The 215,562-nt window shown below is 49.6% G+C and overlaps 6 protein-coding genes, 3 long non-coding RNA genes and 1 other non-coding gene across 16 annotated transcripts in view; 7 read left to right on the top strand and 3 right to left on the bottom strand.

Moving 5' to 3' along the window:
• Positions 1-18,509: 18,509 nt before the first annotated feature.
• Positions 18,510-85,145, top strand: Scp2 (sterol carrier protein 2). The gene is made up of 16 exons (XM_021661108.2): positions 18,510-18,682; positions 24,415-24,472; positions 25,429-25,500; positions 27,898-28,029; positions 31,033-31,097; positions 35,995-36,121; positions 43,630-43,693; positions 45,718-45,804; positions 46,758-46,908; positions 48,256-48,403; positions 55,849-55,956; positions 57,971-58,124; positions 67,223-67,325; positions 72,995-73,124; positions 81,598-81,677; positions 84,199-85,145. The coding sequence occupies exons 1-16, from the start codon at positions 18,614-18,616 to the stop codon at positions 84,292-84,294; spliced, it is 1,644 nt and encodes a 547-aa protein (XP_021516783.1). The 5' UTR covers positions 18,510-18,613; the 3' UTR covers positions 84,295-85,145.
• A 1,250-nt stretch (positions 85,146-86,395) lies between these two features.
• Positions 86,396-86,501, top strand: LOC132646956 (U6 spliceosomal RNA). Its single transcript, XR_009585278.1, has one exon. It is a non-coding gene; the product is annotated as a U6 spliceosomal RNA (small nuclear RNA).
• A 5,868-nt stretch (positions 86,502-92,369) lies between these two features.
• Podn (podocan) lies at positions 92,370-110,904 on the top strand. 3 transcript variants are annotated; one of them, XM_021661127.2, is made up of 13 exons: positions 92,370-92,523; positions 94,308-94,425; positions 96,265-96,300; positions 98,559-98,875; positions 100,054-100,147; positions 101,292-101,356; positions 102,129-102,238; positions 102,831-102,987; positions 103,306-103,421; positions 103,681-104,338; positions 107,001-107,149; positions 107,979-108,186; positions 110,026-110,904. In XM_021661127.2, exons 4-12 carry the CDS (start codon positions 98,564-98,566, stop codon positions 108,157-108,159), a joined length of 1,842 nt encoding a protein of 613 aa, XP_021516802.1. In that variant the 5' UTR covers positions 92,370-92,523; positions 94,308-94,425; positions 96,265-96,300; positions 98,559-98,563; the 3' UTR covers positions 108,160-108,186; positions 110,026-110,904. The 3 variants fall into 3 exon arrangements, with proteins under 3 accessions (XP_021516802.1, XP_021516795.1, XP_060222077.1); XM_021661120.2 differs by having other exon boundaries at positions 96,265-96,326; XM_060366094.1 differs by lacking the exons at positions 94,308-94,425; positions 96,265-96,300 and having other exon boundaries at positions 92,433-92,523.
• A 1,392-nt stretch (positions 110,905-112,296) lies between these two features.
• Slc1a7 (solute carrier family 1 member 7) lies at positions 112,297-149,241 on the bottom strand. Its single transcript, XM_021661294.2, has 11 exons — positions 149,077-149,241; positions 141,715-141,794; positions 129,271-129,486; positions 122,170-122,212; positions 120,138-120,360; positions 117,271-117,370; positions 116,473-116,706; positions 115,116-115,310; positions 114,544-114,678; positions 114,081-114,183; positions 112,297-113,357 (listed from the first exon to the last, which is right to left on the bottom strand). The coding sequence occupies exons 1-11, from the start codon at positions 149,239-149,241 to the stop codon at positions 113,139-113,141; spliced, it is 1,713 nt and encodes a 570-aa protein (XP_021516969.1). The 3' UTR covers positions 112,297-113,138.
• On the top strand, positions 114,058-128,131 carry LOC132646860 (uncharacterized). Its single transcript, XR_009585192.1, has 2 exons — positions 114,058-114,196; positions 127,322-128,131. It is a non-coding gene; the product is annotated as an uncharacterized LOC132646860 (long non-coding RNA).
• LOC132646861 (uncharacterized) lies at positions 141,102-150,156 on the top strand. Of its 5 annotated transcripts, none has more exons than XR_009585197.1 (4): positions 141,102-141,233; positions 141,721-141,829; positions 142,606-143,825; positions 146,726-150,156. It is a non-coding gene; the product is annotated as an uncharacterized LOC132646861 (long non-coding RNA). The 5 variants fall into 5 exon arrangements; XR_009585195.1 differs by having other exon boundaries at positions 141,112-141,233; positions 141,729-141,829; XR_009585198.1 differs by having other exon boundaries at positions 141,112-141,233; positions 141,729-143,825; positions 146,726-146,908; positions 147,023-150,156.
• Positions 150,157-153,388: 3,232 nt separating this feature from the next.
• On the top strand, positions 153,389-158,399 carry LOC132646858 (uncharacterized). Its single transcript, XR_009585191.1, has 5 exons — positions 153,389-154,179; positions 154,592-154,718; positions 155,019-155,145; positions 155,385-155,587; positions 155,740-158,399. It is a non-coding gene; the product is annotated as an uncharacterized LOC132646858 (long non-coding RNA).
• Positions 158,400-180,791: 22,392 nt separating this feature from the next.
• Positions 180,792-197,513, top strand: Cpt2 (carnitine palmitoyltransferase 2). Its single transcript, XM_021661133.2, has 5 exons — positions 180,792-181,080; positions 187,984-188,064; positions 189,316-189,422; positions 193,930-195,234; positions 196,925-197,513. Exons 1-5 carry the CDS (start codon positions 180,929-180,931, stop codon positions 197,254-197,256), a joined length of 1,977 nt encoding a protein of 658 aa, XP_021516808.1. The 5' UTR covers positions 180,792-180,928; the 3' UTR covers positions 197,257-197,513.
• A 3,566-nt stretch (positions 197,514-201,079) lies between these two features.
• On the bottom strand, positions 201,080-207,807 carry Czib (CXXC motif containing zinc binding protein). The gene is made up of 8 exons (XM_060366093.1): positions 207,660-207,807; positions 207,378-207,461; positions 206,238-206,294; positions 205,732-205,813; positions 205,526-205,557; positions 204,598-204,675; positions 203,350-203,415; positions 201,080-201,544 (listed from the first exon to the last, which is right to left on the bottom strand). Exons 1-8 carry the CDS (start codon positions 207,663-207,665, stop codon positions 201,467-201,469), a joined length of 483 nt encoding a protein of 160 aa, XP_060222076.1. The 5' UTR covers positions 207,666-207,807; the 3' UTR covers positions 201,080-201,466.
• Positions 207,808-208,489: 682 nt separating this feature from the next.
• The window catches only part of Magoh (mago homolog, exon junction complex subunit), a 7,780-nt gene continuing 707 nt past the window's right edge, over positions 208,490-215,562 (bottom strand). The window contains exons 2-5 of the mRNA XM_021660601.2: positions 214,059-214,117; positions 211,746-211,856; positions 210,346-210,428; positions 208,490-208,701 (exon numbers count right to left, since the gene is read on the bottom strand). Coding sequence (XP_021516276.1) covers positions 208,602-208,701; positions 210,346-210,428; positions 211,746-211,856; positions 214,059-214,117 — 353 coding nt within the window. The 3' untranslated portion in view covers positions 208,490-208,601. The remainder of the gene's footprint in view (positions 208,702-210,345; positions 210,429-211,745; positions 211,857-214,058; positions 214,118-215,562) is intronic.

Below are 215,562 nucleotides of genomic sequence, written 5' to 3'. Positions count from 1 at the left end.
CTGCTACGCAGTGTGATCTCAAAACACAAAACAAAACACAGTACACTATGCGATCTATAAAGTGCTAACGGAAAAACCAAACCCCATTCACCAAGAATCCCATGCTCAGCAAACTGTCTTCTAACAGTGAAGGAGAGGCTGAGGGCAGAGGCTTCAATCCCAGCCTTCCAGAGGCTGAGGCAGGCAAATTTCTGTGAGTTCAAGGACAGCCTGCTCTACATATTGGGTTTTGGGTCACTGTCAAGGCTAGAGAGATGGCTCTGAGGTTAAGAGCACTGGCTGTTCTTCCAGAGGTCCTGAGTTCAATTCCCAGCAACCACATGGTAGTTCACAGCCATCTATAGTGAGATCTGGTGCCTTCTTCTGGCGTGCAGGTGTACGTGCGGCAGAATACTATATACACAATAAATAAATCTTTAAAAAAACAAAAACAAACAAAACAGCTCCTTAAAAACAGTCATGAACAGGAATGGCTGTGCGAATTTCAGACAAAATGGCTTTATTCGTAGCTGTATGTGTCTGAGGGTTTTGCCTGTGAGTCACCCCTGTACCTGGTTTCCAGCGGAGGCCAGAAGAGTCAGCCGTCACCTTTCCTGAACTGCAAAAGACAGGCAGGTTGCCGTGAGTTCAAAGGCATCCAGGCTTACGTAATGAGACCTCCTGCTCCGTTATCCTATTATCCTCACCTTCAGGCCACTGGGATCTCTCAGGCACTCCAGATGGCCCTTGAGTTTCTCTGGTCATCACAGGGGACCTGTGTAAATTACTACTCAGGCCTGAGCGCGCTAATGACCGGGAGAGAGCAGTTCATTCCTAGGCAGACAAAAACACCACAGTACCATCAAGTTAGGGCTGGGTGGCATGTCCATACAAAACCATCTCACCAGTTTCTTTCCCACCCACTCCCCTTTTTTTTTTCTTTAGAGAGAGGATGATAAGGGATAAAGGAGGTTTGATGTGGCAACTCAGTTTTGTTTGAGGATAAAGGATTGTTTCAAACGGAAATAGAAATGAGGAGATGCATCAAAAGCTTAGGTATATTACAGAAGGTGTCACATGGTAAGACACAGAAAACATGAGATAAAATACACATGATAATGTGCAGGTGAGTATCTTACTACACACCGAAGTGACCTAGGAAGAGGGAACCTCAGTTGACAATTGCCTCCATCAGACTGGCCTGTGGGGCATTTTCTTTCTTTTTGAGACAGAGTCTCACTGTGTAGCCTTGATCATCCTAGAACTCAGAGATCCATCTGCCTCTGCCTCTGCCTCCCAAATGCTGGGATTGAAAGCACGGACCACCAAGCTTGGCCCTGCATTTTCTGAATTAATGATTGATACGGGAGGATCCAGCCCACTGTGGGTGGTACCGTACCCGGGCAGGTAGTCCCCGGTTGCGTTAAGAAAGCAGGCTGAGCAAGCCATGGGGAGCAAGCCAGTGAGCAGCATTCCTTCATGGTCTCTGCTTCAGAGAGTGCCTCCAGGTTCCAGTTTTGGTTTCCCTCAAAGAACGACAAACTGAGACCTGGAAATACACCCTTCCCTTCCCAAGTTGCTCTTGATCATCCTGTTTATTAATGCAACAGAAAGCAAATTAGGACAGATGATATGTATCTGACCACAGTCACTATAGTTAACGATTATGTTTCCTAAGGTCAGGCTTCCATGGCCACTTATTTCACCACGTTTTTTGTTTGTTGTTCAGTTTTTTTCCTTGGGGACAGGGTTTCTTTGGGTAGCCCTGGCTGTCCTAGAACTCCCTCTGAGCCCAGGCTGGACTTGAATTCAGAGCTCCACCTGTCTGTGCCTCCTGAGTGCTGGGGTGACAGGCATGCGCCACCACAGCCTGTTGTTTTTAGCTGTACATTAGAAGAAAGCCACAAGAGCAGTCAGAGAGACCCCGGGCACTCCAAATTAACTTTTGAATTTGGCTTTTGGGGTTTTCAACGATAGAAATAGTTGAAAGCGAGTCGTGTGCGTACAGGTACCTGGAGATCTTGGGTCTGGAGAATGAACTCTGGTCCTCCCAAAGAGTGGTAATCTCTCTCCACTGCTGAACCATCTCTCCACCCCCCCACCCACCCCCCCTCTTTTGAGACAGGATCTCACTCTGTAGCCCTGGCCGGTCTGAAACCCAGGCTGGCCTCAAAGTCACAGAGATGTGCCTGACTGTGAATTTCAGGATTAAAGATGCCTGCTAACATGCTCAGTTTAAGAAAGCAATTCTTATCTCATCTATGGAAAACCAAGGCACCGGGAAACAGGTGCCCTCGGTGGTGCTCTGCAGAAACAGGGCCTTGTCCACCCAGCAAAAGGAGAGTGCTCGCCTAGCATGCAGAAAACCTTGGTTCCCGTCCTTGGTAGGCATAAACCGCCCAGGCATTCCTTAGATGGTAGTACGGATCTGTGACACAAGTTCTCAGCAGCCACACAGAGGATCCGGAGCTGAATTCAAGGTCAGTCTGGGATGCATGAGACCATCTCTTAAAAGGAAATAAAATAAAAGGAAACTAACTAACCAGGCACGTCACTTTTGGGAGCAAGCCCCACAAAGATGGCTCTCCTTGGACAATGCACCATCGCGGTTTTGCTGGCTCCTTCCTTTCAGGGGGCCGTGATTGTTGTAACCGTGTCACTCCCGTGTGGATCCGGCATTTCCAAATACTGCTCGTAATGTTTGTGTCTTCTGGGGTATAGCAGCTGCAGACTAAACTGTAGTGCAGGGGTTCCAGCCAATGCCAACTGCAGGGCTGCAGACCATCCTCTTCGACTGATGGTCGGAATGGGGTCCAGGGATCCCTGCTGGGCAAGGACAGTGCCAACCACCGCATGGAAGGAGTTGCAGGAGGGGATTCTGGGACAACAGCCGGCAGCCAAGCAGGCAAAGAGGAAATGGAAGCCATCAGCCCTGCGAGGGAGGGAGACAACTCTACAGTGTCACCCTCAGCAGCCTGAGGACTCCCCCCCACCCCCACTCCCATCCCCCAGGCTTCACAGACCTTGACTGAGGCTCACAGCTTTGAGGGTGAAGGAGTTCCAGGACCAGCCAGGTTAGAGAAGCACAGTGCAGATTTCGTGAAAGATAGATAGTTTATACGCGCTTCAGCACGAGGGTCAGAGGAAAGAAAGGGAGCTAGAGGGCTGGCTTGGTGCTTAAAGTATCTATCATTCTTAAGAGATGGAGCATCATGCCCAGTACCTACCTGGGGGAGCTCACAACTACTTGTAACTCCAGCTCCAAGGGGATCTGGTGCCTTGAGGGACCTGCCCTCATGTGCACATACTGGCTTCCCCACCACCAACAATTAAAAATAATTTTCACAAACATTTCAGGAAAATAAAAAAAGATACTCTGAAGAGAGTAACACATACGCAAGTGGGTATGGGGTATGTGTCCCCAGGGTAGAACAGAATAAAGTAAGATGCAGCCAAGTGGCTTCTCCGGGCAAGAAGAAGCAATTCTCTTCTCATCTGCCGCTTATGCCACATCAAATTGTACCTCAAAAGCTTGCTGTCAACTTGAGACAAACCGAGACATACACGGGAAGAGGGACCTCAACTGAGGAATCGCCTCCATCATATTAGCCTGTGGGACATTTCCTGGTTAATGATTGATGTGAGAGGGCCCAGCCCACTGTACCTGATACCACCCCTGGACACTGGTCACTTATATAACTTCCAGCTTACATAAGAAATGAAGCTAAGCAAGTCATGAAAAGCGAGCCAGTAAGCAGTTCTCTTTTCTTTCTTTTTTAAGATTCTACTTATTTATTTTATGTATACATGGCTCTACCTGCATGTTAGAAGGGGGCATCAGATCATATTTTATGACAGACGTGAGCCACCATGTGGCTGGGAATTGAACTCAGGACCTCTGGAAGAGCAGGTAGTACTCTTAACCACTGAGCCATCTCACAGCGCCTCAGGAGGCGGTTTTCATTCATGGTTCTTGCCTCGGTTCCTGCGCCAGTTCTTGCCCTGACTTCCCTCTGTGATCCTCTGCTACCAGGAAGTGTAAAATGAAATCATCCCATTTCTCCTCTAAGCTGCTTTGGTCCACGCTTCATCACAGCAACAGAGAAGCTAACACTGGGGATGAGGGAATCTCAACGGAGGAATTGAATCTTCTGTCAGGCCTGTGGGCGTGTCTTTGATTGCTGATTGATGTGGGAGGGTCCAGTTCACTGTGGGCAGTTAACAACCTCCTCCAGCAGGTGGGCCTGGGCTGTATAAAAAAAAAAAAACGGTTGGTGAGAAGAAGGAAGCAAGCCAGGCAGGCAGGTGAGCAAGCAAGCCAGTATGCAGCACTCCTGGGTGATCTTTTGCTTCAGTTCCTGCCCTGGCTTCCAGCAGGGATGGATGTAGCCTAGGAGTTAAAGGGTAAATATATCTTTCCTGAAGTTGCTGTAGGTCCTGGTGCTCTATCACAGTACCAGAGCAGAGGAGGTCATTAGCCCAGAGACTTCTCTGGTCTCTCACTGTGGCAGATACGTGATGCTCTGGAAACACAATGGATGGCACCATAGTCTGACAAAAGCCAGAAGCCACTGCATTCACAGATGGTAAGCACACGTCCTTTTTCTGTGAGTAGGCCTTCTGATGAGATTCCTGGAAAATGAGGCTAATGGCTGGGAAGGAAAAGAGCCTTTTTAGTTTCACTGGGGTGCTTGTTCGGCTTCTGGGGAGAGGATTCACCCAATGCCTGGGGAAAGGGCTTTTCTTCCTCCTCATGTCTCCAAAAACTTCCCCGCCTTTCTTATCCTGCTAAAAAACCACTGTTGGGGCTCAAGAGATGGTTCAGAGGTTAAGAGCACTGGTTGCTCTTCCTAAAGGTCCCGAGTTCAATTCCCAGCAGCCACATGGTGGCTCACAACCATCTATAAAGGGATCTGATGCTCTCTTCTGGCAAGCAGGTGTGCATGCAGACAGAGTCCTGGCTGTCCTGGAACCTCCTCTGTAGACCAAGCTGGACTTGAACTCAGAGACCCACTTGCCTCTGCCTCCTAAGTGCTGGGATCAAAGGTGAGCACCAGCACAGCCTGGATCTATGTTTTTGCCATTACAAAAATAAAAATTTTGGGGTCAGTGAGATGGTTCCGTGAGTGAAGGCACTTGCTGCAAAGCTTGATGACCTGAGTTTGATCTCTGGGATCCTACATGGTAGAAAAGAGAAATGATGTCCTCAACTTGTCCTCTGACTACCAGAAATGTGCTGTCACCCCCTCCCATGAATAACTTTAATAGTTTTTAAAGATAATAGGTAAGTTAAAAACAGAAAATCATGTGCTAAAACCCAATACTCATTCATGGTAAAAACAAAATAAAACAGACTGTCAGCTAACTCAAAATCGACGGAGGTCTTTCTTAGAGTGCAAAAGAGCTACCATTAGGACAGTTCTTTTACCGAATAGCTCCCAAGATGTTCCCTGTTAAGGAAAAATCACAAAGGACAAGATGGTCATACAGAATTTGACGTTAAGCCAGGCATGGTGGCTGAGAGCACATGCCTGTAACCTCAGAACTGAGAAGGCAGAAGGACCAGGAGCTTAGAGTCATCTGGTGGCTAGCTAGAAAGCTCAAGGCCAGCCTAGGCTACATCTGACTCTGCTTAAAAAACAAATAGTACAGGACTGTCTGTGACATGAACTGATTGGCTTGCTCTTCATTTACCTCCCCCCTGGGGGGTGGAGCAGCCTTACCAGGTCTCAGAGGAAGACAATGCAGCCACTCCTGGTGAGACCTCATAAACTAGGATCAGAAGGAAGGGGAGGAGGACCTCCCCTATCAGTGGACTGGGGGAGGGGATTGGGTGGGGAGCGGGAGGAAGCTACAGGGGGGATACAAAGTAAATAAATTGTAACTAGTAAAAAAAAAAGCTCACAGGAGATTGGAGAAAATGCAAAATAAATAAATAAGTGAACAACAACAACAACAAAACCCAAATAGTAAAGTTGACTTTATTCTGCTATTCTCTGGCTTGCAGTAAGTGACAGTACAGATTGAGCCTGGGTACCAGACTGTGCTGAAAAGAGTGGAGGTGTTTATTTAGTTGATTGTTTTTTAGACAGTCTCCCTCTGTGGCCCTGGGTGGCTTGGAACTCCCAGAGAATATCCTGCCTCTGTCTCCTGAGTGCTGGAATTAAAGGTATGCACCCCACGCCTGGCCCAGACTGGAAAAAGAGTAAGTTACTGAAAAAGTTAGTGAAGGACACGAGGGAGGAGTTAATGGACAGCTGTGTTAAGTACACTGGTACCTCTGCGTTTGCCAATGTTTTCCTCTGACTAAGCAGCTCTGCTCGGCAGCCCTTATGCCTTCCTTTGAAGATAGCAGAAGGCTGGTGTTCTCTCTCCCTTCCCCCCTCCATCCCTCCTTCTTGCTACCTCTCTCCTACCTTCACGCAACACTGGGCCTCAAGAATGTTGGGCAAGGCCCCTCCCCCCTCCCCCCCTCCCAGCTATCTCTCCACCTCCTTTGACATTTATCTCTCAAAGGGACGGTGTGAGGAACGTCTTTCCTGGATTCTGAGATCAGCAACAAGCTGGGGCAAGGCTTCCCTGCCCTCACTTTTACTGAGTGTTGTACTAGAAGTCTTAGCTAGAGTGTTGGAGGAGGAAGTACCGGCCCAGGAGCAGGCACATCAAACCTTGGCTACCATTGCTGACCCAGACCCAGGCAATGTCACTACAGCCACCTGAGTGAGAAAGATGCCAAAAATGCACACTGGAAAAAGGACAGCATCTTTCACAAGTGGCGACCCTACCAGCTAGTGACATGCAGACGGATGAAAATACTTACTTTCTTTATCTCCGCACAAAAGCCAACTTCAGATGGGTCACCGGCCTTAAGGCAATCCAGGAAAGTCAGAAATGAGGAAAAGGTAGGGGAAATACTTCAAGATGTTGGCACAGGTAAGGACTTTCCGAATAGGGAGAAGGACTCTGGTCACTTAGGAAATGAGGCCATCACCTTACAAATGGAACCTCATGAAATTATGATGCCTCTGCACAGCAAACAGTTAACCAAGTGAAGAGAATGAGAGACAGACTGGAGAGATGGCTCAGGCGTTAAGAGCGCTGTCTGCCTTCCAGAGGTTCTGAGTTCAATTCCTAGCAACCACATGGTGGCTCACAACCGTCTACAGTGGGATCTGACGCCCTCTTCTGGCCTTCAAGTGACCTACAGATAAAGTACATATATATGCAAAAGAAATAAACAGATAATTCTTTTAAAAAAAAAATGAGAAAGCCTTTGCCAGTTACACATCTGACAGGAGTAATATCTAGAATATGCAAATTACCAGAACACTACATAAAGGGCAGGAGAGACGGCTTCGCTGCAGTGAATTTTTAAAAAAATGAGCGTTGGGCTAAATAATGTTGACTGTTAGCCCTAAGATCACCATGGCGGTATTATTTAACCCACCATCACAAACAGTAAGACACAGACACCTGTTAGATTTCATAATTGCCTATTACCTTGAGCTGGGCAGATGTTTCCCCAGCGCTGGCTCAGTAACCTCACCATCCACCTCCTAGCCCATCCCATGCCATCCACCTTAGTCCTCCTTGTCTGCTCTATCTTTCACACATAATCCCATGGTGCTTGCTTGTATTCTTCATCTGGGCCTTTTTACGCCATTATTGGAGTCCTTCCTCTCAGTCCACATGGTTTTCTTCTCCACATTAACCCATCACAGTGTCCTCCTTTCTCCTCTCTTACCATTTTTCTCCCTTGATTCTCTTGAACCTGAGCCATGCCTACCCTATTTGGCCCTGCCCAGGTATTGGCTGTTTAATCAACCAATAAGATATAATGACTTAGGCAGGTTTGCCCAACAAGGATAGGTTTAACCAGATCTTGAGGGCCAGCATCAGAACAATGTCCAACATGGCTTGGTGTAAGAGTGCTTGCTGCTCTTGCAAGGACCCAGGTTCCCTTTTCATCATCCTAATAAGGTGGCTCTCAACAATGTGTAACTCTAGCCCCAGGGGTGGTCTCTTGGGACACCTGGACATACATGATTGTTGTGTAGCATTTTCCTCCTAGATAAAAACCTTCCATCTTGAAGGGAGCTCATGGTATCCTAAAAATAGGTGAAACATTCCGTTCTGCAGGGAAGCATCTTAACCCAGAAGTTAAGAAACTCAAAAGCTTCAGGAAGTCCCTGAAACTGACCAGATTCATTAGGCTCCTCCCTCCCCCAGAAGTACATAAGTGGCAAGGACTGCTGGAAGGCTCTCTCGGACAAGCCCAGCTTTCTAGGAGACTGATAAGCTGAGCTGCCTGTGAATCAAGCACTGAGCCCCAGGGATCTGGTTCTTGTGAATCATCATCCACTCTGAGGTAGGGGGGCTTTTGGTGAGACAGTTGTCCTCTTGCCATTTCTGTTCCCTTAAGCATCCCCCTATTCACAACTCTGTAAATTTTATCGACCCCCTTAAAATCACTGCTTTACCAAGTTGGACTTGAGGGTGTTACTTCGGTCTGTCATTGGTTAACTAACGGATGAGAAGACATTTCTCATCTCTGTAGAAATAGTATCACACAACAGTAGTGTATAAATTCACACAAATGCACATAAAAAAATAAACGAAGGGGCTAGAGATATGGCTAAACAGTTTGGAGGACTTTGCTGCTCTTGCAGAGGACTCTGGTTCAATTTCCAGCGCCCAAAAGGTGGATCACACTATCTGCAACTCAATTTCTAAGACATCATCAGGGCCTCCAATGCCCTGTACCAGGATGTTTCATCCCCCTGTGAACCCTGAGATTGTGTATTGGAAAAGCCTTTTTCTAGCTGTGGTGTAGCTCAGCCCTAGCACACACCTTTAATCCAAGAGCTTTCTGTACACAAGTTTAAATAACGTGAACTCTAGGTCAAGAGGTGGAACAAGAAACTAACTGACAGGGACTAAACAGGAGGGAGGGGCATTGAGTTGAGGGTTTTGAAGAGCGAGTGGAGAAACGGCTTCTTCCTTCTGAGACATGAGTTAAATAGGAAAAAGGCTTTTTCCTTCCCATATGTTGGCTGAGCAGGAGGGTCAGCTGGCTGCTTTCTTTGCCTCTCTGAGCTAGGAGGTTTTCATCCCAGCATCTGGCTCCTGAGTCTTCACTGGTAAAATTGAAGAATTGGGCATTTCTTTCTATAAGAACAACAATGCCCTCTTCTCATTTCCCCAGGCTCCAGGTATGTTTGAGGGGCATGTGCACACATGCAGGCAAAATACATATATACATAAAATAAAAATAATTACTCTAATTTTTTTTTTTTTTCTGAGACAGCGTTTCCCTGTGTAGCCTTGGCTGTCCTGGAACTAGCTCTGTAGACCAGGTTGGACTCAAACTCACAGAGACTCATCATGTTTCTGCCTGGGATTAACAGTGTGCAGCACCACTGCCTGTAGAGCCTTAAAAAAAGTGGGGGGGGGGTCCTGGAGACACCGCTCAGTGGTTAAGAATACCTAGTTGCTCTTCCAGATGAGGGAGCCATCATGGCAGCTCATTACAGCTGTAACTCTAATCCCAGGGGTACCCAATGCCTTCTTCTGGCTTGCACAGTGTACAGATACATAGGCATGCAAAATACCCCTACACATAAGTGTAAAAAAGTCTATTTAAAATATTAAGTAAAGATGGCCTACTCCTTTAATCTCACTCATGAGGCAGAGGCAGGCAGATCTCTGTGAGTTCAAGGTGAAGCTGATCTACACCGAGGGTTCCAGAAGAGTCAAGAAAGACCGTCTTGAAAAACCACCCCCAAAAGACCACAAGAAAACAAATAACCCAAATTGAGAAACTGAACAGAATTCTCCAAAGAAGAAATACAAACGGCCAATAAATATTTATGTTTAATATGTTTAGCAATTAGGAAAATGTGAACTGGAACCACTTAAACTTGAGAATTTTTCTTTGCTTTTCTATTCTGTTTATGAGTCTCTGTCTATGTGTATGCATATCTGTGCTCCACATGTGCATGGTACCTGATGTGGTCAGAGTGGGGTGGGTCCCCTGGCACTGGAGTGACCAAAGTCCCTTGAATTGGAATTATGGAAGACTGTGAGCCAGCTTATGGGTGCTGGGGCTTGAACTTGCTCTTAACTTGGTTAAGAGAGGTCAGTGCTCTTAACCACTGAGCCATCTCTCCAGCCCTCAAATTAAAACTACCCTGAAATTTCATCTTCCTCTGGTCAGAGGCAGCTGTTTTCCAAGTGGGTAAAAGTGGCCTTTCAGAACTAAGCCTCAGGCGGACCTGTGAGTTCAAGGCCAGCCTGGTCACTGAGTTTCAAGAATTAAGCCGCAGGCACCCACATCTATCCTACAGCAGTCAGTGTGGCCTTGGCCAAGGAAGGGTGTGCCTTACGTGGTAAAGGGTGTGCTGAGACACACCTTGGGCTTTAAAGGGCTGTGGCTTTCTAAAGTGTGTGTGTGTGTGAGGGTGGCTCTCACGAGGGTTGGCACTGAATCTCCATGCTGCTTTAGGGTTCCTGGTATTTTAAGTGATTCTTCCGGATGCCTGCTTATGTGAGAAGGCTAAATCCTGCATGAGGAAAGAGGAAAACCAAGCCTGAAGGATGGTTGTAGTCTCTTCGTGTCCATCAGTCCTGGGAGGGGTCAGGATCTAGAAGGAGCATGATGTAGTTATTACTTGGTGTAAGCTTTGCTTCGCTCTAATGCTGGTTACTAGAGCCAAGGCCTGCCCTTCAAGGCTCAAAAGCCAGTGGTAGGAATAAAGATGTGTAACGCCATATCCTGCTTGCTCTCTCTCTGTCCCCTTTTCTGACAAGTTATCAGGTAATCTAGAATGGCCTGGAATTCATTATGTAGTCGAAACTGGCTTTGAGCTATTAATATTTCTGCCTCTATTTCTTAAGTGCTGTGCTTGCAGGCATAGGTCACCACGCCCCATTCCATGATTCTTTTGTAGACAAACAAGGAATTTTCACAAAAGATTAAATACTATCCTATTTTAATCGAAAAATGGGATTAGCAATATTATTTGTTTGTTTATTTTTTTATGTGTGTCTGTGTATATATGTGTACAGTAAGTGTTTGCCTGGGGCCCATGGGTGTGAAAAAGAGGAGGTTGGAGTCTCTGGAATGAGAGGTATGGATGGTCATGAGCCACAATCCGTGCTGGGACTGGAACCAAGGTCTTGTGCAAATCCAAGTGATCTTAACTGCTGAGCCACCTCTCCAGCCCTGATTTGCAAGTTTTTGGTTCAGGTTTTGATGTTAACCTGAAAACTGTCTCACAGAGTCCTGCACATCTAGAGAGACGTTACTGGTTGATAGATTTAACTTGCATCTTTGCCCCTGTGAACGAGAACTCCTGGAGAGAAGCTGTGTCTGGCAACTGAACAGAAGTGCAGTGATAGGAGGAGGCCGAAATGTTGCAGGGCTCGAGCCTAATTACCATATCGTAGGCTAGCTTTAGTACTAAACAGCCATTTTTTGCCCACTTGTGTGTCAGAACTGTGGTTAATAGGTAAAATAGATTTAAAGGGAAAAACATTTTGGAACCTGTTAACTTAGCAGACCCCTACCTTCCGCCAACCCAAACACTTGTATCTGAGACCTGCAGGAGAACCTCCCCCACCTCCCTGCAACCTCCTTTCTTATGCATCTGCCAGTATATTTTAAACCTGCCTCGACTGCCCTGGGCTAGCAGGTGACAGTGTCCTAAGGGGACCATGACAAAACAAGATAGGAGAGTTTAGGAGCAGGAGGTCTTACACAAGCTGACGGCTCAGGCAAGCAAGTTTGTTAGGAAGTGCAGCGTCTCATGTACTGTTTGTAGGGAAGAAACGGGCCAGAGTAAGCAGAAAGCTAAGCAAGCAAAGTTTCGAAAGGGGAACACAGAGCGGAGTGGCCTTGGGGCTGATAAGTCCAGTCTCTTCAGGGAAAAGCCAAGGTCCCAGAAACTGAAATCTTAACTCCTTCAAGGCCCTGGCCCCAGACTAGACCTTGCCAAGAGGGCCCATAGGCAAGGACTCAGCTAGGTTCCCTTTGTCCTTTCTTCGGGGCCTCTGAGATGGCCTAGGTGCAGCCTGGCTCTCCACACTCGGTTTATGACTCTTCCGTCCCGCTTCCTGGGCCGTGGCCACTCACACTTGATTCTAGAATAAACTGTCTCTTACTCTCTTTCGGATGAGGGTTGTGTTTCTTATGTTGACAACTAAGATACAGAAGACATCTTTTGCTGATGACCCTGGTGGAGGTAGTATAAAAAAAAAAGTGTGATTTTAAAGTGGTGGGTGTTTTTGTCAAGAGGTGAAATCCGCAGCCAACAGTGAGATTCTAACGGGTGACCTTTGCAGCTAGCGGCATGTGTGTGTGTGTGTGTGTGTGTGTGTGTGTGTGTATGTCTGTGCATGCCTGCTCGCAAGGGTGTGGGTTTATACACGGGTCTGGAGCCAGGAGTTGTCCTCCTCAAGTGCTCTTCACTTTGTCTGTTGAGGCAGGGTCTCTCTGAACTGGGAGCTCGCCTGACTCACTCCTCTAGCAGGTCAGGGCATCTCCTGAGAAGCAGTTTGCAGGTGGGCTGGTGTACCTGCTCTGCCCTTATGTAGGTGATAGAGATCTGAACTGTGGGCCTCCAGCCTGCACTGTAAGTGCTCTGTCCATCCAGCCAGCTCCGGAAACTAGCCATCTGCCTGCCTCTGCCTCCAGAGCGCTGGGACCAAAGGCGTGGGCCTTCACTGCTTAGACCTACTATCTCAATAAACAGGAAAAAACAAAAATAAATGAGCAAAAAACCCCAAGCAAACAATACAAACAAGCGAACAAAACCCAACCTTTGGAATGTATTACCTTAATATAACACTATCCTACACCAAAGGGCTAAGACGCTGTTGTAAGGTCTCAAAGACATTCGGTGACAAATGTCTATTAACATATCAAAGCAGACTTCAGCCGCCTCTCACTCAGTTCCTGTTTGCCCCAAGCAAGAAGGTAGAGATGCAAAGTTACTATCACAAAGGTTATGTTTCTTTATGCTGAGGGTCTTCACACAATGTTTACACTCTAAATTCCTTACTATGGTCCTGACCCTAGCTCCTCAAGGCTGCTCACTGTGTGAAGGATCGCAGCTGAATCTAACAGACCCGTCTCTGATGGAGGGTCAGGATCCCGGGTGTGTGTGTGTGTGTGTGTGTGTGTGTGTGTGTGTGTAGGTGGGGGGTGGAGACCCTCCAGCTGCATGCTGTCCTTCCAGATGTGCAGAGCTGAGTGAGCACTGCTCTTGGTCCCCACCTATACACTGTCCAGCGGGCGTCACAGGTTTCTAGGACTGTGTCTGGTTATCCTGAGGGGGTGATGTCACTGGGTTCTGGTTCTGAGGTGCAGCCTTGGGTCTTGGGGGGGGTTACTGACTAAACTTTTTACATGTCTCAAAGGCATTTTCCGCTATGCTCATTACACTCTTGCTCTTCCCAGCACTCCTCACTTCACCCCCTAACCTACACCTCTTCCTCCCGGGGCCAAGGCTTCCCTCCCCTCAGCTTCTGACCCCTGTATAACCCAGCCATTTTGGTCTCCTGGTTTCCTGGTCTCTTGATTTCCCCTGGCTGGTTCCGCTCCTGGACCTCTCCCTGTCTGCTTGACTCCCCTCTCTCTTCTCTCATGCCTCTCTTCCACCCCTACCCCTCCACTGGCCCAGTTCAGTCTGCAGTCCGTGTTCAGTCTGGACCTTTCCAGATGCCTCTGGCTGCACTCACCCTCGGATCTGCAATAAACTGCTCAAGCATACCCAGGAGCATTGTGTCCTCATTTTTTTTCATCCCGCTTTCAGATAGATCTGCTGCCTACCTGCCTGGCTGTAACCTGATGTGCCAATCAACGTAGTTTAAAATGCCTTGATTCATGGCTGGCTTAGTTCTTTTACTATAAGACTCATGAAACCGCTTCCATGTTGGAAGACACTGAACTGTTTTTACATGTCTAAAAGTCTCCCTCTCTCCCCCTAGATCTTTATTTTTAGCTTTGTGTCTCAGTCAGTAGAGCCCATCCTTAGGGCAGACGGCACATGTACTTTATAGCCTGCTGATCTCTGCTCTCTCCCATCAGCTCTTAAACCCTTAAGCTGTAAAAGCCATCTTCGTGGTAGAGGTCACATGTGCTTTTCAAAAGATGTTCCATGTAGTCAGGCTTTATTGTGCACATGGGATTGAGATTATCATTACCAGGAAACTCTTTTCTTCCAAAATCATACTGTACTTAATATGTCTGAAATACGCTGGCCTGATGTCAGACTCCAGAAATTTGAACCAGGACTAAGTTAAATTTTCCCTCTTATCTCAGGCAGATCCTTTTCCAACCGACGGTGACACTTCCAGGGACCCCCACAACAGTGGACTCAGCCCTTAATGAGTCTGCTTGGCATTCAACATCAGAGCTCAAAGGTTATTCTTTGATGTTTCCTTACAACTTTCATGCTGTTTCCTCCTAGATGTTTTCCAGTGTGCCTGCAATGGGTTTTCCAGTTTCCCCTCTTGCTTCTCAGCTACCCTCCTCTGGCAGCCTGATGGAGTTTATAAACACCGACCCTTCAAGATTATTTTATTTTATGTTGAGAGAACAAGGCCTGACACCCCCAAAAGTCACCAAGAACTAGTGACCCCCCCAAAGTCATCAGTCCCAGGAACTAGTCCATGGGTGGCCAATTCTAGAGTTCCCTACCCAAGGAACAGCCTGAGGATAGCCACAAGAATGGGAAGGTATCTTATCGTAGGCTGGGGCATCCGTGCTGGGCAGCCCACTGACCTCCACCTCGTAAGTATAGCATTCATGGCACATGAAATACCTAACATTCCTGAGGTCTATAGATAGCTCACTCAGTGTTAGTTATGTCAGCCAATCACTTTGTAACAAGCTTGCCCTTGCTGAATGTCATCCAATCCTATGACTGCTAAGCTGGGAATTAGTTCTTGCTCAAACTCCAATAAAAACCCTGCTGTGCAGCTGCTCTGGGCTCTCTTCTCTGATCCACTGCGTTGGTAAGAGACTGAGCTTAAGCCTGAATAAAGCTCTTTGCTCTCAGGTGGTCTGGCTCCTGGTGGTCTTTGGGGACTTTAAGATCTGGGCATAACAATACGTGTGAGTGTTTTGGCTGCATGTATGAATGTGCACACGTGTGTATCTAGTTCCCATGGAGCTCAGAAGAGGGCATCAGATACAACAGAACTAGACTTCTGGATAGAATTGGACTGCCTGTTGTGAGTGTCCATGTGGGTGTTGGGAATGGAACCCAGGTTCCCCTGCGTGAGCAGCAGGTGCTCTTGACCACTGAGCCTTCTCTCCAGTTCCAAATACTCACCCTTAAGTTCTAGCAGTCTGAAAACAATGACAAGAAATGCCAAGAGAGAGTGTTCCTCTGGCCAAATGATGCTTTCTGCCTTAGAGATCTACATGGGGCTCTTAGTACAGGTCCTGAGGGTTAGAAAGGACTGCAGAGCTGGGCAGTGACAATGCACACCTTTAACGCCTGCACTCTGGAAGCAGCACTGTGAGTTCAAGGCCAGCCTGGTCTACAGAGTCATTTCCAGGACAGCCAAGGCTACACAGAGAAACAATCTAAAAAAAAAAAAAATCAGAAATGTTATACACATGAACATACACAGTTCATACAGTAAATTCCCCCATCCTTTCCTCTATTCTATGTTGTGTAGGTTGATCTCAACTCTTGAGCTCAACTTACTGTTTTGGTTTAGCTTCCCAAGCAAGTACTACAATGACAGGCACGAGCAATAGCACCTGGGTTTCGGTTCTGATTTTCATGGCAGTTGCATAGTATGAAGTCAGTCTGAGCACTGGGATTAATGAATCACTGCTCCTAGGAGAAATACAGGATTAGCTTTCTGGGAGTGTCAGGTCACAATTCTGCCAACCAAACACCATGAAATATTCCTTGTTTTGTGTATAAAATTATTATTTACTGATTTGTTAATATCTAAACAAGACCAATAGCTCTATAACTCATGTCTGAAGTAAGGTGACCTAACATATATCTATTTTCCATTAGTTTTGTCACCAAGACTTCTTGTAGCTGGGGACGCTAGGAAGAAGGTCAGCTATATGTGTGTGGGCAATTGTAAAACAGCAAAACCTCCAACAAAAGCACAAGAATGCAAAAGTGCAAAAGGGGGGGCGAGGTACTCCAAGGACCAGGTAAGACCTTGTGAGCTACTTGTTAACAGTACAAGAATTGGAGGAAGGTGTGAGATTGTGCCCTGGTCCCACCTTAGCTGAGAGTATGGCTTTGGGAAACTTAAACTGTTATCACCCCAAGTGTTGAGTTTGGAGTTACAAATAAACACGAGCAGGCTAGCTGATAAATACACTTCAAATAACAATCCACAGGTGATGGTTAAAAGAACTTCAGAACAGTTAAGTTGAACAGTGTTTTATTTTATTTTTATTTTTTTGAGACAGGGTCTCTCTACATAGCCTTGGCTGTCCTGGAACTGACCTCAAACTCACAGAGATTCACCTGCCTTTGCTTCTCAAGTGCTGGGATCAAAGGTTTATTCCACTACAGAAGAAATGATTCATAAGCCAGATGTATTCACAATCAAAAGAGGCTCAGAGAACTCAGCTTTCCAACATGGACAATATTTATAGACAGACAATTGAAGGAAAGTGCAGAAACAGTGTCAGGCAAGCAGTTGCTTTGTTTGGACATGGTCTGAACAATTGGAAAATGCTTATGACAGACAACAATCTGGCTGTTACAAAAAATATACATAGTCATGGGGCAATGGTGGTGCCTGTCTTTAATCCTAGCACTTGGGAGGCAGAGGCAGCTGGATCTCTGTGAGTTCAAGGCCAGCCTGGTCTACAGAGTGAGTTTCTGGACAGCCAAGACTACACAAAGAAACCCTATCTCAGAATACACACACACACACACACACACACACACACACACACACATTCATGTTAGTTTTTTGTTGTTGTTTGTTTTGAGACAGAACTCTCACTTTACTACACTGCCTTGGAACTTCCTATATAGACCAGGATGAACTTGAATTTGTTTCAAGGTATGTCCACCAGACACTGGGCACTCTTAATGCCAAATAGAGAGTCAGTATCGGGGCCTGCAGCTGGGCAGGGACTTGCCCAAATCACGCAGCCTGGATCCTCAGCTCTTTTATGCACAAAACTTGCATCCTGGTTGGCACACTTCAGTTAGCAAGAAGCAGAACTATGGATGCCACAAAGCAAGGTTAGCACATTTAGGGACTTTTCCGGTTCCTAGAACTATGGACCAGGTCTTGATGGATTAGGTCTTTGTACTATTTTTGGCAGGTGTTGGGGCCTACCTACTGCTGTGCCCAGAGACCACCAGGAGCTGCACCACGTATGCAAGAGCAAAGAGCTTTATTTGGGCTTAAGCTTGGCCTCTCACCAACACAGTGGATCAGAGCAGAGAGCCCTGAGCAGCTGCATGGCAGGGTTTTTATTGAGGTTTGAGCAAGAACCGGTAATTCTCAGCTTAGCAGTTACAGGACTGGATGACATTCCACAAGGCCAATCTTGTTACTTAAAGAGTGGTTGGCCAACTAACATAACTAACCTCAGGAATGTTAGGTCAGTGGGCTGCCCAGCACAGATGGGCACCCTGAGGTAAGATTACCTTCCCATTCTTGTAGTTACCTCCAGGCTATCCTTTGGGTGGGGAATTTTATGGTTTTATTCCTGGAACTGGTGACTTATGGCGTAGTTCCTGGGACTGATGCTTTTTTGGGGAGTACAGGTGCACTAGGCCAGACTGCAAGATAGGAAGAACCTAGACTCGGCCAAGTGAGAGGAGGAGGACAGCGTGCAGGCGCCATCTAAGCTGAACGAGCCACCCAGAGGGGGGGTCAAGCCTGGTCCAAGCACTGCTATTTTTTTAAGGTCAGAATGGTACCTCTAACATGGCCTCGGTGGTGCTAATGTCTGGGGCTCTGCTAAAACTCCGCAGAGATCCACCTGCTTCTGCTTCCTGAGTGGATTACAGGAGCCCGCTGCGATGCTGACGTTTTTTGAGATTTTGGGGTTTTGCCCCCCCTTTTTTTTGCTATTGTTGCTATCAAGACAGCGTTTCTCTAGAGTGAGGGGATTAAAGGCGTGAGCCACTAAGCCCTGCTCTGGCTTAATTTTTAAAAACCTCTCATCCACATGTAGAATTCTGACTTTTTTAGTGTACATCGGTGTTTGAGCTCACGCACCGACTGTTGCTAACGTACAGAACGTTTCTGACACTCCAAAGAATCTCCTCAGGGTTCCGAGTTTCCTCTGTGACCAGCCCTTTCATTTCAGGCCTCCTGTCGCTCACCGTGAACGGGTGGGACGGAGAAACTGAGGCCTAGACCTAGACCAGCCTGCGGAACAGAACCGAGGCAACACCGGCGACCGGAGGCAGGCCGCCAGGGCCTCCGCGCACGCGCAGACACTCCGCGCCGACTCCGCCCCGTCCCCTGGGCTCGGCCCCGCCCCCGATGCCGCGGCCACGCCCCCGACGCCTCGGGTGGGGAGACCCGGACTTGAAAGCCCCGGGTTTCTGAGCAGGCTTCGTTCGGTCCTCGGGAGACGGTGTCCGCCGCGATCGCGTCCGGGTCCGCCGCTGCAGCTATGCCTTCCGCCGCCTTGAAGTCTCCGCGCCTGCGCCGGGTGTTCGTAGTCGGCGTCGGCATGACCAAGGTAAACAGGTCTGTGAGTCGCGGAGAGCTGCCGCTGCGATGCCCGGCAGCCCCGGGGGGACGAGGATCGCGCGGCCCGGTCGCGGCTCGGGCTGGGCTGGGCTGTAGGGTGCTGTCCCTGGGAGGGACATGTCTCGGACCTGTCCCCTCAGCTCGGCCTCCCGGTTTCCCTTTCCTCGCTCTTCCGCCTGTGAAGGAGCCCCCAGCTTAACCCAGACCTCACCCTGCCTCAGACAGGCCGGCCGGGTGGCTCACGTCTGTAGTGGGAGCGTTGGGAGGCGCGGCCGGCAGAGCTGCTCAGAACCGGCTGAGAGGACTGTGTGGCAAGACCTGGTTTCACAAAGCAAAAACCGACATGAAAACGTTTGGCGCTCGGACGGAGGCCTGGCTGGCTGCCGGAAAGAGGAGAGCGCGGGTGCAGCCAGCTCTGTGGCGACTATAGTGCCCTTCCCAGATAACGGCAGGTGTGCCTGTGGGCAGAAACGCTTAACGCGGGTGCAGGCCCTCTTGATCCTCTGACCATGTTGCTGTTTCTCTGGGTCGAAGGTGACCAGACGCTTCCACAGCCTCATCCTCCAATACCCTGACTCCCCTCAGCGCCCTGGTACCCGTCGCTTCAGTCTTTACTCTTCAGCTGCTGTGCATCTAGTGGCGCTACTTGGCACCAGCTGACTTTTACTGGTTAAGTCATTGTCCAATTGAAGAGACAGTTCAGATCTTATCTTCTAAAAGCCTTTGATTGTCTTGGCTTTCTCACAGAGCCTTGAACTTAGCTCTGATTTACTTTGATGCGCTGAAATTCTTTGTTTAGATGTTTATATCTTCCTAATACATTGCTACAGGATTCAATACCCAAGGCCAATATTCTTCACATGTACCTCCATTTAAATGCGTGTCTATGTGCGCATTTACCGTGTGCCATGTTATATACATGGTATTTTTGTCTGATCTGTTGAGACAGGGTCATACACTATAGCCCTGTCTAACATGGCGCTTACTGTGTTTCCCAGGCTCTCCTTGAACTCATGGCAAACCTGACTCAGCTTAAATGTCTCATTTTTTTTTTAACAACAATTCATTTAATTTTATTTTCTGTGCATTGGTGCAAAGGTATCAGAATCCCAGGAACTGAAGTTATAGACAGTTGTGAGCTGCCATGTGGGTGCTGAGAGTTGAACCTGTGTCCTTTGGAAGAGCACGCAGTGCTCTTAACCACTGAGCCATCTCTCCAGCCCTAAACGTCTCACATTTAATGAATGAATTATATACACTATCTATCATTATTACAAATCCATAATAAAAAAGTGTCCATGGGTCATTTTTTTTTTGTCAAAACATTGTATTCAGGCCTTCTTTCACACAGCTGTATCTCTGCTCCAAAGGCACACTAAGTGAAACCAGTAGTTCAAGAGTGGGCACAAGTCAGGGGCCATTTGAACTGATGGGCCATAGACAGACATTGTTTATCTTCGAGCAGAATTGTGACCTCTTAGCAGAAGCTAATAATTGTGCGCTCTTTCATGGCTATATCTCCCTCGATGAAAGCCTCCAGTGCCCAAAGACAATGAATGTTAGTTGGTTGATACATTAGAAGGATGTACTTTGTGAGCTCCTGTGGAAAATTTTTTTTTCTGTACAAAAAAAACCAAAAAAACAAAACGAAACAAAAAACCAGCCTTAAATTTTATATTTTAGTAGCAGGCTAAGAGCATTTAATTCACTCAAAACAGGTAGATAGAAAAGTTGACTAATATGTTATAAAGCTTAGAGAACATCCCACCGTTTCTTGGAGGGGGACTTCTGATTCAGGTGGTACTGAAACTTTCAAAAGCATTTTCTAGATTCAAACAAACAAACAACAAACAAAGAGTATCTTCTGTGGACCCGGCTGTCTTTACACTTCTGATCCATCTGCTCACATTTCCCCGTGTTGGAACTTCGGGTGTTCCATGCCACAGCCTGCTAAGATGTTGTTCCATTTTAAACTGTCTTCCACTGCTTGTGTGGTGTCTGTTTATACAAGCTGTATACAAAAAGCATAGTTTCCAAAAAAAAAAAAGTATGTTTAATTTTTTTTTTCCAGTTGGTAGGTTGAGGTGAAGGAGGCTTTAATATTCCTTAGGGAACAGGAAAGGAATTAAAAATGGTTTCATGATTTAAGAACATATTCAGTACGTGTGCTATGTGTTATATGTGAGGGGTGACAAACAAAAAAAAGAGAGAGAGAAAGATATGACTCCCGTGGTAGACCACTTGGCTAACATGCACGAAGCCCTGGGTTCCATCCCGGTCCTGCGTAAACCAGGCACGGTGCTGCACTCAGAGGATGGAGACAGGAGAATCAGAAGTTCAAGGTTAGCCTCAAGGTCAGCATAGCAAGTTCAAAACCACCCTGGTTATGTAAGACCTTATCTTAACCAAAGACCAAGGGACAGCAAGATGGTCAGTGGGTAAAAGTGCATTCCATCACGCTTGACAACAGGAGTTTGGCCCCTGGTTCTCACACAGTGCAAGAGTGTTCACTCTTTGACGACCTCTGACCTCCTCGTGGATTGCAGCATGCCTGTGCCCTCCCCCCCCGCTCTCACAGAAGCACACACACTTATACACTAACAAAGGTAGATTTTTATTTTATTACCTATCCATCTATCCATCCATCCATCCAATCCATCCATCCATCCATTCATCCGTTCATCCATCTATCATCACTTATGGTTTTGTTTTGTTTGAGACAAGGTTTCTCTGTGTAGCCTTGGCTGTCCTGGAACTCAGTCTTTCAACCAGGCTGGTCTGGAACGTATAAAGATTTGCCTGCTGAGTTCTGGGATTAATGATAGATTTTTAAAAAACTCACATAAACAAAATAAAGAAAGAAAGAAAGAAAGAAAAGAAAAGAAAGAAAGGGAAAAAAGGATAATTTGGAATTTTTAAGCATGAAAGATTGAAAACATGAACTTATTTTTATTTTCAAATATTATTAAAAGCAGTGTGGGACAATGTGCACTGGAGCAGAAAGTATAGGAGAAATACCAGAAGATATTTAGAGGATGAAAAGATATTTAGAAGATGAAGCCAGATTTGCTGGTGTGCCCTTAGAATCCCAGCACTCTGCAGGTGCTGGTAGAATCTTCTCAGAACCAAAAATAAAAAAAATAAAAATAAAAATAGTAAAATTAAAAAAAAACAACCCAATTACCACAAAAGAAGGAATTAATTGAAATTCTCCATGTGGCGCTTCTTAACTGTGTTCTCAGACAACATACCCAAACATACACCACCTTCCTGTCAAAGGCTGCGGTAATTATCTGAAATACGACCAGGGAAAAGTCGGCTTGCTATGACATTGTGTTGTGCTGAAGCTTAGTAGGTGATAAGCTTTGCTCACGCTCAGAAAACTTCTTTTAAACTTAAAAAGCTAGTGTGTGTGTGTGTGTGTGTGTGTGTGTGTGTGTGTTGTACATGCAATAGTGAGTACGTTGAGCTCAGGTGACAGCTTTGTGGGTTGATGCTGGCCTTCCATCTTTTTGTGGGTTGTGGGAAACCCAGGTCACGAGACTCGTGTGGCAGGCACCCTTCCCTCCTGCGCCACCTTGCCAGCCCTGTTCGAAGCTTTTGCTCTTTTAAAAACTGGTGTTGGTACTGGGGGTGAAGCCTAGTGTCTTGGGCATGCCAGGAAGAGGCTGTAACACTGAGACAGGGTCCTAACGTAGGAAGTTTGAAGCCAGCCTGAGCTGCATGAGAGCCCCAGCCTCAGAAACAGCCCGACAGATGAATGAACCAACAGATAAAACACACGGAAATACGGAAGTTGAGTGGGAAGTATTAGTGAAAGTATGTGAGATTTTTTTTTTTTTATATCTTTTAAAATATTCCTAGCTTTGTCACAACGATGAGGTGTAGAAATAGTAACCAAATCAGTGATATTCTTGATATTAAGACTGAGGTCCTGAAATATCTTTATTTTTCCCAGAGAGAGGGTCTTACTTAATTCCATTAGTCCATTCAGGCCTCAAATTCACTATGAAGCTGAGGATGACTTTGAACTTGTAACCTTCCTGCCTCTACCTCCTGAATACCCAGATTACAGATGTGTGCTGTCGCGTGCTGTTCTTGTGCTCCTGGAGATGGAGCCCGAGGCTTCATGCATGTTAATTACTCTCTCCGTTTAGTTATACCTCCAGGCTCGCAGGCTCTCCAGCCCTAAAGAATCTTTTTCTGCATGGAGAACTGGTTGGGTTAGAGAAATTACAGAATCTAGGTGAGGTAAGAAATGATGAAGATGAGTCTGGAGAATTTGTTATAATTAATTGTGAAAAAAATCAGAGCCCCTTTGGGTTATGTCAAGCTTCAGGGGCCAGCTTGACAAAGCTCTCAGTGACCAGAGAGGACAGTTTGAGTTGTGTGTGCGCATGCGTGAGAGGCGAGAGGGCAACCTCAGGCATGCTCTTCTGTTGTCTGCCTTGTTTTGTTGAAGGTCTCTTTCTTGCCTCTGACTCACAGAGTAGGCAGGTGGCTAACCAGTGAGCCCCTGTGACCTGTCTCTGCTCACCTAGGGCCAGAATCATAAAGGGACAACCATGCTGGGCTTTTTCACATGAGTTCTCAACGTTCTTAAGCAGGAAAAGCAGTTTACCAGCTAAGCTGCTCCCCCGCACGGCCATCTGACCTTTAAACATGGTCATAGCTGTAACTGGTTAAAGCCCACTACATGTGTCTAACACATGTGTTTAGATCTTTAAAGCAAATCTTTGTAGGGCGTTAGTGAACCTGATTTTTGTTGTGTGGTATTAGTGAACCTAAATTTTTTATTTTATTAAAATACCAAACAACTACTAGTTGTAGTCATTACCAATGACAAAATTCAAGTCTCTCGGGAAAAAAAACCTAGGAATCTTGTATCTGCTGGAAGAGTTCTCACCAAAATAAGAAAATATTGTTGACGAGGTAAGTGGTGACATTAACAAAAGTGAGGTTGGGAAGTTATAATATCAAAATTTGGAAGAGATGTATAATTCAGAATACTAAGTTTTTGGAAACAGGGTCTCTGCACATAGCCCTGGCTGGCCTAGAACTGATTATGTAGAGCAGGCTAGCTTTGAACTCACAAGATCTTCTTGCCTCTGCTCCTGAGTGCTGGGGTTAAAGCTGTGCACCACCACACCTGGCTAGAATTAGTAGTTTTTAAATTTTATTTTACTTGGAGATGGGGTCTGATTTAGTCTAGGTTGGCCTCCAGCTTGCTATGTGGATGGCCAGTTTTCTATGAAGAGTTCATTGTTATGGTTTTAAATTCTGCGTTACAACTGATCTTAAAATAATTTCTACCTGTTCAGTTTTACTTAGTATTTTAAAAAGAAATATCCATGGCAGGGGGTATGGCTCAGTGGCAGAATCACCACACATCAAAGCCCTGTTTTTGTTGTTATTTTTTGTTTGATTTTTGAGACAGGGCCTTGGCTAGCTTTTGCTATGTAGACCTGTCTGGCTTAGAACTTACAGAGCTCTGCCTGTTAGCTGTTTTTTTTTTTTTTGTTTTGTTTTGTTTTTTGTTTTTGTCTTGGGCATATATCCCAGGCTGATCCAGAATTTGGTGTGTAGCAAGCTTCCTGCTGGGATTCATCTGCTTAGCCCAGTGCAGTGTTTTTGTTTGCATGAATAACTGAATGAATTTCTGTGATATTGTTATAAAAAAACAAAACAAAACCCTCTATACATGTTTCTTCTGTATTCTAGTTCATAAAACCTGGAGGTGAGAATTCAAGAGATTATCCTGATATGGCAAAGGAAGCAGGTAATAAGGAAAAGAATCATATTTTTGAACACTTATTGGCTTATTGTGTGGTCTGTGCTTATTCCGGGAATGGAGCAGCCTTGCAAGCACAAGAGACAATCGTAGGGAAGAGGCAGGACCTGATATGATACATCCTCCTTATGTCCCAGCTTTCAAAGCTCCATTTCTTGTTTCATACACAGAATAGTCCTAGTTTTATGTAATGGCGCATCCATTTTTGTTTTGTTTTTGAGACGGGTCTCTGTTGTAGCTCTGGCTGTCCTGGAACCCACTATGTAAACCAGGCTGACCTTGAACTCATAGAGATCCACCTGCCTCTGACTCCCAAGTGTTGGGATTACAGGAGTGCACCAATGTCCCACATTGCCTGTCTCCAGCAATGACATTCTTTTCATTTTGCTTTCCAGATGTGTGATGGAGCTGTAGAGATGAGAGAGACAAAGACTGTGATGTCAATGAGATTTAAGAGCTGTGCGTGGCAGCACACACGGATAATCCCACGATTTGAGAGGCTGGGAGGGATTGCCATGGGTTCAGTGCCAGCCTGGGCTACACAGTGATTTCATGCCAGCCCTACTCTGTCTAAAAAACTATGACTACAACAGCTACAAACCCAGATAAAGAGCAAACAGAAAAGCAGCTTACAGGCTTTTTGGTTAGGCAACGGAGGATGCAGCTCAGTTGGTAGGCACTCAGATTCCGTGGTGCCCTGAGTTCAGCACCCCTGTACCCACAGAACGGGCGTGGTGGTCTCCACCTGTGATGAAAAGGAAGATATGAAAAAGTGATGGAGGAGGGAGAGTCTGATCCGAGATGATTTAGTGGCCGCTTTGTCATTTAAACTAAGCAGACGCTAAAGAAGTAAATGGAATGTGAGGAAATGCTAAACTGAATTTTCACTCACCCAAAGCCAGCGTGTCGAGTGCTCTTTGATGAACTCTGTTTTGTCTTCACAGGCCAGAAGGCACTGGCAGATGCACAGATCCCGTACTCCGCAGTGGAGCAGGCATGCGTCGGCTATGTGTATGGTAGGTCATGAACAGGGCACCCTCACACTGTGCACACAACATCTGTCAGCAAATACATAAGCAAACGCTAACTCTCAGGGCGGAACCCGAAGGTCAGCTTTGTGTGTGTTGCCTCAGTGTGACTGTTCTTGCCATTATGGTATTATCACACAGGAGACAAATTAAGATAACGTTTTTTGGGAGTTGGCAACATGGATCAGTTAGTAAAAGCCTTTTCATGGAGCTTAAAAAATATTTCTTGCAGGGAGTGGTGGCACAATGCTTTTAATCCCAGCACTTGGGAGGTAGTGGCAGGCGGTCTATGTGAGTTCCAGGCCAGCCTGGTCTATCAAGCAAGTCCAGGACAGCCAGGGCTATTTCTCAAAGAAACCCTGTCTCGAAAAAAAAAGTGTTCATGCCTTTAATCTTAGCACTCCGGAAGCAGAGGCAGCCTGTGAGTTCATGTTCAGCCTGCTGTATATATTGAGTTCCAGGACAGCCAGAGCTATGTAGTAATACTCTGTCTTGAAAGAATAAACAACCAATAATAATTTTTTTTTAGTTGGGCATGGTATTTCATGCCTGTAATCCCAAAACTTGGGAGACTGATATAGGTGGATGTCTGTGAGTTCCAGGCTAGCCAGAGCTACACAGTGAGACCCTGTCTCAAAAAGTAGGAGGAAGAGGAGGAAAGATGAGGAAGAGGAAGAAAAAGCTTGTACCCTTTGACTCATATCTCTCCTTTGCTCATACCCTACTCCCGTTTAAATACTGGGGATTGAACATAGGGCCTTGTACACTTTAGACAAGCCATTTCCTCAGCCCTCTGATACATTTTGGCCTTTATACTGTATTTTAGCACTGACAGCTACTAGCTTATTTATTAGAAGTAATGATAGCCTGTTCTTGGATATTCAAAGTTGCTTATAATTTTATCTATTAGGAAAATACTGCAATTATATAGTATTATATAATTTGTAATACTGTAGAAGAATCTTTGTGCATAGCCATCATTTGTTACCTTTACTTTTCAAGATAATAGGAGGGGCTGGAGAGATGGCTCAGTGGTTCAGAGCACTGTCTGCTCTTCCAAAGGACCTGGGTTCAATTCCCAGCACCCACATGACAGCTCACAACTGTGTATACCGCCAATTCCAAGGGATCTGACAGCTTCACACTAATACACATAAAATGAAAAAATAATAAAATAAATTATTCTAAAAAACAACAGGAGACTCCCAGCGTGTAGACGTATGAGGGCATGGTATGTAGAATGCAGGTACTGCCAGGAAGATTGGTGAGCCTCGCCATTTTTGTAGAAGACTCCTTTTTATAGAAGTCCACACCCCTCGTTGCCATCATCTTGCCAATCCAGCGTTCAAGTACCTCGTGAGCCATGGTACTTGAGAGGAAAGTCATCTTTGTGCTCATTGTGGGCCACCTTTTTCTTTAAGGCCTGGATATATCCAAAATCTTTAAAACTTAGTGAAAAAACTGAGACATGATCTCACGCAGCTCAGGCTGGCCTCTAATTCAAGGATAGTCTTGAGCCTCTTTTCTGTTGCCTCTGCCTACTGAGCGATGGGATAATGGGGGTGTACCACCACCCCTGATGTATGCAGTGCTGGGGATTGAACCCAGGTCCTTTGTGTTCTGGACAAGCACTCTCCTAAGTGAACTACATCCTGAGCCCCAAAGCTTCCTGAAGCTTTTCTGGATGCGTCGTCATGGTTGTGGCTTCTAAGCTGTAGGCTTCACCAAGCCTGGCACTTTAGCCTCCTACGTAGCCGAGACTTACAATGTATGCTTCCATAGCTGGCTCAGATTGAGCAATGTTTATATGAAAAGTGAACAGAGGCCTTTAATCATTTTGTGATGATCTTTAACATGGGTACATGTGAGAATCAAGCGTCCTTGAACCACCATTTCCTTTATCACACGGCTATGTGAAAGTGAGTTATGTGCAATTACCTGGCCATTTATTTCCTTCTCCACCTCTTTATCATGTAAAGAAAATGGAAGGTGAGGGTTGTGGTCAGGGACACAGTATAGCAAGTGCTACCGTCCTGGCTGCGACAGGAGACAAGGAACATCAAACGCGCATGCTTTACTGCCCCATGTGATGTTCAGCTGGAATCGCAGCTGTCAGGAGGCTGAGGCAGGAGGACTGCTGTGAGTACCAGCTCTCCTGAGCTACATGAAACCTTGACTCAAAAAAGAAAAAAAGAAAAAAGAAAAAGAAAGAAAGAACAAAGACAGTTCATTAAACATTTTTTATGGCTGCTGTGTGTTTTCACAGTAGGGATGCTGTGGCTGTTTCTCATTCAGGGGTCATAGTGACAGGGACACACGTGGTGGAGCTGCACTGCAGCTCTCCATGTCCGTGCTGTGTGACAGTCCTCACCTGTTCCTCTGCAGGCGACTCCACCTGTGGGCAGAGGGCTATCTACCACAGTCTGGGAATGACTGGCATTCCTATAATCAACCTCAACAACAACTGCTCCACCGGCTCCACAGCTCTCTTCACGGCCCGACAGCTGGTTCAAGGAGGTAAGGAGGCTTGCCTACCCCTGCTTGTTAGTGTTTTCTTGTTAGGACGTTTATGGAGAGGGGTGCTTTGCCTGTACCTATGTCTGTAAAGCACAGAGGCCAGAAGAGGGCATCAGATCTGGAACTGGAGCTGTAGATCATTTTGACCAGCCATCTGGGCACTGGGAATTGAACCTGGGTCCTCTGGAAGTATAACCAGTGTCCTTGACCACTGAGCTGTCTTTCCAGCCTTTTGTGCTTGGTTATTGCTTTAATGTTCTTTTAAGAAACTTTAAAAGTGTTTATTTGTGTGTGTGTGTGTGTGTCCGTGTCTGTGTGTGCACTCACCAGGGCACATACATTTAGGTCAGAGGACAACTTGTAGAAGTTGGTTTTCTCCTTCCACCATGTGGTTCCTGGGGATTGGACTCACGTTGTCAGGCTTGGTGGCAAGTGCCTACTTGGGGAGCCTCCTTGCTGGTCCTTGTTCTTAAATAAATATGGGATTAATGTCCTTTTTAATCACTTCTCTGTGTTATCACCCGAGAGAGATGGCCTTGTAACAGACTAACCATGTGAGGTACTGCTTTAAAAAAACAACCAGGAACCCTTTTCTTGTTTTTCTGGTACTGGCAGTGAGACCGCCGGCCCTGAGGACAGCAGTAAGCAGTAGTGAGCAGTGTCCCCCGGCCCCCCAAGGCTGCACTGAAATAAAGTTCCCATGCCACAAAGTTTATTCTTGTGAAGTGCAGTCATAAAGTGCAGCCGTGACCATTGTGCACTGGAGAGCATTTTATCACCCGTAATGGAAGCCTTGTTCCAAGCGGTAGGATAGCTCCGGTGCTGTCAGTGCCGTCACAGCCCACCCTGTCCTCGCTACAGCCGCAAGCTTTCTTCTCCGAACTCACCTGTGCTTATCGTGGCCTCAGGTGACATGGCCCTTTGCCACTGCCTTCACTTCTTTTTATCGCTTAAAACTTCATTCTTTTTTGTTTTGTCAAGACAGGGTTTCTCCACGTAGCATGGGTTGTCCCGGAAGTTTTTCTGTAGACCAAGGCTGGCCTTGAACTCACAAAGCTCCACCTGCCCCTGCCTCCTGATTGCTGGCATTAAAGGTGTGTTCCACCACCGCCCAGCTATAAGTTTATTCCTATAGCATATGCTAGCATTTTATTCCTGTTTATGGCCAAATAACACTCTACTTCATGGCTAAGCTGTGGTGTGCAGTGAGAATGTTGGTTTCTTTAAAGAGCCAGTTATATTAAGTGAGTATGTTTTTGTTTTAATCCCAGCTATGGGATATGGGTCTGCTTCAAAGCATTAACCATGATTGTCTCATGCCCTAGGAGGGGTGTGATTTTTGTCAGCTGAAGATAGTTTAATTCTGGGGACTCTGGAGAGGGTATAAATGGGAAAGCTCTGAGAAGGTCCTGAGGCCCTGAGGTCCCTCTGCTGCTGGTCCCTGCGGCTGTGTTTGCCATTGCTGGTTTGCTGGATTGTTGGAGAGTCTGACCCCGAAGATTGGGCTTGCCCCTAGGACCTGACGTTCCAATTAGCAGGAAGTAGTCTAAAGCGGTTTCAGCTCCCTTTCCCTCTAATGTTCTTTCTCTCCTACCTAGTGTTGGGGGATTGGAAGGGATTAGGTTGGAATAAGAGTTGGAAGGGTGATAGATATAAGAACCCAATAAAGTAGCCCCCAAAAGTACACCTACAATATTTTATCTGTATGTTTATCGTTTGGTGGCCAGTGTTGTTTCTTTTTCTTTCTTTCTTTCTTTTTTGGCTGTTATCAGTAAAGCTGCCATAAGCGTATGTGCACAGGTTTTTTTGTTTCAGTGTCCAAATAGTTTCATATGTGCATGTGTCTGTATCTATATAAAGCATATATTCATGTATATCATACTCTCTATTTCCAAATATATGGGGCCCTTGATTGAGCCCTCTTCCAGTGTGTACTTTTGATAATTGTTCCACTGCCCAGGGCTCTGGGGTTTTGGAGCTTGTAATCTTACTGCTTACGCTGATACCCTTCAACCTCTTCCTGGAACTTTTCTTGTTTGATAAAGTTGATGCCCCCTTGTTCTCTGTGTCTCTCTGTCTCTGTCTCTCTCCCCGTTCCTCTCTCTCTCTCCATCCCTCTCCATGTTGGTAACTGAAGTCAGGACTCCATGCCTGCTGGACAAGTGCTTTACCATTGAGCTGCATTCTCCAGCAGGTCTTTGTTCATGGTAGTTTACTCATGGTTCTTCTTGCCTTGAACTTTAACAGAACTTTTGATGGCCTTTCCTCCTGAAACAATTCTTTTGATATTTCAGCTACAATCCCCTTGAAGTTTTAATTAAATTTAAAATATTAAGCTTTGCAGGGAGGCAGAGGCATGTGGATCTCTGCGAGTCCGAGGCCAGCCTGGTCTACAAAGTGAGTTCCAGGACAGCCAAGGCTACACAGAGAAACCCTATGCAATAAAATATGCAGGCTGGGTGGCACATGCCAGCAATCCCAGCTGGGAAGGTGGAAACAGTAGGCTCCCTGGAGCTTGCTGCCTAGTCTAGTCAAAGCAGAGAGCTGCAGGTTCACTGTGAGACCTGTCTCAAAAAACAAGGTGGGCAAGACTGAGGGAGACCCTTAGCATCAACCTCTTGCTTTCCCTTGTGTGCACACCTGTGTGTACCATACCCAAACATAAGAGTGTACATATGCACACATAAAGAAACCACTTTATAGGGTTATCGTATGCCTTTTAATTTCATATACATACACACACACACACACACACACACACACACACATATTTAGAGACATGACCTCTCTAATCTCTGCTCTGGCTGTCCTGAAACTTGCTCTTTAGGCCAGGCTGGCTTGAAACTCACTGAGACCCTCCTCGTCTCTGCCTTCCAAGTGCTAGGAGTAAAGGTGTGTGCCTCTACACCCAAAGTAAATTATTATTCAAATTGAAGCATTTAATAGTATTTTGTTGGGTGTTTGGAAATTAAAAATTTTGAAATAATTACATTTTCCTTTAAGGTGTGGCGGATTGCGTGTTGGCTCTTGGGTTTGAGAAGATGGAGAAGGGATCCCTTGGATTAAAAGTGAGTCATTTATTGTTATTTTGGAATTGTTTTTTTTTTTTCCAAGAGAACAAGACTTGATTGACGTTTGACTCTAGGAGCTGGGGAGATGGCTTAGTGATTAAGAGCACTGGTTCCTCTTCCACAGTATCCATGTGGCAGCTCACAACTCCAGGTCCAGGGGATCTGAGGACTTTCATCCGGATTCCGCAGGCACTTAAACAGCAGGACAAACCCAGGATTGGTACCTGAAGAATCTAGATCTGCGTTTTGTCTGTCCTGCCTGGGTCTTATGCCAGCCACACATGCAGCTCAAACAGGGTTATTTTGGCTATCTTAGCCTATTGTCTGAGACAGAGGCCCAGGGGAACACGTAGTCCATCTTAGCGATCACTGCGGCATACAGGCATGGTGCTGGAAAAGTGGCTACATGCTGATCCTCAGAACTCTTGACGTGGTGAATTCTCCCACCAGCTGGAGACTATCATAGCAAACTTGAGCTTATAGGGATCATCTAGAGACCAATGGCCTAACTGTGATGTACTCAGTTTGATCTAAAACCAAGCCAAGCCTGCAGCTCCCATGTAGCATGAATTTGCATTGCATTTAAGTCCAACTAATGTATGTACAGTAAACTCAGGTATAGGCTGAATGGATGAGTGAATGGATCTCCCAGGAGTTGGAATTGTTTTAATGCTATGAGAAAGCTGTCCATCTGACCATCATAAATGATGTCAGTTAGTAAGCAATAGAAAACACGACTTGATGGTTTAAGCATATATTTATTTTAAGATTTATTTGCCTTTATTTATGTGTTTGTGTATATGTGTGAGTGATTGCTACATGTGTTTGGACAGCACAGAGGCCTGAGAGGGTATGGAATCCCCTGGATTTGGCGTCACTGGGCTTCCCAGGGTGCAGGTAGCAGAGCTTGAGTTCTCTGGGAGAGCAGCCAGTGCTCTGAAGTGCTGCGTCATTTCTGCAGCCCGAGCCCGTGACTTGACATTTGATTTTGTCAGTGCATGGTCTCACGGTCCCAGACTGGCCTCAAGCTCACTTTGAGGATGATCTTGGACTTTGGACCCTCCTTTCTCCAGGCAGGTTCCTTTTTAACTTTAAGAAAACAACTTGCTGTTTCTCTGTCCTGCCCCTAGAGGGGTCTCTGTGGCCGAAGCTCAGCCTCCTGCTTGGCCTGGTTTACGTGGTTTATCCGAGTTTGTCTGGGTTCTCTCCTTTAGATCACGAGGTACAACTTTCTGCTTTCTATAGGTATGCTGTGCACAAAAGCAACAATTCCATCTTACACGGCAACAGGAGTTACTCTTTGGAGCAGGAAGGAGAGCTGGTGGGTGAGCTGGGTCAGTGGGCCTCCACACCTGCTGACCCGGCTTGACCTCTGGAACACTTAGGTTGGAAGAGAGCTGGTTCCTTAGGTTGCCTTTTGATCTCCACAGAAGTGCCCTGCTATGTTCGTGCCCACGCACCCCCACCCCACACACCCCCACCCCACACACCCAATAAGTAAGCTTTTAAAGAATGTTTCACTGAGAATACCAATTGCAGCAGCTGTACCTGGCAGGGAGCTGTTAGCACATTTTAGTACTGAGTACAACTGAGGAGCTGAATTTTACATTTAATTTTAATTAATTTAAGGTTAAATTAACACTCTGTTCCATTATTGAGCAACTTTTGAGTGTATTTTGGGTCCAAGTTATCCAACTGTAATTTCATGAAATGTACATGTAATGTGTATTAAATACTCCCAGTGAAAATTTGTTTTAAGTTGGGATGTGTCATAGGTGTAAAATATACACAGTATTTTGAAGATTTAATTTGGTAAAAGAGTATTACTCTGGAGGCAGAGGCAGATGGATCTCTGTGAGTTTGAAACCAGCCTGGTCTACACAGTGAGTTCTAGGACAGTCAGAGCTCATCCTGTCTCAAAAAAGTAAAATGTCTCCCGTTTTCACATTGATTACTCGTTGAAATGGAGGGTGATATGTTTAGTCAATGAAAGATGTCAACTTTTTCAAAATGACACAGTTTCTTGAGTGTGTATGTTAGGTAAGTGTGGGTGTGCCCTGGCCTACTCAGAGGTCAGAGGACAACTTGCAGGCATCACTTATCTCCTTTTCCTGTGAGGTTCCCAGGGATCAAAGTCAGGGTAACAGGTACTTTTACCCATGAGCTGGCTCACCAGCCCCTTTCCATTTTAGTTGGCTTTTTATGGTGAAAGCTGAGGCTCCTAGAGCTCCAGCGGTCTAGGCTTGGTGAGGTACTCACTTGAACAGGTGAGTAACGGTGGAAAGCAGAGAGATTTATCCAACAAGGCCACATTGGGAAGAGGGACAGATACAAAAGATTCAGTCACTTCAAGTCCATCTTCAGGGTACTGCCATGTATATATCATATATATAAAAGCAAGGATATATATATGTATATATGTATACATATATATGTATATATACATACACACATGTATATATTTAGAGAGAGAGATGTAAAATTAAAAGTGTGGGCTTTTCTACATCTGCTCTTGCTCCGACATAATGACATGGAGACCCATTATATGTATTAAAAGCTTCAGGCATTATGGTTGGACAGATAGTCATCTATTCTAATGCAACTCTGCCGGCCTGGCCTACTTCCCAGGCACATGCCCTGTTATCTGCCATCTTAGTCTCCCCCTGGCTGCTCTTGCTCCATATGTGTCCTCATGGCAACTCCTTCAGGACGATCTTCTCTCCTTGCTCACCACCTGGGACCCCCTCCCTGGGACCAGAAGTCCAGCCTTAACCCTGCAGCCCAGCTGGAGGCTGTTCAGCTCCTTATTAACCAACTAGAGGGCTGGAGAGATGGCTCAGAGGTTAAGAGCACTGACTGCTCTTCCCAACGGTCTTGAGTTTAGTTCCCAGCAACCACATGCTGGCTCATAACCATCTATAATAAGATCTGGTGCCCTCTTCTGGCATGCAGGCAGAAGACTGTATAAATAATAAATAGATAAATTTTTCTAGCCGGGTGCAGTGGTGCATGGCTGTAATTTCAGCTCTCAGGGAGGCAGAGGCAGTTGGATCTCTGTGAGTTCAAGGCCAGCCTGGTCTACAAAGTGAGTCCAGGGCAGCCAAGGCTACACAGAGAAGCCCTGTCTCAAACAAAACAACAAAACAAAGAGTAAACTAATAAATAGTCAGAGGTGATGGAGAGAACAACTTTAACACAACATGGAGACAATGATAATGACAGTGCCCACATCCGGACTGCAACCAGATCTCTGGATACAGAAATCAGAATACATTTGAATTCACAGTGCACAAAACCACCTCCCCAACATAATCCCATTTTAGTCCAAGAAAAGGCTCCTTCTCTTACATTAATAAACTATGTACAATAAGAACAATTATGACAGCCGTCAGGTGAGATTCACATTTACAACATCCAGCCCATGTGCTTTTGGCAACCTTGGGGAAAGTACTATCTATCTTGGTGAGTTCAGAGTTCTGTACTGAAATCATTCTCTATCATAACTTGTGTCTTTCAACCTGTGCATACCTCTTTAGACATTAAAACATTTTATTAAATCCTGAACAACTTAAGCTTAATTGTGAGACTATAACTATGTAGTCTTCAACCCTGTCAGATACCTGAGAAGGATAAATATTACCTGAGGAGACAGGAAGTCTACTTCCTGAGTAGACAGGAAGTGCTGAGCAAGCAGCTTCCAAAACTGTAGAAATGACAGAGATAGCTGGCTGTTGGGGCATCATCTTTGACATTCTGGCCCATTACATGATAGACTTCTGTGAAGCAGGAATTATGAAGAAATTGCCTACTTTGTCCTTGAAAAGTCTGGCAGTCAACTACTTCCTTGCCCTGCTTGTCCACAGCTTAGACAGCATTCTGTCAGCAGTTGAGGCAAGGGTAGTTTCTTGCCACAAATGAAGCAAACTCCATATGGAGGTTCTTTGATGCCCACCATATTCTTTGAAGTAGAATCGGAGCACTGCCAGGAGTTGACTTATCTCACTGTCAAAAACAAAACAAAACAAAACATCTTTTATTAATAAAACATCTTTAAGTGCTATATTCTGTAGCTTTCTAAGGTTTTTAAAGACCTTTTATCTATAATATATCTGAATAGGCAAACATTGCTTGTTTCCAGCTGTTTACTATCTGATTAACTTTGAAAACATCTACAGGAGGCTAAGTAAAACTTATTTCTGTAATTAACTAAACTAGTACCTGAGAAGACCACAAATTTGACTATTAACTTACATTTCTTAATTTTCTTAAACAGTATATAATAGCAGCTTTCAAAGACTAGCACTTCACATTACATTTTAAAATGAGTTGCATAGGTAGAATTCCTTATACAAGAGTTAAAACATACATATAGTATATTTTAACAAAATAACCTTAAATTTTTATCAATATACAAAGATCAATATACAATGTACAATACAATATACAAATTTTTATCAATATACAATGTAAAATTTTTGGCTTTTTGAATGCCATTTAGTTTAAAAGTAGATTCAGTGGTATACTTTTTTATCCTATCATTCTTATATCTCTTTTTTTCTTTTCACTGCTTCTCCTCTTTTTTTTTTATACACAGTGCACAAAACCATCTCCAAGAGAGGGTCTTGTGTGCTTCAAACTGGCCTCTGAGTTGTTACGTAGCTAAGGCTAGTCTGAAACTCTTGGCCCTCCTTCCTCTACCTTTCCAGTGTTAGGATGTGCCGCCATAGCCAGCTGCACGTGTTCTCCTGCTATTAAGTATTTCTTGATGATTTTATTCACATTGACCGTTTTTGGTTTACCGTGCTCTCAGGATAAGCAATTGTCCTAGCGATAGAGTAAGTTGCAAGAGCCATGTTTATGTCAGCTGCTTTTTAAATTTTCTTTTCTCTTTAAGTTTTTAGATCGATCCTATCCAGTTGACAAACATCTTGATGTCTTGGTCAATAAGTATGGATTGTCTGCCCACCCAATTGCTCCTCAGATGTTTGGGTCTGCTGGGAAAGAACACATGGAAAAATATGGTATGTTAAAAAAAACGCCCTTGAGAGCAGAGGTTCTCAATGTGTAGGTCTCAACCCCTTGTAGGGACAGGTCAAACAACCCTTTCACAGGGGTTGCCTAAGACCATCATGCATGTTAGATATTTATATTACGATTCGTAACAATAGTAAAATTATAGTTATGAAGTAGAATGAAATAATTTTATACTTTGGGGTCACAACAACATGAGGAATTATATTAAAGGGTTGCAGCATTAGGAAGGTTGAGTACCTTTGCTTTAGAGGCAGAGGGAGTGGTGATGCATGCCTTTAGTTTCAGCACAGAAGCATCTGGATCTTTTTAAGTTCAAGGCCAACCTGGTCCACATTTTGAGTTCTAGGCCAGCCAAGGATGCATAGTGAGATCCTGCCTCAAAATAACACCACCTTTCAGGCTTATTATGAGTTAAGGTCCTAAGTTAATAAGAAATAACAGGTATTTGCATGTGGAACATACTGGGATATTTAAGATATAAAATACTTTTATTTTTATTTTTTTCTGGGTTTTATGGGTATTTTTTTCTCCAGAAGAGGACATTAGATCCCTTGGAACTGGAGTTACAGGTTGTCACGCATTACATGGGTGCTAGGGAGTGAACTGGGGCTAGGCAAGCACTCTGCCAACTGAGCTGCTGCCCAAGACACGTCCTCCCCCTTCTTTAGTGAAGACACCAATCCTGTTCGTGAAGGCCCTGCTCCCTAACACTATCACCTGTGGAATTAGATTTCAACATGGGAATTTTGGTGAGGACTTCAGAATTCAGTTCACTGCCTCCCTCCTGGAAAGGCCAGGGTTTCAATGTTAGGATTTAGAAGGGACGACATTAGAGACATCATTGAGGTCCTTTGATAGTGTTACAGATGAGGGCTTTAGGTCTCACTGGGAAGTGGAGGTCCTGGGAGAACGGCAGAGTCCCGTTCTGTCTGTGGGTTCAGCGGCCGTCACTGGGTAGCAGGAGAGTCGTTTCCAGTTGTCCCTGTCTCTGTATTTACCAGTGCTGACAGGTGATTCCAGGACCTCTCTCACACAGGCTGTTCCTCCTTTACCGCACTAGAGGCTGAGTCCATCAGCCTGGCTTTCAGTTTTGATGTTCGTGTTAGCTAATCATAACAGGAAAACATGAAAGCCAGGCTTAGAATGCACTTTCTCCAGTTATGTTAAGCTTGGTAGGCACAGTAAGAGGCAGCAAGAGGAAGTCACAATGGGTAGGTATTTCTGGTGGACAGGAAAGTGGCAACCTAGCAATTCCTCTTCAGTGAATTGTCTTCTGGGTTTGCCAGCGTATGGAAGGTGTTTTTATGTGGTTGATGTCACAGCACTGTGTGTGCAAGACTGGAAATAACCCCGATTCCTCAGGGGAGCACTGGGTTACGTAATCAGTGTGGGTATTTTTTTTAAATCTATTTTGCAAATAAGGTTATAAGGAATTTTGTAACAAATTGTTTGACTGTCATAAATACTGTAAGTTTTCTCACTTTCTAGGTAATGAATGTGACCAGATCACAATCTTTCTTACCATGTTTTGGGCAGGTGTGTTTGTGAGTGTGCATACTCCTGTGCCAGGCCTTGCACGTGGGGCTGGGAAGACAACTTTGGGAGTCAGCTCTCACCTCTGCCTTGTCAAGGCAGAGCTCGCTCCTCGCTTCCGCTCTGCCCCGTGTACTCTAGGCAGTGGCCCCTGGCCTTGTAGGTGATTGTCCTGCCTCTGTTTCTCATCTCTCCGTAGGTCCACTGTGACTACAGATATGTTGTAGAGAAATTTCAATTCAGAACATGGCTGCTGTGGCAAGAGATCACATCCAAAGACCTCCTAGATCTGTGTGATCTGGCTGGAATACAAACCCGCCTTTTATCCAGGAGACAGAGGCAGATAGATCTGAGTTCAAGGCCAGCCTGCTGTAGGCGAGTTTCTGGTAAAAAAAAAAAAAAATTAGGTCCAGGCATAGTGTTACACACCTTTAATCCCAAACAATGAAGGTAAAATTAGTAGAAGGAAGCACCCATGTTTGAAAGTGATGCCCGACTGAGTGGCAGAAACAGTGACGAATCAGAGATTTGACAGAATAGAGAGAGAAAGGGGAAGCTACTTAAGGGGCAATGCAGAGAGAGAAAGGAGGCAGTTTTACCAGTACAGTAATTATAGAGAGAGACACGTTGCAGAGAGAGAGAGAGAGAGCTCAGGTGAAGACTGAATGACCCAGGGAATGAGGAGCCAGAAAATTAGAAAAGATTTCTAGAGTTAGTTGGAGGCCAAGCTGTAACAATTCAGAGGCCAAGAGAAAAATCAGATGGAATAAGTCAGCTGGAGAGGAGTTTGAGCCAGAACAGCTGAATTGAACCAGCCAGCCCAGAGCTCAGTAAGAACTAGAAAGGATAAGCTTATTCAGCAGTTAGTCTCAGAGACTGAAAACATTCTAGGCTAGGCTAGATTATTCGGAGGCCAGAAGCTTCCAGGACTAGGCCCTAGGTTAGGAGAAGGAGGCATTGAGCCTCAGAGACAATAATTGGAACAAGCAAATAATATTAATATTCCTTTTATAATATGTGCTAATGTATCTAGATTTTTAAAACTAGGTTCCGCATATCAAATTCAGGTCATGAGCTTGTGTGACAATCTCTTATGCCCACTGAGTCATCTCCCTGGCCCAGTAATTTAAAAATTGAAATTGTTCATGGCTGTCAGTTGAGAGATTGTCAGTTTTAAAAGACAGTGTGACTCTAAAAGACTTATGAAGAGTTGTTGCTCTAATGGGTTCCTTCCTTCCTTCCTTCCTTCCTTCCTTCCTTCCTTCCTTCCTTCCTTCCTTCCTTCCTTCCTTCCTTTTTATTCTTTTTAGTTTTTTAATTAAGAAAATTGTTTTGAAACAGGGTATCTGTGTATAGTCCTGGCTGTCCTGGAACTCACTCTCTAGATGAGGCTGGCCTAGAACAAAGATCTTCCTGCCTCTGTCTCCTTTAAAGGTTTAAAGGTGTATGCCACCACCACTAGTGTTTTTCACATTTGTTCTAAAATAATTTCCGACTTAATGACAATGTTGCACAAAATAGCACAAAAATCCTTTTTTCTAGATCATTTATATTTTTAGTATCTTTTATCTATATTATTATATAACTTAAATATTTAAGAGCAGGCCAAGAGTAGTGGCACACTCCTTTTATCCCAACCCGATCTACACAGTGAGTTCCAGACTAGCTAGGGCTACTTAGTAAGACTCTGTCTAAAAAATGAGTGAGTTATAGACTTTCAAAGCTAAACTATAATTATCAAAATCAAGAAATTAACATCAAATCAAGCATCTGAGCTGTTGCAGGGGAATTGCTTGAGCCCAGGCCTCCAAAGCCAGCACAGCAAGGCCTCAAGCTCTCCCATGTAAAGAAAAATAAATGAGTTAGTGTGGACACGATGCAGTTACCCAATCTTTAGGTCTTATTCCTGACTTCACTAATTATCTCAAAAACATCCCTTTTCTGGATACAAAGCCCCGCATAATTTTTTGTTTACTTTTAAATTAATTTTTTTTCCTTTTTATGTGCATGACCGTTTTGTTCGTGTGTATGTCTATGCACCACTTGTATACCTGGTGTCCACAGAGACCAGAAGAGGGCAGTGGGTCCCCTGAAACTGCAATTAAGTAAGCCATGTAGGTGATGGGAATTGAACTCAGGCTCTCTGCAAGAGCAGCCAGTGTTCCTAACTGCCGAGCTACCTCTCCAGCCCCCTATTGTTTATTTTTCAGTTTGTTTGTTTTTTTTTTTTTTTTTGTTTTCAAGACAGGGTTTTTCTGTGTGCTCTGGCTGACCTGGAACTCACTCTGTAGACCAGGCTAGCCTCAAACTCGGGGATCCACCTGCCTCAGCCTCTCTGCTGGGATTAAATGCCCAGCTTGTATGTATGTATGTATGTATGTATGTATGTATGTATTTATTTATTTTTTTTTTTATTATTCTCCTGAAGCACAGACTGGTATATCAAGGCTCTGTATATCAAGGCTGGCCTTGAACTCCTGATTCTCCTACCCCTATCTCTTCAGTGCCTAGATGACCATGCCCCGCTGTAATTCACACCCCACCCCCTTTTGGTTATGCATATCAAGTTTGGATGTGAATTATTTTATTTTGAACTTACATCTTCACTAGTTAGGCCTCATTTGACATAATGGAATTCCGTGGAAGTTTATTTTATTTCCTGAGGTGCTAGGGACCTGTGCTAGTCAGTCAAGTGCTCTATTGTTGGGCCCTAGTCCACTAACCCTGGGCTTCATATAAACACGGTTTTTTTTATAGTTCACCTTATTTATTTTTTAGAAGATTTATTTATTCATTATGTGTACATTGTTCTGCCTGCATGTACGCCTGCATGCCAGAACGGGCCACCAGATCTCATTATAGATGGTTGTGAGCCACCATGTGGTTGCTGGGAATTGAACTCAGGACCTTTGGAAGAGCAGCCAGTACTCTCAACCTTTGAGCCATCTCTCCAGACCCCGTTTTTCACTTTGAATGCTCTGCAATTATGTATGGAGCATTGGGACTGCATGATCTTTATAGGTTTGGTAGAATTTTGTGTGACACTGTCAGACTTTTGGTGGCCGGTAGCTGCCTCATGATTATGCACCCTTTCTTTTTATTCTTTCCCTTTGTTCTTCCCTTGCTTTCCTCTCTCTCTCTCTCCTCTTTCCCTCCCCTTCACATTTCTCCTTTTTTTTTTTCTTTTTCTGAGATAAGGTTTAATGTAGCCTTTCAAGGCTGGTCTCCACATCCTGAGTGCTGGGATTATAGGTTTTTTTGTCACCACATCCAGTTTTTGCTTGGGACTGAACCCAGGGTCTCCTACATGCTAGGCAAGCTCCCTGTCAACTGATCCACATCCTCAGCCTAACTTTCTTTATTTCTTTTAGCTTAAATATTTTATTTCCAAAGGGATCAATTCTAGTAATCTCTATTTCCCCAGTAAATTATCCATTTCACTTAGATTTTCAAATCAGCCTGATTATGACTCTAAAAAATATGTCTATTATTTATTGACTGGTTAAAAAAAATACTTAGCCGCTGGGTAGTGGTGGCACATGCCTTTAATCCCAGCACTCAGGAGGCAGAGGCAGGCAGATCTCTGAGTTCTGAGGCTAGCCTGGTCTACAGAGTGAGTTAGTTCTAGGACAGCCAAGATTACACAGAGAACCCCTGTCTTGAATCCCTACCCCCATAAAAAAATCATTTACAATTTTAAGTTTTATTTGTAGGGGTCTGGGAAGAGGGCTCAGATAAGAGCACTTGCTGTGCCAGTGTGAGGACCTGAGTTCAAATCCCCAGGACTCATATATCACACACAAATACAGTACATGCACATGAAAGCACAATAAATGAAAATTAAAAATAAGCTCTTTATTTCTGTTATAGGAACATTTTTCTCTGCATGTTCACACTTGGGGTAGGTGGCTTTAGGGCAACTGTGGGTGTCATTTGCTACCTCTTTTTCCCCTCTACACTGTTTTTCTTCAGGCTGCTCTTGTTACCCCAAAGGTCTGTGGTTGGGATTTGGCCTTATTTTGCATTTGTTTTTTCTTTTTTCTTAACTTACAGAGATTTTGAGGTTTGGCCACCACAGTTTTTCTGGTTTTGCTGATTATATGGAACAGCATACTCATGCCTTCCCTTCTTATTTGTATTATTTTTGGAGGCTACAGAGACAGATGTAGCAGCTTCCATTGGCCTTGGAAATCTTGGTACTGGTATAATTTTTAAACTTATGTGTTTTCTTAAGTTTTATATTACTTGGAATACCTTAATAATTTTCTTGTCTAAAATCTGAGATACTTGCATTTGTTTTTGTTTGTTGAAGGGGTATGCACTGTAGCCTGGGCTGGCCTGGAGCTCACTGAGTAACCCAGGCTAGCCTGGCATTCACGAAGACCTCTTGCTTGAATCTCCCTCCTGGGGGCTGAGATTATAGGCATGAACCACCACTTCTTTAATTTAACTTGATAGAATCAGCAGATTCTTGTGGTTTTAGAATTTGAGCCTAGGAGATTGGAATCTTTTATACTAAATATATTCTTTGAACAGCCAAAAAGTTTTTAAGGGGAACATTGGGAGGGTGGTTCATGTAGTTGAGGCTAGCCTTGAACTCCTAATCCTTTTCCCTCCTCCTCCTGAGTGCTGGGATTACAGCTATGTTCTTCTATGCTTGACAACAGCCAAAAGCTTAATTGGCAGTTCACAGTAAGTGGCTATCAGCCTTTGGTTAGTGTATTTCTCGGGCTTAAGAAATACATGGTAAGTGACTAGCAGACTCCTTTTTGTAGAAGATGCTTTTTTTTATATGTGCAAATGGATTCCATGGAAAGGCACAACGCTTTGTATTGAAAACAAAATAAAACAAAAAACAACCAACCAAAAAAATCTCAAACCAAACCAGAATCGACAGCAACATAGACCTTCAGAGCTCTCTCCCTGTAGTTTCTACCCATGGCCTTTATTTTGAGACAGGATCTCATTGTGTCGCCTTGGCTGGCCTGGAATTTGCAAGTGTGCACAGGCTGGCTGTGAACTCACAGACCCCGCTTCTGCCTCCTGAGTACTGGAATTAAAGCCGTGTACCACAGCATCTGTTCTTGTTTTATTTTATTTTTTGAGACAAGGTCCAGTGTAGTCCAGGATGCCCTTAGCCTCTTGGTCCTTTTTGCTTCCACTTCCTGGGTTTTGGGATTACAGGCGTTTGTCTCCACTCTTGGAGAACTGTAAGTCCCGTACCTTGGCCACAACTTTTCTGGTAATCACATCACACTGCTAGAGCTCCCCAGTCTGTACTAAAGACTAGACCCTGTTCCAAGCTGGGCGGTAAGGATGCATGCCTTCAGTCCCGGCCCTTGGGAGGCAGAAGCTGACAGCTCTCTTTGAGTTCGGGGCTATTGTATGCTACATACTGAGTTCCAAGCCAACGAAGGGTTAAATAGTGAGACCCTGTCTCAAAACACAAAACCGAAAGACGGAAAGCACACATAAGTAAGTTTTTCTTAACCACTGAGCCGTCCGTCCAGCCCTTGGATGTAGGTTTTCTAGAGACCTTTCTGTTGTATGGTAAAGGGAGGTTGTTCAGGTTGTTTATCAGGGCATGGGGAATGTGACTGGCACACTCACTCACTCTGGGCTTAGGAATGGCTGGCAGACACTGGGTCACTGCTGGCGGTAGTCTCCAGCTAAACACTATGGCTCCAGACTATTTTCTAGTTTCTGAAATGGAATCCTAATTGTACCAAATAGAATAGATGGTTTGACCTGTTTTTTTTTTTAATCTCATATGTCTCTTGATTCAATTTGTGAAATGCTCAAATTTAATTATAACAAATTATATGAGTGACCACTGTCTTAAACCCTGATATCAGTACAAGAGAAACTATGGAGCTATTTAGCAAAACAGTGAGTTCCACTGTGACATGTGCTAATGAGCTGCAGATAACAGTGCACTGATAGATGTCTGCTCTCCCTGCAGGAACAACAGTTGAACACTTTGCAAAAATTGGATGGAAAAATCATAAACACTCAGTTAATAACCCGTAAGTATGTCAGAGACGTGACGTGAAAATCTGCTCTATGCTGCTGTGTAACATGTAATTGCATCCTTGGAATACAAATGTAAGATCTTAAAGATATTACCTTGGATATTTGTTTGTTTATATAAAAGAAAGGCATGTGCCCAAATTTTACAGTGACTGCTTTTGCCATCCTAGTTCTTGGCTTATTTGTACTTAAAATACCATTACAGTTTAATGGTTCTCTTTATTTGTTTGTTTATATTTTGAGCTCTTGTTTTTTTGTTTTATTTGTTTTTGAGAATGGAGGCAGAGTTTGAGAATGTAGCCTTGGCTAGCCTCTAATATGTGGCTGTCCTCCATCGGCTGCTTAAGTGCTAGGATTATAGGCCTGGTTTACCCCACTTGGCTTTAATGATTCTTTTAAATAAGAATAAGAGCGACAAGTATTAAAATTTAACTGCGGCTGACATTGTATGTTGTTGGGAGAGCTAATGATTCGTGTTTGTGAGGTCCTAGGTTCATGTCTTTGCACAACAAAAGAAAATGTAAAATGCATATTAAGTTTATGACTAGGCTGACTTTCAGTCACTGTATTGTTATCTTATTCTAGAAGAACAATATAATTATATTTTTTTAATAATCTGAAGAAAATTACATCGGATGTGTTGACCTGAAATTTCTGAATGTTTACTAGTGGTACAATGCCTGGTTTATAACATGAACTCAGTGTTTGCTGGGGAAAGTGGTCCATTGGGAACTGAACTGATGCCACGTAATTGGAGTCTGACTAAAAGCACTGCCACACATGTTTGATCATTTTCCTTTGCCAGTCAGATTCTAAAATTATCATTAACTAGATGAGTTATAAGGAAAAGGAATTAGCTAGGCATGGTGGCACAGGGCTATAATACCAGCACTTGGGGAGGCAGAGGCAGGCAAATCTCTGTGAGTTCAAGCTGGCCTGGTCTACAAAGTGATTCCAGGACAGCCAAGAAAAGAAAAGGAATTGATTTTGTTTTATGTTTCTGAACATGTGAAGTCACATTTCTAGATCACCTTTTTCTTCTTCTTCTTCTTCTTCCTCTTCTTCTTCGACAGGGTTTTTCTCTATATCCCTGGCTGTGCTGGAACTCACTTTGTAGACCAGGCTGGCCTCCAACTCATAGGACTGCCTGCCTCTGCCTTCCAAGTATTGGGGTTAAAGATGTGTGCCATCACACCTGGCTTGACAATGGCCTCATATTAGCAGAATTCTAAGGAGGTACAGGACAGTGTACAGTGAGAGACAAGGGCCATACTTCACTGGCCACACGCTTGGACTTCATCTCCAGCCTTTTTCTCCCCAGCAAGGGACAAGCAGGCTCAAGTCCATCCGGAATCTACATAGTTGGTCTCTTTGGTGATCTGTTAATCCTCTTGAAGGTTACAAAGGCATTGAGCAGTGTGTGGTACACACCTGTAATTCCAGCACTTAGGAGGCAGGAGAATGAAGAGTTCAAGGCCAATCTGGGCTATAGTGAGAGAAGACCCTTCAGGGCAGGGGGAGAGGAAATGATTGGGGGGATGGGGACCTTGCTGGCAACGTAACAGAGTCAATCCCATCACTTAGAAAATGGTTTTAGAAGTTCTGCACCTAGCATCCAGGACAAAGAATAGACAGATTTTATTATTGTTATTGTCACAAGTAGCCCAGGCTGGCCCAAAATTCACTGTGTAGCTGAGGATGGCCTCGAACTCCTAATCCTCCTGCCTCCCCGCCCCCCGAGTGTTTGTGCCAAATGTTAGTTGAGTTAGTTACAGGCATGTGCCACTGTGCCCAATTAGGACAGTTTTTAATATACAACATACGGTTTTTAGGGTAAAGTGGGTGTTTTTCCTTTTTTAAAAAAACTTCGTTCAAATTACTTTATTTAAGGTTGAAATTTAATGAAAGTTTGTGGGTTGTGAAAAACTTGGCATATTTTCTGTAGCACTGTATCATGATAATCTTCAACAAGAATGACAGTTGCTTCCTCACATCTTGTAACTATTTCTCTTGTATTTAGGTATTCCCAGTTCCAAGATGAATACAGCTTAGAGGAAATAATGAAGTCAAAGCCAATCTTCGATTTTCTGACTGTCTTACAGTGCTGGTAAGAAAATCGGGTCAGCATTCTCCTCCAGACTGGCCCTCAGTGGTTAGCCCTCAGGTCCCACCGGCAGCGTCTGTGGAATTACCTATGTACCCCTCACTCAGGGCCCCTTCATGACGGTGAACACTTACTCCCTGCTGCTGCTCTGAGGCTGATCCCCTCCTGTCACGAAAAGATGTTTTACCTCTTCCTTCTCCAGTCACTGCTGTTTGCTTGGCTGCTCTGTGTTTATTCATTAAAAAATGTGTTTTAGGAGGCCAGTGTAGCCCCAAAGTTCTTGGAACATTTGGTTTTCCCTGTAGAAAACAAACACAGAAAGTTTTAGTCTGTGGTCCATAGGTCTGGAAATGAAGGAATTGTGGCTGTAACGATGCGCATAGCCACATCTGGAAACTTGCCTGCCGGGCACACCCCTGGATGAGCGCTGCAGACACTGTCTGGGATGGAGTTGGAAAAGCTGGGTCAGCTGTCACCTGTTACATTCTGGAGGACAGCCCGCTTAGAAAATCCTTTCCACCTCGCGGGGCTGGGGTCCCCTCTTGCGTGTGCCACCTAGCCTCACAGCTTGCTGTCCATGTAGTTAAGAGCTCACGGGTCTAACCTCTGGGCTTTCTAGAATCTCCTCCTGATCTGTCCCAGCTTCCAAGAGGATTTCAGACAGGGCTCTGTGGGATGAAGCGAGGCTGGAGTGGCATGAGCCACTCAGACAGGCAGAACCGTTTAGACTCACTCGGAAGAAAGTCTCCGTTCAGGGAGGGCTTGAGGGAGAGATTCCAGCCTGGGCGGCGGGGGCCATGGAGGGCTTGCCGCAGGCGTAGCCTCAGTGGGATGCATGTGTGATTGAATGTCACAGAGACATCCAGGAAGCGTGCTTGGTCTGTCTCCCCCCAGCTCTGGGTCTGAGACCCCCGGAGATGGCGGTGGAGTAAGTGATTCTTTTCACTTCCGTCTAGCCCCACCTCAGATGGCGCCGCCGCAGCCATTCTGACGAGTGAGGACTTCGTGCTCAAGTATGGCCTGCAGGCCAAAGCCGTGGAGATCGTGGCGCAGGAGATGATGACCGACTTGCCCAGCACATTCGAAGATAAGAGTGTGATCAAAATGGTGTGTCTGAGAGTCCGTTTTTTAAAAAAACAAATTAGGGAAATACTATTTTAAATTGCAACCTAACACGTTACTGTCGTAAGCTCTGGAAGGTACTTAGAAAAACTTGATCTAGAAAAATTCGCATTGTAGCTTATCCTTATGTGCTTGATGCACTCTTGTAATTGGGAGGTGGAGGAAGGAGGACCAGGAATTCAGGAATTCATTAGCTACATTGCTAACCAGGTGCTACTTAGAACAGAGCCATGAGAATGCTATTTTAATTTAGAAGACATGCTGTTTTTGGTTTTTGGCTTTGGCTTTGGTTTTGGTTTTTTGAGGCAGGGTCTCTCTTTGTAGCCCTGCTGTCCAGGAACTCACTCTGTAGACCAGGCTGGCCTCAAATTCAGAGATCTGCCAGGCTGTGGCTTCCAAGTGCTGGGATTAAAGATGTGTGCACCCTTATTAAAGGGAAGATGAAAGTTCAGACTTAAGGTGAGTTGAACAATTGAAGATTCGTCCCTCCCCTACAGAAACAACTGTATGGTAAATTACAGTTTATAAGATAGTTTTACAACGTGCTACAAATTTGAAATGCCCACATAACCTAACCAGTGCTTTGGTTTGGACCTAACTTGTTCCCCACGAGTTCACGCACTAGAGACTTAGCCCTTGATCCAGCAGTGTTTTGAGGTAGAATCTTTGCAGGGTGATGGGCTCATGGTGACTCCAGCCTAATCGAAGGGTTGCCGCACTGTTGGATTCACAGCTCCGTGGTTCAGGGCAGAGGCTTTGTGGAAACAGCTTTCTGCCCGCTTCCTGCCCTTCAGGAGGGCAGCAAGCAGTCTGGCTCTCCTCTGTGTTCTCTGCTATGATTTTTTTTTTTTTAAACCTTGCAATGGTCCTGGTGTGATAGCACCAGGCGACCAGGAATTGAAATCTATAAAACCGAGGTAATTCTTTCCAGGGGGGGCATGGTTACACACACCTGTAATCTCGGTACTTGACAGGCAAAGCATGAGGTCATTCTCAGCTCCACGATGGATTAGAGGCTAGCCTGGGCTACATGAAATCCTGCCCAAAAAAAACCAAAACAAAACAAAAAATCTTTCCTGCTCTTCAGTAGTTTTCTTAGGTACTTTGTCACAACAATGTGACATTGCCCCGCAAAGCCAGGATCATAAAATTGGTACCTTTGTACCTTATGGTACATTCCTTTTTTGGTTATCATTTTATCGACTTTATATAATACAGAATCAGGGGAGAGTTGAACACATGTGGTATCTGGAGCTTTCAGTGTTATGCATGTATTACCCTACGGCCGAGCGTTGGTGCCCCTTGTCTACCCAAGTGGATTTGTGGTTGTAGGTTGGCTATGATATGAGTAAAGAAGCCGCCCGGAGGTGCTACGAGAAATCCGGCCTGAGCCCAAGCGATGTCCAGGTGATAGAACTTCATGACTGTTTCTCTACCAACGAGCTGCTCACTTACGAAGCCCTGTCGCTCTGTCCAGAAGGTAGCGTCTCCATGTGGGCCCCGCGCAAAGCCCCTTGAGAAGGCCCTGCTTTCCGCGTTAAACCTCGGAAGTCACTAATCGCCTTTCCCAGCCTGTTGGCTATGCCGCACTGAGCAAACCGAACGTAAGCGGTTTGGGTGGGAGAGTTTTTAGAACTCCAAGCCTTGGACAACACCGATACCGAGGTAACAGGGCACACACCTCGGTTACGTTATGCAAATCAGTACTTAGAATGTATGGTTACATTTTAAAAACGACTTGTTAGGCCTGCCGTCCCAAGTATTTTAAAGTCGTGTTTAAAGACAGGCTTGCAGAAAGGAAAACAGAAAAACTAACTTGGTGGGGTTTGAAGGGCTTTCTCATTTCTGAAGCACACCATTTTCCTCAGTGAATGAACTTCTAGTTGCTTCACTTCCTTGTCAACACTTGATGGTCAGTTGTTAACATTCCAGGCACGGTCAAGAGAATACAATCATACCTCACTTTAGTCTCAATTTGTATATTCCTCCTGACTAATGATACTGAAAAATCTTTATATACTTACTGGTCACTCATGTGTCTGAACAAAAAATGTATATTGTCTTTATGTGTCTATGTTGGTGCCAGTGTGTAGGTGTGTGAATGTGTGAGTTCAGGTGCCCTGGAGTCTAGAACAGAGCATTGGATCCCCTACGGCGGGGCTTCCAGCTGGTTGTGAGTCACCCTGTGGGGGTGTGTCCTCTAGAGAAAAGCAGTGCGTGTTCTTAACTGCTGAGCCATCGCCACAGCCACTCATGTACCTTCTTTTTACGTCTTCAGGTTTTTATATCTACTTAAATCTCTGCCCTTTGGTTGTCATCTATCTTTATTGTGTTGTAAGAATATATACATACATATATGTAATATTAATATATATACATACTATGTATATTCTAGATACAGGCCAATGGTAACCAGTTGTGAACATTTTCCTCTAGTCTGAGAACATAGTCTTCCGTGTCCATATGGTTTAGACTGAGTATTTTATTATGTTTTCTTCTTGTGTTTTGTGCTTTTTCTTCCCTTGTTCTTGTCTTTCTTTTTTCCCTTGTCTTTTTTTGCTGTGTTGGAACATTTTTAGTATACTATTTTAATGTATCTGCTGGCTTTTTGGCTTGATCTCTTTTAAATTTTTAATTTTTGTAAATTAATTAGTGTTTGATCATTGTGTATATTGGTGTGTGCGCAGTATGGCACATGTATGGAGCTCAGAGGACAACGTTGTGGAGCTACTTTCTCTTTGCCCCTTTGTGTGGGTTCCAGGACCGGGTCATTGGGCTTGTGTCGTAAGCGCTTTACCTGCTTGGCCGTCTCATAGGCCTCCCCCACCCCCATTTTCCCCAGGCCAGAACTTCTGGTTCTTTTGCTTCTATCTTCCAAGTTTTGGCACTCTACAAAGTTAGGTACATCTGTAGCTCCTCTCTTTGTTTCTTTCTTTGCTTTTCTTTTCTTTTTCTTTTTTTCTTTTTTTTTTTTTTTTTGAGACAGGGCTATGTAGCCTTGGCTGTCCTGGACTCACTTTTTAGACCAGGCTGCCCTCTAACTCAGAGATCCTCCTGCCTCTGCCTCCTGAGCGCTGGATGTACAGGCGGGAGCCACCGAGCCCAGCTGCTCCTGTTTCTTTTCTAGTGGTTGCCACCAGGACAGCCTCAGCACTGCTGACTTTGCGCTCCTTATTCTGTGGTAGAGCTTGCACCTCTCAGGGTGTTCAGCAATGAGTATTCTTGGCCTTCTACCCACAAAGTGCCAAAAATGCCTCCCACAGTTGTGATAGCCAAAAACATCTCCAGACATTACCAAATCTCTCCCCGTGGCTGCCATTTCCCCCAGTTAAGAACCAGTGTTCCAGGGTGTGTGTGCCTAACCTTCAGTCTCCTTGGCAGGAGGACTTGCCGCCATGTAGGCAACTGACTCCTCTTTGCCTTCGTTGACCCCATTATTGTAGTTGTCACATGCACTACATCTGTTTGGCTTGAAAATATTAACATGATGAAATAATTTTTCTTTCATCATATTTTGGAGACATTAAGAGGAAAAGTGTTTTATATTTACCTAGAATTTCTGTTGCTTCATTTATTTATTTATTTATTTATTTATTTATTTATTTATTTATTTATTGGGACAGGGTTGCTCTGTATGTCTTTGGCTATCCTGGAACTCATTCTGTAGAGCTTTCTTCATTCTTACAGATGTAGTGTGTGTGCGTGCATGTGCATGTGCGTGTTCGTGCGTGTGTGTGTGTGTGTGTGTGTGTGTGTGTGTGTGTGTGTGCATGCATGAGGTACAGAATGCTTGTGGAGGTCAGAGGGCAACCTTGTTGAGACAGTGTCTTCCTCTTACTGCTCGTGGCTGTGTACCCCATGAGCTTCCAGAGTCCCCTCTCTCCACTTCCCATTCTGCTGTGGGAGCAATGGGTTACAGATTCATGCTGTGTGTTTACATGGTTTCAGGGGTTCAAATTCAGGTCCTGGTGTTTGTGTGGCAGTACTTTACCCACTGAGTCGTCTCCCAGCCCAGGACTGACCTGGCCAGGCTATTCTTCAGTGACAGGTTCCCAAGAGGAGGACCATGGGATGAGAAATTACAGATGACAAAAGTTTGGGATCAGGAGCTCTTGCACAAGCTAATGGCTCATGCAAACAAGGAAGTGTGTCATCTTATATAGTGTGTATTCTTGGGGGAAATGAGTACAGTCAGCAGAAATCGATCATGCAGTGGGATGGAGTCAGCAGAGAGCTGATCGAGTGATGCTGCCCACAAGGAACCTAGGAGAGCCGGCATGCAGCACAGACTGAGTGAGAATGGCTTGGACTCAGCCGAGCTCCCAACACAAGACCCAAGCTGTTTCTTCTTTACTTTTACTTTTTTATTCTCTGTGTATGTGTTTTGCCTGCATGTGTGCATGTGTGTCCCTTGCCTTAGGAAGCCAGAAGAGGGCAGTGCGTCTCCTGGGACTGGAGTTAAAGCTTGTGAACCGTCACATGTGTGCTGAGAACTAAGCCTGGGTCTTTTTTTTTTTTTAATACAACAAAACAATATGTAGTGAGATAAAACTACAGTGGATTTAGACAAGGCAAGCAGTCAGAAGGGAAAGAGCACAAGAGCTAGCACAAGAATCAGAGGTGCACTCAAGAACCCACAAACACTAAACCAGAAGCCGTAGCACACACAGAAGGCCTGTGCAGGCCCCGTGCACGCTTCCTCTCTGAGTTCGTAAGAGCTTTGAGCCTGTTGATTTAGCGGGCCTTGTTTTCTCGGCTTCCTCCATCCCCTCTGGCTCTTTTTCCTCTTGGGGTGGGGGAGCAGGAGCGGGTGGGCTCCCCTGCTCTGCCCTGAGGGAGGAATTTGATAGAGACTTTCTATTTAAGGCTGAGTGCTCCACAGTCTTTCTCTCTCTCTCAGAGACAGGGTCTCAGTACACAGCCCTGGGTGACTTGGAACTCACTCTGTAGATCAGGCTGGACTCAAACTCACAGAGATCTGCCTGCCTCTGCCTCCCAAGTGCTGGGATCAGAGGTATGCACCACCGCCTCCCAGCTGAACCCGAACTCTTGATCCTCGTGTCCTCGCCTCCTCCCAAGCACTGGGATTACATACAGATGTGCGCTATCATGTGTGGTTCATTTGGTTCTGGAGCTCTTACCCAAGGACTTATGCGTGCTAAGGCAAATGTTCTGCCTTTTCCTTATGTCTGTTTTAGAGCTTTTGATATTATCCCATGAGACTGTGAAATGTTTTTTGTTTTCTTTTTGTAGTGTTAGTGATAAAACCCAGACCATAAAATCCCCTTTCTGCTCAGAGCCACTGGAGTTATAATTTTTCTTTTAGTTAAAAATTTTTTGAGACAATGTCTTGCTGGCCTCGATCACACAACGGGTTTCTTGCTTCAGGCTCCAGAGTGGTAGGATCGTCTTCTTTTCTTCTTTCTTTTTCTTCTTTTCCTTTCCTTTCTTTCTTTATAGAGATAGATCCCAAGCTGGGGCCTTAGCTCAGTGTTTCCCTTGCATGCAAGAGACCCTGAGTCCAGTCTCCAGTGCCGAAAGCTTGTCCGAAGCCCTGTCACGGAGCTGGCCTTGACCTTGCAGCCCCTGCACCTCGTGTGCTGCTGTGGCAGGCGTGCACCGCCACTTCTGGATGAGGTGTCTTATTTCAAAGATTCTGCTTGTCAGATTTCTGTCGGCTTCGTTTTCCAGCTTCTTGGCTCTGCCGAGAACGCCTGTCCTGGTGTTCGCTTCTAGCCCATCTCCTCCACCTTGCAGCTGTAGTATCAGTTTGAAAGTTCTTGATAAGCTTGTAATCTGGACCCCGGGGTTTGGCACGGGCCCTGGGGCTCACTGGTCTCAGGCTATGCAGGCTGACCAGTGAAGCACAGGAATCTGCCTGTCTGTCTCCCCTGCACTAGGAATACCGGCGCACACACCAGATCTAGCTTTTCCGTGGGTGCTGGGGACTAGGCCTCACGCCCAGTGACCCGGTCACTGACTGAGTTTTCTCCCCCAGCTCCACACTGTTCGTAATTCAGCAAGTAGTCAGCCCAGTTTGTGTCGACAGGTTCTGACTGGCCTTGTGAGGTGGCGGCTGATGCCCTTGTCTAGTTTCCAAGCCTGTGCTGTGCTGGTTTGGGGCCATCCCATGGTCTGTAGCTCAGGAGTGAGTCTGCACTCAGGACTGGTGTGGAGGTGTGGAGTTGGGGCTCTGCCCCAGCTCTCTGTGCCACAGCCCTCTCTGCTTACCATTCAGCCCATGGGATTGGTTTTCCTGGTTCTGATGGGTTCTGATGGGGTTTCCGTGCACCTGAGAGGCAGAGAAAGGAGGGTCTGGACTCCAAGGCTAGTCTGGGTCACAGAGACTGTCTCAAAAAGCCAAGTGTGTGTGTGTTTGTGTTTGTGTGTGGGGGGGAGTCGGAGAGGAAGGGGACAGACTTCATTCTGCAGTGTTGACACCACCTTTGTCGCCATGCTGCACTGTCCCCGGGGGCTGGTACCCTTGTGCAGAACTGCTAGGGACAGGCTGAGAAATCATACCTGGAACTCACCCTTGAGCAGCAGCTTCCCTGGGATTGCCCTTGCTAATCCTCCTGCTTTGGCTGCCCTTCGGTCCTCAGGCAGCTGTGAGTAGCACTACATACATGCCTTCAGCATTGGCCATAGGGGAGGCCACTTTGAGGGAAGGAACACTGGGGTGGGGAGGGGGAGCACCCCTGGGAAGAGGAGAACCATGAGGAGCATGCTTCAGCAACAGAATGGGAGCCCAGTTAATTTGTGTGTGTGTGTGTGTGTGTGTGTGTTTGTGTGTGTGCTGTTTTGATAGGTATTTTGGGCTTCTCTAAATCTCAATTCTAAGTTCAGAACTGATCTGTTAATATTTCCCAAGCTTCTCTCTCCAGCGTTGACATCCTCCAGTTGATCACACTGGAAACTGTAGAATCTTTTTTCTTAAAGATTTCTTTGTGTGTGTGTGTGTGTGTGTGTGTGTGTGTGTGTGTGTGCGCGTGTGTGTGTGTGTGTGTGTGTGCTTCTGGCACAGGGCCAGAAGAGGCTGTTGGACCCCTTGGTTACAGGAGGTTGTCAGCTGCCCGAGTTTGTTTCTGAGAGCAGGTGTCCTTAACCTGCTGAGCCAACCTTCCTGCCTCTGCACAATCAATCTGAAATGACCTTTCTCACACTGCCCCCGCTGAATCCATCTTTGAGTGCCGTTGGCTCTGACCCTACCTTCAGATAAACTCTGAGTATACCACACCTTGCCAGCTTTTGTCAGTGCCAGCATGGTTTTTCAGGCTATGGTTATCTCACAGCCCCGAGTCTGCCCAGATTCCTTTGGCCACACAGAGGCACAGGCCAAGTGTTGTCCCTTTCCTCCCGCCTAGGGTCCCCAGCCTCTTCTCTCTGTGACCTCTCCTGCAGTAACGGTGCCTCTGTTTTCAAGCACTCTAGGCTTGAAAACTCTAGGCCCCTCAGGGGCCTGTGTCTAGAGCTCCATAAGGTTTGTCCGAGACCCTCTTTTTTGGTCCCACTTTCCTAACTCCTTTTCCTTCCTTCATTCCATGGCTGTGGCTACTCTGCATATCTGCACAGCACCCATACCATTGTCGGCAAACCTGGAGCTCCCAGATCTTATAATCATATCAGAAAAGTGTTGGAAAGAACATTTTATATAATCCGTGCACTTTTATTTTGTCACCACCCCCAAACAGTAAACAAATCATTAACAGCCAATGTGGAGGCCAGCAAGCATGTGAAATAAATTCGTAGTTGTTTTTTTGTTTGGGTTTTGATTTGAGATAGGGTTTCACTGCATAGTGCTGGCTGTTCAGGAACTCACTGTGTAGATCATGTTCGTCTTGAACTCACAGAGACCTGCCTGCCTCTGTGCTGAGATGAAAGACATGCGCCATCATTCCTGTGGCTTGGAAGTAATTTTTTTTTTTAGCCTTTATGCAACAGTGTATTCGGTCTTTAATTTCATGAAAGTGTGTGTTGGGGGGGTGTTGTTGTTTGGTTGGTTTTCCTTGTTTGGTTTTTGCTTTTTGTGGGGCTGGAATAAAAATTGTGTGCATGCTAGGTAAGCACTCTACCACAGAGCTACACTTCTAGTCCTGCATTTTTGTTTTGTTTTGTTTTTTCAGGAGAGGGTTTCTCTGTGGAGCTGTGACTGTGCTGGAACTTGCTCAGTAGGCCACACTGGCCTCGAACTCAGAGATCTATCTGCCTCTCCCGCCCGAGTGCTGGGGTTAAAGGCATGTCTGCCACAACCAGCATGTTCTTTTTTTTTTTTAATTAAAAAATTTATATACTATACAGTAATAGAGCTGAAACTAGAGATAAAATAAGTGTACTTTTGAAAATTATTAATTTTGAAGCTGTAATTTTTAGGTAAAGTGTTGCAGAGAGTATATTTTGATGGTATTCTTTTCTACCTCTCTGATACAGTTGGGGCAGTTTTAGAAGCCATAGGGCTCTTAGAACTAGTGTTTATTTCATGCAGAACATTTTTTAAGATAAGCCTTTGTTGCACAATATCATGACTTAACACTTAGAAGCATTTGTAGCAACTTATTAAGCTCTTAAGAAATGTTTATATTAAAAAGACCAAAAAAAAAAAAAAAAAAAAGAAATGTTTATATTAAGAAAGCTTTGGCAGCTGTACGTGGTGCCTTTGATTCCAGCACTTTGGGAAGCAAAGGCAGATGGATCTCTGTGAGTTCGAGGCCAGCCTTGGTCCTACAAAGTGAGTCCAGGACAGCCAAGGCTACACATAAAAACCCTGACTTGAAAAACCAAAAAAGAAAAAAAAAAAAAAAAGAAAGGAAGGAAAGAAGGAAGGAAGAAAGAGAAGAAATAAAGAAGTGTTTGGCTATATGGAAGTTAAACACGCCGCCTGTCCAGTGTTATACTTTAACATTTGTGAATCTAAATTTTCCTCCACAGGACAAGGTGGAGCCCTGGTCGACAGAGGAGATAACACTTACGGAGGAAAGTGGGTCATCAACCCTAGCGGCGGACTCATTTCAAAGGGACACCCGCTGGGAGCTACAGGTGATAGTGCATACAGATTTTAGTTTAGTTTTTTTTTTTTAATATATTTTACATTGATTCACTGTGTCTGTATGTGCACACATTCATGTTCTATGGCACACATGTGGGGATCACAGGACAGTGAGAGAACTGTCTCTCTTTCCAACTGTACAAGTCCTGGGGATCAGACTTGGGTCGTCAAGCTTGGTGGCACGTCTTCATCTGCGGAGGCACCTTGCTGACCCTTATTTTGCTTTGCTTGAGACAGTCCTAACGCTATAATTCAGGTCAGCCTGGAACTCACAGTATAATTCAGGATGACCTAAACTCGCAGGCTTCTCCATGTTCCTCTAAAATGCTGGGGTTTTGAGCTGGGCATGAACTGCCGTGGGTGGCTGAAGTCTGTGATTTCAGTGTGTTTGCATTCTCTGACTGGCTTGGTGACTGGAGCTTTTAATGCCTTTTTAATGACAGTCATTTGGTTTCCTTTTAGCTGCACTGCACTCAGCTAACAAGCTATTTCCTAACAGAGATCTTGCTAGACTTGCCAGATCAGATCATTTCAGATGAGCATATTACACGTTATTGGAAGCCTGGCTAGCATTGCATGGGACTCATTTTCTCTTAAGAAACTGGACTAGAAATTATGAAATCAGGATTTTGCTATGGCTCTGCTGCCCACTGGCATCTGATTCTTCTGACCAGTTAGAAATCAATCATGCTGACTCTTAGGTCTTTAATGACAACTGTATTGTAGTTTCTAAGATAACTTAGTGGTAAAATTCTATGGTTTATTTCTGTAAAGACAGATGGTTGTGTTCTCTTCATTATCTTATTGTATGTGTTGGTTAATGGACTATTTTAAGTTCTTGCAGTTTCCACAGTAGAGAAGCAATCATTAACAATGTGCTTATTAAAGCAATTAACCTTGTTTTATTTCTATTTAAAAGTCAAATTTCAGCTGAGTGTGATTAATCCCAGCAGTCAGGAGGCAGAGGCACGAGGATCTCTGTGAGTACCAGGCCAGCCTGGTCTGCAGAACTAGTTCCAGGATAGACAAGGCTACACAGAGAAACCCTGTCTGGGGCTGGGGAGATGTAGTCAGTCATGCTTGTGGCTCATAGGCACCACAGCTGAGGACTACTCCCCACTTCCAGCATAGAACCTTCAGGTGCTGTGAGAGCCAGTCCTCAGGAAGGAGGCTTTCGGTTAGATCCAGTTTGACTCCTCTGAGTCTTGTGTCTTCAGCCATAGACTCTTACCTTTGCCTTCTGGGATGAACCCAAGGCCACAACAGTAGTCCTTATTGTGTTGGGAGTCTCTTGAACTCCCTTGACCAACAATTCAAAAGGTTTCTTGTGGCTCTGTTAGTCTGTGGTTCTTGGAACAGGCTTTCTTAGCCCAACTGGTGTAACTTCATTTAAGCAATATATACACGAGTGCGTATGTATGCACACACACTTACATGTACTATATGTATTTCCCGGCAAATATAAGATAATAGGCTTCCCTATGACTATTTCAAACACGCGTGTTGTAGACCCCGCCCTCCTCCAACCCCATTTGTTTTTCCATTTCCCACTTCATAGCACCTGCATCTTTCTAGAGTTCAATTTGATTTTCCCCAAAATGCTCCCATCTTCAAAAAATAATTATTACTCTCTTTTTGGAGACAGAATCTTATTATGTAGCCCTGGGTGTCCTGGAACTCACTATGTAGACCAGGGTGGCCTTGAACTCACGGAGAGCCACCTACCTTTGCACCTGCCCCTGCCATGTCTGTTGGTTGCTGCATTTTTTTACTTTAACACGCCAGAAAACAGTGGGTTGAAGGAAGCGCACGAGCATTTCACGACGTCCTGAACCAGTCCTTTTCAAATGCTAATTCTCTTAGTGTGGGAACTGGGGCGTCGCGCTTGAGTTCCCCTGGCGAGCGAGGCTTTGGCGGGAAGTCCTGACTAGCGGCTCGCGTGGGGCGGCTGGGCGGAGATTGCGCGCTAACGCGGCCCGGGCCGCTCTGTGCTCGACTCGCCAGGTCTGGCTCAGTGCGCGGAGCTCTGCTGGCAGCTGAGAGGCGAAGCCGGAAAGCGGCAGGTTCCCGGCGCCAAGGTGGCTCTGCAGCACAATTTAGGCCTTGGAGGAGCAGTGGTTGTCACCCTCTACAAGATGGGCTTCCCCGAAGCGGCCAGGTGAGTGGCATCCTGAGTTTTGTCACTTTTGGTTTTCTGATGTCACAATCAGTGACGCTTGCGCATTTAAACAAACCGACCACACTTTGATTTATTTAGTATTTAAGGGAAAAGTATGACTTTACTTCCTTAAGCTGACTTTGAAAGTTAAGACTGTTAGTTTTTAGGCCAGGGTAGCCTTAGGAAAATTTTGTTCAGAAGGAAGGGGCGCCCCAGGAATGCTGACCCACAAGCCGGCGGAGTCCAGGCAAGTCACCTTTTGGTTTCCTTTCTCACGGTTGGCTTTCTCCTTTGGCCTCTGGCTACTGGAGTGGTTCAGAGAAAGCCACAAAATATACGTGCCATTGCGCCCTTGCGAATGTGTTTCTGACTCAAGCCCTCCGTGTTGCTAGAATTGCAGGTGTCCTGCTTCCTTCCTCTCTTTGAGTGTCTGCCTCTCCAGGTGCCTCTTGCCCCGGCCCTCTCCTAACTTCCTGCAGCCTCTCAGGGTTCCTTCTCCGTTGCCAAGGCCCAGCCTTCCTCTGTGTGCTGCTTTCTGACCACCTTCTGCACCATCTATTATGTATACCTTTTACATCTTCCTGTCTGTCCCTTCATTGGCGCCTTGCCCCTGTTATCATACACCGGCAAATCTTCCCTAGTCTACAAAATCCCTTTTATTTTATTTTTTTATTCTTCTTGCTTTAATTATTCCCTTTCAGAATGAGCCTTTCATGGTGAATCACCTTGGCTTTTGTGTGTGCTGGGATAGCTCAGGGTCTATTCAGAGGTCAGGTGTGTTCCTAGCCGAATTGCTTAATTTTGATCATATTTTCCCTCCTTACAAGTCTTTAGCCACACTATAGCTTTTTGACACCAATGGGATCCTTTTTTCTTGAAATTCTTTTTTTTTATAATTTATTTTTAATTTTTATTTTATGTGCATCAGTGTGAAGGTGTCAGATCCCTTGGAATTGGAGTAATAGACAGTTGTGAGCTGCCATGTGGGTGCTAGGAATTGAACCTGGGTCCTTTGGAAGAGCAGACAGTGCTCTTAACCATCTCTCCAGCCGCTTGAAATTCTTGACATTTATTTAATCAACTATTTGTACGTTTTCTTCTACAAAGGATGGGGGCCACTCTTACAGGCTCTATTAGAGCCTTAACTTTTATAAACTTTGGGGTGTTTTTCCTGTCTGTGGTCTCACTTTTCTTTCTCTGCCCAGAATTCTATTTTTGTTTCAAACATTAAGACCCATCTCAAAGACTGTCTTTTTTCAAATATCCACAGCCTTTTGTAGAACTTAGGTTCTACTGCAGTTTTGGTCTCTTGCGGCCTAATTAAGACTGTGACTTTTCTAGCTCCCTAGGGTCTGCCTCATGGTGAGTAGATGTTTTTGAACCAAACAAAGGGGGTTGAATCTTGTTACTTCCTAAATCTGATTGGTCCGTTCTGTGCTGATGACCTTAGAATATCACCCCGTTCACACTTGTAGAGGAAATCCCTTAGTAAAAAAGTCAAGCTATTAAAAAATAAACCGACACAGTTGGTAGGATTAGCATAGGTTCTTCAGTTTCTTCAGAGTAAAATTAGAAAGTTTGTCCACAGATTTTTTTTCTTTTGAGACAGTCTTACACTTGTAGCCCAGGCAAGCCTTGTATTGGAGTTGGTGATCTTCCTGCTTCAACTCTTTAGTATACTCCTGCAAGTTCTCACATGTAAATGACGTATAAGTCTGTAATTACTACTCCAGGAAAGATCCATAGTGATTCTGTAATCTGCTGCTTCTCCTAGTCTTTTAGGTTTTTTTGTTTTGTTTTGTTTTTTGTTTTTTTAACCCCTTGAGACAGGGTCAAACTGTGTTGTTCTGACTGTCCTGGAACTTGCACAGATTCAACTACCTCTGCCATCTGAGTGCTGGGATTAAAGGTGCGTGTCACCATAACCAGCTCTTCGCCTCTTTATGGACCTTTCCAGCAGCCCTTACCTTGACCTCTTGCGACTGGTTGGTGCCTCTGTAGTTTGCCCTTTTTGTGGATGTCAGTAAGTTCATTAAAAAGGCAAACTACAGGGGCACTCCTTTAATTTTAGCACCCGCTGATGATTTTCTAACTTTTCCTTTTGCGGTTACTAACTGATACTCTGCTGTAAGAAAGAACTTTCCCTCCTCTCGTGGTTTTAAATGTATTCGTGTGCACTGTTTGATATCAGGAGCCCATGTTTTTTTATTCAGGAGGTCGCACTTCATTCGTATCAGTCATTTTGGTGCTCCTGGTTTGGCCAGTGGGAAGTCCCTCAAGGTGACACTTGTGTCCCATGATTCTTTGTAGTGTTTCCTTTCCCTCTTTTTTGGCCCAAGACGATCATCCAATCTCTCCCCCTACTTTCCTTTTTCCATTTCTAATATTCACTTAGGTATGTGTGTGTGCTGGCATAATCATGCAGGTGAGTGAAGGTACCGGATTCACCGAAGCTGGAATTATAGGTGATAGTAAGCTGCCTGCTGTGGGTTCTGGGCACTGACTCCAGCTCCATCCCTCCAGCCCCTCTTGAACTTCGCATGTGTCATCCCTGGCATCAGTTATCTCTCCAAGGAGTCTTGGTTTCCTCTAGTGCAGAAAGATGCTGAGACCATATACGGCTGCTAGCTAGGAGCTCATTCTTGCCACTCCCAGACTTTCTCAGGAGACACAATGGACACACATGCATTAGTTTAGATTGTTTTTAAACAGAACACTTAGGGATAACACAGTGGGATTAATTTGTTTCTATACTCACCATCAGTTTTTAGCAGATAGAATAGGAATTTAGAAAATGAGTTAAATACTGTCTGTAGATGGAGTCATTTTAGTTGTATGTATGCTTGTATATATGTATATATGTTATTTTCCAGACAAAGAGGGAGAGATGGCCAGAAAGAGTACCCTACTCTTTTTGTTTGTTTTGTTGTTGTTGTTGTTTTTAATCACACTATCTGTTTTGGGCCTGTTAACCTTTTCATCACTTAGAAAATATTGAAAGCATCTACTTTAGGGTTGAGAAAACTACCAGAGCGTGCCTGCCACATGCTGTAGCTGTTAGGGGACCTGTGGGTTTACTCTCCAGCATACCCGCCCTTCTTCTTTCCTGTGCCTCTGGTTCACATCCCTAGTGGAGTGGTTGGAATAGTCTTACTGAATTCTGGGTATCACTCAGAAGTTTGGGGAAAATGAACTTGACTTTTTAGGACAAAATGGGGGATACCTGCTTTCACAGCCCACAGCTCGGCTAAGGAGGACCTGGCTGTATTTCCCACCATAGCCTGAAGAGCTTTCTTTTAAGGCCCAGCTCTCAAGGCTCTATGCCTGTCCTGCCATGTGGCTTTCAGATCAAAGGGACTTGCTGATTGCTTGTGAACTTTGCTCTCCCGAGCTTGCAAGGGAGCTTGCATGCCTTGCGTAACCCCCACTAGTCAGAACAAGGGGTGACATGTTACTTAAGAGGGAATGTGAATTGGAGGACTTCTGTATTCATCTCAATCCTATCAGACTATCAGTAACCACTTTTTAGAAAGGATTTTAAGCTGCTCTGTTAAGACACTGTTGCGAGCTGCACGGCCCACCCGTTTAAAGTCTATCCAGTGGTTTTCAGGATTGGCCTGGCCATGACCAGTTTTAGAACATTTCTGTCACCCACTCCATACCCAACACATAGCCTCACAGGCTTTCACTTCCAGTCTCTCTCACTTGTAGTCTGACAGCTGCTCACCCAGTCCCTGTCTCTGGATTGGCCTGCTCTGCGTATTTCATATAAAGGAAGTCATATGGTAGTACCCTTTCATGACTGGCTTCTTTGACTTAACATAGTGTTTTCAGGGTGTGTTATTCTTTTCGAAGGCTGAGTACGATCTTATTTGTATGAAAGCTCTGGTCTTTCCATGCTCTCGTCCTTCCTGTTCTTTTTATTTTAGCACTGAATGGATATGAAGTGATACCTCACAGTTTGGGTTTGCATCTCCTCTGTAGCTAATCATTTTCTGAACATCATTTCCTGGGATGCTTATTCACCATTTGTGTATCATCATCACAGAACTGTTTGTTAAAACCTTCAGCAGTGTAAAAATTGAGTTATTGTTGAGTTGTAAGAGCTTTTTTTACCAGACCCCTTCCTCCATTTTCTTTTGGTGGGGTTTTGCACGCTGTAGTCCAGGAAGGCCCTATCCACCTCCCTCCGCCTCCCGAGTAAGTTGAACCACCATTCCTGGCCACCTCTTTCCAAAGGCCTGGTTTGTATTACCTAGATGCATTGTACTAACCTTTTATTATATTGTTTTATTTTCTATTTTCTTTTCTGGCTGTGCCGGGCATTAAACCCAGAGCATCGTATGCTAGGAGGTGCTCTGTCACCGAGGACTGTGTCCGCAGCCACATCTCTTTGTGTAAAAGCCTCACGTGGTAGCTAGTACCAAACTCACTGTAGATAACTTGGTGATCAGTGAGGACAGATGAGCTAAAGGAAGTTCGAGATTAGGAAGCAAGGTGTTAGTCACCATCTGCCCAGGGCACCTGTGCCTGTTCCATTTATTTCTCTTCTTTCCCAGTCTGTGACATGGTCGATGGAGAGCCTGGCAGGCCATCCAGTGAAACTTCCCACGTATCTAGTGGGAGTCCACACACAAACTAGAACATTCTTTAAAGTAATCTTTAAAGCCCCTTCCACCATTATCCATGCTAGATTTATTCCAGTAAACTTGTATTTACCAAATTCACATACAAACCAAGTACAATTTAGTTTCTACTAAAATTTTGTATCTAAAGAAGTTATGGAGAGCTAGAGAGATGGCTCAGTGGTTAAGGGCACTGGCTGTTCTTACAGAGGACCCGGGTTCAGGTCCCAGCACCCACATGGCAGCTCACAACTGTTTGCAACTCCTCTTCCAGGGGTTCCAACACCCTCACATAGACATACATGTAGTCAAACACCAATGAATGTAAAATAAATAATTTTTTAAAAAAGTTATGAGACTCTCTGCTTGATGATAAGCATATACCTGTATTCCAAGACTCAGGAAGCTGAGGGGAAGATGACTTAAGCTAGCCTGGGTAACACAGCAAGGTAAAACAAAGCCAACAATAAAACAAAAAGAAATCAGGAGAAACATCTTTTGTGTGAGAGATAGCTGAGTTTAAGTTATTAGTTTCTTTGAAACAGGGCTTGCAAGGAAGGACATTCAGAAAACACTGATGTTATTTTGCATGTTAACTTTTTTCTAATCTTGATGAAGAGTCGGTTAATCAATAGCATGATGAGCTTTTCCAAACAAGAACCTTGGTCTTTGGAATATGTCTGGACTTGCCACGTAGTCAAGATACTTTGTACACTTTTGGGCTGCCAGGATCAATTATTTTATCAGATAGAGTCAAGAAGTGCCCAGCTGGGATGATTTTAGTGATGATTAGAAGTTATAAAACAAACATTTATTTAAGAGAAGGGTTTCACTGTGTAGCCCTGGCTGACATGGAGTTTGCTGTGGCCCAGGGTGGCCTTGAACTCACAGAGATTCTCCTGCCCCCGGTTCTGTAGTGTTGGGATTAAAGGCATGTGCCACCACATAAGGCAGTTTTTTTCGTAAGATTCATTCATCCATTCATTCATTCATTCATTCATTCATTTTATGTGCATGTCTGTTTTGTATGAATGAATGCGGACCATATTCGTGCATTGCCTGCAGAGGGCAGTGAACCCTGTGGAACTGGAGTTGCAGATGGTTGGGAGCCACCATGTGGGTTCCGGAAATCGAGCCCGGGTCCTCTGGAAGAACAGTCAGTGTTCTTCTCTCTCCAGGCCCAGGGGTTCAGCTTGATGAGGTGAGAGGAGAGTGAGAGCCGCATGGCGATGATAGCTGCTCAGCGTTCTGAAAATATGTAGCATGACAGCTAAAAGTAGTCTGGGTGACGTTTATGTGCTGTGGTTTTCGTTTTTATGTTTTGAGATATGGTTTCGTGTAGTCCAAGATGGCTGGCTGTGAGCTCACTCTGTGCCTGAAGGTGATCTTCAACTTTGAATCCTCGTGCCTCTGCCTCCCAAGTGCTGGGGTTCCAGGTGTGCACCACCACATCTGGCTGTGCGATGTATAGTTTAGCATACTTAAAACACTGGTGTTCTTCAAATTTCACGGGCCTGTCTTGTGCCTACAGCTAGAACACAGTGCTGCATTTCTTTAAGAGATCATTCAGAGGGACCATTTTCATCCTACCCCAAACAAGCATGTAACTCTCCCAGTATCACCGCTTCAGGGCTGGATTCAATTTGCTGCCCCATGAAAGGATGTCTCAGGAGAACCAGATCTGTGTCGACCTGTTGGGAGTGTTTTGACATACTTGACTCTTAACCTCCTAGACTTTATCTGCTCTCAGTTCCTGTGGCATTTTGCCTGATTTCTGAATGAATTCTCACTGGTTCTGAGACCTCGAAATAATGGGTTCCAAAGGCCAGTCCTGGGGCTGTCTTCTCTGTAGGCTGTTCCAGGATTTCAACACTGATTCTGCTCATGGTTACTCCACTCAGTCTCCAGCTTGGATCCCTGTGAATTACACTTTCTCCTATCCGCTTTCCTCTCTCTGCCTCACAGACTTCTCCAGCTGAAGTGCCACCCTCTCATGCTCCCACTTCCTCTTCCTCATCTTAGTGGCTGCCACTCCCAGCCACCCCCAAACTCCCGAGACAGCCTTGTACCCGCTTTGCCTGTCCCTCACCCCAGCAACAAAGTGGGTTGTGCTCTTGTTCTGAATCTGTTTCCTTTTCGTTTCCATTAGCAGACTGCCACCGGTAGGCCAGGCCACCGACCCTCACCCTGGACCACCACAGCAGCCCCCTAACCATCCTCTTCCCCTGGTTTCATGTCCCCTCGGAGTCATCCGACACTGCTGGGAGGACTGTCACACCACACTCTTCTGCCTCACTGCTGTGGCTCCTCAGGTTCCTAGCTTCGGGCCGCCTGTCTTCTACGCAGTCATCCGCCTTCACACCGACCATGTCTTTTCCCCACGTTTACTGTGTTGGTCACTCTGACCTTATGTTATTTTCTCCCATTGTCCCAGTTCTTTTCTGCCCTTGAGCTCTTGGCAACTTACTCTTTAGGTCGTCAGCTCCTCCCCTTGCTAAGGTCCTAGCTGGGACTCAGAGCATTCCGTGAACACTATGGCCTTGCGTGTTGCAGGCAGTCGCTTGATGTTGCTTGTGTATTTAACAACTGGTGCTTTCTTCCTTTCCTCCTTTCCTGCCTTCCTTCCCTTCTTTTTAAAACAGGGTGTACCGCTGTCTGACCTGGAATTTCCTGCATAGGCCAGGCTGTCCAGCAATCTGCCTGCCTCTGTCTTCCCAGCGCTGGGATTAAAGGCATGCAGCACGATGCCCAGCTTGTTCTTTTTCTGAGACAAGATCCTACTAGGTAGCCCAGGTTAGCTTGATACTCACTACATAGCCAACGTTGGCCTTGAACTCAGTCCTCGTTGGGATTAACAGGCACATGCCACCGTTGAAGTTTAGACGGTTAATAACTGATAAGATAACTGAAAAAGGATGAGAGTGTAGCTCACTGGTAAAGTCCTGCTTAGCCTGTACTGGGCCCTGGGTTTGGTTCCCACAGAGCGAGGGGAGAAAGAGGGAAAGAAGGAGCGTACTGGGGGATGGGGAAAGGAGAAGGGGAAGGAAGGAGCGACGATGGGAGTGGATGTTTTCTTTCCTCTCTGCCTTCGCCAGCCTCTGCGGGTCTGTCAGAGGAATTATCTAACAGCTGCAGCTGAGAGTTGACTGTTTCCTCAGACCTGGCACTTGGGCTCCTGTGGCCCACGACAGTTGTGGCTGTTCCTGTTTTCCATGGGCTGCACACTTCAAGATGCTTCTACACAGGCTCTTGTTTGAATTCCACGAAGTCGTGGGCACCGTCCCTTCTCTCCCTCCCGCTGTGCAGTGCGATGACATCAGCCCTTTACTCAGAATCCTACTGCTTGTGCATGGAAGATGCACTTTAGGAGCTGTGTTGATAATGCCACATCAGGCCATTATCAGTGGGTGTCTTCTGGGAACGTTATCTTCTATCACATGTGAAAGGGAATCCAGTCCAGCCGTGCTGCGCCCCACCGCCTCACCTACTTCCTTGTCATTCAGCTCTGATTGCCATTATCTCGCTTGGGTGATTGCAGTAGGCCCTTAGTTGTTCTCCCTGCCTTCCGGCTCGTCTCTTTAAGGTCCATTTTCTAGCTGACAGCTAGACTTGTTTTTCAAGACATAGCTTAGATCATGCGCCAGTGTTCTGATTATATTTAGAGTTGATACTCAGGGCATTGGTTTGTCTATTTGTCTGTTTTGTTTTTGTGATGAGGATCTGACCCAGGGCCCTTACCCATGCTAAGCACATGTTGTACCCCTGAGCTACACTCTGAACTTTAAAACTGAAATGTGAGGGGCTGGGGGCACTGTAGTGCCAGGGTGCTTGGCTCGCATGCCTAAGAGCCTCTAGTCCATCCCCAGCACTACAAACAAATGAATAGGTAAACTGACAAGACGAAAACATAGAAACAAAACCCACTAACCCCGTTAGCAAGGCCTGGGAGACCCCTGTTCTGTTCTCTGCCCCTTAGTTTCTTCCAGCGTTAGTTTCCTTGTATTTTTCCCTTTCCGCCTTTAAACCCAAGTTCCTGCAGGCTGGTGTTGGCTTCCGCACCATAACTTTTTGTGGGGCTTGTGCATTCAGTAGCTGAAGGGGAAATGTAAGTATTACCTCCCTAGAGGGGCTTTCCCTGACTGCCATCTGCAGTAGATGCCCCCTCAGGTCCCCTCTCTCCAGCCACTTAGCTGGTTCTTTTCTTAAGGTAACTGGATGCCCTTTCTTTCTTTTTCTTGTTAATGGTCTCTCTGGCATGTAAGTTTCATGCGGGTAGCTTCACCGTGTGAGAGAACTCAGTATTTGTTGTGGGGTGGGAGTTGGGGAATTGTTTTGTGGACTTACTAAAGATGTTCTTGAGATCTGAGTTGCACCATCTCTGTTCTTGGGGCTCTCTGAAAGCTCCTGTTACCTAAATGTTGAAAACCCAAGCACTTCTGTGACCCCCAGAACTGACACTGATTCCTTCCACAGCTCCTTCAGAACACACCAGATTTCGGCTGCTCCCACCAGCTCTGCAAGTGATGGGTTCAAGGCCAATCTTGTCTTTAAGGAGATCGAGAAGAAGCTTGAAGAGGTGAGAGCGTAAATGAAACATTACCGAAGACCAGGGCCTGGGCTGGGAGGCAAAGGGTTTCTTACATGTTAGAACCTGACACCCTCATACAGACATCGCATGCAGGCAAAACAGCAGTGCAAATAATGAAAACCTGCCATGTCTAAATTCAGTAACAATATGTTATTTAAAAATAAGTAAATCCTTTAAAAAAGAAAACTGTCAAAATTTACCAATTGTACCACTTAGAGAGTTCACTAAAGTGTTAACATGGTATCATTTTATTTGTCACCCCTCATCATATGTATAAACCAGGATTTTACATAGCCAAGACCCTATGATACATGATGGGTTTTTGTATTACACATGAAAATCTATTTTTATGTACTCTAACTAGTTACTTAAAATTGTTTTTCTTACATTTATTTATGTGTATGGGTGTCTTGTCAGCATGAACTGGAATTATACGTGTGTGTGTGTGTGTGAGAGAGAGAGAGAGAGAGAGAGAAAGAACTACCATGTGGATAGCTGGAAGTTCAACCCAGGTCTCTGTAAGAATAAGTGGAGTTTTTGCTTTTTTTTTTTAAAGGTTTATTTATTTACTTAATGTATATAGGTGTTTTGTCTGCATGTGTATCTGTACACCAGAAGAGGGCATTAGATCTGTGGGACTGCAGTTATAGATGGTTGGGAGCCACCATGTGGGTGCTGAGAATTGAACCCAGGACCTCTGGAAGAGCAGCCAGTACTTTTAACCATTGAGCTATCTCTCAACACACCCATAATTAGTTCTTGGTCAATAAATGACATACAAAGGCAATTTTTTTAAAAAGCTACTCATAGGCAAGATTAGGTATTTATTTCATTGTTTGAAATGTAGAAGTCTCTTGGGACCTCACTATTGATTTTATATTTTCAACCAAACCAGACACAGTTACAGCCACAATTGAAATTCAGATCACACGTCTGAGAAGGTGATTAAAGTAGACTGAATGAAACAAAAGCAATCAAGGCTTTTTAGGCTGGTGTTTCACTCCTGTTAAAGCCACAGAGGGAAAGGCAAACACTGGGTACATTTCAGAAGTTCCTGTTCTGTGGCTAGTGTGCTTTGCCAGGGTTCCAGGGTTTCCACAATGATCAGCAGCCTTCTGGGGCAGGAGCAGAGCCAGGCTGATGGGCCCCGGCTTAGCACTGGGATGGGAGCCGCACGACTGTTAGGCTGCCGTCGTGGGGGATGACGTCATTCTGTTTTCACCTGTAGTATGTGCTATGGCCGTTTATATAGGCCCTTCACATGCTCTTAGTACATTGCACATATGCACCATAATTTATTTAATTGGCCTCTTATGATGGCTGTCAGATTGTATTTAAATTTTGCAAGTGCAACATTCCTGTAAATTCCCTTTTGTACTAACTAGTTTAAATAATTAAAGGACAGAATTAGGTAGTCAAGTGTGCACATTTTACGTTTTAGTGTACTTGCCAGACTCCCACCAGAGAGGATAATCGTCTGCAGGCTTACTAACGGCTCAAGAGAATAACTGCTTTTTCCCTCTGCTTCCTGCCTTCTCCAGGACTGTATTGGCTTATATAAAAGTCTCTGCCAGCCTCATCAGAAAAAGATAGCTCACTGCTACGTTTTGTTTTTAAAGATTTATTTATTTTTTATGTATATGAGTGTTCTTTCTGCACTTACATCTGCCAGAAGAGGGAATCAGTTCACATTAGAGATGGTTGTGAGCCATCATGTGGTCGCCGGGAATTGAACCCAGGACCTTTGGAAGAGCAGACAGTGCTCTTAACCACTGAGCCGCCTCTCCAGCCCCACTGCTATGCTTTGAATGCCTTTCACTATTGAGTGTCCACAGTAAAGTGAGGAACTCTATGAGGACTTGGTTCAAAGGTCACGTAAGAAGATTGGGTTAGAGATTACCTCTGTGTAGGCAGGGAGGCAGGATCTGTCATTGAGGACTTCCTTACTGGCGTTAACAAAGAGGTGCAGTTTCGGGTTTGCAGTGTGCTTTTAGCTGTGCAAGCTTATGCATCTTGCTCTCATTTTAATTCTGTGCCCCTTCATAACCTCACCCCTGGTCTGTTTTTTCCTTCCCACGATTGTCAGTTTCCTCAGTGTTCGCAGTGCTAGAAAGTGAAAGTCTGGACGCTTTGTCACTGAATGCATTTTCTGCCTTAGCGGAGGCAACCTAGCGAGAGGTCTTATTTCTGCCTTTGTCGTCCTTAGCGGTGCTCCACTGGCGTTCTTTGAATTCTGGCCTCATTTGTTGTCCTCTTGCGTTTACAGCAGCACCCACTCCCTGACCTTCGTCCACTGAGAGAGCACTCTAAGAGGCACTTCTTGGTGGTAATGGTCTCTCTCCAGTTTTGTAACTGTGTTTTTCTCTTTTAACTCTTACCTGCTTTCACTCCCATTTCAAATGAAAATGTTTTGTTGACTGCAGAGTGTGGGTTTTCTAAAAGGGTCAGTTGTTCTCCAGAAGGAACAGCCAGTGCAAATTCATTTACATCTGTCTTAAGCAGTGGGAGGGAAGGGGGAGGCTTTGGCATTTAGAAGGTAGAACTTGTAGATGCTTGCTGGGATTTTCCTGCTGTAACTCCCTGGTGTCTTCTGCTGGCTGAGTCTCGAGGCACTGTGCAAGCAGACAGACAGACACACCTGGAAGTGTCATCCACGGGCTTGTGTCCGATCCTTAGCGCTGAGGGGAAATGTCCCTGTGACTGCTGAGAAAGAAGATGCAGACTAAATACTAAGGACAGCTGCTTTGCTGAAGGACTCGTGGCTGCTTCCTGGTAGGCTGGAGGGTAGTAACTCTAAGAAAAGGCTGAGCACGCCCAGTGGACCGACTAAACCCGGTAACAATCAGTAGTGAGGGTGCAGAGGAATTTGAACCCCCATTCACTGCTGGTAGAGTTCGCTGGCTGGCCAGTCCAGCTGCAACATTGAGCTCCAGGCCCAGCGAGAGGCCTCGGCTCAAGAACGTGGAAGCTGGCGCAATCCCAGCACTCGGGAGGCAGGTGGATCTCTGTGAGTTTGTGGCCAGCCTGGTCTACGTAGAGAGTTCCAGGACAGCCAGGGCTACATAGAGAGACCCTGCCTCAAGAAAAGCAAAAAAAAAAAACAAAAACCAAAAATAAATACAAATAAAAAAGAAACAAAGTGGAAAGACGTCGGTCTGTGGCACCTGTGGTGTGCCTGCATGTGTGAACACCCCTTCCTCCGTGTGTACACATGCATGCACCATAGACACACATCCACACACGTACCACAAAAACACACATAGATAAACAAAGAAGCCACATTCGCTGGGAAATTATCTGACCAGAGGAGAGAGGTACTAGGTGATACCCATCCAGCATGAGCCTTGAGAACATGCTAAGGGAAACAGGCTACTCACAAAGAGCACGTGCCCTGTGGTTCTGTCACGGGAAATGTTCAGGATGAGCCAGTTTGTAGAAACAAAATAGGTTTGTGGTCTTCAGAAGCTAGTGTCAGAAAATGACAACTGACTGCAGGCGGGAGTAAGGGGAGGAGGGCGTCAGTGTTGCGCACTCACGTCAGTTGCTCTCCCCGCCTCTGAGTACTTGCCTGACGGCAGTGTGAGGAGAGAACGGTTGATTTGGGCTCAGGGTTTAAGAAAGGCGTGGTCTGAACACGTGGGAAGGCATGGTGGCAGGAGGTGAGTCACCACGCCCGCAGCCGGGAGCTTCTGGCAGAGAGGGAAGTGCAGCCGGTCAGTGACCCCCCGCACATGGGACGGGGCCGCCCACACCCAGGGTGGGGTCTCAGTTAAACCTCTGGAAATGCACCCACAGACAGCAAGGTGTGTCTCCCATATGATTCTAAATCCTGTCAAGTTGATACTGAAGATTAACTGCCATACGCATCTTTAGAGTATACTAAAAAAAGGTGCCAGATTGTGTACTGGGAAAGAGTACATATAGGGCCTGCAGTCTACCTTAATTGTACCATGTGTAACACACCACACACACACAGACACACATGTAAAAAAGATTTTTCTGTATAGAAAAAGAAAAGGCAAACCACGTGTTACGGGTGACTCATTCTTCCGTCGCAGCATGAGGGAGGCAGAGGCAGGCTAGGAAAGGCCCCCTCCTCTGGATTAGGGTGTCACCGCGCAGCGTAGGTTGGCCTTGAACTCACTGTAGCGCTCAGGCGGGCCTCCTGCTTCAGGAGGACTGCAGGCATACGCCGTGGCCGCCGACACCCCCACCCACTGGATTCAGACCGCCTCTCTGCAGCCCTGGCTGTTCCCGATTGCTTGTGTACACCAGGCCAGCCTGGAACTCAGATTCATCTGCCTCGGCCTCCTGAATGTCAGGATACAGGAACCCACTGTTAAAATCATGTATAGAGGAAAAGGATGGAACTCACACCAGTACGATTTTTCTTTACATGATAAGATTAGAAATGATTTGTATTTTCTTCTTTTTGCTTATCAGTATTTGCTGATTTTTCTACAGTGAACATGTTTCTTCCTTAAAGAAAAAAGATTTCAAAAAAGTAATTGTGCTCCTTTTGGTTTTCTTTTTTAAAATTTGCTTTTGAATTAGTTTATTTCACGTGTATGGGTGTGTTTGCCTACGTGCATATCTGTGCACCATGTGTGTGCCTAGTGCCCATGGAGACCAGAAAGGGGTTCGGATCCCCAGGAACTGGAGTTACAGAGGTTGTGAGCCACTATGGTTGCTTGGAATCGAACCTGGATCCTCAGGAAGAATAGTCACTTTTAACCACTGAGCCTCCTGTCCTGCTAACCTGACTTTTTTTTTTAATTAGAAGTTTTATTTACTGTTATTCTGTGTCTGGGTGCATGATGTGTGTATGTGCACACGCAAGTGTGCATGTTTACGTGTGTGTGTGTGTGGCCAGTAATGTCTGCTATGATCTATGGGGGACAGAATAAACTTTGGCGCTGTTCTCTCCTTCTGCCTTTATAATGGGTTCTGGGGATTAAACTCAGGTCACAGGCAAACACAGAGCCGTCTCGCCAGCCCCTGCTTTTCTTTAGGGCAAGGTGCATGTGCCCTTGTCCTCTTTCACTGTCCCCCGTGCCAGGAGCTCCCGTGTCCCTGTGCTCCCTCTGATTGGATGCTTTTGCCACTGCAGTGCAGAGTCCTGGCAGGCTGCGTTGGTCTGATCCCTCGCTGCTGTAATCTTGGTGCCTAGAACAGAGTCTGGGACAATGAAGTTTCAGGAAGATGAAGAGAACAGAGTGAGAATAAAGTGGGAAGCAAAGAGGAAGGAAGAGAGAAGGGAAAGCCATCTGCTAGAGATTGCTGTGACATTGTCTGTGCTGGGCCACTGCATTCCCAAGATACAAAATCAAGAGGCAAATGGAATATTTTTTTACATAGCTCTTTATACTAAGACAGGAATTAAACTTTCAAAGACAGCTCTGGTTTCAGAGTCACTTTAAGTCTTCATTGTGGAGAACCAAAATTAGAAGTCACCCCTTCTTTCCATCCGTAAAGCTGCTTTTCAGAGTTGACAGATGGGGAATTGTTGCTGGTTTCCTTCCGACTTCTGAGTAAATATCCTATCGGTGTTTGGGGACTCTGCCATCCCAGCTGCTCATGTCATGTCACGTTTAAATACGTATTTAAAGCCAAAGGAGGGGACTGAAGGTAATTCCCGGTGTTACTTCTGCTTCCAGGAAGGGGAACAGTTCGTGAAGAAGATCGGTGGGATTTTTGCCTTCAAAGTGAAGGACGGCCCTGGGGGCAAAGAAGCCACCTGGGTGGTGGATGTGAAGAATGGCAAGGGGTCCGTGCTCCCCAACTCAGGTCAGTGCCACAGCGACTCTCACAGCGCAGTGATGAGTCACGAGAGCTTCAGCTGGGAAGCTAGAGTCTGCCCGGGTGTCCCCACAGAGGCCTGTGGTAGACGTTACTAGTCCTTGAAAAAAACTGTTCAATCCTTGGGAAGATGTCGGTTCTGACCATCCCCTCCAAAGCTGGGGACTCCACACAAGAGATACCTGTCTTGGACTGGACTCCAAAACATCTTGCTTGGGTTTCTGGCCCTGTCACTCCGATTCTGACCTTGGTCTAGTTACTAAACCTCGCTGAGTGTCATAGTTAGGGTTCCATTGCTGTGATGAAACAAAGGGACCAAAAGCAACCTGGGGAGGAAAGGGTTTGTTTCACTCACAGGCCATATAATAGTTCATCATTAAAAGCAGCGAGGTCAGGAACTCAGACAGGTCAGGACCCTGGAGGCAGGAGCTGATGCAGAGGCCATGGAGGAGTCTGCTGACTGCCTTGCTGCCTGTGGTAGTTCAGTTTGCTTCCTTATAGAAGCCAGGAGCACCAGCCCAGGGCTGTGCCACCTACAGTGGGCTCCACCACATGAATGAGTAGTTAAAATGTCCTACAGGGCTGCCTACAGCCTCAGAAAATGGTCTCTGGGAGCCATTTTCTTAATCTAGGTTTCTTCCTCTCAAGACTCCTGTAGCCAGCACTCTAAGCTTTGCTCTGACCAGTAAACGGCCATAAATATTGCCTGTTTCATAGAGTCCATGTGGGGCTTGAGCAAGTCCCCTCCTGATTCGCCTGAGGTCACATTGTCCAGGGCATGGTAGATGGCCTGGGAGATCTGGCTGGGCTCACCAGCTCCACTTCCTCTCAGCCAGTTCTTTCTTGAACTCACTCCAGCCAGCCTTTGTCCTTATTGCTCCCAAATTCTTTCTTGCCAAGGTTCCTAGTGATTGGCACTTTGCTAGCCGTAGTAGTTAATTCCAGCCTTCATATCACATGACCAGGGTTTGTTTGTTTTTTTGTTTTTTTTTTCTTAATTTATTCACTGGCTGCACATTTGGGCTTGTATTTAATTTCTCCATCTCCTAAGTTCTAGGCGTCGGAGTGTTGCAAGGCTTAGTTCTGGTTCATTCACTCCCTGGAGAGCTCGTGTAGCCTCGTGTTTTAAAAACAATTTGCTGATGACTCCGAGGTTTGTGTGTTCTCCGTGGATGCACCACTGGATTCGGAGGTGTCTGCATAGCTGTCTAGCTGACAATCGTTGGAGGACGCCTGTCTTGGGGCATTTCCACTGCTATAACAAAAGCTCACAGGCTGGGTAAATCAGGAACACAGTAAGTTTAGTTGGCTCCCATTCTTGGAGGCTGGAAATCCAACACAGAGCAGCTGCGTCTGCTGTGAGGCTTTCTTACTCTGCTCTGAGGCAGTGGGAGGGCAAGGGACGTGGGCCAAGCAGGAGAGGAGGATGGGAGCTGAACTCCATCATTTCTTCAGGAGCCTGGTCCCAAGGTAAGGGAATCTATCGCTGAGGGCAGAGCCTTTATGGCCCTCAACCCCTTTAAAAGGCTTTGCCCCTTAATTCTACCACACTAGAGTAGTTTTTAATGTGTTTTAGAGGGCACATTAAACCATGGCACCTCCTGACATATCTGAAGGCGTGTATGAAACAGAACTCTGGGCCCCTCTCTCCGTCCTGTGGTCTGCCCTCTTAGTAAGTCCTGTTTTCTTAGTTCCTCAGTCAAGAGCTCTGACATCGTGCTCAGCCCTTCTCCTTGTACTCCGTAGTCTAACTCACCAGCGATCCTGTTTTCTGCTCTGTCCCACTGGACCTGGGCTTTGTTTCCCTGCTCCTGTCCTTCTCCCTCCCAGTTCTTTAGACAGCAGCCTGACATTCAGAAGCCAGAGTCAGACTTGTATCCTTTGCTGCTCACAGCCTCCTTCAGTTCCAGTAGAATCGGTTCTTGCTGACACTCCTCCGGCCAGCTGCTGTTGCTGTGTTGTCCTTGCTTTAGTGACTGGCCCCTGGCTGGCGTGAGCATGGCGTGCTCTCATTTCAGAACTGCTGTCTGTTCTGTCTGCCTGGGCTGTCTTCGGCAGAGATCTTCACCGCTTGATCTTTGCCTCTTTGCCCTTCCCTAAGCATGCTTACGCTGCTCCCTGCCTTGCCTTTCTCTATGGTGCTTCTTGCTCTCATTGTTTGCTGCTCACCCCCCTCCCCCAGAGTGATTCTGTGAGGGCAGAGCTTTTTGTCCGTTAGGCCTCTGCTGCATTCCTGGTGCTTCAAGTAGCACCTGGCCCGTGGTAGGCCCCCAGAGATGTGAGCAATGCACAGAGGAAGGAACAACTGACACTCATGCAGCAGCCGTGTCGTCTGGCAGAGTTCTCCTGCTGGAGAGGGCCTGGCAGAATTTACGAAGATGAAGGGCTGGGGCCAGCTTACTGGAGATTTAAATGCCATGGTAGGAGGTTGGAGAGATGGCTTAGGGGTTAAGAGAACTGGCTGCTCTTGCAGAGGATTCAGGTTCAATCCCCAGCATCTATTATGGTGGCTCACAAACTGGTTAAAACTCCAGTTTCACGGTATCAGACACTCTTTTGACCTCTGCAGTCACCAAGCACATATGTGGTACACAGACATAGGTGCAGCCCAAACACTCAGATGCATAAAAAAAATAATTATTTTTTAAACTGAAAAATAAACACCAGGATAGGAACTTCGAAAGCTATTTGATGTGATCATTAAAGCTTTGTTTGTTTGTTTGTATTTTGAGGTTTCTCTGTATAACCCTGTGTGTCCTGTAATTGTAAACCAGACTGGCCTCAAACTCAGTTCCACCTGCCTCTGCCTCCCAGGCGCCGGGGTTCCAGGTGTGGGCCACCACACCAGCCTCCTTAAAGCTTTTTAAGACAAGGGAAAGAGCCCGTCCTAGAGGGTGCACCTGGTACCTGTGGCTGCACTGGCCAGTTTCCCGGGCTGCGAGGACATCAGAGCAAAGATTTGTTTCACTCACATTGTCAAGAGTAGCCGGCGCCGTTGCGGCTGGGCGTACGTGATGAGGGGCAGCACGTGGAGGGAGGGCGCTCACCTCATGTCAGCCAGTACTCAGAGAGCTGGGAACATACATACCCTTCGGAGGCACGCCCCGGTGAATGGCTTCCTCTGGTCCGGCCCCCTACCTCCTAGCAGCCCCTTCAGCTGTGAACTCATCCCCAAAAAACTTGGGGAGTTGGAGCCCTCGAAGCCCCGGCCACCTGGTCAGTAGTGCCGCCATCTGGGGCACAAGCCTTGTCACGTGAGCTGGCAACACTTCACACCTAAGCCGTGTTGAGCCTGATAAACTGGAAGGGAGCCAGTGAGGCCACAGAGAGCGTTTAGGAGCGTGGTGTCCCCACAGTCTAAGGGACAGCTTGGTGTGGCAGAGAGCCAGGTGGTTGCCAGGAGTGTTCTGCTGAGGGGACCTGGCGACTGTGCAGAGGGAAGAGGTGTGTTGCCGATGGTGACGCTTTGGTAGACATCTGCCTGCCTCTGCCTCCCAAGTCCTGAGATTAAAGGCACAGGCATATCCAACAGTAGTGACAGTTGAAAAAAATGTTGATAGTTACTTCGAATTGTATCTCCTGACACATGTTAAGGCAGTTTTAAAAACCCTCTTGTGGCGTTCTGGTTAGTTGCTTATTTGGTCACGAAAGATGGTTTGCTGATAGAAGGCTGTTGAATGATGTCAGAAAAGCCTTGCTCCCTCTACCTCCATGTGCCCTCCATCCGGCTCCCGACCTGAATAGGGCTAACCTGGAACAGAGTAATTTCTGCTAAACCTGATACCTGTTGGCAGCCAGGAGTCAAGCTGAGATGGGGGCTTAGCCTGTGAAAGCTACCACTGGGGACTGGCAGCTCCCCTTACACCACCAACAAATGCCCATTTGTTAGATATTAGCTACCTTAAAGCCTCCGTAACACGGCCTAGTTTGAACTGGCATTATGAGGAGAATTGCTAGTTCTCCTGGTGTGTACATATCGTCAGGAGTTGTGTTACTGTTAAAAAGTAAATTTAGACGTGTATTTTGTTCGGAGCGATATACAAGTGATTATGTTAAACACTCGTAAATGTGTTTTCCACGGTCTTTTCTTGCTTCTCAGATACTTTTTGTTACCTTCTCTATGAGCGCCTTCTCTCTCTTGACTTCTTTGAAACAACTTAGCTGTTCCAGAAACCACTTCTAAAGTGACATGCTATTTCTTCATCCCTTCCTTCTGCTCTCAGCCACTGAATCCTCACTCTGGCTCTTTACAGACAACAGGGTAGAGGAAGAAGGTAGTGGGTCTCCTGCCCCCGGCAACATTAGGATGAGCCTTTGGAGGCTCTCCATGCTGGGTTCAGACCTTGGGCCCGTCTCTCCGGCAAGATGCATTCCTTTCCCTGCAGCTGTCTGCTCTCGAAAGTGGGCGAGGGTGGTTTCTGTTGTGGGAATGGACAGGATATGGCAGCGTGAGGCAGCCAGCACCGTCAGATTTCGAGAGTTACCGTCTACTCTCCAGGCAGTATGATAATGCTAACCTTTCCCAGCTACATAAGCTTCTCCGTTGTGTGATCTGACCTCTTTCACCTGCACAGGGGTTTTCTAAAGTTCAGAGCGGGGTCCAGGAGGGAGTGCTCGGCATGGCGAGAGCTCAGGAAACGCAGTCACTACAGAGCAGTCACCTGCCTCTGCTCCAGGGTCCTTTCTGGAAAGAGCAGAATCAGGCTCAACTGTCTCCATCACATAGCTCCCCTGCCCCACCTACTCCTTGATATTATGTATTTGCAGTAGGGTTTGATTTTCTAGACAGCAAATCACCTTGATTTTTAAAGTTTCAGACCTTTCTCCCCATAACTGAGAGAAAATTTCGATAGCAGCTGCAGTGGAATGGCCATTGACTGTCAGTCCCTAAATTGTGAAACCTACCGTGAAAGCCTCTCCATCTTGCTCTAGTTATTTAGTACTGTGCATGTGTCTTTTTTTTTCCCCTCCTCTGCTTCCTCCTATTTATTTTATTTTTTTATTTTTATATAGAATCTCAGTTTGCCTAGTTCTTCTGGAATCCATTGGGTAGACCAGGCTGGACTCTGCCTCTCACATGCTAGAATTAAAGATGTGTGCCACCATGCCAGACATCTTTTTTGTTTGTTTGTTTGTTTGGTTGGTTGGTTGGTTGTCTTTTCAAGACAGGGTTTCTCTGTGTAACAAAGCCCTGGATGTCCTGGAAAACTCTTTGTAGACCAGGCTAACCTCAAACTCACAGAGGTCTGTGTGCCTCTGTCTCCCAAGTGCTGGAATTAAAGGTGTGTGCCACCACAACGGGCAAGGCATCTTTTTTTTTTTTTTTAAGAAAATGTTTTTTCTTCTTTATTATGTGCTTATGTGTCTTTCTGTGTGCGCATGCACATGTACAGGGACCTGAGGAGCCCAGAAGAGGACACTGGGTCTCCTGGAGGTGGACTTCCAGGCAGCTTTGAGCCTCCTGGCCTGGTGCTGGGAGCTGTAAGAGCAGCACACACTGAGTCGACTCTCTAGCTCTCCTGTCTTTTAGAGACAGGGTATTGCTGTGTACCCCAAGCTGGCTTTGGTTCTCACAGGCTCGCCGGGCTTGCTGGGCAGTGATGGGAGGATTTATCCAGTGTGGGCAGTCTTCCTGCCTCAGTCTTCTGAGTGCTGGAATTACAGGCACACTTGCCACTCCTGGCCCCTGTCTCTTTCCTTCAGGTCCAGACTGTTCTTTATTTGTGACGTCCTCTTCAGAGGACTTGGGGACACAGCAGTAAACAAGACTGAGGCAGGTCCTGCCCCCTTGAAGTCCCATTCTTTGTACAAATACAGATAGAAAGCAGACACATAGGTAGAAGGTGACTTGGTTTGGGGAAAGGCCAACTTTTATTTGAGCTAACCCCTTATAAGATGAGGAGCCAACTATATTGCACCCGGTTACACTGACTGCCTGAAACACTGACCGCTGAGAAGTTTGATTTCTTAGCGAGTTTGTCTTTTTGTGCTGGACAGTTCTCACTGTCCAAGGTCATGATTGGAAGTTTAACCATGAGGCATGAATCTTTGTCGTCCAGTCTTTTTTTTTCTGTCTTTATACATTGATAATGCCAACACAAATACTTTCAGGACACTAGTTGAGTAATGTACACTTAATATAAAGGGTTAGGAAAAGATGGAGAAATAAGGTGATAGAGCAGCTTGTGTGTCTGTTCCCCCAACACACAAACACATGGCCCCAGTTCTCTCACCTCGTCGAGGAAGTGGTAAATTATGGACCAAGTCTAGCCCACCACCTGTCTACTTGCTCTGCTTCGTTTTGGCTAACATTTATTGAAGTGTAGCGTGCGACAGAGGGCACAGAGCTGAAGTGCTCTCTTGAGGAATGTTTGCAGAATGTACACCTCCCGGCCCAGGACGCTTCAGAATGCTGCTGCATTCCAGCATTCCAAAAGCTTCCCCAAGGCCCCTCCTGTTGCCATCCACCCCAGAAGGAACCCTTGTTCCAAATCCTGTCACCGCAGATTAACTTTTACTTATTTTAGGCACCTGTCAAGGAGATCATCCCATATTTGCTTCTTTTCGGTCTTGGCCTCCTTGCTCAGCATTGTAGAATCCAATAAACTGGCTCTTGGCAGCAGGAGCTCATTTTTACCATGCCTGAACCCCAGCTTTTACTCGTTGTTTGTCTAGCTTGCCTCGCCTTGCTCCCATTTCAGGCCCTTCTGAAGAAAGCTGCTTTGGATATTTTATTGTGTCTTCAGACATTTCTTTGGGGTGGTCGTGTTAAGTTATAAAGTACCTCATAGACAGGGTTTTGCTGTGGTGACCTATTTTATATTCAGCTTTCTCACATTTTTTTAAAGTCATGTCTATCGGTATAATTTATATTCAATAAAATCTAATAAAACAAAACCTTTTAGGCCAGGTCATGCTGGCACGCACCTTTCCCAGAACTTGGGAGATAGAAGCAGGTGGATCTCTGACGCCTTGATCTGGATCTCACAGTAGGAGGAAATCAACTCCTGCAAGCTATCCTCTGCTACAAACACATGATGGCACACATGGGCATGGCTGTGCACGGACATGCATGTGCACATGAATAGACACAATGAATGAATGAATGAATGAATGCAGAAAACGAAAGAACACCCTTTTTTGGGCCCGGCTACTCACTGGGGTGCTTTTGCACTACACAGAATGGTGAATAGTGGCAGAGACCTGGCGACCCACCCTGAAAGCCTAAAATATTTAGTGTCAGATCTTTTATTAAAAAGTGTTGGTTAAGCCAGTCGGTGGTGGCAAATGCCTCTAAAACCAGCACTTGGGAGGCAGAGGCAAGCCTATGGAGCTCTGTGAATTTGAGGCCAACCTGGCCTATAGTTCCAGAACAACCAGGGCTACACAGAAAAACCCTTGTCTCAAAAATAAATAAAAAAATAAAGAGCCTTTCTTTAAAAAAAAAAAAAAGTGTTGGTTAACCCCATATTTAGGTAATTATGTTAATTTTTACTCTTGCAAAAAACAAAGTATGACTTTGATGGCTTGAAGGAATAGACATATTAGCTAGGCTTGGTGGTAGGTACTTGTAATCCCAGTTTGGGGCTAGCCTGGGCTACAGAGTTGGAGGTGCATGTTTCCAGTGGTTGACGACAGCCCAGCTCCATTCTCTGCGTAGGGCTCCATAACACTGTAATCAAGTTCTTGGCCGGGGCTAGGCCCATCTGGGGGCTTGGTTGGTTTCAGCAGCCAAGCTGACCCGGGTGGCTGGTGGCGTGCATGCCCTGTGGCTGTGGGAACGGCAGCTTAGCTGCTCCCAGCTCCACGGAAAGTGTGATCCTCCCTGTGGAAGTTCACGCGCACCGGCTGCTCACATGCGGGCTGATCAGGCCAACACGAGGGCAAGTGTGAGTTTGCCAGCAAGATGGGTGCTTATTTAACATTAAATCCCAGGGATTCCGTGCCAGCACTGTTGGAATGAAGCAAGTTTGGCTGGAGCAAGGCCCAGGTCCTGCTCACACTGGCCCAAGGGGATTATTATGCAAAGGTAGGCAGGCCTCCTGAGGGCCAACCCCGAGCCTGCCAACCACAGTAAAAATAGCGGATCAGTATCTAAGATGACAGTGGTTTCCTTTTCTTCTGCCGTTGAATACTGTTTTTAAGCAAGTAAGTGTGATTGTTGAGGTTTACTGCATCATTTTTGTCACAGGTATAGCACAGGTTTTCAGATCAGTGCATACAGTTTCACCTTCCTGACCGTGGCTGCCTGTGCTCCATGTGAGAACACACCACGCTTTCCTAATTCCTGCTAGTGAACATGGTGGTTACCCTTCTTACACAACTACAACAGAAGTGTCCCCAGCGAATATCCTTGTGCTGCTTCCGCTTTGTCTTGTGCAAGGAGCGGTCTCGAGGCGTGCGTGTCTCTGAACGCCCCCTCTTCTCTTCTCTCCGTCTCTCCCGCACATGTCTGCTCCAGATAAGAAGGCTGACTGCACAATCACCATGGCCGACTCCGACCTGCTGGCTCTGATGACTGGCAAAATGAACCCTCAGTCGGTGAGTACAGTGGGGCTCCTGCCCTGACAAAAGGCAGACACGTGGAGAACATCACCATCTGTGACGAGAGGGGCCAGGGGAGCCTGGGGTAGTTTGAAAGAAAGTACAGAGGCCAGGGAGATAGCTTAACCTATAGAGTGCGTGCCGAACAAGCGTTCGAACCTGAGTTTGGGTCGCCAGCACCTGAGTAATGAACACGTGTGCAGTCCCGGCGCTGTGGACACAGAGGCACGGGAACCCTTGGAGCTCACTGGCCGGCCAGCCTAGCCAACTACTGAGCTCCCGTGGGGGCCTGTCTCAGAAAATAAAGTGCAGAGCAAACTGAGGAAGACACCTGTGTTGATCTTTTTGTATTTGTGACACCCTCTCTCCCTTCTCTCTTCTCTCCCCCTCTCCCCACCCCCGCACATCAAGCACTGCTGGTAAGGTCCCCTGTGCCGTTCCTGGCTTGTGGTCAGCCCACCTGGAGGAAGGAGCAGGCCTCAGGAAGGGCAGAGAGTTAGAAAGGGAGCACTTTAGGGAGGAGAACATGCTGTTGGACACAGACAGGCTCTTTTGTGCCCTTTGTGCCCAAGCTCTTCTTTTTCCTAACCTCTCCTTCCCCGACTGACTTGCTGTTTCTAATCAGCTCCTCCAAGGACTCCCTGAGCTGAGAACAGTCCCTCAGCAGCCCATCACAGGTGCCTAGCACTGGTGACGAGTCTGTCTCTTCCCCATGAGACCCCGAGTGTCACAGAAGACAAGCCACATCCCACTGCTTCTGTTGATTCGAGGACGGCACAGTGCCCGGTGGTTTTAGGTTGTCAAGTTGGGGGTGTGGTTCTCCCTGCTCCCCAGGCTGTCCAGGGTTCGGCAGACTGGATGCGCTGAGCCTTGCATTGCAGGAAAGGAAGCCAAGACCTTCCTCTGTTGTAACCTCATTTTTGTTGTTGTCAATGCTGGTTTAGATTTTGTTTCTGGTATTCTCAGGTCACTCACGATTGAACAAAACTAAACCCGGCTCCTGTCTGTATTCCTTTTTAAGTGGGTTTTCTTGGCGTGTTGCAGTAACGCCCCGACTGAGCGACGTGCCCATGGTGCTTCAGTGCGACACTGGCGCTGACATTACCACCCACAGTCCATTCCAGAAACCTGGACGGGACGGAGGCCACCAGCACAGCAGCTGGCTGCCACCCTCTGCTGTGCACAGCCCTGGCAGAGGGTCACACCTCATATGTCCGCTGCTCTCCTGTAGTTTTATCTATGTACAGGCATTTTTGGGGGGACATGGTATCATCTTATTTTCCTTCAGCACCCGTTAACACCCAGAGGAGCTGAAGATTGAAGCAGCAGACCTTTCTGTTAGGGTGCGAATGGCCTTTCCTTATGCTCAGCACAGCGTTTGACTGGGACTCAGGAAATACAGTGGAAATTCCAATTTCAGTGGTTGGCTCCAGTTGAAACGAAGCAGTGACGTTGCCAGCAGAGAAGCACAGCCCTAGGACACCTAGGGGATAGATTAGCACAGTCCTTAGGCTTGTGTTCTCAGCGGATGGCACTCGTGCTTTCTCCATCGTTCTCTCCCGCAGCTTTCAAAGGAGAAGGTGGTGCTCTGCACCTCTACAGCTGGTTTGTCTTTTTAAATAACGTATGTTAAATATATTGTGTTCTCAGACACCTGACCTTTAAGTCCTCAGACAGAGGGCTCTGTGCCGTATAAGAAGGAAATATTTAGTTTGTCCCTACTTGGGGAAAGAGGTATTAGTTATCCTTACCAGGGGGTGGAAAAACCCGGCATGGCTGCTTGCTTCTGAGACTACCAGGGACTTCTCTCATCCAGCTCTCCTATTTCAGTGACTGAGTTAAAACGCTAAAGTCATAGCAGGAGTCATGCTACACTCCACATTTTGCTACATCTGAGTCTCCCTGGGATTGTGTTACACGGTAAATTTAGTGGAAGTCATGTGATCTAGTCTCAGCCTTGTTAAATGGAACAGTTTGTGGCTCTGCCCTCGCAGTGGCAGAGGCTTCTCCCTGAGCCAGAGTAACAGAACCAGCCCTTCAGGGAGAGCTGAGCAGAGCGAAACCCTCGGTGGAGCGTCACCGTCCCGAGTCCCCAGGCTTTCTGAGTGGGCTTCTTCCCGGCAGCCTTTTGAAGTGCTCACGTCCCGTTTTAAGCCCACATGTAGTGTTTTAAGGACGTTCATCTAGTGTTGATCTGTCTTACCCAGTATCTGAACAAGGCGTACCACAGTTGAGGCAGAGAGCCTCAGCGGAACAACGCAGAGAGCACGAGGAGCCAGATTAACAGAGAGAAGGTATCTGGGAATTCTCCTCCTACTCATGTAGAGAATGGCTGTTCAGAATTCTTCCTTTCGAGGCCTGGTTCTCAATCTGTTCTGGAAAGCTAAAGTCTGTATTTTGTAGAAAGTTGAGGACCTGGATAGATGATCTTAGACCGGAAGAGTCTAGAAACACTAGCAGATGCAGAACAAAACCCACCCACTAACAAATTTTCTTTCTTTCTTTTTATCACTCACAGGCCTTCTTTCAAGGTAAATTGAAAATTGCTGGTAACATGGGTCTGGCGATGAAACTGCAAAACCTTCAGCTCCAGCCAGGCAAAGCTAAGCTGTGACGACCTCCTCGGGACACGGGGTGTAGAGATACACAGGGACACCCACGTCTCACTGTCGGAACTTAGCTAAGTGGGTGTGGCCAATCATGTCTTTCCCGAGCTGGGGTGCACAGGGCCTCGAAGCCTGCCACACTGCTGCTTTGAGGACCTGCATACCACTGCGCATGACAAAGCTACTAAGGCAATGATGGTTTGGGGTAAATTTGAGTTTCAGAATAAAATTCAGAATAGTGAAATCTAAAGACTGTAACAAAGCCTTGTTTTGCTTAGAAATATATATAAGGATCACTGTGCTGAACACTGGTGTGAGAGTTCCCCTTAGGGGAACTGGAGAAGAAACAGACTTCCCTGGTCGACCGCGAGTTAGTGTCTCACACTTAATTACCTGCATCAAGTTCTCACTAATAGTTCTTAAAATAAAACTCCATACTAAGAAAAAAAAACTCAAAACTCTAAAAATGTTCATTTTATGCCATCAGAAACAGTTCCTTTCTTCCCAAATAAAATACGAGAATTATGGTCCGAGCTTAGGTGGGAATTTACAGCTGAACAGAGCTGTTTTTAAAATATTTTTAAAATGGCCATCTTTTTTAAAAAAGTCAGGGTATTAGAGCATTGGATGCTATTGCTAAAAGTCAATGAATAGTTTCCTCCAGAGGCACAGGCTTCAGATTATATAGTTTCTTATTAAGTTTATAAACTCTGAGTTTCACAAGTTTTCTTTTTCATGTGTTTGATTGTCTGCCTTTATCTTCTAGTTTTTCTGATTCTAACACTTTGTTATAACTGGAGGTTTGGGATAAAAATAATGCTTTTGGAAAATTTAAAAGAATTAAAATAGCTCTTCCTGATCTCCTTCGTTTTTACTGTGCGCTGTTTATTGCTCAGTGTTCACTAGGCTGTGGAGCAAAGCAAACGCTGGGGCCTTGTGTCGGCTGGACATTGTCTGCCAGTCGCTCTCACACAGGTGCTGGTTATTGATGGGGAGGCGGCTAGTTTGTGTAGTGGGAAGAGCGTGTGACCAGGAGACCGCCTCTCTCAGGCATGTAATAACTGCTTGTCAGGGCCCTGTTTCCCGAGTTGTTAGAAGAGAGATCTATGTCAGTGGTTCCCTGCAGGGTAGGGATTGGTTGTTTGTTTTTGGAGAGGGCTTTTGAGGTGAAGTCTTACTCTTACGTAATTCTGGCTGGCCTGACCTCTCCACATAGCCCAGGCTGGTCTTAAACTTGTGGTAACCCTCCCGTCTCTGCCTCCTAAGTGTTGGGTTCACAAGTGCACAAGTGTGTGGCACTATGCCCAGAGGTAGGCCCAGCTTTTGTTGTTTCTTTATCCAAAGGAGGTCAGAGGTAAAAAGTCCGGTCGTTTGATTCATTCCAGGTGTTCAAGGTTCTCGTTAGTGCGGTAAGGACCTGTTTAGGTCCCCGAGACCGTCGAGCTTTCCGTGTTCTGTGCTCTGCGCCACATTCGGTGACAGTGCCTGAGGATAAATTAACCAAGACAGTCTGACTCGAAGCCTGTGCTGTGATGGCTGACAGGTTCTGCCCAGCTTCTGCAGTCGGTTTTTCGTTCACTTCCCAAGTATTTGCTGAGCAGCTACGATGTAGAAGGCCCTACAGATAGACGGTACAATGCAGGCCTGGAGATGGCAGTGAGTGCTTGCCCTGCGTCGTTCTCAGTCCAGCCAGGGAGACATTCGAGGAGATGAATAATTATCACAGACTGGAGTTGAAGTACTGTGCAGCAAACAACTAGGGTGCTATGATAGAGGGCTTGCAGGGACAGGCATCTTTGTGATGCTCTTAGAGACATCTGTGAAGTGATTTTTAAACTGAGAACTGAAGGTGAAGAAGGATGCAACTAAGAGAACGTTGAGTTAAAAGGTGGTCTGTTCTAAAACCTGCAAGGGGATCAACGTAAGGAAACTACAGTGAGTCGGAAGACGGGCTCACGATGACAGCAGAAGAGACCCGGAAGCTGAGCTGCTGGGAGCTGAAGGAGCCTTCCCATTTTTGCCACTCTGCTGCTGTCCACCTTGCCATCACAGCAGAGAAAGAAATGGGGCAAAGTGTTCTTCCATTTCTTTGTTCAAAGAAAGTCATGTGTGCTCACTTTGGCAGCACAAACTCTAAATTGGGATGATACAGAGGTGATTAGCATGACCCCTGTGCAAGGAGGACATACAGGTTTGTGACGTGTTCCATTTTTTAAAATCTGTACATCTGTTTTGTATTTTTTATACTCACAATCAAAACTTTTACAAGGATATCAGTAAACTGATTGAAGCAGTTTAGTCTTAGTTGAATAGAAAACAAGAAAGCCACATGTCACATCTAGACCGCACATGTGCCAGGAGAGGATGGAGGTGTGGGGCATCTGTGACCAGATGGTGACCAGAACAAGGACTGAAAGCAGGGCAGTGCCATGGTTTGAGCCCCCGCCTTCATGGTTGTGGGGCAATGCACTGAGCAAAATGGCCGTCTAAATGTCAGGGGGTGGTGGTTTTATCTACTGAGAACTTCCTCCAATCCCACTCCACCCCTCTTTTGAGATAGAGTCTGTGTGTAGTCCTGGCTGGCCTGGGGCTCGCATAGATCCCCACCTGCCTCTGCCCCCTAAGTCCTGGAATTAAACGCATGCATCACTATGCCCAGCTAAGAACCACTAAAATTGAATCCTCTAGAGCTAAGCAGTAACTAAATGAATAGCTATAGGATCATCTAGTGTGACATTCATATATTTGGACAAACCTTGAGGTTGCCCCTACGTAGCAGCTGCTTGCTGAACCCACCGAAGTCCAGAGATGCTACTAACTGGAGAGGTCAGCCGGGTTGGACCTCCCTGTAAATTACTCCATGGGTTGGACCCACACTGGTAAGGATCAGGGGTTTGTACTAAATAGCTGAGGAGGGACCTGAAAGATTTACAGGCTATCAGGAACCACAGCCAAGTCTGGCCAAATTTTAGAGTTTTTCTCAATAGAGAGTTACAAAATCTTCTGGAAAGGTCCGACCCTAGATGTGTCCAGGGACTGCTGTAACAAACAGCTCTTTAATTCTTGGGAAGGACAGAGAACATTGGGCTAGATTTCTGGCCCTGGAGAAGTATGGAGTCTGATTCCATCTGGCTGGATGTTTTATCTGCTATGGGATTTGAGCCAAACTTCTTGAAGAACTATTTTTTAAAAATCCGCAATTTACTGCCCCAAGTGGCAGTCATATAGTCCGTTCTCCTAAGTCTACCCTGCCAGTATTCCAATTACTGTTCTCAGCGGTAGGCAGACATGGCACATGTTTGACCTGTGGTCGCTGTGTGTGTGGCCATAAACATGAAGTACAGTTGGGGACAATTGATTTTTACCATGCTGTTTATTTACACTGCTGGCAAAGAGCTGCGGTGTAGCCCGGTGGCAGGACGCCTTCCTGCCATGCGCAAGGCCCTGGGTTTGATCAGACCACTGCAAAAATAAAATAGGATTAAGAAAATAAGATTAAATTGGGCTGGGGAGGTGGTTAAGATGGTGGGCTGCTCTTACAGAGGAACGCAGTTCGGTTCCCAGCACCAACATGAGACAGACGACAGTTGTCTGAAATTCCAGCCCCTGGGAGAGCCAGTGTCTTCTGGTTCCTTGGGCCCCCGCTCTCCTGTGCACACCCCCCCCCATATATATACATATATATGTATGTAAATATATGTATATATAAAGAAAAGGTTGGGTGAGTTACAGGCAAACGAGAAGCACTGCTTTTCTAATCAGCTGCCCACTGTTAACCCTTTTCCTCCTGCAAGTTATTTTATAATTCACTTTTTAGAATATGGCACCTTCTGTAGCATCAAAGAGGCAGGTCTGTCTCCTCAAGACTGGGTACTTCATTGGGATAGAAATAAATGGACATAAGCGAATGGTTGACTTGGGCAGCTCAGAGAAGCCTTAGGTTTGACAAGATAATACTCAAGGGTGGGGTGTGATGCAAGCTCACACATGTGAGCAAAGGAAAGACCAAGGAACATGGCAATTTGCTTAGTTATTATAAGGAAAGGGAGGAAATACAGGATGAGAAGTGTTGTTGAAGCTAAGTAGAGGGCTAGAGAGTTGGTTCAGTGCTTAAGAGGACCCCAGTTCTATTCCCAGCACCCACATGGTGGCTCATAGCCATCTCTAAGTCCAGTTGGAGGGGCATCTGACCCTGGGTACCAAGTAGATACCTAATACACATATGGGCAGGTAAAAAAGTCGTAAGTTAATAAAATAAACTTTCAGAAAAAGAAAATCAGTTGAACTTCTCAGCAATAAAAACTGGTAGTGAGTGGACTAGAGGCACCAGCCATGGAAGTGCGTTAACCCTGAGGACATCCATTGTGAGACAGGCCTTGGTCATGGCTGAAGGGTCATCTGAACGGGCAACATTCCAGTTTTGAGGACTTCTCCTTTTAAATATTTCTTCTGTGAGCCAGAAGATTTGCTTCTCCTGCTTACTTTTTATGCTTGGACTTGTTCATAACTTTGGAAGAAATGGAGTCCTGAGAAGCTTTCAGGTTTCAGTGTGAAGGTGGCGTGGGGCGTACTGCCTGACCCGTCCTGTTCTGTGGTAGGCCCTTGGACCGCTGAATGGCTGCTGCACAAGAGAGTCTTGCTGAGCTGGAAACTGAAGACCCAAGTTGCAGTTCTGTCTCCAGCTGTGGTTTTCCCATTATTCTCTACTTCCTTGATGAACTTTGTTTTTGTGTGTGTTCATGTGCACATGCGTGCACATATCTTTGGAGGTCAGAGGTCCTCAGTTGCTGTCCACCTTAGTTTTTGGCACAGGGTTCCTCAAGCTGGCTGGCCAGTGAACTGGGATTGGCCTGCCTGAAACCCTGCAACATCCCCTGATTTTGTGTCATGCCTGGCTTTTGTGTGGGTGCTGGGGATCCAGACTTCATGTCCTCATGCTTGTATGACAAACATTTTTACCAATTGATCTAGCCTTTTTACTTTATTTTTTTCGGAGAGCTTAGAATTCACCAATTAAGCTAGTAAGCCCCCCGGGATTTGGTGTCCACCACAGCCCACCCCCAATTTCTGAGACTATCAGTGCATGCCATTGTGCTTAAAACAAACAAACAACCCTTGATCTTCATGCAAGCACTTTACCAGTAAGCCATCTTAGTAAGCCCCTGGCCCAAGTCTTGGCATTTGTCAAGAGCCTTCAGGCAGATGTGATAGTTGCAGGCCTATAAGCCCATTTACTTGAGAAATAGGATGTGAGCAGATCAAAAGTTTAAGGCGAGGGAAACCTGATAAGACCCTGTCTCAAAGAAAATTAAAAGGCAAGGGCAGGGCTTAGAGGTAAGATCATTTGCCTCCCACATGCAGTGGCCTAAGTGCAGTCCCCAGCCCTAATGATAAAAACAGCAGCAGCAACAGCAAAGCCTTCCAGAGACAACCCCACAGACCCAAACAGAGCTCTTATCTGATCACGCTCCTGCCGTGGCTTCGTGTTCAGGACTTCGCTGCTGGAGAAGGAAAAGGTCTTGAGTCCTAAGCTCAAAGCAGGAGGGGGTCTTTTCTTCTCTGCTGGTAAAGCATAATAAACAGCTCGCTGCTCCTCCTCTCTGCTTTTCGCCATCAATGCTCCTCCAGGGCCGGTGTGTCCTTCAGCCTCAGCTCTGTGTCACCCACGCTTTGTCCTTCCCCTCTTTTTGTGTTGCTTCTTTGTTTTTAATCAGAAGGCATCTGGCCAGGCAGTACAGGAGTTTATTTCTCGACTTGTCACCTTAAAAAAAATCTCCGTGTATATGTGTGTTGGTGTGTTAATACAGGCATGAGGGCTTAGGTGTGAGTGTGGGGAGATGGGACCGGCTCCAGTACCCATCCTCACCTTGGACTTTGCTGAGGCAGCTTTTGGGGGTTCTCCTGTCTCCACTTCCATCTCCTTGCTGCAATGCACAGCAATCGCAGACACATGAGCTACAGGGTGTGCGTTTACATGGCTTCTGGGTCGTCAGGCTTGTGTGGCAAGGCTCTACCTGCTGAGCCAGGTTTCCAACCCCCACCCCACCACCCTTCCCAGACAGAATTTCACTGTGCAGTCCAGCTAGCTGTTCCAAACTTGCTGTCTGCCCCAGCTAACTGCCAGGATTATGGGCACGCTCTGTGACTTTAGTCTTTGCATTTCTATTGGATGTCTCTTGGCGATTCATCAGGCCTGGGTGTCACTTTTTTTTTTTTTTTTTTTTTTTTTTTTTTTTTTTGAGTATTGACTGTGAGTCCAATGCTGTTGAGAGTCCAGGAATCTTTCTGTTTCACGTAGACAGTGTTTGACGTATAGCTTTACTTGTCCTTTGGGCTCAGATCTGCATCCAAAACCCGGGCTTGACACCATGCGCTGTCTTGCTCTCAGACGGATGCTGCCCCTGAGAAGCAGCGGAGGGGCCGAAGCAGCACAGGGAGCCGCAAGCGATTCCTCCAGACTGGGCCTCTGCCCTGCAGCTATGCCTTCGGCACCACACAGACACACAGACACAGCGTGTGTGGGCACCGGCTCAGCAGAGCTAGTTTTAAGAGTGTGTAGCGTTCCAAGTGGCTGGCCCCTAAAACAGCCTGGCCCTTCCAGGTCTAGTCTGCTTTACCCTACAATCCCTCCAGGGCCGGGAGGCCAGGAGAGTTAAGGACGGTGCCAGTTGCTGGTTCTCAGTGTGTGCTGATCCACCTCGTTCTGGAAGATTTTGGTTCTTGGGTGATCAGACCAACAGAATACATTTCTTTCAGCTCCGCTTGAGTCTAGGCTCTGTCCAGAAAACAAGAGATGCATCTCTGCTGGACCCTGTCCAGTCCTGTGATTCATACCAACTTTCAAGTTTGAGCTCAGACAGGATCGGAATTTGAGGCCAAAGAAGGCAAAATATTTCCCTTTCCCCTTCTTGTTAAGTTCTTCGGTGATGGGTAATGGAAACAGAGGGCTGTGGGTTCAAATCCAGACTCTGTCCTTACTTACCCACCTATCTGCCTGTTCCCGTCAGAGGGCTGTTGAGGCGGGTGGGTGGACCAGAACCCCCAGCTCTGAATGGTGGTGGTAGTTCCGCAGCCAGGCAGGGGCCAGCCACATCCTTACTTCTTCCATGGGGAAACAGCCTTCCTTTGCTGGGCTCTAAGAAACCAATGCCTGGCAGCGCGGGAGTGAAAGGTCTGGAGCCACTTTACCAGAGCCGTTGGGGGTCTTGGCAGCTGAGGTGGCCAAGTGGTCCCACGTGTGACTTATTATCCTTACCCATCTCTGAGAGCCAGGTGGGTCCTGCCCAAAGGCCGGAGCACGTATGAGAGGTTTGCTGCACAGCCGGAGGTGCCAGGTAGCACCCAAACCCAGTCCCACAAACCCTTTCAAACCCTTGGCCGCCCAACAGTGTTGCTTCAGCTGCTAGCACTTAACGCGCCTTTGCTCGGAACCATTTTCAGCTCCTGGGAGCAGAACAGTGCCTCAGTGCTCCGCGCTCAACCCCTGGCCTTCTCCGAGGCTAGGACCTTCCTGCGTGAAGATCCCGGGCTAATTTACTATCCTTTAAGGTTCAACCGAGTTGTGGGCCCACGGCCATGGAGTGAGGGCAGACGGTGGGGAGGAGGAGGAGGAATTTTGCCGGGAAGGGGCCCAGCAGGGTCTTGGCTGGGGCTGCCTTAGCCACAGCCCAGGACCCCGGGGTGGGAGAAGGGAACAGGAAAGGCGCTTGTGCCCGGGACGGCTACAGAGTGCTCTCAGGCATGGGGAAGAAGCTGAGCGCTGGGGCCCTGGATGGAAGGAGCCTGTCCGCAGGTGAGGGGGCCTGACTGGGTGCGGCCCTCCCCCCAACCCCCGCGCAGGCTGGCAGCCGGAGGTGGCGAGCCGGAGGCACCCCGCCTGGCCGGTGCTGGGTGGGGGCGTGGTGCGGCGGCCCGCCGGGGGCGGCGGCCGGGGTTCCCGGGAAGCGGGGCCTCGCCAAGCCTGGCGCCTGGGGCGCGGGCCCTCCCTCCCTCCTCCCCTCCCCTCCCTTCCTCCCTCCGGCCCTCCCCACGCCCGGCGGGACCCTGCGCCTGTGTCGGGAGAGGCCGGCGGCCGGCAGATGCTCGCGGGGCGGGGGCCGGGGGAGAGGCGGGGAGACAGAACCCACAACAAAACTTGGCGGCGCTGCGCGCGCGGCTCTCCTTGAATGACAGGAGCCCGGCGAGCGCGGCGGACGCCCGGGAGCCCGTTCCGCCCGCGGCGCGGCGCGCAGCAGCAGGTAGGAGCGCGGCCGGCCGGCTGGGCCGAGCGAGCGCGGGCCACAGGGCCGCTCCCGGGCCGCCCGCTCCGGCTCCTCGCCCGGAGCCCCAGCCGCCGCCGGGGAGGGTCGCCGCAGCCCGGCCCGGCCCGCGGACCCTGCGCCAGGGGCACGGGCGGCCACACCTCCTCAGCGGGGCAGGAGCCCCGTGGGCTCGGGATCCGGGGGCAGGGGGCGCCTTTTCTACTCGCTGTTCGGAGGTCCCGGCCCTCGGGCTCCTCCCGCCGCGCACATCTGGAAGGAATCTGCGAGCGGATGGGGAGGGGAGGTGGAGGCACGCGGCCCGGTGACAGGGACTGTGGGGGCAGGTGGAACCGGGAAGGGGCCTGGACCTCTGCGCTGAGCGCCTGGGCCCAGGGCATCCTGCGGTTTTCCCGTCGGTTCGTCGGGGGCTCCACCGAGTCCGACGATGACCGCCTTACGGACAGAAACGAGCACAGAAAGAGGCAGAAACCGGTGCCCAGGGCGCCTGGGCAGGTGAGGCGCACAGCCGAGCCGCGGGACTTGGCTTCACCCACCTCTGTGGGACCTAACTCGGGGCGCTGCGTAACTCCGGCCGTAACCCCGCCGTCTGTCTAGTCAGCTGCTTCCAGGGGGACAGGAGAAGGGGCCGGGCAAGGAGCGTGGTCGTCCCGGGTTGTGCCTGTCACAGAACCACCGTCAGCCCGGGGCTGGGTCGGGGTAGGGGGCGGACCAGGACTGGCGAGGTGGAATGCCTGACCTGCAGTCAGGTGGAAGAGGGGGGTGGGGTCGGCTTGGGGCTCCTGGGCTGGGGCCCAGGTTGGGAGGCAGCTGCAGCCAAAGCTGCTGGAGGAAAGCAGGCGCCCAGGCTAGGATGCAGGCATGCGAGAGGTGGCGCGAGGATGCGCCTTAAGCCACCTGAGCGTCTGCAGCGGAATGTGAGACTGCGCTCTGCCGGGGCGTGGGGCGCGACGAGGCAGGTGGGGTGCGAGCTGGGAAGACCTATCCTCCTCCACCCCTCCCCTTTGCCCTGGAAAGCCAAAATGACCAGACCCCGGGCTCACAGAGAGCACAGCCCTGGGAAAGTCCTGGGCTGCTCCGGGAAGCTTATCAATGAACGGTCTGGGGCTTCTGCCTCTCCCCCACCCCCGGCTCTTGGAGCCCTAGGCTCTGTCTTCTGTGTGCAAGGTAAGAAGTATCAGATCAGTGACTTTGTGCATCTCTGTTCCCTCTGTCTGAATCCTGAGTAGGAGGTGGCACCCGTGGGCTTATTGGAATCATACCTAAGGGTGCTGGTCATGACTTATTTGGAACCCTAATGGCTTCCTGGCATGGTGGTTGATGCCCTTTGCAACCTGTGCCTCCATGCCCAACTTCTACTCCCGGTTTACCCTGCTTAAACATCTGCCTCTACTCACACCTTGGAGGGCTTTTCTTTCCCTTTTCTTTTTTTTTTTTTTTTTTTGGGGGGGGTACTACTGCTCAGTCTTCAAGACCAGCTCAGGGGCATGGGCAGAAGACAAACTTTAGTTCCAGTCTTAATTTTAATTAATTAATTAATCTGTTTCTTTATTGTGTGTGTTTGTGTGCACACGCCATAGAACATCTGTGGAAGTCTGAGGAGAACTTGCCAGAACTAGCTGTCCTCCTCTGCCACATGGGTCCTGGGGTTGCAACTCCAGTCACCAGGCTTGGAGGCAGGAGCCTTTACTGGCTGAGCCGCCATGCCCTTGCTCTTCTTCTTTTTTAAAGACTTGTTTTTGATTATGCGTCTGTGTGTGCAGGTAGGTGCTGGCAGAGGCCACAGGTATCCGGTCCCCTGGAGCTGGTGCTCCAGGCCCTTGTAAGCCATCCCACTGAGTGCTGGACTCACATCTACAAGTGGAGTGCTGCTCATAACAGGTGGGCCATCTCTCCAGCCCCAGCCTGTTCTTCATCACCACCACCATCATCACATGCTAAGTTAGAAAGCAGGGAATCTGAACACGTGATAGTGTAGGTCTTTCTCCCCTGTCTTTCACAAATTCATTCAACTCCCAGAATGGGGGGGGGGGCTGTCAGCCTAACCTTGAAGGACAAGCTAAGACCTCTGGGCAGAGGTCTGCTGAAGAGAGGAGGTTTCTGGGGTGGGCAGCAGTGGGGACTATTTGCATTTGAGTTTCCAGCCTGCAGATTAGGGACATAGCTCCTGCCTACTCCCGAGCTTTCTACCGCTCCAGCAAATGGTAGCCGGGAAGAGAGCTGGGGCTCAGTGAGCATTCACTCAACACTCAGCACACATGCGGGAGGCCATCTGAGCATCTGCTCGAGCCCTGTCTGTTCTTCCTATCAGCTCTGGAATCTCGTCCCTGCTTTCCATCCCTGCACCAGCACTCTGGCCTCTTTGTCCCTTGCACAACCTTGTCCACAGCCTGTCTGTTGCCCTCCTCACTTCAGCATCTCCTCAGCTCCCAGGAACCAGGCTGATGCTCCATGGCCTAACCTGCCCTGCACTTGTGGCCGTTGTGCCTGCTTGTGTCATTCCCAGCTCTCACCTGCTACAGACAGTCTGGTGAGCTCCGGGGGCTTTCCACACAGACTCTGGCGCCAGGCCTTCACACACACCACACCGACTCTCTTGCCCTCTTGCCTGATGCTTGCCAACCAGAATGGCTAGTCAAGATTCGAATTCCTCTAGGAAGACATCCATGACAATGTTGTGCTTCCTCTGGGCCCCTGTGACCTCTATGCCTTACTGTCTCATCTCAGTCTGTGTGTCAGACTCTAAAGCAGGACCGGCCAACAAATATGATGTGAACCACAAATGCAGCTGTAAAGTGTTCTAGATGCCACATTAAGGAAAATAAAATGAAAGGCCAGAGGGATGACCCAGTGAGTAAAAGCACTAGGCATGCAAGTCTGAGTTCAATCCCCAGAACCCCCGGATCCAGAAGGACACATCTGTAATCTCAGCATCCCTATGGCAAGATGGGAGGCAGGGGCAGGAGAACTGTCTGGAAGCTTGATGCCCAGCTAGCATGGGGAATGCAGTGCAGGCTTAGAAACAAGAGTGGAAGGAGATGCTCCCGACCTCTATGCGCCCGCCATGGTATTCTCTCTCTCTCTCTCTCTCTCTCTCTCTCTCTCTCTCTCTCAGGATTTTTAATTTTTATCTTACCATGTGGCCTTGGCTGTCCAGAGAGAGGTCAAGGCCTGCCTCTGCCTCCGGAGTACTGGGATTAAATGCATGCACTACCATGCCCAGCTACAAATAACTTTTTTTAAGTAAAGTAAGATAGATGAACTTAATTTTGTTTAACCCAATATATGAAAAGTGTTACTCAGCCAATATAAAATGAACGAGGAATTCTACACCATTAGTATTAACAAAGTGTTTTTTGCATTCTTTTCTACGGTGCCGTTAAAATCCGTGCGTACTCAGTTCAGCGTGGACTAGCCACAGCTGAAGTGCTCTGTGGCCACATGTGGCCGTGAGCCTCCACAGGAGTGGACAGGGAATCATGAACCTCTCAGGCAGGAGCTTGCCCCAGGCTTCCACTAGGACCCCAGCACTGGGGAGCACCCACAAGAGCAGCATGGGACAAGGCAGAGGCCCCAGCTCAGCCTGGCCCCTTAACAGCCATTACGCTGGCTGACCCCACTGGGCTGCTTCTGCTTGCCGCTCTCTAAAGTAGTGATGGAAACACTTCCGGGCTGGTTCGATACAGATTGAGTGTTGATCTAAATTATGTGTCCACACAGATAAGCCTGTGGATTTTTTATGGAGACAAGCCAAAGGTGAGGGAGGAAAACCAGCCTGTCCAGTGAGTACCCTGTGTACGCGAGGACCCGCGCCTTCCCTGCGCCCCCTTCCTGTCCCCTGCTCTGAGGCGCACCCCACCTCCCCCTGGCTGCTTTGGCAGGAGACTGTGGAAATGGCTGTGGGGGGAGGGGAGTGCCCTGTGGAGGGCTGGCAGGGGGTGGAGGGCCAGGCTCTCACTTGCACTCACTGATGTGTGGGCTCCCTGGTCCTCTGCCAGGCTAGCAGGCTGGGGCTCCAGTCTGCTTAGGGCACATGGACTGTAGGGTCAGGGGCCTGGATGTCACTCTCTTCTCTTCCTGCCCTTTCTCTGGGATATCTAGTCCTCCCAGGGACCACTTTATACCCCCGGCCTAACTGAGCAGAGGACAGGGGTGCAGTCCACCTCACCTCTGTTTCGGGCCCAGGGATGGGTGCGAGATGGGGTATCTGAGGCAACCGGAACACGAAGCAGTGTCTGAAACAGTGCGGCCACGGGTGGCTAGACCGAGAAATCTAAGTGAGGTCTAGACATGGGATAGGGTGAAGAGGGGACGGTAGAATGGGTAACGAGGTGAGTGGGAGGGGATCATGCTATGGTTCTCGGCCTGTGGGTCGCCACCCCTCTGGCAGGCGCCTCCCATATCGGGTTATCACAGTTCTGGAGCAGCATGGAAATAACTTCATGGCTGGGGATATTAAAGGGTCATAGTATTCGGCTGAGAGCTGCTGGAGTGGAGTCATGGGAGGGAGACATTCGTGTTCATTCATTTATTGAGCACTTACTGTGTGCACCTCGTTGACCCACGGATTGCCCTTGGAGGGCACTCCTATTATCATCTCTGGGATAGGTGAGAAACGAAAATTTAGACTGTTTCAGAGCTTGCTGAAGTCTGGGGAGAGCCCGAGCTAAGCTCACAGCTCTAGCCATTGGTCTCCACGGCTCACCCTCCAGCATGGCTGCCAACTTCCCGGTGCCGTGGCAAGCTCTGGCCCTTCCTGCTGCTGCCCGGTTGGATTTCCTGAGGGAGTGTGAGGGAGCCTGGCTTGTGTGCTGGTGACTGCTCCAGTCAGGAGTAGGGGGCTGGAGCCCGGGCGTTCCCCGGGACGCCTCTCCCTCCCCCACTCAACGGAGCACGTACAGGGTCCTCGTGGTGGCAGCGGCTCCTGTCACCTGGCGACATCAGATGCCCTGTGTCCGTCGTCACGCTTTGTCCTGACAGGACTGTGGGGCTGGACAGCACCCGCCTGGAGAGGAGGAAGCTGAGGTGCAGGGAGGTGCAGTGAACTGGGGGGCGGGGAGGCTTTCGTTGCCCCCTGTTGCAACTCAACACACTCCAGGGACGTTTCTGAGTCCTTGGGGTGCTAAGCCCTGGCCCGAGGGACCTTGGGGACAACGGTAGCCGAGTATCCTCAGCCTGTGGCTGCCCCTGCTGCCCTGGGGACTGTCTGCAGGGGCAGGGGTCATGTGAACGTGTCGGGTCCTGCTGAGGTCGGCTGAACATCAGGAGCGGGACCCAGCCGGTCACAGGACGGCAGCAGACTGTCACCTCTTTGCCTGGCTTTGGGGTCACTCAGCCCGAACCCACACGTACAGTTACCCTCAGCCCAGCTGCTGTGACTTCCAAGTGCTCACAACCCAGCTCGACTATTGCTAAGTCTTGGGAAGTCTCAGACTCCAACCCCCTACACACAAGCGCACGCGCACGCACACACACACACACACACACACACGAGAGGGAAAGGGCATTTTGAACAAAAATAATAGCAGGTGCCAAGGCCTGGAGCGAGGGGCCCCTCGTGGGCCCCAACAGTCCTGTGTAAGTGAGGCGATGGTGGGAGAGGGAGCTGAAAGAGGGGCAGGGCCCAGTCCTGGGATCCTGCATGTGACCTGGGGTCACACCTGCCGTGGGAGACACAAACGCTTGCCACGTTGACCATGTCAGGGCAACAGGAGTTTAGCAAAGTCTGTCCAGGTCCTGCCTCAAGCTTCCTTTCTGTGAAGTGGGAGAGCAAACACTCCAGGACCCAGGCTGGTGAGGGTCACAGAAGCCCCGACGAGGACAGGGCTCTATGGCCCTTCTATCCCCCGCCGCAGGGAACATTTCCGATGAGAGAGGGTTGGCAGTCGTGAAGGTCGAGAGTGGCCAACTGCCTTCTGACCTGTCATGGCTTCCGATGGCCGTCGCTACGTGCCCAGTGGATGTGCCCGTCGATCAGCTGGCACGGAGGCGGGCCTGAGCCACTCCTCCCACAGGCACCATGGCCAGCGGCAGGGGCCTGCCACTCCTGCTGCTGTTGCCGCAGCTGTTCCTGGGCCCCGCGCTGGCTGTGAGGGCACGTGAGGTTGGCCGAGGCGGCACCCGAGGCCCCAGCCCCGAGGAAAATGAGTTTGTGGAGGAGGAGCAGCCCGTGCTGGTCCTGAGCCCTGGGGAGCCCGAGCCAGGCCCGGCCACCATCGACTGTCCCCGGGAGTGTGCCTGCTCCCAGGAAGGAGTTGTGGACTGCGGTGGCATTGACCTCCGTGAGTTTCCAGGCGACCTGCCGGAGCTCACCAACCACCTCTCCCTGCAGGTGAGACTGAGCCGGCGGTCGCCCCCACCCCAAGCCTTCAACATGGTCGCATAGCTCCTTTATCGCCCAGATCCTCCAATTTTCGCCGCTCCTCACCGCCCCCAGATTCAGGGTGTCAGGACAGATGAACCTCACGGAGTCCTGGTCCCATCCTTAGGGCACCGGCGGCGTCCTGGTTACAGAGCCCCGAGGTGCAGCCTGTTTTCGTGGAGGAGTCTGGGCTAGTCAGCTCGTAGGGTGAAAACGTCTCAGCACAGGCGGGCACAGAGTTGCCCAGCCGCTGACTAGATAGGGCACCGCTAACACACCGTTGCAGAAGGGGATCCAATCCTAGAAGACAGTGCATACAGTGAGGGTGCCAGCCCCTGGCTCGTCTCTCCAGGGAGATCCCAGGAAGGCGGGAGAGCTGCCTGTCACTCCGGCAGTGGGGGCGGGGCTGGGCAGGAGGAGAAGAAAGGATGAAATGAAGGCAGTTCTTACAAGGCTCCTTTGCCCCAGTCACGTACAGACTCATGTGCCTGCTGTGGGTGCCTCTGGTTCTGGGAGGGGTGCTGGGAGGGACGTGATCCTACCCTGACTTCAGGTGTTCACAGGTCAGGGGTCAAACGGACAAGTTAAGAAGTCAAATAGAGGTGAAAGGGCTTAGCCAGGCAGGGGTGGCACACGCCTCAAGATGTGATTAAAATCGCAGCACTCCAGAGGTGGAGGCAGAGGCAGAAGCAGGTGGATCTCTGAGTTCGAGGCCAGCCTGGTCTACAGTGTGAGCTCCAGGACAGACAGGACTACAAGGAGAAACCCTGTCTCAAAAAAACCAAAAAAGAAAAGAAAAGAAAGGAAAAAAAAAATGGGGTGGAAGGAGAGGATTTAGGCTACGGACCAGGCCCTGGAGGGCTTTCCAGAGCACATGGTCAGAAACCTAGACTTCCAAGGGGAGCGGGGACTTCAGGGCCAAAGCAGGGAAACCGCTTCTGCTTAGGGCATGGCTCCAGGTGGCTGCTGGTGCAGGTCTAACTCTGGGCAGACCCCTGCATGTGGGCTCTTAAAGGTGGGGCTGGCACACGTTTGCGCCATGCCCTGGCTGCCTCAGGAGACACTTCCAAGGCAGGTGCCCCAGAGAGGGAGGCTTCGCCGCCACCACCACCACCCCCCCCCAGCTGCTGCTGCCCGTCTCCCCGCAGAACAACCAGCTGGAGAAGATCTACCCCGAGGAGCTGGCGCGGCTGCAGCGGCTGGAGACGCTGAACCTTCAGAACAACCGCCTGACTTCCCGAGGTGAGAACTGACTTCCCCAGGTGAGGGACACTCAGGCTGGGGTGAGGAGTGCAGGGGAGCAGGGCGGGGCCTGAGGGCCCTGGTGGCCACTGGGAGGACTCAGTCCTGCAGACCTCAGGGTGGAGGGAGCCCAGGGTTGCGTGGGGCTGGCAGGGAGGCTCTCTGATGTGGGCCCGAGCCTGCTGTGGGTGTCTGAGACCCAGGAGGTGGGTCCCAGGCCGTTGAAAGCAAATGCCTCCTGGGACCTGGCCAGAGATTCTCCAATTTGCAAGGGCCTTAGGATCCAAGAGCAGTGTTAAGTTGCTTTTTTTCCCCCCGGAGACAAACATAGTACATAATTGGGGAAAATACATAGTACGTAATTTTGGAAAAACAAAGTGGGAGGGGAAAAAAAAAACCCTTCACAATCCCTCTACTTTGAATTATCATTGTTAAGATTTTGGTATTCTCCCTTCCCTTGTTTTAAAAGAAAGCATCTTTATTGATGTATAACTTATATGCCATAAGCAACCCAATTTTGATGTGTTTTAGTGAGTTTACAGTTACAGCCACGACTGTGCCCTGCAGTCATTTACCCTAGGTTTTTTTTTTTTTTTTTTTTTTTTTTTTTTTTTTTTTAACACACCAAAGTTGAACTCCTACAATAGCAGCAGCGGCTGCTTTGCTTCACTTTAGAAATTTGTTTCTCTCATGGCTGTTTGCTAGCGCGCTCTCTCTGGCTGTCCTCGCACACTCCGCGGAAAGAGTATTCCACCGAGAGAAAGCCCGTGGTTTATGTAACTGTTCTCCTTTGACTTGGACCTGTCCCAGCATCTGGGGGTCCTGGAGCAGGAACTGGATGTCAGAGGCCAGCTCGGGGTTGGAGAGGAGCCAGTCTGACTGTACCAAGCTATCTGTCAGCAGGGGCCAGCTTGGCTGCACCTGCCTGTAGGTGGGGCTGAGATTGAAGAGGGGCAAGCCGTTCCCAGGGAGCCCTTCTTTCTGGCCGGAATTTTAGGCTGGGCCACTCAGTCCCTCAGCAAGCTTGGGCCACGTGAGCAGGAGAAAGATGTCAGGATGGATGCTGGAACTGATTGCGAGTGGGTGGTTCGTCTGCTCCCTTGTAGCATCTTCTTTATCCAGGGCTCTGACCTGTCCTTTAAAGGGCTCCCAGAGGAGGCATTTGAGCATCTTACTAGCCTCAATTACCTGTACCTGGCCAACAACAAGGTGAGGGACATGGAGTATGCGGGTGGGTGGGCTTCCCTGAGGTGGACGGGCTCCCCTTCCCTCCTGCTTTTCTCTTCCCTTGAGCTCTGTGGTTGCTCCCGGTGTCCTTCAGCCTGGCCTCTGGGTCCCTGTTGCCCCGGATGTTGAGAAGGGGCCTCATACTGTCTGCTATAACCTAGAGCATGTCTGATAATAAAGCAGCCATGGCCTCCAGCACACATGGGCAGAGGGAGAGCCCAACATGTCACACAGGCACTTGGAAGGCTTCTTGGAGGACATGGCATTTGAGCAAAGCAATGGAGGGCAGGCAGGTTCTAGCCTGGGCCCAGGGGAGGGCTGTTCAGTTGAGGTAGTTTTCCTGCTCCCTGGTACTCAGGTGGGAGGGTCGTTTGAATCCAGGAACATGAGATAAGCCTGGACACAAGGAGAACTGCTTCAAAATGTATAGAAGTAAATAATAAAGTATGAAGTGAGGCTGGCCTTCCCTTCATGCATGGGGCAGTGAGAGCAGCTTTTCAAATCACACTGTTTCTTCTGACCTCTAATCCTTCCCCATGGGCCCAGCAGGCCACCAGAGCAAATGGCTTTGATTGCCAGGCTAAGGGCTGCACAGGCTGGACATATTTTGTTTGCACAAAAGATGGAACAAGTTTCTACATTAGAAGTTCCAGGGAAGAACCAAGGGAAGGGGAGCAGATGGGCCCTCAGTGGCAGGGCCCAGAGCTCGCTTCTGCACCTCTATTGGTCTCTCTGCCGGCTCTTCCCTTTCCAGCTGACACTGGCACCCCGATTCCTGCCAAACACCCTGATCAGTGTGGACTTCGCTGCCAATTATCTCACCAAGATCTACGGACTCACCTTTGGCCAAAAGCCAAATCTGAGGTCAGAGGAATGAGCCTGGGTGTGTGGGGTGAGCATGGAAGATTTGTGGAAAGCTGAGGCAAAGCCGGAGATGCAGGCGGGCCCTGAGAAAGGGTGCGCTGGGCCATGGGCCGTGGGCCATGCTCAGGGCTGTGGTGAGGAAACTTTCACCCAGGGCCTGGCGGAGCTCAGGATCCAGAAGCTGAGACCTGAGGGGTAGGGAGGCCTTTGTCCAATAAATGAGGAGTAGTACCCTAGGCATGGGAGTGGTGGGGTCTGAGCAGAAAGAGCAGCTTCCGGAGGGTGGAGCTGCCCTTGAAGCTGCTCAAGGCAGTATGACCACTCCCAAGACTTCCACACCAAACTTCATATGAAGGAGCAGGGCAGGGACCAGGAAGTCCTTTTTCTAGCAGGGTGCTGAGCCCTCGGCCCCTGTCCCTGACCATACCGTGGGCTTCTGAAGCTCTTTTTAACTCCGCATCCCCGGGTTAAGAGGGTAGAAAAGTGCCCCGGGCCCTCCTCCCAGCCGGAGTGAGAGTTGGAAGGCGCACAGCAATGCTGGCCGAAGGGCCGGGGAGCCCGGGCGGGGTGAAGACTTGGGCCTCCACCGCAGGTCTGTGTACCTGCACAACAACAAGCTGGCAGACGCTGGGCTGCCGGAAAACATGTTCAACGGCTCCGGCAACGTGGAGATCCTCATCCTGTCCAGCAACTTCCTGCGCCACGTGCCCAAGCACCTGCCACCTGCCCTGTACAAGCTGCACCTCAAGGTGGGACGCTGAGGTGGCCAGGAAGGGTTGAGGCCGACCCAGGGCCCAGCCCGACCCAGGGCCCAGCCCAGCACCGCCGAGGGAGGGAGAAGCGTGGCCCACGGGTCTGAGAGTAGGTGGCAGGAGTATCAGCCACCTTGGGGGACAGTCTGGGCGTCTGGCCTTCAGCGTGGGTTCGAAGGGGCTCACCCCACCTGGTGCTGCAGGCTCGACTGTCCCTCCCGGCAGCCCCCAGATCCCCTGCACACCCCACCCGGAGCAGGGCAGTCTGGTCCTCGCCTCTGCCTCTCACTCCACCCTTCCCTCTCTCCCCTTCAGAACAATAAGCTGGAGAAGATCCCTCCCGGAGCCTTCAGTGAGCTGAGCAACCTTCGGGAACTGTACCTGCAGAACAACTACCTGACAGACGAGGGCCTGGACAATGAGACCTTCTGGTGGGTCCCCGTGTCGCTCAGTCCTCTGCATCGCCACGGCACCCGGCAGTGTGGGCCAGTGGGCATTCGGCTTGTCCCCAGCTGGGCGCGGCTGTGTGTCCACTTTTCCTTCTTACTGTCTCCGGAGGAGCTTTGGGGCTTCTGTCTGCGACCGTTTCTGTCTCCGGGAACCAGTCACGCGTTTAGAAAAGGGCCACAGGGATGACAGGTGTGGGACATGGGCGCCTGCCTAGCCTCTCGATTCCCTTCTTTCTCCCAGGAAGCTCTCCAGCCTGGAGTACCTGGACCTGTCCAGCAACAACCTGTCCCGGGTCCCGGCCGGCCTTCCCCGCAGCCTGGTTCTGCTGCACCTGGAGAAGAACGCCATCCAGAGCGTAGACGCCGAGGTCCTGACCCCCATCCGCAGCCTGGAGTACCTGCTGCTGCACAGCAACCAGCTGCGGGCCGAGGGCATCCACCCGCTGGCCTTCCAGGGCCTCAAGCGGCTGCACACGGTCCACCTGTACAACAACGCGCTGGAGCGCGTGCCCAGCGGCCTGCCCCGCCGCGTCCGCACCCTCATGATCCTGCACAACCAGATCGCGGGCATCGGGCGCGAGGACTTCGCCACCACCTACTTCCTGGAGGAGCTCAACCTCAGCTACAACCGCATCACCAGCCCGCACGTGCACCGGGACGCCTTCCGCAAGCTGCGCCTGCTGCGCTCCCTCGACCTGTCCGGCAACCGCCTGCAGACGCTGCCTCCGGGCCTGCCCAAAAATGTGCACGTGCTCAAGGTCAAACGCAACGAGCTGGCCGCCCTGGCGCGCGGGGCGCTAGCTGGCATGGCCCAGCTGCGGGAACTCTACCTCACAGGCAACCGACTGCGGAGCCGGGCCCTGGGACCCCGTGCCTGGGTGGACCTTGCTGGCCTGCAGGTACTGAAGGACTGGGCCCAGACGAGAGAAGATGGTGGCTGTACTAGGATGGCCGGCCTGAGCCCTATTCAGCTGCTAGAATGGGTGAAAGTTGTGCCAGGAGCCAGGGTCCCCAGAGAGATAGCCAAATGGAGCTTGTCCACATTGGATGCCCGCTGGGGAGGACCTTAGGGTCGGAGGGCCATGGCCGCGCAGTCCAAACTACCTCCAGGTGCCAGAGCAAAGGGCACGGTGAACACAGGAGCCTGTGTCTGGGCTGGCCAGGCCGGCTCACCACACACAGACCCAGGCTTGAGACGGGTGGTCAGGGTGAGAGGTAGTCATGGCTGCAGGTCTAGGTCCCTGGTTCAGGGGGATGAGGGGCAGCATGGGCTCAGCCTCCTGAAGTACAGGAGTAGGTGCTTGCAGAAGCTGGGCCTTGACCTTGGAGGCTGGAACATTGCCCATGTTGATTTTACCTTTCACCGGAGGGCGAGGGTGGGAGACCCTGACCAAAGCCCTCTGGGGTCAGCCAGTGGGTGTGGCTCCTGTGACTGACTATGGAGGGATGGCCCCAAGAACCAACCCGTTTTAGGGACAGTGAGGTGAGCAGTGAGCGGGTGGAATTCACCAGAACACTGAAGAGGGCCCAAGCCTGCCATGGCAGCTCTGCTCCCCTCCCAGGGCCATTGATGACAGAGCTGAGAACCTCCACAATGCTGTCACCTCTCCCTCACACCTCCTCAGTCTCTTGGGGCTCCCCTTACTGAGGACTGTAGGCCTAAGGACCCGGGGATTGCCTGAATTCTGGGTAGGAGGAGAGGCCTACGTTTTAGAGAGGCCCACAGCGTGTACCCTGGCTGCTTCAGAGAATCCCAGGGAGAGGTGGAGGCAGAGAGGAGTCGGGAGGTACCCCGAGCTGAGCAGACGGGTGAGGCAGCGGGTTGTGCAGCATGGCCTCCTCATGTAGCCCGCCCTGCTGAAAGCCACACATCAGAATCTGGCCTCTGTGCTGCCCTGATAGCCTTTCCTCAGTCTTGGCCCCAAACCTCCACACCTGCCCCAAACCTCCACACCTCTTGTTGCGTTTCTTAACTCTCGAAGGGGGAAGGGCCACACCGACTCACACTTGGAAGCAGCCCTTGGCAAACTCCTGGTCTCTGCTGCCTGTCTCAGCCAGCACCTAACACATCTAAAGCTCTCTAGTCACGCTGCTAATGCCCCAGGCCAATCCGCCCTGTTTCAGAGCCGAGCCTCACTGTCCTAAGAGCTCACCGCTCCTGTACCTGAAAAGCACCTGCTCACAGGCACTCCTGCCCAGTCTTCTGTGGCTCCCTGTTCCCTTGGGGTCCCAGGCCAGATGCTCTGCTGTGGTTTCCGAGGCTCCCTCTGCTGCTGTCCCAGCACACGCAAACACTGTTCCTTCGCCCGGAAGCGCTCTACTTGCCTTTCTCACTGGACACATCTGTTCATTTGTTCCTTCCTTCGTTCTTTAAGTCTGGGAGGGTCCCCACAGTGTACTCAACACAGTCCTGGAACTGGGGGTCCCGTGAGGAACCAGGGCCGGGGCCGCCGCCCGTGTTACAGCATACCTAGGATTCATCCTGAGTGTCACTTCGCCAAGGAAACATTCCTACCCTTTAGGAGGGCCAGGCAGGTCAGCCAACCTCCCTAGCCTCAGCCTGGGTATCTGGTGAGTGAGCAGGGAGACATCACACCATGGCTCTTCTGACAGGTGGCTTGCTCCTTTTGCCTGGAATCCACCCTGCGCTAATGCCCTGGAAAGCATTTCCTGGCTCAGAGCTGGGTGAGGCCCTTCCCTACACCCTCATTACAGCCAAGCCCACGGCTTGTTTTGTCAGGCTCTGGTCCACCGGCACAGCCTGTCTGGCTTCCCGAGTGCGGGGACGGATCTCCACAGAGTCCGTGTCCCCAGGCCCCCGTGGGCACCAGCCGTCTCTGGAATGGACGAGGGGGTGATAAAGCAGAGAGTGGGGAGGCTGCCAATGGCTGTGAAGACAAAATGGGAAGCAAGCCCTGTGGGCCGGGGAGGTGACAGAGTTGGAAGTTTCGGGCTCTGCTGCAGTCCTGATGCTGGCTGACCAGCTGTGTGGGATCTGGGCCTCAGTGTGATGAGCCTGAACCCCAGCCTGTCAGGGTGATGAAAGAGCTTAAAGATCATGGCAGGCAGCACTAGCGAGGGTCTGGAAAAGGTGCATTGGCACTCTGAGGGGCAGCAGGGGTGACCAAAGAACCAGGGTAAGTCAGTTTTCCTGCCCCACTTCCCTGGCTACGGCTTCTTGGCTCCAAGCATGAGGTGACTCAAGCCTGGCCAGCCTGGGGCCTGCTTGTGCCCTGCACATGTGGATCCTGACGTGTTTAGTCTGATGGGAGTGACAGGTGGGTTCAAGACTGTGACATGCAGGCTGTGGCTTCACGTACAGAGGCAGAAGGAGCTGGCTAGGAGCTACACCAATTAGAACAATCTGTGGAGTCCGGCACAGCATGTTCCAGACCCTTTGAAACGGATTAACCTCACTGAGCTGTTTCCCCACCTGGAAAATGTGGGTTGTCAGGCCCCTAGGGTTCTCCTTAGACACAGATAGAATGTGGCTCAATGGCAGCCTGTGAGCTGTTGGCAGGGGGGGGGGGGGGTCCTTGACTCCCCTGCTCCTCTCTGCAGCTGCTGGACATCGCTGGGAACCAGCTCACCGAGGTCCCTGAGGGGCTCCCCCCGTCTCTCGAGTACCTGTACCTGCAGAATAACAAGATCAGCACCGTTCCTGCCAATGCCTTCGACTCCACCCCCAACCTCAAGGGCATCTTTCTCAGGTAGGAGGTCCTGGCAGGCCTGCCTGCACCCCCAACAGGACAGCAGAGGCACGGGGAAGCAGCTTCCAGGGGGAGAGTGGGTGTGGAGGCTGGCTTCAGTGCTGTCTGGCCAGGGAGCCCTGGGCAGGCTGCAGGACCCCACAAGCCCGTGCCTCCTCAGCCCCCGAGGGTGAGCACAGCTCTGCCAGGCCTGCCGTGGCTTAATGATGGGAGAGGAATCCCAGAGAGCATCTGCCTACCTCACGGCTGCGAGCGCTGTGTCCACAGCCAGCCAGGTGGGGCTGAGGTATCGGGCACATGCCTAGGTCCCCACGGGGACTTCAGGGAATTCAGACTCCCACAGACTATCCATACCCCAACCCTCCCCACCCCCAAATCAGAGAGCAGACAGAAGGTAAGATAGCAGAGGCTCAGGGTGGTGACCCTGGGGTGATGTGACTTGAGTGTCTGAGGCAGTGTTGGGCCTAACATCAGGGCTGAGTACATCCCTTACCAGCTCAGACGTGGCCCAGTCTGTGTGCCAATCAGAGGGTGGCAGAGGCAGCTCCCGTGACTGCCACTCTGCCTGTGAGGTGCACAGAGGGAGACCTCTCTTGTCTTGAAGTTGGCAGTCCTCTGCCATCCCCTTCCTCTGAGCTGTGGGTGCTCCAACAGGTCTATTCCCCATGATGCACCATGCTTCTCCCCCCACCCCCCTCCCACCACACCATTACAACTTTCTGTGGCATTTCCCGGGCACCCACTCCCTGCCCACTCTCCCTTCTGAGCTGGGTAGGCATGACGGCAGCAGCCTGGCCTCCTGCCGCTGACCCCGTGGACCACCACCCAGGTTCAACAAGCTGGCCGTGGGCTCCGTGGTGGAAAGCGCCTTCCGGAGGCTGAAACACCTGCAGGTCTTGGACATCGAAGGCACCTTTGAGTTTGGTGACGTTTCCAAGGACCGAGGCCACATAGATGAGGAAGAGGAAGAAGAGGAGGAGGAGGAAGAGGAGGAAGAGGAGACGAGATAGAAGCAGAGTGACACAGATCTGACCCAGGTGGGTGGTCCTCGGGATGCCCCCCTCTGCTGTCCCTGACCCGTCCTGGGTTTCTGTGTGTCGTCCTCACCTTGCACTTTCACTTTGAAAACCTGTCAGTTCATTTGCAGGTCGGATTGCACCATGGGAGAGGCTGGTGTGTGTGTGTGTGTGTGTGTGTGTGTGTGTGTGTGTATGTGTGTGTGGTTGCGCGTCCATGGAAACCAGTGTGTATGAGGCATTCTGACACAGGGAGAGGAGCAGGTGCTGGGAGATACCTGGAGATGGGGGGGTAGGCCGGAGATCGGTGCAGACACTGAGGAGGCTGCCAGAGCTTGTCCAGGGCATCGAGGGAGAGAGCAGCCACATGGACAGGGAGTTTGTGCACACATGTAACACAAGCATCTACACACGTGTACATGCGTACACGCTTTACTCCAGGGCACAGTCACAGGCAATAACATGTGGATGCCTGTGTGCGCAAGTATGCCTGTGGATACATGCACAGAGGCGTGTCTGTGGGTACCGGTCCACACAGGTTTACATGTGGACATGCTTATTCACACACACCTAGCATGAGCACAGACTTCCCTAGAAGCTGCCTCAGTGCGAGGAGCCTGAGGGAGGTGGACACTGCTGAGCATCACTGGGTGTCCTTGTGGCTTCATGGGGGGCCACTGAGGGAGCAGTGAGGTGGCGAGAATGACGGGGAAGGCAGGGAGTGCATTTGCTCTGGGGTGGTGCAGGAGGCAGGAGGCCGGGTAAAACTCATGGAGACCGTCCTGCTTGGTACTCCTTTCGGCTGGCACAGGCGGCATGGACGGCCATGGGCTCTGCTGTGGGGTGCAGGGAGGAGGAGAGTGGGTGTGGGGCCTGCCGTGAGGGTTGCAGGAGGCCGGTGATTGTCCCGTTGTCGTGGGAGGGCCCAGGAGCTGGGTGGCTGCTAGTGGCCAGGCTAGTGGCTTGATAAAGTCACAGCCGCCCGAGGCCCTCTGCTTTCTGCCCACACAGCGGGAGATGCTAAGCAGAGACTCGGATTCACCCATGGCTGACCTCTGCAGTGATGTTGTGGGAGCAAAGAAATGGGCTATCTTAGCAGTCTCTGTCCTGGGGGCCAGGCTTGGCAAGGAGGAGGGGCAGAAACTCGGGGAGGGTGTTGAGACCCGGGCAGCTGATGGTGGTGTCCAGGTAGAGAGCAGAGGTCAGAGGGCACTCTCTAGGGTTAGTTAGGACTTCAGGGAATGTGCTAGGAGTTAGAAAGCCAGGCTCTGGCCATGGAAGGAGGCTGCTGGTCATGCTACAGTTAGGATGCTGACTTGAAGTAGGTTCCGGAGCAGAGGGGAGCTGGTGGTAGGGTGGCTGTGTGGATGGGGACAGGGCAGCCACTGATGGTAGCAGGATGCATGGCAGGGTTGTGAGCATGAAGGGGCAGACCCAGCTCCCAGAGCCAGCTACGGACGCACTATCCTTCAAAACTAGGGATCATCAGGTGGTGGTGGTGGTGCACGCCTTTAATCCCAGCACTCGGGAGGCAAAGGCAGGTGGGTCTCTGGGTTCGAGGCCAGCCTGGTCTACAGAGTGAGTTCCAGCTCTCTGGCTCTCCTGAGAAGGGCTGTGGAGTACTGGGATGAGGGAGCATCTTTCTTCTCTGTGGAAGTCTGGCCAGTCCAGTCAACTGAGCGGACTTCTGGGAGAAGCCCCAGGAGTTCTGAACTCAAGGCCGGCACCTCCTGGTTTTAGACTCCCAGGGCACCCCCTCATTCCCACCCACAGTGGCCTGGCTTCCAAAGCCCCCTGCTTCTGACCCCCTTCACCCAAAGTTGACCGTGGCTGTCCCTGACTCTCCACCGTGTTCCACAGGACGATGGACCACCGGACTCCTTTCTGCAGCCGGGGCCTGTGCCCCAGGAGTGTCCACTTCTGACACAGCCAACGCTGAGCCCAAGGGGCTTCTGAACACCACAGGCTGAGCACAATCTTGTGTCCCACCCTTTTCCGGCAATGAGTATGTCACATAGCCAGACACGTGCAGATACTGCTTTACGACCACACCCCCAGCTTGGCCACACAGAGAGCTGACTGCCCATGACCCTCCAAACCAGCTCTCTGCACAATCACACACACACACACACACACACACACACACACACACACACACACACTTTGACCTCTGAGTCCACACTGGCCTGAAACACTCAGGCAGCTCCCTTCCCCAGTGTTCACATACAAAGAGTGGCCTATGTCACCAAAAGCTCTTGCTTCCAGCCACTTAGGGCTGTAATGGTCAGCCATACCCCTTGTCCTCTGTTCTCCCCCTTGGGGACTCAGGGTTGTCTCCTTGCTCTGAGGCCTTCTGAGACTCACAAAAGCTGGCTTTTGTTTTGTGCCTTCCCTCTGGGGAGCGCATCTTCTGCCTTCCACCATGGCCTTCCCCCACCTAGGTGCTGGGCAGTCCGACTGCAGGGCACCCCTTTCCTGTTGTGCCCTGGCAGGTCACGGGCATTTCTGAGGAGAATCTCAAGAAGGTGTGGGAGGGGAGGCAGCTGTGCGGGGCGGGTACTGGATCAGGGGTGGCGGTGGCGGCAGCTGCATTGGTCTTTAGTTCTGCAGAGAAGTTCTGGGTACCTTTGGTTTTCTTTAAAGAGGGAAAAAATATGAGGAGATTTAAAAGAAAATATCTCAAAGCTGATTTTTCCTGTTACAGAAAAATTAATATAAAGCATTACCTCTGTCCTCGCAGCCGCGCTCTGTGTGTGTGTGCGTGCGTGCTTCCCTCCAGGCGCTGGGCTGGCATCTGCCAGCCTGAGGTGGGCGAGATCCAACAAGCAGCACCCCTGACCTGCAGAAATGAGGGCCCCACCAGGACTGAGGGGCTCCCCCAGGCGTGGCACGGGGAGGAGGGATGGGCAGAGGAGCAAGGCAGGAAGCCAGGGAGCACCCTCTCTCAGGGGGTGGAGGTCTGCCTTTAGGCCTTCGAGTTTCCCTGGGTTCCCCCAAGCTGAGCGTCCAGGCAGAGGACCCTCGGGCTGCCTGGGTCCCACCTGGGGTGCCACCTGGGCAGGGAGGAACTGTTATAGACGTCACTGCTGGGGTTGGTGCTGTCCACGTAGGGAGGAGGCAGAGGGAGGATGAGAGCGCTCCAGCAGGGCTGAGCTGGGGACGGTCCCTTTAGGTATTCTCAGGGAAGAGGCGAGGCACAGGCCTAGTATGCCAGCCCCAATGAGAGGGAGCTGGGCTTGGGTCAAAAGCTGTAGGGAGGTGTACCTCGCCGCCATTGGGATCTAAATGACTGTGGGGATCCCCCTGACCCGGAAGTGTGTGGTGTCTGTCAGCGTCACCAAAATATAGGACTCCTGCTAGCAGGGGAAGGCAGCTGGCCTCCTCAAAGGTCGCAAGAGGGGAGACAGGGAGGGCCAAATGAGGGCATGCGAAGGAAGGAGGAAGTAACTAGCTGGACATCTGCTCTCTCCCAGGTGGTCAGGAACCAACCGAGGGAGGACAGCTATGCACACTTGTGAGAGAGGGCCATGGAGGGTGAAAGGGTGGGAGGGCGTGACCTGTGGCTGGGCCCTTCCTGGGGTCTACACACTCAGTGGGAGGAGGGCAGATACAGTTCAAGCCTGAGGGTATGTGCCCTCCTGACCCTCCAGTGGCCTTGGGGAGGCCTGTCTCCTCCCTGGGCCTCAGCATCCTCGTGGGCCTAGAATATGACTCCTCTGGCCCCCTTCCCTGCCCCACCCCCATCTCCAGCGAGAACACATTGTGTGGCCAGCGCTCTTCTCTGCCCCTTAGGCCTCTTGGGTCAGGCTCTTCTCTAAGGCAAACCATTGACCAAGGGCAGCTTCTAATGGGAATGTTTCCTTTCCTGAGGTCTGATTCCTGAGCCCAGACCAGGTCGAGCCAGGGAAGGAGGTCTGTCTATAGCACCCCTGGAAAATATTGAGGTGGCCTGAGGTGGGCTTGTTCCTACCGCCTCCTGCATGTGACAGCTCAGACGGGCCAGTCCTCACTGGGGCCAGCAGGACAGGCTGATAGGTGCTGTCAGCTTGTGTCAGCTCAACAAAGAGGTGTTGCCCAGAGTCTGGTCTCAAACCGGAGAGCGTGGCCCATGCCTTATTATCTCAGCACTTGGGGAGGCCGGGGCAGGGGGATTGCTCCTAGCAGAGTCTACATAATGGGTAGCTAGACTAGTGCAAAACAAGACCCTGTCTCAAGACACAAAACAAAACACACAGTCTGTTATGGACACAGTCTTGAAAAAAAAAAAAAAGACCTTTATTTGTCACATTATTGCAAACACGGAAAAGACTGGGAACTCTCTTTACACTTTGCCACACAAGCCTTTGTGGAGATCTGACCCCAAGGTCCTGCTAATCAGTTGGCCCAGCACCCCACCTAGGCCTCCCTCCTGTGGTCCATCTTGCCCACCTGTCCCACGGGAGTCTGGTTGGGCCCTGCCCATGGGGTTCTTCAGCCCTAGTGGATATCAGTCTCTGAATCAGACGAGAGGCCTGGTGGACAGGAACAGACAGGCTGGGGCATGCAAAAGCCACAGGTCTCAGTCCTGGGATGGGCCAGCCCTTCCTGGGAGGGTTGGCTTAAAACCACGTGCTGTGGGGGTGGAGCAGGGTTGACCTGGCCTGGACGCAGCTGGGCCAGGAACAGGGACGATGTTGTTATATCTTCGTGAGTTGGAAGCGGTTGTGGCCTCGGGGACCCTGGAAAGAGGGCAGAGCCTCTTACAGGCTGCCTTGTCCACCAGAAGGGAGAGGCCAGGGTTCATCGGAGTGAACATCCTGGCCCTGACTTTCAGGGAGTGGTTTTAGCTCCCACGCCCCCAAACCGTACAAAGTAGAGGCAAAGACCCCTGCCCGGCTCATGTAGGAGAAGCTGTCCCAGTCAGGCCTTGGGCGGCGGAGCCATGGTTGCTGGCCGGAGCTCGCGCATGCGCTTGCCTCTCCCGCCCTGCAGCCTCACACATTGGTCTCCAGCTCGCTGATCTCGATGGTGCAGTGGTCTAGGCTGGCAGTGCCCGGCTCCTCATCCTGCTCTACCTGGACTGGGATGTGGTGGGGGCACGTGGGGCCGAGGGTCAGCTCCGAGGCCTCGGCCACGTTCTTCACGCAGCCGTTCTGCTGGGCGGCCACGATCTCCTGCAGGGGCACGGGCGTGGTCTCATAGGGGAGCAGTTTCTGGAGAGGAAACGGGCCTTGTTAGCACTGGGAGGGACTGAGGGTGGGCCGCGCAGAGCCATTTCAGGGGCTGGGAGCTACCGAAAGGGGTTTTCCGATAGACACAGCTGGGCAGCCTTGGCGGGCCACGGGCCTCTCTGGGCACAGTCTGCAGGCTGCCCTGCCACCTGCCTCCTATCTTGGTAAATGAAGGACTAGCCCGGAATCCAGTGGGGAAACGGCAGCTCCCTGCCTGAGCCTCAGCGGCTACACAGACCAGACGGCTCCCGGCTGCTCCACACACGTCCTATGTGAGGGACTGGGTTTCTCGGAGGGAAGATGTACTGTTTTCTCCCACCGCTCACCAGCCAGGGCTGGGCACCCCGGCCGGTCCTCCATGAATAGGTGTTAGAGCAGCCGGAAGCTGTGGAGGATGTGGCGGAAGGCTTCCCGGCGGGTGGGCGGGACATCCGGAGCGCTGCAACTCCACCTGCCTCAACCCTCCTAATACTTCCACCCTTTAATCCAGTTCCTCACCCTTCAGTGGTGACACTTTACCCCCCAACCATAAAATTTTCGTTGCGATTTCATAACTGCAAGTTTGCCACTGTTACGAATCGTGACGGGAATATCTGAGGTGCCGGATATGCTGCTCTGCCCCCGCCCCCGACCCCGTGAAAGGGTCACGACCCACAGGCTGAGAACCACGGTCTCAGCGGCTTCCCGGAGAGACACTGTTCTCACCTCAGTACCCGTGTCCTGAGCAAAATCCTTCCGGCAGATGTGGGCCATGATGCCCGCCGCCAGCGCGTCACCCAGCACGTTTATCATGGTGCGGAAGCGGTCCCTGGCAAGCCAAGGTGGGTAGTGAGCCGCCGCGGCAGCCTCGGTGGGGCGCGGGGAGAGGGCCACACTCAAGTGCGGAGCGTGAGGCCACCGCAGGGAGGCACAGGCAGTGGCCAAAGGCAGGGGTGCACCCGCCCCTCCCCCCCAGGGGTGGCGAAGCAGCTCAGGAAATCCCTTCATGACACAGACACGGTTTAGAGGGTCCAGACCTGGAGTCCCTATCTTTAGAGACTTTTAGAGAGGTCAAGGGGGCTCGTGACTCTGGAAGCCCAGGTCACACAAGCAAGCTGGTGTGGGTTATTGGGGCGCTGACAGGTGGCCATTCCCCCAGCCTGGGTGGGGACCCGAGCCGAGCACTCACAGAGCCCAGTCTACAGCGATGATGAGGTTGATGTCGTCGGTGGGCAGGCCTACAGAGGTGAGCACAATGACCATGGTGACCAGCCCCGCCTGCGGGATGCCGGCCGCCCCAATGCTGGCTGCAGTGGCCGTGATGCTGCGGAGGGAGAAGGAGCTGGCGGTAACACTGCCACGGGCCTGGCTCCAAGGACCAGAGCAGGATGCCGGGGCCTCGGAGCCAGCCAAGGGTCTCCATCCCCATCCTGGGAGGAAGGGGAGGCGGCTGGAAGACTGCCTCTGTGGGACAGAGAGGCTCAGAGACTCTGGCGGTCTACAGCCCAGCTCGCCCAGCCTCACTGTGGGCCTGTCCTTGTGTGCTGGCATTGGCCTACAGGGAGGCCGCCTCAGACTCTATCATTGCAGCGGCCTGCCCTTGACACCAGCCTCCCCGGTCCTCGGGCCCAGCCCTCACCTCTGCTCACCCTGATCCCGGAGACCAGGCCTGCCCTAGCCCCAGCACCTCTGCCCACAGTTAGCACGTACCCATGTCCTTGCTGACCCAGGGGGCCCCTGGGGCGTGGCGTTAGCACACACCTGATAGTGATGATCTGGCCGAAGTCCAGCTCGTAGTTGTTGACCTGGGCAATGAAGATGGCAGCCACGGCCTCGTAGAGCGCCGTGCCGTCCATGTTGATGGTGGCGCCCACAGGCAGCACGAAGCGAGCGATGCGCCGGTCGATGTGGTTGTTCTCCAGCAGGCACTTGAAGGTGATGGGCAGTGTGGCTGAGCTACGGGCAGAGGGGCGGGTGTCTGCCCACCACCCTCTTCCGGATTGGCCCGGGCCCCTGAAGGGAGCCGCCACCCAAGAGCCAGCTCACTGGTGCCCTGACGGAAACGCGTGACGTGCGTGCGGGTCACCGCTGTGGAGTAGCCATGGGCATGTCCTTTTCTACATCTTTCCTGGGGAGGGATGCTACCGAGGCTCAATGCCGCAGGGTGTGCCAAGAGTATCTACCTGTGGGGACCCGCAGAGACCATCCCGGAGTGCCTGGACCCTGAGTCCAGCCTCCCGCAGGGCCTCGGTCAGCCCTGAAGCCTGGGCACCTTGGTTTCTGTTGTGCACAACTCCCAGGTCAAAGGGCAATTGCCGGATTGAGCTATGCAGTGCTCAGAGCAGCACCTGATGCTCACTCTTCGGAGGGGCTTCCGCTGCGGGGGTGGGGCGCCTCTGACAGGGGTGAGGCGTGGCATAGTCGGGGAGACTGAGGCCCAGGCCGGAAAGGTGAGGGCTGCAAGGAACACTAGGCCTTTGGCCCCAAAGGATGGGCTCAGGTCCCCACACTTGCTCTCAGTGTATTCCCTTCCTCGCTCCTCTATCCCAGGTCCTCTGTCCTCAGCTGTGGTGGGAAGTCCCCAAGGCTGGGCGTGGGTTCACCCGAGGACATTATCCCAGCCTCGGAAGCAATCCCGTGCAGGTTACAGGTTGTTCCGGTCCAGGCAAGGGGACACTGAGGCCCGAGAAGGTTAAATGACAGCTAGGCATCATAGAATCATGGCTCCAGCCTTGGCTGTCCAGAAAGGCTGCCAAGGTGGAGATAGGTTATTCTGCCTTGGCGGTCGATCTGGAGTAGATAGAGAGAGCCCCTGTGTGTGAGGGGGCCTGACAGGAACATGTGGGGCTGTGGAAGCAATGTGGCCCCTGTGCCCATAGAGTGAGGAAAGGACCTCTGAAGACCGAGAAATCTCTGGGACCAGGGGCAAAGGAAGGCCTGAAGAACGACTAAGGCAGAACGTCCCCCTATGGTCATATCACTATGGCCCTGTCGACAGCCCTGAAGGCTGTCTGAGGAGCCGTGTGGGTCTGTGCCCATGGGTGAATGATGGCTGGAGAGACGGATGGAGTTCTGTTCAGCCTCCCCCCAGCCCACTGAGCTCCTCATCCGGGGCTACCTGGAGGAGGTGGCCAACGCGATGAGCAGAGCCTGGAGGACTCCACGGATGAAGACAATGGGGTTCTTCCTGGTGATGAGGAAGTAGAGCAGGGGCAGGATGAGGAGGCCGTGGACCACCAGCCCACATACCACAGTCACGGCATAGAAGCCCAGCTTTTTCCCCACTGCGCTGGGGTCATCCATCTCCAGGATCTTGCCGGCGATCAGGAAGACGATGCCGAAGGGGAAGTACCTGGGGAGGCAGAGTGGCCTCAGCTTGGGTTTGGGGTCCCATCCTACCGGGCACCTTGTCACTGTCTGATCTCAAGCCCCCCCTGGCTCACACACCCTGAGTGAGACCGTAACTGGGGTGCTTAGCTGAGAGGCAGGCCCATGGCCTCACCAGTTCCCCTAGTTCTAGACAGACCACCCTTCTCTGCTATCTCCATCCATGCCTCTGGGGACTTGAAGAAGCCCCACTCTAGCTCAGCAATGTCACCCTTCCTAGGTGACGGTGGTAGATCTCTGACTGGGAGGTGCCTGAGGCCTGAACCCTGAGCCAGGCATGGTTTCTGGTTCTCACTTCCACTGTGTGTTTTCTCCAAGAGCTAGCTGAGCAGGTTTCTCAGCACAGGGAAACTGAGGCCGAGGCAGCTGAAGGCAAGGCTTGATTGGGCAGGGAACCCCCCACACCCGGCTAGTCCCAGGACCCAGGCCCAGGCTGAGCCTCCTGTGCAGTTTGTTGAGCTCTTCCAAGGACACTGAGAATGGGTCAGAGATGTTCCCCTCCCTCTGTCCAGGCCAGGAGGAGACTTACCACCCCGCCACTGCCACGATCTTCATGACGGACTCATTAAGGCACTGACAGAAGCTGACCAGGGGGGTCCCACTGTCACCCATGCGGCCCAGCATGATGCCTGCGGGGTCACACAGAGAGTCATGGGGGCACCAGGCCATCGTGCAGGCGTGCTGATGATAGCCACACAATCCAGAGCTCCGCCCTTGCGGACACCCCCACGGCTCCTCCACTCATGAGCGCTCTCATCTCTAGTTCGTTCTCCACACAGTGGTGGAGAACACATCCTTATGGCCAGTCCGCCTTGACCATTGCCCCAGCTCCAGCCGCACTTGCCTGACTCTACATTACCCGGCTCTGCCCTTCCTCCCCGGGCCCTGGCCTCAGGGACCTTAGGGTTCTAGGTGGCATGCTCCCTGCTGCCTCGGTAGATCTGAAGGTCTGGCTGTCAGTTCTCTTGGTAAGAACACGTGGGGAGACTGGTCCTTGGGGTCAGCCCTGTGACGGGGCACCACCATGCCATTCTTGAGAGGGTGGCCGTGTGGCTGCCGTCATCCTGGGGAGCCACACTCGGACACTATCCTCCCAAAGTTCAGCATACTACTCCCTGGCTCGCTCAGCAGGGGAGAGAGTGGACACCAGACCCTGGCCTGTGGGGCTACGGAGAAGGCCTCTGTCACCACAACCCACACAGAAGTCACCTTGCAGTAATGGGGCGAAGAAGGGCCTATGCCTGTGTAAGCAGTAGAAGCCAGGACTGAGGTGACCCTGGGCCAGGCCTGCCCATCTGGCCTGTGGCATCCTGACAAATAAGGAGCCAGCTTATGCCTTCCAGCTCTGTCTGGCTACTCCTGTCCCTCCTCACTTCACTTGAACATCACCGGGATGAGATTGGATAATGAAGATCTAGTGTCCATAGGACTCAGGTGTGACAATGAGGCACCCATAGACAAGGTGACCTGAGCACCAGCTGTGTCCCCAAGCCGGGAAGACAAAGGAAAGGGCCCCAGAGTAAAGGACAGAAGAGCCTTGATTAGAGCAACTGTGCAGGATGGCATGGCTATGCCCAGGGGTGGGCATAGGATGGCGCATGCAGGAGTGGGCACGCGAAGCACAAACGTGCAGCGGTAACACAGACAGTTATACTGCCCAGAGAACACTGAGAATCTCAGACGTTTCTTTCTCTCTGCTACCTGGTGGCCTTTATTTGTCGCCGTGGACGCTGTGCTTGAGGGGAAAGAAAGCCTAGTGGTCAGGTTGCCAGGTGCACTCACAGAATCTCCAGGGTCAGACTCGGGTCTTAGCCCTCTACAGGGCCGGGGTTTGGGGCGAGGCAATTAGAGCTCTGCCATCCCTCACTGTCTCCACACTCAGTCATCATCCAAGCACCTCTAACAGGTTTCCCCGAGCCCTGCCCTCAACAGCCACCACAGAGGGTCCAGGCAAATGGACGACAAGCCGGACAAGTGACGCTGAGTCACCTAACAAAGGGTCAGCGCACTCCGCACAGACAGAGAAAAACACAGCAGGGCCAGGTGTTCACTGTGGAGCGTGCTGGGCAGAGACCTGGGCTTCTGACTGAGCCCAGGGCCGAGAAGACCCGAGTGAGAACGTGGGCATACTTGTGGGGAGGGCCCTGGAGGATGAAAGCGGTGGCAGGGAGGAGGGACAAGGGCAATGGGCACAGGAGACTAGAAGCCCGGGCCACAGGACTGCAGGGAGACTCCTGCAACTCCGAAAGCCCTATTTGGCTTCTGTCTGAGCTCAGCCTACAGAACAGGACCAGCTTCTTGACCCTGATGACACACCAGAAGGGACCAGAGTGCACGGTGTGGGGGGACCTCCAGGCATCAGTTGCAGGAGCCACGTGGCTCCAGGGTGGCAGGAGCCGGGGAGGGGACAGTGTTGCCGAGGCCAGCTAGAACGTGGCCCAGGCGCCTCACGTACACGGCGGGATGCCGAGCGTCAAAATGCATAAGAACAAAATGCTGTGGAAAAACCAGGGAAGCAGGAGGCAGCCACACCAGGGCTGGCTGCTAACGGGCTCTCCAGCCAGCCAGGGCTGCAGCTGCCCCAAGAGAGAAAGGGGTCCTGTGTGTGGCCGTGCTGGTGGGCGGCTTCTCCAGCAGAAGGCCGTGGAATCTGAAGCTATACGGTTTAGGGGCCTCTTTAAGAGCGAGAATATAGGCCAGGTAAGCGTATGCCTATAATCCCGCTTGGCAGAGGGAGCAGCAGGCTCAGGAACGCAAGGCCATCCTCAGTGAGGTTGAGGGCTAGCTCAGGCTGCATGAGGCACTGCCTCAAAACAAAACGAAACAAAAACGAACAAAAATCTGTCTTCACTGTATATGTATGTGAAATCCTCAAAAGTAAAAAGAAAAAAGTTCAAAGCAAAACATAAACAAACCCAAGGATATACAACTCCACACCCACCACTACAAAAAAGACACTTTGAAAGTTCACAAACAAGTAAGGGACCCCAAGTCACACCCTTAGTGGCTTATGGCAAATCACTGTGGTTGCAGGGACTTTGGAGACCCTGCAAATACTTGCACAGGGAAAGACGAACTCAGGCAAGCCACTGCGAGCCCTGAGAAATGACACAAACAGCTCTGGAGAGAGCGGCAGATAGGGAAAAGCCTAGAATGTGGGGTGAAAGCCTTGACGGACAGTTCCTCCCCAGCTACCAACCCAAGACTTCAGCGAAAGGTCTCACCAAGGCCAGGGTGCGAGGAGGGGGCTGAGGGTTGGGAGGAGGAGAGGGGAGGGCAGCCCCAGGGACGAGAATTCTCGGGATGAGCTCAAGGGCTTGGAGCCCCGTTGGTAGAGCAGGAAAGAAGGGCCTGGGAGATTCGGAGGGTACCTCTGGGGCCACTGCCAACACATACCCATGGTGGCCGAGAAGATCACAATGCCTAGGACGTTCATGCCATCGCTGGTGCCAGGCTCTGACTTGTAGACGATTTCAGGCGGGGGGGTCAGGTCCAGGGCAAAGTTCTGCACTCGAGAGCCGTTGTCTTCCTGGACCCCGTAGATGAGGACCCGCCGAGGAGGGGCTTCCTCTGGAGCCCCCTTGGGGGACTTGATAACTGGGGTGGTCTTGGTGCGGTACTGTGGGGGAGCGTGCCAACCAGGAGGGGGTCAGCACACAGGGAACGCTGAAGGCGCCGCACTCGTACCGTATGGATGCCCAGACGGGCTGTTGAGGGAGAGGCTGGCAAGCCGGACGTTACCCACCACGAAGAGAAGGGGGGCACGCTGCCTGAAGCGCCCTCCAGCTCTCTGCCACCACCAGCCGACTCCCTCGCCCGCCCGAGGCTGCCTGTCTCCTCCTTTGCCAGGAGCCTTGTCACCCCTCTCACCAGGCCGGTACCCATGCACCCGACAGCCTGGTGCCCCGCTGTCCACCGGACAGATCCAGACCCTTCTCAGAGAGCGTTGCCAGGCCCCGGGCCTGGCTGATGAGGTCTTCTGCCTCTGCCCAACGGGCCATTCCTAGATCTCGCTCCCTCGTTCCTCAGATTCCGGGGGCCCAGACGAGGGGCAGCCGTCCCTTCCAACAGCACGGTATCAAGATGGAGAGGACTTCCGGGGCGGGTGGGGGACCTATCCGGGAAACACATGGCCCGAAAGAGTCCCACGATTGCATCTCCCTCACTGGATGAAATAGGTGGGTCCCACAGCTCCTGGCACGCGGAGCGTCCCACGTGAGGGATTAGCACACACAGAACCGAATCAGACACGTTTCTGCCTCGGGGGAGAGAGTGGTTAGCAAAAGGGGGGCCTTTGGAATAGTTTGCCGAAAGGAAAGTGTTAACACAATAAAGTAGTGTATGCGCTATAACATTCTCCATCACGGGCCAATGGTACACCGCCCTGCCTGGCTTTCAGAGCCCTGTACCCTGTGGCTGCATCCACAGAGGAAGGCGAAGATGTCGAGGCTTGCTTCAGCTTCTTGACTGCTCGTTTTGGGGTCCCTTTCCAGACCCTTAGCCACCTGCTCTGGGTCCCCAGCCCAACACTTAGCCTGGCCCAGGCAAGGGCTTTCGGAAAACACAGGTAACGGGCAGGCAGCAGGAGGGGGAGAGATCTGGAAAGGAGCTGAAGTGTGGGCGAAACGACCAGGAACAACAGTGCTTGCCGCCTGGGGAGGGTGCTCGGGACACGGGGGGCATGTGGGCGGCAGGGCGCCCACTGCAGGCCCGACGATCCTAATTTTAATTTAAAACTCTGATCCGGAGAAGCAATGCCATCTGCTTCCTCTGTTTCTAGATCCCTGACCGTAGAGGTCCTGTCGCCCCAGGCTGCCCCTGCTTCCTGAGTTCTGGGATACAGGTAGATTATCAAACCTCGTCTATGCGGGGCTGGGAATCAAACCCAGGGCTTTGAGCATGCTATGTAAATACGCTACCGACGGAGCCACATGCCCCAGGGCCTGCTTCGTGTATTTTAATGTTTTCCTAATTTCCAACAGTGAATGCTATTGTTATTGTTACGGAAGGGTTATTTTTAGAGAGAAGCCAGCCTGGCCTGAATTCACCCACCCTCTTGTCCTTGTCTAGTCGTATAATCTTGACTAACGATCTACTTCTGAGCCTCAGTTTTATCATCCAGGAAATGGGCTGGTCTTACCTGGTCTTAGTGTGGACACAGTAAGGGTGACGGGAGGGCCAGTGTGAACACCAGTGTCCTGAGTCGGGTGCTCAGTCAAGGCTTTCTTCTGCCCCACCAAATGTCTTTATGAGCAACTGGAACCCAGGACCAGGGTGTGGCCATGGGAGGTGCTAAGATATGGATCCTACCTATGTCCCCTCCCCCCTGGCATCCACCTGTAGAAGACAGGGAGGCTGCTGGCCTGTCACTTTTCAACCTTCCCCCTTCCTCTCCTGTTCTTCCCCTCCATAGCCAGGCTCTGCTCACCTGTTTGAATGTGGCTTCTACCAGGTTGGCCGGGAACATGTTCCTGGGAAGAGAAGAGAGGCAGCAATTGAGGGATTCAGTGTCAGGAGAGGAGGCTTTACGTGTGTGTGTGTGTGTGTGTGTGTTTGTGTGTGTGTGTGTGTGATCAGAACACACTCGCGGTAGTGGGAGTGGAAGGCTTCCATGAGCCTCACCTGAAGTGTTTCCTCCCTATGTCAACTTAGGGGATCCTTCCTCTGTCCTAGGCCTTGTTCACACTGCTCCCCCAGACTGGCATGGCATACCTGCATCCATGACTGCTTAGCTGCTAGGCAAACCAGCCCATTTTCCCTAGCCAGCTATGTCTGAAGCCTAGGCAGACCTGGCCTCTTTGCATGTGGCTCACCTTGGCGACTCAGACGTTTATCTTCCCATGTGATGGCCTCCTAAAGGCAAGTCTCCATTTCAACCCCTCTATCCTTTGGTTTATTTGGTTTTTGAGACAGGATCTCGCCATATAGATTTGGCTGCCCTGGATCTCACTCTATAGACCAGGCTGGCCTCAAACTCCTAGAGATCAGCCTGTCTCTGCCTCCCAAGTGCTGGGTCTAAAGATGTGTGCCATTACACGTGGCTTCCCCTCCATCTTTGATATCCGTTGTGTATGTGTGCCCAACTTCAGACCAGACACACAAGTGAACCATTATGGCCATCTCTTCAGGGACTGGCCTTAGGACACCCCCCCACACACACACACACCAGAGCCCCCAACCTGAGGATGCTGTGTTAGGAAACCTTAAGATGGCAGGGAAGGTGCCTAAGTCACGCACATGCACATCCTGCCTGTCAGTCATCTCTGAACCTATGCAGCCAGTGCCTGGAGCCCAGGAGTGTGACGGAACAATGACAGCCAGCACCTCTAGCACATACTCAGTGTTTTCCTTTCAACTTTTGGACCGGCAGTTGGTTGACTCCATGGACACAAAACACCAGTGGAGGGCTGACTGCGTCTTACTAGTGTTTATTTGAAGGCTGAAGGTGGAGGGGCTTTTGTCCTGCCAGATATAAAAATATGCCAGACAAGTATAACTTGTTGTCAATCCAACGTACACTACACACGGCTGTAAAGCATATGTAGCCATCAGTATGGCAACCCACACCATAGAGCCCGGAGCCCAGGGCAGAACCTCCCATGGCTCAGCATTGCATTTCTGTGTCATTACTATTATGCGTTGTGCACATGAGTGTCATGTGTGAGGAGGTCAGAGACAACTTTCAGGGGTCAGTTCTTTCCTTTTGCCTTTAGTGGGTTCTAGGGTTCAAACTTGGCTTGTCAGGCTTGTGTGGAAAGCACCTTTACCTGACGAGCTTTATCTTGCCAGCTTGTCTATCTGTCTGTCTGTCCATCTATCTATCCATCTATCATCTATTTATGTGTTCATCCATCCATTCATCTGTGTGTCTCTCATCAACTATATATTCATCTATCATCTATTATCTCTCATCAACTATCTATTCATCTATCTATCATTATCTCCATCCATCTATTTATCTATTCATCTATCTATCTATCCATCTATCTATCTATCATCCATCTATTCATCTATCTGTCCATCTATCCATTTGTCTATCTATCCATCTGTCTATCTATCCATCCATCCATCATCTATTTATTTGTTTGTCCATCCAATCATCTATCAATCTGTCTGTCTAGCTGTCCATCTATCCATTCATCCGTCCATTTATCTGTAGACATGGTTTCACCATTTAACACAGGCTGCCCTCAAACTCACCATCCTCCCAGGGCTCAGATTTACACACGTGTGCTACTGTGCCTGGCCCAAGAACCTCATATTTGCGAAAGCTGCTTCACAAGCCAGTGAGGAATTACAGGGTTCACAATGAGAACTGAATAGCTGGCCGTCCATTCTGAAGAGTCATTCATTCAGAATGTCATTCAAGAATCATTCTGTCATTAAACATCTTCCACAGAAACAAATTTCACTGACACCGAAACAATTATTTCAAGTGAAATAGTAAAATTCTAGAGGTCAGTAGGCTAATATTTTTATGACCTCCCAAATACGAAAGGATCTGCCGAGAACAAAGTGGACAAACCAACTGATTTTTGCTCACGCAACCCTGGAGCAGTGGGAGCGGGAGGAGCGGGAGGAGCAGGAGGAGCGGGAGGAGCGGGGAGTTCACATCTTCAGCTATATCCTCAGCTATGTAATCAGTTCAAATCCAGCCAGGGCTGCCTGAGCCCCGCCTGGCCTCAGACGACCAAACAGACAAGGTCTACAGTTTAGTTCGAGGTGGCCAGTCCCACTTCTTAGTTTGAAAGGTCCAGCGGTTACATACGATGCTAACATCTGGGTCACTGGTAAGGGTGTGTAGCCACCCTCTGAAAACCTAACGTTATGCCAAAATGAAGATCTGCAGGAAAAACAAGATGCTTCCTGAGGTTACAGTGCAAATGAAATTATAAACAACCTGGACAGGCTGGAGCATCTCAGTGGCCAAAGCCATCACCCTGAGTCTAAAAAGATTTTCAACAAATCCTGCTTTTTTTTTTCCATCTTCACCAGCTGTCTCCTCTCATGGGAGAGGCTATCTCCTCTCATGCTCCCCCGCTCTGTCCCTGGAAGAAAGACGGACACATGGTAGGTGCTCTGTCAATATTTGCTGCATAAACGAATGGTTCCCCAAACAGTAACACTCCAGTAGAGAAAGTCAGAAAGCTATGCACAGCAATTCACTTCCCAGGAGAAGATATGACACCCCCCCCCCTTTTCTTTTTTGTAAAATGACAATGTGCGTGCCGGGGGAATACCGGAAGATGGGTGCCTTCAGGTGGCCCCTGCAGTGACCTTTGTCTAAGAGATTAAGCAGGACACTCCAACCCCATCCTGCACACCCCTCCAAGAAGGTGACAGACTGGGGGTGCTAGCAGCCTCTTGTTCGGGAGTCTGCATTTCCCGGAATGGGCTGTGAGTAACAAGCTCTCGCCGCCTGGCTCGCCCTCCCGTCGCTTGTCCTGGCGATTCTCCACCTCCAAGACTCAGTTCACACGAGTGAGGCTGGGCACGTGGCTGTGAGTGTGCCTCATTTCCTGCACCTCCTCCCCTGTGGCTGAGGCCAGGAGCTGCGGCATTTGTACTCCTGCTAAAAGTCGGGCTCTGTGGACAAATCTGGCCAGAGGAGGAGGCTGAGGAGCTGCCAAGGGGAAGGCTCTGTGTCCCGTGACCCAAGTCACTCATCCTCCCCCAGGGGGAGAAGCAGAGGGCAGGAACTGGGTATCAGGCCTTTCCTGATGGCAGCTAACGTCTGCCATCAGACTGCACTGATTGCCGACCAGTGTGAATTGAACATCTCTCTGGCACCAGCCCCAGGGGCTTCTAGGTGGCTAGCTAATGACCTTAAAGAAAAGACTCTAGCCTGAGCAGAACTGAGAAACTGAGTGTGTACATTCCTTCAAGTCTTCCTTCAGTGCGAGGCCCTTTTTCAAGATGGGCCATGGTCCTTGCTTTGGGAGGCCTGTCAGGGTAAGAGACTCAGGGCCTGGCCATCAAGCCCTGATTCCCATCCTCTCTTGTCCATAATAGGACAGCTCCAGAGACGTGGGAGGAAGTCGCTAAACTCCATCCCTGAAGAATGGCTTTAGTGTAGAGCCCTTGGTGTCCTTTCTTCCAACTTTCTTCACTCTTCCTGGAATACAGATAACATAGCTGGAGCTTGAGCAGCCTTTTTGGACTGTAAGACACACTGAGGATGAGATCCAAGGGCTAACTAAACAAGCGAGCACACAGGCCAAGCCTGAGTCCCTGGAGACAAGGGACAGTGCACTTCTGAGAAAAAGCAAGCCCTGCCCCTCACAAAGCCTCCAGTTCTCAGCTGCAGTACAGACTCATCTTAGTCACTGACAGACTTGCCAGGCAGACTCTTAAACGAGCCATAGTTTTGCTGGGTGGGGGGTTGCACACGCCTTTAATCCCAGCACTTAGGAGGCAGAGGCAGGTGGATCTCTGTCACTTCGAAGCCATCCTGGTCTACAGAGTGAATCCCAGAATAGCCAAGACTACACACAGAAACCCTGTCTTCTTGAAAAAAAGAAAAGAAAAGAGAACCATTTTTTGATTATTAATTTGTAAAATGTTCATTTTCTTTTGGTTCTAGACTCTTGCAGGAGGATTCCTTCTTTATCCCATGAGGCCTGTGCCCTGGTTGCGGCTATATAAAACATAAAACAGACTGTGGCGAGGGACATAAACAGTCAAACCTGCAACTTTTAGGGTCTAGCCTGAGCTCCCTGCTTAGGCCACCCTCCATTCCTGCTGTTTGTACTTTCTCACTGAGACAGTTGCAAACACACTCCCAATCCCTGCCTTGCCCCGCACCAAGGCCCAAAGGTGGGGACGGCTCCTTTTCAAGCACAGCTCCTGAGAGACTCATCCAGCCTCTGGGATGCTAACAGGGTGCTTCGAACGGAGCCAAGTTATTACTTAATCTTCGTGGTGTTTTAACAAGGTGGAAAAAGCAGCAGCCAGCTCTGATTAGCTCTCTGCTTGGACTTCCTGAGGCCGAGCTGGGAGCCGACGTCAGGGTTCTCACTTAGAGCCCTGGGAAATGAACTGATGACTTGGCAGGTCAGCCAGGGACACGATCTGCCGTGATCCAGAATCACTGCTGAGACACGAGCACACAGCTTTGCTTTCCTAGAGGTGTTTCCTTGTTTCCCTGTGTGACCAGCCTCTTGGCCTTTCTGATATTCCACATTGTCACTGTGTCCCCAGGTCTCCAGGGTCTCCGTCCTGGTCATCGGTGTCCTCATTTGGTCATCAGCATGTAGCAGACACTTGCTGTGGGCTTCTCGGGTCCCCTCATTTCATTCCAGAGCCTCAGAGACTGGGGTTCCACTCACCTTCTCCCCTGACTTTGGGGCATGATGGTTGGTCCTGATGTGGGGATTCAGATCTGCAACTCCAGCTCTGGGCACCAGGAGATGGTGCTTAAAGGCAGGCTGAATGGAGCATGCATGGCCGCACTGCCTCCCGGGCATCCTGTGCCCCAAGTAATAGCTCTCTACCCTCCCTGCTCTGCTTCACCCTGCCTGGCTTCTCCAATGCCTCATTTCTTTCTTTCCCTGTTTTGTTTCTTTGTTTTCTGGTGATAGGGATTAAACTTGGAGCCCTGTGAGACTAGGCCCGTATCCTGCCACTGAACTCCACCCAGGCCCAGCATTCCATGTCCAAGGCCTGAAAGGCAACGCAGACCTGGCTTTCACAGTGTTGGAGGCTGAGCTCTGTCATGCTGCCCCGTTACCCACCTCCAGGAGTCTCTGATCACGCCCCAACAGCCTCTTGCTGGCTGTGGGTCTTGTGCGTGCAACTACAGAACCAGAAGGGACCCTGGAAAGGAGAAGCGCCCACCCAAGGCCACAGTGGCTTCTGATTGACAGCAGAAGAGAGTGAAGACTTCAGGACTCGTCCCCCAGGAAGCGTGTGACTCTCCCGGAAGCCCTGAGATGTGGTACCCAGCCACACAGCTATGCAGAGGCTCAGAGCACAAGGATTGATTTCACCATGTGAGGAGCCCCTGAGACCAGACCCACGCTGGAACATTTGACCCCGACACACGTGTGGGACCCAGAGCCTGGCCGCCCTGAGCGGGGCAAGGCAAGTGGGGAAGGCCAGGCTCCCCACATATCAGCAGCTTTTGCCACCCTGTAGAAAAGCTGTTTTGAATCAGGGTCCGAGAAACGATGGCTCCCAGGAGAATAATCCTAGAAACAACGGGTCTTAGAGGGTCTCGCAAAGTGGCCTCAAGTACGCCTGTTCTCCTGCCACGCCTCCTGCCCCTGTCAGCCCCACCAGGCAGCCTGCAGAGTTGCCAAGGACCACTGCATCCTCTGCTGTGATGATAACCAATGGATTAAACCTCTGAACTGTAAGCCAGCCCTGATTAAATGTTTTCCTTTGTAAGAGTTGCTGTGGTCCTTGGTGTCTCTTCGCAGCCATAAAACCCTACCACACAGGCCGTTCCCAGTGTGGTGTGTGTGCAGAGGCCTGACACACCCACACTGCTGGGCTAAGCCCTCCCTCCTCGGGGCCACCAGCCTTATCTTTAGTTTCAAAACCTCCATCTTCAGCTTGGATTGATCCAAGAGATTTAAATGCTGTGGCAGGTTTGTGCCTGCTCACCTCGCCCCCATTTATGCTCATTCTCCTGACTGCCACCCTTCCCCCCGCTGTGTTCCTGCCAGTCTTCCTGGTCCCACCCTGCACCATCCCAGTTCTGCTCTCCTCTCCTGCTGTGGTTCAAGGCCTCTCCAGAGGCCACAGGGAGCGTTCCATGCCAAACCTCGAGCTCCAGTGTTTGAGAGTTACGCTCTGGGCTGGAGCCGTGCTCGACGGCAGAGCATTTACCCAGCATACACAGGATCCCGGGCTGGGTTACCACCACTGCTGAAATAAATCAAATCATTTACTGTGGCTCTGAGAAGTGGACTCATGTGCCATGGTCTTTCACCCCCGATAGAGTGACTCCTCTAGAACAGGATACGTGGGATATCCTGATCCAGGCCTGGGCCCAGAGCTGGCACTGGAGGGTCAGGAGGGCAATCGATGGGCCTGTGGGAGCCTCTGCTCCATGGCAGAGTCTGAGCAGGGCTCAGGTCCATAGAGCTGGCTAAAGTAGTGATCCACAAAAGCGCTGTCCCGGGTGCCAGGCAGCCTGGTCGGAATCCTGGCACCTTGCCTCCCTGCTGGATAAACTGGGAAAGGCGCACCTCCTGTTTGAGTCTTGTTTTCTCATCTAAAGGGACCAACAGAGCAAAGGACGGGCTCATAACTACCAGCCTCCTGCCTTGCAGGCTGGGTGGCCACAGCAGCTGTGAGACCAGTCAGCTCCCAGCCTTCCTCAGCCCGCTCTTCCCTCACCTGCCCCCAGCCGCAGGGAGATGGCAGAGCAGATCCCAGTAGGCAACCCAGGGGCTGGGGCACAGAGACTTGCTACACCAACTTAGAGCTGACGTGAGCCTCCACGTTGTGTGTACCCTCTGGAGGCCACACAGGGGACTGTACTGGGCCTGGGGATTCCAAAAGGATATGGACAGGGAGTTACCGGACAAGGTCCAGGAGGGCATCAGCTGAGCTCATGACTGGCTTCCCGCTCTGTTCGGTCGTCTCCTTCTGCGCTGCACCACCAGGGTGGATGATGGAGACCATGATGATGCCCACAACCACGGCCAGGAAGGTGGTCCACAGGTAGTACGCCACAGTGAGGATGCCCAAGCGGCTGGAGGTCTTGGCATCCAGGGAGGCAAGGCCGGACATCAAGCTGAAGAGCAAGGTGGGCCAGGCTTGTGAGAGGCACGAGATCAAGCGCTCACCATGGCTCCCTCACCACTGTGCCCTCTGCCCTCATGTGCTACAGAACCCCCCCCCCCAGTCCTCCAGCCCTGAGCCTCCTAACCTCCCTTGCTCTGCCCTCTCTCTCTCTCTCTGAAAGCCGACTCTCCAGCCCAATACAGCACACCTCTGGGTCAGCACATACACTGGTTCCCCTCTGCATGGTTCCTCCCAGAAGCGCCCCTGCCCCTTGCTTGCCTGACTCCTCATGAGACAGGACCAGCCTGCATCACTTCTACAGGGAAGTTCTTTCACACTGCCAGTGTCAGGGGGCTGTTCTGGGGCTTCCCCTCTGCCCTTAGCCTCCTCTCTCACAACCCTGGTTGTCACTCTGTGTTTACCCGCCTAATGCAGACACAGGATTGAGCGCACGTGAGAGGAACATGTCTGACTTCTCTGTGGGTCCCCAGTGCTCAGCACCGGTGGACAGTGAGCAGGTGGCTACCCCAGGCTCACTGAAGGAACCAAAGAGTGAGGGAGAGACAGTGACCTCGCCTGACAACTGTCCATGTGACCTCTGACAAGCAAGTCTTTCTTCCGTCTAGGGGTCCATGAGAGCCCCCTCCCACATGAGGACACAGGCATCTCTTCCAGAGTGTACCTGAGCCACACCGCCCCCTTGCCTTGCCTGGCCTGGCCGGCACTGAGGTGTCTCTGCTTTGGGGGTGGGAGGGAGGGGAGTCGAGCAATTAATTAAGGAAATGCCTCACTTTGTTTCCATGCCAAAAGGATTTTCCTCCCAAGCCCTTTCGTTCTTTCAGATAAAGGAAGTATTTGTCTGGTTTTAATCATGTAAACAAGAGCAGATAATCTCCCCATTCCTCTTGCTCTCCTTAATGTCAGCCCTTTACCCTGCAGCGGCCAGCGCGGGGTATGCTGGGTCTGAACAAGGTGCCTAAGTCAGTCCAGGACAGGTCCAGAGCAGGCTCCAAGGCAGGTAGTGGAAGGGAGGGAGGGAAGAGGGGGAAGGAAGGAGGAAAGAAGGAAGGGTGCACACTCTCTCTTCTCCTCTGCCAGGAAGCCATATGCTAGTGCTGGACTTAGGGTTGGTCTCAGACATTAATCCCAAAGGCCAGTAATGGGATTGCCAGCCAGAGGGAACGGGGCTGCTGTGACCATTATCCAGGAAAGATTACCTCTGCCCTCCCTCAGCAGAACGCCGTAGTCAAGTCCACCTGCTGCAGGCCATTGGGAAGCCAGTCTCTGAGAGAGGCTGTGCCCTTGTTCACCCACATTAGTGTCCTGCTAGACCAGAACCCAGGCCAGCTCCAGGCTTGTTTGATTTTGTGTCTGCATCCTGTCCCTGACCCCAGGAAGCAGTTCCTCTGGCAGGAAGCAGGGAAGGTGACAGCCAAAAACATGAGGATACAAGGGGAGAAGCTGGGCAGATCTGTACAGTGAGAAAGGCAACAAGGAAGGGCAATTTCTGTTAGGGGAGAGGGCTCTAGCTAAGATCTCAGGGAGAGCTTCCTGAGGAGACCCCAGCGGAGTTCCTCCAGGATGGGGAAGATGTGGAGATGGGAGCCAGCAGGAGTGGGTGGCAGACGGTAACAGCAGGCTGTAAAGTAGGGGACACGGTGGTGCTCAGCGAGGTCAGCATTTGGGGGCTGTGTAAGGTGTGGTGACAGGACAGAAAAAACAGATCGCAAGTGGCCTTGAATGGCGAGTCAAGGGGGACTGGGAGGCGCCCCGGGGTGCAGAGGAGAGGGAGCAGGCCACTGCTTCCCAGACACCGTGTCCAACAATGTCTGTGAGAAAGGACAGAAGGAAAGACTCAAGTCTAGGTGGAGATGGAAGGGAGGTCCCAGGGTGAACTATGCACCCCACTGAAGCCACTGGAACGGGCAGAAGCAACATTTTGGACCTCAGATAAAAAGATGTCTGTGTACCATTGTGCTAGGCAGCCACCATAAAGGACAGAGCCATCAATGGAAAAGCAGTCCTAATGTATTGCGAAGTGGAAAAGTGATGTAGCAACAAGGTACCCCAAAGCCTCTTGGGAAATAGACCCCTCTCTGACTTGCAGTCCAGATTGACAGCTCGAAGGATTGTGGGTGGGGTGGGGGTGGGGCACGGTGAGAACCAGATTTCCAAAGGGCAAATTTCCTGAGGAGCCAGTGAGGTATACCAACTCGGAAACCTAGATGTGGGAGGCCGGGAGAAAATGCAAAGTCGCAGTTTGAGGACAGGGTGTCCCAACCCCAGACTGCACCCACCGCTGCCTGAAAGGATGTGATGACAGTTCTACCTGAGGCCATGCAACCCTGTACCGGGAATATCTGATATGTAGGGTATTTGATACCTGACCCCTGCGAAAGGGTCTGTCGACTCCCATAGGGATTTCGACCCCCACGCTGCTAAACTGACAAGTTAGGGGGCATTGGGGCTTGGGGGAAGAGTTAAGCTGTGGGACGCTTGCATGAGTGTGGCTAAGGGGAGTGGCAGTTTTCCAAGTGGAGGGAGCAGGGCCATTGGTACTTTGCTTTTTCTATTCCTCTGTTTTCTCTCTTATGTCCAGAATGAGCACATTTATGTGGGAGAAGACACAGCCAGACACTCTGCCTGGCAGCCACAGAAGCCGCTGTTTGCCAGGAGCTTTTCAGTTCCCCACAGACTTGCGTGTCTGTCTCATTCCGCTCTTCACCAGCCCTGTAAGTCAGCGCGGCACCCGAGGAACCTGATGTCCAAGCCACTCGTCAGCATTTAGATTAGCTAGTAGCTATTCATTTATTTTTAGAGGCTGGCCTCAAACTCCTTGGAATCTCCTTCCTCAACCTCCCAAGTACTGGAATTATAGGCCTGCATCCTTGCCCCTTGGTTAATTTTAAAAAGTTCTAAAAGAGCCGGGCGGAGGTGGCATAAGCCTTTAATCCCAGCACTCGGGGAGGCAGAGGCAGGTGGATCTCTATTAAGTTTGAGGCCAGCCCCTCCAGGTCTACAGAGTAAATTCCAGGACAGCCAAGGCTACACAGAGAAACCCTGTCTCAAACAAACAAACAAACAAACAAACAAGCAAACAAGTTCAAAAAGGCCAAGCCTGTCCAGACTACAAGAAGAAAAAGTAAAAGAAAACATGAAATCTATTTAATAATACTTTAACTCAGTATGCCAAACTTGCTACTATACACAATCAATGTGAAAAAATTTGCATTTTAATTAAAATTAATCAATATATGCACTAGCTGCAATTCTAGTGCTCGAAAGGCTAGTGGCTGTCTGTAGTGTGTTTTATTTTGTGTGCCCAGCCCGTTAAAGGATCCCCAGTTGGCGCCATGCCCTTCAGTGTCAGTTGGCTCTTGGACTTGTGGGCACAGGAGAGGATACAGAGAAGCCAGCAGAGGCTGAGAGAGACTGAGTAGGCCTGGAATAGCATTGGAGTAGGGTCGGAGATTAAGGTGAGAGGAGACGGTGGAGGGAGAAGGAAGGATGAGCAGGGCTACAGAAGAGAAGAGACTGAGCAGAGTGAGAATAGCAGACAGTCGGAAGTGAGCCGGGCCAGCAGAGTGAGGAGACAGTTGGTGACAGCTGAGCCAGGAGAAGCTGAGCTGAGCCTGGGAAGGTATTGCTAGGAGACAGTTAGGAGAAGAACCTATGGAGAACACACAAAATAGCGAAGAGAGGAAAAAGGCATAAAGCCAAAGCTCTCACGGCGGGCAGGCCAGCTCTGAGGGGACGGTGGAGCTCCTCAGAGTACTTCTAGAATGAAGACTGGAACAGGGTTCCTGACCCTTCTCCCCATGGTTTCTTGGTCCTGGTCTAAGATCCGGTTAGGGAGGATGACAACTGTCATGTGATCCAGCCTATGAAATCCCTTCTCAGTTCAGCTCTCAGAGTTCTGGCTTAGCCATAGCTGTACGGGGTAGATTTGTGGTGGCGAGCTTGCCGTCTGAGGAAGCAAGCAAGCAGAGTCTAGGGGACCAGCTATGGGGTGCTAGACCGAGGCTTACAGACAGAAGAGCAGGTCCCATGGGGATGACAGCAACCATCCCTCCTGGCTTAGGGTGGGGACGAGAGCTGGGTTGCCTATTCCCCTCCAGGCTCAGGAATGCTTCTAGGAATGCCTAGGCTCCCAGGAATGCCTAAGGTCAGTACAAGGGTGGGAACCCAGAGGCCTACAGCCCTCCCAAGCCATCTGCTTCACTACTGAGTGCCCAGGGACTGGGGATCAAGAGATTGCGGTGATTACAGACATTAGCTTATAGAGATGGTAGGGAGTTGGCCCTGGCTCCCGGCCTGCTTCCATCTGCAGGGATGGGGGAAGGGCGGCCTTGACTGCCAGGCTCCTGATGAAGGGGAGGAATGCCCATGTGCCTCACCTAGCTGCCACAACTCCCAGGTCGGCATTGGGAATCCCCCAATGTGCACCACATAACTGAGCAAGTAACACAATGTTGGGCAGGGTTGGAGGAGATTCCCATGAACCCCTGCCCACTCACCTCACCCACGAACTTCACTGCAGAGAGCCTGACCTTAGGCTGCGAGTGCCCTGCCTGGGCCTTTGTTCTCAGGTGACCCAGAGAACAGCGGAACAGCACTCTGGGCTGACCTTCCTCATTCTTCTCACCTGCTCCAGCCACCCTGGTCCCCCTGGGCTCCAGGAGGGAGGAAATGTGCTAGGTCTCTAAACGTTGCGCTCAAGGCCAAGGCAGGAGGGCAGAGAGTTTGAGGCCAGCCTAAACCATGTAGCGAACACCTGGCTTTCCAGATCCCTCTCAGAGTAAGCCTTAGTCTAGCTTGCTTCTAGGTCCTCAGAAGCCAGGGCCTACCTAGACCTGAGTGTCAGTTTGCTGATGTGATTTTAAACCTGTGTGTGTGTGTGTGTGTGTGTGTGTGTGTGTGTGTGTGTGTGTGAGAGAGAGAGAGAGAGAGAGAGAGAGAGAGAGAGAGAGAGAGACTGGACCAGATTGTAAGGACCGTTTCAGTTCTGGTGATTTTGAGCATATGTTCCCTAAGAACTGGTCCCCTGAGCTAACTTTATTCCCCCAGTGCTGAGGGGAGTTCCCTGGCACTGAGTGTTTTGGGCATTGAGGCTCTAGGACTTGGGGAAGAGATGGGGTGTCAGCAACCAGATGGAATTGAACAACAGTTGCAGACAGTAGACAGGGTCTTCGGGGCTCTGCTTTCGGCCTCTCCTTCCTAGTCATTTTATCAATGGCTTGGCCAAGGCCACCGGCAGCATGTGGATCCGATTTGTAGAGGATCACAAACTGGAGGGGAACAGCTGACATGCTAGATGAAGGACCCCAGCAAGCTGGGAGCACGGGCCAAGTCTGACACCATGAAACTGAACACAGACAGTGCTGGGCTGCCCTTGGCTTCGCGTGCTGGGCAGTGGGGACGCAGAGAAGGGTGGGAGGGAAGCCCAGCGGCTGCAGTGGCACGTGGGAAGGGGGTGTTGGCAGTTTATTTACCGGTAGGCTGATGAGTCACCCGGGACTCAGGGACATTAGTCCGAGGGCTCAAGGCTGCCACAGACCTGCCCTGAGGCTGAGGCCCACTGGGGAAGGGACAGGGAGGGTGTGGTGGCCCTCAGACAGCAGCTGGGGTCGACAGGCAGGATGAAGGCTTTAGGGGAATCTTCTGGAGTTCTGGGACAGGAGCCCCAGAGCGTGGGGGACGGCAGACTGGAATCCTGGGGCTGACAGGGGGCTGTGCAGTAACTGCACTCGGTGCCAGCAGTAACCTCCATCAGAGCCATCCTGCCCTGCAGCAAACCTCTCTGAGACTCTGCAAACGACACCCTGAGGTCCGTAGCGAGCACTCAGGTGTCCAGCATGACTCCTGCTGCCCGCCGAAGACCTGAGGAACAGGAATGAGCCTGACTCCTTGGCTCTGGCATTAGCTGAGTTCTCGGGCCAGGGGAAGTCAGTCTGCTCCACAGGCGAGGAGGTGTGTGTGTGTGTGTGTGTGTGTGTGTGTGTGTGTGAAGGTGCGTGGGCCAAGCGTGAGAGGGACTCCTGTCAGTCTTTCTAAAAGCACCCCCACCCCAGCAGATGACAGGCACAGTCTCTGACAGCAAGTGCCACGTTAGCGCCTGGTTCCACTTCCCAGATGGCTCTGCCACACCCCTTATCCCCCAGACGATTCCGTATAAGACTCAAGGCAGAGGCAGGACGTCTTGATGCCAGTTCACTCAAATATGGGCCATCTGGTCCCAGCACTCTCTTGGAAGTGCAGAAACTCCCCCAGAGCCTGGGCTCCCACCCCTCTGGGTCAGCAGCCACCATTCGCTACTTCCTAATGAGCAAAGCCAGAGCCAGGATAAAATCTACCTCCAGGCAGGAGGCTCTCCTATGGACCAGCTGCCCTGGGCTGCCTCTCAGCCTCCCAGGTGGGCTCCCCTGGACCTGTCTCCCTCACATGGCCCAGCGGGCCAGGCACGGGAGGGCACAGTCTCCACCCTGAGCAGCAACTTTCTAAACACACCTGCCAGGCTGGCCAGGACCAGGCTGTGCTTAGAAAGACCACCCCCGGGGGGAAGGGAAGGCCCTGTGCATGGGGGGCTGACGATGTCTGTCCCAAAGCTCAGGATGGAGCTGCCTGAATGAGGCTCTCCTGGGCCGTGAGCCTCCACAAGAGGATGGCAGGAACTCTTTCCAAACTGCCTGCCTCCCCAGCCCAGGTCACCACACCAACTATGCTGGGTACTTGCTCTGGGTACCTGGGGTCCCAGAAATGAATGAGGGGCTGTGGTCCTCAGGAACCTTGTTTAGTCGGTACAAGGCCTGCAGTGGAACAGCACAGATCCCTGGGTCAACACTGTGCCCGAGAGAGACCAATAGTAATCCATAGCCCACGAGGGAGCCAGACCCGCCTTCCCAGAGGTGGCTGCCCAGGGCATCCTGGGAAGGTGAGCAGGAAGCAGAAGTGGATACTGCAAGACAGGGCACATCTGGAATCGGTGGAGACTCTCCATTCCTAGGCTGAAGGTCTGTCTGCCTACCCTAACCTTGGTTGGGCTGTGTTTCCTCTTCTGACCAGCAAGGGTCTCAGCTTGCCTCTTGATGAGGCAAGAGGGCCAAGAAATGCTCCCACTGAAGGAGCAGCAGGGCTGTGCTCAGAAAGGCTCCCCCGGCTTCAGGGCTGAGTCCACAAGTTGAGGCAATACCAAGTCTGACACAGGCTGCAGCCACCTCCGGACTGTGGCCTGTCCCTCGGAGCCCGGAGAAGCTGCTCTGAATACTGGCTCGCAAACCAGACTTCAAGACTGCTTGGCCGGGGCCCATCTCCAAGGAGTCGGAACGTGGGTGTGTGGAGAAGCCTGCCAAACTGGAGTGCCTCGGCAAGCGGGGGACGATGGGCGGGAGACGTCTCTGACCAAACATGATTTCCTGACTCTAAGAAATACCTGTTAAAAACTCTTACCAGAAACAGGAAGGGGAGCAGTACATACATGGGCATACAGATGTAGCCTTCACTTGCTACAGACCCACAGGAAGCTTACACACACGCACACACACACACACACACACACACACACACACACACTCGTGCTAGGAGGCAGAGCTGACAGAACACTCTGCCATGCTCAGCCTCACTGAATCACAAACACATGGCCTCAGTTCCCTTGAACGATGCCTGGTTTGAGAACTGGAGGGGAGAGGAGGACTTGAAAAGAGGGAGAGTTGGAGGCTCTGGCTGGGTCCGGATGTCAGGCTCGCCACCCCCAGTTTCTGCGGTGTTCCCGTCTGTGGATGTGTGAGGTACTAGTGTGTCCCAAGGGCACACTAGCGGAGCCACGACGGGCCGCACACACTCCCACGCGCACGCGCACCCTCACTATCTGCTGAGCCCTGCCTTGTAAATTTGCACACAGTCTGCGTCTGTGGTAGGGCAGGGGCTGAGAACGCTGTAAATAACACAACTCAAGGTAACTCTAGAACCCTGGGCACAAAGCTGCCCCTGGGGATGTCTGTGATGGGAAAGGGCTCGGCTGTAGCCCCCCGTGGAAGAGTATATATAACAAGAGCCCTGAGGCGGGTGCAGGATGGAAACTCTTATGACATTTTGTTGAATGAAAACCAAAACAAGCAGGAGGCGGATTTGTTTTCACGGAAGAAATAGGAAGGTATCCTCCAAGAACTTAAAGGAGCAGAAAACTGTGGGTGTGTTTTGTTTTGTTTCTTTTTTTCCTGTTGTTCTATGTATTTAAACAGAAAGGTGTGTGCACAGTGAGCGCCCTTACCGGGATGAAGTGGGAAAGGAGGATTTCTAGGTCCAGGGGCATTAGTGAGAGGACTCAGGGTTGAGGAGAGGGGCAGCGGAGGGCTGAGAGTGTCGCCCACCCTGCCGGCCTCCTGGGTGCCGGCCCCGACGTGAGGAGACTGCTGTGGCAGACACTGCCCGCCAGCCCATCGTTCTCACGTGGCACAGACAGGGGGTCCTCTTGCTGCCACTTTCACTCTGGGAAAAATCAGTGGCAGGTGTGAGCTGAGGAGGGACTTGCTGCCCAGGGGAAGGGGCCCTCTGTGGTTTGATGGGAGATCTGCAGAGTTGTGGAAAGGCAAGTCAGTTTTCAACAGAGGCCCAAGGGTCCTCTTCAAGGAAAGACTAAAGCACCAAACCCTCCTCCTCCTCTTCATTAAAGTTAGTGGCGGTGAACACCAGAGCACCCACAGAGCCAGCAGGCAGGAAAGGCCCTCAGAGTGAGCCTGGGAGGGAAAGGGGAAACCGAGGCTCAGACCCCAGGCTGTGAATCCCAGGCCATGCTGAGGAGTCTGAAGAACAAGGAAGGACGAGTGCTTGGGTGTGATGGAGGAAGAGGCCCCAGCGTCTCTGTGGCTAAAGCAGGGGCACACATCTTCTCTGCCTTCCTGAGTCCCACAGTTCAAGAAAACAGAGATTGCCCGGGGCAGAGTGGAGGGTCCCTTGTAGGTCTGCTTCAGGGGGTGGGGGATGGAGAGCACAGCCCTCTGAAGGGAAATCTCCCGCCTTCAGAGAACATGGAATTGAATCCCCCCCCCACAGATAAACACATACAAGAGGGGTCTGCAGCTGGAACCAGGTGGAGCCTCACACAGCCTCACACACAGACCACAGAAAGCCCCAGGGCAGAACTCTTGGAGAAAGGGTTCCTCTGTGTAACATCCCTGGCTGTCCTGGAACTCACAGAGATCTGCCTGCCTCTGCCTCCCCAGTGCTGGGATTAAAGGCGTGAGCTACCTCCCCAGCCCAAAAGATAAGTCTTAGCCTCCCTCAGGACTCAGTTCAAATGTTGGCCATGAGACTTGTCCCGGGCTCTACCAGCAATGCTTTCCCATGACCCTTTACTCTTTGAGTAGGCACAGGCACCTGCTATGGCCTAGAGCTTGCCGGGGCAGGGAGAGTCACAAAAGAAAGGAGCAAGAAAACAAAAACAATGGACGCTGGGCCCCCAGATGAGAAGAGGCCCAGCCCGCCCTACTCAGGGACCCTGAGGGACACGGAGATGCTGAGACAGGGACCTAAGCAGGCTTGGACTTTGGATACGACAGGCAAAGGAGGCTGAAGACGCTAATGTGTTCTCCCAGCTGCCGGGGAAGTTGCTCCCTCTGAGACCAACTGACGTAGAGCAGGGGGTGTTCTAGGGAGTTGGGTGGAGAGTCCTGGGCTGTAGGATCGTGAGAGAAGGAGGAACAAGAGGCAGCAGCTCGGAGCTGTCTGAACGGCTGTGTCAGCATCTCTGTCAGGGACTTCCCAGGGGAGGCAAAGCATGCTGTCCGTGCTATGACCCCTGACAGCAGAAACAGGGTTCACGGAAACACCCGTAAGTTAGGAATAAGCGGGCAACACCCATCATGCACTGGGTTGTTCGAAGTCTACCCCTTTCACAGCAGCCCCATGAGCAGGGTGCTGCTCAGGCTCCCATGCCCATTTAGGGCCATTTAGTCCCTGATCTCGGTGGTTCCCGTCAAGACTGGCAACCTGGAACTACATTGGCATGGACTTCACACCCCAAACCCCAAATAACTAAATAACCATTGAGAGGCAGGACACATGCCTCTAACGTGATTCCCAAAGGTCCTTCTTTTTCCTGGAACCCTGTGCAGGATCCCAACTTCACCCGCCCCCTCTGCCACAGCGATTCCCACGGCCACAGATAGCCAAGGGCAGGCTAAGGGCTGGATCAGATTCTGGACGGAGGAGACTCAAGGGTTAAAAGATACCAGACTGGGGGAGAATGGCCAAGGTGGGCACCAGCGGAGCCCCACCGGCCTCACCTTCCTATCACTGGACCTCCCAGATGCGGGGGGGAGCTCCAAGGCAGCCTTCTCTCACTCTCCTGTCTCTCTCCAGTCAACCAGAGTCCCAGGTGGAAGTCAGTGTGAAGGATGGGGGGAAACATGCCCAGTCCCCCGGGACCTTGCATCCAACCCTTTTAATGGAAGAGCGCTGCCGGTGAATCGCTCCTTGCTGGGGTAAGCGGCCATTCCGGGGAGAATGCTCACTCCTGCCGCCACTGGGCTTTGTAAAGGCACCCAGGTCCCAGAGTGAGGCATGTCAGACGGGACTGGAAATACATTCACCCGGTGGTTCTGACACATCCAGGAAGGAGACACGGGTTGTCACCCACAGCTACCAACAAACAAGGAGGCGGGAGGATCTCCCAGACGGGAGGGATCCTGAGCGCAGGTAAGGTTTTAAGTTAGAAGAGAGGGTCTTGGGGCAGCATAAGCGAAGGTGGGAAGATGGCATGGTTGTCAGTGATTGGGTGGCCAGTGTGGTCCAATCAGTTGGATGTCCTCTGTTCCCCCAAGGCAGATGCTACAGAAAGCCACTGACTTTGGGGGCACAGCCCGGAGCCCCTGTGGTGGAGGGGCAGCAGACCCCAAGCCAGCTGGAGGAAGGCTGTACCCCAAGACGATCAGCTTTGAGACCTTACCCTGCTTTGGGTCCCTTCTTAGTTCTGGTGGAGTAAGCCCAGGCTGAGGCCTGGCGTCTGAGCTGGCTAGAACAGCGCTTCTCATTGGCTGGAGCCACCTACATGGTGCCCTTACCAGAGCAGCACTCCTTAGGACGGGAACACCAGCCCAGGGCTGACTGCTCAGGGACAGCGTGGATGGAGGCCGGAAGACGGGCAGGACTAGGCATAAGACCTCAGCCAACAAGGTGGAACTCCAGTCCGACTAGAGAGCCGACATTGTGTGGTGCCTGTGCCCTGACTACCTGCCCAGGCAGCAAGGACAGTTGAGGCACTGCAAAGGGACCCAAAGCCACCCAGAAGGGAGCCCGTTTCACTTCCTTAGCTGCTGCAGAACTGTTTCCCTGCCGAGTTTTGCCTAGAGACTAAGTTCTGGATCTTCAGTACGCATCGCAGGACTGAGTCCCTGGCAGACATGCTCAGGAGTGCTGAGGTAGCTGCTGACTCATTAGGCGCGTGTTCTGAGGTGAGAGTCTTTGGGAAGCTAAACGGACAAGGCAGCAAGTGAATACATACAGAGTCACAATGAACAGGGAGTGCGTTGGGGGAGGGCAGGGCAGAATGGAATCTAGCAAGAATGAGGGCAGGACTTCCAGGCGGAGGGGCTTTCCAAGGAGGCGACTCTACCATTGCTGAGATACAAAGGAAAAAGAGGAAAAGAAAAGAGGGCTCCACGGCAGAAGGAACAGGATGCCAGAAGGTCCCAAGTCCGGGCAGGGTCTGTCTGATCAAGGACCAGAGGCCCAGAGGGCTGGCAATGGTGGACATGAGATGAGGTAGGCTTGGCCCAATCTGCTTTCCTGAGATGGTTCTGGCCACTGGGTGGAGAATAGATGGTCATGGAACAAGAGCTGAGGTGTGGAGACCAGCAAGGTACCTCTGGGTCCGCATGAGGAAGAGAGCTCTGTGCCTGTGTGGAGGTTGCATCCTGCCAGGAGACAGTCAGCTCAAGTTGCTGACAGTCTGGCACTGGACAGGGAAAGAGCCAGAGGACTGGGAAGCTGCAGTGGCCATTTACTGACAGCGGGAAGTGGGAGAGAGGTCAGCGCCCAGCGAACTCTCCCATTGGTGACACTGAAGTTTAGGAAAGTGAACTGGTTCTGTGAGCCATCATGGCAAGGGCACTAGGCAGCTCGTTGATAGCCGTGGGACTCACAGGAGAGGCGGGGTGCTCTGTTCTTTGAGGGTACTGAGGTCACAGGTGGTTATAGTTTTCATGTGAAATGTCCATGCCCCCCCCGCCCCTCCTCCTCTCACCTGGAGACCACCAGGGGTAGGATCAGCATCTTCAGCATCCTCATCAAGAGTTCTCCAGGGAACTGGAAGTAACTGATCTCCTGAAAACACAGCGAGACCTGGGTCAGAGCAACAGGTACAGACTTCGGATCGCCTGCTTCCTTACCGTCTTCAACACACTGTCCAGTCTGCGTGCTCCGGTCGGGCACCCAGGCGGCAGGAGTCAGAGAGAAGAAACCGGTTCTAGAGCCAAATGACCTGGATCCTGATGAGCCCCTCCTGCATAACCAGCCTGTGGCCTTAGCCCCCTGAGCTTCCTCCGCTCTAGCAGGAGGATACGAATCACTTCAGGGAGTCGTTGTGAGGCGGTTGAGGGACCGCATGAGCACTTAGCACCTCGCATGGGGGGGGGGTGCCTTCCCTGTCAGCACCAGGCAGCCACCCATCCCCGGGGTGGAGTCTGCAGGAGGGCTGGGATGCATGTTGTCTCTGCAACCCACACTAGGCCTGGCATCACGCTGGGGACCCCAAGATGGGCTAAGCCAGGTTCCTGCCCCAGAAAAGGCTCCAGTCTAGCCAATGAAGAGATTGACAGATAAGCCACAGCCTTCACGAATTCTGGGAAGATTCCCTCTGCCAGCTTACCCCTGAGAAATCCTGGGTTTGGGGGCAGAGGTACCACTCAGAGCAAAGGACCCTCGTTGGGCCTTTCACGGGTGCCGTATCCTTGTCCAGACAGCTTGTAACCCTCCTGGTAGGGATGAAGATGCTCTAAAAGGACATGTGTTCCCCCCTTTGGCTATCAAACCATTGAGACACACACTCCAGAGAACTGGAATGCCCCAGGAGCCTCGTGTTGGGAGGAAAGGGCTGACGTCTGGTCCCAACCGGAAAAAAGATCTTGTCTTCCAGGAAGGGATTTCATACTGTTCTGGGGACTTGTCAGACCACCTTGCAGAAGAAAGAGGAGCCAAGACAAGGATGAGTCGATGGCTGTGGGAACACAGCTGGGACGGCTTGGCTCCGGGCACCTCTTACCCTTTATTTACCCTTTTTAAAGATAAGTTATTTCTTTATATTTTATGTACATTGGTGTTTTGCTTGCATGCATGTCTGTGTGAGGGTGTCAGATTCCTTAGAACAGGAGTTAGACATTTGTGAGCTGCCATGTGGGTGCTGGGAGTTGAACACGGGTCCTCTGGAAGAGCAGCCCGTGTTCTTAACCACTGAGCCATCTCTCCCCTCTATTCACTCTTAAACCCGCATGCCACGAGCCTCTCTGATTCCTTTCCTGGTGTGGCCACATGGAGTAAACCTTCAGGTTCCGCCTTTCACTATCACTTACTTCTTTGGTTGATCTTTTGAGGGTGAGCCTGAGCCTAGTTTATCAAGGCTACCAGGGCCTGGGCTTAACCGCTACCGGCCCTGGCCACAAGCTGCTTCCCACCGGCAGCCCACAGGAGCGGAACCCAAAGCGAGAGGCAGCGTAATGGACGGATTGCCGGGAACAGCCAAGTGTGCCTTCCAGATGATAACGGAACCCTGTCCTTCACTTGTTCCACAAAACAACTCATGGTTTGTCTGAAATTCTAACACAACCGAGGTACTGTTTCCAAAGCTTGACCTCAGGTTTCCTGTTTCTGGCAGACCTTGACTGGGATCCTTATTCCAGAGACGGGGTGTGTGGCCGATGGAGGCTCAAGGATCTGTAGACACCATCCAACTTACATATTGGTGCCTGAAACTATTTTAAAAACTAGTGCCAAGCCGGGTGTGGTGGCACACGCCTTTAATCCCAGAACTTGAGAGCACAGACAGGCAGATCTCTATGAGTTTAAGGCCAGCCTGATCTATGTAGTGAGTTCCAGCCCAGCCCAGGGCTTCATGGTGAGATCTTGTCTCAAAGGAAAAAAAACAAAAACAGAAGAACAATGATGAAACATAATGATTTGTTAATGGTTCAATGCTTTGGAAAGCCGCAAGCCAAAGAACTGTGGTTCTGTCTAGATCCCGTGCAGCCCATTCATGCCACAGACAAGGAAGCTGACCTGGGGAGAGGAGGTGACGTGCTACCTGGGGACGAGCAGGAGAGAGCACTGGGCTCCCTCTCTCCATTAGGTTACATTTCCAAGGTGACAGAAAAAGCGCACAAAAAATATACTCATTGCCTCCCGTGCCTTTATCTTTGTGTGTATCCAGAACTGTAAACCTAGGCTCGTGCATATCTGTTTCCTCTACTTTTTTTCTTTTGCATTAATTGTGTGCACGTGTGTGTGCCTGTGCATTTATGTATGATGGCACGGAAGTGTTGGTCAGAGGAGAACTTCTCTCCTTCCACCATGGACTCAGGTCAGACTGGCCGGACAGGCGCTTTTATCCGCTGAGCCACCTTACAGGCCCAAGGCTAGCAATACCCGAGTCAGTCATCAAATACTGTTCACTGATGAGCCAAGCAAGGTCCTTGCGGCTGTGCCGTTACTTGCACAACTTACGTTTTGTCCCTGAAATTAAAAATTGACTGTTTTCTATTTGCTTTGTTTTCTTTGAGCCTCTCATTAATTTCTTCCAAATGCTTTTCTATCTATTAAAACATCTAAGCAGGCATTTCCTACAACAGAAGCACACCCGTTCTCTTTTATCTCATCTGGACCTCATCCTCCCTGTTCTGGGCTGGGGGAGGGGAAGGGGCTGTTCTCCAGGCCCAGCTGCTGTCCTGGCCTCTTGGCTTTCGTTATGGGATTTATCCTGCACGTAGGATCCAGCGTTTCTTGAGTCATCTGTTTTGCTGGTTTCCATCCTTATTTTGCCGGACCATCCCCTTTTGGTAGCTTCCTGAGGAAAGTCCTTCCCTCAAATTACCTCTCTCCGCGTTCTTCCCCCTGACAACAACCTGGTTACTGGCTACATGTTAACAGTTCTCTTTTCCGGCCTCTGATTTATTTTGTTAGTAGTGCATGTGTGTTTTATGTGCATGTGTGTGTGCACCTGTGTGTTGTGTATGGGTGGGCATACAGGACAGGGCACACCGGTCAGAGGGCAGCTCTGTGGAGCTGGATCTCTCCTTCCACCTTGCGTGGGTTTGGGGGAGCAAACTGGCTGTCAGGCGTGCACAGTGAGCATCTGCTCCTGTGAGCCCTTGGCGGGCCTTCCTCTTCCAGTTTTGAAGAGATGCTCTCCCTTAACCTGCCAATCGGTGCCTTCTCCCCTTCCTGCCATTTGAGGCTCACCCATTCATCTCCAATTCCCTGTAATTTCACTGCGATGTGCCATTATAGGGGAAGAGCGTCCTTCCTTCCTTCTCTTTCTCTTTCTGTACTTTTACTCTTATATTTTCTGCAAGTTTTCTCTCCTCCATTTTTTTATTGGACACTCTTTCCTACTTCGTCATTTGTGTGGATTTGTTAGATTTCTACACCTCTTCTCCAGCTACTGAAGTTTTGATATTGGTTCTTCTTTTTGAAAATTCCAAATGTTCTTTTTTAATTCTTGACACAAGCCAGGGTCATCTGGGAAGAAAAACCTCAGCTGAGAGAAAAAAAAAAAAAATGCCTTCATCAGATTGGCCTGAGCCAAGTCTATGGGGGATTTCCTCCATGAACGATTGATGTGGGAGGACCCAGCCCATTGTGGGTGGTGCCGCCCCTGAGCTGGTGGTCTCGGGCTGTATAAGTAGCCAAGCTGAGCAAGCCAGTGAGCACGGGTGCTCCATGGCGTTTGCTTCAGTTCCTGCGTCCAGGTTCCCTCCTTGAGTTTCTGCCCTGACCTCTTTTTGTGCTGGGCTACAGCTGCAAGCTTAAATAAACCTTCTCCCTTCCAAGGTGCTTTTGGTTGTGGTTTTCATCACAGCAATAGAAACTGAACGAAAGGCCGGGCAGTGATGGCATACACCATTAATCCCAGCACTCCTCTGAGGCAGAGGCAGGGAGATCTCCATGAGTTCAAGGCCAGCGAGTTCCAGGACAGCCAAGGCTACACAGAAAAATCCTGTCTCAGAAAACCAAACCAAAGCAAACAAACAACATGTTTGATGTTTGTGGTGCTGGGATTGGAGACCTATGGCTTTGGGTATACTAAGAACACGGTAACACTGAGCTATGCTGCTACCCTTATAGCCCATTTTAAAAATTGCACTTATTTATTTACTTGTGAGCATGTGTACGCAGACATGTGCTTCATATAGCACGCCTGTGGAGGTCAAGGAACAAACAGCCAGGAGCCAGTTCTTTCCTTCCCTCCTGAGTCTCCTGATGGCATATAGGTCATCAGGCTTGATGGAGCACCTTTACCTGCTGAGCCATCTCGACAGCCCTCAGTCTGTCCTATGATAACTGTACTATCTCTCATGTCTCCAGAGATTCCAGGGTTCTTCTGGGGATGATGCATCTAGAATGCCAGTGTCTATGGATCGCTGCAGGCATGTACCTCCCCACTGCCCCTCTCTCTGTCACTCTGCGGCTAAGCACCTGCTGTCACCTTTGAACTTCTCCCCTGCTTTGCCTTCCCGCAGAGCCCTTTGTCATTCTTCAGTCCCTGCCTTCTGGGCTCCACTGAATGGGATTACCCAGCTCCACCCATCACTCCCTAGGCTGTCTAACCACCCATCTTTCTCAAGGACTCTTTTTGCCTTCTCTTTGGTTTGGGTAGTTTATATCTTTGAAATTATTCCATCATGGCTGAAGAGACATCCCAGCAGGTAAAAGGGCTTGCTGCCAAGCGGACAATCTTTTAAGGTCAGTTCCTGGAGGAGAGAACTGACTCCTGCATTGTCCTCTGACTTCTGTGGTGTGTGTGTGTTTGCAGATGCATGCCCGTGCACACGCACATACACACAAAATAAATGTAATATAAATTTTTAAAAATTTCATTGAACTCCTGGGAGGGAAAGGAAATAGATGTAACCATAAATCCCCTTGGCCTAAGTGGAAGTCTCAAACAAGTCTCTATTTTTAAATGAAGTATTTACATCTAAAGGTAAAATCACATTAATTTTGTGAGTTTCTTTTCACAAATAGAAAATTCTCTTGTTTTCCAGATTGTTGATGATTTCTGCCTGTTGCGTAAGAAGTTGTTGGAAGAAGAGTTTGATGTCTGAGTCACAGGCAAAGAGACCAAACAGAAAAATCCTGGATTTCAGAGGACAATGCTCAGAAAGCCACTTCCTGCCAAATGAATGTTCTCAGACCCTATCTACGCCCTCCTTCAATGTATCTGGCAGGTTAATCCAGACCTGAACGCATCCGCATGTCCAACACGGTGGGGAGGGCAGCCCTGACACAGGAGGCCCCAGACAATCCGGCTGTCACTGACACACATTCTGATCTGTTTTCAGAAAACACTCTTCCTGCAGGAGATAAATAGCTGCTGCTCAGGAACCGGAGCCACACTGAAGAGTGCCAGGGTCACCGCTGGTTTCATTTGGGCCATCCCCGTGGCCTTTGTGCCTCACACCCCTTGAGGCTCACGTCTTGGGTTCAAGAAAAATCCATGCAGCCAGCAGGATCCTGACAACCTGAGTCCAGTCCCTGGACCCCCACATTATGCATGGATGGAACCTACTCTTACAGCCATCCTATAACTTTCACACACAAATAAGCAAAAACCTTAAGTAGCCTGTGGGAGAAACAGACACCGTTTAAAGAGCTTGGAACAGGGCAGCCGGCAGTTACAGCGCCACAGTGGAGGAAGGTGCCCGGGAGGAGGCATGAGGCAGGACTCATGTCAGAGGGATGCTTCCCTCAAAAAAGGTACTGGCTGCTGCAGGTTAGAGCATTTGCTTCTTCTCTTGTTGCAGGGAGCAGCTGGCTAGCGGAGCTTCTTCAAGGGAGGATGGTTTATTGCGGCTCACAGGCTGAGGATCCAGCCACTCACCAGCAAGGCACCAGAGCCAGAACACCAGCAGCTGGCCACCCTGCAGAGTCAGGAAGCAGAGAGAGACCAATGCTGGGCTGGTGCCCGCCTTGCTTTCTCCTTTCGTTTGCTCTGCCCTCTCCCCCCACCCACCCCAACCCCACCCTATGGGATGGTGTCTGCCCATCACAGACAGACTTTGTTGGGGAGACAAGAGAGGAGGTGAAGTGACAACCAGTAAGCGCTTACTGTATGCCAGACATAGCAGATCTTTATCCTCTTCAACAGTTCTAGGAGGTGTATATGCTCCGTTTACTCCGCAGATAAGGGAAGTGAAGCCAAAGTGGAAAGAGCAATTAGCCCAGTCATTGCGGGGTTGACGGTCAGGGCCCTGTGTTTCTGGACTCCTTGCTTCTTTTTAAGGCGGTAAGCAGGCTTGTCCCACGATGGGGACATGATCCCTTTAATGGAAGATTTGTGTCTGAGTCTGGAGCCTGCCTCCAGCTTCGGGAACACTGTGATGTATCGGTGAGTTGAAGGACAAAGGATCTATGGGGCCGGGACTCTCCAGGGGCCTGTTGACAGGCTCTTCGAAGACAGACTCCTCAGAGCCCTCTTTTCCAGTAAGCCCTCATGGAGCAGCCATAGCCAAAACCCTGCTAAGTGAGACCCCCGCCTCGTCCTCCAGCCCCTTGAGATCTGATCCGAGTTTTCTTTCCCTCTTCTCCATATTTGATTCCTTGTCTGCACTAGGCAAGGGCTTTCCTCTTGACATCTCTTGTCTCAGTTGTTTCCTGCCCACTGACCTGTCCCTCTGTGCCTGGGCTGTGAACCCCTGTTGTCTCTGTTGCGGGGGGTGGGAGGGAGTTTAGGCTTGTCTGCCCAGCCAGCCTTAGCGCCTGTCTTCATGGTCCTGAACTGTGTCTTCCTTGATGGAACAGGCGTCCATATTGTCTAAGGTAGCATCCGAAGCAAGCTAGTGCCCACATGACGCACTCATGCCGCAGCCTGTGCTCTTCACCGTCCGTCTCCCGCTTCCAGCCAACACCCAGGGATCACGCCGAAGGGTGGATCTGCACAGTCATGGCTTTACACGGATGTCTCCAGCCCCTGGTGATGGGAACCTTCCAGCTTTTGCTCCCTGCAACCCAGCCCCTTATTCTCCAGGTGTATTCCGACAGCCCACCTCCAGATAAAAGGCTTGACCCCTTGCTTCCAAACCTCATAGGAGACCCATCCTGGATCCTGGCCATGAGGGCCCGGTAGGGGGTATTCCCTGAAGGCCTCCGATCACCCCCACCCTTGCCGCCCTCCATCCTGAACTTCTCAGTGGTGTGCCTTATCCCCGGCCACCTTACTGTGCTGGTTATGTGGCTCTGGTGCCACTCTGTCTGCCGTTTAACTGACACCCCATACTCGTGGGTATTTCTCACACCCATGGTATAGATGGGAACTCTGAGGCCCACAGAAACAATGGTTGACCTACTGTAATGATACCCCAGCCCCGCAGACCCACACACCCCGGGGGGGCCTGACCTGTGGCGACAGGCGCTGGGTCCTGAGGAAGAAGCCAAGGAGGCAGCCCACGATGACAGACAACACCGACAGGATGAGTAGCCCGTTGTGTTTACACACTGCCCGCCCTCGAGCCAGGACAGCGCCCAGCGCCATGCTGAGCCCAGCCCGTTGGCACCATTCCATGCACTGGAGGCCGTGTCCCAGGTCTGGGCCGGAGGCACGAGCCTCTCTCCTCGCAGGTGAATGGGGGGGCCCTAAGCACCTACGGCCAGCCTTGCAGCCATGGTCTGTGCAGCCGCCCAGAGGGAAGCCACAATCCTATTACCAGCCGCATCATTAGGAGCTGGGCGCAGATTAGGGCCTGGGAAATTAGAGCAGGCCACGTGGTTGGGGTGTCCAGCCCTCAACGCCAAATGCTTCTCCTGAAGAGGGGAGGGGACCAGGTACCACGACAGGAAGCGGACGCGCATCAGCCCCACCTCATTCCCAGAAGCTCTGGAAACAAGGCAGTGAGGTACCAGTCACTGCCTGCCTCAGTAAGTGTGCAAGGGGCCTCTGGTGGCTGTCCTCCAAGCATGTGGTTGTTTTAGCTTGATCTGTGCTCTCGCCAGTCCCCAGGAGTAGGGGATGTGAATGTGTCACCTTGCCAGTGCAGATTCAGAGGTAGAAGGACCGAATGCTGAGGCCAGGCTTGCCCTGGGTGCTACCACCACCCCTGGGGACCCAAGCCCGCCACCTCGGGCCTGGGTTCCAGTCTCCTTGTCATCCAGAGAGGGACTGAGATGCTGAGAGCCTGAGTCCCTCAGCACGGTCACTGAGCTGGCATTTGACAGAGCAGGCAGAGCAGGGTCAGGTGAGGAGTTTAGACTTGAGTTCAGTTGCTCAGACTCCAGCTGAATGTCAACAGGAAATGAATAAACTTTCTTCCAGGATGCTCCAAGCCCAAGATGCTCACTCACCCCGTATCCCTCAGGGACTGTTTTTTTTTTTAAATTTTTAAAGTATTCTTGCTTATTCTTTTTTCACACATACACACAACATATCTTGATCACATCTGAACGAAAAAAAAAAAGAAGTAAATAAAAAGAATTAAAAGAAGGACATGACGTTCCTGTGGTGGAAGAGAAGGTTTATTCTAAATAGGAGGAAGAATACTGCCAGAGGTATCTGGGAGAGCAAAGCGAACATGGTCAGGCTGAGCCAGGCCGTGTGAGGAGGCAGGGGTGGGATGGGGAGGAAGAGCAGAGAGGTGCCACTGACCAACAGGAGCGACAGAGAGACTGGAGGAGCCAGAAATGGCTGAGTTATGTAGGGATCAGAGGATGCGGGGAAGCAGCAGCCCAGTCCCTGGGCTGGAGGATTGAGGGCTGGGGACAGGGTATGCCAGCCAGGACCGAGGGATGCTGGGAGGACCTGGGGCCAGCCTGGCCTTTGATATGTCGGTAGGCACGTCAGCCATTTGTCCTGGCTTGAGACTTCACAGCACGCACCTACCACAGCATCTCCTCCTGGACCCTCCCCAGCAATGCTGCTTCTACTTCCCTGTCATCTTCTTCTTTTTCTTCTTTAAATAACCCAGAGTGCAATTAATGCTGCCTGCGTGAGCATGGTTGCATGCATGCATGCGGAAAAAATGACTCCCCTTCCCGCTGCGGCCACCAGTTGCCAGTAGCTCCTGAGCTAAGGGTGGAGCTTACAAGCCCCTCCCCCATCCGTGCTGGCATTGTTGACCAGCTTGACCTCACAGGGACAGCCGCAGCTGTTGTGGACTCCTGAGTGCAATGGCCATGCCATGTCCAGCAGAGGGCATGTCACAGCCCTCCTCCCCATCCTTCAGCTTGCCCCCTCTCCTTTCTGCTTCCTCTCCTAGGGTGTCTCCCGAGCCTTGAGGGGTTGGTCTAAAGGGCCCATTTAAGGTGAAGCCTTCCACAATCATTCCCAGCATGCAAGGAGAAGTTTCTCTGGCTGAGGCTGACAATGAGAGTAAGCGTAACTTTTGAGAAGGCAGTTTAACCACAAGCCTGTCCAGCAAAACCATACTAGGTCCTCAGCCCAGCAGGGTCTGTGACTCTACAGACACAGGCCTCTGACCGGGTGTAAGGCACCACGGCCTGCTAGTCTTAAAGATGGCAAAGCCCAGGAGATCTGCGTTTGAGACCCAGCTCGGCTGCTCACTAGCCGTGTGACCCTGGACAAGCCATTTCATCTCACTCTGCCTTAGCCTCCTGACTCCTAAAGCAGGGATGATAACAGCACCCAGCCAGAGGGAAGATGAGTGAGGACAATGGCAAACTCTAGGTCTTGGGCAGCAACCGTGATGGGAAGCATCGTCACAGCCTCTCAGAGGGAGATGCCTTCCTGCTCTTGCTTGTGACCCAGCCTGCCCTTTAAGCCAGAGGGAATTAACCCGCCTGTGTCACAGGGCAGCTGTAATCTCGTTAGGACCCGTCAGGCTGCTCAGGCCGCAGCAGGGAGCTGTGGCGGAAGAGGGGATGGGACAGGTGTGGGGCCTACAGCACACAGAACAACTGCCTCCTACTGGCAAGGGGCCAGAGAGGTTAGGGTGAGGAAGCCGGGCACAGGCCCTGACGCCATGACAGGGAAGAGACAGATTCTGGTCCCAACTGAGCCGGCTTGTGACCTCGCCCTCAGCAATGCCCTTTCCAAACAGAAAGGAACGCACGTATGCACAGAGCAGCCTGAAGCCTCTATTCCTGGCAGCTTCTCCGGGGCAGGAGACGAGGCAGGGTGGCCACTAGGTCTGAGAGGTTCCTTTCTCTCACTCTTAAAGCTCAAAGCTCCCTGATACACCTTCAGCTCTAACAAATGCCCATCTTCTGGCTCACCGGGTGGTTAACTGCTGCTTAGAAAATCCTGGGTAGACTCGGAGTAAGTTTTAAGCTCACCCTGACCCGTGCTACATAGTGGGCATGGCTTGCTTTCCACCCTGGCTCTAAGATTTTGGTTTCCGGAATGTCCCCCACGATTGCTGCTGACCCCATCCCTCTACACTGTAACCCTCTGGGCCATCTGCCTGTCCCCCACATTCCAGGTCTCTTCACAGTGTGCTGTCGTCTCTTGGGGCACACACTGGGGGCAGAACACTTTGTCAGACACAATCTGGCCTCGGAGAGCCTCCAAGAAAAGGGACTGGTGACGAGCTTCCTACGGATGGCTTTGAATTAAATACCCTTTAATAAGTCACTTTGGTCCGCAGGTCAGTAGTCTTTTACAATATGACTAAATATGCAATACTGTTTACAGAACTATGGTGGTTTGAATAGGTATGATCCCCATAGACTCGTGTGTGTGTGTGTGTGTGTGTGTGTGTGTGTGTGTGTATGAACGCTTGACCCATAGGGAGTGGCACTATTAGGAGGTGTGGCCTTGTTGGCGGAAGTGTGTCACTGTCGGGGCGGGCTTTGAGGTATTGGTGCTCAAGCTACGCCCAGCATGGCACACAGTCTCCTTCTGCTGCTTGCGGATCAAGATGTAGAACTCTCAGCTCCCACTCCAGCACCACGTCTGCCTGCATGCCACCGTGCTTCCCGCCGTGATGATAATGGACTAAACCTCTGAACTATAAGCCAGCCCCAAGTAAACGTTTTCCTTTATAAGAGCTGCTGAGGTCCTGGTGTCTCTTCGCAGCAATAAAATCCAAACTAAGACACTAATGATATAAAACCAACAAGTTTAGGAAATGCTGGTAAGACAGTTAATTGGATTCTTCAATCTGGTCCAGTCGACAGCTCCCTGGAGTAAAAGCTGCTGCTGTGGGCCAGGTGTGCACGAGGCCTGGCTTCTACCCTCCCCAGCCCAGCATAGACCGGGCATGGGGGTGCACACCTGTAGTCCCAGCACTTGGGATGCTGAGGCAGGAGGATTGGAAATTCAAGATCACCCAAGCTACTTAGGGAGTCAGGGGCCAGCCGATGTTATAATAAGATGCTGTTCAAAAACAAACAAACAAACAAACAAAAAGCACAAACAAAACAAAACCCCTCCGGCTTTATTGCTAGGATGGCTGGGTGACCTTGGGTAAATTTTTTAACCTCTCTGTAATGTGGAGAGAAGAAGAAGCCTTCCCAGAAGGCTCGGGATGTGGGTTCTCTGCATGGTAGCCTTGTTGTGGAGACCTCAGAGCATTCTGAGGCCCTGGGGCTTGGGACAGCACACATGCACACATGCACACACACACACACACACACACACACACACACACACACACACACACAGGAATCTGCAGCCTTCACATAAACATGCCCCAGTTGGGACATCTAAGGCCCTAGGGCCTGTCCAAATTACTTTCTCTTGCTATCAGGGAAAAAAAAATAAGATCACCGAAAGTGACTTTGGGAAGGAAAGGGTGTATTTGGCTTCTCTCTCCATCACAGCCCACCGTTAAGGGAAGTCAAGGCAGGAAATCAAGCAGGGCAGGAACCTGGAGGCAGGAGCTCCAGCAGAGGCCTGGGCAGATGGACCAGAAGGACAGCGGCTCTCTGGCTTGCTCCTCTGGCTCTTGCTCAACTTCCGTTCTTTTTCCTCCCAGGACCACCTGCTCAAAGATGGCTCCACCCACAGGGGGCTGGGCCCTCCCACATCAATCATTCATTTCTCCACTGAGATTCGAGCTTCCTCAGTGACTCTAGCTTGTGTCAAGCTGAGGAAAACAAAACAGAACCAGAACTAGCCAGCACGGGGTCCCTCTCCACCCCGTTGCTGCATACACCATCTTCCTGCTGTTATTTAGAGGGTGTCCGTCCGTCCTCTCTGCCCTCGCTGCTTTCTCTGCCTAGAATGTCCTTCGTTGTCACCACGGTCCCAAGCCACAGGCTGCTCTTCTGTGGCACCCTCTCTGACCACCCTCAATGTGCATCCCTCTCTTCCCATCCCCAGCTCAGGTCAGCGATGAGCCCTCGTTCCCTGCCAGGTAGCTCTGACAACCTTACAGCGTCCTGTGACAGCCCATTTTCGGAAGTGGAGGAGTCCCTCAGCTGGGCAGGGTGCTGACAGTTGGTATCTTAGGGGGCTGCCGGTGCTAAGATGTTGGAACAGAGAGGATCATTGGTGCTTTCAGCGTTGTGCCGGTCTGGAGCCCTAGGGCAGTGCAGCTCTGCCAGGGTACGCCCAGTAACAGCAGGGTGACCTTGCTTGCTGAAGAGTGGGGAGTGAGGCACAATAGGTTTGCCAAAAGTAGGGTCTCTTTGCTTTAACCTCAGGAAGCCAGAGAGGGGTTCAAGGGAAGAGCCTGCTCCGAAAGAGGCTGGGCGGAGCTGGAGAGCCAGCAGCATCAGGGGCTGGGGCCTGGCCCCTTCCAGCAGGTGTCAAGACGCATTTGCTGAGCTGTCTGGGCCCTGTTTGGGTTGGGGTGATGACAGCTCTGGGTTTGTTGGCCGCTTTCCAGAGACATACCAGAGGCGCCTGCCTCTCCCCAGCTCACCTCCCCAGCTTGCCAGGGGCTGAGCCCTTCCGGGAAGGTTGCTGTGGGCAGCCAATCCCGCCAGCATGAATTCCTGGTATTTTTCATCACTAGAGATCTGGCTAGCCTCTGTGGAGGGCCCTACCCCCTACCCCCCACCCAGGCCTCAGCGGATGGAGGAAAGTGATTTGGTGGAAGGCTCACGCCTGCACCTGCCATCTCCTTCCTGCCCTGTCGGAGGGTAAGTCAGGCCTGAACCCCGGTAAGATCAGCAGCCGTAAAATAAATAAATAAAGCACAGGATGCAAATGCTCCATTAAACTAGTCATATTTCAGGCGTTCAGTGGCCTTGCAGCCATGATACTGCATTGCGCATTTCCAGCCCATGCTTGTAGCCAGTGCTAGCGAACATGCCATGGTGGCGATGAGCTAAATTCAAGTCCCAACTCCTGTGGATGCTGTGCAGCGTTTCTGAAGTTAACGGGTTTCTCTGAGCCTTCCTCCCTCCCATTTATGGAAACCCGTGGGTTCTCCATTGTAGTGCACCGCCTCTCACTGGAGTGTGCTGGTTGCAGCGTAAAGTTGGCACACTCCCAAGGCAAGCTTTAAAGCCAGTCAGGACCCTCGCTCGGTATGAAGCCACAGGAGAGTAAATCAAACCAGCACAGGTAAAAAGGAAATCGATATGTGGGCAGATGCAGAATTTGTGGGGCTCGGGGCCAGGAGGGCATGTACAGTCTTCCACTCCCAATGCAGGGAAGCAAGCTCAGGGTTGTGGGGGTGGGGTGGGGGGGGTGGCAATTAAACCAGCCTGGCTGCTTCAAGGGTCCCAGCTAGCCACCTGCTTTTACTTGCTGCCTAGTGTAATTCTCTTGCTCCGTTCTTGTCCCTTGTTTCTTTTTTGCAGTAGGATCTCCCGTAGCCCAGGATAGCCTCAAACTTGCAATCCTCCAGCCTCCCCAAGTGCTGAGATTACCGCCAGCCTTGAAATGCCAGTATCAAGTGCAAACGGACAGCTGCTTGCTTGGTGTGCCTGAACCTTTAATCCCAGCACTCAGGAGGCAGAGGAAGAAATAGCTTTTCAAGTTTGAGGCCAGCCTGGCCTACATGGTGAGTTCGAGGCCAGCTGGAGCTACATAGAGAGTGTTCAGAATTCAGAATCACCCAAATCAAATCATGGTTTGTGTTTTGTGTCTCACACGTGCGTGCATTTTGCTTTGGGTGAAAACACTGCACCAAACTGCATCTGTTTCACATTTCAGATGACACGGGTGCTCTCCGTCTGTGCCGACTGAGGAACAGGGAGGGACTGAGAGGAGCCAGTGTCCGTGGGGAAGGCATGTGGATAAAGTGGACACGAGGTTCCTTGGCCCAGCTTCCCCTCACGCTTTCTGTCCTCCGTGAGTGCAGAGCAGGGTTCCTGGGGGCTGTCAGTGCCTCCTGCTTGCCCCCTCGCAGACATAACTTGCTTCCCTGGAACCTGTGTGAGTCTCGCTGCAGTCCCATGCCTCTTCCCCAGCTCACACCCACGGAGCGTGACGCACACCACGTGAGAACGGAAAGGCCGAGGCAGCTCTGGGCGTTCGTGGCCAACATCTCCTCTGCTCACAGGCCCATCACACACTGCGAGTAGGACACACATTCAAAGGCAAGATTCAGACAGTTTTAGAGACCACGACGGCAGAGCATTAAAGCCAAACACGAGGCCCTTCTGAGTCCAGGGCCTCTGAGGCTGCACAAATCACACGGCACTGAAACCATCCCTGTTTGGAAGGAGGGCAGGGTATCAGAACCCATAACTAAGGTGGAGCCCAGCCCCGAGACCATCCGAAACAAGGGAAGCTCTCCCTCGCCAGCCCTCCCTCCTGCTTACCAGAATACTCACTCGGTCTCCATCTTTCTTCCCTTGACACGGGGTCTCCCTTTGTAGCCCGGGCTGGCCCTGAACGTTCAGGGGCATCACCGGTGACATGTGCCACCACGGCTGGCCCGCTCACCGGTGACATGTGCCACCACAGCTGGCCCGCTCACACAAGCACCATGGGCAGCTGTGAGGACCACAGACCTCCAGCAAATGGCTCCTTCACAGCGACCATCAGGACAGCTACCCTGTGCCTTGGGGTGTAGCATAGGAAGGATGACATCCTAGTGCAGAGAGGTGAACTCAAACACAACGCTCAGAGTGTTGTGCTCACAGTAAGCGCTGCATGTATACATGTGACTATCATCATCTTAGTGCTGTTTCAGTCATAGTCTAGGCACAGGGAACACTGTGACGCCGATGGCCCCTAATGCATGATGGTTCAGCCATAGCGTGCCTTATGGGCATTGTGTGCATTTAAATCTTTTTATTAGGTTGTGTGTGTGTCCTCACCATGGCATTCATGTGACCATCAGAGGACAACCTGCAAACGGGGTTCCAGGGATGGAACTCAGGCCATCTGGCCTTTCAGCAAGTGCCTTCACTTGACGAGCCATCTTGCCAGCCGCGGAGAATGTTTTAAAAGTTTTAATTACACTTTATTTAATGTGTGCGTGTGTGTGCGTATTACACTTGCCTAGTGTGTAAGAAGTCCTGAGTTCAGTCTCTAAATAAAATCTAGGAAGGTTTTGCAGGGAGTGGTGGCCCGCTTAGTAATCCAGAGACTGAGATCACTACAAGTTCAAGGCCAACCTCATTTACACAGCAATTTCCAGGCCAGCCTGGACTACAGGGACGCTGTCCCAGAAGAGCAAAACAAAACAAGAATGAAGTCTTGGCCATCTCGCGTGATTATTTCAAGTGTTTATCTCAAGTATTCATTTCTTCCTTCCCCAAGTAACCGGTATCCCAAATTTTGAACCTTGCTGTAAACATTGAAACACTTACTCCCATATGCTGCCCATCCTGGGTTATCCACATCGTGATGATCTGCCAGGTCACACGTGACACAGATGTTTGGCATTACCTGATCATATCAACCATTGCCAAATCAGTCTTGCCACTTGACACGCTTGTTCGAAATGCTTGGAAGAGCCGGTGGGAGCCACACGCCCACCAACGCGTGGCATCGATTAATCATTAACTTTCGATAGTCAGCTCGGTGTGAAACGGTATTGCAACCTGAACATTTGCATTTCCCTGATTATTAAATTTGACTACATTTTAATGTATTACCGAGCCATCTCTGCCTCGTGGTTGGTGAAAAGGCTATTGGTTTCTTTTGAACGTTTTCTTGTTGATGCATAATTAACTATCGCTTACATGCTTTTCTCTAGCTTTAGATGCCTTTAGATAATGGAAATTACAACTTTTGATGTAAGGGAATGTATCAATCCTTTCCTTTAGGATGTCTCCTCCTGTCTTGTTTTAAAAACTGTAGTTTAGTGGAAGGGCTTTGACTGTCACACATGAGATTTGGGGTTTGATCTTGAACCCTGAACACACAAGAAACAAAACCTAACCTTCCCCTGAAACAATAGGTTACTCTCTCTCCTGGGCACATTTCTAGGAATTGTTGGCATAATGCATTATTGTGAAGTTTACCTTTGTTCATTCAAATGCTGATTTCTCTATCCTGTTATCTGGTTTCAATATACACTTGAAATTGTAATGTTTATTCTAATTATCTCCTGTCTCAATTTTGTGTAAACAAGACCACCATTTTTTTTTTCCTGTTCTGCCATTAAAATGCTGACCAGCCAATGCTGAGCAGTAGAAAGAATAGGGTGGGACTTCTAGGTCCAGGGATGGGAGGAGAAAGACAGAGAAAGTGAGAGATGAAGCCTCTGAGGTTCTGGAGGCATCAGGCAAGTTGACGGGAGCTAGGAGATGATTATAACACAGGTAGAATGGGGAATTTGGCTGGGAGGAAGCCAGACTCTGGAGGTTTAGGATGGAGTAATAATTGCTCTGCATTGTGCTCAAGGCTAATTAAACAAATCATAGTTTCCCGGTGTCGATTATTTGGGTAAATAGTTGGCTAAAGATAAAGTGCCAACATACTAAATTTTTGCATTATATCATATTAATAATCCTTCTACAAATCGTTATAACTTTACTTTTTTAATGTGTATCTTTAGCCAACCAAACTTGTTAGGATGGTGTAAAACTAATATTGTTTTTCTTTATGTTACTTTTCCTACATGCTGAAAATCTACCTTTTCACCTGAAACTAAAATGGTTGCCTTGAGATACAATCAAGTGTCCATCATTTGGGTCTGTCTCAGTGGGTGGTTGATACCATTGCCAACGCTCTGTCATGATTGCTCTAAGTCTATGGTCATTTTAAATACTTTTCATTTCTTTCAGATTTATTTTTACTTTCTAATTATGTGTGCCTTAGCAGAGAGCTGTGTTAGCATACATAGCTGTCTATGTCCAGGGAGGCCAGAAGTGGGTGTTGGATTCTCTGGAGCTGGAGTGAAAGGTGGTTGTAAGCCACCCCATGTGGGTTCTGGGAACTGAATTCAGGTCCTTTGCAAGCAGCATATACTTTTAATTTCCGGAGGCGTCTCTCGAGCCCTTTAATAGTTAAAAGTAACTATATTTACTTTCGGGGGATGGAGAGAGGGCTCGGTGATTGGGTACACTGGCAACTTTAGGAACAGTTCCCAGCACTCACATGGTGGCTCACAACTGTAACTCCAGTTCCAGGGGATCAGACACCCTCTTGGGGCTTCCACAGGCCCCAGGCATGCTTGTATCGCACAGAAATACCTGCAGGCAAAGCACCCAGGCAGGGGCTGGCGAGATGGTTATGAGTACTGAATGCGTTCCCAGAGGACCCATGTTCAATTCCCAGCCCCTACATGGAGGTCCACAGTTGTCTGTGGCTCCAGCTCTGGGGGATCTGGTGCCCCCTCTTGGTGCGTGCATGTGGTACACAGATATATATATATATATATATATATATATATAGTTAAAATACCTGTATACATAAAAGTAAATATATAGATGAAAACATTTTAAACACTTATATGCTTATTGTTATTATTATTATTATCATTATTTATTTTATGGGTTATTTTGAGACAGCATTTCTCAGTGTATCTCTAGCTGTCCTGGAACTCACTCTATAGACCAGGCTGGCTTTGAACTCAGAGCTCTGCTTGCCTCTGCCTTCTGAGCGCTGGGATTAAAGCCGTGCACCACCATGTCCCAGCTTAATTTTTGATTTTTAAAAAAATATCTGTTTTATTTTTAATTATGATTATGTGTGTATACTGGTGTGGGGGTCTGAATAAGAATGGCCCCCATAAGCTCATGTATTTGGGTGCTTGCTCTCCAGTTGGTAGAGCCGCCTGACCTGGGAAAAGAATTTGGATGATCTGCAAGAGCCAGTGTACACACTCTTTACTGCTGAGCCAGCCCATCTCATGGGCTCATTCTTCTGTGGTGTTTGCTGCTGCATCTCCTCCTCCCCCTCCTCCCCCTCCTCCTCCCCCTCCTCCTCCCCCTCCCCCTTCTCCTCCCCCTCCTCCTCCCCCTCCTCCTCCTCCTCCTCCTTATACTGATCTTCAGTAAAAGCTCCAAAACATTTTAAGGGGGAAAAAAAAAGTCAAGACTACGATTTTAATTGGAATTGCACGTAATGTATTTATCAATTTGCACCACTGGCATCTTTTAAAATGAAGGCTTATTTCTTTTTTTATCGGTTTAAAATATTTTTATTATTACTATTTGTGTATGACGAAACACATACAAGCAGAGTCAGAGGACAACTTCACGCAGTCAGTTCTCCTCTTCTGCCTTTCCCCGTTCCCATTTTAGATTCCAGTAAGCTGTCAATGACTGACTGAGACACACGAAAAAATCTGTTATTGGGGACTGGAGAGACAGCCATTTGTAACTCCAGTCCCAGGGGAGCCAACCCCCTCTTCCGGCCTTTGAGGGTACTAGGCCGCCTATCACACAGGGCACATGTACATATATGCAGACAAAACACCCATGTACATAAAATAAACAAGTACAAACATTTTTTTAAATGAACTGGGAACATGTGTGCGAGTGACTGGCCACAGAGTAAATCTCCTCAGTCTATGTAAAGTTTCTGCTGGGGGTGGGAGGAGAATAAAGCCGCCTCGTGGACAGAAGGCAGAAGGAGCCGAGGGCGTCACAGCTCAAGGAACGGGGGATGATGTAGCAGTGTGGACGGAAATGGCTTCCACAGACTCACGTGTGTGTGCTTGGCCAGAGGGAGGGGCACTATTAGGAGGTGAGACGTTGCTGGAGGAAGTGTGTCACTGTGGGGGGGCTTTGAGGTCCTATATGCTCAAGCTATGCCCAGCGTGGAACAGTCTCCTTCGGCCGCTTGTGGATAAAGAAGTAGAACTCAGTCGGCTCCTTCTCCAGCCCCACGTCTGGCCTGCATCCTGCGGTGTTTCCCATCCTGATGACAGTGGACTAAATCTCCGAAACTGTAAGCCAGCCCCAATGAAATGTTTTCCTTCAGTAAGAGTTGCCACGGTCTGGCTGGGCATGATGACACACACCTTTAGTTCCAGCACTAGGGAGGCAGAGGCAGGCAGATCTCTGTGAGTTCAAGGCCAGCCTAGTCTGCAGAGCGAGTTCCAGGACAGCCAAGACACAGAGAAATCCTGTCCCAAAACAAAACAAAACAAAACAAAAGAGTTGCCATGGTCATGGCGTCTCTTCACAGCAGTAAAGCCCTAACTAAGACAGATGGCCTTTCAACATATTTGAAGATGTTCAGCTTCATTCAAAATAAGATATAAGTTGAAGCTAGAGTTGGCTACATTCTAGCACATTCTACCTGTGACTTCCTGGTGAAACAAAGCCTTCTGTGTGGTTGCTGGAGAGATGGTAAGCCCTCTCCGAGCTGTAATTTGACAATTTGTATAAAATGTGCAAATATTGGCTCCCTTGGTGGAACATCCTAGGATGACCGTAACTTTTTTTTTTTTTAAGACAGGGTCTTACTGTAGCTCTGACTGGCCTGGAATTTGTCACTGTGTAGAGCAGGCTGGCCCTGAACTCACAGACATCCCCAGGCCTCTTGTGTCTTGATCCTATTTCTCACAGGCAGGAAATGACCCCCGCAGAAGGCTGGCGTCTCTTTCTAGCCTTCCAGAAGGAGAAAACCACGTTCACAAGATGAAATTGGCTAGACAACCAAGCAAGGAAATGGTAGGAAAGCCTAGAACGGGGATTTTTTTTTTATACTTCCAAATAGGGGAAAATAAAGTCCCCAGCACACATTAAGAAAGGAGACCATTGGAATAAATGTTTGTGTTACCAGTGTTTACAAAAGAGGCATGGAAAGTTCCAGAAGAAAACAAGAGAACTGTGTTTATTACACTGGAGCAGCATGGGTCAGCACCATGGGGATTCTTGTGGAAACACAAGCTGCCAGTCGCCCCTTCACTGCCCCTGACAGGGGGGAGGGGAGGGGACGGGAGGGCCCTAGTGGGGTCCTTCATGCACAGTTTATTATGTTCCCAGGGGTGTTCTGTGGCACAGGGCGGGCTGGGACTCTGAAAGCCGAGCCCGCTGCTTGTTGCTCTGTAGTGGGGTTGGGAGCTGCGGGGCTGGTTGCAATTTGGACTTGCCATCGGAGGGGAGCCAGAGACACAGCACCCCACCGGCTGGCCACACCCCGGTTCTGTGATCTTCCACACCAGGTCTCAGGCTCCCTGTCTGTACGACACAGGTGAGCACCTGTCTTTTCGGGAGGCCCCAGCTCCGTGGGAACGCGGCGCACGGCGCACAGCACGTCAGTCATTGCTTGGCTCCCAGCGCGATCATTGCGTCAGCTGTTTTCATGCTTCTCCTTTGGCTTATTAAGCAACAGAGGCAAACGTTTCTAAGTCACGGATTGGTGGCCGACACCCTTGTTTTGATTGGCATCCTGAGCAGTTTGCAAAAACCTCACTGAGCTGCCAACGTTCAAAAGTGGGGATCTTACATAAAAACCCGGGGTGCTTCGCCGGAAACTCGGGCTCGGTGGCAGGCACCTGCTGCCTTCTTGCCGCATCCCCGGAGCCCCTCCTCCTCCAGGCCTCCAGTTTGTAAAGGACCTTTATCAGCTTCACCTCAGTTCACACTTAGCCCTGACGTAGTGACCAGCACCCTTTGGGAAGACCACGTGACTTCTTCAGGGTGAGGATAGGAGCAACAGCAGTCACATGCCCTGGGCATATTCCAGGGACTCTGCAGGGTTTAATGCATTTAATCTCAACAATGGTTTTTTACTAGGAAACATCATCATCCCTGTTTCACAGAGGAGGAAACTGAGGAACAGAGGAAGACAGTCCGTATAGCTGGAGAGAGCATAATAGGGAGCTGGAGTGTAGCTTAGTGGGACAATGTTTAGCAGTGCAATGCCACAGGTTCAGTCCCTGGCAGAGAAGGAAGGGGAGGGCACTCGCCAGAGGTGCAACCCACTCATCACTGGTTCTGTGGGTTCCAGAAGTCTGACCTCTCTTATTTCTCTTCTTTTCAAATGTCATATTTTTTGTTTGTTTGTTTGTTTGTTTGTTTGTTTGAGATACTGTTTCTCTGTGTAGCCCGAGCTGTCCTGATCTCACTATTGAACTCAGAGATCCGCCTGCTGCTGCTTCCAAAGAGTGCTGGGGTTACAGGATTTAAGACAGGGTCTTACTGTAGCTCTGACTGGCCTGGAATTTGTCGCTGTGTAGAGCAGGCTGGCCCTGAACTCACAGACATCTACAGGCCTCTGCCTTCCAGCTGGCAAATTGTCAGGGTTTTAACTGAACAACTTAAAAGCAATTGAGAATGGGCAGCTCTGGCCACGTGCAGCTTCTCAGCAATAGCTGTAGAAAAGAGCGTAGAGGCTCAGCCGTGGTGGTGCGCACGCACCTTTAATCCCAGAACTCAGGTGAGTTCTGGGCCAGCCTAGTCTACAGAGCGAGTTCCAGGACAGCCCAGGCTACACAGAGAAACCCTCTATGTCTTGAAAAACAGAACAGAACCAAAACAAAAAACAAACAAACAACAACAACAAAAAAAAAAATAAAGGGGAGGGAATGAAAGAAAGAAAAGAGCATAGAGCAGCAGTTCTCAACCTGTGGTCATGATCCTTTTGGGGTTCACCTATCAGATAGCCTGCATATCAGATATTTACCTTAGGAATAATAGCAAATTTACAGTTGTGTTGGAGGTTAGTCTGATGCGCATTACTGGCCCTCAAGATCTGGTTACGCCTATCCTTGTTGGTTAGACATACCTGATTGGTTGATTAAGCAACCTCTACCTGGGCAGGGCAGAATGGGGTAGGTGTGGCTAAGGTTCCCAGGCTTTTGCTTTCAAGAGAGAATCAGGGATTCAGCAAATCAGGATTTGCTTTCAAGAGAGAATCAACAGATGCACGGGAAGAGAGGAGGAAGGAGGACGCCATTCTGGGTTAGCATGGGGAAAAAAAAAACACTCAGGCTGGGAGCAGGGACCCCAATAATGGCGTGAAAAGACCCAGATGAAGACTACAAGCAAGTACAGTGGGATCATGGGCAGAAGATAGTTCAGATGAGGAGGATTAAGGTGCTTGGCTCTGGATGGGGCTGGGAGGTGAATGGTGAGGTAGAAATGTCTGCCTGGCCCTAGGTAATAAGGCAGTTATAAAATGTAACAGGTGTCTGGGTCTTGTTATTTGTGACAGCGGGTCAGATAATACCGCTGTGACACTCTTATGGCTAACAATCAACGTTATATAGCCCAACACTCTTTCTTAATTTACTAAACACAGTTGTGAGGTAGCAACAAAATGATTTTATGGTTGGCTGTCACTACAGCCTGAGGAACCGTGTTAGAGGGTCAGAGCACTGGGAAGGTTGAGAACCATGGGTCTAGAGAGTTTAAAGTGGTAGGCTGCCTCTCTGGAGATGGTTGAGAAGCCAGGAAAAGACTGTGACTGGCCATTCCTAATAAATCGTGCCTAGAATGCCAAGACAGTCACCTGTGTGGTATAGTGGCCTCCCAGACTGGTCAGGGAATGACTTGTTTGATGCTCCGTGCTTGGCTCATTGACCTTGCTCTATTCTTGGCATTTGTCTCTTTCCCTGGGTCACAAAGGACCCTCCTATGTCACTGGCATCCCAAGACACCACATTTACAGGGCAATGACCTTGCTGGACGGTAGGCCAGTTTCTGGCGTCAGGGTCTGTTTGTCCTTATGAGTGTCTTGCAGCAGGAGTTCAGGGGCAGACCGCACAGAAGTAAGGACATTTCTGAGGGCGATCTAGAGTCCACCCATCTTCACTGAGTGACCACTGGCCAAGGGTGAGGGCCAACGTAGCAAAGAGGATCTTCTAGAGTTCAGTCCTCAGCTTTTCTAAGAACCAAAGGCCACTCAGATGCCAGGTTCCTGATGTCCAAACAAAGTGTGGCGCCTGGTTCACATCCTCAGCCAGAGAACTAGCCAGTCCTCTCCATTGCCTTGAAGTCAAATCCAAAAACCCTCAAGGGCCTTGCGTTGGCTCAGGTTTTTCTCTAAATACAGTGGGATGGTTTTTAGTCAAAATTTCAGCAACCCTTGGGCTCACACAGCACCACTTCTGTTTGGTATTTATCTAGATAAAAACCACTCCATCAACACGCCTTTTAAAACACATCATTCATGATAGACATACCAAGTGTATCAGGCAATTTAGAGAACTATACATCTCTATCCTGGCTGGCCATTTCGATGTACTCTGCCTTTAAATGGGTCGACTGACTTCTGTGATCCAAACTCAAGGCCTCTGTCATCCTTTAACGACAGTCACTGCAGAGGTACATGGCTCCTTCATCTTCTGGTTGGGCAAGGACTCCTGGAGTGACACCGGGCAGGATTCAGGTCCTCTTCTGCTTCTTGATGGGGATGAGACCTCAGAAGTGGTGTGACCCATTAATTGTGACACCCGTGGAGTGACAGTGGCCACACTGATCCCTGTTAAGCTGGAAGCCTTCTCCCACTGTGCCCCATCAGAGACCAGTACAAACTTCCCTAGGATAGGACAGCGATGCTGTCCCCATGATCCATGGTATCCTGGCTTTGTGAGACACAGTAAATCCAAGCGAGGAACAAGGAACCACTTGAAATCCACTTAATGTTTGTAGGGAGCCACTCCCGGGTCAGGTTCCTAGTGGGCTTCCAGGGTTGCAGATGTGGAGATCACCCTCACCAGACAGGCAGATTTCAAAGAAACCTGCGACCATAGGGCAAGGATGAGGCTGGGGTTGGGGACAGTGACAGGCCGCTCTTCTCACAGGCAGGTTTATGGGCCACAGCTTCTGGTGGGAGTTTGTGTTTTATAATATCTGTTCCCTGCCGCCCTCCCCACGCTGAGGGCGGTGCCTGGCATGTAATGTAAGCTACGCCAGGAATACTGAGACAATCTACCACAGAGGCTGTTGTGTTCTTCTGCCCGGAGCCGCACTATCTATTAATAAGTCATAAAATGGGGGCTGACTTATTATGGGGGTCTGGGGGGTGTCCAAGTGCAATTCAAGGAGGAAGCAAACACTACAGGCTGGAGAGATGCCTTGGCAGTTGATAGCACTTGCTCTCCTGGAGGACCCCGGTTGGGTTCCCAACACCTATGCGGTGACTCACAACCGCCTAGAACTCCGGTTCCAAAGGTTTCGGTGCCCTCTTCTGGTGTCTGTGGGCACTGCACACACATGGCATGCAGACACGCAAGTAGACAAAAATACCCAGACACATAAATTAAAGAAATAAATAGATCTTTTTAAGAATCCACGGGCTGGACGTAGCTCAGTTAGTAGGATTCTCGTCTGTTAATGCATCAGGCCTGCATTTGAGCCCTGGTACCACATGAGCCCACCTGCACTCCCAACTCTTGAGAGGTTCAAGAGTGAGTTTGAGGCCATCCTGGGCTACTTGACACCATCTCAAAACAACAAAACCTTCAAATACAGAATTTGTGAGTCTGACTCACTCTCAAGGAGGTTACTTTTCTTCTCAGAAAAAAAAAAAAAAACAGTGATCCTCCGTCATCTTTATAAAAATCCATAAAGTGTAAAAATGGAAACCAAATCAAGCCATCGCTCAGAATACTTATCATCTCATTATTCAGTTCATATTTCAGTTTTGGAACTGAATAAACCACGTTGGAGAATCTGGAAGATTTTCTAGTAAGAACCCAAGACAAACTGTAATTTGCAAGGATCCCCTTCAGAACTAATCCCGCTTCCCTGGGACAGGCTCACTGGGATCCAGCAAAGATCCTGAAATTTAACGTGCTTGAACAGAACAATTTCTCCCAGCAGGTGCAACGCAATGGCGTTTGTCTGTGGTCCTTCTCTGGGGAGACCAAGCAGAGAGTCTCACGGTGGCCAAGGTGTGTGACACCAGCCTGAGAAACAAAGATGGATCTCAAAAAATTAAAAGGAAATAAAATTCAAGCAACGAAAACTTTCTCTCACCATTTTGTTCTTCATGCTCCTGGAGGTTAGGGGAAAATGTCTGTCTATCCCAGAGACAGCTGGGATTAAGTAGCCTACAAAATGTTTTTTTTAATTATTAATTTTTACTTTATGTATGTGAGTGTTTGCCTGCATGTATGTCTGTGCACCAGGTGTGTGCCTGTGTCTGTGGGGGCCAGAAAAGGGCATTGGGTTCCCCAGAACTGGAGTTACAGATGGTTGTGAACCACCGTGTGGGGGGCTGGGAATTGAACCCAGGTCCTCTGCAATAACAGCCAGTGCTCTTCACCACTGAGAAATATCTCTGGCCCCAGCTTACAAAGTTTATATAGCAAATAAAGAATTGTAATATAGTTAAAAATATCTGGCTTACCAGAAGACAGAAATGTTGCAAAATATTGTTATGTTTTTCTCACATAGAGTTCATTAATTTCTTTAGGTTTGGGGTTTTTTGTTTGGTTTGGTTTGGTTTGGTTTGGTTTGATTTGGTGCTGGGAACTCAACCTAGTTCCTTCCTCATGCTAAGCAATCGCTCTATCCCTGAGCTTTTTTTCCAGCCGCAGACCACTGTTTTATTTATCAAATAAAATCATATATATTCATACAAGGATGTTCAATCTTGTTCTTATTTACCACTCACTGCCAACGATCCTCATTGTTGTTTTACATAATAGAGACATGATATTTCACTTCCAGTAAGGACCTTGTGCTGGCTAGTTTTACGTCAGCTTCACACAAACCATAGTCATCTGAGAGGAGGAAACGTCAGTTGAGGAACCACTTCCGGAAAAGCCAGCTATCGGCAGGTGGGCCTACAGGGCAGTTTCCAATTAGTGATTGATGGGGAAGGGCCCAGCCCATTGTAATGGAGCCATGCCTGGGCTAGTGGACCTGGTTGTGTAAGAAAGCAGGCCGAGCAAGCCATGGAGAGCAAGCCAGTAAGCAGCACCCTCCATGTCCTCTGCATCGGCTCCTGCCTCCAGGTTCCTGCCCTGTCCTGAGTTCCTGCCTTGGTCTCCCCAAATGGATATTATGATTCAAGACATGTAAGCCAAGTAAATGGTTTTCTCCCCAAATGGCTTTTTTATCACAGTTTTTTATCACAGCAATAGAAACCCAAACTAAGACGCACCTTTTTCATATTTCTGAGATAGAGGGATGGTGCAATGAACAGCACCCAGTCATACTCTACAGCGGGGCAACGACTATGAAAGGAAATTGCTGTCACCTTGTGAAGGTATGCGTGGCCACCATGTCACAGCTTTAGGAGTTTTCCTCGAGCCTTGCATGGCCGCAGCACAGGCACCCAGCTTTCCAGGCCAGAGAGCTCAGGCCCCTCCAGATTCTTCTGCAGCGTGAAGCAGCGAGCAACCATTGGGCCCTAGAGGCTTATCAACTGAAATGCTGTCTGTGCATCTCAAAAAACACCCCGTGATCTCAAATTTCTTAGCAACTCTTCGAAGGTGAGACTTCAGAACTCACCAGACTCCTGTGTGTGATGGCTGTGAAGAAAATGAACTGTGACTGTCCCTGGAGAAGGCCACTGACACGCACAGGGCAGCTCTCTGTCTGTTAGTCCCTGGGCTTAAATAATAAACTCCAACTCTGCTCCATACTGTCTCATCCTGAAAGTCTTTTCTGAGGAACAGTCAAGGATTTGGCATTACTTGGGTGGAGGTCTCTGAGAAGAACTGTTGGGAGGTTGGGAGTACAGACAGTGAGGAACTGTGTCTGTCTAGTGCCCTGCCATTGCTGACATAGGTTCCTAGAACTCTCATCTCCAGCCTCGGCAGCCCCTCAGCCTGGGAGCCACGGCCCTGCGGCAGTAACCTGCCAAGAACAAACAGGACTTGGGCAGTGGCTGTCAGCATTCCACCCCTGCTTCCCCCCCTCATCCTTCCCCCCACCTTCCCCTTTCCCTCCACCTCCCATCCGCACCCCCACTAACAACCAATGGCCAGCTGGAGACAGCCAAATATGTTCCCAAGCAATCACATAGTGTTTCCAGTCACACACATGCACACATACACACACACATACACACACACACACACACACACACACACACACAGCAAGAGAGAGAGAGCAAGCTTCCTAATGGATGCCAAGACTCCACCATGGAGCCTTTATGTTTTTCCGCTTCTGACTTACCTTTGAGTTTATGCCAAACCTAAATGATGGTAGGTGACTCTCAGCCTAGCAAGTTCCTAATCGATAGCCTGCGTGCACTCCGAGAGCCTCTGCGTGCTGCTCTCGGTGCTTTGAGCTTCCTGTCCCTGACCTGTGCCCGTTGTCTTGGAAGTTGAAAGGTCGTAACCAGGGCAGCACACTCCGGGTACCAGACGCCACGGAAATGCCCTTCTGGTTCAAAGAGAAGTGTTGTGCTGCAGGTCCAGGCTCTCGGAGTGTGCCCACGGAGATAAATAAACCCAGGGTTACCTTTCCACTCTTTTCTAGAGGGTCTGTTTAACCCCTGGCTGTTCAGAATTCTTTAGAAAAGGCCGAGGAGATGGCTCAGTTGGCAAAATGCTGGCTGTGCAGGCCTGAGGGCATGAGTTCCATATCCTCACATGTGTTTTTTTGTTTTTTGTTTTTTGTTTTAAATAGCCTGGTTGTTTGTGCCTGCAGTCACAGTGCTGAGGGCATGGAGACAGGAGGCTCCCTCAGGCTTGCTGGCTGCTAGTCTAGCCTACCTGTGTGCACGAGACCATGGTTCAAAACTAAGGTGGAAGAGGAGATGGCGTCACTGTTAAGAGCACTGGCTGTCCTTCCAAAGGACCCAGACTTGATTCCTAGCACCCAGCCCCCAGGGAATCGAATGCCCCCCCCGGCCTCCTCAGGCATTGCACATACCTGACGCACGGATATACATGCCGTCAAAACGCACATAAACTTAAAAAAAAAACTGCAAAAAAAAAAAACAACCAAAACCAAAACCAAAACCAAAACAAAACCCAACAACAACAACAAAAACTGCTGGGAAGACATTGAGAAAGACCCCCAGCTTCAACATCTGGCCTCTACACTCATGTCACACATGTGCACATGGACACACACACTTGTCAAGTGACTTTCTGACAGACACGCGTTCTGATTTCCCGAAGATTGTAGCAAGAAGTCGGAAGCGGTGGCCAGATGTAACGGTCCACCCTAAAGTTGATCGTAGCACATAGACCGTCGGGTGTTTGCGGCCGGTTTGGGCTGCAGAGCGAACAAGACCTTGTCTCAAACTGAGTTGTGAGTGCTTGGGAACAGTGTGAGCCACGAAGCTGGCTGGCCATGGGCGGGGTGGGGTGACAATCGCTGGCCTCAGGCTACTATGGAACTAAGAGAGTCACAGAAGCTTGCTTTCTTACTATTTATTGCTCATAAAACGGATTGCCAGCCCCCCTCGTGCTCCCCCCCCCCCCGCATCCCTGCATCTCCCAGTTGTTTAGACTATGGGTAAACAGGCTGTGGATGGGTACAGAGAGATGCAGAAGGCAGCAGAGACAGAGAGAGGCCCACTACGGGGTTCAGGAGACGCTGTTCTGGCCCACAATTCTGGGACCCCCGTCTTCATCTCCTCAACTCTCTGAGCGCACACATGCCTTCCAAAGCAGGGAGAATCCTGTTTCCCAAGCACTGTAGAAAGTTCTCTGTGTCTGCCTTAAGAAAAAAAAAAAAAAAGAGAAAATTCCAAACATCCTTTTCAAGCTCTATTTAGCTCTTTTTATAGCTGTGTTTGGAGAAGCTGAACAAATGAAATGTAACATCCAGCTCGGCTCCTTTCGTTGATCGCTGCGTGCCTCTTCCTGCTCCTTCTACGGCAGAATTCTCCTCACGTCCCAACCCCCTGTTCCCTTTCTGCAGCGGTTCCCTAAGATTCAGCGTGCTTGTAACCCCAGCATCCAGCAAGTAGAATGTCTCATTACGGTTTCTATTGCTGTGATAAGACACCATGACTGGAAGCAAGTTGGGGAGGAAAAAGTTGATTGCAGCTTTCAATTCTTAGGTCGTACTCCGTTACGGAGGGAGGACACAGCAGGAGCTCAAGCAGGGCACCGACGTGAGTTAGAAAACTGAAGCAGAGGAGTGCTGCTTTATGGGGTTGCTCTTCACGGCTTGCTCAGTTTGCTTTCTTATGCCATCCGGGAGCACCCGCCCAGCCCATGATGAGTGGGCTGGGCCTTCCCCTGTCAACCATTAACCATATCAATCAGGAGTCAGGAAAATGTCCCTCAGACTTGCTTACAGGCCAATACAGTGTGGACATTTTCTCAGCCGAGGTCCTCTCTTCCCAAATGACTGTAGGCTGTATTGTTGACGTGAAAAAAGAACTGGCCAGCAAATGGAGGCAGGAGAATCTGTTTTTCAAGGTCATCCTTGGCAGCACAGCAAGTTCAAGACCAGTCTGGACTGCCCGAGACCCTGACCTTGCTGAATACATAGTCTCTATAGGCAACCCTAAGCAAACATCCAAGAACAATTCCTTACACACAAGACAGAACTACCCCTGGGGTATTTCCCGTGCAAGTGCACTCTGGAGAACACCCTTCTGTAAGCTCTTAGTGTGTTTTCTGCTCTCTCTCTCTCTCTCTGCCTTAGGAAGCTTGAGGCGTCCAACCTCCCTTCAGTTGTGACTGATGGCACGCTCAGTAGTCCCACTGCTTCTGGACCGTCTGGATGACATCGGCATAAGACACTTAAAGAGAACTTAAACGCACAAGCACTAAATAAACTCCCACAATCACTCACCGAGATTCTGCTGTGTATAAACAACAGCTGGATGAGCTGCAGCCGGCAGCCCCTTGCCAGGGACTTCTGTTTCCCCTCGAAAGTGGCGCCACCGTGTGGCCAGACCGCAGACACGCTTGCAATGGACTTGGATAGCCCTTTGGAAATTGCACTGTAATTAACTTTTATTTAAATTGGGAAGGGTTAGATATTTTAAATCTAGAGACACGTCAGCATTTATCAGTATTTCATGTCACACGGTTTTCTATTCCAACAAGTTAAATGTGAGTCTATGGTATTGACCTTGTGAGGACCACGATGTGGATGGGTACACATGCATTAGGGCTTTGATGGGACTTTAGGAAGGAGGATCTGAGAGGCTCCCCAAGGAAGTGCCCTGCGATCTGGGGTAGGGAAGAGTTTTCTAAAAGGATGCTCAGAAGTGGACAGCAGACGTTGAGGTGGTGACACGTGCTTGTGATCCCGGAACTCAGCAGCTGGAGGCAGTTCATGATCCTCCTCCATTACATAACACAGGCCAGCATGAGCCTCGAAAAAGGACAGCAGAGAAAAAGGTCAGCCCAGGCTATGACACACAGAGGAACCAGAAAGGGCTTCAGGGGAAACGGAGTGTGGGAATAACAAGGAGGCAAGAAGGCCAGCGAGACTGAAGCCGCCTCAAGTCAGGTAAAGTGTGCACACGTGTGTGTGTGTGTGTGTGTGTGTGTATGTATGGGAGAGAGAGGGAGCAGGTAGTTAACATTCAGGCTTTGTGGAGTCTATGGCACCTTGCAGCTGACTGTGCAGTGTGGCCACTGTGGCATGGAAGCAGCCATATGTAAAAGAGTGGGAGAGGGCCACAGGGACAGCTCAGTGGCTAGGAGGATCTGAATTTCCATTTCCAGCACCCAACCACCAGTAGCTCCAGTTCCGGAGGATCACATGCCTTACCCCAGCCCCTGTGAACATGCATGCACACTCGTGTGTGTGTGTACACACACAGGTATACACTCATCATGAAAGTTAAACAAGTCTTTCTTTTTTTTAAAGAGTAGGCAGGATTGTGTCCCAGTAAAACTTCATATATGAACATGTCGATAGAGTAGAACGGCCTGATAGTAGTGGTTAACGCCCAGTGTTGACGCTGAGGCCGTCACAGGGCTTTTGCTTTGCCGTGAGGGAGCTGGGGAGCCACTGGAGGGTGGACCTGCTCCACTCCTTCCTGTGTGAGCAGAATCGGGAAAGTCATCCGGCCTCCCAGGGCCTCGGTTTCCTCCGTGCACAGAGCTGAGGTGCAGAGGAAGTGAATTCCTGCGTGTGAAGCACGGGGGAGGTGCCTGGCACACAGGGACACTGCGGAACTGCTGCCATCTTCACTGAGGCACTCATGTCGCCGAGCTGTTGTGATGGCATGAACTGGATGAAGGAACGGAAGATGGCCTGGGGGCTGGAGAGAGGGCCCAGCACTGGCCGCTCTTCCAGAGGACCAGAGCTGGATTCCAGCACCCACAACTGCCTGTAACTCCAGTCCCAGGGTGTCCAAGGCCTTCTTCGGGCCTCTTTGTGTATGTATGCGCACTGTGATAGATGTGTGTAGGCAAAAGCTGAAATGTGTGTAGAAATAAGTATAGTTGGTGTGAAACCCCCCCCCCCCTTTTTTAAAGAGACTTACCTCTGGAGATGTTCTCATGGAAGAGCAAACAGAACTTCCTAAAGCATTGTCTTTGAGGTGAAACAGAAATTCAAGACTCTAACATTTTTACTTTTTTGCTCAGTCACTGAGAAAATGGAGTCACTTTTTTGTTTTGTTTTAAGCTGTGGGGAAATCAAGGCCATTGGGTCTATCATCGTGGTTCAAAAGAGAGCACTCTGAGAGCTCAAGGAACCATTAGAGACAACCAGACCGGAGTGGCATGGCCAGGAAGGAATAAAAGGTGGCTTGAGGGGCAGGGAGAGGGACTGAAAAACCAGAAAGCATGGCATCTGACAAATCACGGAAGGGAGCCGTGGCGGGAGGTGCAGTCAGGGGCACTGGCTTTTCTATTAAAATCCAGGCGAAGTAAGTGTTTATCACCAAAAGCCGGGCCTCACAGGCTTGTAATTTCAGCTGCTTGGGAGGCCTAGGCAGGAGGATCACAGGTTCAAGGCCTGCCTGTGCTACAGACAGAGTTTCTGGCTAGCCTGGAAGACTTCGTAAGAACCAGCCTCAAAATTAAAAATTAGAAGAGTGCTTGCCTAGCAAGATAAGGTCCAATCCCCAGGACAGAAGAGTGAAATTATCATTGGATTTAGCAACGGGGGGGGGGGGGGAGTTCGGGTGTGAAAGGTTAGGGAGGTCCTGTGGTATATGGGATGGAAGGATATAGAGCATTTGCCTGTGGCTGAGACCCTAGGTTCACTCCTCAGCCCTGGAGGGTGGCGGGGGTCAGGAAGAAGAAGAGGAGCTGGCAGTGGAAGCAGAGCATGGTACATAGGAGTCCAGACAGTTGTTTGGGGATGAGTGGCTGAAAAAGTTAAAAACGAAGCCGTACTTGGGACAAGGTATGAGACCCAGGCCTAGAGCTGCAGGTGATAAGGAAGCAAATGATTGCCAAGGGCCCCGGTGGAGATCAGGAGTAGCCGTAGGCTGTGGTTGTTAAGGTCTGAAGAGGGAGGACCAGCAGCCTCCCAAGTGTCTGGTCTGAGTCACTGCGGGATGTTGGGGAACAGCACCCCTTCTCCGTGGCACCCGGGGCACGCTGCTACTCCTGCACGCACTCCACTGCTGTGTCGTTGATTGTAAGGCCCCCTGGCACCTGAAGACCCGGTCCTCTCCCACATTTGCTTCGGTGCAGCTGGCGCAGACGGAGGGCTGAGAACATCCTGGGAACTGAGTGGCAGCAAGCTGCAGGAAGGCGGCAGCTACAGAGAACGCTCCTTCTGTTCCCTTCCCTTCCCCAGCGCCTTTCTTCCTGGACATGTGGATGGACTCCTAAGGAGGATGTCAGAACTCACCCGTGGGTAATAGAGACGCACAGCTGTTAGTCCACCAGGGTCCAGGCCTCAACGGAACAATTCTAACAATTCGCAAGGGCGGCTATTCGCGGCGCCTGGGGCCTTTTGCAGGAGGTTGTCCAGAGTGGGTCATACAGCCATGTCGCCGTATGACTGACCCCCGGATCAGTTCCACTTCCTCCACGGCCAGGCTACTCCAGAACTACTCCAGCTCCTGCGTTTTAATACAAGGCCAGTTGCCAAAGAGCCAGAAAAACAAATTTTACATGGGTGAAAGGAGTTAATACCCCTTGACAGCCAAGAAAGGACATTTTTCCATTTGGAAAGCTTTATAGGAAAATGGGAGTGATGGGAGTCTCAGAAACCCAGGTCTGTAGGAAGTACCTCCTCAGCCATCACTTGAGGACCCCTGTCTCTGTGTGGAAATGCATCCTGGGAGGCTCACTGCCACGAGGATCAAATGAAATTGAACAAATCCAGGTATAGCATTCAGCAAAGGTTGTCGGTTCTAGGTTTTAGTTCCTTGCCTGTTAATGCTTGAACTGTGCTTTTTAAATCACAAAATCCCAATATTAGTTGTTAGTATGAGATAGCCCAATGAAGCTGATCACTATTTCAAAATGATCCTCCAACTTTAAGTGCCCGTATGGGGGATCTTGTTAATCTGTGGATTCCACCCCAGCTGATCTGAGGTAATGCCTGGGCTTCTGTATCTGCTTGTTTGAGAGCGGGTCTTACTCTGTAGCCTTGGCTACCCTGAAAGACTCACTATTTAAACCAGACTGGCCTTGACCTTGCTCTGGCATTTCAACCTCTGCCTCCCAAGTGCTAAGATTTTACGAGGGCCGCCCACACTCCTCATAAAGGTCTGTAGGTCAAGTAAATTCCTAGGTGATTCCAATCCACCAACTGCACTGACTAGCAAAGGTAAGAGTCAGCCCCCAGGCCGTGAACTCGAATCATCTAGTGAGAGTCATAAAGTGTGGACTTCACCGCTGAGGTGCAAGGCCCCTCTAAGCCACTTTGCTGCCATCTTCAGGGGTCTGGGTGGGTGTGCTCACAAATCACCACCCTAGCTGGTCTAATTGACTGTTGGCATCCCTTCACATAAGGAGGGTGCAGGGAGGGTCTCAGGAGCCTCATCTGAATATGCAGACACCACCCCCCCAACCAGCTGTGAACAAGTCTGCCCTAATTTCGAGTGGCTACGAGGGTCTTGGAAAGGGCTGGAGTATATAGGTGGGGAAAGACAGATGGGGGGGACTCCGTCTACACAGCCAACAGGAAGCCATTATCCACACTGGGTGCCAACCTCCCTGTGTGCCGGCGTTAGGGTCACTCACGCTCCTTCTTGTAACCCCTCACCCACTGTTCTGTCAGTAAGCCTAATGGACTGACATGCTGGTGGAATCGTACTCCACTTTGTCTTTGGGACGCAGGAACTGTGGATAGCCACTGTCTGCGTCCCTACCTCCCCAACCCGGAAGGGAGTTGAGCAACAATGCCCTGGTACTAGATCCACTGAGTCAGAATTTCCATGGTGCGGTTCATGTGTCCGTAAGAGAGTAGGCAGCCCAGATATTTCTAGTCCTCTGAAGCTGAGACCCACTGGCCTGGGGCCTGGGATGCTTTCTAATCCTGATCTCTGGATAATTCCATTTCATTCACTAGCTGATATTTGTTGAGCTTTTACTCCCTGCCAGCCACTGACCGCAGTGAGGACAAACGAGAGACTCAGCAAAGGCGGTGGGGGCAGAAATCCCTGGGATGTGATGTGTGGTATGGAGCCCAGTCAAGGGCTCTCCTAGTTTGATTGGTCAAGAACAGGAAGGAAAGCTGAGCACCAGTGACCCCAGAGCTGGGCAGGCAGAGACAGGCGGATCCCTGGGTTCACCCTAGCCAGTCTAGTCAGCAAGGCCCAGGCCAGTGAGAGATCCTGCCTCAAAAAACCCCAAGGTGAATGGCTTCTGAGGAGGGATACTTGAGGTGGACCTCTGCTTGCACATACAAACAGAAAAGAAAGAGCAGGAAGTGAAGGTGGGACAGAGTTAAAGGGTGGGCTTAGAACACAGAATAAAGGTGCCCCAGTGCTTTATACACTGGGATAATCTTGAGTTCACTCAAGGAGGAGAAAGTAGGTGAGAATAATAAAGAGATCCTGAAGGGCACTATGCTCAGAGACTGAGCCTCATTCTCCATGCTAAGATTTTAAGAAAACTAAATGCTGTTGGATGTGGCAATGCACATCTTTGATCTGGGCACTTGGAGGCCAGCCTGGTCTACGTAGCATATACCAGGACATTCAGGACTCTAGAGAGAGACTCTGTCTCAAAAAAAACCAAAAGAAAGTTAAATGCAATAACAGTACCAAATATAGCAAATGCTAGCCCAGCCCTCATCTTTGCTGAGATTTCATTTCTATTGTGACTACTATGTTTTAGGACTTACAGTACTGGCAGGATACAGAATGAGCTGGAAGGGGCTCTCTCTCTCCGTGTGTGTGTGCATACCACATGTGTTCAGGTACTCCAGGAGGCCGGAAGAAGGTGTCATTCAATCTCATGAAACTGGACTTACAGGTGATTGTGGGCTTTCTGATCTGGCTGCTAGGAACCCTGGCCCCCCGGAAGAGCAGCAAGTTTTCTTAACCTTTGAGCCATTTCTCCAGCCCCTAGGCTAGGACTCTGAGGGAAAGACGACAGAGATATAAGCGAGGAGATAGCAAGCTTGTTCTGGGGCATGAGAAACGTGTGCTTAAATGATGGAAGGAAATGCGTTTGGAGCATTTTAGGGAGATCCCAGCGGGAGGAAATGACTCTTGAAGGGCAGAGATGAGAGACACATCTAGGGGAGAACTCAGAGGCTGGCTCCCGAGGGCTGTCCTGAGGTCAGTATCTGCCCTCACGTCAGGTGATGCATACACATCATTCCCTGTGGGGACTTGACCTGATTGCATGACATCCCCCAAAGCTGGTTACGTAGCATCTCCTCCAGCTCAGCCTATTTCACATGCTCACCAAGCTGAGCCCTGAAGGTGGGCCTTCTCCTGCCACTGCTGTTGAAGGGCTCTCGTAGGCCTGAGCATGGCAAACATGGCGCTGACAGGTTTTGCCTCTACCTTTCTCTCCCCTGCTAAAAACCTTTAGGCTACATTCCTAGAGTTAGTCCCGAAGGCCAGTCCCTTACTTGGCCACTGACTCACTCCTGAGACAGAACACCAAAGTCCAACAATCAAAATTCATTATTTGGCTAACAAATCCAACCAGGACTTACCAACTCACCTTAGCATAGACGACCCCCCCCCCCCGCCATTTTGTTTTGGAGTCAGGGTTTCTCTGTGTAGCCTTGACTGTCCTGGTCTTGCTTTGTAGACCAGGCAGGCCTAAAACTCACAGACATCTGCCTGCCTCTGCCTCCTGAGTGCTGGGATTAAAGGTGTATGCCATACTGCCGGGCCAGACTCACCCTTTTTCTCCTTAAAAATCCACTCCAGCAGCCAGCAGTGGGGGCGCACACCTTTAATCCCAGCACTTGGGAGGCAGAGGCAGGCAGATCTCTGAGTTTGAGCAGCCTGGTCTGTAGAGTGAGTCCAGGACAGCAGGGGCTACACAGAGAAACCTTGTCTTGAAAAACTCAAACAAACAAAACACCCACTCCCACAAAAAACTCCTGCTTTTTGCTTGCTGCTTGTTGTTGCTGCTGCTGCTGCCACTGCTGCCTTAGCACACCTCTGTCCCTCTCCCCTTTCCCCCTCTAGGGTAACAAATCTCATTTGTGCTGAGAATTTGGTGTTGTGCATGTCCTGAACCGGCTCTGAGGTGGCTCCCCTCTCATACAGGTGTTGGTGGCTCTGGAAGTGCATATTTAGTAGAGGATAGCACTCTGCCCTCAACCAGGAACATCCAGAAACCCACCAAGGCAAATAACAGAGTGCTCTGGAAAGGTCCTTCCTGGCCTAAACAGCAAGCCCATCAGTAACTAGGTCCTGGCTAAAGTGGCCAGTGCCATGAGGGTGGGGATGGAACAAGATACAGCTGGGCTCACAGCTGTATGGAACTCTTCTATCCCAAAGAGTCCTTCCCAGGAGTAAGGAACAAGAGAGCTCAGTCAGGCTGCAAGGGTAGCTGGAGGATGGATGCCACCATCCCTGTTAATATATACATAAACCCCAAACCATCTCCATCCCTAGTCTGCTATCTATTTATCACTCAGCATCTCATCACTCACCGTTATATGTCATCTCCGGTTGCTGAGACCCTCTCCCTCTCCACCTGCCAGTCAGATGCCTTCCAGCCATACCATAGTGAAAACAGTGATGTGAGAGGGGCTGGAGATGGGCCTGGAAGAGCCCAGGCATGCACAGATTCAGGATCAGCAGCCAGAGAGCCCTGGGAGGTGGCATGGCCCTGCGCCAGGGACTTTTTCTCGGCTATGGGTCCTCCCCGATCTCTAGTGTATTCTTTGGGGACTTAGAAATTGCCCAACTCTAGGCATATACAAGATGCATGACTTTGCTCCCCCTGGACTCTCAACACACACTCCATTTTCCACCGCCCTTAGGCCCCATGAACTAAGCACTTCGCGCTCTCGAGTGTATTCTTTGGTAGTTCTGAGAAATATGGACCTTAGGAACAAAACTCAAGTACTCTGCAAGAGTGCCAAGTGTTCTGAGCTGCCGAACCATCTCTCCAGACAACTCGACGTCTTTTGAAAAGACTGGAGTGTATTCTAGCAAATCCCATCAAGTCAGGGAATGCTTGAGCCACCAGACTGCCACTGCTTCTCCTTTAACCCACATTCGCTCTAGGTAAAGCCTGGTGGAACCTGGAAACTTGGGACCCAAGCCCAGCTGATCCTAGGCGCCACTTCCTCTCATTTCTTTGACGGTGTGAGTGTTCACTTTTGCTGTGTTTGGCTGCACTTTGCCAGCTGGATCTTTTTGTTGAAATGTGAAGCCTTTCGTCCCCTATCCAGTCTGTTGTTTCTAAGAACTTTTATTCTGAAAACGAATATTGCTTTAACCTGGCCACTGTGTTCTATCCCCGTCCGTCATAGTTTATTCAAAACAGAGCAAAACTCTGAGTATTACTTCAACCAGCTGCTTCACTCTTCTAGGTTTTTCTCTAAGCAGATGAACTTTCTGGATCTTTACACAGACAAATGTGGTCTTCCTAGACTCCGAGCTCATGATATCTTTAATGTGGTAAAGGATGCAGAGTACCTGCCCACAGGAGGGCCAAGGCTAGACCCCGGTACGTATATACACACAAGGTCCCTGACCTGGAAAAACCCAAAATTAACTGTGAGAAGTCGGTCGTTAAATAACTCACAATATAGCTATGCTTTCCGCTCACCACAGCAAGAAGCACGGGGAAAGCAATGCCGGGGAGGATTCAGTCTTGCAAGATGAGGGATGAGGGGAACTTCGGAAAGACTGTTGGTTCTGAAATGGGCATGAAGGCTAAGGGTGCATGTGGCGGTGGGTGCATGGAAAGCAGGTTCTAGGCTGTGAGACGCGCTTTTAAAAAAGGTGCGGAGTAAGAAGAAGGGGTGATCAGTACTTTCACAAAGAGGTACCCTTGGTGGCGCGAGGGCCGGAGAAGCAGGCAGAACCAGACCACAAAGGCCTTAGATGCCAACCTTGGTTACATTTGTTCTCGGTTAAATTTGACTTTCAAACCCTGCGTTTAGTCATTTGATGAAGTGGGCCTCCTTCATCTTGCTTCTGCGTTCGCGAAGCATTTTGCCTAACAAATTATATTGGTGAAATAAGTATGGCTATTGTTCGATAAATCAAGAACCGTGGGTAGCCAGGCACCGTGGCTCATGCCTGTGATCCCAGCACTTGGGGAAGCAGAGGCAGGCGAATCTCTGTGAGTTCGAGGCCAGCCAAGAGAAACCCTGTCTCGAAAAAAAAACCTAAAAAGAAAAAAAAAAGGAACCGTGGGGAATTCGTTGATCGTGTTCTCTACTTAGAAAGAGACCAAGCCTTGACCAGTTTAGGTCTGCCAAATGCCAGGTTTCAGAGTTTCTTTTTCTCTCTGCCTCTGATTCTATCCAGTTCTGGGTAAGGAGAAGCGGGCAGCTTCAGAATTGCATCCCGGAAGCCCCTGGGCAGGACCCCAGACTGGACAGTTTCCAGGGCGCTTCCGACGACGGTGGGTGTGGCTAGGGTGTGGGCGGGCCCGGTGTGGGCGGGGTTGCTGCCTGCTCGGCCCGGAAGTGCCCGTGTGGGCGGAGGTGAACTGGACGTTTCGTCCCTGACACCGTGTCACCGGCTTTGAGGGCAGCGGCCTGCTCGCTCAGGAACTCGCCCAGCCACCGCGATCTCACAGCTGCCGTTGCCGCCCGGGAGGATGACGCCGCGCCTGCTGCTGCGCGCCTGGCCCCGCGGCCTCGCGCTTGTCCCGGGAGCCCCTAGTCGGCCCTTCAGTACAGGCTCGGGACCCGATGAGTACCTGCAGCACAGCATCGTGCCCACCATGCACTACCAGGACAGCCTGCCCAGGTGAGCCCAGCCTCCTGGCCCCGGGCGCAGGACTAGCCCTGGACCTCCCTCCTCCCCGGACCTCCAGTCCCGGGTTTGGAAAGCCGGCGACTTTGAGAATTCTCTGGCTCAGAAGACTCAGAAACCTTAAGGTCCCCTTAGGTTTACAAGTTTCATCTTGATGCCTACAAACTTCCTTTCCATCAATCTTTCTGACAGCTGTCCTGAGCCCCTCACACTTAGTGCCTGAAAACCACTCGAGTCCTTTCAACTAGGGTAGCCAAGTCCTTGTTTTGTTTTGTTTTGTTTCTTTGTCTTAGATTTGTAGAGCAGGCTGGCCTACAGAGGTCTGCCTGCCTCCTACTCCTGGGATTAAAGGCATAGGACACCACCGCGCAGGGAGGATAGCCAATTCTTAACACTGATCAGTTCCCACTACTCACCTTCTTTGCCTGTTGCTGAGAACCCTCAGCCCCCTCCTTCCCTGCTCTGTTAATATCCCATCAGTTGCCCCAAGCACACCTTCCTCCTCAAGCTAGCACTCTTTCTTAACTGCTAAGGTCAGCCCTCACCTAGAAACTTCTCATCCCCACCAAACCTTCCTTAGCATTCCTTTCGGGCAGTCCCCAACACCTGGCCCAGATTATCTGACCTATTCAGACAGCCATAATATAAGTGTTCTCCCCCATACCCAGAACTTGCTTAAATCTGTTTTTCTCTTTGATCTGGTTTGCCAGATCTACTCCAATAACAGAAATTACTGTCGCAGTAAGCCAAATCTAAACTGTATTCTCTGCATTCAGTGTTTCTTTCCCAAACCAAGCTCCATCCCTGTTTCACAATCCCTACTCACTGTCCTGGCCCGGCAGCCAGTGGTCCTCATGTCCTGGCGCTTCCTGCTCCGTCCAGGAAAAGACAAACACTGTATTGTTCCCTCTGCAGGATTTGTGTTTTGTGTTTTCCTCAACATCCAGCAGTTATTTAACCCCGTGTCATCTGCCGCACTCTGCCTTCTCAGCAAGAACGTCCAGTGTGCAAACGTGTAAGACACACTCCAGGGAGGTTATCTGAATTCAGCAGGAGGGAGGGGCGGAGAGAAAGGGTCTTTTTCGGTGGTGGGATGAGGGTGTGACTTGCCCTCCTGACAGCCTGCGTGAGCGGCACCAGTATGTAGGGGAAAGGTGAGGACTTTGGAGAGTGTGTTTGCACTTGGGCACTGACTAGTGCCTCGCCCGGTTTTACGATCGGAAGGGCTGTTGGCATTTTAGAATTGGAAAACTCTTAAGAACAGTCACCGTACTTTAGTACCACCCCAGCACAAACACCCGCAGGATCGTGGAGACGTAACAGCAATACTAGTCCCGTGCAGCGGCAGAGGCCTTTAATCCCAGGGCTCGGAAGGTGGAGGCTGGCTGCGAGGTCCAGACAGGCCTGATTTATATAGTTCCAGGACAGCCAGAGCTACGTAGTGAGAACCTGTCTTGAAAAAAAAAAACCACGAAAATGCTCCTCCCCCTAAAACACCCCATAGCACTACTATATACCCCCATGGAACAGCCAGCCTCCTGGTACTGCATCTAGAACTGGAAATACTCTCTGTGCCACCAGTTCTGGGCTAGTAAAATATATCTTTGACACTCATATTGATGTCACACTTGGCAAGGAGCCCTGACCTTGAGGTCCCAGAGAACTTTGTTTCAGATTCTGTATCTGCCACTGGAGCTATGGCTTTGCACAGTCATCTGGGCTTTGAATGGCAACACGGTTCTTTGGACTGTTAGGAGGTACTTGAGATAAGACGCCGGGGATGGGGGAAAACCATTGTCACTCCCATTCTGTCCCTCTTATCACTGCTTCCTTTTAGCCACGTTGGCCTTGGACTTGAATTACCATTTGCTTGTTTATTTTTTTTTAAGTGTTTTGTTATTGTATATGCTAAGATGTATGTGACAGGAGCCTAAAGCAATGGCTCAGTGGGCCCTTCCAGAGGACAGTAGTGCGGCTCCCAGCCCCCGCAGCCAGCAGCCTTAACTCCAGCTCCAGAGGGAGGACTTAGAATTCAACAGCTCTCTTGTTGGGAGTTTGGCACAGAGTTCCCAAGCACGATGACTGGTGCTAGAAGAGAATTGTTGAACTATGTGAGTGAGTGTGTGGGGAGGTTCGGGAAGCGGCAAAGAAGAGGTGACTCGGACCTGGAAATTATTTTGTTTTGTGTGTGGGTTTTTTTGTTTGTTTGTTTGGTTGGTTGGTTGGTTGGTTGGTTTTTTGAGACAGAGTTTCTCTGTGTAACAGCCCTGGCTGTCTTGGACTCACTCTGTAGACCAGGCTGGCCTTGAACTCATAGAGATCCTCCTGCCTCTGCCTCCCAAGTGCTGGGATCCAAGGTGTGTGCCCCCAGTACCTGGCTGGTTTTGTTTTGTTTTGTTTTGGTTTTTTTTAACCTGGGATTTGACATTTTCCAAGTGAGAGGAAGACAGAACTGTAGCCCAGGAAAAGGTACCTGAGACAGGGTCACGCGTGGAAAGGCTGACAGGTTTACAGGAGGCCTGTGTTAGCACAAAGCTTCTCCGTGTACCCCGTGTTGTCTTGGGGGCTGGGATGTTTAGCAGGGAGGGTCCTTATGTGGAGTCATAGCAGTTAAGCCAGGCGTGGTGGCACACACCTTTAATCCCAGCACTCGGGAGGCAGAGGTAGGTGGATCGCTGTGAGTTCGAAGCCAGCCTGGTCTACAGAGTGAGTCCAAGACAGCCAGGGCTATTACACAGAGAAACTCTGTCTCAGGAAACAGAAACAGACAAAATCTACAGTTGACCCATAATAATAAATGCCAGCTATCTGTTGCTTTCTTTTTTTAATCACCTGATAGCAGATGTTCAAAACCTGATGGGCAGATATGTAGAATACATGGTGTTGGGGGCAGCCTTTAGCCGGCCACTAGGATAACTGGTAGACAGTAATGTGTGAGTGTGTCTTTCAGGCCAGTCTGATTGATTCCCAGAATAACTGGATTCCTGAATGACTTTTGTGAACACTGTCCTGTAGACAGGGAAAAGCATTTTAGCTTTTTTAGTGTTCCGGCAGGAAGAATGCCAGAGTCCCTGCTATTAGGAGGCAGAGCAGGTGTGAGAGCTGGTGACTCAGTAGCTTATACAGGAGGTGGATCTGCTTAGCGTTTCCCCTTCATCTTTATTAGGGCAAATGACCGTCAGGTGGGGGCGGGACGGAACAGGAGAGCGTGTGGTTAGGACGGCGTCGCTGCGAGCACCTCTCCAGACCTCGGATCTGAGTCCTGGTGAATCACCCCAAAGGAATAGAAATGCCCTCCTGTCTTGATTTTGTTACAGAGGAATGGTTGGGGAACACTCTCTAAATAGGAGGTTGTTAGAAGAGTCTTTGTACATGGTGCAGAAAGTCCAGTTAAGCTGGCTCAGGGAGCTCAGGTCTGTGAGCTCACACAGGCTTCCGGAATCCGAGTGCCGGCGCCTTCTTCATTTCTGCTGACCTCTTCATTTGTGCGGCTTCATTCTCAAGCAGGTTTCCTTCTCGGGGTTGCAGAGACATAGGCAGATTTTCTCCTTGTGGTTGCAGCCAGCCCATGAGGCTTAGCTCACACCCAGGCTCTTGGTGACCAAGGCTAGCGAACGTTGCTATTTCTTAGAAATCCTGAGACAGCCCTGTCTCCCTGGCTTTTACTGGGTCTCCTGATATCTGACCGCGAGGGCATAAGCCCACATTCAGGGCGGGTCTTCCCACTTAACCCAGTATGAACATTCCTCACAGGCAAGCCTGCAGGCCGGCCCCTCCCAGACAGTTCCCGTTGAGATTACTCCCAGGTGATTCTAGGTGTGTCAAGTTGACAATCAAAAACAGTCATTGCACACGATTGTGATCTGGGCTGGCTGCTCTGCTAAGCCCAGGCACCCCTGCCTCCCTCCATCTAGTGCTCGGGTTATGCACACATGCTGCCACACCTAGGCTTTCGTCTTTGTTGATTTTGAAAGTGGACTCTGGAGGCTCAAGCTCAGATCCTCACGCTTTTTAAGCGCACACTTTGCTGACCCAGCCATCTTCCCCACCTTGAAGTCCCTGTCTTCAAGTGTATAATTTTTAACATATTAACATCTTAGCATTGTGCAACCGTCACTGCTGTGAGTTCATCTTATCATCCTTTCCCCCTCAAGTCCTGTCCCCATTCTGTCTGCCACCCATTGTAACCCTTGATCTTCCCTCTGGAAGGTGACCTATCGTTTGAACTCAGGATTGCCGCAGGGGTCAACAGTCCTGTATTTTCTACCATACTATCGCCAAAGAGAATAAACTGCAGTTGGCAAGATCACGCTGCTTCCATTTTCACTCTTATGCCCTCCTTGGAGGGAGCTGTAAAGGCAGAGTAGTAAGCTGTTGGAATGCATTCAGTCCTGAGAAGACATGAAGGTTTAGGACGAGGGAGACGGCAAGAAGCACAGATGATGATGATGATGATGATGATGATGATGATGATGATGTTCAACCCACAGAATAATTGGAGAGTTTCTAACTGTATCTTCTATATGATAACAACTTCAGGCATCCATTAATGACCTCACAGTCTGCTGAGGAGGAAAATAAGAATTGCCACTAAATTAAAAAAAAAAAACCTATTTGTGTGTCTGAGTGTGTGTGTACAAACAAGTGCATGCATGTTCTGTGTGGGCATTCATGTTCTGTGGCATGTATGTGGAGGTCAGAGGACAAATTTCAGGTTCTTTTTCATCATGTGGGTGCCTGGGGATCAATCAAGGCTTGGTGGTAAATGCCTTTACTCACTGAGCTCTTTTGTTGGCTCCTGCCTCTAGATTTGGTAGAGAAAAGCCAGGGAGAGTGAGTTCTTCTTCTTGGGAAGTGAGTTCTTCTTGGGAGTGGGTTATTATTGAGAGAGTAAGCTTGTTATAATAGCCAGTTTCTAAATAATAAATAAATAGGGACTGGAGAGATGACTTGGCAGTTAAGAGCACCAGTTATTTTTCCAGAGGACCCAGGTTCAATTCCCAGCACTCACATGGTGGCTCACAATTCTCTGTAACTCCAGTTCCAGGAGAGCAAAGAAGCCTTCCCAGATTCCCCAACCTCCTGAGTGTAAATTTCTCTTTGTACGTGATGTTGCCTTGTATTGTGACAGCATAAAACAGACTAAGGCTGGGTAGAAGAAGAAGTAATGCGCTAATTCATCAAACCTAAGTTCATTAAAAGCCTGCCCTGTCTTGGCCCATGTACCAGTAGTGATCAGAGGAGAAATTCTACGGGGAGAATTAGGAGTTGAAGGGCCTTTTCTGTAAGGTACCGTAAACACAAGAGACTGTTCTGTGCTCTCTTCCCTGGCTTCACACTCACAGACCTCACCCTGGTGGCTGGAAATCGTCTCTGGCGGGGCTGTGTATACAGCACGGAAACTAGCAGATGTTACAATTCGGGGTTCATCCCAGGTTGCTCCTGGAGCCAGCCAGCAAATCTCTCCTCTTCTGCATCATTTTGCTTCCGACTTTTGTCACTGCGATGAAGAATCTTTCATCACGCAGTTAGTAATTCCAAACTAAGTCACCACTCTGAAAATGTCCATTTTCCTCTGAAGAAACTTCTGTCGGGCTAGAATTGATCATTCAGAAGTTTTTACTAAGGGCTGTTTTTTAACAAACCACCGCTGTCTCTGATTTAGGATTTTCCTTACAAAGAAAAAAAAAAAAGTTCAATACCGTTGGTGTTAAAGCCTAAGAAATAGAAACAGTAAGTTTTGAGGGGTGGTATTTGGTTGTGCCTGAAAGGGAGTCTGTGGGGCTAAAGTGTCCTCATACTCGGGGTATCTAAGTTCACAATGGCTGTAAATAATTTGTATTTATTTTTATTAGTAAACTATAAATAAACCTGCATTGAAAAATAAGTAGATGCAGTGTAGGATATCATAAATTGAGCTGTGTTTTGTGGATAATGGCTTGGTTTTCATGAATGACTGATAAAGGTCAGTATCTTGCAGATAATTTCATCTTGGTAGAAGTCAAGAAAGAAGCTATTATCTTGTTAATACTGAGGTGTTTGCCTGTTAATAAAACTATTGAAGTGGCAGAGAAGACGACATGCTATTGGCAGTTCATTTCTCCATTGGACCAGTGTCCTCGCCACCATAGCCCTGACTGGGAATCTGCTGGCGAGTAAGCCAGCGGTGGGTGCCCGTGAGCACACGGGGAGGCCCCGCGGTTCCTGACAGGATGCTGGTCTGCCCATCGTGTCGTGATCAGTTTCTACCTCTCAGTGCAGCCTCCATATCAAGCTCTTTTGGACAGATCTTTGTTTTGCTCTTTGTTTTGATTTTTATTTTTTCTGAGACAGGGTTTCTCTTTGTAGCATGTGCCCCACGTCTGCCTTTGCTTCACTCTTGTGTGATACTCTTTTGTAAAATGCTCAAGAATGTTTTACGGCTGTAGTGTTTTCTTCCCCCTTTTCGTCATGGCGGTAGGGAATTTATGTTCAGTCAAACGGTAGGACTTAGTACTACACAGTGAGTATAACTGTGGCCAGGAAACGGAAATGCCTGCACTATAGCCTCTGCTTCCTGGTTTAGAATCTATTATTATTTAAAATACTCTAATAGTAATTTTACTAGACTAGACTGGACAAGACAACTGTTGATGCAGCAGTCAACTCAACAGCTCTGATAGCATTTATTTACTCTGGTGCTGGGAATCAAACTGAGGACTTCGTGCATGCTATGCTTGGGAAGTGCCCCATCACTGACCTAAGTCTCAGCCCTGTCCATCAGTTCTGACTTGTTCCTGGCTGTTCCATTTTTTAAGGGCGGATTAATGGTCCAGTAGTTGGTTTGCTGGTTTGGCTTGCAAAGCTTCTTGGTATCTTCCCACACTGTCAGCCTCACACTGACTCCTTTCTCCCTAGGTTGCCTATCCCCAAACTAGAAGACACCATGAAGAGGTACCTCAGTGCGCAGAAGCCTCTCTTGGATGACAACCACTTCAGGTGAACACTGCGAACCCCAGGAAACCCATGGCAGCAGGCGGAGCTCAAGAGAGGCTCGCCAGTAGTGGTCACAGACCAAGCTTCCAGGGATATCTGTGGTCTGACAAGGCCTCCAGATCCTAGAGCCTGCTTTATAGATTTGAAGCTTCAGGAACTGGGTTTTCATTAACGAAGGACTGACCAATCAGGCTGGGGTCAGAGGCCCAGCAAGAGATGGTGTCTAAGCCAGGGCCGCCTGCTTGTGCTTTTTCTTGGGAGGCTGGCTAGTACTGGCCACATTCAGGAGGCCTGTGTTCTGGGGAGGGAGGTCCGTAAGATTATAGGGCAGAGCCTGCTTGCTGAAGATGTTGACCAGCTTGGACACTGAGCCCCAAACACATGCCCTTTTCAGAACCCCAGAATAAGACCTTATGTGGAAACCAGGCTGTTGCAGAGGCAGTTAGTTCAGATGAGGTTCTACTGGGATCGGGTGGGGCCCTCATCCAACATGGCTGGTGTCCTTAGGAGAGTCAGGGACAGCCATGAAGGACTCAGGCAGAGATTGTGTAAGACCTGGCGTCTCACAGCTCAGGATTGCGCCCTTCCCAGGAACACTTACAGACCGCAACTCAGTGCAAAAGCAAGCGGTTTATTCCAATCGCCATAGGATTGCCCCCCGTCCCCCAAGACAGGAGACGACCCTGAACATGCAAAGCCCAGGGTTTTTATACCTGAAAATCAGACCACTTTTGCTCTATACATTGACTGGTCAGCAAGAATAGCATGAAGATAGTTTCCAGTTGGTGTAGATAGTTTTTCTCAGAACAGTTCACCCTGCACTTCTGCTTTGAAATAGTCCCTAACCGTTCCTTGGCTTCCAGTCACTGCGTCATGTTTTCCTCTGTCCTGAGTCCTTAGCTTTATTTTTTTTTTTTAACTCCTTGAGATGGCATTATCTCTGAGACCTGGAGATATTGGGTAACTTGTCTGAAGTCACCCGGTTAGAATGTGGCAGAGCTAGGATTCAAACTTGGCTCCTTTTGACCCCAAAGCTTTTCTCCATGCCATGGGAATGGTAGCGTCGACCTTCCCAATTCCCTAGGTGTATCTGTTTTAGGCTGACGTGCGCTCCTCTCTTCAGGGGTACTTTCTGATCTTATTCCCAGCATCTGGGATACACTGTGGGGGACCAGAGTGTGACTTCCTGGCCAGGAACCTGAGAGTCCCGTATTCCCCACTGCGGGTTCATCTGTCTTTTCTTGAACGTTCCAGGAAAACGGAAGAGCTGTGTAAGAGTTTCGAGAGCGGCGTGGGGAGGGAGCTGCATGCCCACCTGCTTGCCCAGGATAAGCAGAACAAGCATACCAGCTACATCTCAGGTAGGTCGGTGGGCGGGGCGCCATTGGCTCCCCGGGACCACATCTCAGCACCCCCCTTCCTGAAGTACGTGGAGGGAGGCTGTGAACCCCAGTGCTTAGGCAGGTGTGGGCTGGCAGCTGTGCTCAGGACCAGTGGCTTGCCCAGGCTTAGTTGATGCCGTCTGAAAAAGATGGGCGATGTCTTTCTGCCCTTCGCTGTCTGGCCTAACTGTCCCCTGCAGCTTCCGCTCACCTGCCTCTCTGATGGAAGTCATGCCGCCTCTGGCTTCCTGAACTCTGTCAGGCTTTTGTCCGTGTGGTTCTCATTTTCCCTTTGTTGCTGGCAGATCCTTCCTCTGAGGTCCAGGTAGAGCAGGTAGAGCAGATGGTCTGTGAAACCCCGGTTCTTTGTGTTCCGTCTAGAGTTAGTGGTGTTCACCCGTTTTTACACGATTTTTTTTTAATGTAGGTGTTTTGTTTTTTAATTTAAAAGTGTCTTATTGGTTTTGTGATGAGGGTCTCCCTTGGTAATCCAGTCTGGCCTCAACTTCATGATCTCTCTGCTTCGAGTAGCTGGGATTGCAGATGTACCGCTATACCCAGCCTGATACAGTTTTATTTTTTAGTTATACATTTATCTATCTTTGGTGGGGTTCATGTGCCCCAGCATGCATATGGAGGTCAGAGGGCAGACTGCAGAACTGAGTTCTCTCCTCCCTCCATGTGGGCTTCTAGGGACAGGTTTAGAGTATCAGGCCTGACACTAGCACATTTACCCACTGAGCAGTTTTCTTGGTCCATAGCTGATAGGGTTTTTTTTTGGGGGGGGGGGGTTGTTTGTTTTTCTTTGCGAGAGGGTTTCTCTGTGTAGCCCTGACTATCTTACATGGGCCCCGTGCCTCTGCCTCCCCCAACCCCCTTGCTGGGATTAAAGGCGTGTGCCACTATGCCCAGCCTCTTGGTTTATAGTCTTATCCGTTACCCATACAAATGGTCTATAGAATCAAATGGACTGGAGAGATGGCTTAGCAGTTAGGAGCACTGGCTGCTCATGGAGGAACTGGGTTTAGCTCCTAGTACCCACATGTGGTCGTCACAACTGCTGTATCTCCATTTCCAGGGATCCAACCCCTTCTTCTGGCCTCTGTGGGTTCCTACACACATACGGTGCACATACATGAATGCAGACTCATACGCGTATGCACTTTTTAAAAATTAAATTATTTTATACAACTTGTTGGGATAAACGGCAGTCACCCTCCTCTCCCTAATTTCTTACTTTTTACTTGACTATTTATTGACACAGGATGTCACTGCGTAGCCCGGGCTGGACTTGGACCGTGATCCTCCTGCCTCTTTCTCCTGAGGAATGGATGCCACCACATCAGGCTTCAGTTCTTCAGGTCCTCACAACTCTAAATTGTGGACTTACATTACTTTCTTTTACTTTGTTTTAGTCTACCTGTTGACATCTCGCTAACAGCGTTAGACTTTGGCAGTCTTTTATTCCTTTCCTGCACAACGAAAATACTCACACGTGCTCCCAGACCCTCATTTGCACAGTATAGTTACAATTTTGGTCCACTCTGCAGCTGGTATGCATACTGGTGTAATTCCATACTTGCTGTAGTTGGCTGAGTCACGTGGCCCACTAGGATTGTTTTTCGTTTGCCAGCTTCGCATTTTCTCTGGTTAATAATGATCTCATCTTTTTGCTTAGTTTTCTATATGCTTGATTTGTCTCGTGCCGCCACCCAAGCTGTCGGAATGTCTTCTGAGTGCATGAATCTGCGGTAGCTGTTGCCAGCTTTCATCTTTTTGCTTTTTCAAGACAGACAGGGTTTCTCTCTGTAGCCCTGGCTGTCCTGGAACTTGCTCTGTAGACCAGGCTGGCCCCAAACTCAGAGATCTATCTGTCTCTGCCTCGCCTCCTGGAGTGCTGGGATTAGCCACCCCCACCCCGGCTATTGTAATCTTTTTGACAGCGTCTGTTCTAGGACTTCCAGACTGTTCTAGTCACATCTGTGAACTCTTGGCCTATTGTAAAGCTGCTCTCTAGGCATCTTTTCTTTGTTTTATTTTTGCTCCTGGCATCTTTACTGTCGGCTATGGTAAAGCTTTTCATCAGCTTTTCTTGTGTTTCGACTCTGGTTTCTTGAACTTCATATTTTCCTCTCTCTCAGCTTCATCACTGTTTTCAAAGAATTTTGCCTCCTGGGTGCAGAACACAGGAAACAGTGTTAGAGCTGCCTACATCCTTGAGTGGGGACACCTAGTTTGGCTGGATTGGAAATGACTGAGCCACAGGAGTTTGAAAGCTGTTTTTCATTGTCTGTTAGCTCCCTTTGTTGCTGTTGTTCTGAGCCTGCACCTTTGACTATTTTCTGTCTGTGTCTCTGGATGTTTCTAGATTTTTAAAACTTTTTTTTTTTTGTCCCCAGTATTCTGGAATTTCAAATTGTGTATTTTGGTGTATGTGGATTGTTACTCATTTTTGCCGTGTCACAGACTGAAACTTCTTATGGACACTAAGGTCCTTCTGTTCTGGGATGGTGTGTTTTACTTATTCCTTCTCTTCTGTTTAAAAAAGTTTTTTTCTTTTTTGTGCTGATTTGGATGTGCATGTTCTGAGCCTGGTCCGCTCCTTTTTTTTTTTTTTATTTCTCTCATTTCTTTTGTGTGTGTGTGTGTTTGAGACAGGGTTTCTCTGTGTGTAGTTTTGGATGTCCTGAAACTCACTTTGTAGACCGTGCTGGCCTTGAACTCAGCGATCCACCTGCTCTGCCTCCCAAGTGCTGGGACTAAAGGCATGCGCCACCACCACCCGGCCCTCTCATATTTTTTTTTTTTACCTTTTATTCTTTTGTTCTCTTGGAAATGTATTTTATCTTTCAGCTCCTCTGTGAATGTCTAAGTCCTGCCTCTCTGCTGTCCACTCCTCCCCGCTGCTCCACCAGCTTCTTTGTAGTTAAATTATTATTTTTTTCAATATCTGCTTTGTGTGTGTGTGTGTGTGTGTGTGTGTGTACATGCACAAGCAGTTGTCATGGGACAGCCTGTAGGAGTCAGTTCTCTGCTATAATGTGTGGGTCCTGAGAATCCAGCTCAGGTCATCGGGCTTGGCCGCAGGTATCCTCACGAAGCCCGTTGTAAAGATTCTTTTTTAAAGTTTATTTTCAGATTTGTTTTTAAATCTGAAATTTTTTATAGGGAGTTTTTTTTCTCGTTCCTCCAAATTCATTTTCCCTTTCATTGTGCCTTTCTTTAAATGCTCGCTCATCCTTCCTTCCTGTCTTACGGATGAATGAGATGTTCTCTGTGGATGAGGCTGAGGCCAGTCAGGTGTAGACGTTTTATGCCTGCGCTCACTTGTTCCTTGGCTGTTTGTCTCTAGTGATCATGCCTGATTAGATTCCCTAGGAACCCCTGAAAGGAGTGTGGTGTAGAGGGGGGAGGGAGATCTGTGGGCTCAGTTGTGGTGTGTCTCCCAGCTTATCTTGATTGAGAGAACAAAGCCCGTATTGATAGGGAGGAAGGAATTACAGCGTGGCGGGCGAGGCTGCAGTGATACCATTTCAAGCAGGTCCTCTGGAAGGTCTGTGGGTAAGGCAGATTGTTTCTTGTCTCCTTGGCAGTTTGAGATTGGCCTTCTTGCATCTGCTTTGGCCATTACCAGTTGCCTAGGCACTTCCACATTTTCAGTCTTTTTTTCTCATTCTCTTGACCTTAGCGTTGATTTGCTTGGGATTTTTAAAATCCTAACTACCCAAAAAGATGAGACAGAAAAATTACAAATTTGGGACCAGCTGTAGCAACAGTGAGACCCTGTCTAGGGACACAAAAGAGATACACCCATAACACCAGGTGCTTTTGAGGGTGACGGAATTGGAGCATTCACATAGGGCCTGTGGGTCATCCTCAAAAGGCTTAGCAGAATTCAGGTGTGGAGGTGCACACCTTTAATCCCAGCACTTGGGAAGCAGAAGCAGGTGAATCTCTGTAAGTTCAAGGCCAACCTGGTCTACAGAGTGGGTTCCAGGACCGCTAGGGCTGGGTACAGAGACCCCGTCTCAAAAATACTAAATAAGTAAAGTTAAAAAAATTAAAAAGGCTTAGCTGAGACCTACCTAGCTTACATATGTCCTTAAAAGAAATGAGAACACATGTCCACACAAAAACTTGCATGTGAAGAAGGTTTGTAGGAACAGCGTGCTATGAAAAGAACCCAGATAGTCACTAACCACTGAACAAGTAAACAAAAAGCACCGTATGCCTGTGGTGGAACATCACTCCTGTGTCCCCCCGCTCCCCCCCGGGAGAACCTTAGAGCCGCTGTTGGGAGTGTCAGGGTCCAGAAGTCCTGGAGCATGCGGTGTGTGCTGCTGCTACTGGGTCGTGGTACTGAGCGGTCAGATACGGTCGCCTCCCCGGTGTTGACAGCTCTTCTCCCACGCGAGGTGGAGTTCTTCCCTTTCGGAAATCTCATCTTTAGGGATCGCATTAACTCTTCGTGTTTTCTCTTTTTCAGGCCCCTGGTTTGATATGTACTTAACTGCTCGGGACTCTGTGGTTTTGAACTTTAACCCCTTCATAGCATTCAATCCGGACCCCAAGCCTGAGTACAATGACCAGCTCACTCGGGCGACCAACATGACCGTGTCTGCGGTCCGGTTTCTGAAGACACTTCGGGCTGGCCTTCTAGAGCCGGAAGTGTTCCACTTGAACCCCGCCAAAAGCGACACGGATGCCTTCAAGAGGCTCATCCGCCTTGTCCCCTCGTCCCTGTCCTGGTATGGAGCCTACTTGGTCAACGCATACCCCCTGGATATGTCCCAGTATTTTCGGCTTTTCAACTCGACCCGTTTACCCAAACCCAGTCGTGATGAGCTCTTTACTGATGCCAAGGCCAGACACCTCCTGGTCCTAAGAAAAGGGCATTTCTATGTCTTCGATGTCCTCGACCGGGATGGGAACATGGTGAACCCCTCAGAGATTCAGGCGCACCTGCAGTTCATTCTCTCCGACAACAGCCCTGTGCCCGAGTTTCCCCTGGCGTATCTGAGCAGTGAGAACCGAGACGTCTGGGCAGGGCTCAGGCAGGAGCTGGTGCAGGGCGGCAACGAGGAAACCCTGAGGAAGGTGGACTCCGCCGTCTTCTGCCTCTGCCTAGATGACTTCCCCGTGAAAGACCTCACCCACTTGTCGCACGCCATGCTGCATGGTGATGGCACAAACCGCTGGTTTGACAAGTCCTTCAACCTCATCGTAGCCAGGGATGGCACGGCCGCCGTCAACTTTGAGCATGCGTGGGGAGATGGCGTAGCGGTGCTTCGGTTTTTCAACGAAGTGTTCAAAGACAGCACTCAGACCCCTGCCATCACCCCCGAGAGCCGGCCAGCCGCCACGGACTCTTCTGCGACTGTGCAGAAACTCAGCTTTAAACTGAGCGACGCCTTAAAGGCTGGCATCGCCGCCGCCAAGGAAAAGTTTGATGCCGCCATGAAGACCCTCACCGTTGACTCCATTCAGTTTGAGAGAGGTGGCAAGGAGTTCTTGAAGAAGCAGAAGCTGAGCCCCGATGCCGTGGCCCAGCTGGCCTTCCAGATGGCTTTCCTGAGACAGTACGGCCAGACAGTGGCCACCTACGAGTCCTGCAGCACGGCGGCCTTCAAGCACGGCCGCACAGAGACGATCCGCCCAGCCTCCGTCTTCACTAAGAGATGCTCCGAGGCGTTCGTCAGGGAGCCCTCCCAGCACAGCATGGGCGAGCTGCAGCACATGATGGCCGAGTGCTCCAGATACCATGGCCAGCTGGCCAAGGAGGCAGCGATGGGTGAGGCACGGCCTGGGGGAGCACCGTGGATCCCCTTTCCCTGTGAACCTCAGGAATACTCCACTCACCTCTGATCCCTACCCGTCACTAGCTTTAACGCACTTGCTGGCTCCCAAAATGATCTTCCCCCCCCCCCCCCCCCCCGCGCCAGTCTCGGCTGAACAGCCAGAGCCACTAGGGATCAGACACTAAGCAGACACAGGGAACTTCCCCCTCGTTTAAAGTGACAGATGGTTGTGTTGTTGGTGTTGTTTTGTTTTTCCCCTGCCCCCTGCTGTTCATCAAACATATTTTTGGCAGTTTAGGATTTCCAAGCCTGCTCCCCTTATTTCACCTCAGCCGCGTGTGTCAGCTCTCTGGAAATAAGTCATCTCCGAAGCTCATCACATAAGTTGTTTATTTGTTTGTTTATTAATTAATAACTAATTAATTAATTAGGTTTATCGAGACAGGATTTCCCCCGTGTAGCCCTGGCTGTCCTGGAACTCTCCAAGTAGACCAGGCTGGCCTCGAACTAGAGATCCACCTGCTTCTGTCTTTGCTGGGGTCATTTTTCTTCAACTCTTTGTGAGAAAATTCAAGACCTGAAGAGAAGCTGAGGATCTCATAGCCCAGTCCTGTTGGGTTGTGCTTACTAGACCCCTGGCAGGAAGAGGAGCCCGTGTGCCACCTGGTTTGTCTTTGTCCGTTTCTAAGTGAGGAAGCTAAGGCTGGCGCCTCGCCACACGGGCTGAGGTTAGAACCCTGGCTAGATGTCCAGAGCACTCAGCTCCCAGTCAGTCTTTACACGTGGACTTTGAGTTTATCCCAGTTTTTTTCAACCCCCTTGAGCACATGTGGGAAAGTGTGTGTGTGTGTGTGTGTGTGTGTGTGTGTGTGTGAGTGTGTGAAATGAACCCACTGAGTCTTGTTTCAGCTAAGTTCGTTGTCCCCCTTCATATCCCTTCCCATCCATCCTGACTCTGACGGAACTGTTAAGTCTTAGATTTATTATTTTATGTGTGTGCGTGCTTTGCCTGCTTGTATGTATGTGCACCATGTGTGTTCCCCACGCCTGTGGAGGTCAGAGGAGGGCACCATGTCTCCTGGAACTGGAGTGAGAGGCAGTTGTGAGCCGCCATGTAGCTTCTAAGAATTGAGCCCAGGTCGTCTGCAGGATTGACAAGTGCTTCCCTGGACCAACTCTCCAAGGTCTCTTTATGTAGTCCTGGCTGGCCTGGAACTCAAGTTCTGTATCAGACTACCTTGAACTCACAGAGATCCTCCTGTCTCTGCCTCCTGAGTGTTGGGATATCGAAGGTGTGTGCCACCATGAATGGCTTTTCGCTCTGATACATGGTTTTGCCGTGTTGTCCATTCTGTCCTTAAACTTGGCCTCTTCCTGCCTTGGCTTCCCCAGAGCTGGGAGAATAGGCACCATTCAGCGCTTTCAGCATCCCGCTTTCGTGTTACATCCATGTTTAGCCCTGCTGTGGACAGCTGGGAAACTACTTTTTAGGTATTCTGGCGTGATCTGCCCCATGGCGACCTGAAGGCATGCAGGTATGCAAGGGAAGAAAAGACCCTTCTCCCACTTTTTGTGTGAAAGTTCCTCCCTGCTTCCGCCCTCTTCACTTGCCCTGCTGGGGTTGTCTACACCCTCTTCACTGTGAGATCCTGAGACTTTGGCTTTCTGTTTTGTCTCCGGCAGGTCAGGGCTTTGACAGACACTTGTTTGCTCTACGGTATCTGGCAACGGCCAGGGGAATCACCCTCCCGGAGCTGTACCTGGACCCTGCATACCAGCAGATAAACCACAACATCCTGTCCACGAGCACTCTGAACAGCCCGGCAGTGAGGGTTGGCGGCTTTGCCCCCGTGGTCCCCGATGGGTTTGGCATCGCATATGCCGTTCACGATGACTGGATAGGCTGCAATGTCTCCTCCTACTCAGGGCGCAACGCCCGGGAGTTTCTCCGCTGTGTTCACAAGGGCCTAGAAGACATGTTTGATGCCTTAGAAGGCAAAGCCATCAAAACCTAGCTTCTCGGTGGGTGAAATGCCTCCGTTCTTCCTCATCATGAACATGGATGTCCGGGCAGCCGGTAGCTGTGCTATCTTGTGCCTAACAAAACTAGTTCCGAGGTGCTTGAACAGCCGTGCTGCAGGTGTGCGTGAGCCGGGAGATCCCAGCTGGCGGTAAGGAGAGAGGTGAAAAGCCCTTTGTCCAGGAGCTATGGTTTGAAAAATCTAACTCAGGTGTATTTATTGTTTCAACAGAAATAAAACAGTTGCTTGGAGATACGGTTCCTTTTTATTTCATTTTAGTTTTTCAATTCTCTGCCTTGTTTTCTAATTCCCCAAAGAACCTTCCAACAGCATGATGAGGTAGCGCAGTGACCTTAGGGTCCCAGTCTTGGGGTGGCATGGGTCCTGTTTGTCTGCAAGTTTGACACTTTCTGGAATACAGTCAGTGTAAAAGTGCTCATTCCTAAGGCATGGACTAACCCGATTTTGTCTGGCCGGCCAGCTGCAGTAGATCTGGAAGACACTTTTGTTCTTTTGTTTTTACTTTCTTTTTACTTTTCTTGTTCTTTTGTTTTACACTTTCTTTTACTTTTGTTCTTTTCTACCCAGATGAGAAATTCCAGTTTGGTTGTTTTTTCTTTAAAGAACCATTTGTTTATTTGTTTATTTACATATGCACACAGACATATTTTTATTTGTTTATTTATTTTGGGGCAGGGTTTTCTGTGTAGCCCTGGCTCTCCTGGAACTCACTCTGTAGACTAGGCTGGCGTCGAACTCAGAGATCTGCCTGCTTCCGAGTTGTGTACCCGTTATTTATTTTTAGATTGGGTGTCTGTGTGTGTGTCTGCCTGTGGATATGTGAGTACGGGTGCTTGAGGAGGCCAGCAGCATCGGATCCCGGGAGCTGGAGTGAACTGTGGCTGTGAACTGCCTGCTGTGGGTGCTTTGAGCTGAACTTGTGTCCTCCGGAAGAGCAGTGTGCGCTCCAAACCTCAGAACCCTGTCCGGCCCCGGAATTCCAGGTCTGATGTGCGTGTGTTTCCCTGGCTAAAGCCCTGTGCCGATTGTGACTTCAGGTAGCAACACTTACCCATGTTACGTTGTAGAAAACATCTCCATTGAGGAAAATGAGCACTGATTTTTTTTTCCACTCCCGTTTGCTGCGATGCTGCTATAACATGAAAGAGGGGAAGTTTGCCGTGTGCACATGCGCATGCGTGCATGCGTGTAGGCAGTAAGCCTCCAAGACAATTACATCAGGTGAATAAAAGTTCCCTTCACAAGTGACCTCCAGACCCTACTGAGTGCTGGGTGGAACCTCACTAGACTGCTCCTCATCACAGTCTTCTGCACTCTGCCCAGGCTGCCCAGCCTGTTCCCACTCTGGTTTGAACGAGAGATGTCCCATCAGTCTCTGGCATTTGTTGCTTAATTGGCAGCACCGTTTGAGTCATTGAGGAGGTATGATCTTTTCTGGGGACCAGCTTTGAGGGGAAAAAAAAAGACCGTGCCCACTTTTAGTTTGCTCTCTGCTTCATACGTAGGGTTCAGGATGAGAGTTCTCATATCCACTTCCTGCCCTGTGCTGCGGGGCTTCCCAGCCCTGATAGACTCTTCTCCGCTGGAACTGTAAGCCAGGCCTAACCCCTTCTGTAAGTTGTCTCGGTCACGGAGCTTTTTCACACCAACAGAAAGGTAATTAGTAGAACTCCCCGATCTTGGCGTTGCTTTATTTGGTTGTGGCCAGCGATCCTTCTGATGCCCAGTCCCTTCGCAGCTGGTTGGGGTGGCGGCTATTACGGTTCACCCGTAGATCTTTCCTGAGGGACCTATTGTGAAACAGTCCTAACTGGCTCTACATGTGATCCATACCTTCAGCTGTCCTCTTGAGTTAGGTTTTCTTTCTGTTCTGAACCCTTTTTCTCTTAACTGGGAGGCAGTAGGCCTAGAATCTGCTCATAGCCCAGTCTAAGAGCATAACTCCTTTTTTCCTGTTTCCCACTTTAGGGAGCAGCAAGAGGCAGCTGTTGGGCAAAGGTTCTATCTTTACGTTTGAAGAAAAATCAGCCAGAATCTTCCAGCGTGTCCGAAGCAGCAGGGTGGCAGGCCTTAATTTGTACTCCATGCCAAGGAGGGCTGGCAGGCCCTGAGTCAGGCTGGCTCCACCTAGAGGCTGTAGGGCACTGACAGCTGGGCCCTGGGCTGGTTCCAAGTGGGTATTAGGTCAGGAGAGAACAGTGCAGCCTATCTGCTCTTCTGACCAGATGAGGGTTGTTGGCAGTTGCTTCAGTGTGCTGGGCCCGCTGAGCATGCTGTCTGTGTCATCTCCCTGCAGCAGCCCGCAGCGCCCCCTGCTGTGAGGGGCGTCCCATTCAGTGGGGAATGCCTCCGTCACAGTCTCAGGACCCCCTCCTCCTGGGAGACACACTCCTTTCCCAGTGGGAGGAAGGGTTGGGGAGACACTGCAGCTAATGGCTCCCGAACACGTGGGCTCCAGCGTCATCCTTTGTGAGTATTTAGTTTAGAGAAGCCGGTGGGAGACAATGCCAAGTGAAGGTGCAGATGCACAAAAGGGGCCAGGAAACAGTGAAGTCCAGTGGTGAGAGCCCTGCCGCTTTCTGGAGGGCTGGCTTGAAAGCCCACCCCCCTCCCTAGGGCCCCACCAACGAGAGAGCTCGCTTGGCACCAGGTTTACGGAGGAATTGGGACAGGGTTGTGTAATGTTCCCGACAGCCAGCCAAGCCGAGGCACCGCTTCTGCTCTGAGAAGTGGCAGAAAATGTCGTTCACGGAGCCTGAACACAATAATGCTAGCATACCACTGCTACAACCTTGTTAAGAAGCACGTTTACCAGCTCCGCCTAATAGGCTTTTGGATAAAGATGGTACTTAAAAAAAAATAAATAAAATGCTGCTCAGGGATCGTTGAGGGGCAGACCGAGCACTTTGAATGTCCAAACCCAGGCCAGGAGGGGGAAGCAGGGAGCTGGCTGAGTGGGTAAAGGCGCCTGTCGCCAACCTGGTTTCCATCCGGGCGTCCACATGGTGGAAATCGAGCAGACTGTTACCTCTGTCCTTTGACCTCCACACATGCATCGAGGCGCACGTCCCTCCCCCACACTTTTTTTTTTAATGGACTAGTAAGATGGTAGCTGGGTGGGTAATGACACTTATCAAGCCTGATAATCTGAGCTGGATTCTTGGAACCCACACAGCAGGAGAACCAACTCCTGTAGTGTCCTCTGGCCGCCACAGTTTGCTCCCACCTTGTCCTCTCCCCAGACTCCTGAAACTGCCTCTTTACAGTTTGTATAGTGCGTAGGCCTGGCCAGGGGGAGCAGGGCCCAGGTACACCATCTGAACTGACTCCAGAACTGAAAGGCTCTCATGTTTTATATGAAGTTAGATCCCAGCCAGGCGCAGTGGCACACGCCTGTAATCCCAGCACTCAGGGAGGCAGAGGCAGGCTGATGGCCAGGAGTTTGAGGCCAGCCTGGTCTACAAAGCAAGTCCAGGAGAGCCAAGCACCGAAGCTTACCAGCCTCAGGTGGAACACACCCTCAGTGCCCTGAAGTAGGGCTCTGACCTTACCTCCCTGCATGTAATGTTTGTGTCTGCACGTTCAGAGTCAGTAATTAACATGTTCATTTGTAGCACCATCTGCGGTTTTTTTTTTTTTTTTTTTTCCCACCAATGGGTCTGTTTACCTGTTTATTGATCTTTTTGAGCACCACAGGGCTAGTACCATACTCGCTTAACTGCCACTGCCCTGTCCACTGGGGCACCTAGGACATTACTCTCCCATCTGTGACTCAGGAAGTTCTACTAAACAGAAGTTGCAATTTCAATGACATTTTTATTTCATTATGTCTTTAATGATGTTCAGCGAAGCTTAATAGTATTCTCCATTGTTATAAATTTCTTTGAGATTAAATCCCTGTTAGCTGGTAGACAGGAGGGTATTTTCTTTGTGGTCCCAGACTGTACCCAGAGATCCCTGTATGCGCTGCAGGAACTCTGGGCCCGAGAGACCACCTTCACACAGCGCTGTGGCACCAACGGGGGCTTTATTGGTGGGACTTAGAGCCGTGACAATCCCCAGCATGCAGACTGTGAGGGCTTGGTAAGTGCCGAGAGTAGAGATGACATGCCCCGTGGGGACTGCTTCCCCGGGGAACTTGGTCTCCTCTTAGTCATTAGGGACAAGCTTGCAGGAAGACAGCTCAGCACTTCACGAACTGATGGGTGACCTCGAAGATCCCCACAGACTCCTGCGCCTTTTCATCATAGTCCGTCCAGTCCTAGGAGATAGGAAAGCAGGCAGCTCTCAAGGCAGACAGGACAGTGTGGACAGTGGGGAACCAGAAGTTCCAAAGCCCAATGCAGGCCCAACTCAGCTAGTCACGAACACAGGAGACCCTTAACAGAACAGACAACTCGGGTCTGAACTCCATCTCTTAGTCTGGTAACCAGCAAGTCATGCCACATCCTGGAGCCTCACGTGGAAGACAGGAGATGAAACCAAACACATGGAAACACACCTCGCACGGTAAGCAGCCTGAGGTGGGGCACAGAATGCCACCTTCTGCTGCTACAAGGAGCCAGGCAAACAGAGCTGGTCTATCTTCAGAGATGTCATAAGTCAGTCTACAGGGGATCACTGCAAACACTTCAGTGGCAGCCAGGGGAACGGGGCTACCTTCTCCTAAGTGTCTGCTCACAAGAGTCTCATCAACTGGTAAAGCAAACATCTGTTTTGTGTTTGTGTGAGAGTAGCTTATGTACTATGTTGCTCACAGCCGCCAACACTGTAAGTCAGGCCTGAAGGAAACAGATCTACTGCGTACCTGCCGCATCAGCCACACCTAGCCTTCCTGCCTGTACAAATACGGGGCTCCCTGGTCATGCTGGAGGAACTGCAGTCGGCAATAGAGCTTCTGGAGTACAGCTCACCAGTCAGCAGCGCTTCGGTGAGAATACCTCAGAGAGGCAAAGCCCCGGGTGACTGCGCCCAGAATGCGCCTTGCTACTGCAAGGCCTTATGACGCTTGGCACTATCGTGTCCTTGTACTTAGCGTGGTCTGATTGTTTCGTGGGAGCACTCCTCTCTGGGCAGTTTACCTGCAGTACGTAATACGAGTGATGATTGATTTCCTCAGGACAATGGCATTTAGACAGATTAAGGGTTCAGCTGAACTTTCTGAGAATAGTTTAAAGACTGGGGCTTCTACTGAGGGATATAGAGAAGAGAGCAATATCACTAGAAAATGCCCCTTTTCCAGCTGGATGTGCAACCTACTGGAGCTACAGAGAAGTCTCAGGCATTGCTGGCCCACGAGTCCTGCCTGTGAGAGACAGCCCAGTGATCAAAGAGAGCAATTATGTCCCTGTAACTATGGTCAAGTCTGAGTCTCCTGGTCATGTACCTTAAGATCTAGTTGCAGGTGTTTGGTGTGCACCTCGAGAAAACAGAGTGCTGAGAGAACATAAATGACCCTACTGCGAGTGGAAAAGGAGGAAAGTAGATGGTTATGCAGGCCAGCTGGGCAAGGTCTTGGAGAGTAAAGCGAGGACAAAAGCCTTCCACACTGTAAGTGCATACCATCGTCAGCCAGTACACGAAAGAGGACGGAAATATCGTTGAGCTGCGGGAACTTTATCAATAATGAAAGAATTATTGCTTTTAGGTAAGGGTGGAATTATGGGAGGAAAAATAGCAAGGGCAATGTTTAACCACATGTGGGCTTCTGAGATTTCCTTAAATTTGTGACTTACGATTTCTTTCTGTGTAAAGACGTTTGTTCTGAGTAATATATAAGGGAAAAGAGAATAAACAAAATAAGAGCGAACAGGAGAAAATATGAGTTTGCTTCAACCATAGTATGTCTGTGTCTATTGTCGCCTGCGCATTTCCTCCTTGAAACTCTGACCTGCCAGAGCTGGTCTCCGGCAACCACCCTTCAGCCTTATGCTTATGGCCATATGCAGAATCACCAACAAAAAGCACCAAAATGTGAAGCTAGCTCTCCACTGATAAGCGCTGTTCACCAAAGAGATAATTCCCACCAGGTACCACGTAACACCTTGCAAGGTCCCCAGGTCTCACCTTTTCTTGCAGATTAATGTCACTGAAGACTGTCCCTGACTCCACACCTTCAGCAGCAAAGCCTGCCTGCGGGGGACAGAGAGGCAGCAGCAAGGTTGGGGGAAGAAAGGTGCCAGGCCCAGGGCTGGTCCTCCTAGCAAAGCCTTCAGGACAGCTCAGCTGCTCAAGTTACTCAGCACTGCTGTGGTGTCTACACCACAGCCCCGGCTCAGAAGACTGCCTTGTTTCTAAGAAGAGTGCTTACTGGCTTGCTCAGCTACTTTTCTTTTTCTTTTCTCCTTTTCCTTTCGTTGAGACAGGGTCTCACAATGACGCTCTGGTTGTCCTGGAACTATGTAAGCCAGGTTGGTTTTGGGCTCAGAGATCTACCTGCCCCGTGCCCAAGACCTGAGATTAAAGGGGCGTAGCCACATCCAGCCTTGGCTACTTTCCTGATACTTCCCAGACAAGACACCAAGTATAGAGACAGGCAGGGTCTCCCACCATCCTGTCTGATGCAGACCTTGGACGCACTCCACTCCCCTTTCTGGACCTTAGCTTGTTGGGGGGGAGGGGGCGGGGCTTGGTGTTGCTTTGTTTGTTTTTGAGACAGGGTCTCTCTCATACGTCTGGCTGTCCTGGAACTCGCTATGTAGACCAGGTTGTCTTTGAACTCAGAAATCTTCAGCCTCCTGAGTGTTGGGATCAAAGGTGGGTACCATGTCTGCCTCTGAACTTAGGTTTTGTCTGTCTGTTTTTGAGACAGGGTCTCATGGATCCCAGGCTGGCTTTAAACTCTGTGTGGCTGAGGATTTAGTTTTTTTTTTTTTTCTCACTTGTTTTTGTTTATGAAATCGGGATGCCAATACCATCTTTTCCAACTTAACTCACAGATTTACTCTGAGGTAAAATGCACAAATAAAGGATGAGTACTGACTGTAAGAGTCAAACAGACCTGGGTTCAGATTACAGGCCTCTGCTTACTAACTATAGGACTCTGGCAAGCTGAAGTTCCCTTGTCTAAATATTAAATTTCTCCACAGGGTTACAGGAAGGACGGAATGAGATAATGTGTAAAGGTGACAGGCATGGAGCACAGCACACAGCAGGCATTTGATAAGTGACAATTACCATTCACAGAGTTCCTGCTTTGGGTTGTAGCTTAGTGCTGGAACACTGAAGGGAAAAGCAAATCCCTTTTTATAGTCTCTGTAAGAAGCAAAGTCCTGTCACTTCATTCCCTCCCCAGAGTCCTCTTAAAATACATACCTGGGGCTGGAAGTCTACTGGTTCAAGGCCCCGACATTCAAACTCCACTATTGTCTTGAACTTCTCATTGTCTTCAGCCTAGAAAGGAAGTGTACTGAGGAGGCAGGCCCACTGGGCCCTCAGAGACACCATGCCCTCTTTCCTTCTTACCATGTGGGCCCTTACTGCACCTGTGAACCTAGAACAGGACCCAGAACAACTCAACCCTTTTAAAAAGAAGCCTGTTTTGGGCACTGCTCCCAACAGGACCTTCTGTAGACACAGATTCTTCTAAGAGTAAGGATCCTTGGGTCAGTTTTCCTGCATGTCAACAGAGCAGAGGAACCCTACAAGTCTACTGTAAGAATCTGGGCCATGTGCAGAGAGCCAAACAAGGCCCTCACACCCCATTCAATGAACGGTAAATGATCAGCACCAAGACGACAAGAATGTTAGGCTACAAAGGCCTCACACCATTCATATGGTCTCAGTAGGCATACCATGGCCTTTGCTAACCATCCACCATGTGGTGAGGAGAAGGGCGGGGTATGTGGAGAGGGCATCTCTTGGGATGTGGGTAGCTGGGGAATCCATGCCTACTTCACCCAGGGCCTCAGTGACTAGTAAGCACCATGCCCGGACTTTCACTCCATTGTACTCTCAGGGAATCCGTGCATGGTGGACAAGAGTGGATGGAGCAAAGGAACAGCCAAGTTAAGTAAATTAAAGAGTAAATAAGCACCAGAGCATGATGTCAAGTGCCTGATTCTCAGCATTCAGAAGGCTGAACCAGGAGTATGATGAGTCTAAGCTAAGCCTGGGCTACCTAGAGTTAGCACATGGGACAAGGAGTGATGGCAGGCACTGGTGCAGCTACTCCTGAACCATCCTCTCAGCCGCCAGTTCAAATTTAATCCTGCTATCCCTGTCACTTCGGCAGGGAACTTACGTTGTAAGACTTGATGGTGCTGCTCAAGATGTCTGAAATAGAAAAAGGAAAAGTTGACTTGAATCTGTACCTAGGTCCCCCTTAGGAGCCCAGAGAAAAGGAGCAGGCTGTACAGGTTTCAGCACTCCATGCTTAGGTCCACCCCTGGACACACGAGCCTGCTTCCCGTCAGCCTGGAAGAGCCTGGCAGGCACCACCTGACCTACCAATGGAGTTTTCCCGCGCACACAGCTTGCATTTCTGGACCATGGAGGCACTGCCTCGGCCTCCTTTCAGTGCCACACTGTCCTGACAGAAAGCAAACAGAATCTCTAGTCACGGAACAGCTAGAAGTCAGGGTCCCAGAGAGATCTCACCCCACCGCCTACTACCCAGTGGAACAGAGCAAGATCCACAGAAGTGAGTCACTTGCTGACAAGGGACAAGAGGGTTGGGGACAGCTCACTGATGGAGCATGTTTAGGATGTACACAGGATTCGATTCCCCGAGCACACCAGGGGTGGGGGTGGGCAGAACCCTACGGAATCTTCTTGTGGTTCTTGATTCTGATGCCTCACACCCCAAAGATGCCTGCTGTGCCCAGTGCTGACCACATTGCTGCTTGCTCTCTCACCCCCAACCCCTGAAAATGTTCACAGGATAGAGAGAGGAAAGGCCACTTTCTCCAAATCTCTACCCGGGAGTATATTGTTTATGAGGTAGGGATGCTTACCATCAGCCGGATATACTGCCACTTCTCTGAAATCTCACCACAGTTGCCACATTTCATCTTTGGGGAGAAGAAGAGTATTAATTGAGCAACCAGCTTGGTTGAAAAGACACCAACCATGGGAAGAGTAAGTACAGTGTAAGGCCGGCTCATAAACCAATACCTCCTCCTATTTATTTCTTTTAGATAGGATCTCATTATGTAGCCAAAGCTGTTTTGACCCAGAGACCTTCCTGCTGCTGCTTCTAGAGTACTGGGATTACAGGTGAGTGCCACTATGCCGAATACCTATCTTCTAGGTGAGTCTTACGTCATGCTACAACCAGCCCCAATGGGGACATGGCACACTTGTCTCCAGGCAAGGAACAAGTTGTTTCTGATGCTGTCACCCCTACCATCCTCTAAAACCGGGGCCATTTAGCTTGGGGATCCATGTCACAGGACCCCAGCAACTCTGCCTGGCTAAGGACCTTTGTGCTTAGGGTCAAGCATTCATCATTTTCTTTTCTGTCTCCTTCACCATCCGTGTTTCTTCAAGCCAAAGTTCATTCTTCAAATGAGGCCTGGAACCCGTGCTCCAAAACATATGGAAATAGGAGCTGTGGGTGCAATGGTAGTGCGCTTGTCTAGTACTGGGAGGGGGACTGTCACCCAGACTAGTAGAACAACGCAGAATCTCGGACAATGAGGAGCCTCACACCGTTTGGAACTTGACAGACCTTCCGGACCGAGCACCTACTGGGTGTACTAGTACTGTGTGAGGACGAAGGGGGGCAACCTTCACAGTAAGTAAAGCCAACCAATAAAACAAAGTGGGTGTGTTCACCTTACTGAATAATCACAGGTCCCTCCGTTTAACATTTGGTTCAGCGTGTTTACAAACCATGTGTTTACCCAGCAGGAAAGCGCTGGCGTGCGGCCCTAGATTGGGATATAGCCCCAGAACTAAAGAGGAAAAAGAAAGAAACACGCCATCGTGTGAGGTGGCCGCGCTGTAATCCTAGCACAGGGAAGGTAAAGGCAACAAGACCGGAGTTTACAGTCCTCCTTCGCTTCACGATGCAAAGCCATCCTAAACTAGGCGACGGCCACCGCCTCCCAACGCTCCTCCCTTTCCCAGGAGGGGTCCGCCTTCCGCCACACCTTCAGGTACCACCGGAAGTCCTCGCCCACTGGCCGGAGGTTGGTGACGTTCTCCAGCGTGGCTTTGAGCTGCAGCGCGATTTTCTGCGAAGAGGGCGGGGCAGGCTGGAGGCACGGCCGCGCCCCCCCCCCCCCCCCCCCCGCTCAAGCCGGCCTCCCGGGCCTCAACGCGAGCCCACTCCCTTCGCTGCCCCGGGCGTGAGCTCGCGACTCTCAGGTCCCCGCCATCCCCGCCCCACTCGGCTTCCGGGCGGCCCGACGGCTAATCGTCCTCCCCCTTACCCCCATAGCGGCCCGGTCCACGTTAGGTCGCTGCGACAGCTGCTTTCCGGCTGGTCGTAAAAGGCTGGCGCCGCCGCGCAGGCTCAAGTGTGGGTGGGCGGGAAGCGGGGCGGGGTGGGCTGGGGACCGGAACCTGCTGGGCACGGCTCATCTCGGTAGGTGCGCTGAACCCGTGGCATCGCTCATGCCAGAGACTCTCGACCTGGGCCATCACTAAGCAGGCAGGATGTTCCTGGAACCTCTGCCAGAGCCCTCCAGGCCCTCGGTTCTCTTTCCGACTGTGGTCCCGAGGCTGCTCACATCACGTGGAAGCCTCGACGGTTTGGGATACTCGCCCTCCAGCTCTGAACAGCTCACTCTATCTACGTGCCAGACCTGATGCTGCGATCTTCCCCACAGGGCTGCCAGTGTCCATGTCCTTCTCCTTGTCATATAATAACCCACACTGCAGGAGCCGATCATGGGCGTCTACATTCGAAAACACGTCCCTCTTGACATCTATGACCTAGTTTTTCAAATTTTCTTTTTTTGCCTGGTTGTATGTTTATGCACCACGTGTGCACCTTCCGCCGAGGACAGAAGAGGGCACTAGATCCCCTAGTGACAAATGGTTGCTGTGAGCAACCATGTGAAGGCCAGGAACATGATTGGGGTCCCTTGCGAGCACAGCAGGTGCTCTTAACCGCTGCCATCTCTCCACTTGTTCGTGTGATTTTTTTTTTTTGACAACACCAGACTGCCCTCTCAATATCTCAGTCTGGCAACCTGATACACCAGACAAATGATGTCTCTAACTTGAAGCAGGAGGAGTGAAGTATGAAAAGTCTACATTTATTAAAGACCATCATTTATTGTTTATAAAAACTGCCCCAATATACAGAAAAAAAAATCCTAATTATGGTAACTAAACACTCCCACCCCCATGTGTCCACAATATCCAATCTAGATTGGTTTAATCTTGAAGTGTAATCCAATAAGACTGAAGACTAAACACTTCAGGTCCTGGACAAGATAATAAAACACTCGTAAGCCTTCTGGATCCCTAAAATACAAAAGAAAAGCACAATATTTAAGAGACGGAGAAAAACTGCTAAATACAAAAGATTAATAACCACAATTAATACGAAACTGTCCCTTATATTTACAGTACTAATACCCTGAGGAATCACAAGACCATTAAGAGAGGAAAGGGTCACTTATTGAAAGATTATTATGAAGCATTGAAGCATGTTGTTTTTACTGTGGAAATACATAAAATGAAGGGGAAAAAAAAATCATTTCTAAAACATCCTGTCTCTTGTGCTTTAAAAAACTATAGAGAGAGCTGGAAATCCAGGTCAGTGGTGGAACACTTGCCTAACATACAAAGTTCTAGGCATTTTCAATTCCCTGAACTATGAACAAAATCCCACTCTCACCCCAGTATGGAGTGAGAGAGTTAAAATTTGTTTTGAGATGGGTCTTGTAATATAGACCAGGATGGCTCGTTCAATCATGAGATTTCTGCGCTAAACCTCCCAAGTACTTGAGATTACAAGCACACGCCACCATGCCTTGGCTCCTGTGCATTTTCTAATCCTATGGGTGAAAGACTAAAAAATTACACGTCAAGATATTAGCAATAGCTGGGCAAGAGAGCCAAACATGCTTGTATTTCAGCGCTCCAGAAGAGACAGGAGGTCACTCAAAGTTGACCTGATCTGCATAGCTAAGTTCCAGGCCAGCCATGGCCATATGGTAAGATCCTTTCTAAAACCAAAGAGATGCTATCACTGGTTATCTATTAAGGTTATGAAAGAACCTTCCCTTTATGTTTTTCTGCACTTCCTGTTTTTTCTACAATGACCATCGATTACTTTCAGAATTTGAAAAAATAACTGGAAAGTAGTAAGCAGGACCAACAAGTTGAAGATTACTATGGTATAGTTAGCTAAGAGCAGGGAGACTATCCAAACACAGACAAATGTCCAACATTTACTGAATGCTGGCTATAACCCCAAATCCTCAAACCATGGGAACCAAAGAGCCTGCCAAGTTCTAAAAATTCTTTACAGCAAACAGATTCACATCCCATTTCACCAAGACTCAGATAGGCTGGTCTGAAGAGTCAACACTGTTCACTCAGTGAACGTGTTTGGCCTTATTTCATTTCTCTGCTAGCTGTTACTATGCTGTCCTCCATGTCACTGAGAAGGAATAACTGAATGAACCACCACAAGTAAAAGCAGCAGCCTTTGGAAATACACTTGGCCTGAATTCATAAACTCTGTGTGGGGGCTCAGCCATGAGTGGAGGCTATGGTTAGGTTTATGAAGTCTCCAACTGTCACATGTGTGTTCAGATGTTTTCTCTTGCCATTGTTTCCAAAATGACACATTACTACAGATATTTACACAATTTGGTTTTATAAATATGATTTAAAATATATGGGAAGTACAGAGGTTCTATGCAAACATGACACTATTTTGTATAAGAGAGTTGAACATTCAAGGATTCTGGCACTGAAATTCCTAGAACCAACCCTCCATAAACGACTGTAACCTGGAGCACCCTATGAATGAGAAGGACCACACTGCCCACTCCTGCCTTGTGTCTGCACATTTTTCTATGCTGGGCCATTGGTTGACACTTTCTTTTTAATCTCCAGCAACAGACAAAACTGGATATAAATGTCATATATGCTTACTTGGATTGGTTGACATCAATAAGGGAACCAATTTTTGATGTTGTAAAAGAAATATGTTCATCTCCAATGACGATTTCAAGCTCCTAAAAACATTAAAAAAAAAAAAATCAAAGCCAGGCAGCACTGGTACACTCACCAAGCACACAGACAAGGGCTCACCTAAACCCTGGTCCTCATGCTCGCAATGAAAGCTTTTACCCACCAAGCCACCTCTAGCCTGCTTTCTTTGAAAATGTGCTGTGTGTGTGTGATGTATGCATGCAGGAATGAATCTCACATATTTGTGGCGGTCAGAGGACAACTTGTGGGAGTTCTTTCCTTTGACCTTTACGTGTGGCACAGAGACTGGACTCAAGCTGCCAGCGGAGCAGCAAGAGCTGCTCTACCCACTGATCCACCTTGCTGCTCCCCATTCCCATCCCATCTTTTAAGAGAAACACAAGTTAATGCCTATCTCCTACTGTATTCTCTGGCATCCCCGAGAACTGGGGTTCATTCCTTCCACTTGCTTTTTTAGATTTAGCAGCATACTTTTTAAATAAATGGCTATACCACATGTGTATATATAACATTTTTTTCATGCAATATTGTTTCTAAGATTTATCCATGTTGAGCTGCTCAACACTTAAAAGCTTTGAACACACCATTTCTCTACTGAAGCAGACATAAGTTCCCAAGTTTTGTTACTATAAATGATGTGGCAAGAATCTTCTAAGTCTTGGGGCTGAGCTTACATTTAAACATTTGTGAGTCCTGGGGTTGGGTTCCCAGACCCACCAGAACTGTTTCCTGCTCTGCCAGCTCCTATCCAAATGGCTCTCAGGTGTCTTCACTGACACTTTATCCCTGCCAGCAGGGCATCAACTCTTCTTGTCCTTTTGAAGACCTGGTGGGACTTTTAAAAATGTGTTGTCCTAAATTTTGCAGGTTACAAATGCACCTGTAAACCTTTTCCATATCTACTGGCCACTATTTTTCTGAGTATAAAAACTATAAGCTTTGCAACATTCTGGCCCCTACACTATCTTTTTATTGGTCTATAGCTCTTTATATATTCTGGATAAAAACTCCTTTTAAGATTTATTTTCTAAATGTCTTCATCTTTTCTTCAGCTTTTACTTCGATGTCTTTCATCAAACAAGTTTCAAGTTTGTTTTAATTTAATTTAATTTTTTAAATAAAGACAGGGTATCTCTGTGTAGCCCTGGCTGTCCTAGAACTCTCTCTGTAGACCAGGCTTGCCTTGGATTGACAGATATCCACCTGCCTCTGCCTCCTGAGTGCTGGGATTAAAGGTTTGTGCCACCGCTGCCCAGCTAAATTTTAAGTTTAATGTCAGATTTATAAATCTTTTCCTTATCTTCTTTGTAAGAAGTACAATCAATAAATAAAGCGCTTACCTGCCGACCTACTCGGTCAGGAGGGGGCCACAGGGCATCATCTTCTTTGGTGATTTCACTGTCATCAATAATTCTCTTTAATTCTTCCATCACACTTTTATGTACATAAGCCTGAGATCAAGTATAAAATATATGAGCCTATAGGGGCCCATTCTCATTCAAACCACCATACTCCAACAACATTCTAACTCACAAAGTAACGGAGGACAAAAATGATTGCTCCTGAAGATGTTTCTGGCACTTCCAAAAGGAGGATCAGAATCGAACACACCCAAAACAATACCCCAGCTCCCCTGCTACCTTTGGCACATCTGGTTCACATAAATCTCTCTGCTATGATTTCAATGTTTGTATCCCTTCAAATTAGGTTGAAACATAATTCCATATGTGAGAAAAGTGAGAGGGATGGCCTTTAGTACAAGACTAGGCCATAGTCTTGTTTTGGGAAGCTACAGCAATAAGACACTAATATAGAACACACTGGGTTCTCATCACACACCAAACCTGATGGGGTCTTGGAATTTACTGAGAGGTAAATTGATTCTTTATACATTACCCAGTGTCAGTTTTTTGTTTTGTTTTGTTTTTTGTTGTTTTTTTTTTTTTTTTTTTTTTTTTTTTTGAGACAGGATTTCTCTATGTAGCTCTGGCTGTCCTGGAACTCGCTGTTCTTGAACTCACAAAGATCCACCTGCTCTGCTAGGTGCTAGGATGAAAGGGTGTGCCACCATGTCTGGCTTAGTCTCAGGTACTTTAATATAGAGGTATGAGTGACCTGAGAGACTTTCCTCTGTGTATGACGTGATCCTGATTTCCGTGTCCTTCCCAACCCATTTCTGTGACTAATGCTTTGGTCCTCAGGGTGGTGCGATGGGAAGGGGTACAGACCCTGAAGAGGTGGGAATGAATGGTTGGTCATTAGATCACTGCAGCATTTCATCAGAAGGGCTGTGGGATCCTGTCTCTTCTTGTCTCACTCTCCTGATCTGAGTAGTCATTGCAAGGCTACACACACATTCCTACTATTGCAGTGATGTTTGGGTTCTGACCCTCCAGAATGACGAGCTAAATAATTTCTTGTTTTTGAGAAGGAGTCCCAAAATGGCTTCAAAATAGCTATGAACTTTAATTTCTAATCTTCCAAACTTCACCTCCAAAGTCCTGGGACTGCAGGCATGTAATCCTGCCAATAATCCTTCAACAGCCTCTGACAGATATATTGTTATAGTGATGAAAGACGACTAATATATGCGCTTTTTAAAATTTTTTTTCCCCCCTGAGAAAGGGTTTCTCTGTGAACAGCTCTAGCTGTCCCAGAACTCACTTTGTAGATCAAACTGCTGACCTCAAACTCAGAGATCCACTTGCTTCTGCCTCCCTGGTGCTGGAGTTAGTTAAAGGTGGGTGTCACCAACTGCCTGGCTCCACCCCATTTTTTAAGGAAAAGGTTTTATGTAGCTCAGACTGGCCCTGAACACTACACAGCCAAGGATGACCTTAAACTTCTCATGTTCTTGCTTCCACCTCCCCAGTGCTGAGATGACAGACAGGCTACCATAACCCAGGGCCTCATGAAGACAAGCACTCTATCCACTGAGCCACAGCCTAGTTATTTTTAGTTCCATAGCATGATTTTGAGGAACACACTAGCTCATGCAACAAACAAAAAGAGATATGATGCTAACTTGGTATAAAATTAACTACTAAATAATATGACCATATACTGACTGCATTTCCACCTTTATCTCTTAGAAGAGTAACTTTGAACAAGCCTCAGATTTACTGGGCCATCACTTTCTTATATGTAAATATGGCAGAATAGGCTGTCATATGGGCTTTTATAATCAGGATTAAAGAACATACATATATGTAAAGTTCCTAGTGCCATACTAGACATCAGCCTGCACTTAAAGATTTGCCCTGTTCCCCTTCCCTTTCAGAAGCACTCTCAATGCTCTCTTCATAGTCTATGTATTAGGAACTACATCAAGCACTTGGGAATCGAAGGTAGGTTTTATTATGCCTCGTTTTGCAGGTGAAAAAAATAGAGCCCAAGTTCAGCCAGAGAACTTGTCTGAGGTCACATGGTCAGTATGGAGCATACTGAAGGTTCAAACCAAGACACAGACATTTCACTTCTAGCTATTGAGTCAGCACTATTAAAGAAAAAGCAAGCTAAAGACCTGAGAGATAATCTAGCTGTTTAGAAATAAGTGCTTGCTTCCCTACTCTTCATCTGCCATTATTCTTGTTAGAGAACGCATAAACGATGTAAAACAAAAGGCTAACGTGGAATGAAGGCAAGGCCCATACCTCTTTCCTGATCATGACATCATTTTTGTAATTGCTGTTGTTAGCATATCGCAATTTCCCTGTGGGGAAAAAGAAGAAAAATGAATGCAGTGTACAATAAAACATGAACACAGCATCATTAGCCTACTGAGCATATCAGCTTTGTCTAAATATACCCAAGTTTGCAACCCATTTCACAGCTGCGACACTAGTCCTTTGGTGCTTCACTTTAAACTATTAAAACAACCAAAGACGCACCTGACACCAAACTAGAGTTCAGGCAAAAGGCTACTATGTGGCAAAAGAACACAGCTGGACTTTTTGTGATAGCTTTTCTGCAAGTTAAAGTCCTCAGCAGTAAACAGGAATTTCAATTGCTATCTTAGGAGCACAGATAGCATGCTGAAGCTCAACTGGGTTGTAAAGTATTTTGAAAACTAAGGAAGATGCTTACACGCACACACCCATGTGGTCTCGTGTTGATCTAGTTCAGCATTTTTAAAGTGGACACTTTTGATTCCTAAGGCCCTCTGTGTAAGTGCACAGCTATCATGGTACTTTGTGAGGATGAAGATGGTTAAAAACAAAAAACAAAAGGAAAAGAAAACTGGGCATGGTGGCACACACCTTCAACGAGCAGGGAGAGGCAGGTTAATCTCTGAGTCTGGCCTGCATCGCAATTTTGGGGCAGAGTTTGCACACCTTTAATCCCAGCACGTCCAGGACCCATGGAGAAACCCTCTCAAAAAAACAAAAACCAAACCAAGCCAATCACCCCCACACACACACACCCTGTGTATTAGGTGTTGTGGCAGAAAGATACAGGAAACTTTGGAGAGAGGCACCTAATTTAGGCTGAAGATCTGGGCTGTTTCATGCATCAAGTGACCCTGGGTGGTGGGTGGGGTATGAGGAAAAGTACAGTAAAATGTAGGTGTGGGTTAAGGGGCCAAGAAAGGACAGGATGGTGTTTTGGACAGAATTCACAGTGAAGAGACTGAAAACTGAAAAGTGCTTGAGATGTTGCGGGCTGAAACAACGTAGTTTAATCCTAAGGGTGTGGGAAGAGTACTGCAGTGTTGTGGCTGAAAAGGCAGGCAGGAACTCAGCTTGCTGTATACCATTGCAGGGATTTGAATTTTGTCAGGAAGGTAGAGGGAAGCTACTGACCATATTAGAGACCCGGAGTGATGTTAGGTAGATAGACAGTAATAACTATCTAGATGATACATAGTAATGCTACACGGACCTGTTGCTACATTTTCTTGTCCAACATACAGAGAATGAACTGAACGGGAAAAGATTTGAGTCAGAGAACTGTCTTTACTGCTCACCGCACTGTAACTGTCCCAAAATATTATCAATCAGATTAAGTCCAAACCGCCTCCAACAGAATGCTATTGTCCTAGTCCCAACCACCATCTCTGCAGACCACCATCATTCACGTCTTCTCTGTGTCTGAGAGCCGGGATACTTTCTAAAGGACAGATCGCATCTTTTCTCTTTAAAAGTTTTAAATTGTTTC

The sequence above is a fragment of the Meriones unguiculatus genome, chromosome 12 (genome assembly GCF_030254825.1).
Source record: "Meriones unguiculatus strain TT.TT164.6M chromosome 12, Bangor_MerUng_6.1, whole genome shotgun sequence".
NCBI classification, from domain to species: Eukaryota; Metazoa; Chordata; class Mammalia; order Rodentia; family Muridae; genus Meriones; species Meriones unguiculatus.
The sequence above is the reverse complement of the archived record's forward strand: the minus strand, read 5'-3'. Positions and strand labels throughout refer to the sequence as shown.

Bases quoted from the DNA above. Each gene is read 5' to 3' on its own strand.
- Scp2 (XM_021661108.2), top strand. From the start codon at position 18,614: ATGCCTTCCGCCGCCTTGAAGTCTCCGCGCCTGCGCCGGGTGTTCGTA. The intron at 31,098-35,994 runs GTGAGTCATTTA...TTTCTCTTTAAG, and splicing joins AGGGATCCCTTGGATTAAAA to TTTTTAGATCGATCCTATCC. The intron at 67,326-72,994 runs GTGAGAGCGTAA...TTCTGCTTCCAG, and splicing joins TCGAGAAGAAGCTTGAAGAG to GAAGGGGAACAGTTCGTGAA.
- Podn (XM_021661127.2), top strand. From the start codon at position 98,564: ATGGCCAGCGGCAGGGGCCTGCCACTCCTGCTGCTGTTGCCGCAGCTG. The intron at 98,876-100,053 runs GTGAGACTGAGC...GTCTCCCCGCAG, and splicing joins CCAACCACCTCTCCCTGCAG to AACAACCAGCTGGAGAAGAT. The intron at 102,239-102,830 runs GTCAGAGGAATG...CCTCCACCGCAG, and splicing joins GGCCAAAAGCCAAATCTGAG to GTCTGTGTACCTGCACAACA.
- Slc1a7 (XM_021661294.2), bottom strand. From the start codon at position 149,241: ATGGAATGGTGCCAACGGGCTGGGCTCAGCATGGCGCTGGGCGCTGTC. The intron at 141,795-149,076 runs GTCAGGCCCCCC...CTGTGTTTTCAG, and splicing joins CCCAGCGCCTGTCGCCACAG to GAGATCAGTTACTTCCAGTT. The intron at 114,184-114,543 runs GTGAGTGCTCGG...TTGGCTTGCCAG, and splicing joins ATCGCTGTAGACTGGGCTCT to GGACCGCTTCCGCACCATGA.
- Cpt2 (XM_021661133.2), top strand. From the start codon at position 180,929: ATGACGCCGCGCCTGCTGCTGCGCGCCTGGCCCCGCGGCCTCGCGCTT. The intron at 181,081-187,983 runs GTGAGCCCAGCC...CTTTCTCCCTAG, and splicing joins TACCAGGACAGCCTGCCCAG to GTTGCCTATCCCCAAACTAG. The intron at 195,235-196,924 runs GTGAGGCACGGC...TGTCTCCGGCAG, and splicing joins GGCCAAGGAGGCAGCGATGG to GTCAGGGCTTTGACAGACAC.
- Czib (XM_060366093.1), bottom strand. The intron at 205,814-206,237 runs GTAAGCATCCCT...GCTTTCTGTCAG, and splicing joins GGCAGTATATCCGGCTGATG to GACAGTGTGGCACTGAAAGG. The intron at 204,676-205,525 runs GTAAGTTCCCTG...CTTCCTTTCTAG, and splicing joins GCACCATCAAGTCTTACAAC to GCTGAAGACAATGAGAAGTT.